This window comes from Pelodiscus sinensis, chromosome 4 (genome assembly GCF_052426305.1).
Source record: "Pelodiscus sinensis isolate ZL-2025 chromosome 4, ASM5242630v1, whole genome shotgun sequence".
NCBI classification, from domain to species: Eukaryota; Metazoa; Chordata; order Testudines; family Trionychidae; genus Pelodiscus; species Pelodiscus sinensis.
In genome coordinates, this window is record NC_143055.1 from 13778805 (window position 1) to 14065745 (window position 286941).

Here is a 286941-nt window from a genome sequence, read left to right on the forward strand (position 1 = left end):
ATATTTTAAGCTCCATGTGAAAAGTTATTTGTTTTATGTTGATGTCTACAAATCACTATACAGGCTTATAATATCATATACTTAATATCACATCATTCATAGTGATTGTGGAAAATGAAACTCCCACAATATATAGATGCACCCACCTCTTGAATGAGTGCTCTAGTTCTGGTTGCCCTGTTAGCCCAAGAGAGATTTAAGAAGCTTAACATATGAGGCCACTTAGAAGAAGAGCTCATTTGCATGCCTTTCCTCTGCCCAAATCTATCACTAGAGTGTTAAGACTAAAACTAACAGGATAGGGAGTAAATACAGCAAGATTTATTACACCAACATGGTCTTAAACAGAATTCTTGTAACAAAATTATCATGCACAAATACAAACAATAACAAAATGGCTTAGTGGTTAACAGTGAATGGGAAGGACTTGAGCTCCCAAGCCCACTAACCTGATACACTGGGATAACCAAAAGACAATACAAGGAGATTACAGTAGTGGCTCTATCTTGTCCTAGGCATGAGCCACAAATCTCCAAGGGATGGACCCTGACTGTTTCATGGAATGAATCTAACTGCACATGAGGATGATTCCAGAATCCTGGACAGAACCAATGAGACTGGAAATGCTGGACCACAGGAATGCTGGGAAACAGGATACAATGATCAGCCAGAGAATGGCTTATTTTCTTCTTTCTTCCATTCCCTGTGTATCCTCCTGAGTGGTAGTATGCAGACTTGAACCAGAAATGGAAATGGGTGTACAATGTAGGTAACCTTGTATCATATATTACAATCTAGGCCTAGCTTGAGCTCTTTCCATAGATTGGCAGTGTGGGAGTCTGGGAGACACTGGTTGTAGTTAAGATGGACACCCCCAGGTAACAGTGAGCAGAGACTAAAAAGATAAGTCCTGTTCTGTTTAGAAGAGAGAGAACTATGGGAAAGTATGAGAGAGATCTATAAAATCATGAAAAGTGTAGAAAAAGTTGGTGGAAAAGGTAATACAAACACCAGGACTCAACTGATTAAATTAATGGGAATCGGACTTAATACAAACAGGACTTTCACACAACATATAACCTGTGGAACTTATTCCCATGGGATATTGTAATGGCCAAAAAGTATAACTGGATTCAAAAAAGACCTAGATAAGTTCATGGAGGATAGGTCCATCAATGGCCATTAGCCAAAATAATCAGGGACGTACCTCTGGCTGGGGATGGCCTTGAACTTCTGACAGACGCTGGGAGGGGAAAGCAGGGACGATCATTCCATACTGCCTTGTTCTGTTCCTCCTGAAGCTTTTGCACTGGCCACTATTGGAGCTAGGATACTTGGCTAGATGGACCATTGGTCTGACCCAGTATGTTAGTTCTTAAGGTATGCTGAGAATTTCTTGCCAACATAAAAAAATGGCTACAGCTTTGCACCTCTTCAGATAGTACCATCCTACATATACTAATGAACCAGCCACAATATAGATTCCTGAGTTAAAGTGTGGGCTGCCTAGCACAATTGCTACTCTGAAATGAAAGAATTCATCCAGCAAGCAACCCTGTACCAAGCAACTGACCAATTTCTATATAAACCTCTGTACAGCTCTAAATCAGGTAACTCAATCTCCATGATCTTTGCTGTGATGCTGCACCCCTGTATTTTTATGGAAATGTAGTTTTGAATATTAATATTCATAATTCAAATATGCTTTATGCAAATTGGGGTATGTAACCTATCCTTAGAGATCTTGTAATCCCTTGAACGTGTATATTCTAGTTGCATGTATGTATCGTTCTTGTATGTGAAGTTAGAAATACAAAGTGTGGATCTGTTTATAATTCTAAATGTGCTGATGAAAGCCATTAGCAGTACTCAAGGAACATAAAGGCTCAGTGCTCAACTCAGTGATCTGTGAATAGTCTTGTTTTTTCTGAAACCCTGGATTATGGTTGGTCCTACAAAAACATGTGACCAGGCCACTTGGTGCTGAAATTCATACATTTTGTACTTTTCCACAGGAGTTGGTGGAATGGAACAAAGTCCTCCTGCCCTGGGGGAAAAGTACCTGGAAATAAAAGAACTCTAAGGACAGAGTTGGAGAGAAGCTACTAGACCTAAGCTCTGGCCTAAAAAGAATTTTGCCTGAAATAAGAACTAGGGTGAGAAATCATGATTTATAATAACTTCTCAGTGCATTAGGCTTAGTTAGCACATTCTGTTTTATTATGCTTAGTAACTTACTTTGATTTCTTTATTATCACTTGCAACCTCTTAAATCCTACTTTTTATACTTAATAAAATCACTTGTGTTTATTTTTAAACTCAGGGCGACAACAGCTGTGTGTCTTTTTCATTGATAAAGGGAGTGAATTTTATGAACTTGCACGGTGTAAAACTTTTATATAGAGTAAGACCAATTTATCTGGGGCTCTGGTCCTATTGGGTGTGTGCGCCAGGGTGCTGTGTCAAGTCCCTTCGTCTGAGCCTTCCTAGAGCTGAGCTGTTCTCAGTGTCTGTGTTACACTGATGGGGACTGTTATCCCAAGTCCGTGAACTGCTGGGAGAAATCAGGATTCCTGGTTTAACAGAACAGGGTGGTGGGGCGCCCCAGAGGGCAGGTAGGTGGGCTCAGTGATATGATCAGCCCATCAAGTGATAGTCTTAAGGGCATCTCTGTGACCCAACCCATCATGTCTGCCTGGTTTGTACTGTAAACTAATCTTCTCCTTGGGCAATAGCAATTCATAACATTGTACATCTATATAGCGAATATAGCTGGAATGCCCATTTTCAGCCCTGAGATGTTTATAGATTTCCCAATTTTATTTGGCCACAGAATCCCCAGGGTTGCCTTAATGCGATTCCTGCCATGGCTCTGTCTCTTTAAGTACCAGCTCTTCATGGAACCCTAGCTTTTGCACCAATTGGGAAACACTGTTATAGATCATTCCAGTTACAGACTTTGTCTGGGATCATAAACACAGTTCCCCCTAGTGGAAGAACAGACCTACTACAGGAGGTAGATCAATTCCAGACTTGGGCTATGTCTAGACTGCAGGCTTCTTTCGAAGGAAGCTTTTCCGGAGGAGATCTTCGGAAAAAACTTCTTCCGAAAGAGAGCATCTACACAGCAAAAGCTCATCAAAAAAGTGATCTGCTTTTTCAAAAGATAGCATCCACACTGAATGGACTCTCATTTAAGCTGTGATTACTATGGATGGAGTGGCCACCAGGGCACCTGTGCTTTTTCCTCTTTCCTCTTCTTTCGAAAGAACTCCCTCTTCCCCATCCACACTTGCCAAGCCTTCTTCATTTAGAAAGAGGTTTACCAATGTCAGAAAAAACCCTCTGTTCTTTCATTTTTTTTCGAAAGAAAGCGATTCTAGTGTGGAAGTGAAGTTTTTTTCAGAAAAAACAGCCGTTTTTCCAAAAAAACTGCAGTGTAGACATACCCTGAGTGCATGGCTCCACGAGGGATGTGAATGGATAACTGGTTACCTGTTTACCTTACCAGGTAATGCTTACTGGGTAACAGTTAACTATACCTGGGAACAGCTCCCCTGCCTGTGGCCTGCTCCAGCCCTGCTGGGCTCACTGTGTTGCAGACCAGAGCAGGTGCCAGCAGACCTGCACAGAGCATGGACACACAGAGGGACAATGTCATGACTTTACTATGCCATGTTATGATACATTGTATGATGCCACTGTGTTCTGCTAGACTAGCAAGGAAAAGTAGCAGCCCAGGCTAATCCACACTTGCCACTTTCCTTTCCTACTAGCTGCCCAGAGACAGAAAGGAGCTAGAATTTGGGGCAGAGACTGCCCTTTTGCTCTGGGTTTGTACAGTGCCTAGCACAATGGAGTCCTGATCCATGAGAGGGCTCCTGAGGGGGACTGTCACAAAACAGGTTGAATGTCTCTAGTCTGACACTCTATGGTCCAGCAACAGACTATCTTTTTAATAACGGAGATTGCCTATCTCCTAGAGGAGGAAGGGACCTTGAAAGGTCATCAAGTCCAGTCCCTTGCTTTCACAGCAGGACCAAGTACCATCCCTGACAAATTTTTGCCCCAAATGGCCTTTGCAAATATTGAACTCACAACCTTTGTTTTAGTAAGTCAATGCTCAAACCACTGAGCTATCCCTGGCCCCCAATCTATGGTCCATCATTATTTTAGTTATCCAGATGTCCACTTTTCATTCATGTGGCCAAGTTTCCCATGGTCCCATAAAGTTTGTTTACAAGCCACTGGTCCTGGCTCTTGGCATTGTGCTATTATTTAGGTCTAATTTACCCCTAAATGTCTTCTAAGAGGCCAATAAGCACTGCAAGTGATGGCAATGCTGATAGACAATATTGACCTTCTGTGGTTTGGCACATTCTCTGGTTCTGCATGGGCCAGGTCCTGAGGGTGTCAGACTAGGCAGGTTCAACCTCTCATATAAATTAATAATAACTTACCTTTCCTTTAGCTGGGAGCAGTATAGGGACTATGATACACAGCTGATCACCGCAGCTCCTTTTCAGGCTAACAGAGGGGGGCAAGGGAACCTAGCAGCCAGTTCCTCGATGGTTCAACTAACGCCGGTAGGAAGTTAAATTTGGAACTAATTCTAGAGAGCTCAGTTAAATGCCCCGCGTTCGCTCTCTAGGGAAACATGCGGGCCACAGGGCGCCGTCTCCAGAGAGCAGCGGGGCGTGCGTGCAGTCAGTGCGGAGAGACAGAAAGTGAAAACATAGCCGGGGTAGCCCTGCCCAATCCCCTCCCCAGCCGCTCGCTGGACCCCCCTTTGGCAGGAGCCGCGGCGCGGAGTGAGGCTGCGCTGAAATGCCGAATGGCTGAGCCGCTCGCCCTGCTCATTCCGGTGGGAGCCGCAGACAGACATATTCAGGGACGGAGACGCAGGGAGCCCCCTCCCTGGCGAGAGCGCGACACCCCGCACCCAGCGCCATGGTGTCATGGATCATCTCCAGACTAGTTGTGTGAGTAGATTTTTTTTTCTGTGTGTTTTTCACCGCAATCCAGTCCAGCCCTTGCATTGTGCGGTGTGTGTCTCAGGTTTGCGGACACACAGACCCACTGGGCAGGGCAGGTCTTGAATGCTGCTGCTATTAATACCAGATCATGACTAGTCAACTAAATTTAGCAGGTTGTTACCAATGACTCGCTTGGTTGGCCTGGGGAGGGGGAAAAGGAGGATTGTTGCACGGATCGAACCGTATTTTTCACCGTGGGAAAATTGCAATATGAAAAAAAAAAATTAGTGATCCTCGGTTGTACAGCGCAGGAGAAAAATCGTTGCCAGCTAGGCGTTCATGGTGCGTCCATCGCGAGATTGCTGAATAAACAGAACAAACAGTTTGCACTGCTCTGTGCTTTGCACATCAAACCAGCGGGGCTGGGAAGCGGAAAAAAACAAGCACCAAAAGAGGATAAAAAATTCAAGTTGATTTCAGCGGCATCGCTTTGTTTATTGGAAAATGGCTGAAAATCGCTAGGGGGCGCTGTCCAGAAGCATTGGTGGGGGGCGAGGAACGGGCACTGTCATTCTGAAATTACCTTTCATAAAAGGGAAATATTAAATATCCCTATCCTGCTGGCACCCCGACCCCCCCCCCCCAAAAAAAACATCCCAGGCCAAGCCCATGAATCTAAAGGGGGGATTTTGTGGCCTCCTTGCTCTAGTTCCAAGCCCATGCTTTTCAGTGTCCTGGTCATACTGTAGTTGAGGAATATTAAGAATTCACAGGGAATGCTTCCTAAGCCAAGGAAAACAAAAACCAGCAGCAAATTACATATGCACACAAATTTGCTGCATCTCTCTGGGAAGAGACTAAACAGCATTGGGTGACACTATGGGCAGGTTTATGATTAAGGTGAGAAAACAAGAGGTCAGGGCCGGTCAGTCATATTTTCCTTTCTGGAATTATCAAGGTTAGTACACTAATTGAATCAACTCCCCTGTTTGACATTTTCCTGTCTGGGCATTGTGGGATACAGGTAATGCTCCTAAGTCATGGTGCTTGATCAATTGAAGGCCTGTCGCTTTCTTTGTTTGGGAGGAGCGTGTCAGGGTGTTGCACAATCAGCACAATGTCTAAGTGATATTGTCAAGGTCTTCTTCTGCCCAGTGAAATTAAAGATAAGGGGATATTAGCGGTCTCTCAGTAATCCTTAGGAACCAATAGTAGCAGGTCACAGTCAGAGGTGGACTGTTTTCTACATTATAATTATGGTGTCTTTCCCTTTAAGCCCCCAAGTTATATGATCTGAATCTATCTGCAGCTGTCACTAACTGTTGTTGGGTTTGCACTTTGTGCTAGAGAAGCATGTTAAATATTTAAATGGTTTAAAATGAACAGCAGAACTGTGCAGATATAATTGACAATGCTACCAGACATCACTTTAAGGCTTCATTGCATGTCATACAAGGCTGCTCTCCCCCTCCCCCTCACCTGTGTATCACCACATTATCTCACAGAGTTCCCAAGAACAAAGAGAACCAGTAGGAAACTAAAGGAAAGATGGTGACTTGGCTTATTAGACTTCAATGATTTCACAGAAGACACCGAGTTTGATAAAAGTCATATTGTGGCAGGATATTGGCATTTGATACCTATAGTAATGCAATTATCTGAACACAGACTTTCATAGTCTTGTCTGTTTTCACTAAGTCACAGGTTGGGTGTCAAATCTGAATTTGGAGGGTTGAACTAATGATTTGTTCTGTTTGAATTCTGCTAATAAGTCATAGGATGGTGGGGAAATGTAGTGCAGTCCAAGCTCAGCTGCCTCTTTCTTTGTGCAACCCGTTAGCTTTAATATACAGCACATGTCATAAAATCTAATCTGATCTCACTAACTAGCCTGGAATTTCTAGTTCACCCTTAAGTGCAGTTATCAGTATCTCACATGCAGAAATAGCACTGTAGCCTAGTTAAGCCCATATTCTCTGCCCATCCCTTTGATTTTTTGGTTCTCTGATTCCTGTTGGGGAGAGAAGTACGTATCCTTTGGTATATATGGTTGTGACTATTTTCTTCCACTATTTGATCTGAGGAAGTGGGTCTGGCCCACGAATGCTCATCATCTAATAAACCATCTTGTTAGTCTTTAAAGTGCTACATTGTCCTGCATTTTGCTTCAGCTACCCCAGACTAACACGGCTACATTTCTATCACAGAGAGGGGGAGCGCTAAGAAGATAATACAAGATGCCTGACTGCTTCCTTTATGGGACTGTAGCTCAGCTGGTCTCTACCGATAAAGAGATTGACTGTAGGCAAAATAATATCCTACTCATTCTCCCGGGAGTTTGAACTCGGGTAGCATCAGCATCTCTATTGTCCATATCTATTTTTCTAAATCCCATCTTGTAGCAGTTTAGCTGACAGGGTGTGTCTCATCTAATATTACAAGAATGATCAAGACCTTATTGTTCTAAGTACTGTACAAACACAGAACAGACAGTCCTCTGCCCCATTCAGATAGGAAAGAATCTTCATGATTATTTAAGGGCCTGATCCTACTCCCACTGGAGTCAAGGAGAGCTTTGCCACTTATTGTAATGGCAGCAAGAAAGTGGAAAAAATGAACTCTTGAGGCCTATCAGTAGGCTGAAAATCCTTTCACTCCTTGAAAAGGACTGGGGTACATCTAACTTTTTTTGCATCCTGGAGATGCATTAGATGCTTTTCTCTTGACTGGGAGACATTCTAGAATTAGGATAAAAACTGTAATAGGTTAGTGACAGCAAATAGTGCATCAGCTTTCAGCAGAAAGAACATTTCACATACAGATGGGGAAACAGACCCAGATGTGGTAACATGTAGACCACTGCCCTCTACTGGATAGGATCAGAATTGATTAGATGTGTCCCACTCCCTACATAGGTAGGGATTTTAAAGGTAGTATTATGCTGTCTGGAGTAATTCATAACCATAAGTGCCAGTCTCAGGGCAGGTCACCCAAAGTAAGGGTATGTTTGATAGTTAGGTTCCCCCAAACCAGTAACAAATAACTTCTGGATCACTATCATAATCTTACTGTTGAGTCAGAGAATCCCTTTGGGTACTTCAGATATCTCTTGCCACTCACACAAGCAGAACTTACTGATAAATACACAATAAATAAAATATTCATGTTGCTCCCAGTCCCACAAGACCCTTCCCTCAGACCAATTTAGATCTCACACCAAACTCTGCTAACTAAGCATTTATTAACTAGGAAAAAGAAATGAGAGAGATATTTACAGGTTAAACAAAGCAACATATAAATGAATTACAGATCTGTAGTCATCTTTTCACTGAGTGTCTCAGATCTAACCCAAGCTGATCCTGGAAATCTCTGGTTTCATAAGTGCTGAAACTAGAGGTGCAGGTGGTGCTGCAGCATCCCTTGATTTGGAGTTTTTTCCATTATATGCATACAGGATTTACAGTTTGGTTCAATGGCTCACAGCATCCCCACTATAAAAATTATTCCAGCACCCCTGTGATTGCTTTTGTTTTTCAGTTGCAGCTCTTGTGAGAGTCCAAATAGCAAAGAGAACCATTTCTTTGTGTGAGCATCTTTGAGTCTCCCTCCCTCCCCTCGCATTCAAACTGACAAGATGAGGGCACCTGCACATAACTTAATGGGATAAGGGGGTAAATCAACAAGACTTGTGTCTATAGAGTGGCTAATTTATTCTTGACAGTCTTAGAAGGGTGGGTAAAAAGACTCTTTTGGTCTGTTTGCAAACTCAGAGAAGGCATTTTTACAGTTGCAAAGCAGGATTTTCATAATACCTTATAGCAGCAGTCCCCAAACTTTAAGGCTGTGTCTAGACTGCATCCCTTTTCCATAAGATTAGTGCATTCAGCAACTTACAAGTATTTTATAGAGTCTAGTCCCAGGATCCACTCACAGGTATACCACCTCCTGGCTGTTCTAGGGACTAGCTCTATGTAGATCCAACATCTCCTGTCAGTTCCCTTTCCTCTAGGTCTCAGGGTGCTCCTTCATGACTTAGCCCTCTACAAATCTAACCATAGTCCTCCCCTTCTGGGGTAGGAAAGTCCCTCTTTACAAAATGGCAATCTTCTCTTCACTGCCCTGACTGTGCTGCTCCTTTGTAGGCTGGTGGGAGTGGGGGAAAAGATCCCAGACTATGACCCTCTGTCTAAGGGGCAGTGGGTCTGCTCATTGCTAGACTAGGTTGTCCTTCCTCTGGACATCTTCCTACTTCTCAGCTCTACCTTCTGGCTATGTCTACACTTGCGGCTTCTTGTGCGAGAAATATGCAAATGAGGCTAAGCATGGAATATCACCAAGACTCATTTGCATACCTAATGAGCCACCATTTTTGCAGAAGAGGCTCTTGCGCCAGAAAGAGCTGTCTACACTGCCCCTTCTAGCACAAGAAAAACCCTCTTGCACAATGCCATTATTCCTGAAAATAATTGGCATAGCGGCATTGTGCAAGAGGGTTTTTCTTGCGCAAGAAGGGGCAGTGTAGACAGCTCCTTCTGGCACAAGAACCTCTTCTGCAAAAATGGCAGCTCATTAGGTATGCAAATGAGGCTCAGCAATATTCCATGCTTAGCCTCATTTGCATATTTCTCACACAAGAAGCCATGAGTCTAGACATAGCCTCTGGCTCCCCCAACCTTCTGGGTTTACCAGCTTAAACTCCCTCCTCCCAAGGAATAATTTCAAACGACCTGGCACTGTAGTCCCAAATACTTCTCCTAGGAATGACTGCAGACTACTACCTCTGAAGCCCTTTTCTAGGGCCAGATTCCTGACTTTATACCAGTCCCTCTTGCCTTTCCCCAGCTGGACTCCATCTTCAATCTGTCTTTCAAGCCCTGGTCCTTTCCCAGGTGCAGTTTATAGGTTAATTATTCCCATTTACTGCCTCTGCCTTGTGTGGGGGTAAATAACCCATCACAAGTCTAGAAACCAAACACATCCGTCCATGTTTAACACGTGTGTGGGACAATATTAACATTTAGGTGAGCTGATCTGATTTCTAGCAATAAGTTTGTTAGTATTTAGGTGACACTTATTGCTTTGGCAAGAGCTGGCATCTGATTTACCAGCATCACACTAGAAGCTCCGTTATTTCAAGTGACAGAGTTCAGTAAGTGTTAGAGTGGATAGACCAGGGTTCTGTCTTTGCTGCTGCTGCTGCTGCTGCTGCTGCAGAGTTCCCATTCGCCATGGTGTGCAACATGATGACAGCTGTGAAGCAGTGTTCCTTATAAGCTGTGCACTTGTGCAGCCACTCAGGAGAAATTCAGATGCTGCCCAGCCAGTTAGAAGAGCACCCACAACTGGGTTTTGTTTCTACTGGTGGTGCACATTCGCACATGCCTCGGCGCACATAAAAATATCCCACACATGGATGAAAAAGATTAGAGGGAACATTGCTGTGAAGTCCCAGATGCTTTTTGTTCCTCACAGGAGAGGAAATTAATTAGTTAATATTTGAATGGATTTTTGAAGATGGAAAGTAAAGTAGAAATTCTTAGTACAGTATTAGGATATAAATCCTGTTATATTCTAGAAGCATGGAAATAATCTATGTGCTACTTTTTGCATTGGGTATTCTGCCCATGTGTGGGATCACACAAATAATTCTGCTCCAGCTTTGGAAGTTTGTTCCATATGACACTTTCCCGTGCGGAAACCCTTTTCATTTCTAACATGTGGAAATTGGGATGGCCAGCCTAGATCAGACCCCTGATCTGATAAGGTTGTAGAGTTGTAAGCTTGGGTACTGGAATCCTTGCAGCAATGTATTGAAACGTAATTTGCAAATGATTTTAAATAAATTAGGTTTGTGTTCTCTTCTGTGATGTTATTATGTAGAGAGAGGGCATGGACAGGTGGGATTTTAGGTTTTGTATTTTTCCTTTTTTTAACTGTAGAAATATCAGAAATGTCATGTCTGATCTTTTATGATTTGGTAGAGAACTTGTTGGAGGTCTCGGAGACATTCAGAGTGTGTTCTCATCCATATTGAAGGGATGGGGGTATTGAAATACCCCCTTTTTGTGTGTAAAGCAAAAAGCAAAGAGTTTTTAAACAGAGTGACTAAAAGTTCCTGCTCTTGCTCAATTGCTTCATTTTCACTCTATTGTGATGTCATTTTCACAACTTTCCAATTGCCACAGTTGCCTATGGCAGGTGAGATCTGAGGGCCAGACCCTCTACAAGTGTTGTATCACTATTGATTTAAGTCAAATGATGTTAATTTATACCAAACAAGCCTTCAATTTTTAATATAAAAACAAGCAGAAAAACATCTAAAAATATTTTTCATTGACTAACTTTTTCAGACCTTCTATACACATGATAATGAAGGGGGGAAAGGCTCTAGCCCGGGGTGGCAAATAATATTTGATGGGGAGGGGCACTCCAAGATTTTGGTAAGTGGTCAAGGGCTGTACTTTTCTATGGAGGGGTTGTGGGGTCTGGGACAGAAGTTGGATACAGAAGGGAGCTTGGGGTAGGGGAATGGGGTGCACGATTTGGTAGGGATCTGAGAAGGAGTTTAGGTGAAGGAGGGTGTCCACAGCATGCATAGCTTCCCCCTCTCTCCTAGCACAGAGAGGCAGATGGAGCAAGTCAGCTGCTTTGAGCCCTAGGTCTGCTCCCTGCCTGTGGGTCCAGTGGGGTGGGTCGTGGGCCGGATTGAAAGGCTTGGTGGGCCGGATCCAGACCCCAGGCTAGATCTTGACCACCCCTCTAGCCCAATTTGTCTTTGTTTGCAGACCCTCTTTAATCAGGAACTGTCTGATTGTGAAAAGGAAAAGGTTTGCTCCACCCACCCTAAGAGACACATTAGGAGTGTGGGTGTATGTTTTGGTGCAGACCAATAAATTAAATCTAGGACTTGGACCAGCTCAGCAGAGTGTTTTCCACCGGTGAGTGTGTCACAGGTTCTCTTCTATGCCAACTTGCCGAGGATTGGAGTTACAGCCTCTTTATTACAGAGCCTTAGTTCAAAGTGCAGCAACTCCTGCTTCTAGCTTTGGAGGATTCCAGATCCGTCTCTGGTGTGTCAGCCAAGAGGGCACTCCTCACAGGAGCATTACCCTGCTCCTCAGCCAATGGGTTCCTGCTCTGTGAAGAGCCTTCTGTCCAATCTTTACACTGTTTTCCCTTTGTTTGCAGATGACTCAGAGGGATTATGGCATCAGTGAAGTGAAAGGCAGATCACACACCAGCTGCTTGGCTATGGCTGCCCCTTACACTGTGCCATGCCAAAAGAGCACTGGCCTAGCAGAGCATGAGTAGCCAACCAAGGCTGTGTGATGGCTTGATAGGAACCTAAACACAGATGGGGGAAAGGATGAAGTGAAGGGAACATGCAGGGTTTGCTGTGATAAGCGCTGCTAATAAATGCACCACATAAGGGAAAAAATTAATATGAAACAACTTTTTCGGAGGTTGCATTGCTCTTGTCACAACCCATCTCACTCCTGGGCAGGCAATATGCCTTTACATGCTGCAGTGTCGGCAACTTGCTCAGGGCAGGGGAATGTAGTCTACTGGTGACAGTGATTGACACAGGGAGGATTCAGCACAGGTGCAACATTTAGTTTGCCCTTCATGTGATATGTGGGCATTTGGTCTGGGATAATACTACTTTCTGGTTTGTCAAATGTGACCTAGATTTTTTTTTTTTTTTTTTTTTTGCACACACACTAATGTGCTGTAAATGTTGCTATGCCACCTCTGCACTACACTACAACCTTTGGTCAATACAAGTTAAGTCTGTATAAGGCTGCCACAGTTAGCATATAGCATATCATTTGCATGCTTGGCGCCTTGCCTCAGTACTGCACATACTCACCAGGAGTGTTTGCAGTGCACCATGGGTAGGTATCCCAGTGTGCAACCCACCACCAGACTGCACACCATCTTTTCGGAAGTTCAGGCAATGCATGATGAGGCAGGAATAAGTCACATAGGTGTGACTGAGAGCAAGGGATCAACTTCCCAGTGGGCAACAGTCTGTGTTCCATAATGTCATTCATATTTCATAATTTTTGTGCCTTTGTTTAAAAATCCCATAAATCCACATGACCCGCCTTCATATCAGCTGTCTCTGACAGAAACATGGAGGTCTGCATGGCTCTGCACTATTTCCGTGAGTGTTGCAAACACAAGAAGCATGATATTCCAATGCTTGCAGAACCATAAGAAGAATCAATGGGGAATATGATGATTTCTTGGAGAACAAATTTCTGTGAGATGTAGTGTTCAGGGATCAGCTGCAGGCAGTGGAGCGTTGCTTCTGATTTGGAGAAACACACACTGACCAGTGGGATCACATGATAATGCAGGCTTGGGATGTTTAGCAGTGGCTACAGAAATTTTGGCTGCACGAGGCCACATTCCTGGATCTGTGTGCTGAGTTCACCCTGACCATCCTGTGCAGAGACCCCAAAATGAAAGCAGCACCTAGGTCGAGAAATGTGCAGCAATCACACTGCAGAAACGTGCAATGCCACGTTGCTACCGGTCAGCGAGAAAACCTTTTGAAGTTAGAAAATCCACTGTGGAGGCCATTGTCATGCAAATGTGTAGGACGATTAATTGCCTACTGTGTACGACTGTAACTGTCAGCAACGTGCAGACCATAATGGTTTTTCAGCAATGGATTTCCTGAATTGCCATGGAGCAGTAGACAGCATGCCTCTCCCTGTTTTGGCATCAGGCCACCTTGCCACAGAATATGTTAATGGAAAGGGATCACTGCGGATGCTTCATCATCAGTGTTGGCTGGTCAGGGAAAGTGCATGATGTACACATCCCAAAGCACACAGTGTTGCTCAGAAAGCTACAAGCAGGGACTTTCTTTCTTGACCAGTAGATTACTATTGCAAATGTTGAAATGCCCATAGTGATCCTGGGAGTCTCTTGCTCTTGTGACTCATGAAGCCGTACATCAGCCACCTTGACAAGCACTAATGAAGGATTCAACGACTGGCTCAGCAGGTGCAGAATGACATTTGAAAGCACTTCTGGAAGATTGAAGGGACGTTGGTGTTGCTTCCTCACAAGACTGTGTATCAGTCAAAAAAAAAAAATCCCAGTGTTTATAGCTGCCTGCTGTGTCCTGTGTAGTATCTGTGAAGCGAAGGGGGGGAAAGCTGCTGTCAGGGTAGAGGTGGAGTAGCAGTCTGCTGAGTTTGAGCAGCCAGACACAAAGGCTATTATAAGACTTCAATGCAGAGCTCTATGGCTCAGGGATGCTTTGACAGAGCACTGTCACAGTGAGCCACAGTCATGTGTTGTGATGTATTGTGCTCTACCTGGACCTGCTATTCTGGGGACCTGTTAGGCATTGTATGGTGCTTGGTGCACACTGATTGATAAAACATTGTCATCGCACCTATTTTGTGAATGATTATTACGCTGTTTATCATCGAGCCTACGAGTTGTCACATTGTACACTGACAACTAAGTAGATGCTTTTACAACTACTAGGCAAGGGGTCGGCAGCCTATGGCTCGCGAGGCAAATATGGCTCACTAGGGAGCCAGATATGGTTCTTTTGAAGCATGAGTCCAGTCCCCTTTGCTCCACCCGCAGCAGGGAGCCTGTACTGGCTCTCCAGCAGGCCTGGGCAAAACAATCTGGCCTGCAGACACAGCAGGGAGCCCTCATGTAGAGTTACCAGATGGCTTCAAAAAAATACCGGAGACAACTGATCTCATGGAGAGGGTCCTGGCTGGGAGGGGAGCGGGGCTGGCCAGGAGGAGGTCAAGCGGAGCGGGGCTGGCCAGGGGAGGGGAGGAGAACCGGCTGGCAGGAAGCAGGGCTGGCCAGGAGGGGAGTGAGGGGGAGTGGGGCTGGCCGGAGGAGAACTGGCTGGCAGGGAGCGGGGCTGGCCCGGGCCCATGCAGATCCCGGGGTGCTGCCCATCCTGCTCACAGTCCCGATGAAGAATGAGCGAGTCCGGCCCTAAGGATTCCATCCCATCCTACCCCGGCCCCGCCCCCGCCCCTTCCCCCCTCCTCTCTACTGCGTAGTTGCGTACTGCCTGGCTGGTAGACTCACATACGCAGCATGAGCACGTCTACCAGCCAGGCAGTACACAGCTACATACTGATACTCATAATAATAAAACTTACTTAATTAGAAAATACTATTTTCTCAAGTATTTTCTCAATTTATTTCCGGGACAGAAACCTCAAATACCGGACTGTCCTGTTCAAAACCAGACACCTGGCAACCCTACCCCCAAGCAGACTGTTCTCCATGACCCACCCCTACACACCACTCAGAAATTCCAGACATGAGCCTGGAATTGTTGCGCCTGTGGTCCACAAGAGCCTGCATCATCTTTTTTGCCCATTATGTCCTGGTGCATCTCCCGCTCCTTTTCCTGCAGGGACTTTCTGTCCACTCTTTTCTTCTGTGGGCTGCCTCCAGGCCCTTTGCTCCAAAGAGGACTGGTTGGCTAATCTGCCATGAGCCAGCCAAATTTGACCCTGAGAAGTGTGGAAGGAGGGGCTGAGGTGGGTATGGGAGATGGGTATACGCGGGGAAAGGTAAATTGTCTGGCTGGAGACCTGAACTTGTGGTGCACATATGGTGGAAGGAGACAAGAAAAAGGAACAAAGGTAAATTGTGTAGGGCCTGGAAAGTGACGACAAGGATCTTAACTTTGAAACAGAAGAGGATGGGAAGACCGTGGAGGAATCTGAAGAGAGGTTGAATGGGATCAGAGTAGGTGAGGCAGATAAGTGACAGATTGAAGAAAGCCAAGGTGGGTATTAGAGAGGGGAGGAAACTGAGCGGAGTTAGGGTGCATCTACACTGCACCCTTATCTCAAAATAAGCTACGCAATTTGAACTACGCACATTGCGTGGCTTATTTCGAGTTAATTTTGAAATAGAGCACTATTCCGAAACGTCCCTTAATCCTTGTGGAATGAGATTTACAGAGACACTGGAATAGCGTGCCCAGTACTTCGAAAGCTATTTCAAAATAACGGGTGCGCTGTCAAGATGCGGAAAATGCTACTTCAGGATACCGGAAGTATCCTGAGATAGCGCCGCTGTCTAGATGCACCCCAGCTAGAGACACAGAATCTGGTTTCAGGAGGGACCCATGTTAACACGGGACTAGAGTTTTAAGAAGACTAAACGGAAGATTGGCTCCTGGGTTGGGAGTAACTGGAAAACAAAGAGCAGAGATTCAGTGGGTACTGTCCTCTCGTGTTTAAGGTTCTCTTTCTCAAAACACTGCCTCTCCTTGCCACATCCTTACTGCCAGTTGAAATAGTCAATAAATGAGGCTCTCCTATAGAAAACTACTATCACTTTTTCCACATAGCAGTACTAAATTCCATATATATGCAATGCTAAAGGCCCCAAAATCAATCAACTGTTACTTCGTGAGGCACTAGAAAGTCCAGGAGAGGCCAGAAGACAGAAACCAAGAATTCCCATTCCGTTTTAGCTTTATGAAGATTTATTGGAAAAATTCCAATCATCACAGGGACACTTGTGTACACCATCTTCAGAAACACTGAACAGAGTAGTTCAATAACATCAGCTTCAACAAATGTTTCAGAGCTTCTGCCTGAGGCGTGTTTGTATCCACTTGAGTTCATTGCTGCTGCTTCCTTTTATTCAACTCAGTTGAGCGGATTTCTTGTACTTCCTGAGTCTAGAAGTCTCTTTTACAGTAAACTAAAACTGGCAAGCACCTTGAGTTTTTCTGGTGTTCAGGAGCAGAGACCAACTTCACATTGAAGAGTAAGAATGGGCTTGTACTTACAGGGTAAATGATGTGGGTTCTAATCCTGGCACTCCTGCAGATGGGGTATGTGTTCTCAGTAGGTTTGCCTCTGTGTTTCAATATTGCATCTGTAAAATGGGATGATAATATCTCCTTTGTCTGTCTTCTCCATTTAGACCATATGCTTTTTGTGGAAGCTCCTAACATAGTGAGATCCTACACAATCTTAGGGGGTGGGACTTAAGTACTACTCTAATATAAATATTAATTACATGCAAAAATAATGAGAACAGTGGTTGTCAAACTTTTTAGGATATGTATCTCTTTCCAAATAATGTAACCTACCCCATATCTCCAACTGAGATAGGATAATAATACATCCTTGAAAACAGAAGAAGAAAGCCTCTGAGGGATAACACAATGCAACACAATGCACAAGCCTGGGGATGTGTTTTCCCAGATATAATTATTATTTGCATTAGTAGTGTAACAAAACTATTTATTATATATACTTCTGCCTTGGATAAAAATAGTCCTAAAAACAAGTTTCTAGGTGTTGTAAACATTAGATTAGAAATTTTCATCATCATTTTATTGTAATTATTTAAAACAAATGAATCTTCCATGGTCCCAATGACTCAGAACTGATATAAAACTCATGATAGCAGGTTTGTGAATAAGCATTTTAAAATGCCAGTCATGTATTTTTATTGATGATAGAAAAATGCAGAAAAGGAAGCAAAGAAAAGTTCACTATCCACACATTTCTACAGCTGAGCGGGGTAATGTGAAAATATATTACCAGCATTTTCAAATTCTTGGGGACTAACATATAGTACTTATTGATGTTAATTAAAAATAATAGTGATAAAATGCCTTCTGATTGTTTTGATGGATACCCTGCTTTTGACCACACAAATCACTGAAGGCAGAGAAAACTGTAGAGAGCTTCAGTCACAAGTCATTTTCGGGATTTACTCTCAGACACTATTTGGTCTTAATCACTGTGTGGGCAGAGAGTCCAGTCTTGCAAAGAAAGGTACATTGTGGAGAAGAGCATCTGAGACTTGACGGGTGCGAGTAATCTTCCATCTTTTTGCACCCATACATCTGCCAAAGGTTTGCTTGAAAGTTCTGATTTAAGATCACTACCAGAAGACAGGTCTAAAAATTTCTCCCGCTCATGTGGGATTGAATGAGATTCAAGCACTTCAGATCGACTGTATATCCAGGCATTTGCATTGTCCATTCTGGGGAGTTATTTTCCAAGTTGTAGGTTAAGTGTTTGCTAGTGCTCCACAATGTTATCTTTTACACTTCTCTTGTTATTGTTGCAAGAAATCCTTACAATGTTGGAAAGCAATAAACATGTTTCTCTTTAAGCAGCTATAATACAACAGTTTCTTAACCGTGGATTAGATTTTGTTTTGTGGTTTAAAAATAGTGGTGCTTAAGCCCCGAAGGCCTAAATAGAGATCGTTGAGGAAAGAAAAACTGTCTGCCAGTAATCGCTGACACCAGGCAGCATCTTCCAAGTATAGTGCGAAGGGGTGGTGCTTGGTGAAAGCCACTGGAAGTTCAATGTACAGCTCAAAGAATCACGTCAGCAGTGCTTTGCCTCAGTGAACCTCAGCATGCATTAGTAGAGTCAGATGGTTACTTCCCATTTCATCACACAGGCTAACAAAACTTCTTGAATTTAGAGGCCATGCCTTAATGAAATTGACCATTCTCACTGCATCAGACAACAATGACGTGAAATCTTCAGGCATTTTTTGGGAAGCAAGGGCTTCGCTGTGGACGCTGTGCTGTGACTTCTGTTGCTATGGCTTTGATGCAAACCATGACTCTACTGCTTTCCTTTCATTGATTTTGCCCCCCTCAGTGCAAATCCCTACACAGCGAGGCCAATCGATTCTATTCTCACTCATGAAGTTATCAAGTTTGTTGTTCAGGTAGGCAGAGGATGACAAAAGAGAAAACCCTTCATGAGTGGGACTTTCGTATATATAATGAACATAAGCCAAAAAATAAGCTGGACTAGTTAAAGCTATGGACTCGTCTAGTTGGAGAGAATAGCCACTGTTTCTAACATAATTAACAAGCTAAGAAAGAATATCTTTTGGCCATATAGTCAATGCAGCGCAACACATTATCAGAGAAGTATATGGTTATCAAGGGTTTTCTTTCCCCTCCTTTTTTATCGCACATGCACTTCTGCAAGTCTTTCACAGCAGATATAATTACATCTTTTTGCTGATTTAGTCACTCACAAGGTATGAAGCTTAACATGCATTTGCATTTTCCATGCAAGAATTTTCAGATTTTTTTACTGCTTTTTAGTTCATTCAGTTTTTAATAGAAAAGCTGAGATGGTTTGTTTTTACACTGATGTGGGTTAGCTGCTAGCCGCTGGCTAGGAACAGATGGTTTAAGACTGTTTGGCAAAACGTTGTGGCATAGGACATACTGTGGCAGAGGAGATCCATTATTTCAATCCATGTAAATCCAAGTTCAATGTAACTGTCATTGTACTAGCATTTGTTTAATGACCTTTCTTTGTTCTGCTTTCTTATCCACTTCCCAGGTTTAAGTTGTAAATCCTCCTACTGATGCTACAGCCAGCAGTACTGGTTGAATCAGCTGAAACTGGTTGCACTGGGCTCCTGCTGATCCCACTTTTCTACCCTTTGCTAATGTACCTGTCTTGAGTTCATGATCCATATTTTTTCATGCAATTGAAGACTTAAACTCTTATCTTTGACACTGGATGTCAATAATGACTTGAAAGAATGAGGCCAGTTAGATCTTATTAGCCTTAACCTCACTAATGAGGTCTAACTGGCCTCATTCTTACAGTGTACCTGTTTATAGTATTAACCTCACACAACAGAAAGAAAATATGCACCAATAAGATAGTTTTAAACTGAAAGGCCATTAAAGGTTGATTACATTACCAAGTTTTACTACATAAAATGCGTTGCCATTGCATGATTTTTCTCGTGCATCTGCTGATGAGAACTGGAGTATCCATATGTCGAACTACCTCCGTAAGCATCTGCAGCGAAATGTAACTCCCACTCATGTAATTTGCCTATTACACTGACTTAGGCCTTGTCTACAATGGGATGTTTTGTCACCAAAACCTGCCTTTTGGTAACAACAGTTAGGGTATGTCTACACTGCATTCCTCTTTCGAGAGAAGAATGTAAATGCAGCTGAGCGAAATTGCAAATGAAGGGGTGATTTGAATATCCCATGCTTCATTTGCATATTCGCATCTGGGCACTATTTTGAAATACCCTATTTCGAAAAAAGAAACGTTGTTTAGACACGGTTATTTTGAAAGAAAACCCTTCTTTCGAAATTACTCTTAAGCCTCATTTTATAAGGAGTAAGGGTCATTTTGAAAGAAGGGTTTTCTTTCGAAATAACCACATCTAGGCAGCGTTTCTTTTTTTGAAATAGGGTATTTAGAAATAGCGCCCGGACGCGATTATGCAAATGAAGCAAGGGAAATTCAAATCCGTACTTCATTTGCAATTTCGTTCCTCTGCATTTGCATTCTTCTCTCGAAAGAAGAATGCAGTGTAAACATACCCTTAGAGTGTTACGCTACAATGTGACTTTTTGGTTGGGAAATACACCCCGTTTTAGCGACAAAAAACTTCCACCCCCTGTGGAAGAGACCTTGTGAGAGACTTTTGTCTTTTCCCCTCCCTTAGTTGTTGACAAACAGCCATTGTGGACTCTGCTGTTTGTTTTGTTGAAAGAACTGACTTCCACCAGTATCCCACAATGCCTGCCCTGATGGCTCTGCTCAGTGTTTTGTGATCTCTGCTGCCCTGCAGATATGCACCCCCCTCCTACCCCCCACCTCTTTAAAAGCTCCAGGAAGTATCTGATGGCTGAGTGAGCAGCTCCATTTGGGGAACAAAAAAACCCAAATAATTGGAATGCTTCTGAGCTCATGGATCTATGAGAGAATCCCAAAAAGCGCAGGGATCAGCTCTGCCTTCCCACATCATTGCCCTGTGGGATGCTTACCTGCATGGCTTTGCTCTATCTGTCTACAGGGAAACTAGAAATGTGGCCATGAAATGTTGACAATGGAAGGCAGTAAAATTGGTATGACCGGTTTTCATTTTGGCAACTTTTGCATGTCGACTGCACTTTTGTCACCAAACCTGCCCAGTGTAGATATAGCCTTAATAACTCCACCTTTACAAGGAACGTAGGGCTCAGGATGCTGTAGTTAGGCCAACACAATGTCAGTGTAGACAATGCACTACTTACATTGATGTTGCTGCCTTTCAGAAACCATCCCACAATGCCCCACACTGACAGTTAAATCCCTGCAAAAATCCCTGATAAAGATGCACACAAGAAGCATAATGTAAACATGGAAAATGATTTTATTATTGCGTGGCTGTACATCAACATAACTTGGGGTATATCTACACTTGCCCCCTAGTTCGGATAAGGGAGGCAAATGAAGCATACCGAAGTTGCTAATGTAGCGTGGGATTTAAATATCCCACGCTTGATTAGCATATTTGCGGCCAGTCGCCATTTTAAAATGCCGGTTGCCCAATTTAACTTGCCACGTGTAGACGCGGTAGTCCGATCCAAAACCCTTCCTTCGAATTAACTGTTACTTCTCATTGCACGAGGAGTAACAGTTAATTCAAGGGAAGGGTTTTGGATCGGACTACCACATCTACATGCAGCAAGTTAAATCGGGCGACCAGCATTTTAAAATGGCTACCGGCCACGAATATGCTAATCAAGCGCAGGATATTTAAATCCCGCGCTTCATTAGCAACTTTGGTATGTTTCATTTGCCTCCCTAGTCCGAACTAGGAGGCAAGTGTAGACATACCCTTACAGACATATCTCCACTGGTATAATGATCAACTTATCCACACCCCCCACAACACACCATATGCCTATTACAACATGTAGTGTACCTCATCCAATATACTGTGTGCCCCAATAACAAGGATATGGGTGAAAACCTCTATATTCTTGAATCAGGAATAAGATTAGGAATAAGAGATCCTCCGGAATAGGGCTTTATTCCGGAGGATCGCGCCAGTCTGGACGCTTTTTTCCGGCTTTTCCCCAAGCCGGAAAAAAAGCGGCGGCCATGTTTATTTAAATCCCGCGGGGGATATTTAAATCCCCCGCGGATTTCCCTATTCCAAAGTTCTAAATTAGCATGGCTATTCCGAAGAAGGGGCCAGTGTAGACACAGCCTCTGTGTCTAACCTCTCAGTCCTCATCCTAAAAGGAAACCTCTACCACACTTGCAAAAGACAAGCCTGAGAGCTTAAATTCATGACTTTGGTAGACACTAAAAATCACGGACTGAATAGAAACAACTGGTTTTATGGCTTATGACAACAATCTATAATATAATAACCAGGCTGCCATCTTCTCCCTTTCCCTGCTGTGATTGGAAAGGCGTTAACAGGCCACCCCAGGGACCTTCAAATGCTTCCGAAAATACACAGACATGGAACTGTGGGTAGACACATCATATCTGGCTGCGGGGCTCATACTGAAGGGACACTGGGACGCACAGAAGAAATCCTCAAGTCATTCACCTCTCAAAGGACCAGCTTCCTCCAGAACACAACTGAAGTCTGCCCCAAACTCCACAATGTTAAAACCTCTGTCAGAGCAGCTATCTTTACCACTACGGATGCCACCTCCCTATACACCAACATCTCTCACACCGACAACATAGCTGCCTGCCTCAAGTATTTACAATGGACATCTCTCAGAATCACCCCAAACTGATCACATTCATCCATTTCATCCTAACCCATGCCACTTTAAATTCAACAGCACACAGTTTGTGTAAGCCATGAGTAGCACTAGGATGACACCCCAGTACGACTGTTTCTTCATGAATCACCTTCGAGAAGAATTTCTGGAGACATACACCATGAAATCAATTATATCCCTGAGATACAAGGATATTTTACTCCTGTGGACAGGTGACATAAACTCCCTCGTAGATTTTCACCACAACTTCAGCAACCACCATCCAACCAACTCTTCCTAGCACACTCCTACACCAGCATCAGCTTCCTGGACACCACAATCAGCTGAGAAAATGGAACCCTCCAGACAAACCCATGGATCACCACACCTACCTTGATAGTTACCACCTCAAATACATCTAGATAACTGTTATCTACAACCAAGTGCTCAGATACCACACAATATGATCTGAGGGGAAACTCTGGTATATATACCTTAACACACTCAAAACTGCCTTCATTACAAGAACACTCTACTAGAGAAGTAGATCGCGTCATGGGACAAGCCACCCAAATGCCCAAGACAATGTGCTGCAGTATAAAAATTCCTTCCCCTCCCCCCGATCACACACTCCTAGTTTACACCTGCCACCCACACTGAAAGCTATATGGGGTTATCATCAAACAATTACAACTCAAACTCAATGGGAATTCCATCCTGAAAGAAATCTTTCCTGAACTCCCTCTTCTAGTTTTCAGAACCGCCCATTAGATCTCCATGCTCCTTATTGGAAGCAAACTCTTCACAGACCTAGTCGCTGGTTGCTAGAAGCTGGGAATGGGTGATAGGGGAGGGATCACTGGATGATTCCCTGTTCTGTTCACTCCCTCTGAAGCACCTGGCATTGGCCACTGTCAGAAGACAGGATGCTGAGCTAGGTGAACTTTTGGTCTGGTACAGTCTGGCCGTTCTTATATTTTTATGACACGCCAACTCAAAACAGCACCAGACCCTGCAAGAACAACAAATGCAAAACCTGCAGACATATCTCCACAGCTGCAATGATCAACATCTCCCCCCTTCCACATCGCATCTTTTCAAATCTGTGGGTCCTGCGCAGTCTATCACAACATGTAGTGTACCTTGAACCGGGCACTAACTCCCCCCAAAGCAACTATGGGGGTGGAACCAAACACTTGAATGAATTCCCACAGAAAAATGTATGCCTTTGCTTAGAGTCCTCAATTCTGCCCCTCTTCAGCCAGCCTGAATTTGATTGGCACCTGAGTTCACATCTCCTTGTTAACCATTCTGACCACCTGGTGCTAACCATCTTCCCTCTCTTGTCTTCACACATTCCTCACTTGCACAAAGGACAGTTCATTTCTGAGAAAGCAATTTCTCTTGCAAAGGAACAGGCAGGATTTCTCAGGGTATGTCTACACTATAAAGTTAATTCGAACTAACAGATGTTAGTTCGAATTAACTTTGATAGGCGCTACACATACAAACCACTAGTTCAAACTTAATTCGAACTAGTGGAGCACTTAATTTGAACCAGGTAAACCTCATTCTACGAGGACTAACGCCTAGTTCGAATTAAGTAGTTCGAATTAAGGGCTGTGTAGCCACTTAATTCGAACTAGTGGGAAGCTAGCCCTCCCCAGCTTTCCCTGGTGGCCACTCTGGGCACCACCAGGGAAACTTGTCTGCCCCTCTCCCGGCCCCGGAGCCCTTAAAGGGGCACGGTCTGGCTACGGTGCCCGTGCCAGGTGCAAGCCTGCCAGCACCCAGCCAACAGACCCTGCACCTGGCACGGCATGAGCCAGCCACTCGCTGCCACCCAGCCCTCCGCCTCTTTCCAGGACCAGGCTGGCAGCTCCCAAGAGCCTGCCCGGAGCCGCAAGAGACGGGCGCCCACCTGGTCTAGTGCGGACATCATGGACCTCATCCATGACCTCCGCGCTAGGCACAGGAAAGTGGCCGTCTAGGGCAGGATAGCTACCAGCCTGGCCACCCAGGAGCAGGTTTGCATGAAAATCAAGGTGGTCCAGTGAGACCCCCGACTCTGAGCCCTGAGCTTAGAACATAAAAACATAAGAACAACCGTACTGGGTCAGACCAAAGGTCCATCTAGCCCAGTAGCCTGTCTGCCGACAGCGGCCAACACCAGCTACCCCGGAGGGGATGGACCAAAGACAATGACCAAGCCATTTGTCTCGTGCCATCCATCTCCAGCCTTCCACAAACAGAGGCCAGGGACACCATTTCTACCCCCTGGCTAATAGCACTCCATGGACCCAACCTCCATGACTTTATCTAACTTCTCTTTAAACTCTGTTATAGTTCTAGCCTTCACAGCCTCCTGCGGCAAGGAGTTCCACAGGTTGACTATTTGCTTTGTGAAGAAGAACTGTCTGTTATTAGTTTGAAGCCTGCTGCCCATTCATTTCATTTGGTGTCCTCTAGTCCTTCTATTATGGGAACTAATGAAGAACTTTTCTTTATGCACCCTCTCCACACCACTCATGATTTTATAGACCTCTATCCTATCCCCCCTCAGTCTCATCTTTTCTAAACTGAAAAGTCCCAGTCTCTTTAGCCTCTCTTCATATGGGACCTGTTCCAAACCCATGATCATTTTAGTTGCCCTTTTCTGAACCTTTTCCAAGGCCAAAACATCTTTTCTGGGGTAGGGAGACCACATCTGTACACAGTACTGAAGATATGGTGTACCATAGTTTGATACTTCCCCTCCTCCTTCTTCCCCTGGCTTCCCCCTTCCAGCTCCCTCCTCCCAGGTTTCCCCTTCCCCTCTCCCACCCTCTCTCTTCCCCTCTCCCACCTCCTTTTCCCAGTCTCCCCAGAGGTTAATCCCCCCCCCCCCAAGTTTTGTTAAATAAAGAGAGTTTCTATTTTTGAACACACGTGTCCTTTATTTTTTACATCAGGAAAGGGGGCTAGGGAGGGGTAAGTGGAAGGAGGTGAGGAAGGAATGGGGGAGGAATGTCCTGCAGCCCCCCGATTGACACCCCCCCCCCCCGGATGGCAGCCTGCGGCAAGTGCAGCCGGGCTGATGGCCAAGTGCTGTGATGTGCCGAGTGTGGGCATTCAGGGCACTCCAAGACAGGCCTGCTTTGCTGTCCCTCATTGAGTTAGACAAGCGAGCGGGGAACCCCTGAGAACTGTCTGTCCGGGGTGGGGGTCGGGTCCCTTTCAGCATAGCCCTTGGCTAGCCTGAGACAGCAACTCCACGCTCTAAGTCCTAACCTGATGCCCTGCCGGCACTGCTTCCAGCCATCCTTAACCTCGGTTCAGGGTCCACTCAATGTGGACATGCTAGTTCGAATTAGCAAAATGCTAATTTGAACTAGTTTTTAGGTCTAGATGCACTAGGTCATATTGGAGGTATACCGTCCATGCCAAATTGGGTAAAGAATGTGAATGAGGCTAAACAGCAAAAATTAAGATGTTTGTACACCAATGCGAGGAGCCTAGGTAACAAAAAGGAGGAACTAGAGCTATTGGTCCAGGAAGTGAAACCAGATATTATAGGAATAACAGAAACATGGTGGAATACTAGGCATGACTGGAGTACAGGTATTGAAGGGTATGTGCTGTTTAGGAAAGACAGAAACAAGGGTAAAGGTGGTGGAGTCGCACTGTATATTAAAGATGAGGTAGACTGTAAAGAAATAAAAAGTGATGGAATGGAGAAGACAGAGTCTGTTTGGGCAGAAATCACATTGGGGAAGAAAACTATCAGATCCTCCCCTGGGATAGTGCTTGGGGTGTGTTATAAACCACCAGGATCCAATTTGGATATGGATAGAGACCTCTTTAATGATTTTAATTAAGTAAATACTCATGGAAACTGCGTAATCATGGGAGATTTCAACTTTCCAGATATAGACTGGAGAACAAGTGCTAGTAATAATAATAGGGCTCAGATTTTCCTAGAAGTGTTAGCTGATGAATTCCTTCATCAAGTAGTTGCTGACCCAACAAGGAGGGATGCTATTTTAGATTTGGTTTTGGTGAGTAGCAAGGACCTCATAGATGAAATGGTTGTAGGAGACAACCTTGGCTTGAGTGATCATGAGCTAATTCAGTTCAAATTAAATGGAAGGATAAACAAAAATAAATCTGAGACTAGGGTTTTTGATTTCAAAAGGGCTAAATTTAATAAATTAAGGAAATTAGTTAGGGAAGTTGATTGGACTAAAGAAATTATGGAGCTTAAAGTGGAGGAGGCCTGGAATTATTTTAAGTTAAAGTTGCAGAAGCTGTCAGAAGCCTGTATCCCTAGAAAAGGGAAAAAATTTATAGGCAGGTGTGTTAGACCAAGTTGGATGAGCAAGCATCTCAGAGAGGTGATTAAGAAAAAGCAGAAAGCATATAAGGAGTGGAAAATGGGAGGAATCAGTAAAGAAAGCTACCTTACTGAGGTTAGAGCATGTAGGGACAAAGTGAGAAAGGCTAAAAGTCAGGTAGAGTTGGACCTTGCAAAAGGAATTAAAACCAGTAAAAGGTTTTATAGCCATATAAATAGGAAAAAACAAAAAAAGAAGAAGTAGGCCCGCTAATTACTAAGGATGGAGTGGAGGTTAAGGATAATCTAGGAATGGCCCAATATTTGAACAAATACTTTGCTTCAGTCTTTAATGAGGCTAATGAAGAGCTTAGGGATAATGATAACTTAACAAATGGGACTAAAGATATGGAGGTAGATATTACCATATCCGAGATAAAAGCCAAACTTGAACAGCTTAATGGGAGTAAATCAGGGGGCCCAGATAATCTTCATCCAAGAATATTGAAGGAACTGGCACATGAACTTGCAAGTCCATTAGCAAAATTTTTTAATAAATCTCTAAACTCAGGGGTTGTACCATTTGACTGGAGAATTGCTAATATAGTTCCGATTTTTAAGAAAGGGGGAAAAAACGACCCGGGTAACTATAGGCCTGTTAGTTTGACATCTGTAGTATGTAAAATCCTGGAAAAAATTTTGAAGGAGAAAGTAGTTAGAGACATTGAGGCTAATGGCAATTGGGACAAATTACAACATGGTTTTACAAAAGGCAGATCGTGCCAAACCAACCTGATCTCCTTTTTTGAGAAAGTAACAGATTTTTTAGATAAAGGAAATGTAGTGATTCTAATCTACCTCGACTTTAGTAAGGCATTTGATACAGTACCACATGGGGAATTATTGGTTAAATTGGAAAAGATAGGGATTAATATGAAAGTTGAGAGGTGGATAAGCAACTGGTTAAAGGGGAGACTACAGCGGGTCATATTGAAAGGTGAACTGTCGGGTTGGAGGAAGGTTACTAGCGGAGTTCCTCAGGGATCAGTTTTGGGGCCAATTTTATTTAATCTTTTTATTGCTGATCTTGGCACCAAAAGTGGAAGTGTCCTAATAAAATTTGCAGATGACACAAAGTTGGGAGCTATTGCCAATTCAGAAAAGGATCGGGATATCATACAGGAAGATCTGGATGATCTTGTAAATTGGAGTGATAGCAATAGGATGAAATTTAATAGTGATAAGTGTAAGGTTATGCATTTAGGGATTAATAACAAGAATTTTAGTTATAAGCTGGGGACACATCAGTTGGAAGTAACGGAGGAGGAGAAGGACCTCGGAGTCCTGGTTGATTATAAAATGACTATGAGCCGCCATTGTGACATGGCCGTGAAAAAGGCTAATACGATCTTGGGATGTATTAGGCGAGGTATTTCCAGTAGGGATAAGGAGGTGTTAGTGCCATTATACAAGGCATTGGTGAGACCCCATTTGGAATACTGTGTGCAGTTCTGGTCTCCCATGTTTAAGAAGGATGAATTCAAACTGGAACAGGTACAAAGAAGGGCCACTAGGATGATCTGAGGAATGGGAAACCTGTCTTATGAAAGGAGACTCAAGGAGCTTGGCTTGTTTACCTTAACCAAAAGAAGGCTGAGAGGGGACATGATTGCACTTTTTAAATATATTAGAGGGATAAATACCAAGGAGGGAGAGGAATTATTTAAGCTTAATACCAATGTGGACACAAGAACAAATGGATATAAGCTGGCTAGTAGGAAGTTTAGACTTGAGATTAGACGAAGGTTTCTAACCATTAGAGGAGTGAGGTTCTGGAACGGCCTTCCAAGGGAAGTAGTGGGGGCAAAAAATCTATCTGGTTTCAAGATTAAACTAGATGGGTTTATGAAGGGGATGGTTTGATGAGATAACATGATCTTGGTAACTAATTGTCCATTCATTATCAGTGGGAATAGGTCAATGGAGGGATGATAGGAGTTACTATAGAGAACTTTCTAGGTGTCTGGCTGATGAGTCTTGCCCACATGCTCAGGGTTTAGCTGATCGCCATATTTGGGGTCGGGAAGGAATTTTCCTCCAGGGTAGATTGGCAGAGGCCTGGAGGTTTTTCGCCTTCCTCTGTAGCATGGGGTACAGATCACAGCTAGAGGATTCTCTGCATCTTGGGGTCTTCAAAGTATTTGAAGGCTTCAATATCTGAGATATAAGTGAGAGGATTATTCTGGGAGGGGTGGGTGAGATTCTGTGGCCTGCACTGTGCAGGGGGTCAGACTAGATGATCATAATGGTCCCTTCTGACCTTAAAGTCTATGAGTCTATGAGTTCGAATTAGCTTAATTCTAATTAACTAATTCGAATTAAGTTAGTTCGAATTAGTGCTGTAGTGTAGACATACCCTCACAGATTTACAAAGTTAAAAAGCCAATCTATTCTATAAACAGTTTTTTATAATTATAATACCTAATACAAAATATACTTTAATACCTACCAGCTGCTATAAGACAAAGCCTTATATGAAACAATCTATATAACTACAGGCAGTCCCCGGGTTACGTACAAGATAGGGACTGTAGGTTTGTTCTTAAGTTGAATTTGTATGTAAGTCGGAACTGGTACATATTGTAGGGGAAACTCTAGCCAAACATTTCTCCAGAGCTCAGTTTTATTCTCCCACACCTCACTTCCCTCAGTCCTTTATTCTCAAGCTGAGGTGTCTGCTGAGAAAAGCCGCTCCGCGTCTCCCTGGTCTGCTGGGGGGGGCACTAGCTTCGCGTCTCCCTGGTCTGCTGGGGGGAAGCAGCTAGTGCGGGGTTGCCTCACCCCGTTTGTAAGCAGGGATCCGATGTAAGTCGGATCCATGTAACCCGGGGACTGCCTGTACATAAAACAACGTTATAAAATAAATCCTATATAACTGCTACTGTATGTCAGGCCTACACCCCCCAGCTCCTGCCCTGCTTCCTGCACTTTCAGCCCTCTGCCCTGACTCTTGCACCCACACCCCAACCCTCTGCCCTGAGCCCCCCCACTCCATCCCAATTTCTTACAGAAACTGTTGTATTGCAACCCCCACCCTGTTCCCCGAGCCCCCCACAAGGGATGGCAGGTTGTGATAGGTAGGGTTGCCAGATGGTTTCAACAAAAATACCAGACACACTTGACATTACATCACAATGTACATTACATCTTATTTAGAAAATAATATAGTCTCCTATAGACAACCAGCTAACCTCAAGATGATTCTTACCAACAGCCACAGGACATACCACACTAATACCAACCCTGGTACCTTCCCTTGCAACAAACCCCGCTGCCAGCTTTGTCCACATATTCACTCTGCTGATACCATTATTGGACCTAACCAAGTGAGTTATAAGATCAAGAACACATATTCCTGCGCATCCAGAAATATAATTTATGCTATCATGTGCCGAAAGTGTCCGTCTGCTATGTACATTGGACAAACGTCTCAGACACTTCGCCAAAGGATTAATGCCCACAAAACAGATATTAGATAGGATCACAAAGAAAAATCAGTTTCTTGCCATTTCAACTAGAAAGGACATTGTCTTAACGACTTAACCACCTGCATCCTGCTTCAGAGACCTTTTAAATCTGCACTTGAAAGGGAATCCTCTGAACTGTCATTCATGCTAAAATTCGACACTTTACAAGTAGGTCTCAACAAAGATTCTAGTTATCTTACCCATTACAAAGATAGCTTCCCCAATTATCACCTCTAATACCATTCGCTCACAGACATTCACCCGCCCCCCCCCCCCGCATTCCCCTTCGGTTCTGAAATTTGATTTGTCCTTTTCATATGTGTTCATTTTTTTTAAATTGTATCCTTTGGTATATATGGTTGTGACTATTTTCTTCCACTATTTGATCTGAGGAAGTGGGTCTGGCCCACGAAAGCTCATCGTCTAATAAACCATCTTGTTAGTCTTTAAAGTGCTACATAGTCCTGTATTTTGCTTCAGACATTTATATTTTCTCAATTTGTTTCCCGAACAGAAAGCTCAAATACTGGACTGTCCGGTTCAAAACTGGACACCTGGCAACCCTAGATGGGAGAGTACTGGTACAAAATTTAAGTTACTTTCACCCCTGCAACCATATGTAACCCTCTAACAACCTATTCCTGCCTCCAGGCAGTTCCTCCTACTTCCTTTCTCTCCTATGACTGAAGGGGTATTCACAGACAGGCCATTTCACATTGAATAGGCCCTTGAAATACGTGTTAACTACTTATGCTAACCAATCTGCTCAGCCTTGTATTTAGCAGTGACAGTGTGAACATATTTCCCAGAGCTGAAGAAGAGCTCCCTGTAAACAGAAAAACTTGTCTCTCTCACCCACAGAGGTTGGTCCAATAAAAGATATCACCTCACCCATCTTGTCTCTCTTTGTAACTAAACTAATTTGGATTTGAAGACTAGCATTTAGGTGTCCCCAAAACCCATCCAACACATTCCTGAAAGTCAGGATTGCAGAAGGTTGCAACAATCCAGTCCACAAGGCAGTCTAAGCTGTTGCGTCTGAACACATCCACTGCACAATAGCAGCACTATAAAGTGCCCTTTCCAGGAGCGTGAGGGCTACTGAAAACTGAAGCTTGGTTCTGCACGAACCTCATTACTTAGGGAGAATAATAAAGGCTCATTGAACTGTGACAGTTAGACAAGCAATGATGATCAACAACAAAATGTTAAGAAAAACTAGGTCTACAAAAGCAAGCACTCACCACTTTAAAAGCAAGCAGCCTTACACAGTTGCTGTTCTCTTTTGCCAGGGCTACTCAACTTTGGGCCACAGTGATAGTCACAGCACATGCCAAAGGCCGCAACTGAAGTGTGGTTGCATATACATGTGAATATATATGCAAATATATGCAAATAGCTTCTTTCACACTGCTGGGCATGAATACAAAGATTAAGGCAAGACAACACAACATGCAGGCCTCATTTAAGTCAGTTCTGCTGATTTTAAGAAAATGCAATATTCACCTGATTTCCACCCATATGTCAGCACTTTTAATGAGTAATGACAGTCCAGGAATTGAACTTCTAAAACACATATCAACTGAAGACCAGTATATTGACTCCTTTTTTGTTTTGGCTTCGCAAGAGTTCAGGAACCTCTCAGGCTCTGCCCACAAGGCAAATCAGCCAGCACTTCCCACAGTGCCTGAACTCTTGTAAAGCCAAAACAAAAAAGTAGTCAATATACCTGAATATACTGGTCTCCTACAGTGCTCCCAGCACCTCCTCCCTGGGGGCTAGAAACGCTGACACCCTGTTCCCATCTGTTTCAGCCAGCCCGTCCGCTTGCGTCTTCAATGCTCACTCGCCTGGGAGATACCTTGCCGTTGTGGAGCGTGTTCCCAGTGGATGCCGTGTTCAAAGGATCCCACCCACGGGCTGCGTGTTGAGTAGCCTTGTCTTAGGCCATGTCTACACTGAAAAATTAAGTCAACCTAATTTATATTGGCACATAGTTGTCACAGTAATTAATTCACTTGTGTGTGTCTACACTTTGCTCCTTGAGTCTATAGTGCATGGTCTTACCAGGCGTGCTTGTATCAATTGTACTGTTAGTGTGAGGCGTTGTGGGATGGCTCCCTAAAGCCTGTAACAGTCAACATAAGCAACGCAGTGTTTACACCAGGGGTGGACAATCATTTTTGGGGCTACTCCAAGAATTTGGTAAGTGCTCAAGAGTCGCATTCTTCTGTGATATTAATGGAGGAGATGCAGGGTCTGAAATGGAGATTGGGTGCAGAAGGGAGCTCGGTGTTGGGAATTGGGGTGCAGGAGGGTGTGTGAGGTCTGGGAGAGGGTTGTGATCAAGGATGGAGATGCAGAGGGTTTCGGTATGTTATGTTGGGCAGGAGGAGGTTGAGACCAGGGGCAAGGGATTGTGATTGTGATGCAGGAGGGGATGCAGAGTCCGGGAGGGGGTATGGGTGCAGGACAGGATTCTGACCTGGAGGAGCGGTGTAGGGGATGTGGGGTCCAGAGGGCGGTGGTGCAGAGGGTTTGTGCTGTGACCTGTGGCATGGAATTGGGGTATGGGGGGGATGGTTTGCCAGGTGCAGGCTTTGTCTGGGAGGCACTTACCTTAAGTGGCTCCAAAACAGCAGCCCAGTGGGCAGGCTTCCTGCCTGCTCCATTCCTGTATGGTGCTCAAAGCAGCTGGCTGCTGGGGCCATGTGCATATCTGTGCACCACATGCCCTTGGGGGAGGGAGGGGCTTCTCCGCACAGCCTGCACTGCAAGCACAATCCGGGCCGCTCCCATTGGCTGGCTGGATCTGAAGGCATGACGGGCCAGATTCGGCCCACAGGCTCTATTTTGCCCTCCCCTACTTTACACTGACATTACATTGGCCTGAAATCTTCACTGCTTATGGAGGTGGCATTAGTAAGTTGGCATAGCCAGGCAGTTATGTCAGTGGCAGTAGAATTTAAACAAAGACACGTCCATAGTTAGGCTGCCTTGTATCAACCTAACTGTGGAGTGTAGACCAGACCTTAAAAATGCTTTGCAGAGCAATCGGAGGCATCTGTTTTCCTTCCCTCCTTACTTTCATTTGGAATTGTCACTGTAAAATCTATTTCTATTCTCAACCCCTAGGCTATGTCTAGACTGCAAGCCTCTTTTGAAAGAGCCTCTTTTGAAAGATACTTTCGAAAGAGCCTCTTTCGAAAGAGAGCGTCTAGACTGCACGTTGAACTTTCGAAAAAGCGGCTTGCTTTTTCGAAAGAAAGCATCCAGTGAGTCTGGATGCTCTCTTTTGAAGAAGCCCTATTTACATTGAAGAATGCCTTCTTTCGAAAGAAGAACTTTCGAAAGAAGGCGTTCTTCCTCGTGAAATGAGGTTTACCGCCATCGAAAGAAAAGCCGCGTTCTTTCGATTTAATTTCGAAAGAACGCGGCTTGAGTCTGGACGCAGGGGAAGTTTTTTCGGAAAAAGGCTACTTTTCCCGAAAAAACCCCTGAGTCTGGACACAGCCCTAGCTAGTAACATCTACTGTATATTTGAAAGAGTTTGTCTGTCTGTGAGTGTGTCTGTTCAAAAACTCCTCCTAAATGCTAAAAGCTTCCTCTTATCATAACTTAAAACAAGGTAATGGTTTGGTTGTGCCAGAAAATTGGGTTGTGCCTGTGTTATAGCTCTTACGGGGTTCAAATCTCCTCACCCCCAAAGTCACAACTGATTCTTGACACTGCCAATGGCGGCTCGAATTTTACTGATTCCCTCTCCCTTTTGCGAGCTTGGCGTTCCCCTTTTTTATCTTCCAGTATGGCCAGACGACCACACTGCCTGAGGGGGCCATGCCCCTAGTGTCGGGGAAGGGGGCTCGGGCCCTCCCTCTCTCTGAGCCCCAGCTCAGGGCCTTAAGGTGGGGACCTCGGTCCCTGCTCAGAGGAGGGGGCTGTAGCCCCTAAACTCCTCCACTCACGGGGTTCACGGCTCTGCCCTGGGCCACTTCTTCCCCAGGTCCATAATTAATTCTGGCCCTCTGGGTCAGGGTTAGGACTCACCGCTGCCATCCCCCAGCCTGTGTCCTTTTGCGAAGTGCTCCGTGTGCTGGTCTCCACTCCGCCTTTGCTTTCGTTTCTCTAACCCTCTTCCCCTCTTCCTCTTCCTTCCTCCCCTCCCTGGCTTCCTCACACCCTTTTAAATCCCCCGCCGTGGCGTCCGGGGACGGCCTTCCCCTGACGTCCTTGCCCCGCCCCCCAGTGTCCGCCATGTGACGTCACGGGCAACATCATCCGCGGGCGCTGGCAGTGGTGGGCGGACCGCATTCCCCGCTTTGCCGCCCGCACTCCCCTCGGCCATTCCCTGGCAGGGGTTTTCCGGCAGGTCTCCGTCCCTGCCTGGCCCTCCTCCGGGCTCCCCAGCTCGGGGCGGCTCTCAGTGCGGGGCGGAGGTGCCCCGTCACAGCCTGGAATGGGATTTATTCTCAGAAAACCAGTCAGAAAAAAGGAGAGAATCACTAGGTAGGTGAAAGGGGCTGGCCCCTCCTTCCCTGTCCAGGATTGCCCCAAGCCTTCTGCTCCCAGGCGCTGTTTAGGGAGGATGGGACTGAAGCTGCTTTCCTACTCCCAGTTTCATACGGGAACTTTGCGGGCTGTTCACCTTCATTAGAGAGCAAGGGGAAAGTGCACAGTTTGCTGCATTCCTCACTCTGTCTGGGGAGCACGGGGGGCAGACAAACCTGAACCTGTGCACCCTACCCCCAGCTGTGCCCCCTGGAGCTGCAGCAACCACGGAGAGGTGCTTCTAACCTGGCCCCAAACTGCTGTGGTTGATAGGGTGGGGATAGGGTAGTTCTCTCTTCCTGCAGCAGCCTGCAAACTGAATCCCTTGTCCCCAGCCCTACCCCAGAGCAATGATTTAAATGAAGAAAAACAAAAATTACTTGAGTTAAGGACGGAAGCAATGCAGAGTACATTTTGTAATATAAAATAATAATAAACATCTCATGTTGTGTTTCAAGCACACTAACTCCTGGGCACACGATATATGTGTTCACTAGTAGAGAGGTCAAGTGAAGAACAGGAAAGAAGAGGTCACTAACCCAATGAAAGGGAGAAAAAAGAACCTTTTGCTATACACCAAGCTTTTACTCAAACCCATACCCATGACTGCTGGAGGAAGGATATCTCGAGGATCAGAGTAGATATGGACCCAAATCAAAGACCTGAATCTTAAACACACAAGTCCTCGACTGAAATCAAAATCCAGATTGGAAATGTGTAACTGACCCCATATCTCTGTAATGGTCTCTACCTAAATCTCTGATCGGAACACAGGAACTCTGGGAATATTCAGAATCAGATGTGATCTTTGCGGTATGGGCTTATGTCTAATCAATATACAAATGAGGAATGGGGTAGCAGTATTGCCAATCCAAAGCATTAAGAAGCATGAGTCAGTCAGCCTGCCTTTCCCTCCTTCCCAAAGATTGATTTAAAAAAGCATGAGATTTTGAAAGTGATGAATATGGAGTGTTCCCTTCTGGTTTTTTAACCTTTATATTCAATATCTCAAGCTTTTCTCTGCCGTTATGAAGACTGGGTACTTACTTTAATAAAAGGTGAAATTCTCACACAGTCATGACTTCGGGAACTGGGGCATTAAGAAAAACACCAAATGATAAAATGTGAGAGTTGGCAACACACACTGAGTTAGCCACTTGTTAGTGGGCTGGTGTGCCTGGTGCGTAATAAGTTCTCTAGGGTGTGATTTCTAAAAAACACTAAAGCATTGCCCATTAACTGGTCTGTGTAGCTGCTGCACTTTAAGGTAGTAGTGAAATCATACTATATTAAAGCACACTAGAGAACCTTTTGTGTGCACCAGCAGGGTCTATAGCCCACTTTAGAATTTGAGCCTCCATAGGGAGTTATCCTACTGTGTTGACAAATCCAGTGATATTATCCCCTGCCAGGGGCATCACAGCCACAGAACTGGGACAGGAGCCCAGAAATCCAGGTTTCTAATCCTTCTCTCGCATTCACTCTGTTTGTTGTGCAGGCCAAACCACTTACAGCATGATTTCCAGAGGTGATGAGCACCAGCGTTGCCATTCCAGCCCCACCCAGTGCACCTGCCTTGCAGGCAGGCATTTTTGTGGCAGACAAGCCCTTTCATAATCTTTCCCTTGCCCGGGATTTCAGCAAGTCCGAACAGCCAGTTATGTGTCAAGGAGCAGCTCTCTTTGGAGGTTCTCGTGGGTTAACAGAAAAGCCAATGCAGAACACAAACAAATCTTTCACCCCAGCATCCCAGCAGTGTGACTGGGTTGTGCTTAGTCCAAGTTCCCCACCTGAGTCTAGCATTCATCTCAACTCAAGTTCTTCCTCCCAGGTTCTTATTTCCGTTAGGCCCGTGGTCACCAACCAGTAGATCACGATCTACCGATAGATCTCGGAGGCTCTAAGAGTAGCTCTTGAGCCCTCTCTGAACTGCACGCCTGCGCAGTACATTTACATTAGATTACCTCATTTGAGGAGCAGCTACTCACCGAGCAACAGCACAGGTGAGTAGCTGCGAGGAATGGTGGGAATTTTTTTTTTAAGTAGCAGTATAAGGATTGGGGATAGCAAGTGATGGAGAGGAGGAAAATAGAAAGGGCGGGGCTTCAAGGAAGGTGCGGGGCGGTAGATCTTGGCTTGATCTGTCATTTAAAAAGTGATCTTGGGTGTAAAAATGTTGGAGACCACTGCATAGGCCTTTTGCCCCTACCAGCGTAATGTCTTTCTCTGGAGTCTGGGTAGCAGGTCTGTGCCCTGCTACTCTTCTCTTGGGACAGAGGATGATCCTGGCCAGGCTTTTGGGGACCCCTGGCTGAGACCAGGAACTGCTGAATGCCAGATGCCGGCCAGCAACCCTCTGTAGGAGCTCTTCTTGCAGGTTGTGCCAGAGAGCTCAGGTTCTAGGCCCTAAAAAGGGGAGGGGGACACAGGCTTCTGAACCACCTTGCTGCCCCCTCAGCCTGGTGCTGCCCCCCTAAGACCCTGCCCTCACCCCTTTTCTCCTGAGGACCCACCCTCACACTGCCCCTTCCCCACAAGTCTCCCTTACCACCTCTTCCCCCTAAGACTTTGTCCCGTCCCTCGCCCTTATGCCTGATAAAAAGTGGAAGGATCCATGCCCCCCATTCTGGTGCCCCTGGATCAGGCTTCTGCTAGAGACTCCCCTCCTCAGGCACCTCCTGTCTCCCTTTGGAGTGAGCTTGGGTAACCTTCACTAGGCCCAGGTTCTTGTTTACTAATCAGCCACCTGGACAGTCAGTGACCCTAAGTGGGGCTCCATCAGGCAGTCATGGGCACCTTGGGCCCTAGCTTCCCATAAAGAGCAGCTGCCCCAGCACAGAGCTTCAGATACCCAGCACCTCTGAAAATGAGACTCTAAACCCATCATGTCTACACTATAAAGTTACATCGGCCTAACGGCATTACCCAGGTATGCCAAAAATCCTCACCCCTGAGCAATGCAGCAAAACCGACCTATCTCATACCACTGCTATGTCCATGGGAGGGCTTCTCTCACCAACATCACTATCACCTTTTGTAGAGGGGGATTTACTATGCCAATGGTCCTGTCAGCATAGTAGCATTGTCAGTGATGTGCTTCAGCAGCACAGCTTTGTGAAAGAGGGTAAAAATACCTGCCTATTGGGCCTGGAGAAGATTAACAGAGCTTTGTAGTTGAAAAGTATTATGTGTTAATCAGCCATATTTCTGTAGAAGGGTCCTTTTGTGCTGTCAGTCATAGTCTTTAAAAGCTCTTTTGGGTTAGAGGTAACAGAAATTAATTCTCACTTAGCCCAGCTGAGTATGTTTGCTCTTAGTATTCCCTCTAATTTTTTCCATCCATTTGCAGAATAAATTTTGTTATGTGCACCGAGACATATGTGGATGTGCACTACCAGCAGAAACACATGCTACCTGCTCTGCAAATTATCAGAGTAGAATTTGAATCTCTCCTGGGTGGCCGCCCAAGCACTCAGCTTCCAGGGAACACCGTTGACTAAAACACTGGTGAGCCCTTTGAAGGCTGTGGCCCCATTAAGCATTCATTTGGGTGGCTGCCTGGAAAAAGGCAGGATTTTTCTAGTATTTAAGGGCTGATTTTAGGAATTGATGTTAGGGATCAGATGATCTTCTTTCCCCAAAGGGCCACGATAGCTACGTTTAGAGCAGGACAGCCATTTTTAGTTTCTTACCCTTTTAAAACGACTAAATCTTGTCTGTCAGCTTCGTATATGAATTATTCCATTTCTAGGCAAGCCTCTTGACTACAGCAAAACAAAAAAGCTGCATTGTTTGGTTAAAAGGTGCATGTCACAGAGTATTGCATTTGGCAGTGAAGTAAATAAGCTGCCATTGGCCTTATCCCCAGTTGTGGCTTTATGCAAGAGCAGACCTTGCTGAAGCTTTGTTGCAAAGCTGGTACATTTAACAGAAGAATGAGCAATAAAGCAACGTAGAAACTTGTGCTCCTAATACATGGCTGTAGACTCAGATAAGGGGAAAAACAGCTGTCCTTTTCCCAGCCCATAGGCAATATCTAGGCAGTACAGCAGAGAGGAAGATGAGTTTGCAAAGTCTCTTCAGATCCTTTTTTAGTCCTTTGCTAACTTAAATCCAGACCAAAAACGTGGTCTGACGAAGAAGACACTGGTGCTGTTTTCTTGCTGTGTTTTATAATAGGCTGAATCTTTCTCTTATGGACAGACAAGTCTGTTCCTGCTCTCATTGACGGGGCTTTAGCTGCTGATCGCAATTGAAGCAGATCATTTTCTGTTAGGCTACGTCTACACTGCGGGTTTTTTGTGGAAGAGGAAATGCAAAAGGAGCGCTAATTTGCATAGCTTGTGCTCTCATTTGCTTATCTTCTTCCAATCCTTTTTGCAGAAGAGGTTTTTTTTTATAAAAAGCTCTGTGTGGACAGGACCATTTGTCGGGAAAAACAACCTTTTGCGCAAGAGCCCTTATTCCTCAAAAAATGAGGTTTACAGGCACTTGTGCAAAAGGTGTTTTTTTTCCCGACAAATGGCCCTGTCTACCCAGGGCTTTTTATAGCAAAAACCTCTTCCGCAAAAAGGATTGAAAGAAGATATGCAAATGAGAGTGCAAGATATGCAAATTAGCACTCCATTTGCATTTCCTCTTCCACAAAAAACCTGCGGCATAGATGTAGTCTCAGTGAAATGATGGACTTTCTGTGAGTTTCTACTGTACGGAAGGAAAGAGCTGAACAGTACAAGACATGCATTCCTGGGGACAAGTCTGGTGACTGGGAATTTGCTGGTGTTGCTCTGTAATGTAATTCAGGGTTTTTCAAACTTTAGGTCGTGGTTCTTACGGGTTAGCCACTACCTAGCAGCAAAACACTTTGTTTACCTGAGCAGCCACAGGCATGACCACTCACAGCTCCTAGTGGCTGTGGTACACCGTTTCCAGCCAATGAGAGTGCGGGAAACGGTGTGGGCTGGGCCACCACTTCCTGCAGCTCTTATTCACCATGAATTGTGAACCACAGCCACTGGGAGCTACCAGTGGCTGCACCTGTGGACATTCAGGTAAACAAAGTGGCCAGCTAGTGGCTTACCCATACAAGCCATGACCCAAAGTCTGAAATCCCCTGGGCTACGTCTAGACTGGTATGATTTTCCGGAAATGCTTTTAACAGAAAACTTTTCTGTTAAAAGCATTTTGGGAAAAGAGCGTCTAGATTGGCACGGATGCTTTTCCGCAAAAGCACTTTTTGCGGAAAAGCGTCCGTGCCAATCTAGACGCGCTTTTCCGCAAAAAAGCCCCGATCGCCATTTTCGTGGTCGGGGCTTTTTTGCGGAAAACAAATCTGAGCTGTCTATACTGGCCCTTTTGCACAAAAGTTTTGCGCAAAAGGACTTTTGCCTGAACGGGAGCAGCATAGTATTTCCGCAAGAACACTGACAATCTTACATGAGATCATCAGTGCTTTTGTGGAAATTCAAGCGGTCAGTGTAGACAGCTGGCAAGTTTTTCCGGAAAAGCGGCTGAAACTGGCCAGTCTAGACACAGCGCTGATGTAATTCATCAGTGGTTACCTATAACTCTCCTGCAATTCAGTGATTTTGTATGCTAGCTATATGCTATGTGGGAGTAGGACTAGGAATCGATGCTCCCACACCAAGGCAGTGTAAAAGGCACCCATATTGGAGATTTGAAGGGATACAGATGTTCATCTGTCCAGATCTCACAAGGGGAAGCCTGGCTGCCATAAGAACACTTTGAAGTCACTTATGAGGAACACCGCTTAGAACAGCCTAAGGGCTTCTCCAGTTTATTCCAAAGGACTATCACACAGTATCCCAGGACTGGAGAGCATGAAGGTGGCTTAAAATCACTTTTGAGCACCCTCATTCTCCTGAGTTGCTCTGTACTTTTCACAGTCACAACTGAGAATCTGGGCCAATGTTTTAGTTTAATTATCTATGGTCAATTAGAGTCTTTCTTGCTTTGTACTTCATGGTTTCCAGTAATACCCTCCCCCTAGCAAGCCAAAGCAGCATTACTATAATGAGATCATAAACAATCCCTCTGGCTGAATCACTTTGATGTGAATTTCATCCTCTCTTTCCAAGCCCTTCACTGCAACACTAAAAGTCTGTGCAACAAGACTTTTCAAGCAAAGATAGGAAAATGATACAGGTTTTTGCATCTCCCCCGACTTCACCAGCCCATAGTAATGCTGGAAGGGCCTAATCCTGAAATTCATCCACACCTCAAAAAATAACTCAGTTTTTGGGTGCATGAATGTAAGATTCACCCCTAAATTAAGATTCACAAATACATATTTAATACTTTTAATGTATATAAATAGATTTTGCATAACTTACAACAGCACAGTTGTTGCAGCATGATCTTTGTATGTTGGTAGTTATGCAGCAGCTAATTACTGATGGAGGGCTCCCTAGAGTTTGTAGTCGGATTTCTATAGTGCAAGACGTGTGCATTGCAGGCAGGTGTGAAGCAGAACCATCCCTACCAATATACAAAATAAGCAGATGCTTAAGGTGCCATGAAATTTGGGCACCAAATTGCCCCGAATTTTGTGGTGCTCTAGGTAGCTGCATGCTACATGGCTCCAGCGGCCAGCCCCATCTCCCATCCGGCCCTCCCATTGGCTATGCCCAGTATGGCCATCCCAAGGTGCGGGGGTGTAGCCCAGGACAACCACCCTGTTTCACCCCTGCTCCAACCCCACTTTGTCCCCACTCCACCTCTGCCCCCCAAGTCCTCTCCCCTGAGCGATGCAGTCCAGGGGATTAGCAAGGAGCTTGGTGCCTACAACAAAGGTTAGGCCTGCTCCCAAAATCACTGGTGGTGATAGGAAACAGAGAAGTTCAGCCTCAGCCCACATCTCTCCACCGGCTTCCAGCCGCTGCCAGTGAATGTAGGAGGTTGTCCCACCTTTTCCGTGAATATCAGAACAGTAACTCTGATGATGATGGTTCCCCTTTTTACTTTAATATCACAGCATCATTCAGCGCATATATTATTTGTATTTGATTTAATGTTTTTCTCTGAATCATTCTTTTTTTAACTCATAAGAACATCCGTATTAGGTCAAACCAAAGGTCCGTCTAGCCCAGTATCCAGGCTTCTGACAGTAGCCAACGTCAGGTGCCTCAGAAGGGATGAACAGAATAGGCAATCATCGAGTGATCTGTCCACTCGCCCACTCCCAGTTTCTGACAAACAGAGGCAGACACCATTTCTACCCATCCTGGCTAAAAGCCATTGATGGATCTATCCTCCATTAACTTATCTAGTTCTTTTTGACCCTCTTATAGTCTTTGCCTTTACAACATCCTCTGGCAAGCAGTCCCACAGGTTGTATGAAGAAATGCTTCCTTTTATTTGTTTTTAACCTGCTACCTATTAATTTCATTTGATGACCCCTACTTCTTGTTTATGAAAAGGAGTAAATAACAATTCCCTATTTATTTTCTCAAAACCACTCATGATTTCATAAACATATATCCCATCCCCCCTCCCATAGTTGTCTCTTTTTCAAACTGAGAAGTCAAAGTCCTATTAATCTCTCCTCATCTAGAAGCTGTTCCATACCTTTAATAGTTGTTGTTGCCCTTTTCTGTATCTTTTCCAATTCTAGTATATCTTTTTTGAGATGAGGTGGCCAGATCTGCATTTGGTATTCAAGATGCAGCCATACTATGGATTTATACAGAGGCAATATGATATTATTTACCTACCCTTCCCTAAAGATTCCAACATTCTGTTTGCTTTTTTGACTGCTGCTGCACATTGAGTGGATGTTTCCAAAGAACTAGCCACGGTGACTGACTCCAAGATCTCTTTCTTGAATGGTAACAGCTATTATGGGATTATGTTTTCCAATGTGCAATACTTTGCATTTATCAATATTGGTTTTCATCTACCGTTTTGTTACCCAGTCACCCAGTTCTGTGAAATCCCTTTGTGACTTTTCACAGTTTGCTTTGGACTTAACTATCTTGAGGAGTTCTGTATCAGCCACAAATCTACCCCCTTTTCCTGATCATTTATGAATATGTTTACCTGAACAGGCCGCAGTTCACCCTCATATCACAAGGGGGCGCTACTATTTACCACGCTTCATCCTGAAAACTATTTATTCCTACTCTTCCTTTCCTATTCTTTAACCATTTACTTATTCAAGAGGGGACCTTCCTTCTTAGCAGGGGCGGCCCGTGAGCCTAGGTGAACTAGGCAGTTGCCTAGAGCGCTGCTGGCCTGTGTGCCCGATGATGACATCACGGCCATTGATGGCCATACAGGCGGGGGCGCCAATTGCGCCACCTGCCTGGGGCGCCAGCTGCCGCAGCTGGCCTCAGCCCGCTCCTGCCTCTTATCCAATGACAGCTTACTTTGCTTAGACGCCTTTGGTGAATTAATTTTGTCAAAGGCTTTCTGAAAATCTAAGAACACTGTATCCACTGGATGCCTCTAGTCCAGAGGCTTGCTGACTCCCTCAAAGAATTCTAGTATATTGGTGAAGCATGATTTCCCTTTACAGAATCCATGGTGACCCTTTCCCAACAAGTCATCTTCATCTATGTGTCTAACAATTCTGTTCCATACTGTCATTTTAACCAGTTTACTTGGCACTGAAGTTACACTCACATTCCTAGTAAGTCTATAACCCTGTGAATGGTTAAGTTAACCAGTAAGCCAGAGCTTATTGGTTAATGTTGACGGTTACATGCAGACTTCCGCCATGTTTCTGGGGAGCTGGCTGCCTCTGCGGATGTGTGCCACCATGTAACAGCTGAGTTTTTTACTGGTTACACAGTTACACACTTACCTGCTGTCAACATCCCTAAAGCTTATTGGCCTGTAAATGCTGGGATAGTCTCTGAAGCACTTTTAAAAAAAATTGGTACCATGTTAGCTATCCTCCTTCATCTGGCCCACGAAAGCTCATCATCTAATAAACCATCTTGTTAGTCTTTAAAGTGCTACATAGTCCTGTATTTTGTTTCAGCTACACCAGACTAACACGACTACATTTCTATCACTCATCTGGTATAGAAGCTGATTTAAATGATAGGGTACAAACCACAGTTAGTAACTCCATGTTCCACAGCTGATGGATTTATACTGTAAGCCCTTCGGGGAAGAGGCAATCTTTTTTTTTAAAACCTGTGCAAAGCCCTGTGCAAATTGATGGCACTCTGCAAATGTTGCTTCGTGCCACTACTAATAATGATTGCAAACCTATTGGCACCCTTGTTGGCAGCCTCAACAAGGAATCCTGGCACTGAAACAGTTCAGCTGCTACTCAGTACACTAAGAAGCATATGCTGCCCAACAAATATGTTGAGATGGCCAAAATATTTCAACAATTCAAAAATGTATCATTGCCCTTATTGAAGCAGAAGTTCTTAGTTTTGGCTGCTTTGCTCTAATGATATGGAAACATCAGCTAGTCATGAAAAAAGGCTTGCTGTGTTTGTCTTGTTTGTCCTACAGTGCTCTAAAGAATGTGTCCACCGCTCAAATATCTAGAGGCTCTGATCAGAGAGAATCCAAAAGAGCAAAGCTCAACTGGTTTGGGGTGTCAGCAGTACTGTGTTGTGTATTTATAACAGTAGGGCCAGATCCTGCAAATTCATGTGAGTAAAATTAGTCACACTAATAGATTAATTGATGTCACAGGGAGGGACTTATGAACCCAGTCCAACCCCACTGAAGTGTCTTTTCATTGACTTCAGCGGGTATTGGGTTGGGTTTGTGAGTAATTCTGTGCACGTGTGTTTTGTAGGACTGGGACCTTAATCAGGGAGCCAGCAGTGTAGTAGTAGTTTTAGAGCAGGATGGGTAATAATTTTCCCCCAGGGTGGAACTTAATGAATTTTGTTACAGGCTATGAGCCAGTTCCAAGCCTCCACACTGTTGCTTGGCAGCTGCCCACGATTGCTGCGGCTCTTTAAAGGGCTTGCAGCTCCGGCCCCTGCCAGGGTAATGCCACATCTAGGAGCTATTTAAATAGGATCCTGCTTCCTGAGCCACCACCTGGAAATTTGGTGGCATGGGCAGCAAGATATAAATAGAAAGGAGCCAGCAAGTCACCAGGTCCTGATGAAATGCATCCCAGGATACTCAAGGAGCTGATAGAGGAGGTATCTGAGCCTTTAGCTATGATCTTTGAAAAATCATGGAAGACAGGGGAGATTCCAGAAGACTGGAAAAGGGCAAATATTGTGCCCATCTATAAAAAGGGGAATAAGAACAACCCAGGAAACTACAGACCGGTCAGTTTAACGTCTGTCCCAGGGAAGATAATGGAACAGGTAATTAAGGAAATCATATGCAAACACTTGGAAGGTAATAAAGTGATAGGGAATAGCCAGCATGGGTTTGTGAAGAACAAGTCATGCCAAACTAATCTGATAGCTTTCTTTGATAAGATAACGAGCCTTGTGGATAAGGGAGAAGTGGTGGATGTCATATACCTAGACTTTAGTAAGGCATTTGATACGGTCTCGCATGATATTCTTATTGATAAACTAGGCAAATATAACTTAGATAGGGCCACGATAAGGTGGGTGCATAATTGGCTGGATAACCGTAGTCAGAGAGTTGTTGTTAACGGTGCTAAATCCTGCTGGAAAGGGATAACAAGTGGAGTTCCGCAAGGGTCTGTTTTGGGACCCGTACTGTTCAATATCTTCATCAATGATGTAGATATTGGGATAGAGAGTACGCTTATTAAGTTTGCAGATGATACCAAACTGGGTGGGGTTGCAACTTCTTTGGAGGATAGGGACATAATTCAAAATGACCTTAGCAAGTTAGAGAAATGGTCAGAGGTAAACAGGATGAGGTTTAATAAAGAGAAATGCAAAGTGCTCCACTTAGGAAGGAACAATCAGTTCCATACATACAAGATGGGAAGTGACTGTCTAGGAAGGAGCATGGCGGAAAGGGATCTAGGGGTCATAGTGGACCACAAGTTGAATATGAGTCAACAGTGTGATGCTGCTGCAAAAAAAGCAAATATGATTCTAGGTTGTATCAACAGGTGTGTTGTAAGCAAAACTTGTGAAGTCATTCTGCTGCTCTACTCTGCACTAGTTAGGCCTCAGCTGGAGTACTGTGTCCAGTTCTGGGCGCCACATTTCAAGAAAGATGTGGAGAAATTGGAAAGGGTACAGAGAAGAGCGACAAGAATGATTAAAGGTCTAGGGAACATGACCTATGAAGCCAGGCTTCATGAACTGGGCTTGTTTAGTTTGGAAAAAAGAAGATTAAGGGGGGACATGATAGCGGTTTTCAAATATCTAAAAGGGTGTCACAAGGAGGAAGGAGAAAATTTGTTCCTCTTGGTTTCTGAGGACAGGACAAGGAGTAATGGGCTTAAAGTGCAGCAAGGGAGGTTTAGATTGGACATTAGGAAAAAATTCCTAACTGTCAGGGTGGTCAAATATTGGAATAAATTGCCAAGGGAGGTGGTGGAATCTCCCTCTCTGGAGATATTTAAGAACAGGTTAGATAGACATCTGTCAGGGATGGTGTAGACAGAGCTTGGTCCTGCCTTGAGGGTGGGGGGCTGGACTCGATGACCTCTCGAGGTCCCTTCCAGTCCTATGATTCTATGATTTTATGATTCTATGAAAGTCAGAGGACCAGATCAGACCCCTAAACCGCATCTTGCCCAGCCCTGTTTTAGAGCATTGTATGTGGGATGAGGCATGCTTGGCTGGGGGAGATCGTGGTTGGGAGGGCGGTTGGCGGGAAGCAGGGATGGTCGGGGGGGGGGGAAAGTTGGGGGCAGCAGGGCTGGCCGGGGGAGATCTGGAGGGAGTCGGGGGGAGCAGGGTTGTCTGGGGGAGAACGGGGGGAGGAGAACCGGTCGGCAGGAAGCAGGGCTGCCCGGGAGGGGTTCAGGGAATGTGAGGGGGAGAGAATTGGCCAGCAGGGAGTGGGACTGACCCGGGCACATGCAGATCCCAGGGCACTGCCTGTCCCGTGCATGGTCCCGGCGAAGCACGAGCGAGCCTGGCCATTGCTCCACAATGCGCTTGCACAGCGCTCAGGAGCACGGACAGGGCTTCTCCTCCTCCTCCTCCCACTCCTATGTCAGACGCAACCAGAGGCTCCCATTGCACATGTCCGGTATTTTCTGAATTTTTTTACCAGACAGAGGGCCCAAAAACTGGACTGTCCAGTTGAACACTGGACACCTGGCAACCCTAAATGTGTTTGTTCTGTTTAATTGAACAGTCTCTGGAGCAGGTATTAGGAGAAGGGGGAGGATCTGACTGAACTTCTCTAGGCCTTCTGTTAGTGTTTACACTCCTGTCATGGCAACTCTGTTTGCCTCCTCCCTAAAGTAAAAAGTCCCAATCGCTTCACTCCATCTTGATGAGGAACTCTTTCCAGGGGCCTCTAAGCATTTTCAGTGGCCTTCTCCTGTCGTCCCCCCCAGTTTCCACTGTATCCTTTTTCAGAGAGAGAGAGCTCAGGTGGAAGCACGTGTCCCAGCTCAGGGAGTGCCACTGACTTGTATCATGGTGCTGTAATATTTTCAGGGTTATTTTCCATCCCATTCCTTAGGTCCCCCCGATGTAACACTGACATGTGGAACCAAACCTGGCGCCTCTGGAGCTTAGTGCATGAGCCTCTACAGCTTGAGCTAAAAGCCAGTTGGCGTCCCCTGGCAGAGGGGCAGCTCTCCTCTGAAGCAATGCTGCAATTTTGGGTTGTGCCTCCTTTACAACTAGCAGATGTACCCGGCGCTGCTCAGGTCCTGAACTGTAGCAATGTGTGGGGTTGTTGGGAGAGCACACGTGTTCTTTCTCTCCGTGAGTGGGCTAAGTGCCACTACATGGGCCAGTGTACTGCCCCCAGTAGGTGTACGGGTTACACTGACATTTGGCTTGTGGTTTTCCACACATCTGTGCGATACGCAGAGGTCTTCGTTGAGCTGGCTGCAGTGATTTCTAGGTCTTTTTGCCAACTGGTTCTAATGAATTTAGACTGCAGCGATATGGCTGAAGAATGTAGGAACTGCAACATGACTGTGTTCAGTGCTGAGAGTGAGCACATGCAACCTACTGGTGTGTCACAAGCCCCACTGCGGTATCTGCATTTGGGAAGAGACGAGACATTGTAAGACACCAGAATAGGAGTGCAGGAGGCAGGCGCTGTATTGTGAAGACGCATGAAGGTGTAACACCCAACGGGCACATTTGAATCCAGGTGACTCTGCTTCGGGGGTGGGTTGTCCCAGAGGGATAGGGTTGCACTCAGTCTGGTGGCTCCTCCAGAGGAGCTGGGGCTGCACTTTCCAGGTGGTGACTCCTCTACGGCAGCTGGGTCTTGGGCGCCAACCTGACTTCCAGCTTGCCTGGGACGGGCTCCATGGGCTAGCCCCAGCCACCAGCTGCCCCCACCTGCTCTGCAGCAGCTGGGGGTGGGTCACAGCTCCAGCTCCCCCTCCCTTTCCCACCACCCTGCAGCTGTCTAGAGGTGAGACAGGGCTCTGGGGGCCAGACCTGACATGCAGCTGCTCCCTCCCTCCCTGCAGCTCGTCTGGGGGTGGGTTGAGGCTCTGGAGGCCAGCTCTGGGCTGCAGTCTGCCTGTGGGTTGAGGGCAAAGGGGCATGCAGCAGCTCACCCCTGGCCTGTAGCTGATCCAGAGGGGAGAGGATGAGGCCTCTAGCTGCCCTTCCCAGCCCTGCAGCTGGTCCAGGGGGACAAGGCTTCCAGCTGCCCCCCAGCCCTGCAGCTGGTCTGCAGGTGGCAAGGTCTCCAGTGACCCCTTCCTCCCACCTTCATCTGGTCCAGGGGGATGAGGCTCTGGGGGAGGCCGGTGGGTGAGGGACTCTGCAGTATGACGTTTTCCATGCTCACTGCCCCAGTAGCCACTCACATCCCTCCTCTCTGCCCCCTCCCTTTCCATGTTTTGAAACCATTCCCATTCCAGGCACTTCTCATTTTCCTGGCACAACCAAACCTTGACCTTGCTTTAAGTTAGGGTAAGAGGAAGCTGCATCCCAAATTTGATGGAACAAATGGACACTCAGGCAGACAGATGCACGCACTCTCTAAAATATATGGATAACCACCACAGAAAGGCATATAAGCCCATTAATTATCATGTATACTTTGCATAAACAAAATAGTAAGGGCTTCTCCTCCCCCCGCAGGAAACTTTCCAAGTATTTGCCATATATAACTGTGTTCCAGAGTTCCTGTAAACTCATTTGCCTCTAAGACCAAGTTAGTTTTTATTATTGGCATAAACTGTGGAAGAAAATATAAATCATCAGATGTTGGAATTTCTGCAGGAAACGGGTGTGAGAGAGCAACCAGCCCAGGGAGGAAGGGAAATGGGTTGGGACAGAAATGAGGATCTCTTATAAATAAGGTGTGTGTGGAGAGGAGGAACTCATTTATGTGCATGGTTGTTTTTTCTGAGCTGTGCAGAGAAACTCTGCCTCTTTTAGCATTTTCTTCGTTGGACTGGGTCCCACTACCACTGATGTCAGTGGAAAGTTTGCTGTTTAGCTTCAATGAGAATAGGGGCAGGGCCATTGTCTGTGTATCTCCCTTGCCTTAACCAGTGTTGCTGTTTGCTAAAATATTTCCAGGGAGAACAATGAAAGTGTTTTCCCAGAATCTTCTCTCTGGGCATATTATCTAATCTCTCCATACAGCACATCTCTGATGAACAAAATAACTTCAGTGCTCCCAGTTTATAGCTGCTCTTTCTGAACCTCACTATGGGGCTGCTTTTCTGAAGTCTGCATCATGCTCTGGGTTTTGTTAAATTATGCTACAGTAGGCATGATGAATGCCCAGCAAATTGCGCTAGCTTTGCAAATCAAGAGAGTGTGCCGTCTCACTGTGTTCTTTGGCAAATGCTTTCCCGGGGACAGCTCTGGTGGGGACAATTGTGTGCTGCATAGAGGAAAGTAAATGTTCAATCTCTCCTCCATGAACTGGACATAAATGCATGTGAGTCAGTTGGCAGGGGAATCTAGTGGCAATATGGAAAGGCTAATATCAGGTGAGTATGGCTCTCTGTGTTTAGGTTTTGAAACAATGAACATGTGTAAACCCTAAGAAATGTTTACCTGAAATTAAGGAAAAGTCCAGTGGAAACATTATTTAAAAACTCAGTAAACATTCCCCTGCTCAGGATACTGCAGTGCTGGGATTGAAAACTGAAGTCGCAGAGGAAACTGGCTAAAATCTCTCTAGGGGCAAATGGAAATGAGTAGCCTATTTTTGGGGTTGACACTTAAAGAGATGATGATCAAAGGGAGCACGCAGCACAAATAGTGAAGAGAAAAGGAGTCCTTTCGTCTTCATTATTTGTGCTGAGTTTTGTAAACATTCCCTCGCTTTTTAAAATCTAAGATGCTTATTAGTAGCTTAAGGATTCTTTTTACAGCTCTATGATTTTGAACTGGGCAGTGTCTCTTTCAGAGGGGAAAAACTGTGAGGTTTTAGAGTTGAAGTCAAAGGGGCTATGGAGGATTCTTTCTGCCCTGATCTGAAAGCTGGATTGGGTTCTAATGTTGTCAAACCAAAAACAGGTGTCATTTGAACCCCTTTTTGTCCCTTTTCCTCTTTTAATTTTTGGGGCTGGAGATTTCAGATAAATGGTTCCCATTTTGTCTCATTTCTAAAAGCAACTAATAAGCCTTCTTTGCTGTGTCATTATAGACTACTTTAAGATTACATTTACCTTTGGGTATGTTTTTTGGACTTTGGGTATGTTTTGGACTGTTTTCATGCTGATGCGTGACTCTTTTTGATACTTTTCAGAGGGAGCTGCCTATTAAGGGTAATGAAGCCTCAAAGTGAGAGCCACAAAAAAGGGAAAATAATTTTGATTCTAATCCTGCTCCATGTAAAATCAATGGCAAAATTGTTAGTGAGGCAGGACCAGCCCTGTAATACAGACCACTGAGGAATGCAGTGCATGGTGTATTGTAGAACCTAGATCAGACAGTTGTTAAGAAATGCAGCTAACAGACGGAAAAAAGATTTCCCCATGTCAGAAAATCAAGCTTCTCCATTTCTTTTTTTCTTTCAGGATTATATTTGGCACTCTTTATCCTGCATATTATTCTTACAAAGCTGTAAAATCAAAGGATATTAAAGAATATGTAAGTAACGCTTTTATTTCCTGTGCTATATTTTATGGTCTCTGATCGTCGCATTTTAAAGTTGCTACCTGCATTCCAGGTGAGCCTGTAAATGAAGGTGTGTGGTGGGAATCTGACACGTAGGCTGATGAATAGGGGCCCTAAACTGAAAGTCAGGAGACTTGGGTTCTCTACCTAGTTCAAATTGCTTATGCCTCCATGCAGTGGCGTAGTTGTGCTCGTATGGCTGATTTTCAAAAGGTGCTCAATTCCCCTACCTAAGATGCAATCATGCTTTGCTTTTTACATTGTAGGAGAGCAAAACAAAATACTGTACAGCCTCTCTGTGGCTGTTCTCTCAAAGCAGGGTTTGCAGCGGAATAAGCAAACCAAAAGTACATATGATTGTGAATCTCTTTCACGAAGCAGAGACCCTTTCTCTCCAAAGCAACAGCCGCCCCCCCCCCCCCCCCGTAGTGGAATGGCCTCTTTATATAAACTTTTGGCAGGCAAATGGGTGGAGCTGTCCTAGGAGAATGCCTCTGGGTCCTAGCGTTTCCTGGTGCAGGGAGAGTGGAAGTGGGCGAAACAAGACATACAAGGGCCACTTCTGTTTCCCATAGGGTCTGTGGTGCTTGACACAGTCTTGTTTTCTATCTACACTGTACTGAACACTGCAGAGCCTTCAGGTATTTACTCTAAAAATATCTGAGCATTTCAACAATGATAAGCCCCTTTGCCATGTCTCAGGGACAGCTTTGCGGATCTTAGCATGTCCTTAGCGCGGTGTCGGGCTGCGACTTGGAGTGGCTATTGAGATTCTTCCAGTCGAGCGTTTCCATGGTGAGGTTAGGACTTTCTGTCTGAAAGCATTAACTTGTCTGGAGCATTGTAAGTCAACCAGACGAGGCCTGGCAGATGTGCCAGGTATGTGAGGCAGAAATGTACCTGCAGTGCTGACCCGGCTGCACCTCTCCGGCTGCATAAATCCCCTTTGACACGCTGGCAGTTCAAATAACATCACCAACCCATAGCTAGTAATAATAGTCTCCATTTCTAGATCACCTTCAGCTAGAGGCCTGGTCTGCGCTTGGAAGTTGCTTTGTTAGAGCTAGGTCAGTTAGCGGTGTGTTTTTTCTTTAACCAGTATAGTTCTATTCTTGGGATAGGGTTGCCAAATGTCTGGTTTTTGCCTAGAACACCTGATCTTTAAAGGGGTCCTAGCAGCTCTGGTCAGCACCACTGACTGAGCCATTAAAAGTCTGATTAGCAGCTTAGGCAGGGCTGACAGCTCCCTACCTAGCTCTGTGCAGGTCCTGGGAAGCATCTGACATGTCCCTCTGGCTCTTAGGCATAAGGGTGGCTATGGGGGCTCTGTGTGCTGCTCCACCCTGAGCACCAGTTCCGCAGCTCTCATTGGCTGGGAACCACGGCCAATGGGAACTGCAGGAGTGTGCTGGCGGGTGGGGACAGCATGTGGAACCACTGGCTGCTTCTCCATCTAGGAGCTGGAGAGACATGTTGCCACTTTTCAGGAGCTGCCTGGGGTCAGTGCTGCCCAGAGCCCACATCCTGAACCCCCATCCATGCTCCAACCCTCCGCCCCAGCTCGGAACACCCATTCATACCCAGACCCTCTCAGAGTCTGCACATCTGCCGACACCATAACCACCTGCTCCAGCCCAGACCCCCGTCCTGTACACCAAACCCTTCATCTCTGGCCCCACCTCAGAGCCCACATCCTCTGCTGGAGCTTCCTCCTGCACCCCAACCTCTGCCCCAGGCCTATGAAAATGAGCAAGTGAGCGATGGAAGGAGGGGGATGGAGTGAGCCTCTAGGCAATGCAAGGGTGTTTGGTTTTCTGCAGCTAGAAAGCTGGCAACCCTACCTTGGATGGATGATGTTACATCAATATAAAGGTACCTTTTACCAGTATAGCTTATTCCTTTCCTATATGGGAATAGTTATACCAGTAAAAAGCACCTTTACTCTGATATACTGCATCCACACTGGGGTTTGGTCTATATTTAAAAGTTTTGCCAACATTCCTATGGCAACATTACCTCTCCCCTTCCCAAACTGATATAGCTATGCCAGCAAAAGTCCTAGTGTAGATGCTATTACATGGACAAAACCCCCCAACTTTTGCCAGTATAGCTTATTCTGTTTGGGGAACTGGTGTATTATATTGGCGAAAGAACTCCTGGAAAAATAACTGCATCTCCACCAGGAGATTGTTTGGGGTTTGCCAGGGTAGCCCTCCTGACTAGCAAACCAAGTATGGACAAGGCCTGCTAGGAGTGGTACTGCATAATTATTCTGGTTGAGTTACCAGAGTACATCTTTTTGGTGTTGACAAGACCTCTGACTCTTAGGGTGTGTCTAAACTACATGGCTCCATTGATGGAGCCATGTAGATTAGGCTGATCGGCAAAAGGAAATGAAGCAGCGATTTAAATAATCGCGGCTTCATTTAAATTTAAATGGCTGCCGCGCTGAGCCGACAAGCAGCTGATCAGCTGTTTGTCGGCTCACCGCACTAGTCTGGACGCTCCCATGCCGACCTTAAAGCCCTTTATCGACCTCCCCGTTATGCCTCGTAGGATGAGGTTTACCGGGGAGGTCGATAAAGGGCTTTCATGTCGGCAGGGGAGCGTCCATACTAGTGCGCTGAGCCAACAAACAGCTGATCAGCTGTTTGTCGGCTCAGCGCAGCAGCCATTTAAATTTAAATTAAGCTGCGATTATTTAAATCGCAGCTTCTTTCCCTTTGCCGAACAAACAAATCTACATGGCTCCGTCAATGGAGCCATGTAGTTTAGACGTACCCTTGAAGTGCTTTACAAGTATTGCTTAATTAAGCTTAGTAGCACCTCTGTGAGGTTTCTAAGGTGTCCTGAGGGGAGCTGGTCACACGATTTTGTTCACAATATATTTTTCAATTAAACAATGGCTTTTTTGGCAAAATGGGACTATCTCTGGGAAATATCATATTCAACAATGTATTGAAAAAAAACATTTGACTTGTTTTTGTCAACTGAAAAAATTCAGCCAGTCAGGCAAAAATTTTCAGTGAAACAAAAAATATTCACCCAACTGGTTAAAGCATTTTGTGTTTTTGTTGCCAAAAATCAGAACAAACAAAAACCCAAGAAGTTTTCAGCCTTCCAGTTTTTCAGTGAAAACTTTAAAAACCCCTCCATCTTATTAACATCATCTCTGGAGATGGAAAATGTGTTTCCTGACCACAACCAAAAAGCAACCACCTCTGGGTGTGATGCAACAACACTGTGATATGGTTTAAGGTGGGAAATTAAGAAGAATGTTGTATCCGTTGAAGTGGCAGGGGCATGTTAGCTGGTGGGCTATCTCGTCAGCCAAGGAGAAAAATGAGTATTACCCCGAATCCATTTCATACCCCTGCCTCAAGACACAATTTTATGTTCAAACACCCTAACACATAAAGAACTCAAAATAAAGCAATTCCCTGACCAACAAGGTCTGAGGCTCTTGCCTCTCTCAGCCACCAGAAAGAAAAAGTGCTTTTCCCTGAAAACCTTGCAGAGTCATAGAACAGACAGGTAGCTGGTAACACCTTGCTGGCTTTTTTACCCTGTCATAGAGTATTTAGATAAGTTAAGCCTGTTTTGCCTAACTGCAAAGACACTACAGCTGACCTCCCTTCTCTTATGTCAAGTCCCAGGGGACCTCTGCCCACAAATGGTTAGGATCACAACTATGTATGAGTAACCCCCACCCATTCTGTATGGGACTCTGACTCCCTCTTGTCATAGCTGGTCCCTATATAGAGGTTGATGAGCCTGCAACAGCCTTGACCTCCAAAGCTAAAAGCCTCTACTTACTGCCTAAGCTAAAAGACCCACCTCTGTTAGCTAAGGCCGTAGCAGGCTCACCCACTTCTTTCTGCGGCCGTATGTTACACTGAGTAGGTGTGGATTACATATGTCATCTGAGAGAGCATCGATAGCAAACCTCTGCCTGCCAGCCAACTTGGGTAAGCTGATGCTTATTCAAGAGTGCGAGCTAGTGCATCATAAGCATCTTTTCCTGGCAATCTTTCATCCATGTATTGATCTAACCTAACCCTGATTTTAGGGCATGAGCTGATGGGATCACAGCACAAGGTAACATGATAGCAGGATTGTACTTGGATTTGCAGATGAAGCGGGACGTTATATGGCAGTGTTTCTCAACCATTGATACGAGTACTCTTAGGCTTAGGGGTACTTGAGAGAAGTCTGGGGGGCACGTCAACACAACTGAAATTTGGAGAACATTCTTGATCTAAGTTTTACAGCGCTTTATTATTTTTGTACTTTTTACACCCAAAAATGTCGTCGCCCGCCTGGCTATGATTAAGCTGTTTAAACAAATGTGTTGCAATAATAGGAAAAAAAATGTGTGTCTGAAAACTAGGAACTGGGGGTACTTATAATTTTTTAAAAGGGGTATTTTATAAAAAAAAAAGGTTGAGGAACACTGTTATATGGCATCAGCTGTATGTTCTAGTGTTATCAAACTATGTGTCTAAATCACCTTCTCAGCCAGGCAGCAATGCTGCAGCCGAAACTCCTGGCAGAATCTGAGCAGTGAATCGGGATGCTTTGTCTTTGGGTTAAAAGGATGCTAAGGAACACAGTTCTTCTTCACGTGGGCTTCTGCATGTCTCTGACTTGTGTAGTGGGAGGCACGTATGTGACAACTTGCTGGGGTCACCTGGCAAAGCCTGGTACCTGCACAGCAGATTTCGGAGGCTTTCTTGTCACACGGGAATATCCCCAGGCAAGTGCGGATGGGATGAACTTTGAGATCCCCAGGTAAAAGGTGCTGTACCGCAGATGAGTAAAACACCCTCACTGTACATTTGTGCCTTTCTAGAACCACATAGTTACACAACAACTGATTTCAATTTTCAGGTAAAATGGATGATGTACTGGATCATATTTGCACTCTTCACGACAGCTGAGACTTTCACAGATCTCTTCCTTTGCTGGTGAGCATCATCAGAGGGAGGTAGGGCATTTGTAATGAGACAGGGAGGGAAGCAGAAGTGTTTATAAGGGAACAGAGCTCCAGGGAGTGGACTGAAAGGCTGTGGCTCTTCCTGTGCAAAGGGTTAAATGTCAGGTGCACAGCATGTTTTGCTTGGACGACCAGCACTTCCTCTCTCATTGCTGCCGGATTTAGGGGTTGGAAAATACTGATGTCAGGGGAGCCGCGCAGATGCCAGTGAGAAAGGGGTTGGAACAGGGGAGAGTTTGATGAAGGTCTGTCCCTGACAACAGAGGATGGCTGAGTCAGCTGTCCTCTTTGCTGTGACCCTTTGGTGCAAAAGTTGGGACTATCCAGGGTTCTTACAGAAAGGGTGGAATGTGTCAGTCAAAGAGGGAAACGCCAGTGAGGGGAAAAGGGAAAGAGGCAGAGAAAGTGGGGGAAAGGGACGTGGAGAAGGAAGAGATGAAGGAGGAGAAGGATACAAACAATAAGACTGACTGCGTGTCGAGGAGCCCCCCCACCCTGCACCCCCATCTGCAGCCAGATGTGACTCTCCACCAGCCAGTAGAGTAAAAATGGGTTTATTGCTTCTCCAAGATACAGCTCAGCGTAGGTTTGATGTAGGCATAGGATAGGCCAACAGCCCTAGTTCCCTTGGGGGGAAGGGTTCACAGGCCCCTGAATCCCCTATACTGGTTTTTAGTCTCCTTCCTCTATGCTTCCCCATACTCTGATTGCCCATCTTCCAGGCCCTGCCCCCCAGCGAGGTGGCTGTCTCCGCCTCCGCCTCCCTTCCTTTATGTCTCCCTCTGGGAAGAGCCTTGTTAGCTGCTCAGGCTGGGACTAGGTGTCTGAACCAATACACATGTGGGTGAGTCAGTGGGAATCACACCTCACAGCACATCCAGGTGGGGACACCGAGTTACAGAGCAGACAGCCCCCCACTATGTCACAAAGACAAATTCCTTTTTTTCCCCTTCCTAAGGATTGTCTGATCCCTACTGTAACCCAGTGGTTATTGTGTGTTGCATGTGCCCCTCTGTGCCTGATCCACAGACAACAAGTCTGTTGCAGCCTCAGTTAAGAGAGCTGCTATTTTTGGCTACCATACGGGGACCAAACTGGGGATTGCCAGAGCTAGAAATATGAGCTACTAAAGCTGGAGCTAGAGATCCACCACTGTTTTTTAGCTGGGGCGGTAGCACGTTGTGTGTTACAGGCCTCTCTGTGCCTACACAGCAGTAGGTTCCAACAGAGGCTGTGTTGTTCGCTCCTGCTCTGTCCTTTTTCCTTTGGGATAGATACTCCGGGGTGTAGAGAGTAGACAGAGGAAAGTGACAATCTTGTTTGCAAAAGAGCCCAGCAGCTTCCTTCCAGGTTGTTCTCATGCTGGGATTAGAAGAGGAGGAACACAGGCCATTGTTAAACTGGGGTGCCGAGGTCAAGAGAAGCTTTGAGTACTCAGCATCTCTGCAAATGAGGCCACTTAGGAATGAACCCAGAGCCCGTTGACGTAAGGGGAAAAACTCCTGTGGGCTTTGGTTTAGGCCTTTCAGAGTACGTCTACACTGCATGCTTATTTCAAAATAAGCTATTCTGGAAGAAATACTCTGAAATAGCTTATTTTGAAATAGCATGTCTACAGTACAGGGAAGCCTCAAAATTAGTCCAAAGCAGGCTTCCCTAATGTGGACGTGCTGCCTCGATTTAGAGCCCCAGGAGACACTGGGGAGTAATTGCTTTGAATGGCCCTGGGGAGGAGCTGATTTGAAATAATGGAATTGCTGTGTAGACACTCGCATTATTATTGCGAAATAATGGCTGTTATACTGAAATAACACTGCTGTGTAGATGCACCCTTAGATAGGTAACCTAACTTCAGGCATGTGTTCACCACTCTTATACAGCTTGATCCAACGTCTATAGAATCAGAGATGTCAATGGGCTTTGCATCAAGTTCTTAATCCTTATGCACGTAGTTCCTAGAGTTCATCTACACTGCAACGCTATTTCGGGATACCAGAGTATCCCAAAATAGCTATCCCGTGTCTTATTTTGGGCTTGCTACTCCGATATCCCTGTAAACCAGGGGTCCCCAACACGATGCCCGTGGGTGCCATGATGCCCGCCGGAGTATTTATGTGTGCCCGCCTAGTGACCAGGGCCGGCCCGAGCCATTCTTGCACCCCGGGGCCCGGGTGCCCGGGTGCCTGGTGCAAGCGCCCAACAGCCCCAAAAGGTTGGGGACCACTGCTGTAAACCTCATTCTACGAGGAGTAAGGGACGTTTTGGAATAGCGCTTTATTTAAAAATTTGGTGCTGTGTAGGCAGTGCCAAATGACAAAATAAGCTATTTCGAAATAGCATTGCAATAAGATACGCAATGTGCATAGCTCAAATTATGTCTCTTATTTCGAGTAACAGTGCAGTGTAGACGCTCCGCAAGGACCCAGACCTATAAGTCCAATCACCTGAGGGGAGCACTCTTTTCAATGGGAGTTTCAGGGGGCTCGCCCTCACACAAAATCTGGAGGAATTATGTTGGTACGTCAGTGTGTCCCTTTTTAACTCATTTGGGCCTGATCCAGGACGTGTGACTGCAGACCTGAGCTAGCTTTCGTCGAGCTAGCTTGTTTACCAGAGCAGCAGTGAGGATGCACCAGCGCAGGCTGTGGCTCGTGCTACACACACAAGTAATCATGTCACGTTCCAACCCTGGGCTGCTGTGACTTCCCTGCTTCGTACCCGAACTCGCTAGCTTAAAACTAGCTTGGGTGGGCCTGGATAACATGCAATCACACACCCCCTAGTCACAGTGTAGACACATCCTTAGCTGAGGGAAATGAGACAAGAAAACGGGCAGACGATGTTAGATTTTTTGAAAATTCTCAGTGCTGCTCGCAAAACAAAGGCGAAGGACACGTGTGGTTAGAACTGGAACATCCGCGGTATTAGTGATTATTCTGTGAATATTACAGTAGTGCCAAAAGTCCCCAGGGAAGATTGGGCCCGATTATGCTGCACACTGTACAAACACAGATAGCAAGTCAGGGCCTGCCTAATATGAAAGGAATGAAGGTTCGATTGCCCAATGATAAGTGCTATTTAACTGCAGAAAGGTAGAGAGACAAAAGGTGTATAAATAAATCAGTAGAGGTCTATAAGGCCTGGGAACATTGTGAAAGCAGCTTCCCTGGCCCCTTTGTGCATACAGCACCTCCTGTCCCTTAATTGACTGTTTAGGTCCCTATTAAATAATGTTGCTGCTATTTGGCTGCCAAAAAATCTTTGCATAGAGCTCAGCCAGAGTCTGGGGGAGAGTGAAGTTGGAGCAAGTGGGTGGTAGGGCTCTCAGTTAGACAGAAACCACTCTAGGCTATGAATCTGCCAATTGCTAACTGCCTTGGGCTTCTATTATCATCAGAGAAGCAGTTAACAAGAGTCTGTGTCATCTTTGTTTTCCCATAGGTTTCCATTCTATTATGAACTGAAAATAGCTTTTGTAGCTTGGTTGCTATCTCCGTACACAAAAGGCTCCAGCCTCCTCTATAGGAAATTTGTACATCCAACACTGTCTTCAAAGGAAAAGGTAATTACAGGTGTTCATGCCCTAACTGAGTAGATGGCTCCCGGCAATGGAATTAGCATGTTTACCATACTGTCAGCTGTATCAATGCCTTTCATCTCAAGATGAGTCACTGCTTTTTCTTTTATTTATTTTGGTTCTTTGATCATCACCTCTTTTTTGTGTTTGTTTGTTTGTTTGTTGGGTGTGTGTGTGGGTGGGTGTGGTTTTTTGTTTTTTTGTATCAGCAGCTGGTGAACCCATTCAGAATACCTTAACTCTGTCTGGGCACTGGGGAAGCTAGGAAAGGGGGAGACATGTATATTGTTTTCCCTGAAAATATCACCCCAGAAACAGACCTTCCCAGCATGACAAACTTCACAGGTTTGGAAATGGTTAGTGTAGCTGGGATGACAAGGCCGGTGAGTTAATGTCGCTTATTGGACCAGCTTCTGTTGATGAGGGGGAAAGCTTTTGAGTCACACAGAACTCTTCCTTAGGTCTGGGAAAGGTACTCTGAGTGTCACAGCTATATGGAAGACAGAACAGATTGGTTAGCATAAGTATGGTAAGGGACTACTTAAGGTGGAGTGGCTCCTTAACACCTCTGCAGTCATAGGACAAAAAGGGCGGTTGGGTGAGTGGGTTAGATTGTTGTAATAAACCATAAATCCAATCTGTAACTCGGGCCTAGTCTACAAACTCTCTGAACACGTCATATCCACACTGAAATGTAGCTCCCACCGAGGTAACTTGCCAACTACACCGAATGAATAACTCCACCTCCACAACAGCTTAGCACTTAAGTCTATGTAGTTAGGTTGATTGCTTACGTTGTCTGCTGCTTTTCGGAAACTATCCCACAATGTCCCGTACTGGCAGTTAAATGGGGGCAAACATTCCCTAGTGAGGATGTGCACCATCGACACCAGGAATGGACGTGTAAAGACCATTCAATTGCTGTGGTGGCTGTACGTCCACGTAATTTAGGGCCACTTAATTTTGTGGTGTAGACGTCCTCCTTCCCCCGCTAACTCCTTAATAATTGCTTATGACTAAGGCTACGATCCAGTCACAGGTGTTTTTAGTAAAAGTCACGGTCAGGTCATGGGCAATAAATGAAAATTCATGGCTTGTGACCTGACCATGATTTGTACTATAAATAACCCTGACTAAATCTTGGGAGGCGGGTTATCACTGCTGGGAGGGGAATCCTGGGGAGCAACCTGGGGAGCGGGGGCTGCTGAAGGGGAGGCAAATCCAGCAGCATCAGCTGCCGACGGCTGCCAAACAGTGTCTACTCCAGCCATCCCTGAGACTGCTGCTTAGGCAGTCCTCGGGGCCAGTCGCACCTGCCATTGCTCAGGCATTCCTTGGGCCAGCTGCCCAAGCAGCAACAGGTGCGGCTGGCTGCGGAGCCACCTGAGCAGCTAGCCCTGGAGTCAACTGCTTGGGCAGCCCTAGGTTCAATTACACTGGTGGCTGCAGAAGTCATGGAGTTTGTGATTCCTCCGACACCTGTGACAAACACAGAGTCCTACTTAGGCTAAACAATCTGTTCCGCTTCGTATTTACCTGTGACACCTAGAGAACCTTTCGAAAGCTTCTCTCTCTCGCCATCAGCAGTTGCCCCAATAAAAGACGTGACCACCTGCCCTGTCTCTCCACTATCCTGAGACCAACACGGCCACAACTACACTGGTTTGTGGGGGGGGGGGGGGACTGGTTGGGAGTGAGGCTCCTTTGCTCTCTGTTCCAAGCTGTGCTAAAGAATTGCAGTAGGCTCTTGAGACACATCTCCTGTCTCCTGCCTGCGTTGCATATTACACTAATGTGTCTAATGTGCTTTGAGAGCTTTGGATGGAAGGTGGTGCGTTCACCAAGAATAGTACTTCTAGAAAGGACGTCACACCTCCCCAGCTCTGGTATTTTGGGCCATGTGTTGCTCTGCCTGGGGAGCATCTGCTGATGGGACCGGGATGTGGCTGAGCAGTTCCCGGCCATCAAGGGTCCTTTTGAATGTACTGTCTGACCATGGGAGTTGATCATGTGGCATGTCTGTGTCTGAGAGACAAGCAAGAGGATAGTTACTGGTGGGTGCCACGCTAGCAGCTGGAGAGATGGAAAAGCCTCTGCACAGCCATGGAACACGCAGTGCCCATAGGGTGGTAGTGCTCACTGTCCCCTAACTGCAACCCCAACAAGCCTCAGCTGTGTTCTAGGGGGGCCCTTTGTAACATGCAGTGAGGAGTTCAATCCCCAGGTTTGCTCCTTCTTGGGCTCCTCTGCTTAGATGGCCTACAAGTAGGGATGTTAAAGGGTAACCGGTTAACTGAGAAGCATATGCCTTACCAGCATGCTGAGTGGTTAACCGGAGCCTACTCCCCATGGTGGCCCAGCTGGCAGGGCCGCAGCAGTCCTGGAGCAGCCCCCGCTGGCTCTGGTTGTCGCGAGTGGGGGCTGGAGTAGCCCCCATCACTCTCTCAGCCAGCACTTAACCGGTTAAACAAATCATTTTACCAGTTAACTATTCGGGGCGTCTTTTAAATACTTACCTACAAATGGGCTAGGGAAAGGGCTGGAACCACCAAACAGGCCAGCAAATGGCCATCCAAGTGTAACAGCTTCTGGGCTAAATTCAAACCTGTGACCTCACTAGGGAAAGCTCGGTAGCCTGTGACAACCCTGAACGACTCAGGAGTCTGGATGGTTTCGGTAACCATGGTATTGAGTGTAGAAAAGCCCAGAATCCCAGATGCTCCCCTCCTCTGTTCCCCGTGACTGTACGTTTTCTGCCGCAAGCCCGCACTGTTCTCCAGTAACACTTCTCCACTCATAGGATAAAAGCAACTCCCAGAGCGTTTAGTGGAAGCAACTGCTCCCTTGCCATCCTCTTTTCCTTTTCAAGTCCTGGCTGTAAATCTCTCCCCTGCCTGCCTGTCTGAATGATGGCCTGACCCTTGAGGGAGGGGGCAGAAGGTCTGAACTCTTGTGGGATTTTTTTGTTTTGCCTGACAGGAAATTGATGACTGTCTCGTCCAAGCAAAGGATCGGAGCTATGACGCCCTCGTGCACTTTGGGAAGCGGGGACTGAATGTCGCAGCAACGGCAGCCGTGATGGCAGCTTCCAAGGTAACAGCCGGGAGAGCACAGGTCACAGGGCAGTGACATTAGCATCTCAATCCTGTCTGGGTCCATCACCAATGGTAACAACGTAATGGGGGCAGAGAGGAGGAAGTGGGGAAGAGAGTCCAAAATTCTTTCAGTGGTTAAGATCCTGCAGAGGGATTGAGGTTTAATAACTTAATTATGGTCTGGAGAGCACTTGAATGTGACAGACAGTGGATAAGACCAAAATAGCTGTTGCTAAGGGGAATTGTTTCTCCGCACCATGTTTAGAAAGAGCCTGACCCCTATTTCAGTCCTCAGCTCTGGGACTCTCTGGCCTTGTCTCTCCTAATCTCTGGAAAGTGCTAGCTAATACATGTTAGTATCCCCATGAAGACAAGGCAGTTAGCCTTTAACAGGTGTTAAACTGCTCCAGCTGAAGCTCAGGGCTGAGGTTGGGTCCCTAGATTCGTATTTTGAAACCAAAATAAAGGCCTGGTTTTCAGAAAGGCTAAGCCCCTGCAGCCCCTGTGGGAAATGTGGCCTTACCAAGTAGCGAAAGCAAAGGTCCATTCCATCTCCTACTTCAGCTGGAATAAATGGTAAGATATCAGGGGCACCATCCTTAGCTGGTAAAAATCAGTGCAGCATCTGTTGTTCTAAGCACATGGCTCTGGGCTCCAAGTTTATTGTGTGCAGGCCCAGTTAAAGAGAGAAATGGACCCAGATCTAAGTACTCTTGAACTTTGAGACATACCCCTTTTCTCTTCCTTTTCTCTGGTGGACTAACAGTGTCCTCTCACAGGCCATGATGCTACCATGCACCGGCTAGCGCATACCTGTCTCTTCCTTAGCTCCTCCACTCATCTGACTGATAAATGGCCTAGATGTTTGAGTAGCTGGACACCATTTAAAAAAAATGAACAATTGTGCTGCCAGGTAAAAATATAAGTCACTGCTAGACAGGTGAGGGGCTCTCAGTACCCCAAACCTCTTGTGCCAATCTCCCCTGCTTCCACCCACTCTCTCTCGCTCTTGTTCTCTCTCAAGATGAGTAGCATGTTTCTGAGGATCTCAGTAGAGACAGTCGGACATCTGATGCTGGGTATTAAGCACAGAGTCCCTGTCTTACCACTCTGCATCCCCCATTTGCGGCCCCACAGTCCCTCCCTCAGAACATGGTGATTTCAGGAGGGTAAGAACTAAATGGTAGAATTCGGTAACAAGGAGGCAAATCCTGATGGGTAGCCCCCTTAACTTCCGTTAGTTCAGCCCATTGTCCTTTAAGGGGCACTGTGCTCCGGGGCACTAAAAAGGCATGCGCCAATCACCAACTCAGACACTTGCTCATACGTTCTCTCTTTCTTGGCCCCCCCTCTGGTTTTTTTCCCTTTTAGTCTGAATGAGGGTGAGACTCCCTGGCAAATGTTTGCATGGCAACTGGCACAATAGGCTCTGTAGGTCTACTGCTATATTAATGATAATGAAGATGATAAAATAGGGAAAGAGAAGCTGAAACCTTCATGCAACAGCCACACTGTTTTGGATGTGGAAAGGATGAGGTGGAGCGAGAAGGCATGCGTGACTGGCGCCGATGAAAAGCCTGTTTGTGCCTAATAGGTCTGAGAGATTGTCCAAGAGTCTGTCATGCGTGTGAAAATATGACCTGAAACACTGCCAGAGTTCATGGTAATTCTGGCAGTTTGCTTGAAGTGCCAGTCACACAAATTAAGGAGTTAGAATTTCAGCACACCTCCGCCCCCTGGATCTAAGTAGACTTCAGGGCCTGATCCAAAGCAAATTAGTGTCGGTGGAATGACTCCTATTGACTCCACTGGGTCGTGGATCAGTCTCACATGAAAGATCCTTGCCTGGAATGCCTGTTTGGACCATTTCTTCCTCTCTGGGCAAACGCCGTCCCTCTCATCTCAGGTCCAAGCAGGCTTCCCAAGATGGATACCAGATGCCACAGGAGTGGATGCTGCATTGGCACAGTTTGCTAGTAGGGAGCAGCGGAGCTCTCTCCTTCAAACTGCATGAGAAGCTGAGTCATGCAGTGAGGGGGAATGGTGCATTGGGAGGTGTGCATTTCATAGAATCAGAGAGCTGGAAGAGACCTCAGGAGGTTGTTGAGTCCAGCCCCCTGCCCAAGGAAGTACCAATCCCAACTAAATCAACCCAGCCAGGGCTTTGTCAAGCCGAGACTTAAACACCTCTAGGGATGGAGATTCCACCCCCTCCCTAGGTAACCCATTCCAGTGCTTCACCACCCTCCTAGTGAAATAGTTTTTCCTAATATCCAACCTAGACCTCCCCCCCCCCTGTAACTTGAGACCATTTCATTCTGCCATCTGTCACTACTGAGAACGGCAGAACGAGGAGCAATGGTCTCAAGTTACAGTGAGGAAGGTCTAGGTTGGAGGGTCCTCAAAATGGCTTGGTGTCCAGGAGGTGCCGTTCACCTGTTTGGCCCCTTTAAGTGTCTCAAGTTGGGCCAAACTTGTCAAAATCAATGGTCACTTGAAAAACTGTAGCCTCATTGTAATGGGCCAATCAAGAGGAGAACACACGGGTTTCTGGAAGCATAGCCTCGTGGGCTGCGTATTACTGCATTCCTCGAATTGTCTCACCACCATGACAGTGGAGCACGGTATCTCTTAAACAGCAGCACTCAGCCCTGCTTTGGGTTTCCACAGGCCTTTTTCTGTTGGGTGTGTGTTTGATGTAAATCCAGCCCCAATCTAAGGTGAAGATGACTTATAGGGAATGCACCAGAGGGCAGAGCCAAACTGCAAATGTGGAGTGGTATGATTAGCAGGGACTGCAGGCATTGATGTCAAGCCCCCCGTTTTGCACAAAGAAAACGGCGGGTTGTAACGAACACTCACACTATCATACTACAGTGCGTAAACCCTCACTGAGGTGGCCCTGATTGAGAAGAATGACACTCCCCACTTTCCCCTCGCACACTAGAGCCTAGAGGGCTCAGGCTAATCGATTTTATGTGTTGCAGCCCCACAGGGGAACAGGAGGGAGGAGACTGGAGTGCCAGCATGGGCTCCCCAATGCTGGGAGGAGCCCTGAGCCTCAGGGGCCAGATCCAGGCAATTCAGGGGCTGCATCTGGCCCCAGGCTTTAGGTTCCCCATCCCAGACTTCAGTCTTATTAACATGAATAAGAATTCCTGATGTGGATTATAACCGTACGATGGGGTCTGCAGAGCAGTGCAAAGAGTGAAGTGCTGATACTTGGTGCTTTTAATGCAAGCACTTTAAAAGCAGTATGGCTGTTAGCCAAGATGGTCAGGGACATAGCACCATGATCTGGGTGTCCTTCAACCACCAGAACCTGGGACTGGAGATGGGGGATGGATTAGTCAAAAAAGGGCTGTTCTCATCATTCTCCCCAAAGCACCTGGCATTGGCCACTGTCAAAAGACAGGCGACGGGACTAGATGGACCATTGGTCTGACCCAGTGTGGCCATTCTTATGTTCTGATTCATACAACACCTGTGCGTTAGGTGTTATTTTCCCCGTTCTCAATTGGGGAAACGGAGGCAGGGAGAGGTTGAATAACTCATCTGAGCTTACAGATGGACTGCCCTGCCCATCCTCCCTGTTGGCATTCTGGGTAACTGCACCTGTATGTCACCTCTGTGGTCCCTCAATGGCACCTACTCTAAGCTTCTGGCTCCTCAGTCATCACCTTTCTTCAGCAGATCCATCTCCCCTCCTGTCCTTACCAGGATTTTTTCCAGGCTGCTTGGTTCCCTGCCTGCAGTGTGATATCTCAGACTGCCTAAACAGGCCAGCACTTGCCTTTGCTTTCTCTTCAGAAGTTATGAACAGCATGATTACTAGCAGCTGCAAGATACTCCACAGCTCTTTATAAGCAGCCATATTTATTCTTAAGGTGAAAGCATTACAGAGAAAAAATTTTAAAGCAATGAAAGTACCTATACATGTGCTAAAGCCACCCTTTTTACTCATGCTTTTATTAATGTTTGAGTCTATGGCTGTATCTACACTGGCATAAATTTCCGGAAATGCTTAAAACTGAATACTATTCCGTTTTCAGTTTTTCTGGAAAAGGAGCGTCTACATTGGCAGGCTGCTTTTCCGGAAAAGCCCTTTTTCCGGAAAAGCGTCTGTGGCCAATGTAGATGCGCTTTTCCGGAAAAGAGCCCCGATCGCCATTTTTGCGATCAGGGCTTTTTTCCGGAAAAGACTACTGGGCTGTCTACACTGGCCCTTTTCTGGAACAGTGTTCCAGAATAAGGACTTATGCCCGAGCGGGAGCAGAATAGTTTTTCTGGAATAGCGGCTGATTTTGTACAGTTCAACGTCATTGCTTTTCCGGAAATTCAAGGGCCAGTGTAGACAGCTCGCAGCTTATTCCGGAAAAGCGGCTGATTTTCCGGAATAAGTGGCCCAGTGTAGATACAGCCTATATGTGTATGTTCCTCTTCTCAATATGTTTTTAGCAATTGTTATGTCCCTCTGGGGTCTTGTATTTTAAATTTTTATATGTATTTGTATTGTGTTTAAAATTTTTGTAAACCACCTCAAATATTTTAAATAGAGAGGTGGGGTAAAATATTTCAATCAATCAATCAATCAATCAATCAATCAATAATGTCCAAGTGTAATTAAGCATTGGAATAAATTGCCAAGCAGGTTGTGAAATCTATCATTAGACATTTTAAAGAGCAGGTTAGACAAGCATCTATCAGAGATGGTCTAGTGGTCTAGATAATACTTAGTCCTGCGTTGAATGTAGGGGACTGGACTAGATGACCTCTTGAAGTTCCTTCCAGTCCTATGAGTTTATGATAATAAACTCACCAGACATCACCCCCCTGATGCCAACAAAGGCTCTGGTTAGTCCTTCAAAGTCCACAAAGAGGTTCTTCTGTGGTTACAAGTTGATAACAGCCTTGGCACAGAACCAGAACAACAATTAATAGTTCAGACATTTCATTTTTATACAGCTCAAGCCTTTGATCTCGGCCTAACGAACAGGTGATCCATAGACAATGGTCCCATCTTCAGGGCATGTTGAAAAAATGTGATAATCAAAACTCAAGCAGCCCACGTCAGGACTAGCAAACATTTTCCACTCAGATGAGATTGAGATTGTCATGTAAGGCTGTTTGGCTTACAGCATGTGGATTTAGAGTGCTCAGCTCTAAAATCCTCTCCAGTCTCCTTAGTAAAATATCTTGAGGGTATGTCTACCCAGCAAAGTTATTTCGGAATAATGGCTGTTATTCTGGAATAACTATGCAAACATCTACACAGCAATTCCGTTATTTTGAAATGTCAGAATAGCGGACGGCTTATTCCAGCTTCTTTAAACCTCATTCTATGAAGAATAATGCCTATTCCGAAATAGCTATTTTGAAATAAGGCGTGTGTAGACGTTCCACTACTGCTATTTTGAAATAGCCCCTCACCAGGGCCATTCTAAGTTATTCCTCCACAGTACCTCCTGGGGCTCTAAATCGAGATAGCATGTCTAGTCCAAGGCAGGCTTCCCTAATATAATTTTGAGGCTTCCCTGAAGTGTAGACGTAAATAAGCTATTTTGGAATAACTATTCTGGAATAGCTTATTCCGAAATAACTGTGCAGTGTAGATGTAGCCTAACTGCCTTATCATTTACTGTACTATAAATGCTCACAAAAATCTTGACAATGGTTAAGCTGCATGCGTGCTCAGATTGCAGCCTGTTGTGGTGACCGATATTGTTTCATGGTTTCCTTGAGACAATCCATCTGCTGTCTCTTGTCTTATATTGAGATTGAGAGCTCTTTGGGACAGGGTCTGTCTTTTTGTGCAGTATTTGTACAGCGCCTAGCACGCTAGGGTCCTGGCCCATGACTTGTGATTGTAGATGCTACTGATATATAAAGAACATTTAATAATAATAATAATAATTAATAATAATGAATAACAATAATGTGCTACTGGGCATAGTGGAACCACAATTCAGTAGCAAGCACAGCTCCTCATAGTAAATGTCTGTAGGCTTGAACCCATAGTGAACATGCGGATGGGTCTGGTACTCTACATGGGACTGCTGAACCAAACTTGTGGAGAAAGGAGCTTTAACTTTATTCAGCGTAATGCTGCACGTATGGTGGAATGGGTTGGTGTTCACTTGTCGGTCAAGAAACCACCGATGCTAAGGTACGGTAATTACCGATTGGCCACATGTGATCTTGTCTCCTTCGCTAATAGAAGTCGGTCCATAAAAGATATTACCTCACTCATGTGTGGTCTCTAACGCTCTGAGAACCACACAGCTACAGCAATGCAGCAAACAACTATATGTGCTTGACTTTCTTCTTGACAAAGTAAAGCGTGAGTGTTCCTTTATTTTCCTTCTCATTAGGGTGAGGAATAAAGAACAAGCCTTACTATTCATAAGCTCTCTAGCAAGGTTTATTGCCAAGTCATGTGGAAGGATGCTCGTCACAAAAACAATGGCAGAATATTATATGCCTGTTTTTTCTTGAAAAAGTTATCCCCAAAATTTTGGGGAAGATGCTATGAATTGTCATAGCTCCATTGGCTCCAATGGAGCTATTACAATTTACACAAATTGAGTATCTGCCGTGTTGATTTCCATTTCATTTCCCCTCATTTCACCTTCCCTCTTCAGTCTTCCCTTTTCAGTAGTCGATGAGTAAAATTTCACCATTTCGTTATCAATCTTTGTTGTTTGCTTGCCAGCATTTCTGTCTCAGCTCAATCAGCAAAACGTTGACTACAGCAGAATCAGGACAATTTCAGAATCAAAGAACATATTTTCTTCCACAAACTGAGAAATGTCATTATTGGTCAAATGTGTCAATTTTCATGAATATACATGAACATGTAGTTTCAATCCTTACTTTTGTAAGGCCAATATGCACTTTTGTGCGGCTGTTAAATTTGCTGTAACAATCTGTTTATGTAGAAATGAGGTTTTTTATCCAGCAATAAAACTCAACATCTAGTAGCAAAATATTTATTAAACAGGAAAAAATTGCTGCAGTAACTAGCTTTATTACACAACAAGACTTATTGTTACATACATTAGAAAAAAATATTTTGACTCATGTCTGGCTCAAAACAGTCCCATGATGAGTCAAGAAGGTTTTATTCTTTCCTCCCAAAGACCTTGATCCTAAAAATCATTATTCACGTACCTGTCTTTTTACAAGTGAGCAGTCCTAGGGACTTTACTGCATCATATGCTTATGTGATTGCACGATCCAGAATATAAATCCCCACACACAATACCTTTTCTTTACTTTTGAATACAAAAGAATAATACAAAAGACCACAAAGACATTTAGCTTTACAAGTTAGTGACTAAATAGGTAACATGCTAAGTTTCTCTAAATTTTGCAACTATTAACATTGGTAGAACTGAATATCAAAATTCACAACCCCAAGAGGCAAATAATGAACAAAATGAATTGATCTTGAAGGATAAGGAATCTTGATATTACCCCAAAACAAGAAGTCAGGATATGTATTGTTACATACATTATGGACATCTCCATCTGAAATATTTGGAAATGTATTATGACAATTCATTTTAAAATCTGTCACTTTTTAAAAAAATAAAGGAAGATGAATTGAGAAGCCCAAAGAAAAAATCCTGCATTTGAAGCCAATGAGACTCTCCATAAGAGAAACATTAATTCGTGTGTACAAGTACATTTAAAAAGGCTTCAAAATTTGAAACAAATTTTTGTTCAAAAAATAAAATCAGAAATAGGTGAATAACATGTATAGCCCAGTCCGATTCATTGCAATTTAATTACAAATAAATAGTATTTAGATTTTATCACTCCTTTGGTCTAAGCATCTCCAAAGCATTTTCTAAACATTTATCCCTCACAACATACCTATAAACCAGAAGGATATTAATGTCATTTTAGAGATGGGGAAACCAAGGCACAGAACAATCAAGTGATTCAGTCAAGATAAAACAAGGAATCTGTTGCACAATAAGACCATCCTTCCTCCTTCCCGGGGAGGTTTGAGATAGTTGCTGAAAATCAAGGTTTATAAGGAAAGTGCTTTGAGATTTCCAAATGACATCTTTGCATTGGATGAGGATTAAGATCATACAGCACAGGGTGTTGCTGAGACAGAGGTTAAGAAAGGAGCCGATCCTTGGAAGTCAGTGGCAGTTTGGCCTTCGACTTCACTGAGAGCAGGATTTTTGCACTAAGGCTCCACACAGAAACCACAGAGATGTTTACCTAATGAAAGAGAAATTTTTAAGCCATCTAATATGTCTTTCTGTTGAGCAAGATAAACAAGAAAGAACAAAAGTAAAGTCTCTTTGAAAATGTATGGGCTAGTCTATGCAAGGGGGAGGGATAGCTCAGTGGTTTGCATATTGGCCTGCTAAACCCAGGGTTGTGAGTTCAATCCTTGTGGAGGCCATTTGGGGCAAAAATCCATCAGGGATGGTACTTGGTCCTGCTGTAAAGGCAGGGGACTGTACACAGGTCCCTTCCAATTCCAGGAAATAGGCAATTTCCAATATTTTTTTTGTTTTTAATATGTTAGAAAAGCTTTGCTCATATAGCTATTTCAGTGTATATTGGTAAAAATTTTTTAGCCAATATAGTTAAACTACCTCCTTGAATGATTTAAGCTATATGGACAAAAAGACTATCTTGCTGGTATAGCTGTGTCTACATGGAGGGTTTTGTTATTCAATCTTTTAATTTTTGTACACCTCCTGTCAGCTTAATAACTCCTGCCTTTGTGAGAGGCGGCAACTGTGTTGGCTGGAGAAATTCTCCTGCCAGCATAGTACTTTCTACACTGGTGCTTAGGATGGTATAACTTATGTTGCTAAGGGGAGTGGATCAGTGTTCTCTATAAGCTGAGCTCTTGGGTGGCCACCCAGGAGAGATACATATGCTGCCTAGCTGATTAGCAGAGCGCCCACAGCCAGCAGTGGGTGTTTCTACTGGTGGTGCATATCCACAGATGCCTGAGTGCACATAACAAAATTTATTCCACATGGACGGAAAAAAATTAGAGGGAACATTGGTGTGGATTAGTCATGCCCCTGAGCAATGTAAGTATACCAAAGTAAGCTGTAGTTTAGGCAAGGTCTTAGAAGGAGGGGGGCTTAAGATGCTGTGTCATAGACTCTGACTTCTCTATGTATTGTATTGTTTGTGTAACCAGGGACAAGGGGCTCTGTCTGAGAGACTCAGGAGCTTTAGCATGCAAGATCTCTCAACCATTCGAGGAGACAGCAGCAGCTCTGTACCACCTCCTCCAGTCACTGTACGAACAAGCAGCAAACAGAGCAAGCCCAAAACATCCAGAAGTGTGTCAGAAAGTACTAGCAGCTCAGGTAAGTCTCAGTGTTTTCCTTGGTCTTGTGTTACCGGAAGTTTTTTTCCCTCCATCACTGAACCTCAGGAGGAAATCAGGAATCACTGGTAAAAAACATGGAGATACACAGATATTACAGTTGTTACATACACAGGGTAGTATCATGCCCTTGAAACATAGGGTGCATCTATACAACAGTGTTATTTCGGAATAACGGCAGTTATTCTGAAATAACAATGTGAGCATCTACACAGCAATTCCGTAATTTCTAAATAAATTCAAAATAATGGACAGCTTATTCCAACTTCTGTAAACCTCATTCCACGAGGAATAACACCTTTTCCGAAATAGCAGGAGTGTGGACGTTCCACTGCTGCTGTTTCGAAATAGCTCCTCCTCAGAGCCAATCAAAGTAATTATTCTCCAGTGCCTCCTGGAGGTAGTACATCCACACTAGGGAAGCCTGCCTCGGACTAATTTTGAGGCTTCCCTGTAGTGTAGATGTGCTATTTTGAAATAAGCTATTTTGGAGTATTTCTTCCTGAATAGCTTAGTTCGAAATAAGTGTTCAGTGTAGATGTACCCATAGTGCTGAGGCAATTAAAGGAGGGAGCCACATTGCAGCCATTTTGGCTGACATAGAGGGGAAAAGCTTGAGTTTTCTACAGCTTGAACTAATGCAGAGATTCTCCACCTTTCCAGACTACTGTACCCCTTTCAGGAGTCTGATTTGTGTTGCATACCTCAAGTTTCACCTCACTTAAAAACTGTTTGCTTACAAAATCAGACATGAAAATACAAAAGTGTCATAGCACACGAATTACTGAAAAATTGCGTGTTCTCTGATTTTTACCATATACATATAAAATAAATCAGTTGGAATATAAATATTGTACTTACATGTCATTACCCAGGGTGTGTATTTTAGAGTATAGTCTGTCAAGCAGTAATAGCAAGTCACTGTATGAAATTTGTTTGTGATAACTTTGCTAGTGCTTTTCATGTAGCCTGTTGACAAAAGTAGGCAAATATCAAATATCCAGGTGAGCTGATATACCCCCTAGAAGAGCTCTATGTACCCCCAGGGGTACATGCACCCTTGGTTGAGAGTGACTGTTCTAAGGCTCTGGGTCTGGTGGCTGCAGCGGATTCTCATCTTCTGCAGAGCAGAGCAGGATGCATGAGACACATTAACAACGGTTTACAACCAGACCTATCCTGTACATAGGACTGTTATTTGGATATTGGGAAAAACTATTTCACGAGGAGGGTGGGGAAGCACTGGAATGGGTTTCCTAGGGAGGGGGTGGAATCTCCATCCCTAGAGGTTTTAAGTCTCAGCTTGACAAAGCCCTGGCTGGGTTGATTTAGTTGAGATCAGTCCTGTTTTGGACAGGGAGCTGGACTCAGTGACCTTCTGAGGTCTCCTCCAGCCCTATGATTCTGTGATTCTGTGGTTGCCCTGGGGGATTGTCAGAGGGGTCTGAGGCTGGCAACGGAGATTGGACCTGCCTCTGAACTCACCAGCAGCGGTGAGAGCCGTGGAAAGTGAAGTGACCCAGCAGCCTGCTTCTCTCTGCCACCTCCCAGCCAGGTCGCTCTGCTTCACTGCGGCTTCTGGAAGCACAGGGCCCCAGCCTGCTCCACTCCCCATAAGTGACAGGGGAGCAGAGCGGGCGTGGGCTGGGTAGGTCACTGCTTCCTGCCACCGTGATAAATAGGCAGGTGCTGGACCCCTGCTGGTGGCATCAGGCCTCACTGGTAGTTCCCCAGGTCGCCTTGCTCAGGGGAGGGGGCTTCAGGAAAGGAGGGCAGTGGGGTTGGGAGAGGGTGAGAAGAGGTTGGGCAGAGCAGGGACAGGACTTGAAGAAAGGGGTGGAGTGGGGGGCAGGAAGAAGCAGGGCCGGGTGGGGCTTGAGGCAGAGTGGGGCGAGTTTGTCCTAGGCCCTACATGTTCCTAGACATGGCCCTGTTTACAATAGGACATTGGCACAATCTTGCTGCAGGATTATTTTGTCTGTCAGGACAGATGTGCCCATCTGACAGCTCTAATATATCAGTAGAGTCCAGCGATCACTGGATGTGGGTGGGTGAAATTGACACTCAGAGCTCATTTATTGTAAAGAGTGTAGGATAAAATCTCCAAAAGTATTGAAGTGACACCAGTACCTATCTGTCCTGCCTATCCTCTTGGATCACCACTGAAATGTACAGTCGATATGACTTGCAACGGTCATATTTTAAGACACTGCACCACAGACAAGGATTATTTATAAATAAAACCCATATCAGTATCCGTGTAGAGTTAGACGCCAAGATTTGAAAGCTATTTACAATGGATGTTCTGTAAGTGTGGGAGAAAGGAGAGAAGCAATTGCCTCTGAAATGTATTTGATTAAATTTAGCTTCCAGGAGGGCTAAGCAGCTGTCGTTCCTACCCTAGTGCAAACAGAGTTTATGCCCACTAAATACAGTCCAAACTGTCCGTGTTCCTGGAGTTTGCCTTCCAAATTAACAGCAAAACAAACATCCATGTCAGTGGTGCCCTCTACCTGACAGAAACATTCACATCTTTTTATATTGGTGGATTAAAGCTAACAGGATGTAGCTGTTCTGACATCAGAGGGAATCAGGGAATGTATTGTTGCATCTATGCACAGTACTTGACAGGGCGACTCAGCTGAAAACCTTTGCATTCCTGTAAAGGGAGTGAATGTTCTAGACATTGACAGTAACAGTTAGATGACAGGGGACAGCCACAAATCTCCAGCACCAAAAGGATGTACAGAAATCCCAGACCATGCTAACATATTGTAACAATGAGGACTTAGTATCTGTAAGTGGGCCTCCTAGTTATTCCAGCCTGGTGTGCAGTACTGGGCCCTGTGTTTGCAAGAGAGGAAATCTAGTTGCTCTGGTAGTAGCCTGGGATTTGAGATACCTGGAGTCAAGTTGCGGCCCTACCATATACTTCCTGCGTGACCTTGGGTAAAACACGTAGGCCCAGAGCCTCAAAGGGATGTAGGTGCCTTGCTCCTAATGGGATATATACCTTTGAGGATAAGGGCCATAGTGTCAGTATGTGTGTCAGAGGGGGAGAAAAGCACTTCCCAGAGGTGCTGTGAAGACATTGTTAGATTGCAAGGTGAGCAGACGCTATGTCAAGTATCTCAGCTAAGTTCTTCTAGGCATTTAACTTTGGTTACTGAAATTAATAATATATGCAATTAACTCCCCCCCCCCCCCCGCAAAAAAACAAAACTTCCCTTTGGGATCAGTTTCTGGTGTTGGAAAGGGTTTCTGGAGGTGTGTTTGTGTTGTTCCTGAACTGCTATTTCTGGTGCTAGTGTAAGCGGGGGAATGGTCCCGCTATTGTGGGGAACTTTCCTGGCTTCTATACACCCCGGTGAAATGGACCAGCGAGAGGATCTGAGTCCCCGCTCCCACTTCTTTTACCCCACGGCCTCCCTGATCCTGAGGGCTCCCCCTCCACTCTCCTGAGTAGCAGAGCCCTCGAAACCCCAACAAGGCTGGGCCCAGGCTTCCTGGGGCTTAATCCCTGACCTTGTAGTCACTAGGGGCAGGAGTTAGGGTGTCCCCACTCCGAGGTGCTCTCTTTACACTGCAGGCCTTCTTGGCTCAGTGATCACTTCATAAGGTTCAAAGCAAATACAATTTATTAAACATCAACTGATTAAAGAGAAAAGAATAAGAAAAAATGAGAATGGTTAAATGAGAACACACAGCCCTGCTCTGTAGCACAGGGACATCAAAACAGCAGCCTGCAGAGTGTAAGGACAGTCCACAGTCTCTTCCTTAGAGGCCCCTTAGAGGCCTTGGATGTGCTGCAGGGGGGGCTGCAGGCTGGACACGCTTGCTCTGGCAGTGACCACACAGCCTCAAGCTCTAAGTGGCCAGACCCCTCTCCCAGTCCAGAGCCTCTCCCCACACTTTGCAGTTCCCAGCTGCTCACCACATCCAGCTGCAGGCTGTGCTGCTTGGCCAGTCTCTAGCTTCTTGCGTTGCTTCTCTGTTCCTTTTGGCTCTCTGAGCACTGCCAGTCTGCTGCTCAACACAGGGTCTGCGCTCCTTGAGCTGTGTGTGTCTGGCTCAGCTCTGCAAAAACTGCCCCTCAGCACACAGCTTGCTTTGCTTGGGCTGTCTCTCAGCTCCCTGTTTTTGCAGGACTTCTTCTGCACACTGCTCGCCCCCCTTGGGCAGTGTCTCAGCTCTCTGTTTGCTCAGAGAGAGCCAGAACAATCCCAGCTCACAGGGAGGACGGGTCCTGGCCTCTTGCTTTTCTCACTGGCCTGTCCAACTTGTCAATCAGGCTAAGCTGGAGTGTTGGCTGCTTTCCATTGTCTCTGGGGTCTGTCAGTCTCACGGACCCTTCCCCTGTTGACACTGGGAGCTGGCAAGCCAAAAAACTCCCACAGAGTTTAAGTAAGGGGCTAACAGTCCCCTTACACTAGCAAAAACATTCCGTCTTGTCACAAGCCGGAGAGTCGATGGCCCATCCAAATTCCTGTTTTACACACAGGAGGAAAATTCTCTCTTGAGAAAGCCAGGGGTCAGTGACATGGGATGATCTGCTCACTGCTGTAGCGCCTCCTACACCCTTGCTGTAGCTGCACTGCAGTTTGGAGTTTTCTTGCAACTTCTCAAAAGAAGGATTTGTAGAGCGGACCAGAAGTGCATGACAAATTTGCTCACTCGAGTGTTCCTAAATTTCTGCACATCTACTAACCAGAATGACTTTGGAGTGACTATATGGTGAGTGGCCAAAATATGTCTATTACATGAACTGAGAAAATAGCCCCCCTTGAAAAGATTACCTGTGAGATCAGAATCTGAACCACTGTCCTTTACTCTTCCTGCTGTTTCTTTTTTGGACGGCAGCACGACGAGTTAAGCAGAGCCATAGGAATTGAAAGAGGATCTGATCAAATCTTTCTATCCCATAACGTTTCATCATGCCCCCCTTCACCATAGTAACCTGGCTGCCGTCTGCACAAAATCCCTAGCAGACTTCATGGAGTTTCTGGCTCCTCTCTTTAATACCAATTTGATACTGACATTAACTTGAATAGGCTGACTCCTGATTTGTGCTGGTCTGAAACAAGCATCTGGCCCTCGGTGATTAGATGGCTCGGTAGATCAAACTTTGTTTTTGAAAGGCTATGTTCTTTTAGTGCCAATCTGTCTTTTCTCTATGTATAGGGATCAGTGGGGAGCGTTCATTGTAAGGACTATATGGAAACAATTTCTGAGATGTTTTAAAAGACACATGCACTTGCCTGTAGGTGAAGGTCACAGCTTGTTAGTTCCCAGTGTTGGGACTGAAAGGTTCAATAGAATTTCTTAAACCAATTTCATCCCCAGCATCACAGCACTGAAAGAGGGCCAGTCGTGTCCTTGCGAGTTGGTGATGTGACACACTGTCCATGTCTGATTTGCAGTGATAGCAATAACGGTTCTGCTGTAGTGCTCAGAAGCTGGGTGAATGACTAAATCAATGCTTCCCTCGTAATTCCTCTGTAAATCTGTTGAATTGACGAGATCTGTATGGATGAAATTCTACTTTATGGAACTGTGAGATTATTCTCATATAACCTCCATATTCTGTGAGGAGTGTGGCTTCTTCTGTCTCATAGGCTTATTCAGTCTTATAGAGGCAGTTAAAGAGGCTGGTCAGAAGGCAGGGCTGTCTAGTGGTCAGAGCACAGTTCTGGGAGCCCAGAACTTCTGTAGATAACCCTCTGTCTACCACTCCTAGCCGTGTGGCCTTCGGTAAAGCATTGAACAACCTGTTGTTAAATGGAGATGGTAACACTTATCCACCTCACAAGACTGATGGGTGATTGTACAGAGCTTGAGAAGAAATGTCAAGTGCTTTCTAAGTGTTATTGTTGGTTCCTAATGTCCAGCTCCTCTTTCAGTGTGCTCCTGTTGTTCCGTGTGCCGAATCCTCAGAGGTGAGTGCTGGATTCCACGCATCCCTTGTAAGCACGGCTGTGTTTTCCTGCCATGTCTTGCTGTTTTTAGTTTTGCTCACTGGGTTTCCTAACAAAGAGGACAAAGGAATTAAGGCTGAGGCAATGAGAATAAGTTTGTAACTGTGAATAATGAGACTCGGGGCTGTGCGATGTGCGTGTCATTGCTAACCGTGCATTGCCATGGGCTGTTCCTTTCCCCTTACTGAACGGCGTCACAGAGGGCATGGAGTGCTCTGACTTCAGCCCTGAGGATATTGGGGGAGGGGGAGTGGGTTCTGCCGCTGTTGCCACCCCAGCAAAGATGCATTCTGTCAACGCAAGACAGGGCTAGCTCTGCTGTGACTAAAGGTGGGTCTACGCCATGGGGGGAGGGAGGGGATTGATCTAAGCTGCGTAACTTTAGCTATGTGACTAGCGTAGCTGAAGTGGACATACTTAGGGGTACTTATTGCAGTGACTTCACTGCGGTGCATTGACGGGAGATGCTCTCCCATCTCCTCCCCTTGCACGTCTGCTTGAGGAGGAGTACTGAGTGAACGAGAGAGCGAAAAGCAGACGGGGCTGATAGACTTGCTGGGCCCATGGGCGAGGTGGGGGAGCCAGATCCACACTCCTGGAAGGGACAAGGCCTCAGGTGGGAAGGAAGGGCTGGGGAAGGCATCCCCCAGTGCCACCTGAAGCGAACTGCACCTTCTCAGGCCCCAGTGCCACCTGGAGCACACTGCACCTTCCCACCCCTCCCCAGCCAGCTCTGAGAGCCGTGTGGAGCGCTGGCGGTGATGTAAAAGGCCTTGGCCCAGGCCATGGTTGTTGCAGGAGTGGTGGTGGTAGCTGGGAGCCTGAGCCCTTTTGAATCGCCTAGCTCCAGGGCAACTGCCCCCATTACCGCCCTGCTGGCGGGCATGGCGATCTGCAGCTGCTTTTTTGCATTGATGTTAGATGCAATAAATCAACTCCCACTGGATCGATTGCTGCCCTGTCAATCCATCCTGTAGTAATGACCTGTCCTAAGCAAGAGTAAATTACTAATGTGGTCCCTCCCAGCCTTGTGTTGCACTGGTGCAATGTATGTGCACTAGGAGTTTGCACAGATGCCACCATGTAGATGTGTAACCCACACACCTCGGCTATGTCTGCACTGGCGCAATCTTGAGCCAGAAGTATGCAAATGAGGCTAAGCGTGGAATATTGCCGAGCCTCATTTGCATATCTAATGAGCCGCCATTTTGCGGAAGAGGCTCTTGCACCAAAAGGAGCGTCTACACTGCCCCTTCTTGTGCAAGAAAAACCCTCTTGCACAATGCTGTTATTCCTGAAAATAATCAGCGTAACGGCATTGTGCAAGAGGGTTTTTCTTCCACAAGAAGGGGCAGCGTAGACAGCTCCTTCTGGCGCAAGAGCCTCTTCTGCAAAAATGGCGGCTTATTAGATATGCAAATGAGGTTTGGCAATAGTCCACGCTTAGCCTCATTTGCATACTTCTGGCGCAAGATCGCACCAGTGTAGACGTAGCCCTAATGTGGTTCCCTGTCCCATATAATGGCATTTAGACCACTTACAGCAGAAAGATAAGAATGAGTGAGCTCTACAGTCTAAGGTGAGAGCCAGCTGGCTTTGTAACTCAAGCCATAATGGCTCCTACACTAAGCTCCCAAGGACCCAGGTTTGAATCTGCCTGGTGGCAGTTACAGATGGATTTACACCAGTACAAATTTCTGTAACATAGGTCTGGTTTACACCTAAAATTTAGGTTGATGTCACTTAGGCCTGTGAAAAATTTCACACCTGTGTTACTTTAAGCTGACCTAAGTTCTGGTTTAGACACTGATAGGTTGATGGAAGAATTCTTCTTTTAACCTAGCTACCACCTCTGAGGGCATGTCTGCACTACAAATTTTTGCCAGCACCACAGTTGCTGTATTCCTTGTGCACATGCAAACTTTTCTTCTTACATTGGTCGCTGTGTGTACTCACCAGGGCTATGTCTACATTGGTGGCTCCTTGCGCAAGAACTTCTTGCACAACGGTTCTTGTGGAAGGAGTTCAGTGCAAGAACACGTCCACACTGCCATGTGTGAGATGTGCTTTTGCGCAAGAGCGCCCATGGCAGTGTGGATGTGCGGCAGGGGTTCTTGCACAATAAAATTCTATAGCTAAAATAGCTTTCTTGCGTAAGAGAGCATCCACACTTGTGCTTCTTGCTCAAGAGCTACGCTCTTTTCTTACAAGTGGAGGTTGTCTTGACAAGAGCTCTTGCGCAAGAGAGCTTACACGTGTAAGAAAAGAGCATAGCTCTTGCGCAAGAAGCCTTCTCTTACCACGCCATACTATAAATTTCCTTGTGCAAGAGCAGGCAGACAGTGTGGATGCTCTGTGGATTCTTGCGCAAGAATGGCCGTATTTGCACAAGAAGCCGCGTGTGTAGACATAGGAGTGTTTGTGTCCAAGCACAATGTGGTGCACTGTGGGTAGGTATCCCAGAGTGCATCTTGCCACCGTCTAGCTTGCTGACTTTTGGGAAGTCTTGGCAAAGCATCGCAGGGCAGAAACAAGTTGAACTGGGGTAGCTGGGACTGCAGGTCAAGTTCCCATCGTGCAACTTTCTCCACCCTCTGGTGCTATCTTTATCCCATAATTTTTGCCTCTGTTTTGAAAATACCATGAACCCACATGGGACTTGTGGCTGTCTGCCATCTCTAACAGAAGCATGGCGCCTGCATAGCTTTGCCGTTATGAACGATACAAGTACAGAATGCGCCGTCTTCCAGTATTTGCTGAGGCTGAAGAAGTGCAACACAGAATGTAATGATTTCCTAGAGATCAGACTGCTGTGGGATGTGAGGACGAGAACCAATTCAAGGCTGGCAGTCATGGGGCAGCTGGAAAGGGCAGCATGACACTTCTGGGCCTGAGAAAGTGTGGGGGTCGCATTTGAATGCAGGCTTGGGGTGACTGCAGAACTTAGGGATGTGCAAGGCCTGGATATGAGTGCCAAGCTCTCCCACCAGCAGAGGGACACCAGAAAGAGAGCTACACCGACAGTGGAATAGCGGGTAGAGATCGTCCTGTGGAAACTTGCAACACTGGATTGCTGCCAGTGGGAAATCAGTTTGGAGTTGGCAAGTGCACTCTGGGGGCTGTTGTCATGCAAATATGCAGGGGCATTAATGGTCTCTTGCGAGGCAGGACTGTGGCTGTAGGCAATGTGCGGGGTACGATGAACGAATTTGAGGCTGTGGGGTTCCTGAGCTGCCGTGCAGTGACAGAGCATGCATAGTCTTGCTTTGGCACCACACCACCTTGCCACAGAGTAAGTCAGCAGAAAGGGAAACTTTTATGTGGTTTGTGGTTATGGTGGCTCACCAGAGAGGTTTCCCCAAGATCAGTGTCGGCTGGTCAGGAAGGGTACATAATGCTCAGTAGGGATGTGAGATATCGTTTCATTTCATAATCATGTAACCCCACCAAATGTTAGCGGTTACACGACTATTCAATAGTCCCCAGAAGCGGGGCCGGCAGCCAGTGTGCTTCCAGCCCCACTCCTGGAGAGCTTCCTGCAACTGCACAGCAGACCCAAACTCCCCGCGGACGGAGGCTGCTTCATGGCAGCAGCCCCTGTCCACTGGGGGCCCACACTCCTCACAGACAGGGGCTTCTCCAGCATCCCATCTGCCCTCCCATGCTGTTGCAGCAGCTTGGGGGGGCGGGAAGGAGAGGGCGGCTCCACAGAGCAGGTGCTCATGGAGAGCTGGTTTTTAAAGCCGGCCCCCCCAAGCACCGGCTCCCTCCTGCCCTCCCCTCTGGCCTCTGTGGGAGGCAGCAAGGGCTGGGGCAGGCGGCTGCATGGGAGCTGATACGTGTAGGGACCCAGCTTGAAAGCCGGCTTCCTGTGTGCACTGGCTCCCGCCTGCTGCCCTCACCCTCCATGGTTCTGCCTCTCTCAGAGGCAGCAGCGCAGGGATAGGGAGGGGCAGGCAGTTCCATGGGATCTGGTTGCTCATGGGGAGCTGGCTTAAAAGCCGGCTCCCCCTGGGCACCGGCTCCCTCTCCCTCCAACTTGCTGCCTAGATACAGAGGCATCAAGGCGAGGGGGAGTGCATGTAGTCGTTTGGATTAATCGATACACCCAGGCTTATTGGTTAATCATTTAAACGACTGCATGCTAACGTCCCTAACGCTCACATCTCAACCAACACAGGACTGTTCCGATGCCACAAGCAGCGATAGTCTTTCCCAACAGGCAGAATCTCATTGGTGATGTTGAAATGCCAACAGTGACCCTAAGGGACTCAACCTAGCTCTTACTCCCACACACAGGCCACCTTGAGAGCGCCAAGGAAAGATTCCAATATTGGCCCAGCAAAGTAGGAATAAGACCCTCCGGAAAAGGGCACTTTTTCCGGAGGATCGGGGCCAGTGTAGATGCTCTTTTCCGGCTTTTTTAAAAGCCGGAAAAAAGCGGCGGACATTTTTATTTAAATGCCGCGGGGGATATTTAAATCCCCCGCGGATTTCCCTACGACGACTGGTGAAATTTACATGCCCCTTCCGGAAAAGGGGCCAGTGTAGACGTAGCCCTGTTGTCTGGAATGATTTTAGTTATCCGGATGTCCATTTTTCATGGGTGTGACCAAGTTTCCTGTGGTTCCATAAAGTTTGTTTACAGCTACCAGTCCCGTCTCTCAGTGTTCTGTGCTGTTATTTAGCTCTAATTTACCCCTAAATGTCCTCTAACTGCTCAGGAAGCAGTGGAAGTGTTGGTAATGCTGCTGGACAATATTGACCTCCTATGGTCCAGAAAATTCTCTGGTTCAGCTCCGATTAGGTCCCGAAGGTACCAGAGGTTCAACCTGTGTAACCAGCAGTAGTAGGGTTGTCAGGATATAGCTGATCATGATCTTAAAGGCATATTCCCCAAATTGTGCATTTTTAACGAGCCATGTACTAATATGTTACAAATATGTCAGAATCCTTATTTTTAGAATATTGCACATTTCACCTAAGATTACTGAAATGGAAAGAATTTTTAAAAAATTTAATTGACTTCTTCACATGTATGCTGTTTGCATTTCTGAGTAAGCACAATTAAATAACTTAGTCTGTTTAAACCTTTCTTCCTAGTCAGTTTCACTTATAGGTTCTCTTGGCATAACAGAATGCATGGCAATATTGCTTTGTTTTCAGAAAACTATTTCCAGTAGAACATAAAAACATGAAAAATGTCTACTGATTGCAGGGTTATTTGGTTTTTTTTTTTTTTCTTTTTTTTCATTCGATTGTTTTAAAGTCTCCTGTCAGAACCCCCATTTTCTGGGCCAAATTTAACAGGGATGCTATACTGGAACGCAAATGTGAGTACAATACCTTGGAATTATGACTTGTGAGTTTCTCTAGGCTTTTAAAATATATTTTTATACTTACCCTGCTTAATTCAGAGAACAGAGCATTATTATGTACACAGAAAGTCAATATGTCTGCTGCCCAAGCATTTTAGCAATAGAATGTTAAATCATGCATTTCAAATTAATAAACTACAGTTTAACCTTTGGTATTATGAACAGTGACGAAACTCTGCAGAAGATTCTGAGCTCTGAAACAATTTCCCTTTTTTCACAAATGTTTTCTCTAAAAATGTATTCTTTTCTTTCCTCTATGTGGCTATTGTGGGACTCTGATGTAAGTGTTACAGATTTGCATGACTTTTCATCCGAGCTATTTAGAATAGACTAGTTTCCTCCTTGCACTTAACACCTTAATCATTTGTGGGATGTGTTTTAACTGATGATGCTGGTGATAATGTGACTAGACTTGTTTGCCTGATTAATATTGAACTTGACTTACATTTTGAAAAGATTACTCTCCTGACTCTTGTTGGTTTTATGATGCTTTAGGCTGAGTGTGTGGTGGTGGCTGTTCTTAGCTTCTTCATTTGGCAATGAAACAGTTGCTCTAAGGCATGTGGTTTGTCTAGTTACTTTGTGGAAATGAAGACCATTTGTATTTAATGCAGGTTAAGAGACTGAGCTCCATAGTGTATGTCGTGTTGCTTTCACTGGCTCATTAACCAGTGTGGACAAATGAGGATGTGTGACCCACAGCAAAGAAGATGAGATTCTGGTTTTATGTGACCTTGTCTTGCATTATAATAATATGATCTCTAACAGGTGCCTGATACAATATATGACTCTGCTCCATCCAAGTCTCCTATGGGAATTTAATCACTAAAGGGCTTGTGTCATTGGGCAGCGTGATTCCTTGGCTCATCCATGGATCACCTACAGCACCACGTTCTGATTTTTGCGATACAGGTGTAAATCCATTGAGATTACTCTGGATTTTCACAAGTGTAGAGGAGAAAAGAGCCCTGTCTGTAACGAAGCAATTGCTGAGCAAGTGCTGCTCTGCTATGAAAAGTGCCTTTGCTGCTGCATTATCAGTATAGTTCTTTCTTAAGGAGGATCTTACCAGCCAACATTGAGTCATCGAAATCAGAGATGACCATGACTTATTAGGTCATGTTCTCCATCTCCTTATCAGTAAGTACACAGTTGTTCTTTTCTAGACTGAAGAAAATACTCTCACACATACAAAAATGCTTTTTGAAATAGGGGATTTAAGCTTAAATCCTCAGAGATATTTAGACGCCTGATTTCAGTAGGCGTTAGGTGCCTTAATACCTTTCAGGAACTGGGTCTACTCTGAGTGCTTTGCCTGGTCTATATTTAAATGTTTGAAGTATCAAGCCTCAGTATGCAGCATTATTTCCCTCTAAGAGAATTAAAGCAGCCAGATAATCTTGCCTTGGTGATCGTTGCATCCCAAGAAGAAAGACCCCCTGTGTATACTTAGGTTTATGATTATGATAATGGCAGTAGGCTTGGCTCTGGGCGCTGAGCCATAGAATTCATCTCCATGCAGATGGAATGCTCCTATCTCTCTTGAGTGCCGTGAGCTGCCGCGGCTGAGAGCAGCGCATGCATGTCTGCTTGGAGATGTGCAGGAGTAAGAGTGACGGGGTCGTCCACTCACTTCCATGTAGTTCAGGTTGACGTGACCCTAAGGATGGAGCAAATGTGCTGGAATCTGTAGGGAGGAGAGGGATTTGGCTGGCCATTGTTAATCAGAGACAGCCACCTGCTGACCGTTCAGTGAAACACCTACAGCAGCCAGATATATACAGAGACTATAGGCCAGTGAGGGGCAACCTAAGCTAGGCCAGGTCCACACTATGGAGGAAGGTCATAAGAACATGAGAACGGACATACAGAGTCAGACCAATGGTCCATCTAGCCCAGTATCCTGTCTGTTGACATCTGCCAATATCAGATACCCCAGAGGGAGGAAACACAACAGGTAAACCTCACGTGATCCCTCCCCTGTCATCCACCTCCAGAGAAACAGAGGTTCGGGACACCATTCCTACCCATCCTGGCTAATAGCCATCGATGGACCTAACCTCCATGAATCTATCTAGCACTTTTCTGAACTCTGTTAAAGTCCTGGCCTTCACAACATCCTCTGGCAAGGTAAAAAACATAGCTGGCATTGACATAGCTTAAGCCGAGCTTCAGTGCTGTGTGGATGGGAGAAACGCTCCTGTTGACTTCCCTTACTTCTCTTGAGGAGCAGGAGTACTGGCACTGTACACTACTTATGAGCCAGGATGGGTAGCAAAGGTGTCCCTAGCCTCTGTCAGGGGCTGGAAATGGATGACAGGAGAGGGATCACGTGAGGATTACCTCTTCTGTTCACTCCCTCTGGGGTTTCTGGCATTGGCCACTGTCGGAAGACAGGACACAGGGCTAGATGGACCTTTAGTCTGACCCAGTCTGGCCATATTTATGTTCTTACGTTCACTGATGGGGACACCTTCAACATTCAGTTTAGTGGGTCTTTACTAGACCTGCTAAATCTACACTGGAAGATTGACCACCACAGCACCAATCTTCCTGCAAGGGGAGACGTGGCCCTAGTGAGTGGGTCGCATGAGTGGCACTCCTTCATCTCAGTGGGCTGTAAGATTGCCATAACCAAGATGGTCTCCCGGATAGGTAGTTTTGCCATATGCGCTTGCGTACCTAGAATTTGCGGGGTTTGTTGATTAAACGGTAGCAGCACTTTGATTGGAAGCAGAGGGTGTGCACGGCTTTCATAAGCTGGTGTGCAGTCAGTACACACCTCACTTCGTGTGCCCTTGCTTTACGTGTGGCTCAGTTTTGTAATACTAGGAGGAGAAAATGATGCAAGCAAAAACCAGCAGAATCTGGCAATCCTGTGTGTGAGCAACGGTAAACAAAATGTCTCACGGGCCACACAGAGAACCCCAGTGGTCCGCAGGCTGCCCACCACTGCTATAGGCTATTGCTCTCTCTAGCAGTGTAGGCCGTCATTATTTCCCCAAAGAGTCCAGGTTGCTAGCAGAACCGAAGAGGCTCCTGTCTGGCAGGTTTTTGGAGGCTTCTGTGAAGTAAGTTGGAGGGTCTCAGCCCACTTCCTGGGGGACAAATGTTCATGCAACAAAATCACCAAGTCACCAGACCTACCTGGCAGTGGGCAAAGAGAGGTAAAGGCCTAAAGCAGCTGGAGGCTGAACCCTCACACTTCTAGAGAGGGGAGACTGCAGGGCAGGCTAAAGGCATGCACACTGCAGCTGCTACTCATGTAGTACCTGTTCTATGGATAGGCTCTCCAGCTGGCATTTGTGTACCAGCACCAAAGTCAAGAGAGAGAGAAATAGCAAGAAAGTGAACCTAAGAAATATGATTCGCTCACAGATTGTCATGGCTGCTGGTCCCTGCCCTGTTTCTCCTGAGATCTGGAACATGCTGGTTTTAGGGATAAGGGGCTGAGCACATCTGATGGTGTCAAGCTTGCGTGTTTCCATCGCGGTCGGTGGGTAAAGCGTTGCCTTGGGGAGGGGAGCCTCCTGCTCCACCTTTTCTGGCCAAGGTCCCACTTCTTCTGGCTGAGGCCACACACACGTTTGCTGCTCTCAACCCCTCTGTGGCCCTAGTTAGCGTGGAGGATGGGGGGTGTGGCTAAGACCTTGGAGGTCATAAGGGGGTGAGGATGGGGGCTGAGAGATTGGCTTGGCTGGGCTCGAGCTCTCAGGCTCAGCTGGAACCACAGCAGAGCTCTCAGCCCGAACAGGAGCTCTGAGCCTGGAGCCCCTCACCCTGTCAACCCCTTCTGCCCACAGCCTCGCCCATGACTCTACCCCAGTCCATCCCATCCCTGATACCTCTCTCTCCGTTCTGCCACCACTTCACCTCTTTCCTCCCAACAGCCCACTTCCCGCTTGCTTCTCCTCCCTTGCCCCACTGCGGTCCAAAGTCTGGGAAAGCTCTACATCCCCACTGCAGCCCTAGGGCCATGGTGAGGGGAGATTTTTCTGGTGACCTCAAATCTACCATGGCCCACTCCCAGGAGCATGAGATTTGGGGAGACTCAACCTTCCCTGCCTCCATCACGAGATGCCCAAGCATGTTTCTGTGCATTGTTGGTTTTAGCTGCATGTGGCTCTGTAGCCTGTTTGCTGATTCTGCTGGATAGTGTATCTAATTCCTCAGCAACACATGACCTCCTGTAAAATGCACTCCTTAGACCAGGGAATGTCCTTGTCCATGTTTGGCAGCATGCAGCTTGAGTTGCACTATTTTACTTGTTTCACCGTTGTTGCATTTTTCTAAAAATAATGCAGCTGTGCTACAAAACAAAAGATTACAATTTCTTGGGCTTGCTCACAGTGGGGAAATATTTTAGCCAGTTCTAAAACTAGTTCTGTTAAATTTATAGGTGATTTGAGGAAGCCTGGCCCACTTTCTTTTAACAGGAAACAATCAGACTGTTTCAAATTGCCTCACAGTAGCTGTACACTGTGGCTATGTCTACAATGGCAGCTTCTTGTGCAAGAATAGCTTGCGTAAGGGTTCTTGTGCAAGAAGTCTTGTGCAAGAGCACGTCCACACTGCCATGTGCGAGATGTGCTTTTGCGCAAGAGTGGACATTCTCTTGCACAAGAAACTTCTGATGGCCATTTTAGCCATAGGGCTTTCTTGTGCAAGAAACCCGTGCCACACGTCCACACTGCCCTCTTGTGCAAGAGCTGTTGCGCCAGAGAGTTTACACCTGTTTGAAAAGAGCATAGCTCTTGCGCAAGAAGACCTCTCTTACCATGTGTTACTGTAACTCTTTTTGCACAAGAGCGGGTGGGCAGTGTGGACGCTCTGTGGAAGAACAGACGTTCTTGCGCAATAACCGGCCAGTGTAGACATAGCCTATGGGTGTGTCTACACCGCATCTGTAGCTTGAAATAAGCTATGCAACTTGAGCTACACGAATTGTGTAGATTATTTTGAGTTAATTTTGAAATAGAGGGCTATTCTAAAACGTCCCTTACTTCTCGTGGAACAAAGTTTACAGGGACGTCGGAATAGTGAGCCCGTTATATTTTGAAATAACAGGCTTGCTCAAATGACTTGGAATAGCTATTTTGGGATACCAGAAATACCCTGCAATAGTGCCGCAGTATAGATGTACCCTATGGGTCGCAGACCAGCCTTAAACTCACTTATGTTTCCCCAGTGTAGACACAACTGAGAAGGCAAATCTTGTCATTCCTTTGCAGTGAATGGGAATGTTGTCAAGTAAGGGCCTGCAGAAAATTGTCCTTATGTATTAGGATATTATATCATAAAAATTAGTTTCCCACAGCATAGCCAACCTTCTGTGATGGCCCCGCAGCTACAGGAGCTGTCTTTTTCAGAGGCTTGCCTATGGCAAGGCTACAAACAAGTTTGGTAAAATTTGGGTTCCTCCTATCGCAAGGTTTGTTTAAGGCCCAAGCAGTGGAGGTGGAAGGATGGTCTTGTGGCTAAAACAGACAGTGGGTGACTGGAGAGCTGCATTCTATCCCTGGTTCTACCATCGACTCACTGGGGCACGTCCCTCCCCTGCCCTAAACTTCAGTTTCCCCAGCTATCCCCAGATATTCCCCCTCTGAGAGGAGTTGTGAGGCTTTATTATTGTTTTCATAGAGCATTCAGATGGGAGATGCTATGTAAGGGGGAGGAATGACCACTTCCATCTATTTTGTGGAAGTACCTCTGCTCCTTACCAGAGGAGCCAACAGCCATGCTGGGGTGGGGCTCAGCTTTGCACGCCCAGAAGGAGCAGGGCCAGGGCAAGGAGCATGCCATGCCAGCTCTCCCTCTCCCCCAGGGCCCTCAGCACCGCTTGGAGCACAGCACACTCCTCCAGCCCTGAAAGCCCGGAGCTCTGGGTTGCCCATCATTGGGCCTACTGCTTACATTTCTTTTAAAGGAAGGCAGTCCTTTAGCGAGAGGTCAGCCATTATTCTACTGAACCAGTCTCCACCCAGAAAACTGAGTGATTCTGAGACTGATGTCACCATATAGGAAATAGCTATTGGCTGGCGCTGTGGAATCGTAGCTATTTAATATTACTGCAGGTTTCCATATTGCTGCTGGAGTGACTTAGATTGTTTGAACCATTACTGTACAGCAGGGTTGGGGAACCTCAGGCCTGGAGGCTGGATGCGGCCCTTGACTTGCCTGGACCAAGCCCCCGAGGCTCATGACCCCCCCTCCCAGCTCTGGAGATCCTGCGCTGGTGCTCCAGCCCTCCTGGAACCCACTGGAGTACACTCCAGAATCCATCCCACCTCCCTACCTTTGGAGGGTCCCTTTGCTGCCTTCCTACTATGGAAGCCGGCTCCATCCCTGGGGGAACCTGTGTTGGCTGTCTGGTCACTCCTGGGGTGGGTGCCGCAGGGGCTGGATTTACACAAAATCTGGTCTACACAAAATCTAGTAGGCTGGGCCCCTCTATGCTCAGGTGTGCGAGGGCTATGTGGGGAGTGTCTTTCTCCTTCTCAGTTGGGGGCCTCAGTGAGTGTTTTTTTCCACTTCTCACTTGTGTGTGGCCTTGGACTGATTTTTCTGTGGGTCAGTGGCCCCTGACCTAAAAAGGTTCCCTATTCCATGCTGTATAGAAATGTAGTTCATAGAATCATAGAACCATAGAGCTGGAAGAGACCTCAGAAGGTCATCAAGTCCAGCCCTCTGCTCTAGGCAGGACCAATCCCAACTAAATCAACCCGGCCAGGGCTTTGTCAAGCCGAGACTTAAACACCTCTAGGGATGAAGACTCCACTACTTACCTAGGTAACCCATTCCAGTGCTTCACTACCCTCCTAGGCTGTGTCCAGACTCAGGGGTTTTTTCGGGAAAAGTAGCCTTTTTCCGAAAAAACTTCACCTGCGTCTAGACTGCAGCCGCGTTCTTTCGAAATTAAATCGAAAGAACGCGGCTTTTCTTTCGACGGCGGTAAACCTCATTTCACGAGGAAGAATGCCTTCTTTCGAAAGTGCTTCTTTCGAAAGAAGGCGTTCTTGAATGTAAATAGGGCTTCTTCGAAAGAGAGCATCCAGACTCACTGGGTGCTTTCTTTCGAAAAAGCGGCTTGCTCTTTCGAAAGTTCCGCATGCAGTCTAGACGCGCTCTTTCGAAAGAGGCTCTTTCGAAAGTATCTTTCGAAAGAGGCTTGCAGTCTAGACATAGCCCTAGTGAAATAGTTTTTCCTAATATCCAACCTGGACCTCTCCCACCACAACTTGAGACCATTGCTCCTTGTTCTGCCATCCGTCATTACTGAGAACAGCCTTTCTCCATCCTCTTTGGAACCTCCCTTCAGGAAGTTGAAGGCTGCTATCAAATCCCCCCTCACTCTTTGCTTCTGCAGACAAAACAGACCCAACTCCCTCAGCCTCTCCTCATAAGTCATATGCCCCAGTCCTCTAATCATTTTGGTTGCCCTCCGCTGGACCCTCTCCAATGCGTCCACATCTTTTTTGTAGTGGGGGGCCCAGAACTGGACACAATACTCCAGATGTGGCTTCACCAGAGCTGAATAAAGGGGCTTATTCTAATAAGGCTCCCACTTGAAGTGCTTCTCTTCAGAGATTCTGCTTCTGGCAGTGAGCTTAAAACACAGCTGTAAACAGAGCCTGCATATAAATTGTGTTTTTGAGCAGTGATGGTAGCTAAGTGCATCAGATGATTAATGCCAGTGTGGCATCTTGCATGCTCTCTTAACAAAACAAATTAAAATTGAACTCTTCCTGCAACTTTCATTTTCCAGGTGTCAGAAAAAACATGCTGTGGCGTGAAATGAAATTTACCCAGATTATTTACAGAGTGATCTAGAGAATACTGAAGATTTTCTCCACACTTTTTTTTAGAACTGCATTTATTGTAAAACCTGAAATCAGCCTTGTCCCTGGCCTCTTTATTTTAACATTTTTTGACACTACTTGACATTGCTGGGAAAATAAACATTTACTGCACTTACTAAAAAAATACTAGTGCCATATTCAGATTGAGATACTGATAAAACAGATTTGGGTTGGACCTCATCTAATTTTCTTGTCTGGATACACCATAGCAAGCTTGGACACAATCTGCCAGCAGTGCTAATGACTCATAGTGCCTCCATATAATAGCACTTATAAAGCACTTTACAAGTTAAAAATGCTACGTAGACATTAACTATTAAACAAGCATTTGCAGTCTGCACACAGTTGCCTAAACGCAAATATGTCAGTGAAGTCTGATTGTAGTTAGAGCAGCTTTGCAAATCTCCCAGGATTCACTCCTTCTGCAAGCCATCTCAGGAACTGTGGAATAAATGTCCTGAAGGCAATGCAGTTGAATAGAGGAGTTACAAGAGCACTGAACACGGGGCAACACTGCAGTAGTTCAGAATACAAGGCAGCATGGCTAGTATGGGCATATTGAACCATTCCTGCCTATTATTAGTGAAGCCATACCAGTTCATCCAGGGATGGCTCGGTTCTGTATTGTGAACACAACCAAAGTGCACAATGCAGGAGGAGATCTAAGTAACTCCTTAAGTTCATGGTTTTTTGATGAGATTCTCTTGGTGTGTTTGTTCCGATCAATAATCTGTCAGCATGACTTTTCTAGTGTCATTAGCTGTATCATTGATCTGTGATCCAAATATGATTAAAACCTGTTAAATTAGTCTACATTCCATTTAAAAAGTCCTACACAACTAACAAACACACCATAAGCTGGAGCCACTTTGGTTTCTGACACTACAACCTCTGTTACTAGAGTGTGATGTATGAACCCCATTTTTATTAATCTCTGGAAGATGCAGGGCTTTTTGGTGGGATTAGTGACTTGAACAGAAGAAGTCAAATCACCACTGACCATCCGTATCCTTTGTTTTCACCATGTAGATTTTAAAATGCGGTTGTAAGTGGTTGAGGTAGACCCTGATGATGAGTTTGAAAAACCTTGTGAGGCAAACTGTGAAACAAAAGACTTAGTGTTCTCAGATGATGAAGAGCATGATTTATTGGATCACATGTTCAAGAACAGAAGGCTCAAAAAGAAGGAACAAGGTCTTGAGGTACTTCCATATTGGGAAAGGTGCTGCGACCTGTAAGATTGCCTGGATTTCCAGAAGGGCATTTTTCTTTGGAATGGAAATGCTGTTTGAGGCCAACATTCCGTTTTGCAGGGTGGACTGGGAGATTCTGCTCTTCCCACAGGAGTGGAATCTCTCCGGGGATTTTAAGTTCCACACATGTAAACACTAATCAGAGATGGGGCTGCACTGCAAAATTTAAATCGAGTTTTGAATTATTATGCAGTTTTGAGGTGTTTGAATGTGGGGCTTGGGAGCTACACAAAATGCTTCATTTAACTTTGCTTTTCTTCAAGGGAATTTTTTATTGTCATACCTGAGGGGAAGACAGCTGCGGAGATGAGCAGGATCAGAACTCTAGATCCAAACACTTCGAAAGTTTGGGAGAATTCAGCGCCAGATGCATATATATTCAATATCAAAGCCCAAAGTCTTTCCACTGATTTCATTAGTTCAATGGGCTTTGAATCAGGTCCTGTTTTAGCAAGTATGCCTTCATTAGTAACAAACAAAAACAGACATATAAAGCATACAAGAGCATGCATTGTTTGGTGCCAGGGAATCATATTTAAAAGAAATCAGAGATGGCAGACATGAGCTTCTGGATCTTTGGGTAAATGAAGGCAGTTGCTGTCTGCTTAGATATAGGTCCTAAGAAATCAAAGTGGGAAATCTTTGCCAATGGGTGAGTCAGAACAGTTACATTCTTAACTTGGCTTAAAGAGAGAGTATGAAAGAGAATATTGTTTGTTTAAAAATTATACTGGTTGCTCTAAGTGTCTTTATGGCTCTAATAATACCTGAGATTGTCAACAGGAGAGGACCTCTGAAAATCTCAAATTACTTCTCACTAGATATGCCACATGTTAACCCCCTGAGTTGCTGTTAACTGGTCCCAGACCTGACCCTGATGTGGGTGGTGAGAGAGAAAGAGAAGAGACCTGGCCTTAAGAAGTCTCTTTGCCTCTGGCTGGTAGCTCCTGAAGCTAGGGTGTATCCCCCTCTTGGATGCTACTATTAATAGGGAGAGAGTGCGTGTGGTTGTTCAGAAAGCTATGAAGTGGGCCCCCAGCACAAAGCCATACCCTTTACTTCCTATCAGGAGCATCCCAGAACCTTCTCTGTTGGCAGAATGGCTTTGCCTCCCGAAGGGCACCCCTCTCCAAAGCTACTGTGGGATCTCCTTTAACGTGCTCCCAATCCCCAGGGTGGCTCCTATTCCAGACATGGTGTCTATGTTCCCAGCAGCTCCACACATAGCACAGGATCCTTGAAGACCAGATTTATACCCAGGATTGCCTTCTGCAGCTGTTCCAAGTGGGAGCCTCTCCCAGTTCTGCCCTTCTTTCTGGAAGCTTCAGTTCTGATATTTCTGTTTTGTGTTTATTTTTCATTAAGTCCATAGTGCTGTGTGGGAATTCTGAGACGAAGAGGTCATTGAGCATGGGCTTGGTGACTTGGAGCCTAGTGCCAGTTCTGCCACAGATGTCCTCTGACGTCAGGCAAATCCTCTGTCTAATCTAATGAACTCATCCTTGTAGTGTCTAAACAAAACCGCTTTGTACGCGTTTCCTCATCAATACAAATGGGATAATACGCGTGCCCTACCTTACAGGAGGGCTGTCAGGCTAAATTAAACAACGTTACAAAGTGTGGTATGATCTTTGGTTGGAAAGTGCAGTGGAAGTATAAACAATAATACAAATATAATGTAATAGTCCCACTGGATATTAGGTTTGTGCCATAGGGGCCACATATATTGGTCACTGCTGGAGGCAGTGTGATGGAGAGGATAAAGGAATGGTCTGATCTACTATAGGGCATATTATGGTCAGTTCACATCACTAGCTGGACCCTCAGGGCTATCTCAGGTTGGATTGAAGTGGACTGGCAGAGTGCTTCTCCTGACAGTGCCGGGTCTAAGCTTCTAACCTTACAGAGCATGGATGTCTGGGCCCTCTTAGAAACCATCTGATTCTTTTCCCATGGGACCCAAAGCTCAGTTAAAGTCTGGGTTGTTTAAGAAGGAGGATAACAGCTAGTGCCAGAACCAGTTGTAGTTTGTTCATGTATTAAAGGAATAAGAAGCCAAATACTCAAATACACACACCCTTTGGAAAGTTACAACTTTTCTGCCAGGAGCAACTCTGCATTTGTTAAAGGGGAGCATATATTTAAAGGTTTCTTCCCCCTCCTCTTCTCCGGGTATCTGATATCTTTAAAACACAAGAGAATTAGAACAGAGAAGCAGTTGGCATTGGCATTACATGAGAAGATGTGAGGAAGCAGATCTCTCAAAATACTCTCTTTAGGAAGGAACAATTGAACAACCATTGGCACACATACAAAATAGGAAATGAATACTTAGGAAGAAAAACCGCAGAAAGGAATCTGAGGGTTTTAGTGTATCACAAGATAAATGTGAATCAACACTATTGGAGAAAAAGCAAACCTCATTCTAGGATGTAGTAGCGGGAGTATTTTTAAGACAGGAGAACTCCTTCTGATCTACTCCATGCTTGGGCCTCAAATGGAGTGTCCAGTTCTGGGTGCCACATTTCAGGAAAGATGAGGACAAATTGGAAACGGTCCAGAGAAGAGGAACAAAAATGAGGAAAGGTCTAGAAAACATGACTCATAAGGGAAGATTGAAAAAAAATTGTTTTAGTCTGGAAGAGAGAAGACAAGAAGGGACAGGATAACAGCTTTCAAGTACATAAAGGATGTTACAAGGAGAAGGGAGACAAATTATTTTCCTTATCCTCTGAGGATAGGACAAGAAGCAATGGGCTAAATTGTGGCAATTGCGATTGCAGTTGGACATTAGAAAAAACTTCTTGTCAGGCAGTTAAACATAGAAATAAATTATGTAAGGAGGTTGTGGAATCTCTGTCTTTGAGGATTATTAACAGCAGGTTAGACAAACAGCTGTCAGGGACAGTCTAGATAATACATAGTCCTGCCTTGAGTGCAGTGTCCTGGACGAGAAGCCCTCTCGAGATCCCTTTCGGTCCTGTATCAATTATTCTGTACAGACCTTTAAATGCCAGCCATGAGTTAACTCGTGAGTATCTAGTTGTAAAGACTAAAACAGGTAAAATAGCAGAAATGGAAAGGGAAAGTGATCTGGAAGTACATGTTTGCACTAGATCACTTGTACTGATTGAAAACTAATGGAAAGACAAGAGGGTTTGTGAAGTATTTAGACATTATTTCTTGATTGTTCCCAAGGTAAAAAGGAGGTATGAGCCCCAGTGGTTGGAGATTTACCAGAGACCTGGGTTCAATTCAAATAAGCTCTTGACAATTACTTTTAGGCAACTCATAAAGACCCAGATCCCTAAAGATTTCAGATGGAAATAAGTGGTAGGTAGCTACCTAAATACCTTTAGGGATCTGAGCCTTAGTCTTTCTGTGCCTCTGTTCCCCAGCTGTAAAATGGGGACAGTAGTACTGCCCTAATTGTTGGGTGTTGTGAGGAGAAATGCTTTAAATTGTGAGGTATGACATACTCAGACAGTATGCTAATGGGGGCCATGTTAGTACCACAGATAGCTAAATCTTCCAGGGGCTCAAGCCTGCAGACCATAATCAGGCCGAATTTCTGTTCTTTTTATTGAGAGTTTTTCTGGTGTAAGGATTTCAGGATTGGGGCCCAGGCAGATTTCGGGTACTATCTGGTAGAGAATGGGAGTGGGTGACAGATGCCAGGTTAAGCAGTGTAACAGTGGCCCACACTACTCAGGTGTATGTGGGCACAATAACAGTGGAGCAATGATTTATTTCTCCTTAAACCAGGGCAGATTTTGGCCCTACTCATTGAGCAACACTACTCAAAGGGACACAGAAATGTGATGTATATATTGTGTCGCTTTATAGTCATTCGGCTACTATACACTCATAAGGTGCATCTGCACAGCAGGGTTTAATTCGAAAGAAGCTATGCAAATTGAGCTACGTCAGTTGCGTAGCTTATTTTGAAATTGGGAGCGTCTACACAGCATTTATTTTGAAATAGAGCACTCTTCCTGTGACTTCCCTTACTCCTCGTACAATGAGGTTTACAGGAGTCGGAGTAAGAAGTTCTCCAGCTTGACAGAATTTTGACATTATTTTGAAATAACCGCTGGCTATGTAAATGTGGACTAAGTTATTTCGAAATAATGTTACTGGGTAGATGTACCTTCATAGTGAATACTACTAGGTTTTGGAGAATCAGAATATGTTGTGTTACTGGAAAGGCAGTTTGTTACCCAATGTAAGTAAATATATGTTTAAACTGAATGACACTTTCTGCTGAGCTTTAAGCTTCATTTAATTTGTTTCATGTTGATTCTCACAAGCCATATCTGTGCCATACACTCGTGGGTGACCTATACATTAGTGGGTGACAGCATACATGGTTGTCTGTTTGCTGTTCTATGTGCATTCGCTGTCTTAGGTGTTTACCCACTCAGGGAGCGAGGCTGCCCAGGATTTGAAAATAAAGCAGAGTTAATCTGGCAGCTGCCACTTAGGTGGCTCCTGTAAACTTCCTAGGAGATCTGCCTGTGAGTCATCTAGTGAACTGTTTGCTTCTAGCTCACTTATTATGTTTGAAGGGTTCTATTTTTAATAACACCACATAAGTAAAGTAATTGTAAGGCAGAATTTCAGTGAGTCTGTTTTGAAATAGTTTCAAACTATGTCTAGGCTTTGTGTGGACAAGGAATCTGGATTGGCAGCTTGGCAGGAGTTCAGGCTTCATCCAGTTGGCATGAAACACAGCATGCTTTGTTCCCTTTTGAGTGAGCCTTAGGTTTTGTTGGGGTCAAACAACTGATTCTTCAGGTGACCTGGAGCAGTGTTTGGGGTGAACTAGCCAAAATTTGGTTCTCTTGATACCTTTCTGCTTTCCTGGTCTTTGGGGCATCACTTACTGCAATCTCAAGGCTTCTGTAAATTACACTAACAGCTTCCTAGGGTCATTACATCTGTAGGGTTCATTGATGCACAGTGCACTCTGGCCATTCTCCTTCCTAGCCATGTCTTCTAAGGCTATGTTTACACAGTAGCATTATTTTGGAATAACTGATGTTATTCCGAAATAACAGTCCGTTTCTACACAGCAAGCAGTTATTTTGACATAACGTCAAGCTAGAGAACTTCTTACTCTGACTACTGTAACCCTCATTTTACAAAGAGTAAGGGAAGTCGGAGGATGAGTGCTCTAACTCAGACTTCCTGCTGTGTAGACAGTACCAAAAGCCAAAATAAGCTATTTCGACTTAAGCTACGCAATTGACATAGCTGAAGTTATGTAACTTATTTCGGCTTTAGCCCTGCGGTGTAGATGTGCCCTATGTCAGGAGCCCAGAAAGGCAATGTTGTTGAGCTGGCAACAGAGCTTTAAGCCCCTCAAGGATTCTCTCATATTGGGTAAATTCCCAGCTGCCTATTTAGTGAAGTTTTAAGTGGGGATTTATTAGGGATTTGGTCCTCTTTTTTCATCCCTAAATGTGAATACCCACTGATCCTACAGCAGTAAATTAATATTTGTATAGTACTTTGAAGATGTAAAACACAATATGTCACTCTGTTTCAACAAAATTTTCTCTCGATTCCCCACAGGCACCGCCTAGGACCTTTAGACTTCGCTTCAGGAAGAAAAGTACCTCGACCTCTACCACTGAAACCATGTGAGTGCGACGAGCCAATAGCACCAAGATCCACAGAATGTCTCTCTTCTGCCTTAAAGAGCTACTTGCTATTGATATAGAAAAACAGCAGAGATGGATGTGATTTGATGTGCAGCACTGCAGACATGGCCTTTTTCTCTTCCGATTTTTTCCCTTAAGTTACGTTACTTGCATTTTCCCATAACATGGTGCGAACACTCTCACAGGTGGTAAATGTCTTAGTCCCCGTTTCATTTGCAGGATAGTCAAGCTAATCCTGTCATACTGTACATTTGCAATTATTAGTTGTGTCTGCATAGTTTTAGCTTGTGAATGCAAACAAATAAACACAAAATACTCAATAGCTGTCAGTGATACTTTGACTAATGTATCTCTGGCTTTATCCTTAATGAAGTGGACTTGCAGGAGCCATAGATTTTTTTCCCTACTCCTCCTCCATCTTGTAACAAGACTGTGACTGATGTGAGATATTTTGAATTCTTTTGACTGCACAGAATGTCTGAGACTTATTAGCAAAGGTTGAACTGCATTTCCATTTCTTTTTCTGCAAGTAAATTATGTGAACTCTAGTCGTGCTGAAAATGTAGACAACTTAGAGAAAGAGAGATGTACAAGAGACTGAACTGATTTCACAAATTAAAGCAGGGGAGTCTTAATTTTGAAACTCCTGAGCCAGAAGAAGAGCAAGTGATATATTTTGTAGAAAATAAAAGATGCCAGAAGAATAATTAATCTTGTAATTCTTGACCAACATTTTACTGGCAGTTCTACAATACGTGCAAGCCATGTTTGTAATAACTGCTGCAATATAAACCATTAGCCATTGATTTAATAAGGCAAAATTCACTCCTCACTTGCATATGGGAGCTGAGTTTGGGTGTTCTGCTTTCCTGGAATGGATGTGGGAATTGCACACCTGCAGCCAGAGAAGTGCATTGGAATAGAGCTCCCTCATGTGGCTTGGAGAGAATTTTGCCAGTACTTGGACTCTGGTTAAAACCACGAGACTCTAGTTTGACTGGTGCATTGGCATCCTTATATAAGTGCTAAATACAAAAGAAGAGGAAGAAGTTGTAGGATATGTGTATTTGTGCTTAGTGTCTCCTATAAATGTAAAAGCATGTGAAATTCATAAATTAGTTTATTATGTGGCCCTTTGTGTTTGCTCTTGCATCTATCCCATAGATTAGAAAAACTTTTAGAATAACATGACATATGATTGCCATTGATAACTGAACAGTAAACAGACTTGATGATGAATAGTATTGTTAACCTAGTTTGGGTACAGTAGTGGCCCAGCATGCCAATAACTGTTTAGAGTGCACCAGGCTCAGACATAAGCACATCTGAAGTGACCTTTGTTAAATATTTATCTGCTGGATAGGCTTCTCCATCTCAGCCTTCTCTCTAACTCATCTTGAGATTATTCTGAAGCTTCCTTAAATAGTTTGGGAAGAAAAAAAACCCACAGCCCCCTACCCATAAACATTAGTACCAGTTTGGTTAGTAAGAAGAAAGGGCAAAGGACATTTCTTGTGATTGCCATACCATTTGGAGCCATTACTGGAAAATCCAATTTCCCTTATAAGCACTGAATAGATTGTATTTTATGAAGATTATATGCTAAAACAGTGTGTTCAAGATGGCAGTTGGAAAATTCTCAGTCATTAGCTCACACTCAGCAAAAACTTTGAATAACTACGCTTATGTATTTAAGTAGCTTTAGAGTCAATTTGATTTTTCAGCATTTTTTTAAATAGGAACTTTGCCTGAAGTGTTAGTAGAAATTAAGAACCCGTTGCAAGCTTCATTTCAGTGCTTTGCAATAGGGTGCCATAAGACAAAACAAAAGCTGACAAGTTTGCACTCAAATTATGCCAAAAATAAAAATATATAGCTACATCATGTTTGATAAATTCTACTCTCACACACACACACTGTATTAATATTCATCCTCACTAAAGTTATTAAATGTCTGATCTGCTGTCTTACTGTAAACTTGACTGTTTCGATTTTCTTAAATGCCGAGGTGAAATTGTTGACAAGGGAGTTGCCTTATCTCTTGAAGACATTTGCTGTACAACTGAAAAAAAACCCTTTTCATATCGCTGGCAAAAATGTGTTAATTTATCAACTGAGCTATGTATTTGTGAATAGACTGACAAGAAATGTGAATGCCTAAACATGTACACTTAGTGGTATAGTGTTCTGTACACAGGATAGAACAATCACTTGCTTTAAATTCAGTATATTACAGACACAGGTTGTTTACAAATGCTTTCTCTCAAGGTTTGTCATTTTAACATTCAGATACATGTGTCTATTTGGGATCAACATCAGCTGAATGAACTTTAGTCACAACTCTTCTTTCAGGCACTTGTCTCCCCTTGGAAATAACCTCAGTTCAACAATTGTTATAGCTACACAAGGGCTGAACCCTAGCAGTAAACAGAGGCAAACAGAGTTTGAATCAATTGAGCTAATCAGAATCACATGCTAGCTGGCCCTTTAACAGGAAGGGATCCCCAGTCCTGCCTCTGCCTAATCAGTTGCTACTTAGCTAAAGCAATGAGATCAAGGAGCAGATAACTTGATATAACCTGGTCCTCATCAACATCAACAAGAGCTCAGGTTGGGAAGCAAGACCTCCTTCACCATCAGTCCTCAGCTCTAGGGAAAGAGCCCACTGTAAGGGACTCTCAGGTGGCTGGAGTAGGTTAAGCCTCTGCAAAAGACCCCAGCTCAGGGAAGATGTTGAATGTGTTATTTTGGAGAAATAAACTACAGACTTGAATAGAAAGGCACTGAAGTCCTGTAGCTGGAGAATGTTCTTTAGTGCCTGGATCAGTAAATTAGCCTGCTGGGATTTACCTTGATTATAAATGGGGTAAATTTTGAGCAACTCACTGCAAACCCTTATCCACCCTGGTCTAAATATAACTGTCAACACTAGCACAGCTACAGTGATCACTGAAGCAGGGCTATTTCGAACTACAACCAAGGCTCTATTTACTCCAGAGTAAACTGGGAGTAACTGCCCAGAAGCAAAGGGAGTTACACAAGTGTAATCCTGGTAGAAGGAAGAGGAAAAGGTCTTCTGTTTCAAACAAAAGGGGAGAAATTACCTCATGGAAAAGTTAACTAGAGGGATGCGATGCTCCCTGGCATCATGTAAACAGCCTGCTGCCTTTGACTGTGCTCTGTGAAATAACTGTTCTCATGTAGTAATGATAGCTATATTTGTGACAAAATGCTTGTTAATCATTCTTCTTTTGCTGTTTGTTTTGGGTACTTGTTTTGCACCTGGCACAGTATTTCAAATTGTAAAGAACACTATGCATACTCTTGAGATTCACACTTATATAAACATATTTAAGAATTGTAACTGTGCACTTAAAAAAGGTTTCTTTCCCCTGATCAATAGAAAAGATCTGTGATAGGACAGTATACTTAATGCCTCAAAGTGTGGACAGTATAACAGTATTCCAAAGGTTGGAGTTTTGCTGGTTTTGTTATGTTGCTTGATATACATCTTGAATAAAGTCTTAATCTTTTATTTAAAAAAAACCCCACATCTTCAGTCCGTTCAATGTATCTGGCAGACTAGAATTCCTGTTGTTACTTTTGCTACTGCATGTCTTAATTTTTGCTAACTGTATATAGATCTAGCCACTAAATGCTGCATGTCCTTTACAAATCCTGTGTGTATATAAATACAATATGATGGAGACTAATTTAGCTACAACTACACAAGAGAAAGATCTTGGAGTCATTGTGGATAGTTCTCTGAAAACATCCACTCAGTGTGCAGTGGTAGTCAAAAAAGCAAAGAGAACGTGAGGAATCATTTAAAAAAAGGGGGATGGAGACTTATTATCTTATTGCCTCTATATAAAACCATAGTACACTCACATCTTGAATACTGCCTTATCTTTAAAAAAAATAAAAAAAGATATATTGGCATTGGAAAAGGTTCAAAAAAGGTGACAAAAATTATTAGGGTTTTGAAACGGGTCCCATATGAAGAGAGATTAAAAAGACTTGGACTTTTCATTTTAAAAAAGATGAGACTAAGGGGTTATAAGCTAGAGGTCTATAAAATCATGACTAGTGTGGAAAAAGTGAATAAGGAAAAGTTATTTACTAATTCCCACAATGGAAGAACCTAGGGGTCACCAAATGAAATTAATAGGCAGCATGTTTAAAACAAACAAAAGGAAGTTTTTCTTCACTCAGCGCACAACCTGTGGAACTCCTTGCCAGAAGATGTTGTGAAGACCAGGACTTTAACAGGGCTCAAAAAAGAGCTAGCTAGATTCATGGAGGTTAGGTCCATCAATAGCCATTAGCTAGGATGGGTAGGAATAGTGTCCCTAGCCTCTGTTTTTCTGGAAATGGATAACAGGAAAGGGATCACATGATGATTACCTATTGTTTTCCCTCCCTCTGGGGCATCTGATATTGGCCACTGTCAGCAGACAGGATACTGGGCTAGATGGACCTTTGGTCTGACCCAGTATGGCCATTCTTATGTACTACCAACTGGTAAAAATACAGCTATTAACCTTGATACCAATGAATTCACTGGACTACCACAACTTTATTATACAGTAAGTTGTGTCTTGTCCAACAAGTAATAATGGAACTGATTGACAGAGGCTACAGTAAAGAGATTGGAACAGTTTGAAGCTACTGTTGAACACCTTGTCTACAGGCTGCCAAGTTTTAAAGAATGCAAGGAAAGGGGCCTTAATAAAAGCACAAACAAAAATGACATTCTAGACTATAAAACTAAAATCACATGGTTTCATATAAAAGGCTATGTGTGTACCACAACTTTAAGAAAATTAACAAGCAGGCACTTATTCACAATTAACATAAGAAAGCAATGAAAATTACAAGCTTTCGGAATGATTGTAATGGAAGTTCTATAAATAATTTTGGCTAACTTAACATTTGTTTTAATCACTTACATTATCCATTGACCAACATTTGGAAGGCTCCAATTTTTAGTGTTTTCTAGTAGAGAAGCTGCTTCAGTCACACTCAATATCAAAGTAGGCAGTTTTTTAAAAGTGTTAGCCCCGTTCAGTTAATGCAGACACTGAGGCTACGTCTACACTACACATTTTTGTGGTAGAATATATGCTAGAGAGACTCATTAGCATAAGTCGTGATCTCATTAGTATATTTTCTGCCGTTTCTTTTTGCGCAAGGGGTTTTTGTGCAAAAGGAAAAGGCAGAAAATAAATTAATGAGATTGTGACTTATGCTAGAGTCCTTCATTAGCATATTTTCTGCTTCAAAAACGTGTAGTGTAGACGTAGCCTGACACAGCAATGGTCTTTGTGTTCTGTGTTTATATAACACCTCACACAATGGAATCCTGGTCTATGACTGGGGCTCCTAGGTGCTTTGATAATACTCGTTCTATATTATTTGTATTAATATTAATTATTAAAATTTAGCTCAGATGTTCTCCTACATACACAAAGAGATTCTTACAAAATAATGAATTGAGAATATTTAGCTGAAACAAAATTCTCACCTTTTCCCCTTACCCTTCCTTCACTTCCTATGAAATACAATAGCCAACTATGACTCCATATTTCAGTTACAGTCAGGAATTAGTTTATTTTGAGTGTTTGTACCAATAATTCAAATCAGACTGTATATGCGCATGTTACATGTATATATGGAGGAGTGATAAACTGTATATATTTGTCTTTGGAAATGCATAAAAAGATCCCAGCCCATATAGAATTACATATATTTGGAAGGAAAAACAAAAAAGTGTGAATTCAGACACAGAAGAGAGGATTTCTACAGTCGAAGGTTTGTGCGATCGTGATACTTCTGGAAGGGATCATCAACATACCAATTTCTTCTCTTCCAGAAAGAAGTGGTCATTTTATCAAGGAGTTTACTTTGTGTTTTATTGCAAAACACTTGTTCCCTCAAGCGCCTTTTCTGGGCAACAGACTTTTTCCATAATTTTTTCTTGTAACCAGCCTGTCAGAGGGCAGAGAATTCCACATCATTTTACCATAGACAGATATATAACAACAAAACCAACCCATACCTCAACAATCCCCCAGGCCTGAGTAAGTCAGCTTTCAACTCCCCTATAAGAAGGAAGGCAGCGGGTTCGCTGTCTCTAAAATGAGGGCAGATCCCATACTTACTTTCCTCCTTAACCAAAGGCCACAGTGCAGTCGGAGAAATCTCTTGACCACAGATCTTACAGATTTCCTCTTTCCTTTTCGAAGGCTATAATATGTGAGAGTCCTCACAGGCTGCAGGAGGATATGTGGCAGTAAGGGTGTTACTCTGAAATAAACACAAAAGATGAAGTATATAATTTAAAAAAAATGAAGTGCCCTTTCCCCAAACTCAGCACCTGACTTACTCCATCTACAAAACCTAGAGAGGCTTTACACCAATTTGCTTGACAAAATTTAATAAAAACAAATTGATCTAATATTTCAATATGTCTTTTGGAGGAGTATCAACATATACAAACATGTCTATTAAATAGCATTGCACGTCTGGCTCAATGAATCTCAAATATTATTATTTGTATTATTGTAGCACCTTGGAACATTAGTTATGGACCAGAACCCCACCATGCTAGGCACTGTACAGTTTTATTCAGTTCATAATTTTTAAAAATAGAGCTCAGAAAATAGGCTAATGTAACAAGTTCTATTATAGGTGAAAAGTTAAATTTAATTTTTTTTTAAATTAGCAATTTGGAGTTAGTTATTTTAATTGGAAGAAAGAATTTTGTTTGTAAGAGCGATAAGGAATAATACCCATGCCAAACTGGAGAAAGTTGCTGCTTTTCAAGTGCTGATGAGGATATGGAATTTGGATAGAAAAATCAGGTTTAACCCCAACAATAGCATTTTGAACACTAGCATTTTAATTTGTTTCCTGGCACTGAGAGGAGAGAAAGGTGACAAAAATGCTGGCAGTAGTCTACACTGCACTCCTTCCATTGCTACCACTGGTTGGGCTGCACTGTGCACTTGGCTAGTGCAATGGGGAGAAATATGGAAGACTAATGCTGATTCTAGTGTGTATTACATTTTGCAAATTTTATTATAGCAATCTCTTTGTTTCCCAGTAGGTTTTATATATAACATTCACCATTTAAGAACATACTGTACCTGTTAAAGATTGAAAGCGGACACCTACATGGCAGGTCAGGAACAGATAGCAGAGGCTTTGTAACAGAAGAAGCTAATGTTGCCTGCACCCGATGGAAATGCTGTATGGAGAGTCCAGAAATATAACGGATGTTGCAGGAGCTGTTGTAGGTGAAAGGGACCAGAAAATTCAGAGGTCTTAAAATCTCTATAGGGAGAATAGATAACACCAGGAAAAGTTAATGAAAAGCGAACAGAGGATTGAAACTGCCTGCTACCTGAATTTATGTTTTATTGTGATGTAGTAAACATTAATACCACTTAATTACAAATCTGCTAGATCCCCGCGTTTCCCCTTTAATGTTTTAGGAATTGTTTAGGTAGGCATCTGGGAAAACAAACCAGCAATTCAGAGCACTGCACGCCATCTATGGTTACAGGGAGTCACAACACCAAGAAACTGCAGTTTGTCTAAACCAGGAATCTCCAAAGTGCAGCTCAAAGGGAAAACATGTGGCTGTAGCTACAGTCACCTTTAGTATAGAGAAGTAGTAGAGATGAGATTCCAACATGCCGTTCTCTATCTTAATACAAGAACTATTGGGATGGAGAACTGTTTGCTGGCCCTCTCTTCCAATTTGAAGAAGAGGGCAGATACATCACAATCCATCAGCTGCCAGTGGATGAGTGACTTTAAAAAAAGCTATTTGTGAAGCTCACTAGACAGGGTGAGGGCAATCGAAAAGACTGAGTTTGTCATGTACATGAGCATGGAGTCCAGTGTATGGAGAGATGTCCCAACATGCAATGCTTCATTTTGCTCAAAAGTACAGCAATAACAAATCCTAGCGTGTGCTGCTTCATCTACCACAGGAAGATGCACATATACCCGTTTGATTGACAGCTGTACTGCATATTGGGATTTGTCATCTCTGCAAAGCACACAGGCTCACCACATGAACAAGTTTCAGAGGGATAGCAGTGTTAGTCTGTAATTGAAAAATCTTTAAAAAGCAACTAATTGCTCTGCAGCACCTTAGAGACTGACTAAAAAAATGTAGATGGTATCATGAATGTTTGTGGGCACAACCCAAGGACTGCCACAATCTGCTTCCACTTTACACAAAGGATGTTAAGGATTAGTCGACTATCTGATAAGAAAATGCTTATTAGTCGAGTCAACTAGTCGCTCCCCGCACCTTGTCGCCTCTATCAGATAGAGGCAGCAAAGGGTGGGTGTGGGTGTGTGTGTGTGTGTGTGTGTGTGGAAGGAGGTGGTATTACAGAGCAGACTTCGTGTGGCGCTGCTGCTTTGAAATGTTGTGCAGCATTTCAAAGCAACAGCGCCACGTGGAGCCCTGGGTCAGCGGGACTCTTGTGTATTCCGAAGCAGAAGCCCCTGCTGAGGCTCTTGTACATGTCAAAGGAGAAACGCAGAACGCCCATCGACTACTAGACTAATACATGAGTCGATATTTAACATCCTTACTTCACACTTCCCCCTCTCCCACACATGCTCAGTGCCCTCCCCCTTCTCCCAGCTGCGTGCAGTTGGGGCGGAGCCTCCCTGTGAGCTTCCCAAATCCCACAGCAGAGAACTGGAGTCGCTGATCAACCAAGGCCAGGCGGGTGCCTGGTTTGTGCTGCCCCAGACAGAACCACCCTCCCCACGTCGGCAGGGAGAGGCTGTTGAAACGAGGCAAAGAAACACAAGGGGCTTGGGGCCACGATGATCTAGGAGCACCCCCTCCCCCACCAGCAGCTTCCCTCCCGAGCGCCCCCCCTTTGCATCCTTCCCACGGGCAAGAAGCCTCCCCCAGCAGCTGCTCTCCCTCGCCTACATCCTCCCCCCGGACCAGGAGGCCCCTTTGAGACGGCGCCCGCCGCCAGTGTCTCTCTCTCACTGACCCGACAACCTGCGTACCACACCAGCTGCCGCCATCTTGCCAGCCGTTTGCGGCCCTCCTACGGCAGGCAGCGAGGGACACACTGCGCGCGGGGGGCGGGATTAGAACGGGGAGGCCGCGCGACGAGCGGTTACAGAAGCCGGAAAGCCGCTTTTCCTCGCCCGCACGCACTGGCTGCCCTACGCCCGAGTGTCTGCTCATGCGCCAGAGTGGGCGGCTGGGAGCTGGGCGTTCCATCCGCCGGCTGCTCTGCGCGCGCCTGGTGCAGCAGCTGTGCTGCAGGGTCTCTGTGGGTTAGGGGAGCTCCGCTCTCCTGCTGGCCAGGGCAGCAATCCTTCCACCACCTGCTTCTGGGCGGGTGTTCGAGGGCGGGGTTCCTTAGTGCCTCTTTAGCTGCTTTGAATGCCCCTCCGCACCCGCCTGGGCTAGCTCAATTCAGTAGTGTTCGGAAGTAAAAGCGGAATAAATTGTTCCTTCCTGGAGCCGTTGCAGCATGGGGTCAGTCGCCCTGCCTGGCCACTGGTAATAGCACAGCAGTTCTTGTATTAGAAACGCAGCAGCAGGACCGCGGGGAATCGTCTGTAATGAGAAGGACAGGTATATCCCACCCATACTTACTTGTATCTTCTCTTCCTGATCATTTACTGTTGCCTTTCATTGTTTTCCTAAAACTGCTCTGTTGCTTCAGGGCGCAACGCGTCCCTGGGAGAAAACAAGGCTAAGGCCCATTCTCGCAATAAAAGCCACATGAGCTGACATTTATACCATGCAGTGTCTATTGCCCTACCATTCTTATCGCAGGATCAGGCCCTTCCTGTGCAGATAGCCGCAGTCTGGGCTCATGACAATTTTAGAGTTGAGAGGTGTACACAGAGGGTATTGCTAATCTAATCTTCAAGCGGCAAAGGAAAGGATACAGCCTTCTCACCAAGTGCAGATGGTATGAAGCACATCTGATAACTACTGATAGCTCATCTGAGGAAGTGGCTTTTGCCCATTCAAGTGCATGATACTATCTATATTTTTGTTAGTTTCTCAGGTGCTACAGGATGGCTCATTTTTTTTACTCTGATAGCTGGACTATTGGGAGCATTTTTTTCCCAGTCTGTTACCTCAGGGACAGCTTAGTTATTTCACTCCAGGTAGTGTAAGGAATAAATCAAGATGAATTCAGCAATTGTGATTAAATTGCCAGGAAACATGCTCTTATCTAACACTGCAGTTTATTAGATTTAAGCAAACACGGACATCATGAACAATAAATAGGTTTAGAATAATGATGTAAGCGAATAGTCGAGTAATTGACTACCAGATAAGCCTAGCCAGGCCCACTGCATTATCTGTGGGGAGATGCTTCAGCCCGGTTGGGCCGGAGTACCCCCAGCCCATGGTGCAGTAGACCCAGCCAGAGTGGAGTAGCCCCCCACTGCACCAGGTCATCGGTTAACTGGTAACGTGGCAAAGGTGGTGGTCACCAGGTAACCGGTAACAGATAAGCATCATGCTGCAAAGGCGGTGCTTACTGGGTAACCGAGAAGAATCACACGGTAAAGACGATGCTTACTTGTTAACCAGTGATATCCCTACTTCAGATCTTTTCATAAGATCCCTACATTGCAAGTTCCCTCCACCAGCACTCCACATGTGTAACTGAGCCTTCTGTGTGCTGTGCTCCATACATTTCATTTCTTCCTCATGTCCTAGTGTGAGGGACTTTGTGACTTTCTACCAGCCTTGGAGGACTAGGAACCTCAGCGGATCAGTCTGTATTCCACCTTGGTCCCACAGCCCACCAAGAATATCAGCTGGTGTCTGTGAGCATGGGCATTTACCTGGCATTGTTCACCCATGACCCTGACTCCTGTCCTTTCTGCAGCATGAGGAAGACCTTAGTGCATACTTACCTGCAGTGTGCCTGGCTGCAGCCCCTTTTCTGGATCCTCCTGAACATTTTTCCAAGGTTCTGGCTGCATTTTCCCCATACCTCCTGATTATTGCACATCTTGTCCATGGCCTCACAAAGTCACGAGACCTCATTAATCTCCTACTTGCATTAACCAAAGTAGCATGTATAAAACTAGGAAGATCTTGGAGGGAGAGGTGCTCTGTGACTGTGGGGCCTACTTCTGTTCCTCCCACATATCCTGGCAAAGTTCCTCTGACCAGCATTCTTAGACATTTTTGAGGAACAGTGAATGCTGTCTGGGGCTCTCTGCTTGGTATTCTCCAGTTCCTTGCTCATGGCCATATGACCTCACTCCTGTTCCTGGTTTTTCATTAGCTGTCTTCACAGGCAGTGGATATCGTATGCAGAGGGAGGCATGCCTTCCAAAACAGCCTAGTGTGGCCCCACTCATGCTCTTTCCCCAGTCCAGGCCAGCAAGCCCCCTCCTGCTTGTTATTCCCAGTACTCTGCCCTGGCTGGCTGGGGTTGGCCAGCCTGCTCTGGCAAGAATTGGTGGCTGGACTAGAGCCACCCTGCCCTCCTGGCACTTGGAGTATGCTGGCCGCCGGGCGCTTGGAGCACGTTGCTTGGTGATCTGGGGCTGGCCACCTGGATCATCAGGGTTGGAGACGATGTTCTGTTTTTTTTTCTGTAGACAAATGTAATAAATTTTATGTGCATCAAGGCATGTGTGGATGTGCACTACCAGAAACACATTGCAGGCTGTGAGCATTCTGTAATCAGCAGGGCAGCATTTGAATCTCTCCTGGTTGGCTGCCCAAATACCCAGCTTTGCTTCTCTGGCCTCAACCTGTGTCTCTTGCCTCTTGCCCTCATGCTGCAGGTAAGCCTCCCTCCTTGCTCCGCTTCAAGGTTGTCAACTTTCTCAGTTGACAGTGTGTCCAGCCTGGGAGAGTTGGCAAACCCCTACTCCCCACAGCTTCTACCTCCCTACATTACTCCACGTTGCTGCTGCTCCCACCCCACAGCGTGTGTGTGTGTACATTCTGGTGTTGGGCTGGATAAGGGACCAGCACTAGTAAGGACAGCTCTGGCCCCAGGGTTGAGGGCACTGCAGCAGTGCTGTCCAGAGCTCCAGGGCTGAGGTCTTATCACCCAGCCACTGGCGCCAAGGGAAGCAATGGGAGTAGTCTGGGCAGGCTCTTGAGAGAAGAGGAGAGGCGCTGTCTCCGGCAGAAGAGAAGGGAGTGGGGACAGTTATGGGCCGCTCATGGTTGTCGCCCCCCCACCCTAAAACTTTTTGAGCACAATAGGTTCAGTTGCATCTCCCCTTAGACTGGGAGAAAGGGACCTTCTGCTGTGGGTGGGCTTGGCCCGCCCCCCCCGGAACTGAAACAGGCGGGCTACATCTAGACTGGCATGATTTTCCGGAAATGCTTTTAACGGAAAAGTTTTCCGTTAAAAGCAGTTTCGGAACAGAGCGTCTAGATTGGCACGGATACTTTTCCGCAAAAGCACTTTTTGTGGAAAAGCGTCCGTGCCAATCTAGACGCGCTTTTCCGCAAAAAGGCCCCAATCGCCATTTTCGCGATGGGGGCTTTTTTGCGCAAAACAAATCTGAGCTGTCTACACTGGCCCTTTTGCGCAAAAGTTTTGCGCAAAAGATCATCAGTGCTTTTGCAGAAATTCAAGCGGCCAGTGTAGACAGCTGGCACAATGTAGACAGCTGGCAAGTTTTTCCGGAAAAGTGGCTGATTTTCCGGAAAAACTGGCCAGTCTAGACACAGCCTCAGGGCTCAGCGGATGCTGGCACTGGGGGCGGTGGGGTGCTACTGCCATACCGCTGCCTTGGAGGGCTTCACTGCTTGCCAGCGCCCCCTGGTCCCGCGCCCCTGCTGCAGCTGACAGGCTCCAACCCAGCTCAAGGCGCGGGCCGAGGGCTAGCCCCGCCCCCTTCGCTTTGGTTACTTTCCCGTCAGCTCCGCCCCGCTCTTTACTCCGCCGCTGCACTTCCCTCACTGCGCCTGCGCGCTGCTTGTATCATCAGGCGTTGCGATTGGCTACCCCCTCTGACACTCCCTTCTCTGAGCGCGCCATACCGCCGGCGTGGCTCCTGTCTGCGGAGGGACCGTATTTGCATATTCTGATTGAGGGCCCCGCCAGTCACCATCTCTTTCCTCAGCGGCGCGGCAGTTGCTGCGCCTGCGCAGTGGGTTGGACTGCTGCTGAGGGGGGCGGAGGCAGCGGGCCCTGCGGGGAGTTGCCGCACACAGCAGCTTCACGTGAACTCCCGCGGCTAACCACGCACAGTGCCCGGCGCTTCGGGACGATGCTGCGAGTGTGTCAGCGAGCGGGGGCCGCGGCCGCCGCCCAGGTGAGCGGGGAAGGGGGCCGCCCACAGCTGGCGAGGGAGGCAGGAGCTGCGCCTGGGCCGGTCGCGCCCGGGGGCCTCCTTGCGATATGAGGGGAGCCGTATCGATAAGTCGCGAGAGGCCACTTTCAGGCGAGGAGACGGAATCGGGTCGCACGAGAGGAGACCAGGGGAAAGAGTGATTAGAAGTCGCGTCCTTTAATCGCGGCTCCGCTTGACCCGAATGACGGGGCGCACGTAGATTCTGATTGGACGGCCGCCTTTTGAGTGACGGGTGAAATGGCCCAATAGACTGTGCGAGGCGGAGCTAGCTGAGTCACATGATGTGGTTAAGTAGACTACGAGCCCCAGAATGCAACGCGCAAATCTGTCTTGGGCATGGGGGCTTCGCGCTGCATGCCGGTCCTTGTCGTCTTGCGTTCGGTCCTCGCGCTGTGCGGGTGGAGGGTTTGTAGGCTGCTGACGTCTGTTCTTTAGGAGAGGTCTGCGGTCTTAAGGTGAGCAGTGCATTGTGGGATTAAACTTCGTCACGGGCCGGGAGCCTCGTTTCACCCCGTATGCTGGGAGTTGTAGTTGCAGCTCTTCTACAGGGCTCAGGCGGTGGCTTAGCACGCTGGGCGTTGAAGTCTCCTTGGCATCCCCTCTACGGTAGAGGCGGGCCTGTGCCAGCTGCGCGCCTTGTAGAGCTACGTGAGCCTGACTTTTGTGGGGGGTGTCCCTGGTTGCTCTTTCCTTGTCGGGGAGCAGCAGGTGCAATGAACACTACCAGGTGTTGGAAATAGTCTTACAGCTGTCTCTTGCTACAGGAACAAAATGGACACTCGTGTTTTTAAAGTGCCCAGATGCCTGCTTTTAGTGGAGAAGGACATGACCTTGTTTCCCTCTGATTTCTCCTGATTACATGACTCTCCCTCTCTCTTGTTTTGTTTTAAGCCTTCTATAAGATTTAGAAGGAAACAAACGACCATTATGATAAAACTGCCCTAGGATAATCTCTTGTTTTGGTTTCCCTATACACGCCAACCTTTCTTCTTCTAAATTAACCTGTGCTGGTGTGGGTCTTTTTCATACTTTTTCCTTTACTATCCTAGAGCATGTTGCTGTTTCATAAATAACAGGGAACATCATTGTGGACAGGAGTTGCTTTGGGTTAGGTTAAAGGGATACTTCAAACTTTGAATAAATGTTAAATGTTGCTGAAATCCACAGAGCTACCTTTATCATCTTTGCTTTTAAAAGCAGTTTTAAAATTGATCCCCAAAGGAGGGAATCTGCAATCCTTCAATGAATGGGACTTGTTAGTGTTGGCAGTGTAAGAGAAAAATGGTGTATATATGAGAAGTATATATTGTCATTCCAAGAAGCAGCCAGTTGCAGAAAATAAAAGCAGAAGTCCAAACTTTCTCATGTTTGGAGAGCATGAGCTTGAAGTCTTCGTTAAAGCAATTTTTCAAACTTTCTTCTGCAGACTGTATTTATAGAAGGGACTGATTTTTTTTCCAAGTACCTTATTGGAATATTGTGTCTTTCTTTACAGAAGCACGTAAAGCTAATTACTAAACATACACTTTTAGGATTTTATTCTATCCTTTGGTATATGTTTTCCATCCACAGAGAACAACAAGGAGCCAATATATAAAAGGCCTCATAGCTTTGTACTTAGAATGCAATCTCTTCAAAGCTAGCCAGCTCACCCCACAACAGTAGCTGGCATTCTTCTTGTTGCACTGAACTCAGCATGGCAAATCATCTGACATCCTTTAAATCAAGGTTTGTGGAAAGTGAGAGTAGTGGGTGGTACACTTCCAAAAACTGCCAGCTGTCTCTTGAGAGTTGAACACACTTACCCTTTGGCTGTGTCTACACTGGCGTGCTCTCACGCAAAAGCGGCTGCTCTTGTGCAAAAACTTGACCACGAGTTCTTGCTCAAGTAAACTGACGTTCTACTGTATGAAATCAGGGCTTCTTGCACCAGAACTCTGACGCTCCTGCTCAGGAATAAGCCCTTTTGCACAACTGTTGTTGTGCAAGAGGCCAGTGTAGACAGGCAACATGAATTTCTTGCGCAAGAAAGCCCTATGGTTAAAATGGCCATCAGAGCTTTCTTGCGCAAGAGAGCATCTACACTGGCATGGATGCTCTTGCGCAAAAGCACATGCCAGTGTAGACGCTCTCTTCTGGAAGAGTTTTTGCACAAGATCATGCCAGTGTAGACGTAGCCTTCGTGTTTTAAATATTTTTGGTGAATTTACAAATTTTGGCTAATCAGGATTATTGTATAGTTTAAGTAAATGTGTAACTGCTGAAAATTTCAGCCGGTACATGTTTGCATGCAAAGTGGCAGGCAGTTCACCAGGAGCTGGTACTGAGCTGTAAAATCTTTTACTGAGTCACATATTTTAATGTCCTATTCATGTTTCTTGAAGACTTGGGGCCCCACAGGAATTAGAAGCTGAAAATTAGAAATACATGGCTTTAATTCTAAGGGCTGTTTTGATAGAGTGGTTGGGACACCTATCTGGAAGGTGGAAGTTGAAGGATCCAGTCTTCCTGCTTCAATCACACTTATTTATGCCCAATGAAACAGCTTCTATAAGGGAGAGGAGTGGAGCCTTGCATCAACATAGGCCATTGATTAGTGGCTAGAGCACTCTTGTGAGACATGGGAGACCCCTGTTCAAATCTTTTCTCTCCCTCTGGCAAAGGAGGGAATTAAATATAAGTGTCCCAGGTGTCACTCTAAACACTGGGCCAACAGTTATAAGGTGGACTTTTTCTGTTGCGTTGTTTTGAATAGGACCTAGATCAGTAGGCAGCCTGTGAGCACACCTGCCGATTGAGGCAGCTCATGCTATAAAGTGCTACCAGACTATTTGCTGTTTTTTAAGTTTAGTCTGTACAGGATAACTTGGCTACCCCCTGAAACTACTTCAGCTGTTTGTCTGCCTGTCTTTTCCCAGTATGCAAATTGTTCTGGGGCTTAGGTGGGAGATTGTTGCCTCAGGTGTGTCCTGACACCTATGTGCATGCCCAGATGTAGAAACTTACGTTCAGTCAGAATTTTTGGATTGCAGTGAGGACAAGTGTAGTGGTTAGTACCATCCCCATCAGAGGATAGGGAAATTTTTGTTCAGTTTGTCATTATGTTCTTTTTAAAGATTTTAAAAACAAGAATTGTTTATGCAATGTATTGTCTTAATGGTGTAAAATGATACACCTGTTTCCATTAATAATGGGAGGATTTCATACTTGAGGGCTAGGTGTCCTTCATGTATGCAAACTCTACGATCTGGAGGATAAGTTCTTCCTTGTATGATTTTGTTCATTTCTGTTTACTAAATGCATCTATTTTACACTTTAGAAGCATGTTTATTTAATGGATACACATGCAAAATAAATTAAAATGGAATACTATCTTTATGCAGTTACTTCCTTATTGTTTGCAGTCTAGAGAGACCGGAGGACTGTTGTCTATAAAGCTGATTTTATGGCACTTTTTTCAAGTTCAAAATTCACTCAGCTTCTCTTTATGAAACACATGGTAAAGAGTATTTCTTCTGAAAAAATGGCTCTTTTAGAGGTTAGAATGCCAAAATTAATAATCAAAGAAAGGGATAGTTTTCATCTATCTACAATGTCAGATGGAATGGAATAAGTAGCACACGGATGGCTCTCCAGTAGTAGTAGGAAATAGAATGCTCTAAAAGTGCTCTTCCACTAGGGATATGTACTGTCAGCTTGACTCCTCATCAAAAGGCATTTCTGCTATCTTGGCTTGTAAACTCAGAAATAATTGCATGTTGTTCTTTACACAGGAAATAGCAACAAGAAAGAAGTAATAGAATCCTTGAATACACTTTCCACTATCAATAGTTAGATCCACGTTCCTTATAAGTAGTTATATTTCCAATAATTACACACAAAAGAAATATGGGGATAATGCCTTAGCTAGTGTGAATTGCTTATGAATTGCTAAACTAGGCTTGTAATAGAGCTATTTAAAATTAAAATGGACAAGAGTATTAGTACTAATGTTCCCTCTAATCTTTTCCATCTATGTGCAGATTTTTTTTCCCATTCATGTGCGGAGGTATGTGTAAATATGCACCTCCAGTAAAACAAAAATCTGACTATGGACACTGATAATCTCTCCTGAGTGGCCACACAAGTGCACATCTTACAGGGAACACTGATTAGCACCTCTTGTTAATTCCTCCCATCTTTATGGCTGTGTTTACACTGGCACGTTCTTGCGCAAAAACTTGCCGCCTGTCTACACTGGCCGCTCGTTGTTGCGCAAGTAAACTGACATTGTACTGTAGAAAATCAGGGCTTCTTGCGTGAGAACTCTGATGCTCCCTCTCAGGAATAAACCCTCTTGCGCAAGAGCTGTTCCAGAAGTGGCCAGTGTAGACAGGCAACATGAATTTCTTGCGCAAGAAGCCCCTACAGTTAAAATGGCCATCAGAGCTTTCTTGCACAAGAGAGCGTCTACACTGGCAAGGATGCTCTTGCGCAAAAGCACATGCCAGTGTAGATGCTCTCTTCTGGAAGAGTTTTTGCACAAGAACTCTTCTGGAAGAGTTTTTGCACAAGAACTCTTCTGCAAAAGAGTTTTTGCACAAGATCATTCCAGTGTAGATGTAGCCTATCTGAAGAAGAAAAAGCGTATAGCAGATGGAAACTCACACACAAGCCAACCTCTGCTTACAAAACTCCTTAAGGTCCAAAAATGTGTGAAACTGCTAGTAAGCCTCTATATATTGCTTCATTTTTAAAGGATGATTACTAAGGCCTTGGCTTCATAGAGACTGTGAAATAACTTTTGCTTCTGCTGGTGGAAGTGGTACCCTACAGTGGCTGCCAGCATTTTTACTGTCCTTCATCTAGAACTGCCGCTAGTGCTTCCATAGCTGTACAGCAAGAGAAACAAGTCCTTTCCTCTTAAAAAATTCCTAAAAAGCTATTTCCTATGTAAATATAGGAACTGCGTATATATGCATTAACATGTCTTGTGACTGGTGTCTGGCCTTTCTAGAGGACAGGGTATTTGATCCATATTGAAAGGGTGAAGTGAGAACACTGATGTTTGCAATCATATCAGATGATCACATTGTGAAAGCTGGAATCTTTGGCTACACTGTACTGTACCAGCTGTTCAGACTTAACTGCTCCATTTATTCCTCCTTCCACTGTTTCCTTTGTCTTTTTTTTTCCACTGTGTGCCACCTACACCTAGCAAAAGCTTCCTTTCAATCAGTCTCCCCCTTCAAATCTGATGTCATCCCATTTCTGTAGCCTGACTGCCCACTGATGACCTCCATTGGGGTAAAAATGCAAAAATAACTTAGCAGCTTCATTTGCAATGTCATATAAAACAGTTCATGTTATTTTAATGTTTGTCCCTCCCTTTCTTTATCGTGCATCTTAATTTTGGGTGTTTTTTATTTAAATTGTGAGCTCTTGAGGCCTGCACTGAATTTTTATTTCTATAAAGTGCCACACAAATTTCTAGCATTACAGCTATACAAAAAATCAAGCTACTGGTATTGGATAGGTGGATTGGAACAGTGTCATATCTGTGGCCTGTGGTTGGGGAAGTTGCACTCACTTCAGAAAAAGAAAGTTACAGAAAGTGATGAGATCTGTGGCTTATAAATCAGGTGGGTGGGAGGTGGGGACAAGACTAAACTTGACTTGGGAAATTGATTGTAAATGTCCTACAGACATCTGCCTTTATTGTGCAATCCTATTTATGTTATAGGTAGTTTATTCTTGCTTTTTTTAAAAAAGCATTGCCTGCCTTTATTTCAGTTTTTTAAATAGCAGGGTTAAGAATTCATTTCAGTGCTTGTACACCACAAACATCTGCTTGTTTGTCTTGTGTGACTTGTATTAAATCAGTAGTGTTAGACAGGGGAGCAGAAGTTAAGATTCATAGACCACTGAGCCCATTTTTCTATGCAATAGGGTTTAAGGCTCTCCCAGCATAGTCAGTGACATTCACAACAGTTAAATTCTGTCAGCATGGTATTTAGAAGGGTTATAATTCTTGATAGACAGCTGAAAGACTTTATAATCTCTATTGGGTTATCTGAGAGAGTTTTCAATATTAAAGAACTTGATTTTTATATATATATTAGGTTTACTGCATAACGCTAGTATTAAATTCCTGCACTTGCCCGTAAGTTATGAATGGACAAAAGAATTTGGAACTCTAGAAAGTTACTAATTTTCAAAAGACTACTCATTTAAAAATAGTATATCTAATTAACAGCTATTTTGTTCTCAGCAAGTTCTGCTGTGGTTTGAAATTTAGCATGAGAAGCTTCAGCCAGGAAAAACTTATTTTGGGAAACCTACAAGATCGGAAATGGGGTTTGAATGGAAACTGAATGATAGTCATAATAGTGACTCATAATAAAAACATTTTTTTCCCAATGGAATGAAAAGCAATCCAAATTAATTCTCTGTAATAGTAGTTCTATGACAGGAACCATGTTTCTAGGATTAAGGAATGCAAATAGAGTACACATTTTATGTGAATAAACACATTCATACTGAGGTCTGGTCTACACTAGCAGTCTGTCAGATTTAGCTGCATAAGGTTGACTTTTTTTTTTAACAATGAGTCCATGTTACCACGCCCATTCCCCTTCAACTTTAAGGGCTACTGAAGTTGATTTTGGTACTCTTGCAAAAGTTGACATTGTTGGCTTCCGGGTGGCATCCCACAGTGCCCTGCTGTGACTGCTCTGTCCAGAACTTGCAACTCTACCGCTCTCCACTTCAACAAGAAAACCCCTGTAAAGTTTGAATTTCTTTCCTGTGTAGACAGTGTTGTGAATACACCTCAGAGCAGGCAGCACACCTGAGCAGCACAGGTGGCCTTGAGTTCCATGAGCCCCATAAGCTCCAGTTTCCAGGCGCAAAAGAGTACCAGCATGGAGTGTGAAGGAGATCTTGGACCTCATAGAGGCATTGGGAGAGGAATCCTTTCTCACAGAGCTCCAAAACAGCAAATGAAACACTGATATCTATGTGAAGATCTCAAAAGACCATGGTGGAGAAACGGATACACCAGGGAGGTCCAGTAGTGCCGTGTTGAAAATAAAGGAGATGGGGTAGTCCTACCACAAGACAAAGGAAGCAAACAGATGGTCTGGTATATCACCACAAACATGCTGGTTCTATGACCAGCAGCATGTGATCTTAAGGGCGTGGGACCTGGCCAGCTTCCCAAGACAGACTGTGAAATCCTCCCAAGACACTCAGGGCAACTGTGTGGTGGTTGGGGGGGGGCGGGAGGGGAAAGATGAGGAGTAGAGAGGCTAGCCCGGGAGTGGAAAGAGCCAAGAACTTTTTATAGCCATGGCAACAATCCCCTTCTCCCAGGACATGTCACAGTTAAGCACTGATCCCAGGGAGGGCACTTCTGGTGAGTTTACATTTTTGTTCTTACTATAAGTGGGTTAAGGCAATTGGGTGTGATGTATAGGCACAAAATACACCATACAGCATGGGGGCCCCAGAACAGCTTGTTCTGGAGATAGTGAGACTCCTCCCTGCATGTCACCATGAAGCTCTTAGAGGAACTCTTTGATCCTTCTCACAAGTTTTCTGGGGAGATCTGCCTTATTCAGTCCTCCATGGTAGGACACCTTCCCATGCCAAGCCAGCAGTAAGTGGCCTGGTATCATTGCAGCTCAAAGCATTGTAGCATTAAGGCCCAGGTTTTTGGCCACATTGAGTCAGCATAAGCTCCCTATCACTCTGTGTGATTCAGAAAAGATTGATACCTCACATGGCAACCTAGATGAAGGAGGAGGGTGAGCTATTAGCTGCTACCTCTGCTGCTAACACGGCCTCACCCTTGGGCACCCCCTTCTTCCCTCCCACCCATGGCACTTTCCCAGGAAGCAGAGTGTAGTGGACTCACAGGAGAGAAGACTGACCAGACCCCATACCCTCTCCTGCCTGCAATCTCCTGTGGGATGAGAAAGTAGCACTTTCCCGGAAAGCAGAGTATGCCAGACATATAGGGACACTGCGTGAGCTGCCACCCTGCCCTGTCGGCATGACGGGACCTTGTCCCCCCTCCTGCCCTCAGGATCATGTTCTGGCAGGTAAGGACCTGCCTGCCTCCAAACCATGTGAGTCCAGATGTTCTCTTGAGAACTCTGTGAACCTGGTGTATTGTAGCCACTTTAAAGCATAGCTTTGGCCTTGCACAGAACACATCTCCATTGTCTTCAGAAAGACCTATCTCCTGTAATGTGTGCTCACTGTAACAAATTAAAGGTCTAGAGAACATGACCTATGAAGGAAGGCTGAAAGAATTGGGTTTGTTTAGTTTAGAAAAGAGAAGAGTGTGTGTGTGGGGGGGGGGGGGACGGACGGACATGATAGCCGTTTTCAGGTATCTAAAAGGGTGTCATAAGGAGGAGGGAGAAAACTTGTTCATCTTGGCCTCTGAGGATAGAACAAGAAGCAATGGGCTTAAACTGCAGCAAGGGAGGTTTAGGTTGGACATTAGGAAAAAGTTCTGAACTGTCAGGGTAGTCAAACACTGGAATAAATTGCCTAGGGAGGTTGTGGAATCCTCATCTCTGGAGATATTTAAGAATAGGTTAGATACATGTCTATCAGGGATGGTCTAGACAGTACTGGATCCTGCCATGGGGGCAGGGGACTGGACTTGATGACCTCTCGAGGTCCCTTCCAGTCCTAGTATTCTATGATTCTATGACTCTCAAAGCTGGCATTCATAAAAATTTCTTTCAAAGCATCTCTGATTTTCACTGCCCCATACTGTCTGGTGTTTGGCTGCTCAAAATCTCTGGCTAGGAACTGTCTCAGCCCCCACTCTGCCAGATAACTTCCGCCTTGCTCTTTCAAATTTTATGGAGCACACAGCAGGCTGCCACCACAAAGGGAATGTTGCATTTGCTGCGGCCCAGCTGAATCAGGAGACTCCTAAACCTTCCCTTTAAACACCCAAAAGCACATTTAGCCACCATTTTGCACTTGTTTGGCCTATAGTTGAACTGCTCCTTACTGGGGTCCAGGCTGCCTGTGTATGGCTTCATGAGATGTGGGAATTATGGGATAGGCTAATTCTAATTTTCTGATCTGGGAAAAATGTTTTGGCATGCATCTTTCTGGGGAGGCAGGAGTTCCTAAAGAGAACACAGGTCATGCACCTTTTCAGCCATACCACGTTGATGTCAGTGAAGTGGCCCTTGTGATCTACTGATCCCACACCATCAGGAAGTGCCCCTTGTGGTTTATGTACCGTTGGCAAGATGGTTGTGGGCCAAGATGGGGATGTGCATTCCATCTATCGTCCCACCACAGTTAGGGAACTCCGTTGCGGCAAAGCCCTCCACTATGGTATCCATATTTCCCATAGTCACTCCCCTTGGTAGCAAAGTGGTATTGATTGCTTTGTTATTTGTATAACAGCCCCTGCTGTAGAGTTCCCCACTCCAAATTGATTCCCATCTGACTGGTAGCTGTCTAGTGTTGCAAGCTTGCACAGAGCAATTGCCATGCACTTCTCCACTGTCATAGCAGACCTCATTTGGGTGTGGGAAAGCCATTTGCAAAGTTTCAAGAAAGCGGCCTTGCTGACTGTGTTTCCGATTCGCTCAACACAAGGGATTGTTTGTACAACATGCCTGTGGGATCCTGAGAGAGAATTGATTCCTCCTTGCCCTCTTGGCATGCTATGCTTATGCTCTCAAAACAATGCACCATTAGGCACACCAAGGTAGACATCAACATCACAATGGTTTAATGCACTACGGAATCGACAAGAGGGACCATGTTCATACTGCTGTGGTGTCTGTGCAGGTAACCAGGCCAAAAAGAGCATGAAAAGACTGTTTCCCATTGATCTCAAGCAAGAGGAGAGGCATTATGAGCACATTATGGGATGCTGACAACATGAACCCAGAACCACCTACAGCCCTTTTTTGGTTCCAACATACACTGGGAGCATAACTCAGAATGCAAAGCGTAGCAAGCACTGTGGGATAGCAACCCACAGTGCATTGCTCTCAAAGTCGATAGCAATCTCCCTACTGAAGATGTGCTACTTTGAACTTCTTTGAATTCTTGTGCCCAATGGGGACACGGGCCTTGGATTTAACAAAATCAGGTGGTAACAAATTGACCTGAATACATTTGACCTTCTTGTAGTGTAGATGTGGCCTTAGTAAAGGATGTGGTAAAGAGCCACTAACTGTGTGTCAAATGCACATGTAACATTTTTGTATAAAACAAAAATTTTAAGTTTTTGTTTAAAAGAAATAATGAAAATTATTTTGTTTGCATTTGCAGGGATTGACTCTTAATTGGTTTTATCTGATTTCTGTATTCATAAATTTTGCTTCCTCATTGCCCCATTAGGAACTGAAAAAACTTTACTGCTGCCCACAACTGGATGTTTTTGTAAACCAGCTTTGCAAGAAACACGCATTTCCTGTCATTGAACAGTCCTGTTTCTGTTGCCAGTTAAAAGCCTTTGGCTACAGTTTTGGAAAGAATAAGAATTCAGTATATTATGTTACTGCTTTAACTTTGTATGCTATTTGAATAAATATTGAAACACGGCTATAGGATCTCGTATACTTTATTTATTTAAAAGCATAATGTCCAAAATAGCAATTTATTCTTCTTTGTATTTTTCAACAAGCTCCTTTTAATTTTAAAGCTTATCTACTGCTTAAAATGCTTAACTGTGAGAAAAGTTCTTTGTGGTTTTTTTGGGGGGGAGGGGGTTCTATGAGTTCCCTCAGAAATTCATGTTTGTCATTTCGGCCTAATTAATTTGTAATGTTCACAATGATCTTTTTGGAATGTGAGCCAAATTTTTGTTACAGGAAAAAAGAGAACAGTTAAATATTCCTTCTCAGTAGTTGCATTTTTGTCATTGCTGAATTATAGTGCATGAGCACCCAGAAGTGCAGTCAATTTGTACAGTCTAAGCTGAATCAAATGCATAATGTAAACAGGCAGCATAAATGGGAAACTAAACTTAGATGTTTTTAGTTCAAAGTGGTTTTATTGATCTAAAATGATGTTAGTAGTGTAGGGAAGATGCTTTGGAATTATTTCTTTTACCTAAAAATGACTAACTTGCTAACTACATTTCTTAGATTTCAGTTAGTCTGTAACTGGATAAACTTAAAAAACGACAAATAGTCTTGCAGCACCTTGGAGACTAACAAAAAAAGTAGATGGAATCATGAGCTTTCGTGGGCACAACCCACTAAAGAAGTTTTTACATTTCTGAGAGAAACAGAATCTAATATCGTTGTTTTGGTATTTGCTGTTCCTCTTTAACCTTTTATGAGAAGATTTACCCAGCGTTGTTTAGGTCTTTAACTTAATTTTGTTTTTCTTCATTTATTTTTTATCATTGGTCTGGGGTGGGGTTTAGTCTGTAGGCTTCCCTGTGGGGAAAGGACTATCCAGCCACAGCCCAGTCTCACTGTTGCAGCTTGGGGCCAGGAAAGAAGCACCTGTCCATGTCTGCTGCAGGTCTAGTGGACATAGCCAGGGGAGGACTGCATGTCCCCTGGCTGGTGCATGTCTGGGTTCCCAGCCAGACTGAGGAATGGAGCAATCTGTGCACTTTCCCCTTGCTCCCTCCTGAAGAGTAATGTTCACATATGAATTGGGGGGGAGCTGCAGCCTCGCCCCCTCACCTGCTCTCTTTAAAGGGTGGGAAGCTTGGGGGGGGGGTGGGAAACTCAGGGCTAGGACAGTTGCAAATCAGAGTGTGACACCCCAGCCAGTCCCTTTCACCTGCTCAGTGATTCTGTCTCTTCTGTATGGTTTTGTGTGTCCTTGCAGAACCAAATCTTTACCTTGTTTTATGTTATCATAAGAGAAAGCTGCATACCAAATTTGCAGATCCTAGTTCTTACTTCTTTAGGAGGAGACTCACTCAGACAAATGAACTATCTTAAATATAAAGTAGATATGTAAGAGATTGTGATTAAATATTTTGTATGTAGATGGAATTACTTGAAATGCAGCAAACTTAAAAAATATTCTAAATTATACGCATCACTTTATTTTTGTGTTTTCTTAGAACTGTTTATGTGGCAAATATTCACTCCGTCCATTACGACTATGCCGTGGATATGCTACATCAGGAGGATCGGCGGGGTATGTATTACTTTTCAGAGCTGGTATTTGTACTTTAACCTGTGAGATTCATCAAGTGTGAGTTTGGGTCATTTTCACTTGAAGTGGGATTTGCAGTTACATATTTGGTGCAAGTATATATTTATGGTTTGAAGCAACAGTTTCTTGCTTGATTGCATGAGTTTTTAAGCTGGATGGGAAACCACTATAGAGAAGGTGGGTTAGTTGGTAAAAACTTAAAAAAATAGTTAGTTGTGCAGCACCTTAGAGACTAACAAAAATGTAGATGGTATCATGAGCTTTCGTGGGCACATCCCATGTCTTCAGATGAATGGAGTTAAGGGGTCTAGTTTCCAAATAAATAGCATGAAAGACAGAGGGGGAGGGGGAGGAAGAGAAGGAAAAAAGGGTGGGAAATATTGTCAATTAGTGTCCATTTTAAATGAAGCTGATGGAGTGAGTACTGAGTTTTCTTGAGTACCCAATGTGGTGGGTTTTTTTTTAAAAAAATTGTCATTAGGAACTGGAATGTAGCAGGTAATCTAGTTAAGGTCTTTGTTTAAATCTCTATTGTAGGTGAATCAAATTAGGTAGGTTAGTTGGTGGCATTCTTGTCTCTGTGTTAGGCTGGAACAAATACCCCATTACGATATTGAGGGACAAGATGGTGCCAAAGAAGAAGTAATGTAGAGGAGATTTAAAACAGACTGAACTTTTGAGAAAATGTAGTCCCACTTGCAAATACCGAGCTTTCTTGAAAAGCTGGCCCTTAAGGGATGTTGGCACTGGATATCAGTGGAGTTAGACTCAGTGGAAAAATGCTGGTGCTAAAGCTTGCTTGTAACTCTTTTCTATCCCTTGTGCTCAATGTAAAGATGTGGCAGGCTTTGTGTGGCACAGAAAGCTGCAGAAATTAGAAAAGTTAAGTTGAAGTAATTCAACTAGTTGATATGTATTTTTAGTAGGGCTGTCAATTGACCTGCGTTAATGCCTGCGATTAACGCAAGACAGGATTAATGTGTTAATTTTTTGAATGTGTTAATAGCAGGTGTTAATGCTTCACTGCCCCTTTGAAGGCTGCTGCTCCAGCGCTTCAAAAGGGCAGCGCAAGCAGAGCCGGGGATCAGCTGGAGTCCCCAGCTCCTAATGCACTTCCCCTTGGAAACACCGCTGCGGCGCTTCCAAGGGGCAGCACTGCATGGAGCCCGGAGTCTGCTGGGGACTCCAGCTGGTCCCAGGCTCCATGCAGTGCTGCCCTATCGAAATGCTACCACGGCATTTCAAAGGGGAGGTGCGCACAATTAATCACAATTAAATTTTGTAATTGCTTGACAGCCCTAATTTTTAGGTTTGCCTAGATATGTTGGAATGGTGGTGATAAATACTGAATAATTCCTGATTTTTCTTTTTAAAAAGGATGGATTTCAGATCTATAAACAACAATTTGGTGTTCGTCTTCAAGATTTCTAGTTTGTTATCCTTGTGATTTAATGTACTTTCTCAGCCTTAATTCTTTTCTATAGTGTTTCTGCAGGCAAAATTGTTGGAGCAAGTGTCTTATTTGTTGGTGGAGGTGTTGGTGGAACTGTTCTGTATGCTAATTATGATCCAAGTTTCCGAGAGAATGTAGAGAAGACCATCCCATACTCTGATAAACTCTTTGAAATGGCACTTGGTCCTGCCCCTTATAATGTGTCCATGCTGCCAAAGAAACCGGTAAGTTTTCACTTAATTTTTTTTAAAATGGAAAATGTTGGTCTGCTTTTCAGAATCAAAATACTTCTGATTCAGTTTTGATTTCAGTATGCCAAAGAGGCCAAAACTCTAAATTCAGCATAACTATAATTAAGAAAAAAAAATCCTTTCATATTTGACACATTCTGTGTGCTCACTTACCAATTACTTTTTGACTTACTTCACCTGCTGTGTTCCTTGTCCTGCAGCTTTTTTTTTAATTTATGCAGTGCTTCCTTTTGGTTTTAATGTGGTTTCACAGCCTCAAATAGTTTGATTCATGAATTGTAAAATCTTGTGATTTGTACTTGAGTGGAGAGTCTCATATGAATAGGTATTATATCTGGTCATTAATGACTTGGAAGAGGGAGAAAACAGCATTATAGGCCTGCATGGCCACCCCTCACTATCAGTCAAGGATGGCCATGCCTCTTTGCTGTCACACTCTGGAACTATCAGGCAAGTTAGAGCAGTGACCAGTTCAGGCACCCAGGCTTTTAGACAGGGTGTGGCACTAAGCAGTTTAGAACTCTGGCCCTTACCTGCTCTACCCTGCTTAAGGGTTTAGAAGCTAGTCCTTCAGGCAGCGGTGAGTACCGCTGAACAGCCCAGGAGGCTTCGACAAAAGGGTGAGCACCCACGCATAACGTAGGGGGCTCCTAACCCAAGGAGAGGTGGTGGGAGTGCTGCCACAACAGGAAAGAGGTGGCAGCTGCCTAGCCTAGGGCCTGAACAGTGGCAGAGTGATTTGCTACTGGGTCATGAGGGAATCCAGACTTAACACGCTGACCATGTGTTGGTAGCAAGTTCCCCTAGACTGCTTCCTAGACTCCTCTTTCTCCTTCCCCCTCTCCCCTTGCTCCTCGGCCTCTTGTACCTTCCAAGGGTCATCCTCCATCTCCGCAGGGTACTCTGCAAGTGTCAGTCCTGGCAACTTGTCAGCATCCAGTAGGTCTGGCCATATGAGTAGCTCCTTGCCCTCCTCGGGACTTAAGTCTTCTGCAGGCTCCAGCATCTGTAGCAGGGAGAATGCATCTCTGTCCCTGTGGAGCTGATTCCCAACTGAGCTATCAGGCCCATCTTTCGTACTTCCTGTTCCTGTTCTGCCCCTCTGGCTTCTGTGGTGAGTGTGGCCTTCCAGGTTCTGCCCACCAGAGGGTTTCTGGCTGCCCATACATCTGCTACAGGCACACTAATGAAATTTTCAGCTCCTATTATGCTAGGGAAGGAATAGTACTGTATAGGGGTGTAATAAGGTTAGGAATTATGTGCAGGAAATATTTGTCTAAGATAAACTCTTTAGGGTAATGCATTTTGGGGAACAGATAAGCTTTGAAATATTTAAAAGGAAGAGTGATAGAAACCTCCATGCTGTCTTGCATTAAAGGTCATATTGAAAAAGCTCATTGACAACACATTACAGGAGGCAGGAGAGTTCCTTTCTCCAATCCTGAATTGTGAAGGTGCTGAGTGTCCTTTAGTTCCTATTGACTTCAAAGAAATTTACTTTTGAAATTTCACATTTACTTCATCAGAAAGAAAAGTGTTCCACTCCCATCACCATTACTTTTGTAATCTACCCAGAAAAGGGAGATGCTGATAATTAGTGAGAACTGAATGTCAAATGATGGTTTCGTGAGCAAGAGCTTCATGTTCAATTTGTTGATGCCCTGCCCTTACTAAGAGAGAATAACAGTTTCTGCCAGCAAAGACCCAGTGTCTCTTTTCTAGATTCTATTGTGCAGCAAAGACAGTAATCAAGTTTGTCAGTAGTAACCAAAAGTTTCCTAAATACATCCAGAACATCAGTGAATGATGCTGACCAAAGATCAGAGAGTGCGTCCTGCCTGTCACCCCCGCTTCTGTCAGAGACATATTCCGTTGGAGATCGTTTGCTCTGAATTAGTGTTATAAAAGTAAATTGAAAATTCTTCCCAGAAAGGACCCTTGACTCTTTCAAAGGGAATGTAGTTTGGATTAAAAAAATTAAAATATTTGTCTTGGTAAAGTGACAGCTAGGGGGAGGACAGTCTACAAAATATACATCCTCATCCACATTGGCAGATGCAGATAATCACGGATATCTGCGGATTTGCAGGGATTTCTATAAAGACTTTTAGTGCCACTAGTGGGGAAATAACTTGTTTAATTTGGTATGAGGATGTATTGGTAGGAGGTAATTAAAGCAACCTTGTCAGTGAAGTCTTATATAGTTGTCTCCATTTGGAAGAAGTGGAAACTCAATCTCCAAAGCTGCATGTGAGCCGTTTGGGGGGTGTGTGTGTGTGTGTGTGTGTGTGTGTGTGTGTGTGAATAGTGTATCTAAAGTCTGTAAACAATCTATATTAATACAGTTGTTTTGTACAGCTCTGTCTGTGGGGTACTTTGAGTGTTCTGGAGTGGTATTTGATAAAGACAGTCCGTTCAAATTCTTACATAGATAAAACATTATTTATATTGAAATTACACAAAATAATGAATTCATTTTGAGAGACCGAAAATGGTGAAAGTTGTTTTTTCAAATTAAAAATTGGGTGTGAAATTCTAAATTCACCGTGAAAACAAAAAGTGTTGTATAGTCAAATCTGTGATCTTAAAAATTGCCAATGCAAATGCCATTTTACGTTCTGATGTCATTTTAGGGGTTATTTAGATAATCTGATCAGCTATTGCCTGGTGAGTGGAATTATTTTGTTTGTTGTCCTAGCAATGTGCATGGTGCTGTACAGTATATACAAATAAAGAGGTCCTACTCTGAAGTCTTTATAATCTAATAGAAATTAGTGCCTTTGAATATTCATTGCATGACTGAAGGTGTGTGGTCATTTAAAAATATATATGTATATTTGCTTTTCAAGATACAACCCGGTCCACTAAAAATCTCCTCCGGAGAAGAGGTAATGAAAGAATCTAAACAGCCCGGTACCAAATTCCAGAAGAGTAAGAAAGAAGCTCCTTCAACTTTAGTGGAAGAAAAAGAAGGTAACTTTCCAGAATGGTGTAAAAATGATGGCCGGGGGGGGAGAACAAAGCTGGTGTTATGTAATCATTGGTAATGTAATCATTGGTAGTTCATTTACTCTAGGAGATAAGAATGCTCTTTTCTGTTCCAGTGGTGGGTAAGGATGTTACAAATTGGTTAATTGAATAGTCGAGTAACCTCATGAATTCTTAGTTGACTATTCTGTAGTCCCTGGGGGTGGGACCAGCAGCAGCGCAGGGTGCCAGGCAGGAGCTAGTCCATGAGGGGAGCCAGTTTAAAAACCAGCTCCCCTTGTGGACCGGCTGCTTGTCGCCCTGTGCTGCTGCCTCTGATAAGAGGCAGCAGCATGGGGTGGCAACAACCCCTGTGTGGCGTGGGATGGCGGTGGGGTCTGAGCTCCCAGACCCAGCGCGAACCAGAACTGAGCCGGGCTGCCTCCCCACCCAGCTCCTAATACACTATAAATGCAGAGCCACAGCAGGGGGTAGGTTCCAGAACCAGCGTGACCAGAACCAAGCTGGGCTGCTGTCCAGCCTGCTAAAAGATTTGCTGGTTGGAGGGGAGGAGAGAAATGCATGTAGTCTTTAGCATTAACCTATAAGCTTTTTCTTATTGGTTAATCGGTTAATTGACTACACTATTACATCCCTAGTGGTGGGTGCTCTGTCCTTGCATTCTGGTTACTTTTCAGCAGACTAATGTAAGCTTCAGTGAATAGATCTTTTTATGCAGCTGAAGACCCATTGACTTGACTGTGACACTTATACACAGGATTAAATAAGAATGTCATGGATGCTTGTTTTCTAGGTCTTCTCAGTTTCTGGAACTGTAAGAGGCTTAATGTGGGCAAACTGCCAAGTCACAGACATCTCCAACTTCTATAAACTGTGACTTGGCAGTTTGCCCACATTAAGCCTCTTACAGTTCCAGAAACTGAGAAGACCTAGAAAACAAGCATCCATGACATTCTTATTTAACTGAAGGGGGCAATGGACATCTGTGCCCCCTTCAGTTAAAATCAGAAGTGGGAAGCTGGCTGGTTGTCAGCCACTTATGATCTTCCTTTGTGGGAGAAGGTGGCTTATTCACTTGTCACATGTGGAATGTCCATTCTTGCCAACATAAACAGCATAGATACCTGATGTTCTATTTTATATATAGCAATTATACAAATCATACTGGATATGTTATTTTTGTTTGTTGTTTACAGCAGGCTCAGCAGTAGCTCAGATCATTTCTGCAACAGGTGAAGCATTGTCAGTTCCAGCTCCAGGCATGCAGGATAATAAGGGTGAAAAAGATCACAGACCAGGACACCAGGATGGGGAACATAAACCTTCTGCATTAGGTACTTAAATGACTCAGTCCTACATGCCTGCTTCATGCAGACCTCTCAGCAACTTGAATGAATGTTTTGCATGCTAAAGGTTTTCAGGGTTGGGCTTTGAGTCCTTAGATACTGTAAAAAGATCATGTGAAAAGATTTCTGCTTGATTAATATTGTGGAAATTGAGAATTCAGCCTCTGATCTGATGATTACTTGGCCAGAGTTCAGGAAAGCTATGCATCCAGGGCCTTAGTGCATAAGCATCAATCACTAAACTTTAAGACACACAGTAGCAAATCAATTAGAAGAATTACAGCTTCTTTGGAGTAATAACATTTCTTTTTTTCAAAGTAAAATTTTAATTGGTAATGTATTTAATAGGTCTCGGAGTGAATATGCCAATGGTAAACACTTCAGAGTTAGTGTGAACATTAAGAGGCAACTTGGTCTTGTGGTTACAGCATAGGGTGAGGAGTCAGGAGATCTGAATTCTCATCTCTTCTCCTCTACCTAAGCTATGTCTATACTGCACTCTAAATGTGAAAGAAGATGCACAATTTGCGCTATGCAAATTGTGCACTTATTTCGAGTTTATTTCAAAATAGGCTATTTCGAAATTTGGTGCTGTCTACACAGCACCAGTTTTTAAATAGTGCTATTTCGAGACATCCCTTAACCCTCATGAAATGAGGGTTACCGGGATGCCGAAATAGTGCGCCCCTTATTTCGAAATAACGGGTGGCTTTTGAAGACGCAGGGTAGCTTTGATGTGTAGACATACTTCAACAGTCCATGTTTCCCAAGTATACCTTAGCATTGCTTTTACTCTGTTTTTTGTTCAGTAAAAATGTAGGGATAATCTGATTGTGTCCGAGTTATCTTTGATTGCAAGGAGAGCTCAGGCTAACCTTTGCAACTTTGGATGATGGTAGTGATGCTACCACTACAAATTAGACTGAAAAGGATGTGGTCCCTTCATGGTGAGTCACCTTGGTACTAATTTTGGTTTTTCACTAAGCCTTGTTTTACCCTCCGCATCTCTGTGCTTAGGTGAGGATGCTGCTGTCATAAAAGAACGGCCACCAGAGGAGGTTGCAGCACGTCTTGCACAGCAAGACAAAGAGGAACAAGAGAAGATTTCATGTATGTAAATCAAAATATAATTTGGTTGTATCTTAGCAGTGTGAATTTCTGTAAATATACAGTATAGCCATACATATATATGGTAGTGTATATACAGGCTCTGTTCTCCCAGATCTATCCTTTGCCTAGTGGGGAACATTGATACAAGACTTAAGTTGTGTCAGTCTCTTCTCTTGTTTGTAGGCATGTTATACGTGTCTTTTGATAGTTGGGTGAGATTTGAAGTTGCTGTGCATTAGAAAGTGTTTAAGAATTCCTTGTTCTGTCTAATAACTAGGAGTTGCTTGCAAAGCTGCTTAATAACACTATCTTCAGCTGCCTGTGTCTTCAGGGCTGTAGCTACTTCTAGCTGGCCTTGATCGTCAGGTCTGGCTCTGCCGCTAAGGCCCGGAAAGCAGGAATAAGATCATTGTAATGGATTTGCAGACTTTCCTGCTTATAAGAATCCTGTCATGCACTCTCCCCTCCCACTTGCTGCCTCTGGGGAGAGGAGAGCGGGAGCCAGTGCCCATGAGGCTGTATCAGAGGCAGCAAAGGGAGAGAGGGAGCCGGTGCCCATGAGGAGCTGGCTTTAAGCAGGATCCCTATGAGCACTGGATCTGCCTCCCCACCACGCTGTTGCCTCTGAAAGAGAGAGAGGCAGCAGCGTGGAGGGTGAGGAGGGCAGGCTGGAGTTGATATGTGTAGGGAGCCAGCTTTCAAGCCAACTCCCCACGTGTATCCTGCAGACCTGACTACTCCCCCCTTGTTGCCTCCAGCAGAGGCAGTGAGAGGGGAATGTGGGATCTGGCTTAGAAGTCGGTTCCCCACAGCACCAGCTCCGAAGTGCCACTTGCTTCTCCCCCCATACTCTCAAAGAGGCAGTAGTGCAGTGGTCGGGACGAAGTGGAGGCTGTTGCGAAGCAGCCTTTGTCTATGGGAAGTCTGAACTCCCTGTGGAGAGAGGCTGCTTAGCGTCCCATGGAGCAGCCTTAGTCCACAGCAAGCCTGGGCCTGCCGCAGACAGAGGCTGCTTTGCGGCGGCAGCCCCTGTCCATGAGGGGAAGGGGATTTAGCTTCCCCTGGACAGAGACTGTTCTTCATCCCACAGAGCAGCCTCTGTCCATGGGGAGCTCAGATTCCCCACCAGACGGGCTGCTGCCACCCTGCAATGCTGCCTCTGTATCGGAGACAGCAGGCAGCTGGTCCGTGAGAGGAGCTGGTTTTTAAACTGGCTCTCCTTGTGGACCAGCTCCCACCTGCCACCCTGCGCTACTGTCTCTGATAGAGAGGTAGCAGCACGAGGTGGCAGGGGGCTCCCCAGGAGTGGAACCAGAATGTACTGGCTGCCAGCCCCATCCTCCGGGACTATCGAATACTTGTAACTGCTAAAATTTAATTTGGTTATACAATTACTCAGTTACGCGATAACTAACATCCCTATCTCACAATGCAGTGTGGTGGGAAGGCAGAGCTGTGCTTTTTGGGATTCCCTCCGAGTTCTCCCACAGCATTCTCAGCTGTTAGGAGCAGTATCATGAGTAGCTCTGTGAGCTCTCCATGCTGAGGAATGTCAAAGCATCACAGCAGTCTCTCCAGTTCTCCCTCTACAGCAGCCGTCTGCCTGCCACTGTGTTCCTTGTGCAGGTCAGAACAGGAGCCATTCCAATGATTTATTCTTTCTTTGTTTCCCAGTCTGAGAGCACTCTCAGTTGTCAGATACTTTCTGGAGCTTTGAAAAGGGAGGAGTGCATGCCTGTAGTGCAGCAGAGATCACAAAACACTGAGTACAGCCATCAGGGCAGGCATCCTGGGATACTGGCGGTAGCCAGTTCTGTTGACAAAACCAACTACAGAGTCTACAGTGGGTGTTTGAGAACAATACAGGGAGGGGAAAATACAAAAGTCTCTTGTAGCGGAAGTGTTTTGTTGCCAAAATTGGGTGTGTTTCCCAACAAAAGTTGAATTGCAGTGTGAATACTTTCACTGTTTTGTCGACAAAAGGTAGTTTTTGGTGACAAAACTTGGTAGTGTAGCCACAGCCTTACAAAGAGTCTTTATGGAGAGAAGGGAACAGTGAGAACCTCTGTACTTGCCCTTGATGCAGCACAGTCCACAAACTGATAATTCTATAAAATTCTCACTAATCCTTTTGAGTGCTGGAAAGTGATGTCATGGGGCCCATTGAGAAACTGCAGTGGGGAACATAGAATGGTTTTTATTGTGATATGGGTGAAAGGGGAGACTATCTGTGTTTTCTTTCTCCAGCTCTTGCAGCTACTTTGGAAGGAGCCCTGAGCAGTACTGCTCGAGTAACCCTTCACGCAATTACTGCTCAGGAAGCTGCAGTGCAAGCGGTTAATGCACATGCTCAGATACTGAAGGAGGCTATGGATAATTCGGAGGTAAATGCTGATGCTGCTTGTACTTTGTCTATTGAAGTATCTAGAAGTGTTTACCATACAACTGAAGATAAGATCAGATCATTCATTTTTCTCCTGGGCTAGTCTCTAGCTTCTCCCGCGCTAGTCTCTAGCTTCTCCCAGCTGATTTTTACTCTCCCAGTTCATTGTAGTCTGTCTGAAATTATTAAAGATTTTTACATGCAACATTTATTTTGCTAATCTTTTTTGTTTTTTGGGGGTGTTTGAACATGTAATGGCACTTTTGTTCCTCAGTTTCCCTGTCTGTGAAATAGGGATAGTGTTCAACAAAGTGTTACTATTGCTAAAATTAGTTGCAGTGGATTTCTTTCTTGGTACAGAAGTTAATTTGTTAGTGTCTAGTTAGGAATGATAGATATTGATTAATAACAGTGTAACTAATCAAATCTTAGCAGTTCCATGATTATTTGATAGCCCTCCAGGGCTATCACTCCCGGGGAGCCCCCTGCGCTGCTGCCTCTGTATCAGAGGCAGCAGCACATGGAGGCAGCAGCCCCGTCTGGGGGGGGCCTGAGCTCCCTGCAGACAGGCTGCACTGGCATCGCTTGGAGCAGTCTCCGTCTGTCGTGACCAGGGCCCGCTGCAGACAGAGGCTGCTCTGTGGTAGTCTCTCTGGCTCTGCCCCGCCCCCCTACGCTGTTGCCTTGGATAGAAGTAGCAGTGTGGAGGGGGGCAGGCAGCTCTCCCCAAGCACCAGCTCTTGCCTTCCCCCTCTTCCTCACTGCATCTGTGGGAGATGGCAAGGGGCCACAGGTGGCTCTGTGGAGCCAGCATGTGCAGAGAGCTGACTTTCAAGCTGGTTCCCCATGCATGTCAGCTCCTACCTGCCTCCCCCTCGTGCTTATGCCCCAGATAGGAAAGCAGCAACAGGAGGGGGCAAGCGGCGCTGCAGGAGCTGATGTGTGGGCAGCTGGCTTGAAAGCTGGCTTCCTGTGTGTACCATCTCCCGTCTGACCCCCTCAACCTCCGTGCTGCTTCATGGGATCCAGAATCTTGAAAGACATCTTGCAATATGGTAGGCCCCTTATTTGTAGATCTGTGCTGGAATGGCACTTGGTCTGGCTGTTTTCCCGTGTGACACCTACTTGACTGTTGTTATGCTCTCATATCATGTTGGGGCTGGTACAAAGTCTCCTTTTAAAGGGTGTTGTCTCATTGCGGTGTTGCTTTCTCAGAGATGTTGGAAGGGCAGTTAAGCACCTAAGTGAAATGTTTGTTCGTTGAGCAAGTGTTTCTTTTTTATCAGTTGAAGGGATTGCTGTCCAGCGTGTATTCAGGGATTCTCATGTTGCATCTGAGGCCATGCCCAACACAAAGGCCAACAAAACAGCTCTGGGGCATCTTTGTGGTTTGTCGTCCGTGGCAACTCCAAGCCTTTATTTTTCCAACCACTATTTTTTTTTATTTGCCAGTCTGGTATTAGGGATGTGAAAGATTAACTGGTAAGCATCAGCCTTAGCAGATGATGCTTACTGGTTCTGGTTAATCAGTGAGGGCTAGAGCAGCTCGGGAAGAGGGCTGCATTAGCGCCGTGCGTGGCCTGCTGTGGACAGGGGCTGCTCCAGTCCTCTAGAGCAGCCCCTGTCCACAGTGGGCCTGGGTGCATTGCAGGCAAGGGATAGCTCCTGTCATCGGGGTGGGTGGGAGGTGGTGCTCCAGCCCGCCTGCCCCATCTTTAATTGGTAAACCAGCTAAACATGATGTTTAACTGGTGAAACAATTAAATGGGATTTTCCATCCCTGTCTGGTATGAGCCATCTTTCTAGCTGTTGAATCCTTATCCTTAATGTAGATTTGCTAGGTAGTGTTCAATGAGTTGAAATGCTGATGTGTTTTGGGGTCATTCTCATCAAACCAGTCCTGGTTCCTCTTAAAGCCAATAACTTCAGCAGTCATATACTGTATCTCAAAAATGTTTCCAGGCTGTGTGTATGTCCATTGAGATGGTCTGAGGCTAAGAAACTTATATTAGTTATGCCAACATACAGTCCCATTGTGTTTTAATTTAACATTTGTAGAATTTATCTGTGGCAAGATGCTGTTGCTTTCAACAGTGTTGTAGGCCAGATGGTGTTCAAGTAGTTAATTATGCAGGGGCATATCCATAGCTAATAAGGACTAGGGATGAAAGCGACTATGTGATAAGCAAAAGCTTATTGGATAGTCGACACACTTGTTGCTTTCCTCCCTTGCTGCCTCTATCAGAAGAGGCAGCAAGGTGGGGGAAGAGACGAGGATGCTGGAGGGAGCCAACTTAAAAGCCAGTTCCATGGGAGGGAGCAGGGGCGCTGTTCCACCTTTGAAATGTACAAGAGTCCCCCCAGGAGCTCTTGTGCATTTCAAAGATTGAAATGGCAAGTGGCACTTCCGCCTTTGAAATATAGCAACAGCCGGGTGGGCTCTTGCTACATTTCAAAGCGGAAGCACCCTTATTGACTAATCAAATAGTCAATGGAAATTACATCGACTGTTGATTAATCTAATTTTAACATCCCTAATAAGTACTGGGCTTGAGAGGTCTCCCATGTGGAAAATCTGAAATGGTGATATCACTTTTCACATCGTGGAATTTGGCACTCAGTGCTATTGGATTGATAGGAACCGTGTGAAAAATACATTAATGTTTAATCTCTTAAAATGCAAGGAGCATGATTAAGTAGGTTAAATTGGATGTAGATTAAAACACAAGAACTAATATTTCTGTTTACTTATATCACGCTTTTAACAATCAGCAAACATTTATCTGTTCTGTTGTACAAGGCTCAATGTGAAATTGACTACTTTGAATTCATTGTTTAGTCAGAACAAAGTGCATAAAGTAAATGGCGCAAATGCTGATAAAAATCAGATTTTAAAAACTTTTACTTTTTGGTATTTAGTAAAAAAGGTAATTATTTTTAAATGACTGTCTTTGCCTTTTAAAAAAAAATGCAAATTAGTTAGGATCCTTTAAGTTTTTGCAGCTATTTTGAATTTCCATTCTTGTTAATAATTTTGTTAGTGGTTAGAACTTGCCTAATTAGAAAACTTGTGCTTCCTAGACTTCAGTAGAGAGAAAATCTGCTCAGTGGCGGACCTTGGAGGAAGCACTGAAAGATCGAAGGAAGGCTGTGGATGAAGCTGCTGATGCCCTTTTGAAAGCCAAGTAAGTTTTTCTTAGCATTACATAGGGTTAATTTAATATCTCCAATGTCCAATTTGGCAGAAATTCATAATAGGTTTCTAGAAACAACAAACAGTATTAGTGTAAATTAGATCAATTTGTTCATAACATGTTCATAGCTATATTACATCTATACCTATGCAAACACCAAAACAGTTTAACCCAAGCATACTCTTGATGTAAGAATGTATAGTATGTGCTTCTCAGGTGTCTCTGGTTTTAGTGTTTTGTAGAACATAGATATAATAGAAAATCTGAAATAATAAAATTTTAGATATTTTCTATTTTTTCTTTTCCCTTTTTTTTTTTAATATAAAACAATGAATTAATCAGATCACTCTTGGAGCTTAGATACCATGCAAGTGAGACCAAACACCTCAAGTCTCATTTAAGCTATGAATTAGAAGAAACAGTGGATATAATGTAAAATGTTCTGTTTTCTGTAATATCTTTTGCAGATAAAAATCTTGGACAAATTTAAATAGTATTAGCAAACCTATTGCAGGTATTCCACAGCTATCTTCTGTATATACAGGGATCAGTATTACCATTAGGTATCTTAAGTTGTAATGGCCAAAATTTTAAAACTTGATTCTATAAAGTTAGGCTCCTTAGGGTTGTACACTAATAACGTTAGAAATGTCAAACTTAAAAATAAGCCAAATATCCTTACTTTTTGGATTCTTTCACACACAATCCTAAAGTAGTGTGGTATTCAACCTTTCTATGCCAAGATCACTTTTTGAATTTAAGGGCAATCCAGTAGGACAGACATTTAAAATTTAAATAACCTGAAAATACTGGTTTGGGGAAGATGCAAAAAATAAAACTTGGGAAGAACTCTGGAAAGCCTAACAACAAAACCCCAAAACACCCCCCCCCCCCCCGCTGCCCCTCCCCGAAAGATGGTAAGTGATAAAAATGCCACTCAGTGTGTATGAACATTTCAACTAAAAATCCTTTTAAATTAAAAAATAATTGGAGGGTTGAATGCTGCCCTTACAGTTAGTCAAACTGGTTTCACTAGAGCCAATATTTTTGAAGGATATTTAAGATCATTTATCTGTAAAAATTTGGCTACTGTTAGGTTACTTTTTACTCTGTTGCAAGGGCAGGGAACCTTTTTTGGGTTGGGAGCTGCTAACCTGAGGAAAATCAGTCAGGGGCCGCACGCAAGTGAGAAGCTCCTGACTTAGAAGGAGAAAGACACTCCCCACATTCTCCTTGCACAACAGAGCCTAAGAGGGCCCCAGCTAGTAGATTTTGGGTGCTCTAGCCCGGTGGGTGGGTGGCAGTGGGACTGGAGTGCCAGTGTGGGTTCCCCAATGCTGAGCTTCTGGGGCAAGATGCATGTGGCCCCCGGGCCTGAAGCTTCCCACCCCTGCTCTGTTGTATTCATTTCAGTGGGCTTTGAATCAGGAACATTGTGCTGTTGCCTTGAATTTCCAATTATGCAAGGGGAGAACTTAATTTTTTTTTAAAAGTCATTTCTATTAATGTGTTACTTTGTAAATATCTCTCCATTTCCTTTTAGTCATGCCTTCCAAAAAATGTGGGCCAAAGCTACTTTTTCAATACAGCCAATTAATTTCTACACATGTAAACATTTCTTTAGTATTAAGCTTTGCATTGGCTGGAAGTGGCTCAATTTTCAAATATCAGGTGAATTTGGTTTGGCAGAGTACATCCAACCCAGTTCACTGCATGTAACAATGTATAGCTGCATATGCAATTTAAGAATATGAAACTGAGCTTACAAAACAAATGTGTGTCTTTACAACTCACCCTCTCAGGCAAAATCTTTGAGGGAAAAATTCACACTAAATATAATCATAATTTCAATGATTAAGAACATTGAACCCTCTAGCAGCTCTATTTACAGTTTAAAGCTCTTCTTTAATTAAAAGCGGCAAGGAGTCCTGTGGCACTTTATAGACTAACCGAAGTGTTGGAGCATAAGCTTTCGTGGGCAAAGACCCACTTCGTCAGATGCATGCATCTGACAAAGTGGGTCTCTGCCCACAAAAGCTTATGCTCCAACACTTCGGTTAGTCTATAAAGTGCCACAGGACTCCTTGCCGCTTTTGCAGATTCAGACTAACACGGCTACCCCTCTGATACTACTTTAATTAGTTTGTTAGGTCATCTGATCAGTCTCCTTGCCAGTGCAGATAGTAAGTAAAGTTCTGTATATGCTAATTGGTAGTTTCTGTCATTTTTTTTCCAGAGAAAAATTAGAGAAAACAAAGGGTGTGATTGATGATGCCAGGAAGTCTCAGCTCACTGGAGCCAAATCTCACATACTTGCTGCAGAAGAGAATCTGCATCATATGATAGTTGACCTAGATAATGAAGTAAAAAAGGTAACATTGTCTAAGGCTGTTCTAATAAATTATCATTTGCATAGTGGGTAATTGCCAGCATGTACAGAAACTCCTTAAAAATAGCGAGTAGAAATTCAGAACCATTCAGGTGTAACTTGAGTTTTTCAGCTGACATGTCTTAAGGATCATCTTTCACAAGATCCTGATGAGGGAAAAGGTGGCTCTGTTATTTGATCTGTTTTAGTGAGTGCATGCTTTCTTTAGTTTGGTGGCAGTTGGATAAGGTGACTTGGGATCATGATTAACTTTTTTAGTTAATAGCGTGAATTAACTGCGATTGATAGCTCCAATGTATATGAGTTCTTGCTTACCTTGAAAGATAAATCTAACCTAACTTTTATTCCTATCATATAGGTTCAGGCAGCACAATCTGAGGCTAAGATAGTAGCTCAGTACCATGAACTTGTGGCTAAAGCTAGGGATGAATTTCAACGGGAACTGGACAGTATCACTCCAGAAATACAAACTGGTTGGAAGGGGCTCAGTAAGTTTTTAACTGTTATATTACCCTTAATGTTTAATGATGCACAAAGCACTTTGTTTTCCAAGAGCACTTTAGCTGTGTCCACTGACGCACAATTGTTTCTATTTTCTGTTCCTATGCACAGTTAAAACTAGCTACAATGTACTTGAAATAACTTTACAATTCCAAGTAATCTTAACCAGCTGGTACAGAATACCCTCATTTTGGTTTAAGTGTTGCTTGATGAAATCACATGCACTGAAACTTGACATTGGGAAGATACTTGTTCTGTCCCTTGTGTTGAAGTATTTTCCTGGTGTTCCAAGAGTAGTGATGTAGAGCAGTATTTCTTAAACTTTTTGAGACCACAGAACACCAAACAATAGTATTTTTTTCATGCGGAACACCTATGAAAATTTTCTCCCCCAAAAAATTGTCAGACAAAAACAAAGAAGAGATTGTGGCACACCTGCGAGTTGTTCATAGAATCATAGAGCTGGAAGAGACCTCAGAAGGTCAAGTCCAACCCCTTGCCCAAGGCAGGTCTAGTGTTCCACAGAACGTAGTTTAAGAAACACTGATGTAGAGTAAACCCATATGATGGAAAGAGAAGACCAGGTGCAACTGAAAGAGGTCCTTTCAATAAAGCACAAACAACTGTTATTTCTGGAACAATTAGAGTCATCTTAGTTTAGCTTTTCTATTTGTTTCCATTAAAAAATCAAGTCTGTAATATTTCTGTTTTGATATCCTTAATGGAATATAAACTGTATAAAGCAGTAAATTGTTTAAACAGGTCTGTATCTTTGTATCTGCCTGTATCTTTGAGTTTTTATAGCATATGGGTGAAGTAACCAGGGTATAGTTAGCTAGATTAAATTAACTTGAACTGAAATTGAGCAAATCCATTTAATGTCACAGGGAAGCTCTCTTGAGCAGTCATATTTCTACTTTGTTGATTAATATAGTTGTAATGTTGTCTAATGCTCACTAATAGAGATAAAGCGTAAGGATAAATACCATGGTATCTGCCTTGTTGGACATTTTGAGCAAAGCACTTTTCAAAACTTAGAACTTAAGCATGTGCTTAACTGCTTTGTGAAATCCGGGCTTTCCTTCTGGCATCTACCTGGCACTGAGTCAATAACTTTCTGACGCTGCTTAGCTCCTTTTGACATAGTTGGGACTATCACTTAATGGCTTTCAGGGATATTTTAATTATTATTCTTATGAATATGCAAAGGCATTTTTATAATTTAAGAAGATGTTTAAAAAGTCTGCTTGTGTTGTAGTAGCAGATACTGATATGATTCTGAGAGAATTCTGCTGGTTTTGTGTGTGCTCATCCCTCCATTAGTGAGAGAATGTCCATCTCACTGTAGAGGTCCATGGCTTTTTGTGGATTCAGTGGAAAACAAGAACATATAGATGGTAGCTTTCGTGGGCAAAACCCACTTCAGATGACTGGAGTATTAAAAGTCCAGATCCAAGAAACTTTTAATACTCCAGTCATCAGAAGAGGTGGGTTTTGGCCACGAAAGCTCATGATACCATCTACGTGTTTTGTTAGTCTTTAAGGTGCTACTAGACTATTTTGTTGTTTTAAGTTTTTCCAGTTACAGGCTAACTCAGCTACCCCTCTGAAGCTGACTGAATTTGGTTCTACGGATAGTGGAGTATTGTGCTAGAGCAACAAATAAGCCTGGGCTGATAATATCTCAGCTCTTCTTAGTCTGTCAGTGAAATTGGAGTTTTTTTATTTTTGGGGGAATTACTCTGCTAGGTGATTTTTAGGGGTTTTTTTCTCCTGGTTTAAAAATATGCTAGCCCATATAAGGAAGGAACCATTTGAAACACATTAAAATAGCTAGTGACAAATTGTTTAAATTGTCATTTTAAATTTCATGTACCTACTTAAAGGACTTCTGTAGATTGAGCTATAGGGAATGTTTTTCATACTACATTTTATGTACCCCAGAAACCAAGTCCTGTGCAATTAATGCAGTCAGGATTTGTATCCTAGCACTAAATGTAAGGGGTGAGGGACAACCAAGCAGCAAGCATTGTTCAGGAAACGTCAGTGGCACTATTCTGATGATGATTACCAAGCAGTCTGATTTTGATTTATACCCTCTATACAAAAAAGTCATAGCTTTTAATAAGTTAGCATCTGGATTACAGCCAGTGTATTTATAGACACATTTGTGTATATTACAGGCTACATATTGATGTTAATTGTGTATAATATAATTGTGCTGAATCATGCTGCAGTAGCTCACCTCATATTTTCTGTTACTGCTGCTTTTATTTTTAAGGCACTTGTAACACAACCATTTAAAAAAAACCACCCCACTTTACTTCAGGCCCCAAAATAGAATTCTAAGTCTTTGCAAGTATCAGAGGGGTAGCCGTGTTAGTCTGAATCTGCAAAAGTGGCGAGGAGTCCTGTGGCACCTTATAGACTAACTGACATGTAGGAGCATAAGCTTTTGTGGGTAAAGACCTACTTCGTCAGATGCAAGTCTTTGCAGATGATAAACTGCTTTTGCCAGATTCTCTTCAAACAAGAAAAGCTGTTTTGCAAATAAATTTAATGAAATTTGCCTTCTTTATTAAAGACAACAATAAAAATAAATGTCAAATGCGAGCAGCCTTTTTAGATGTAAAAGGCTATGAACTGTAGTAGGTTCATTTTTCAAGTGCTTAGTTCTACACTCTGTGTTAATTTTTGACATTATTTCCTAGCATCCGTGCTTAAGTGACAGTGCACTTAAGTTGGGCTCTCTGCAAGTGTACATGTCCCACCTGCAAGCTGGTAATTGCAGGGCAAGGACAGAAAGAGGCCACATACATATTGTGCTTTCTGGGGAAAATCTTCTCTGCTGGTCTACCTTAAATTTCAGCCTTGAGAGAGCTTCATTTGAGCAAATAAACTTGACAAGTTTAATGAACCACATTGCTGCTCATGATTAAATGCTTCAGAGTGGTATTCTGAAGTCTTTGAGTCTAACAATGTGTATGTTGTGGATACTTTTGCTTTGGAATAACTAAAACTCAAAGACTAACTTCAAACTGATGCTATGCTTCCCAATTAAAATTTGTAGTTCTTATTCTTAAACATTTAAGCTCCATCTGCACTGCTGCTTTCTACTAAAGCTCAAAAATCTGCATTTGTGAATTTCAGAATGTGATTTTAGAGGCATCGCTACTGTGTGTTTTCTGTTAGTATTTCTATAAAGGGACTTTTAAGAGCTTTAACAAAAAGCTAACAGTCTAACTAAAAGACTCCTTATAATAGGCTAAGGCACTCTAAATACAGAACTATGAGTGGTATGTTTTCCTGTATATTACTGCATGCTTTTACTAATAGATTTGCTGTGTTGACTGTTAATTAATATTTCCAAACCTTCCTCTTTCTGTTGCAGAGATAACTGAATTGGGTGAGTTAATGCAACTTTTTCTGCTCTTATGAATGTTACTTCTCTATTCTTTCTGTATGTGTTGTGTGTTACTTTACAATTAGGCAGTATCAACTGAGTGCTGAGTTGCTGCATTTATAAAATATATTCAAATATATTAGTGTTTAGGTTTGCTTTGAGATTTCCCATTTAGTTTCTGTGTGCAGTCTGGTTCTTGTCTCTGCTTGTAGTTCATATATTTAAAATAGTTTTGCTGCTCAGGTAATAGTTACTGTAAAAATTAACTACAGAGGTTAAATTCCTTTCATGAATATTAGCATGCCACTAGGATACTTCTGTGCTGGTCACAGATGATTAGGAACACAGAACTGTGAACCAAAAACTTGTGTCCTGCCATTGACTTGCTGGGTAATGTTGGGTAAACCATTTGGATCGAAATTTTCCAGTGCTCACTAATTGTAGGTTCCTCAATTTTCCTATGCCCATGTTGAACCTTACTTTGTAGAGCTGCTGAGGGCCACTGGTACCCTTTGCAATTTGTAGATACGCAGACCCTCTGAAAATCAAGCCCTTGAGGTCAATTTCCCCTCCAGTGCCCACTGGAATGGATGGGCTTAGCAGTGCATGCCTGGCAGGTCAACAAACTTGGCTATTTTGGACCAGTATTGGGGGAGAACCTTCCAGAAGAGAAAGGATAGTCACAGGAAATGCTCTGCTGGCTATTACTACATTTAAAATGCCGAGCCACAGCAGTCCCCACTCACGCTGGTCTGGGACCTCCCCTTGCTTCGGCTCTATAGCTTAAATGTAGGAGCCAGGCTGCCTGTGTACTTAGCTCATACTACATTTAAACTGCAGAGCCGAAGTGGGGGTAGCTCCCGGACCGGTGTGAGCCAGGACAGAGCACTTTCCATTATCAACTGATCGTGTAGTTGAAACAAATTGTATCAACTACACAATTAGCAAATAACCTGCCTCTTAATATCCTTAAACCCCATATCTCCCCTGCAGACTGCAAGGTGCTGAAGTTCAAGCATGCCTGCTGATCTTGGTTGGGGCAACCTGTGTCCAGGGGATGTGGTGATGACTTTGTGTGGTATAGCCTGAGTATAGTGTTTCAGCCTTTCCCATGGTGAAGGATCCTCTGGCCACACACATACATTCTTTTCCCCCATGTAGCAGGTTGAGGGAATGGGTTTGAGAGAGAGCTCTGTGTAGCACACCTTGTACAAACCTGGTCGTGAGTGCCAAAGGTGACACGGTCTGCATCCCAAACCAAAGGCTGCAGCCTTCTGACCAGATGCAGATGTAGTTTTGATGTTTTCCACTATTTGATCAACCAGACTCCTAGCTTATGGACTCTGGTAACGGATGCTGGATATAAACCCTCAGAGGAACTTGTATAACTTGTTCTGCTTTCACTTGCTGTCACTACCTCTCTCTTCTCAGGACTAAGCTTCAGCAAACCCAATTTCACCCAGACTTTGAATCTGCTTTCTCTCCTGGGGTGCTGTATGGCTTTATTAGCACAGTCATCGCTGCATTGAGCTTTAAAAACCAGTAAAAAGGCAGTTCTTGAGCTGTGAGAAACTTAGTTCTAAATCAACCTACTAATGGGAGTGAAGTTGGAGGGGAAGACAGAGAAAAATCAACAGGCTGGCATGGTGGCGATTGAGGGGGAAATATTGTGACAGGAGCATTTTGGTAGCTCCTTGTATTTAGGAAAATATAGTGTACCTTGTTAGTTTGTAGATATTGTCCAGAAAGGCTTGGATGGGTGTCAAGGCAGGGAGAGAGTTATTAAGGTGCCAAGATCCGTGGCTAAAAGGTACTAGTTGAGTATTAAATATTTCCAGCTTGTGACGTGAGGATGATCAAATTTTGTGTGTGCTTGTGCTGGGTAGGGCAGGAGCTGTTGTGTGTCTGTGCAACTGTTTCTACAGTGATTTATTTCTAATAAAGCTCATTCTCTCTAGCTGGACAGCTGTCTACAGATGACTTAAATTCTCTCATTGCTCATGCTCATCGTCGTATTGACCAGCTAAACAGGGAACTGGCAGATCAGAGAGTGAGAGAACAGCAGCACATTGAGGCAGCCCTGGAAAAGCAAAAACTGGAAGATAAGAAAGCACTTGAGACAGCAGTGGCCAAAGCACTTGAGCACCGCAAAAGCGAGATCCAGGTTGAACAGGACAAAAAGGTACAGTAAGTCTAGGGTAATTGGTCCTCCCTTGTTGCTCTTTTCCAGCATGTTCTCTGCCTCCAGTGGAATTCACCAGTGAAGCATGACATCTTCCAGACTGCAAACGTATAGTGTGGCAGCTGATTAGAAAACAATATAGCTTTGGACATTGAGTCTTGATTCAAATGTGTGTGCAGATTAGACTGTCAGGTAAAACTTTCAAAAGCCCCTGAGTCATTTAAGTAATTTTGAAAATGTTCCATGTTGATGCATACTCAACCACAGCTTTTACATACATGTATCGAGTATTTGTATGCATATGTGGCCAACCATGAAACCTTGCATGTGGGCACTTCTGAAAAGTAGCTGTACTGGAGTCAACTGCAAAACTTCTATTAAATTCAGTAGGACCAAGATTTCACCCCAAGTTCTGGTTGTCCAAAGCTTCATTTGAACTAAGATCTTCCTAGTTAAGAACTCCCCCTCCCCCATTTGTTGTTTGAAGAAAACAGTGGAAAGCCTATTTATTCAATTAACTAAAAGTAACTAGTGGCCAGGGCTAGCTTGAATGAACAGTTCATTAACAGAAAGCTCAGTACCAGAAAGAAGCTTGTTGACTTCTCATATGACTCGTTATTGCAAAAAACATTCAGGGATCATTTGGGAAATGTATAGCCCAACTCCTGAAATATGTTTACTGTGTCAAGTTAATAAGCAGATAATGTGACATAGTGTGTATAGCTTGAAAGAAAATTCTGGAGTTAGCAGAGGAAAAAAAGTAGAAGTGTTTTAATTTGAGATCCCATTGGGTAAATTTTAGAATTTATGTATGTTTTTATTTCAGCAATTTCTTTTTCATGCATGTTAATAATGTAAAGCATGCATTGTTAACTAGCTAGGAAGTGTAATCACTGGTTACTAGCACATCATGCTTGCTATCAGGTGATAGCACACTTGGAAGGTAAAGGCTTATATATCTAATGCCTATTTATGTACAGATGGAAGAAGTCCGAGAAGTAATGGAGACTGAAATGAGGACCCAGCTCCGCAGGCAAGCAGCTGCTCACACTGATCACTTAAGAGATGTTCTGAAGATCCAAGAACAGGAGCTCAAGCTGGAGTTTCAGCAGGTGAGGGAGGGGAGATCTGCAATGAACTACACAGGGACTGCATGGCATGCTATCTGGTTTACTGTGGTAACCTTGTGGGATACACATCATGTAAAGGTCCCACTGGACAGAAGTTTTACAAATGCATTCTTCATACTTTTAATGCAGGCTATAGAAGGAAGCCAATTATACTGAAAGGGAATGGAATATACAAAATACTTGGTCAGATTCTATTCCTTTTCATTTTTTAGTGGAGGAGAGGATTTGCTGATACTAAACAGCAAGGCTGTGTCTACATTGGCATCCCTTTCCGGAAAAGGGATGCTAATGAGACACTTCGGAATTGCAAATCCGCGGGGGATTTAAATATCCCCCACGGCATTTGCATTTACATGGCTGCCGCTTTTTTCCGGCTCGGGGATTTTGCCGGAGAAAAGCACCAGTGTAGACGCGATTCTCTGGAAAATAAGCCCTTTTCCGGAAGATCCCTTATTCCTACTATTCCTTTATTCAAAAGGGCTTATTTTCCGGAGAATCGCGTCTACACTGGCGCTTTTCTCCGGCAAAAACCCTGAGCTGGAAAAAAGTGGCAGCCATGTAAATGCAAATGCCGCGGGGGATATTTAAATCTCCCGCGGATTTGCAATTCCGAAGTGTCTCATTAGCATCCCTTTTCCGGAAAGGGATGTCAATGTAAACACAGCCCAAGTGCAATAGAGTGTCTGATTACCAGGGCCATGTTGCATTTACTAAAACGTACATTGTCTTTGGAACGCATACAGTAAATTGATCTGTGGTATTGCGTTATCAAGGGTATCATTTTGATTTCTACATGAAGTATTTGTTTTCTTGTTTACACTGGTAATAGAGCTTGTCTGAGAAACTCAGTGATCAGGAAATGCAATTCAAACGTCTTACTCAGGAACAACTTGACAACTTTACTTTGGATATCAACACAGCTTATGCCCGGCTGAAAGGAATTGAGCAGGCAATGGAGAGTAAGTACTGGAAAGGGGGCAGAAACATTTTGTAATGACTGATGTACCAGAGCACAATCCAGAGTAGTGGGGGACTGCATCACTATTATCGTGCTAATTTAGGTGCCTTTCAGTACCTTGCTATCACCTGGGCTTCTCACAGCCTTTCTAGCATGCTGACCACATTCCCTCTGTGAGTGTAACTTCAGCCTGCCAGCTTCACCCTGGTTTCACCAGTTTGACTGGGTAACTCCCACACACCCTCACTCTTGGATCAGATCTTCCTTCAGAAATGTTTGTCTTTTTACTGTCCTGCCCTTTCCTGGACAGTGCAGTTATAGTAAGTCTCTTATTCTTTTAATGCAGTAATGTGCCATCTTCTCTTAAACGAGTTACCTGGGCACTCCCACTTCCACACTGGATTGGCTAAACCAGTAAAAGAAATGTAAGTGACACACAACCCAGAAACGTTTACCAGGAAAAAAAGTTAACACTTACTAGTATGTACTTAATCTGGATCACAGAGCAAACTTTCTCACCACACTCTCCAGCTTACTGACCAGACTTTCAGATCCCTTCTTCAGTCTCCAACTGCTGTTTCCTTTTCTCAAATGCAGAGTAGGAGGATTCTCTTCTGGTGTTTGTCTCTCCTCTTGAAAAACCTTTTCAGCTGATATCCAGGAATCAGTCTATGTGGAAGGCTATTCCCTGCTGGAGTTTTATTTTTCACCTGTTTTTAATTTAATTTAATTCAAACAGAATATAACCCTCTGCTAAAGCATACTTATGGAGCAGTAGCTCTCCTGTTTTTGAAGTGGCTTGCTTTATCAAGACATCTCAAAAATGGTGTTAGGTTTTGTACACCTCACTTCAGCACTTAGACTCAGTATTATCCTGAACTGCTGTCCCACATCGCTGAAGACAGATTGTGCTATCTTAACTGATTCATGTTGCTTGTTAACTTACTCATGAGGGTGCTGATCTTTACCTCAATGTGACAATTACACTGTGTGTGTCAGTCTAAAGTCGTCTTTCTGCATTTATTCTGCAGGTCACGCAGTTGCTGAAGAAGAAGCTAGAAAGGCACATCAGCTGTGGCTTTCAGTTGAGGCTTTAAAATATAGCATGAAGACTGCATCTGGAGACAGTCCCACTGAACCACTGGAATGCGCAGTTGAAACCATCAAAGCCAGCTGTTCTAACAATGCATTTACTGAAGCTTTAGTAGCAGCTCTCCCCCAAGAATCTCTGACCCGGGGAGTCTATAGTGAAGAGGCACTCAGGGCACGTTTCTATGGAGTCCAAAAACTCGCAAAAAGAGTGGCCATGATCGATGAGACCAGGAACAGCTTGTATCAATACTTGCTCTCTTACCTCCAGTCGCTTCTCCTCTTTTCTCCTCAGCAACTGAAACCACCCACTGAGTTCAGCCCTGATGATCTGGACACATTTAAATTACTGTCCTATGCTTCATACTGCATTGAACATGGAGATCTGGAGCTAGCAGCTAAGTTTGTCAACCAGCTGAAAGGGGAGTCTAGAAGAGTGGCACAGGACTGGCTGACTGAAGCGCGAATGACCCTAGAAACAAAACAAATAGTGGATATCCTGACTGCATATGCCAGTGCAGTGGGATTAGGAACAACTCAAGTGGATTGATCTAGGCTAGGGCTTACACTTTTGGAAGCAGTCTAATGCAGAATTGTTCAAGTGCTGGGAAGAAATCAAATGATTGTAAAGGGTTTGGAAATAAGGACTTTGGAAGGGGTAGAAATGTTATGTCACAAACCACAGGTACCCGTCCTGTTTCCTTGCACTGAGCTGAATCTCACCACCTGTTGTATTTATATTGTTTTCAGTCATCATGACAGCAAACTTCAGCTGCTTTCTCTGCAACTTGTATAACAATTTTGTTTCCAAGTTGTACTGATTGGGCTTGTGACCCAGCCACAATAATGTTTGTAACCAACCCTTACTGATTTGCCACTTGGTGCCGTTGAATAAAACAAGGTATAAAACCCATGTGTCGTCTTCTATTCAATTCTCTTGCTTAAATACCAAATAGAAAGCTTTCTATTTGTTATCTCATATATACATGGATACCAGAGCAATCACTGATTCTCTGGTATTAGTAGCCTGAAGCTGATCATGGCAAATGGCTGTTAGTATATATTATTTTCAGCATGTAGTAATGACAATTTATATCACCACTAGCTGTCTCCTTTTAACCTATTTAGTATCCCTGCCCATGCTGTTCCTTGCAGTTATATTTTAAATACCTGAGTAGCACCAAGAGATCTACATAATCTAGAATGTCTTTGTGCTTGTGCAATTCAAAACCATTGCATTCTCACCTCCAAGGAAATACTTTCATTTAGTATTCAAATACTACATTTGTAGTTTGGACAAAGTTTCCAGACATGTGCACAACACGCTGAGTGACAAATGGCTTAATCAGAAAATGTCTTAAACTATTTTGGTTAGAACTCATGCTTCTATATAATGATACAAAATTCAGATCAAACTTAGACATGCAGACTTCCAAGAAAATTCTGCTAGGTCTTTTGAAAGCCCTGAACATGCAGAACAACAGGGAGTATCACAGAATACCAGAACTAGAAGGGACCTCGAGATGGCAGAAACAAGCACTGTCTAGATCATCCCTGATAGATGTCTGACCAACCTGTTCTTAAATATCTCCAGTGATGGAGATTCCACAACCTCCCTAGGCAATTTTATTCCAGTGTTTAACAACCCTGAACCTTGGGAAGTTTTTCCTGATGTTCAATCTAAACCTCTATTGCTGCAATTTAAGCCCATTGCTTCTTGTCTGATCATCAGAGGCCAAAGAACAATTTTTCCCCCTCCTCCTTGTAACACCCTTTTAGATATTTGAACTATCCTGTCTCCTCTGTCTTCTAAACTAAACAAGACCAATTCTTCCCTCATGGGTTATGTTTTCTAGACCTTTAATCATTTTTGTTGCTCTCCTCTGGACCATCTCCACTTTCTCCATCTTTTTTGAAATGTAGTGCCCAGAATTGGACACAGTACTCCAACTGAGGCTTAATCAGCACAGAGTAGAGCAGAAGAATGGCTTCTTGTGTCTAGCTCATACCACTCCTGTTTAATGCATCACAATCATGTTTGCTTTTTTTTTTTGCTAGTGTCTCACTGACTGTCAGCTTGTGGTTCACTACGACCCTAAATCCCTTTCTGCAGTACTTCCCATTCTGTATGTATGAAATGGATTGTTCCTTTCTAAGTGGGGTACTTTGCATTTGTCCTTATTAAACTTCATCCTATTTACCTCAGACCATTTCTCCAGTTTGTCCAGATCATTTTGAATTATGACTATCCTCCAAAGCACTTGCAACCCCTCCCAGCTTCCTATCATCTGCAGATTTAGTAAGTGCACTCTCTGCCATCTAAATAATTGAAGATATTGAACAGAACTGGTCCCAAAGCAGACCTGTGGAATCCCCACTTGTTATGCCCTTGTAGCATTACTCTAAACTGTTAACAGTTCAGAGAGTTATCCAACCAGTTATGCACTCACCTTATGGTAGCCCCATCTAGGTTGCATTTCCCTAGTTTATTGATAAAGTCATGTGAGACCATGACAAATGCCTTTAAAGCCTTAGGTATAGCAAGTCCACGGTTTCTCCCTTATCCACAAGGCGCTTGATAGCCTATCAAAGCTATCAGATTGGCTTGACAGGATTTCTTCTTTACAAATCTATGCTGGCTGCTCCCTATCACCTTAACTTCCAGATGTTTGCAGATGGATTCCTCAATTACTTGCGCCATTATCTTCCCTGGCACAGAAGTTAAACATGTTCTGTATGTTCAGGGCTCTTTTCATAGAACTGGAAGAGACCACAGAAGGTCATCAAGTCCAGCCCCCTGCTCTAGGCAGGACCAATTCCAACTAAACCTTTTGTGGTAAAGGAACTTTGCATTTTCACTTTTGAAGCCCAGGCTAGAATATCAGCTCACTTCAATTGCCTAGAACCAATTACATACAATCAGTATTTCAAAGTGTCCAGTCAAACTACATACATTTATTTACAAAACATACAGGTGCACACAGCTTACTACAATTCAGTTCCAACATCGAAGACAGTGAAGGAGACCTGTTCAAGCCTTCATTTACCCGTATTCAGTAGGAACTTGTTTCAATCAGTTTTCCTTTATACCTGTTTACTATGATGATCTTTGTCTCGTGATTTAAAGTCAGAGCCAAGCAGTGGGATATTACTTAGAACAGGTAGCTACAGCCCTATTACATTTTTTACCCCACCATAAAACTTCACCAACAAAACTTCCTATTCACTGTCATTTTCAAAAGTTGTGGCTTTAGTAGGACTCCCATATAGGAAAATGTTCCACTGCCTGCTCTAGTTCAGCTTCATATAAACCTAGTTAGCAGTACCTAAACAAAACAGCTGCAATCCAAGATAGCACTGCAAGCACACATGGATGAAAGATGTAGCAGCCAGTTATTCTCTCTATTGGCTGATTAGGTTTCTCCCTTGCACCAATTTTTGCTTATGTTAGCTGTACAGATGGCACTGGGGATAAGGGAAGAGAGAACAGAGTTGCCCTCACTTTGCTTAGTCTAAGGTTGTGAGACACATGGCAGGAGCCTGTTCCTGTAGCTGTCAGCCATTTTTCCTCTTATATCCATTACTTGTAATTTATATTGTTGAGGCTATTCAAACGGTCATGTAGGTGCATTCTTCCTTATTTCCTCTAAGCAGTCACAGCTTGCTGCCCTCAAACCCCTTTCTCATTGCTGCTAAGAATTAAGTGTGTGCTCCTGAGCATATAGTCATACTAGAGTGGTAGATGGGGAAATGAGGATTAATGAGACCTTAAGGCTCTTCAAACTACCCAAGTGAATCATCTTTCTCACCTCTAAGAAGCCAAATTAAAAGACCAAGAAAAGCTGCTGCTTCCCTCAGCAGAACCTGGAAGGTTAAACTGCCCTTTGGGGTATGGTGTGGTAGGGAAAACAATCCTAGAAATAGTTAGAAGGAACCAATCCAGTCTCACAGACAGCACTGCCCATGCACGCTGGAGTGAAGTAGCATTTTTATAATTGACATCCCTGTACATTTTAAGGTAGGAAGCACAGCCTCAGCCTGCAGAGGAGAGGGAATCTCAAGCTCACAGTTCAGCAGCTGTTGCAACTCTGACCCCCAAAGCCCATTCCTGAATCCAAGAGAGGAGAGGATCCATAATCAAGCCTCCAGGGGAGTCTCCACAGATCAGCTCCGCTCCTTTATGCTGTGGAGTATCTCAGCACTGAGTAATACAGTGAGGTGGAGGGAATGTTTCATGTAAAAGTGAAACACCGTAGTTAAGGCTATGTTACACACAAACAAAATCAACAGAAAACAGGTAATTGTCTCAGTAAGGCTTTTAGAGATGTGATCTGGTCCAGAACAGCAGGTCTCCTTTCAACTCTCCGGACATGAGTAGGAGGGGAGCAATTAGAGATGGTGAAAGCTCTTTCCTGCTAACCGGTTTGAGGATGGTGGTAGGAACAAGGTATCACCACAAGCAGAACACTTTAAGCCTCATATGTCTAGTGTCGTTTAGTCTAATGTGTCCACGGGTTGGAGAGATGTGACATCACTAGTGCAGTTTTCTAAAGCAGCCCAAACAGGCAGTACTAGTGAGAAACTGCTCCCGTTCTTTGTTTTGGAGAGAAACGGGTCTTCTAGTCACTGTCGCTGTCACTGCTGTCACTGCACTGGGGCTCAGCAGCTTCCAGAGCCTTCCTGGGGAGAAACAGTGCAATTAACAGTCAGATTGTTGAACACCAGTTATGACAGTCACAGAGAAGACAGTTCAATGCACAGAATACTAGTTCCACATTAAGCTTCTATCTATCTGTACTCCTCCCTGCAAGATCACTTCCTTCCAGAGGGAAACCAAGGAGATCACCCATTCTAAAGACTCATTTGTAGTGGAACCAAGCTGGAATAGGAGCCAGGCTAGATTGGGCCTCAAGGAATAATCTCAGTGCTACAATGCACCTTTTAGAGTAAGCTTTACTTTTCTTTAGGGTCTTAAGGGTTTAGCTGATCTCTAGGTGTTCCAATTGTTAGGGTTGTTTTTTTTTAAATACAAGTCTCAGGTCTACACTATAGGGAAAAGTCACTCTTAAGCTATGCAATGTGAATCATGGCAGTAGCGCAACAAGTCAACATAGCTTAGGTGTACTTATCCCAGTGTCCAGAGTATGCTGGGTTGACTCCCCTTACTCATTCTTGTTCAGGTAGAGTACTAGTTGATGTCCGAGCGATAAGCAGTGGATTTAGCAGGTCTTCACTAGAGCTGCTAAATCAACCCCTGTGGATCAGTCTCTGCAGCACAGATCTTGGCTATAGTGGAGACAAGCCCTTACTCTCTTAGAAGTGAGACATCTGAAAACAACCACTGTCAATGCAGACACTAGAAAGTCCACTGAGAGCATGATCTACTTGGTAACAGCTATGGTTCACTCAGCTGAGAGGAGAAAGCATGTATTCTTAGAAGTGGCTTAGATGCCCAAACTTGACATCATCTGGGGGTTTGATTTTTAGAGAGTGGATGCTTAGCATTACTTTATACATTAGTTCCTTTTAAAGAGGGGCATATGGACACTCAAAAATCAGTAGTCACTTGAAAACTAATCCCACTTTTTTGGTTTATTCTGACTAGATAAGAACAGCCAGAGTTTCAGAGAGTTATTTTATGCAAGATGCAAACTAAAAATCCCTCAAGGCACATATTTGAAGCCATCAGGGCCCAAAGTGCCAGCAAATGCAGCTTCAGTCCAGTTCTCTGTCCAGTTTCCTAAGATTTTGAGGATCCATCTTTCAGTGACAGGGAAAAGGAGTGGTTTTGCTGTTTTTAAATGAATTTTTGCTACAAGTACACACTATAGCACGTTAGTAACTGAGCACCTTTTTTCACAAGTGGTAGGAGGAGAGCCTGGGATTAATATTGAGTTATTCTGCAAGCGAGGAGGAGTGGAGAGATGGCAACAGCAAAGCTCTGTGTGGTGTTCTGAAAGCCTATTCTCTCTTCAGCCCTTCACAGAGAGAGACAGAGACTTTCCTAGTCACTGCTGATAGTGGGTATGGAACAACAAATACATAAAACAATCCATCTTACTTCTGCTCTTCGGACAGTTCAAACTCCTCTCTGACCCTTCTTGCCAGCTTTGCAGTTGTTGGTAGACTGTAGGCAGCAGCCAACTTCACTAGCTCAACTGCCTGATCTGGACTGTTGCTTTGTTTAGTGCAGGTCAAGAACTCGTTCACCACCTTGTCACTGCAAGCGAGAAGCGAAGAGTGAATGGTCTGCAGAGCTATGCCGCGGCTGGGAAGGAACTGCAGTTCAACCCAACACTTGTAAAAATGCCCATTAACTGAGGAAAAGACGACAATGTGGGGAGCCCCTCCTCTCCCACCCCATGCCAGGCAGCACCTCTCTGTGGTTGCAAGGCATTATTTTGAGCCCAGTTTAGAGATTGTTCTTGCAGCCAGCCCCTCTCTCATTTATTGGCTGACAAAGGGTTGAAGTTTCCCACCTGAACAATAAGTTTAACCCTCTAAACTGACAGGCAGAGCTGCAGCCTCTTGTACGGAGCTGATTGAAAGAGGAAAGGGGTCAGAGAAATATGTGTGTGTGTCTGCCTTCCCCAACAGGCTCTGCATGTGAAGGAAGAAGGAGGGGACCCCTGGACAAGCTGTCTCCAGCTCTGCTACTTCTGTGAAGCTGCCAGCGCGGCACAGCCTCACATTTTAGGTGACTAGCCAGGCTCCCTCCCCTACGGCTACAGGTTCCACATGGTGCGGAGGGAGAAGAGGAGCTGGGCAGAAGCATCTGCTAGAGATGAGTAGGAAAGGAGGGGAGTTTGGGAGGGTGGGGGGGCGATGGAGCTGGACCACTTAAACCAAAAGAGCCTTTTTTGGTTCTGCTGGATGCTCCCTTCACCCACATTCACAGCTCATGGCCTCTGAGGACTAGTAGCCATCGTGAAAACTTTCCCCTCCCACCTCTCAGCAGAGATTCCTGCTGGGACCTGGACTTAGCACATCAGCTTAGAGGATTCCACTAGTGCAAGTGCTTTGGGATATGCCTATTCAGGTGTGTGGGGGAAGTTAGCATGCAACAGCTCCTCCCAATGCAAACCCAATTCCCACTCCAAAGGCCTCTAGGCAGGCTGGCTGTAGCTGCCAGAAGTGCTGGTTGGCTAGGACACCAGAGCCAGCATGGACACTCCCTGCGGTAAGTGCTAGCGCACACAGTTTTTTGATACACAAATCAGTTTTAAACCCATTATTTCTCTTAGGAGTTAACATTTCTACTGTAAAACGAAGCTTCTTTGTAGAATGTCTCAAAAGATACCTATAAACCCCTCCCCCAACCACAGGTCAATTTGTCTTCTACTGAACATTTACCAACTGTCAAGTGATCAGTTCAGCAGCTAGTGTGATTTGGTGGGTGGGATCTGAAGAACTCCAGAAGCCAAAAGACAGACCTACAACATTCTACCCTCCAGCTGAATGCAAAGTATGCTAAAAGTTTAAGACCATCAATCTGACCTAAGAATGGCCATATTGGATCAGACCGAAGGTCCATCTCGCCCAGTATCCTGCCTTCTAACAGTGTCAAATGCTAAGTGCTTCAGAGGCAATGAACAGACAATCAAGTGATCCATGCCATCAGCCATTCCCAGCTTCTGGCAGACAAAGGCTAGGGACACTTTGGAGCACACAGGGTGACGTTGGTTGGAAGAATCTTAGAAGAGCTGGTCTCGGTTTCTAGTGGAGGAGTTAACCTAGCACCACATTGAGCTGCTGGGCCTGTTTGGCAACACACTCTGAGCTACTGGGCCCATTCAATTATTTTATTACCCCATATTTCAGGAGTCTGATGCAAGAGGGGAAAAAAGCCGAAACATCCCACAGCTCTAAAACCCACCTCTGCCCCACTGATCATGTTCTGGGTTAGAAAGAGCTCTCAGCATAGGTGCTATAGAGTGAATGAAAACTCCCATGCTCATCCGGGAGGCCAACACCCAAATCAAAACTACTGAGCTGTTCACACTCTTAGGAGGTGAAGGTGTGAAAATCAGACTCTAGACGGGTACTGTCACCTGCAAACACAATGCAAGACCTTACCCAAAGTATTGTATAAGATTTGCCACCTGAAATTGGACACTAAATTAACTCACCTGGGGATTCTATTGCTTTTTTTGAAAAGCTCCAGCATGTTCCTGTGTGAAGGAGAAAAAACCCTGAGGTTATAATATCCAAATCATTCTAAGATAAATATCTGCTTGGAACACCAGCAAAATGTCCTTAATCAGACCCACCTTCACTGTACTTTGGAACAGACACTTCCCTATGTTCCTCTCCCCCACCAATATATGGAAAATACTCATTAAGTAGTGTCTTTGGTATACACATTTCAAATATTCAATGATGTTATCTGTAAACTAAAATGTGTGACTAATTTAAGGCTGCCTTAGTCTTCAAATTTTAAGAAATTATCACATCATGCATATGTGCTGAATGTAGACCTTAACAAAAAACACACCCTTTAAAAATCCAAACAGATGTAAACATGCAACTTTCCAGAAAGTCACCCATCTGTTGGTCCGTTCCCAAACATATTGATCCAAGTGAATCAATGGAAGATTTTACTTTAGTGGGAGTTGGATCAGACCCCAAAATTGGGGACTAGACTTTTGAAGCAATAATATTATTTTGAATTAAAGCCCATATTATGGTAAAGTGTTACCTTCGTTGTAGTCTCAAAACAAGTTTTATAAATAAAATGCTCAGACTCTAGTTCTTTTGGTGCATTTACAAGACATCTAGTAGCAGAAAGCCATCTGCCTGCAAGGGAGTATTATATTTCCTATGATGGCTACCGTATTTACTGCTCATCTTGTCCAGAGCTAGACTGTAACCATGAATCAGACAACACCAAAGAAAAGACTAACTTCAAGTAAAAAAATAAAAATTTAGCAGCTTTTTCATTTACAATAGAGTCTAAAAGCACCTGCACATTGCAGTTTCCCAGTCCATGATTAAAATGGGAACTGGAGACATCAAAAGAATGTGAGCAGGACAAGAATTCACAGCAGTCACACACTTACCAGGCTTCCTGGGTTCTTCCTACCCTTGAGAACAGTATGGCCACATTACCAAGAGTACTCGCTGTCCACCCTAATGGGACCTGGTTCCTTTCTCGAGTTTCAAAAACAGATTTGACATCTGCAGCACAGTCGGCAAATGACATCTGAGTCTGTGAAGAGATCACTCGATTAGCACCGAATGAACTGAAACTTGTGGGGCATCTTGTACACGAGTTATTTGTCTACCATGCGTTCAGCATCAGGTAAGGCATCTCTTTTGTAGAAAGACAGTTCCACCAGAATGTTCTCCACTGGACAATTTTTAAGCACTGCTGCAGCTGTAATTCATTGTACACCAAGGCAAGAAAGGGGGATAGTACCAGGTGATGTTCAGAAAGCTGCAGGAAGCTGCTTAACATTAAACACTGGGCCTAGACAAGTCATGAGAATCTACATTTGCAATTTTTTAATGGAGATTTTCAGATAGCACAAATGGCAATTATGTATCTCATTCTTTTTGAATGCCAGTCAGAGTGATGGAGCTAAATGTCATCTGTTCTCCCCCCCCCCTCCAGTGAAAACAGTTTCTTTCAGTAAGTCATCTGTATTCCTTGATCATACCATTTTTGAGACATCTTGGGTCAAGTTTATTCCTGGTTTAACTGCACTGAAGTCAATGGAGTTACACCAACAGGGTGGAATTTAGCTCCTCATCTCTACCAATTCAAAGGTGACAAACCCAACACAGCCCAAATTGAGGCCAATTTAATTCTAGAAGAGAGAGATCTATTCTTTGCACACGGTCAGATTTTGAGCCTGACTCCCTCCCGATTTAGAAGAGAATGCCCTGCCACTAACTCATTTTTGTAAAGGGCTCACTCGATATTGGAAATTACTCCCCATTCCCACCCTGGTTCACAACAAGCATTTTGTGGTGAATCTATACAGTGAATGGAAATCTAGGATTACCGTCTACAGGCACGTTTTAGATTGCGCTTAGTGTTAACTCCCCCATCCCCAACACACACACATGCCTTCTGATGGACTGTAAAGTCAGGGTGACACTTTCACTTCACTGATTACTTCACGAGCCTCACCTCCTGAGGGTGCATTTCCCTGGCCATCAGAGCCAACACCTCCTCCAACAGTTCAAGTCTGTTGCTAAGCCCAAGCTGTTTGATATCTGATTGAAGCAAGAGAGTTGTTAGCAATGAGGCCATCTCTGGAGCCTTCCTACATGTTAAAGCCCACATTCCCTCCCCAGGAGCAAGCAGGAGAATTCATATAGTACACCTAACGACCAGCTCAGATATAGGCACCATTCTCATGTAAATGTTCTCACTTCTCCTACCACATGCAGGACAAAAACATTTACATTCAGCTCCCATAATGCAGCTGAGGTCCGTACCCCTGCGCCAATCATCATTGCTGATTTGAAGGGAGAGCTATGTATTTTCCCTTTCAATGAACAATTCCACTAACTGTGCAACCTCTGCTATCTACGATCCCCTTACCCACCATACGAAGATGTCCTGCTCTTGACATGTGAGGACTACCATGGCTGTGAGCTTGTATTTGAACAAAACATCACAGCATCATCATATTGTCCTGCCACAGTTTGTGGCTCTCACCATGGAGGCGTTTACATGGCTCTCCAAATACTAGTATGCTGCCTTACAACTCACCTGAATGAAGGGGTATGGGGCAAGCCTTAGGTTACCACAGGCAACCAAGAAACCACACTACCACTAACCTTTCCAAATCTGAGGGACCATTTCCAAATGGTTGGCCGTGTCCAATGCTTGAAGGAAAGCCCACATTGCTCGAGCATCTGGGTAGAAGTGCTGATGAACAGAGACTACAATTTAGTCTGATAGGGTTGCCTTGCTTTTCCAGATTTACATCTTAAGTACAAATGCTGCCCAGATACATGGAAAGACCATCTTACCGAAGGGACTAGTTCTTTATACCACTTCAATATGACATCCAGTTGTTCCATCATACACAACAGAGTAAAGAACTTTGCACTGCAGAAAAGGGGAAAATGCAGGCTATCAGACCTCAGTAGTAATTATACTGGCTGAAGCAGACAGACACAGGAGCTGTACATAGCAATGCTCAGATTTGAGCGAAGTAACATTTCCATAACTAGCATGAAATTGGCCATTAACACAATTAGCTTTGAAAGAAGAATGTTTTTGGCAGGTCTGACTCTAAGAACCCCCAATGTCATGTAGCCAAGGGTTCACTGTTCTGTAACAGCAACTCCTATCGAGCATGACATATTCACTCCATCCAAGACACTGCTTCCATAGTATTTACCCAGAAAGGATCAGGAGGTGTGTAACAGAAGCTTATGTTGTACTGAACCTCCTAATCATTGTGAGACTACAAGTGTCCTTGACTGAAATTAAGCTAATACAAAGCAAGACCCATTTACATGAAAAGTCAACAGGACAACAGGATGACTGATTGTACAGGAGAGAGAAGAGGAGGTGAACTCAACAGAATCTGAACCTCAGAGAGGCACCTGGCTCTGTGGACAAAGACAGTGGACTTGGGGGGTTTAAGAAGGTGGCACTGGAACTCCTCTTTATCCTGCCCTTAAAGGCATAAATCAGGCAGTATGGTTACATTCATAAAAACAGGATCTCAACCAACTTCGGTTGAAATGCTTCACAAAAGACTTAAATGAGATGAGACCCCTCTAAACCAAAGATTGTTTGCAGTGTTTTTGTAGCTGTGCTGGTCCCAGGATCAAAGAGACCAGGTGGGTGAGGTAATATCTTTTATTGCACCAACTTCTGTTGGTGAAAGGGACAAGCATTCAAGATCCATAATGCTCTTCTTCAGGTCTTTACACAAGAATTGTTGCCTGTCAAGTGTCAGTCTCTAGAAAGCATGTTACAGTTTTGCTTTCTTTGTAACATGTTGTTTTAAGTACCTACCCCCTGTCACTGTCTTAGCTTTTCTAATCTATTTATATTTGATTTCACTATGACCAGATTACAAGTGCAGTGTTGTTATACTGGAGCTGATACTCAGCTGAATCAAACAAGCTGAACTATTTATACCATTCCTTTGGATGTAGCAAACCTGAAAATTTCTGTGACTTGTCTGGTGATACAAGCTGGACACTAGAGAGGAATATGTGGAACTCCTTGCCAGAGGATGCAGTGAAGGCTAGAACTTTAACAGGGTTAAAAAAAAAGCTAGATAGATTCATGGAGGTTAGGTCCATCAATGGCTATTAGCTGGGATGGGTAGGAATGGTAGGCCTAGCCTCTGTTTCTCTGGAGGTGGGTGACCAGGGAGGGATCACATGAGTACTACCTGTTGTATTCCGTTCTTCTGGGGTATCTGGTATTGGCCACTGTCGGCAGACATGATACTGGACTAGATGGACCTTTGGTCTGACCCAGTATGACCGTTCTTATGTTCTTAATGCTCTGCTACAGGGCTCGGGCACTGGGAAAAGTTAGAACTGACAGAGTTCTGAAGAAAGTGCCTGAGTTGCTGAAAAGCTGGTGATGTATTTTAAGGAAAGCCTTAACTTTCATTTAGGCTGTGAGGACTGTGGGGGAGCAGAGCAGAAACACTCTCCAGAGTCCAATGCCTGGCCAGGAGTCCTGCAGGGAGCAGCAGCCTCAGCGGAGACGGCTGCAAGAGATGGAACCAAGCCCCAGTGATGGACTGGGAAGCCTTCTGAGCCTAAAGGGAGGAGTATATGGATGCTGAATCCTGTTATAAATTGAAAGAGCTAATGGATCCCAGGGAACACAGTGATGCTAGAAGGTCTGATGACTGTTATTTTATGGTAACAAACTACATACAGAAGGGGAATGGTACAGTGACGATCACCACGTGGGCTGGGTTGATCACAGACCAAAAGTAAATAGAGTGGCCAGGTCAGACATAAGACTGAGCTGAACCCCTGCAACACCAAGGGTATGTCTACACTGCCACCCTAGTTCGAACTACGGTTGCTAATGTAGGCATTCAAACTTGCAAATGAAGCCTGGGATTTAAATATCCCGGGCTTCATTCGCATGTTCCCAGGCGGGCGCCATTTTTAAATGCCCTCCTTGCAGGAGGAATAACAGTACAGGCAGTCCCCGGGTTACGTACAAGATAGGGACTATAGGTTTGTTCTTAAGTTGAATTTGTATGTGTAAGTCGGAACTGGCTCCAGATTCAGCTGCTGCCACTGAAACTGACCAGGGACTGACTACAGGAAGCCGGAGGCAGAGTTGCTCTGCCCCCAGCTTCCTGGAATCACCCTGATCAGTTTCAACAGCTGCTGAATCTGGAGCCTGGGACAGAACAGCTGGGGCACTGCCTGGTAGGTTCCCACAGGACCAACCCAGCAGCACCCCAGCTGCTCTACCCGAGGCGTCCCGCAACAACAGCCTGGTCTGCTGGGGGGGGTGGCGCACTAGCTGCATACAGAAGGGGAATGGTACAGTGACCATCACCACGTGGGCTGGGTTGATCACAGACCAAAAGTAAACAGAGTGGCCAGGTCAGACATAAGACTGAGCTGAACCCCTGCAACACCAAGGGTATGCAACACTAGCTGCGCCCCCTCCCCCCCAGCAGACCAGGGAGACCCAAGCAAAGCCGCACAGGCGGAGGGACCCCGCTGCCCGTGTGGCTTTGCTCCTTTGCCCCAGAGCAAAGCCACACAGGTGGCAGGATACCGCCTGTGCGGCTTTGCTCCTGTCTCCCTGGTCTGCTGGGGGGGTCCAGCAAAGCCGCTGGACCCCCCCCCCAGCAGACCAGGGGGACAGGAGCAAAGCCGCCCAGGCGGCGGGGGTCCCGCCGCCCGGGCGGCTTTGCTCCCAGGCAAACGACATAAGTCGGATCTGCGTAAGTCGGGGACTGCCTGTAGTTCGAATTAGGAGCTTTAATTCGAACTACCTAGTCCGTGCCACGTGTAGCTGCGGGCAGGTAGCTCGAACTACGGGCATTTAAAAATGGCGCCCACCCGGGAACATGCAAATGAAGCCTGGGATATTTAAATCCCAGGCTTCATTTGCAAGTTCGAATACCTACATTAGCCATCTTAGTTTGAACTCGGGTGGCAGTATAGACATACCCCAAGAGACTTTAAGCTTCTTCTATTCTGGCCAAGAAAATGTGCTGTGTAAAAAACAGAACTAAGTGTCCTATAATGCAAGTGGGGCCATCAACACACTGAATCGGATGGCCTTTCAAAATTATGTATTCTACACATTTAGTCTGCCTGCAGTTATGAATCTTAAACAGCTTCTTGTATAAAGAGCTTTTATTTTACTGTTAGGAGAGCCACAAGTGAGTTATCCCTACTCCTCCGAAGGACAGACTTAAAGTTGTCCATATGGTGGCAAGTGTTCAACAAAGTCTCCTTCTGCATAAAGAATAGTTCAGTTTTCAACTGCAGGTGTATTGCAAATTGTTTTATGTCTAATAAAACAAGGACAGAACTGCACCAAACTTACCAATAGAGAGATAGATGCTGTGCATCTCCTATCAGTTTCCAATTGTCGCCTGTCTCCATTACTTTATGCAATCTGTACGCAAGCTCAACATCTTTAAGATTGAGGCACTGCAATAAACAAATGCACATTTAAATTGCTCAGACATAACACTTCTATTATGTCCTTCTATGCATGGCAGCAGAGCTATTTACAGAATCAATCATCTGACAGTGAAAGGAAAGTTGAAAGACAAGATGTGAAGAAGCAATTCGGTGGAGTTGATGGGTTAACAGTTTCCTTGGGCTAAGACAAAGAATCACTCTGGCTGGCTTCACTTAAGGGCAAGTTAGAGCAGGGGTTTTCAAACTCTGGGTTGTGGCTTTTAAGGGCAAGAGACACTTTGCTTACCTGCATCTCTGCAGATATGGATGATGGCAGTTCCCATCAGCCATGGATCTCTCCCAGCCAATGGGAGCTGCGGGAAGAGGTGTGGACTGGGACACAACTTCTTGCAGTTCCTATTGGCTGGGAACAGGGATCAGTGGCTAACAGGAGCTATGATCATCAGTACCTGGGGAGGCACACGTAAGCAAAGCATATCGCAGCCCTCAATTGGCTTTCCCTTAAGCTGCAACCGAGTTTGAAAACCTTGAGTTAAGACTAGAGGATGTTTTGAACAGCATTGAAGTTATCAGAAAACATACGGTGGGGCAGAGAAACACCATCCCCACTCCCTCCAAAAATGTATCCCTTTATCTATGCTGCATGGTGAAAGCTGCTTGGATTGTGGCCCAGAGGCAGATGGGTTACTGATTCAGTGGCTGACAAGAGAAGAGGAGCATTTCGGAATGGGAGGTACAAATGAAGCAGTGAAAGATTACTCGGGGGAGCCAAGGTTGGTAGAACTGAATGAGCAAGGAAGGCAAATAGTTAGAACTAGTCTGTGCAGTAGATTTGGAATACCCAGAGGCAACTCTACAGGAAGGCAGTGAAACTAAGGAACTAGTCTGAAGTGTTAAATACAAGCAATGGATACTTACCATTCGCATTGCACTGACGAAGAAATTGGCTGAAAGGGGAAAAAGAGTCCATTAATGTCTAGGAGCTTCAGGGGGTAGCCGAGTTAGTCTGTTACAGAAAAACACAGCAAGCGAATGGTCTGGTAGCACTTTATAGTCTAACAAAACATGTAGATGGTATCATGAGCTTTTGTGGGCACAGCTCACTTCAGATGTGGGCTGTGCCCACGAAAGCTCATACCACCACCTACATGTTTTGTTAGACTATAAAGTGTTACCAGACCATTAATGTCTCGTTATGAGAAATACTAACCAACTCTGTAACATGGCCTCACATGAGACAGAAGAGATTTTTCCAGTTATACAGAGACTTCATAGGTAAGTTTGAGGAAATAGCTTGTACTCCCTCGGTATTACACTTTTAGACTCAGACTAGAGATCTGTTCAGAGGAAATTTGCGAGAAAGGTCTCTGCAGAAGGCCCCATTTTCAGGAGTAGGGCCACTTTGTGAAATCTACATTCATGTTTGCTTCAGGACAGTTTTCAGAGACAGGCCTGTAAGAGTCATCTGTTTCCCATTTCCAGATCTCTAGCAGAGGCTGTAAGAACACATATAGGCTGCCTTTCTTCCCTTTCCCTGCGGTGCACGAGAACACGTACAACAGCTGCCTCGGCCCCCTTTGCCTACATCCTTATCCACGTTTCACCACTACTTTACTCCTAAAGTAGCAAGGAAACACTTCCCTTCCACCTTTTGATAAATAGGGAAGCCCCCAGAGAGGAGAAAACCATTCCATCCGGGAATATGGAGAAGAGCAACAGCAGTGCAGTCCATCTGTGCATGGGCTGAAGAAGTCTTCCTGGCAATTTTTAAAAACAAGTTTAATGTAAGAGCGTGTGCAGCTTGTTCCCTAAATTCAGGTAGTGACTGAATGTGGACAGAAATATGGATGAAAAAATCTAAGAAGCAACTTTGGGAGTTGTATTGGGCTCATTGTGGCAAGGCAATAAAGAGCAAAGATCCTTTTTTTGAATAGAGAAGTACCACCCTGCTATTAAAATATTTAGAACATCCACCAAATCTCTGCCTTATAAACTAAAAATCCTTTGGGATACAAAGTCAAGATCTTGTAGAGACCATTTTAATGTGGTGCGTGGTTTACAAGTAACACACACTGCGACAAACTCAAAAGGGGCAAGAAAGTGAAAGTGTGAAGTTCAGAGGAATGGTCACAAATCTCCAAAAGTAAGCTGAGAAATAGTATGCACTGAAGATGTGTCGTGTTTTAATTTAAGCGGCTCAGACTAGGCACAAATTTCATGCAAATATTCTCAGCTGCCTGACAACATGCAGGGCAGAGAAACATTTACATTCAGCTCCCATGATTCAGCTGAGGTCCGTACCCCTGCGCCAATCATCATCGCCTTATTCAAAAGTGACATTTCTTTTGTGACTCCAAAGGAACTTTAAGAGCAGTGTGGAAGAACCAGCAAAGTGCTAGCTGTGTTCAGCTAAATGGGTTTTTCTTTCAGTAATCACTACTAGCATTTCATTCAGCCTCCATACCATGTCTCACATGAATAAGTTCCCAAGGTACAGAGCTGCTGTGAAACAGCAGTGCAGGAAGCGGGAAGGGGTGAGTAACCAGTAGAAAGGCCAAAATTATAATGTAGAACAGTAAGGGCTTGTCTACACTTAATACACTGCAGCTGCATTGTTGTGGTACTTCAGTGTAGACTCTACCTGTGCTGATGGGAGATGTTCTCCCATTGGTGCAAGTAATCCACCTGCCTGACAGGTGGTAGCTAGATTGCTGAAAGAATTTTTCCATCAACCTAGCACAGTCTACATGGTCAGTTTAGCTATGCTGCTCAAGGATGTGGGTTTTTCACACCCCAAGTGATGTAGCTGGGCCGATCCAAATTTCTAGGGAAGATCAGCTCTAAGACTAAGAAGAAAATGGGAGATCATCTGCAGGTTCTTCACTCTGGAAAGCTAAAGTTTCTAGCACAGTAGCCCTGTGGATCATCAACCATCTAACAATCTGTATGTCAGAAACAGACTTGTTGAAACAAATATATTAAAATACTATCTTATTTTCTACAGTCATACTTCAAAATCTAATTTTAGAATTAGTCTGTTCAACCCATCTACGTACATGCCACACTGACATTTCCATTCACTGATCAAATTTTCCGAGCAGAGCAATAGCAACAAGACATGTGGGACATTCTGAATCTTTGCCCTTCCACCCCTACCACAGAATAGAGTTGTTTGAAGTATTGTTTTCCATTAAGTTTTATTTCATACAATTTTTAGACCAGAACAAGGAGTCTAGAACGAGTCACAAAGTTCTATAATCAGAACGCAACAGATATCAAGAAATACACTGACTTTCTGGACATGCTAGGAGACGTTCTCCTGCAGAAGTGCATGGTACTGTTCCACCACTTGCTCCTCTCGATACGATACTCCAAGAAAGGAAATGCTGTGTCATTACTCGGGAGCACCTTCAAGTCAGCTGGTGTTTTGAGCTCTACTCCAACAACAAATCCTGTTCTATATTTAGTCAGAGGTGGACAAATTATTAAGCTTAAAGCTCAGGATACACTTGATTTATCTATGCCTGCTGGACTTATTTGCAATTCCCTGGACAGCTCACCCATGATTATTCTATCAGATATGACATCATATTAAGAGAGAGCAACTTGTTAAATCTACCAAACAACTTACCATCTTCTGGATCCTGAGCAACGAAAGTCTTTCCTTCAATTTCATCTATCACCTCATAGAGGATTTCCATTGAACCTGGGGTAGATATGGCCACATGAGAATCATAATGCAACTAATATATCTCCATTATGTTATACAGTTGACTGACAAAGTATGTCTAGCAAGAGCACCATGGAAATGGAACCAGGTATTCATGGGATATTGAACGCAGCGCAAACAACAGTTCTTCTTTCTCCCACTCACCATTAAAAGTTCCCCAATTGATAATGAATTTACAGAGCACAACAGGACAGCTTCAGAAATGTAGACACTTCCTAAAAGACTGAATCAAGAGACTTACCCAAAGACCAAGCAAAGAGGCCTCAAGGACAAGGGATTTGCCTATGGGTGATGGGATGAACACCCAAAATCTAGCGCACTCAACCACAGACAAGTTTGCCAGAGAGAAGAAATCTCCCTTCTCACAGGACAAAAGCCCCCTTCAGTGGCAACATGCATTATCCTCGCAAAATAGTTGCATGGGGTGAAAGGACTTTCAAACCACCAAATTGCTGCTTTCATTCAAGCTGCTTCTAGGCACTTGAAACAGTTCATTTGCCTCGAACGCCAGTTCTGCACTACAGCTAAATCAGCACTGCTGCCACGAAGGCAGCGGTGTACATTTTGCAGGTTTGGTGAAGACACACTGTCGAAGGGAGAGCGCTCTCCCACTGGCTTTCCATCTTTCCGAGAGGCAGAAGCTATGTTGACAGAAGTATTTCTAGTTGACACAGCACAGAGTAGATACCACTGTAAGTCAACCTTAATTATGTCGACTTCCTTCACGCAACTTGCTAGACTGACTCACAGCTCTAGTGCAGACCAGCCCTAAGAGACAGAGCATGTTTATATTGTTACATACCGGATTTATGAAATATAGCAAGGAGGTGTTCAAATGTTGCAAGGCTGGGTTCTGAAACGTATAAAGATACTGATGTCAGCTTGATAGATGGAGCTAGGCAAAGCTTTACAATTGAATTTTAAAGTAATAGCAAAAAAAACACTGTACAAAGGAGTTTCATATTTTGTCTATTAATACCTGTACATCTTCTAAAAATGTATTAATAGCAAAGGTTTCTCAAAGACTAAAAATAAATAAAATTAACAGGACACCAAAGATGCTATTAGCCATATTATTTTCTCTTACATCAGTGGAGTAAAAAAAGCCATATTTAGAAATTGTGCAGTTAACAGTCCATTTGGCGCTTCCTGCCACACATGGAACTCTGTTACACATTACAGATGTACAAATCTTCATAGATTAAAATCCACAAGGACCACTGTTCATCTAATCTGATGCCTTACAAAACAACATAAGATTTTCATTCAGTAATTACTGCATATAAACCCATAATTTCTGATTAATCTAGAGTGTCTTCTTCAGAAAGACATCCAGTCTTGACTTAAAGACTTTATTGCACCTCGCCGGAAAAACTGTTAATGTGTAATACCCGCAATGTTGAGCATACATTTAAGCTAGAAATAAAATGCATCTAGCTTCAGCTTTGAGCAGGTCTCTCTCATTGTGCCTTTTTCTTACTACCATAATACCAGTAAACAAGAACTAATGCTGCTTCTGCTTCTGCCTTTTTTTTTTTTTAAATTAGATTCACTTAGCTGTTATCTATTTATAGTTTAAGAAAAGGTTCAGAGGTCACACATTCTACTCTAAGTACTTATGTGGGAAGGCAGCTGAGGCCAGATTCCCTCCTGCCCACCCAGGCTGAGTTGGAAAGGCTGGGGTCCCATAGTCCCAAGCAGAGTTGGAGAAACTGGGGCAGTGGTTCTGCCAACCTGGGCCACTCCAGTGCAGCCAGGGCCCCAACTGCCCTGCTCTGGCACAGCCACGGCTGCGTTAGTGTAGCCGGGGTCCTGCCTACTGGCCCAGCATGGCTGGGGGTCTTGCCTGCACACCCAGGCTGCTCTGGTGTGGTCAAGGACCTGACGCAGGCACAGCCCTGCCTGCTACTCCCAAATAGCTGGCCAGACTCAGCCAGGCTGCTCCAGCCTAGCGCAGTTGGCTGTCCAACCTATTACCCAGTAAGCATTCCAGTAAGTCTTTCACATCCTTGACACTCACCTCCTTTGTAAAACACTGAGATCAATGGAGGAAAAGCTTCATGTAAGAGACAGGTATTAGTAAATTATGCCCTCTCTCAAAACTCCTCTAGCCATCACCCTCAGGTTTGCTATTTGGAAGTACCATATTAGGAATATCTGAGTGAATCTAGGGCTCTCTCTTACCTATGTCAAGTGCTTTCATTTCCCTCAGTACTCTAAGGGAGAGACCCTTGGCCATATTTCCACATTTCCTCAGGGTCTTCAAAACAGCATTAAAAGTTAATAGATTTGGCTGCACTTTCTGTTCAACCATGTGATTCAGCAACTCCTATACACAAAAAAAAAAAAAAAAAAAAAAAAAAAAAGGGACAGATTAAATCACACTGCTTTGCGTTTTACTCACTACAATTCAGCACTTCTATAGAATTGCTGGTGATTCTTCTGTCTTTTATATTTCTGTTCCTCTACCAGTGGATGACTGCTCCCCAAACTACACTTGTTAGCCCATTATCCAGTCTTAGTTTGCATTTCCTAAATTATGGGGCTGCAACAAATGTTCTTGGGTGACTATTCTAATGTAAGAGATCTCAGCTAAGAAGATTTTCTGATACTCATCTTAATTTTTCTTTTGGATGTCATCCCCTTAACTTACAGTCAGACCCTCTTACATTATCCCAAATAATTTAATCTCACTCCATGGCTTTTAAAACTTTCCTACATTTGTAGACAAAATTCAGTGCAGAACTCGATTAGAAGGCTTGCTCACATTCTATCTTAATTTCATACCCATTCTGATTGGCTATCTCAAAGCAATATAAGGATTTCTGAGCCATTGTTGTCCAAATTTTAGTATTAAACTGCAGTGCTTTCTTTGAAGTTACTGATTAATTAGCAAAAAAGGTTTTTTTTCCTTTAATTATTTAAAACACACTTTCATTTACTCCAAACAAAACCAGCCTCTTCCTTCCCTCATCCCTTTCTCCTTACTTTAACAAGTTCCCATCTTTCAGTGTAATTTTCCTTCACTTGTGGAACTGCTGAAATTAGTGCATTGAAGGTGTACACATCAGCTGGAAGAAATAAGAAAATCCATTTTAATTAACAGTTGTATTTTACTAACATGTGCATCTTTATATAGGCGTTTATTGCTTATTGCAAATATGGCTCAGCGCTAGGCAAAGTTTTCATGTGAACTTGTTTCTAGGCAACTGACCACATGTCTGTCACACTGGAAAAAAAGCAGAGTTCACATTCAGCTCCCATGGTTTAGCTGAGGTCTGTACCCCTGCGCCAATCATCATTGCCAAGGAAGAACAAATAGCTAAACAAAATTAGAATATTTTGCAAAACTTTCCAGAAGACTGGATTTTAAGTAACAAAAGATGGTATTTTACATCTGTCAACTATTACTGAAAAATAAGAGAAAGACACTCACCGGTGTGCCTGTCATTCAGCAAATCTACATACATATCATGAGCCCTCACGCAAGCCCCATGCTGAGAAGACAAAAATATGTTACAGACAGTGACACAGTAAACTGGGGGAAAAAGCCAAAAAAAACCCCGATATCCTCTGAAAATAATTGTACCTTCACCATTCCTCTGATCATTGTGCAATAGGAGTGTGCATTTTTCTCTGGCATTAGATTAAATATCCTTTCGGCATTGTTGTTCTCCCTAAACTCAATAAAGAGTAGAACATTAGACAGGAAATCTAGAAGGAAGACTAAGTAATTTATGAACTGTTTTCAGTTGGAAAGTTCTATGAAAAAATATCCTCAGAAAATTCTAACATACTCCATCTATAGTTGGTTGTATTCTACAGAAGTGATAGGGTGTACTGCTTTTGATGTACTTTTTTGCTGCTAGTTTCCGTGGCCTTATCTAATTCTTCTTCAAGTTCTTTTTTAGCCTGCCTTATTCTACTTTTACACATGACTTGACAGAGTTTATACTCCTTTCTACTTTTCTCACTAGGATCTGTTTTCTAAGTTTTCAAGGATGCCTTTCTTCTAACCACTTTTTACCTAGGCTACTTTGCCATGATGGCATTTTTCTTGACCTCTTACTGTTTTTTGTTGTTTTTTAAATTTTCTCTTAGTGTTTCAGAAGTCTTCTGGATAAGAGATTAACATAATAGCACTTTGTTACTTACTGAATTATTTACTAGTCACATGAGACTTTCCACCCTCTTGCAAATGTTGTGGAAAATAGATTATATATAAGATTTACAAATTATTTCAACCACGCTGGAGTAAAAGATCAAGCCACTCTTAAATCTTACAGGATCATGTATACCACTCTAGAAAAAGGTACAAGACAACCTCAGGGTATGTCTAGACTACATGCCTCTGGCGACAGAGGCATGTAGATTAGTTTACTAGACATACCCAAATGAAGCGTCGATTTAAATAATTGCCGCTTCATCTAAATTTAAATGGCTGCTGCACTGAGCCGATCAGCTGTGGTAGTCTGGATGCACCACAGTCGACATCAAAGGCATCTGTTGACCTCCTCCGTAAACCTCATCCCACGAGGCATATTGTGGAGGTCGACAAATGCCTTTGATGTCGACCACGGAGCGTCCAGACTACCGCGCTAAGATGACAAAAGAGCTGATCGGCTCAGTGCGGCAGCCATTTAAATTTAAATGAAGCAGCAATTATTTAAATCGCCGCTTCGTTTGGGTATGTCTAGTAAACTAATCTACATGGCTCTGTTGCCAGAACCATGTAGTCTAGACATACCCTCAGAGATGCAAACACCTCACAAAGGAGGATGTTTGAAATTCTGAAATGTTCATAATTCTGAACAAAACACTGAGATTTTCAAAAGTTTACAACTACACACTGATTTAATACGTTTTGAAACTTTACTATGCTAAAAAAAATAATGCTTTCCCTTTAATTTTTAGTAGTTTAACAGTACTTATTTGCTTTTTTGGAGGGGAAGGAGAAGGAGTCTGCTGCTGCCGTCTTAAGGATGTTACATTTAGATTAATCAACTAATGGAATAGTTGATGTAATTTGCATCGACTATTGATTAGTTGATGACACCTTTGCCTCTGAAATGTAGCAAGAGCCCTGCCTGTTTTGAGTCCCTCGCTGGCCACGCATTCCATGCAGTGCTTTGCTTTTGAAATGTAGCAAGAGCCCAGCTCTTGCTACATTTCAAAGGCAGAAGTGCCACCAGTTCCCCATTGTGCCCTGACCCTTCTCCCCATGGAGATGGTGCTGGGGGGAACTGGCTTTTAAGACAGCTCTCCTCTCCCCTCCCCACGATAACTGGATCCTGCTCCCTCCCTTGCTGCCCCTATCAGAGACCAGCAGCAAGGAGAGGTGGGGGGAAGGGAGTGACTAGTGGAGTCACTATTCGACTAGTCGCTTACATCCCTATGTTACCTAATGACAACCTTCAGGTACTGAAAGAGATGTGTGGTTGACTGGTCAGTTCATAACTGTGGTGTTCATAACTCTGAGGTTCTACTGTACATCTTAAATACATCAACATACTGTATAAAGAGTTGTCCACTGCAACCATGTTAATATGTCTTTACAAACACAAGGAAAAAAAACCTGCCATCTTAGAGCAAGAGTCATGTTCACATCACATTTAATAAAACCCTAGAGACTGATGGAACACCTTCTATAGATACCTCCACTTAGGGCCTATGAAGCCTGAGGCCTTCCATGAGCGTCCCCTCTGTTTCCTCTGATCTGGAGTTTCTTCCTAAAAAGATTTTTGCCATAAACAACATTTGCGATGAGTAAACTATTAACTTTTAAAAAAATTATTACAATTCTAACAAATGATAGGTGGGATAAAATAGGAGACCACTCTAATTAAAGATTCATACACTGCAAAAGAACTCGAGTGATTCCCAGTCTTCCCCACAATCACCAGTGGGACCTCTGACAGTCTAGACACTGCATGCTGGTGAAACTGTATTTCTTCACCCTGCTTCCCAATCTACAACACACAAGTGAATATGCACTGCATGTGAACCCACACGACACACAAAAAGAAGAGGAACATTAGACTCCTTTCACCACATATAAATCACAATTGGTTTGTCTGTCTTGAGATAAGGGAGACAGTTTGCATCACCCTGACTGGTTACCTCAGAGTACAGGCAGTCCCCGGGTTACGTACAAGATAGGGACTGTAGGTTTGTTCTTAAGTTGAATCTGTATGTAAGTTGGAACTGGCGTCCAGATTGCCGCTGCTGAAACTGACCGCCAGTTCTGACTTACATACAGAATCAACTTAAGAACCCCAGGCGTCCCAAAGTCAGCTGCTGCTGAAACTGATCAGCAGCTGATTCCAGGAAGCCGGGGCAAAGCAACTCTGCTTCGGGCTTCCTGTAGTCAGCGCTGGTCAGTTTCAGCAGAAGCTGACTTGGGGACACCTGGGGCAGAGCAGCTGGGGTGCTGCCGGGTTGGTCCAGTAGCGCCCAGAGCGGCGCTGCGGGACCAACCGGCAGCGCCCAGCTGCTCTGCCACAGGCGTCTGGAGAAAAGCCTAGTCTGCTGGTGGGGGGGAGGGGAGAGGCGTACTAGCTGCGCCCCCCCCCCAGCAGACCAGGAAGATGCGGGCGGCGGACCGAGACGCACCGCGGTCCCGCCACCTGGGTCCTCCGCGGCTTTGCTCCCAGTCTCCCTGGTCTGCCAGGGAGACGGGGAGCAAAGCCTCTGAGGACGCCAGCAGCGGGGAGTCTGGGCTGTCCCGCTGCCGGCTTCCCCGAGGCTTTGCAGCCCGAATCCCTCCCCCCCCCCCCCGCGGCTTTGCTCCGCGTCTTCCTGATCTGCAGACCAGGGAGACGCGGAGAAAGCCCCGGAGTACACGGGTGGCAGGACCACGAGGTCCCGCAGTCCGTGTCCTCCGGGGGAGCCCCGTTCGTAACTGCGGATCCGACATAAGTCGGATCCGCGTAAGTCGGGGACTGCCTGTACTAAAAATAATATTAAACAAGCGCGTATTTAGTTTACTTGCTTATTCCTATTCACCTTGCAGTCTCAGATTGACCCTGCTGCCCACCCTGGGCATAGACAAGAAATGCTGTCCCCAATGCCCTCTTCACCAAAAAGTAAGAGAGACCTGCCTCCATGCTCTGTCTTAACTAGGATACAGGAGAAGAATTCAGCCAGTCAAAACTCTTTATGTATGCAGGGAGAGTGAAATGAGAAGTGAACTGGAATCAGAGTGGTGGAATTAAGACAGTAGGGAAGGAGGAAGAAGGGTAGCGAGAGGGAACAGTATCAAGACATGCTCTCATGTCCTTACTACAGGGTCAAAGAGAGAGCAGCAGCACTCAAGTGAAATAGACAACTGCTTGTTCCTGGTCAGTAGGCCATGGCATCAGCTTCATCAATATGCTGGCTGAACACTAGGACCTTTGGTGCCAACCATGGCTGAAGTCTTGCCAGCAGTGTCAGTACTTTACTAACGAGGTTCTTGATATGAGATACTCTGACTTGTGAAGGGCAATAAGTTGCTGCAGGCTAGTTCCTCTTGGTAGGATGTAACTTTTTTTTTTTTTTTAATTATAAAAACATGGCTGTCAGAAATAAAAACGGCGAGGAGTCCTGTGGCACCTTATTGACTAACTGAAGAGTTGGAACATAAGTTTTCGTGGGCAAAGACCCACGGCTACCCCTCTGATACTTGACACCATGCAAGGAATAAAAACATTATCCACCTTCAGCACCACACTGATCAACAACTGGTGTTGATTCTTGACAGCAAAATTGTAGCTAAGTCTGGACAGGGACCTTCCAGGTCTAGTACAGCTTTTAAGATAGGCCACTTTGGTCAGCTCAAAAGATTTATAACTGTAATAAGATATTCCACGTGGATGCAGACATCAGCACACTCATGCCCCTCCAAGCATCCCAGGTGTGAGGAGCCTCACATGTGCTCTCTACTACTTTAGGAGAGTTAATTAAAACTGACTTGCTAAAACTTTTTGTACCTCTGGTTCTTCCAGCTCCTTCTTTTGATCAGGCTGGTCTTCTCTAGCAGGTTCTCTATCTCCATAGAAACATAAGAGATCCAGAAGACTGTTCGATGTCTCCAGAGATAAGGTGGTACCTTCAAGCAGTGAGGAGGCAGAATTATGCTATATTGTTTATTCAACAGACTCGTGAAATGGGCTTCTCTATTGATACAGTATAAGCTTTTGGTAATGGCTCCTGTGTTCTGCTCCATCAAAAAAAGCTAATGAGGGCAAAGGACAACAGCAAACAACCTCGGCTTCATTCCAACAGGCTTTTAGTTAATGTAACGGAATCTTCTCCTCTCCAATTGTTAGGACAAGGCCATCTCAGCTCCCATCACCTCCTATTTTTTCTTTTAGCTTAGTGGGAAACCTGTGGCCCATTGGGATTCTACCTGTAGCCTGCGCACCCCTGTCTGCTCCCTCCTTCGCATGCCTCTCATGCACTGGGTAGAGATGTTAAATATTGGTTAACTGAATAGTCAATTAGCCTCATGAATTCTAATCAGTTAGTTGATTATTCTATAGTCCCTGGGGGTGGGGCTGGCAGCATGTGCACTCTAGCCCCACTCCCAGGGAACCTCCTGCCACTCTGCGCTGCTGCCTCTGTATGAGTGCCAGGTGGGAGCTGGTCTGTGAGAGTAGCCAATTTAAAAAGCAGCTCCCCTCACAGACTGACTGCCTGTTGCTCTGCACTGCAGCCTCTGATAAAGAGGCAGCAGTGCAGAGTGGCAGCAGCACCTGTCCGGGGCATGGTCTGAGCTCTTGGACCCAGCACGAGCTGGAACTGAGCCAGGCTGCCTGCCTGCCCAGCTCATAATACACTTTAAATGCAGAGCTGCAGCAGGGTATGTTCTGGACCTGGCACAAGCCAGGACTGAGTCAGGCTGTTGGCCAGCCTGCTAAAAAATTTACTAGGGGTGGGGGGCGAGAGGAAGAGAGAATGCATGTAGTCTACAGCATGAACCTATAAGCTTTTGCTTACTGGTTAATTGACTACACTAATACATCGCTAGCACTGGGGCCTGCACCTCCTACTTCTCCGCCTCCCTCCCAGCACTTTCAAAGCACCATGAATCTGCTGATTCCATTCTGTCCCTGCTCCTCTGCCTCCCTCCCAGAGCTTGAACACCGTGAACATCTGATTTGTGGTGTTCAAGCTCTGGCAGGAAAAGGAAGTAGCATGGACAGAGTGCAAATCAGCAGATTCATGGCACCCCGAAAGTGCTGGGAAGGAGATAGAAGAGTAGGAAGCACAGGGCTCCAGTGTCCCAGTGCACGAGAGATTTGGGGGAAGAGAGCAGAGAGGGAATGCACAGAACGCAGGTTGCCCACCCCTGGTTTCAATAATGCAGCCAACTGAGACTAGAGGGCCACTCATGTGATTCACTCACTAGTCTTGGTTGACCATTGCTGTTTTACTTCTTCACTCAAAAGGCCTGGAATTACAGGGCCTTTCCTGCTTCTTGACAGACATATGGCCCAGATTAACTAGAGTCGTACTGAAAGAATGACCCATTGATTAAGGCCATTCTTGATGCATGTAGCGTGTAGCTCTCATGGGTAATGGTAGAAACTACTTCAATTATATTTTGAAAAACTCTCTGATTTAGTTACTACTATAATAGAGACCAAGAAATACTCTTGAAGATGGATAATACACAGACATTTTTGGCTGCAGTCAATGCAAAATACTTCATCACTCAGGGTCAGATAGTGGTCTAAACTACACAACAGACCCTACAGCGGTGAGAATTCCAACTTCTTGAATTCTGTGGTCCTGTTTGTAAAAGAAAGCCTACAATCTTGGAATTTCCTCCCTCTTGACACACTTATCTCCCACTGCTGAGCTAGCTAAGTGTCTTACTCTCAATACTAAGAATGACTTGGTGAACAAGTGATGGCCCAATAAGATTTTAAGAATCAGTCCCCAAGAATTCAAGAATGTTCTGCAATTCTGTATTTTAACATTAAGCCAGCTTCACTCTATTTTTTGATCTCCGTACACATAAGCTGGCTGTCCAAATCCAGTACTGTAACTCAAGGTGGTACCTGCTTGCAGGAGCTGATCAAACATGTCCACAGAAGCTTTCACTTTTCTGAGCTGGATACGTTCTTTAAGGGCTGCCTCGCTCACTTCTTCAATCTGAGGTGCAAGATTCTCTGGCATCAAGCACTAAAATTAAAAAGCACATCAGCTGAATGGAGTTCTACTCCTGGGGGAATTCTGTGCCACTCTGCACATTCAGAATTCATGTCCCCCACAGAATTTTTTCTTCTCTGCAGAAAATACATTCTGCCAGAGAGGCACTGCAGTTATGCATTTTGTCCAGGGGCTGTTAGGGCACCAAAAGAGGGCTGCTGCTCTCAAGGACTTAGGGAGTCAGCTGTGAACAGGGAGGAAAAGAGGCTGAGTTCCTTACAGTGTCCTGCCCGTGGGGCTAAATGAGGAGGCATGAACTATGGAGGAGGGTGGATTGAAAAGGGCACATGGGACTGCTGGCACAGGAACTGAATGGAAGTGGGGGCGGGGGAGGGAGGGGTTCAGGGATATATGAGGAAGGGGGAGAGAGATGCAGGGCTACATGGAAACAAAGGGCAGATATACCTGACTGAATGGAAGAGGCTAGTGGTAAGTGAGGGTGTAGAAGGGAGATGCTCCCCAACAATCTCTGCCCCCCAAAAAACCTACTCAACACCCAACAACTCTCCAGGTTCCCTCCTAGGTTCCTTCCCTGAAATTACTTCCTTTTCCCTCAGTTCTTGTGTAACCCGACTCTCCCAAGCCTTTGCACTGCTTCCAAGGGGTACAGGAAATATATTTCTATATTTTGTAGCTTAAATGAATATTACTCAAAATTCTGTATTAATATGGCTAATATGGAATCTATTTGTCAAAAAGTATTTCCGGAATCTTTTTTGGTGCCTGTATTGTTACCAAGATACTTGCTCACAGCTATTTAGAAATACATTATGAAAATAATTGAAACCGGTGGGATTATGTTATTTTGACATATGCAGAATTTTTAAATACTGTGAACAGAATTGAATTTCTTGGTTCAGAATTCTTCCAAGAATATTGCTCAAATCATCTAATAGCCAGGACCCCAACTGAAATGTATTACCCATCCTAAAAGTCGTTATGGCTCCTCCAACATCCCTGCTCCCTCATAGGTAATAACAGCAGTAAATTTAGCTGGAATTACTTTCTGGGGATTAGGGACTACATTTCCTAAGATGCCAGTCATTTACAAGATGGGCCTTCAACACTAAAATCATTAAAATTAAAAACAAACTAGTGCTATAAAAATCCTAACTAAATCTATTCACTCCTTATTTCTGCCTGAAAAAACCATGACTAACTTTAACCACAAATGTTAACTGAGGTCTTAAGAGATGCTTCCCTTGGTAAACCCAAATTGAAATGTAGTTTATGTAAACAAGAGAACATTCAGTTATTGAGTGGTAAATCATAAGATCTTGCCATTTTTGGACTAATTTGGGGCCCAGTTCTGTAACCCTTATGCATACAATCCTACTGCTCATATTGCTACACAGCAAAACATAGCATGACTACAAGAGCAGAGAGTTTACCGGTATATGAGGCTCCGCAAAGTCCTTCTCAAAGAATTGAGGGAATTCATTAACCATGTATTTTGCAACATTTTTCCCAGACTCCTTGGATAACGAAAATAAACGCTGTATGGAAAGGAAAGAAGATACATTTGTTTGTTTCTTTACAATACCTAAAAGGTTGAGTGACAGATAGGGTGACCTTTTAGAACAATGACTTCGCTGAGGGATCAAGTCTCCCAGCATGAGACAAGAAAACACTCCCTTTGCTATTTCAGCTGCTAAACCCTTCCTCACACTCATATCTCACATTGATTACAGCAGCCTTCTACTCTCTGGCTTCACCTCCACAATCTTCACTCTCAAATCACATCACCCTTTGCCCTAATGTTTATATGGAATTCCAGGCAGATCAAATTCAAGCTCCTGGGATTCACTTTAAAGGACTCATTTAATTTTGCTTCCACCTATGTTCCTTCTACTTGCCTTCCCTTTTATGGCATTTCTTCCAATTCTGTCCCCAGTTCCTAGATTTTAGGTCTTATCGCTTGTTCTCCATTCTTTAGAAAAACCAGATGTTACTCTGGAAGAACTCTCTTTCAAAGATTCCTTCCTCTCAACACTGCTCTTTCCACACACTCTATTATACCGAGGCTATTCTGTGTAAGACAGTAAACTCCTAAAAGTTGGGACAATTAGTGGTTTATGTTCTATAGAGCAACACATAAAATAGATGTTTTAGCTCACATTTTCATCTCAAATTTTACTAAATTGCAAGTGGTACACAGTACTGTGTTGCAGGCTTCAGCTCTAAAGACTCAGTAACCAGTTCACATAAACATCATCTGTGCAAAGGCTTGTATTCCTCAAGGAAAGTCATGCATCAGCAAATAACCTGGTAGTGCAGGCCAATGGATAAGGCATTTGATTGAACAAACAGTAGAAGTTCTGAAAGCAGAAAGGGTGCAGGCAGCCAAGTGCTCAGAAGGGATGGCAGAAAGGAGTGGGTCTGAGCCTGAGACTGTCCAGAAAACCATTATAACAGGAAGCCAGAAGTAAATAAAGATTAATATTCTGAAGTGTTTAAAGAGTGATCAGAAGTTTTCTTTTCTTTTCATTTAAAAACATTTTGCCAATTGTCCCCCTAATGCCTGATGGCAGAGGTCCTCAAAGTTTCAAAATAGAATACTTACAAACTCAGAATAACTTCTTGGGAGAAGGTAGGGGTCATCTTGAAACATATAATGTGCAGCTGTAGGATCCTGCAGAAAGGAAAAGGCAGCATTTAAACTGTTATGCATTATGCAGACAGCTGTAGATATTTCTTATTTCATCTCTGAAATTAAAGGACTGTTGGCAGGACTAGTGCAACCATCTCTCTATACCGTTTTAATAAGGAATTTATTTGTGCAGCAAAAAACTTCACTCATTTGAAGTATAGCAATGTATTGGTTTGTGAATAAATGATCAAACAGTTCTTCAGAGGTACGTAATAGGCACACACACATTAATAATATAATGATTCCATTAGGATGGGGACCTAAATAATTAAGGTACTAAGGACATCCTGCAAAGTAGCAAGTGTCTCAGCTGCCACAGAAATGAATTGCACCTCTCAACATCTTGCGGGATTGGGGGATTAGTTTCCAGGAACCATCAAACACACTAATTTTTTTTGCACTTTGTGTTCCTGTGACACATGGACTCTTGCTTTAGAGGATTTCTGTCCTTTACTCTATGATGCTTTTTAACAGACTCATTTGGCACTGTTGTTAGAATAAAAATCAAAGGCCTGATCTTCTGCTACCAAGCACCTTGCATAATGAATGTAAAAATCTACCAAATCAAACATCAGCATTTTAAATATGCTTTGGACTCATGCTGCACTGACGAGAATGGCTGCACAATGTGCATGGCAACTGAGAATTAGACTCTTATGGTCCAGAGTATATGCACATCTTCCCACTCTAACAGTTCAATGTTGGTCTGATACATTATCTTAACATAGTACTACACAGAGTAACAGCTATCGGACAGGTTATTCAAGACTCAAGGTGCTGAATGATGTGGCAATTGTGCTCACATGGCAACTAGGATCCTATTTCTCACTTATGATCCTGGCAGGTGTACAAAAGATCTCCACAATGCAAGTCTAGTATATTTTTAAAAAGCAGCACTACATAGTTCCATAAGATTAATTATAATCTAAGAAGGTACTTACCCGGTTCACTGTAGCTGCTAGTGTTTGAAGAACTGCTAGTTTATCCCTAAATTTAAAGAAACTTACATGAATCGTGTGTAACAGGCTTTCAACATCAATTCTTAATATATTAGCAATCTCAGAGGATCAGGATTTTAAGAAAAATCTCAGTGTCAAACATTGGTCCTTCTAATTTTTTCCATCCATGGGCAGAATAAATTTTGGATGTGTACCAGGGCATATGCAGCTAGTTGTGGACAGCTCTGGGCACTCTGCTAATCAGCTGGGTGGTACCTCAATCTTTCCTGGGCATCCTCCCGAGCGCTCAGCGTACGTTGAACACTGCTGTCAAATATACTGATGCTTTGAATATTATAATCCTATTTAAAATATATCATTTCTTCTTGGGACATGGAGAGAGGGAGGGGAATGAAAGACTGATGAAGTGTAACTGAACCACTTAATTTAACACACACACATATGTATTTATTTAACAAGTAGGAAACCATTGCTGCCAACACACTTAAAACTTTATAAAAATGGAGTCTGCATATGCATTTCATCCCCTATGCCATACTCACTATTTGGGAGAGTACTGAGGGGGAGAAAGGCAAGGGAGAGAATGTTATCAGTGAAACCCTCAAATCACAAAAAACAATTGTGCAGACTGAGGAATGGATGTAGTATCCTATGCTGTAACTCTTGGGCAAATTGAAAAAAATGTAGTTGACAGTGATGAGAACTACCCCTTTCCATTAAGCTCCCAGACTTCGCAAATTCAAAGATCCAAATTCAAATCCTTCATGGGTAGCAAGCTGTACAGCCATTCATTGGCAAGCAAACCCTCACTTCTAGATCTATAACTATTAAGATTCACTCTGCACTTGAGTCAGCTCCCCTCTATGGATCAACAAACAAAGGTGAAAATGGAGTGGGATACATCCAATATCACATCTTCAGCACATACTCCCCATAATAATCCATTAGCCAAGATTTCAGAAATACAAGCTTCCTCCTGGTTTTATTTTATCTACTCCAGTTATAACATTTTATCCATTTTATTTTATCCCCTCACAAGATCAGTAAGATGTGGTTGGCAAATAAATGTGATCTTTAAGTAACAAAAAAAAATGTACTGAAACAGAGGTTCTTTAAAGTGGCCTCTCAAAGAAAGGCTAAGGGTGGCTTACTGGAGACAGAGCCTTACATGCAGTTTTCCCACTGACTTTCTCCCTCACACCACAATACACAAAACTCAAATGTATTTACTGTTAGCATATACACAAAAGTGTAGAGGGCAGATGTCAGGAAAACTCCAAGGGCCCCAACAGGGAGGGAGAGACCTAGAGATGAGATTTTAACACTCACCAAGTTTTCTTTCTCGGAATAACAATTTCTTCGGTAACTTTAAGAAGAAATATTGATCATAATATTGTTAGAACAGATACATGAGACTGGCATTTCTGCAACTATAAACAAACTATTGACTAGTCTAAGCTACTAAATATAAAATATATAGCAGTTAAGATGGGAAATTCTGAACACGTAATTTTTAAGTTCCTCTTTCAGGTGCCTTGTTTAATTATGTAAGAGCACACATTTTGCAGAGCTGTAAAAATGAACTATATAATTAAGATACTGTACCTCCTGGGTCAGCGTCAGTCTTCTGAAGTGGTGCACTTCCTGAACAATACCTACAGAAACCAAATATGGAAGCATGCACTTTAATATGTATGCAGCCCCAGGAGTGATTAACCCTGTAACCAACAGAATTTTTATCGATTACAGAGTTTTGTTTTTTTCATTTTTTGCATCCCTAATTTGAAGAATTCTGTACTGCAAGCAACTAGACCATTAATGCAAGTCTCTGGCAATCCCACACAGCATTCCCAAACCCTGGAATTTTATCACAACCCAAGGGATACATAATTGTTTTTCTTAAAGCTCCAGCCCCTGAAATTAGTTGATCACAAGAGAACCTCTAGCTAAATTTCTTGACAAAAGGCTTGAAAACACAGACACTAACCATTCAAAAAAAGGACAATAAATTCCTCCCACTCCACATTTTTCAATACTTGCACTGCCTGCACAAACACAAAGCTTTGCATTGGAAGCTGGAACTAGGCTGAATGCTTATACAGATCTCATCTGTTTCAAAGAGCTCTGAGGATGTAGACTGATTTCGAAGTGAGTGTACAGAACTGCTATGTACTATGCCAATGGCTCCCACCTGCTGGGTCACAGACTGGTGCCGGACTGTGAACTGTTGGCTATTAGGCCGCAGAACATTGCCAGGCCATGGCCCCATGGCTTGATGATAAGCTCAGTGGGGTTCCCTGTAAGCAGAGGCAGTATAAATGCTAATTGAGCTCAGGCTGCAGAGAGCTTCCTGGTTGGGGAGGGGCACTCCAGGAGTAGAAGTTCCTTGCTCAGGTCCAGATAAGAGTGTGCTAGTAAAGAATAAGGATGTTAAAATTAGATTAATCAACTAATCAAACAGTGGATGGAATTTTCATCGACTATTTGATTAATCAATAAGGGCAGTTCCACTTTGAAATGTAGCAAGAGCCTGCCAGTTGCTACATTTCAAAGCAGAAGTGCCTTGGGAAATTCTGCCTTTGAAATGTACATGAGCCCCAGCAGGGTCTCTTGCGCATTTCAAAGATGAGAATGTCATAGAGCATGGAGCCAGGGGGACTCTTGAGTCCCGCACAGGCCCCAGGCAGCAAGAGCCCCAGACAGGATTCTTGTACATTTCAGAGGTTCCTCAGCCAGGGCAGAGCCTTCCCCAGGCAGCTGAAGCCCAAGGAAAGGGAGGCAGACCCCCCGCAGCATAGGTGGGGAACGGGGAGAGAATCGCCTGCGCTCACAACCTGGACCCCAACGGGCAATTTAACTTCAACGGGGCCAGCGCCAAGAACCCCGGCCACTGAAGGGCACGCACATGGGAAAACCCGACAATGCGCACGCGCAATTCTCCTGGCGGATTGCGGAGAGCGCGCGCGTGAACGCCACAGGGCTAGAACGCACCGCGAACGGCAACTCTATTGCGCAGGCGCAGAGCTCTCTCTCGTGGCGCTGGCCTCATCTCAGTGACTGGCCCACTCCCGTTACCGGCTCTTTCAGGCCTGTACAAGCGGAGCTGCTCCTCAAGCCGCCCCCTGCTCCCACCTGCCGCTCGCCCCGCTGCGCAGCCGTAAGCCGTATCGGCCGCTCAACAGCACCGCTCGCTGCCAGGCGACCTGCCACCACCACCGTCCCGCCATCTTGGCGGCCCGCCCGGGGCATGCCGGGAAAGGGAGGACGGTACCATTTGCCTGCGTGAGGCGGAAGGAAGCGGAGAGGGGGAGTGGTACCGGCCAGTGACGGTCCCTCCCCCTGAGCGCGCGTCGGACACGCTACTGGGGGCCGCGTGGCGCCCGTTGAGGGAGTCACCGGAGCGGGAAGAAGGAGGGAGCGGCTGGAGCGCTCGCCATGGGGCCGCCTAGAGAGATGCCGTGGCGGCGGCTGGCCGGTATCTCCTTCGGCATGTACACTGCTGAAGAAATCAGGTGAGGACCCGAGCCTGGAGAACTCCTCGGGAACTACTATTCCCAGCACGCCTTGCGCCGCCGAGCGGCCGGGGTCTCATGGACTCTTGGCGCATGGCATGCTGGGGCGTGTAGTCCTGTTGTGCTAGGCTCTCAGCAGAGTAGCGGGGGGGGGGGACACCCCTCACCCCTCACCCTAGCCCCTGGCCTGCAGGGGCCAGGCCGGCGCCCCTCTGCCTGCACCGCTCCTGGGCCTGGCCTGTCGGGGGTGGAAGGAGGCTGTGGTGAAACGCAGCCCATGAGCCAGACGAGACTGGTTGGCCAGGGAGGTGCCATCCTGGGAAGGGAGGGGGAGAGGTGTCCTGTGCCGCGGAGCGGGGCGCATGCGGAGAGGAGAGCCCCAGTCTGTGGGGCGGGGGGAGGAGCTGGTCCTGCTTTCTTGAGGGATGGAGAAGAGGGCCTGGTGTGTGCCCCTAGGGGCAAGAGTACTTGAGTGGGAGGGAGCGCTGCTGACGTGCTACAGGGGAGCAGACCAGTGCTCCTTCTATTTTGTTCCATCAATGTGTGGAATACATTTTGTTACATGCACTGACAAATGGTGTGGATGTGCGCCACCAGTCGAAACACATGTTTAGGGCTGTGGGTGCTGTGCCAATCAGCTGGGTGGAATCTCCCCTGGGAGGCCACCCAAACGCTTAAGTTACAGGGAACTCTGCTCTGCCAACCCTGTGGTTGTTAAAGATGCTACTTTCAGTAGGTACAGGAGTATTTCCTTGTGTGCATTGTGATGAGCTTTTTTGGCATCCCTGCCATTGTTGGTGGTGCATTGTTTGCAGCATTTAAGGAAAAGCTAATGTCCTATCACTGGGTATACAGAGGAAATAAGTGAAACTGACTGTACACAAAGTGCTGGCAAATGCACAAAATAACCTGGCAGAAAGGGGCAAAGACTACTTTTTCCAGTTATAGTAATATTTGCTCTTACTTGTAACATCAAAGTATATATATATACAGTGTCAACAGTATCTGCCTTCATAAATGTAATTTCTGTGTTTTTCTTTGATCTTTAGGAAACTAAGTGTAAAAGCCATAACCAACCCTAATTACCTAGATAATGTGGGTAATCCAGCAGTAAATGGACTCTATGACTTATCTTTGGGACCTGCTGATGCCAAAGAAGTGTGTACTACTTGTATGCAGAACTTCAATAACTGCCCAGGACACCTAGGCCACATAGATCTGCCACTGACTGTCTATAATCCTCTATTTTTTGATGTATGTATATGCTGTTGAGAATTTGCTTATGATGTGGACTATTGTGTATCAGGACTAGTCTTCATTGGCTAGTAGTGTCTGCTGTCTTCAAGAGCTAGTGATCTTTGAAGAATATTAAACTAAGTGCAGTAAATAGTGATATGGGGAAATCCTCCTCTGGTGAAATGTCTTCCATCAAATGAACTTAACTTTAAACATATATTTACCATAATAGTCAAATGATTTTTCTCTCCCTTTCCCACTTGCTATTACCATGCCTTCATTTACAGTGAGGAAACACCTGTAATAAGACTGGCCAAACACTTTTTCTTCTTATAGAAGAAACTATAGTGAAATGAGGAGCCAAAGGCTATACCCTACTTTGTAGTAGCAATGTCTGCACCCATCCTTCTTGCTTAGTTGGAGGACAAGTAGACAAGATTAGTTTAGAACTAATGTATGGTGGAATGCAAAAGTGACAAGGAATCCTGTGGCACCTTATAGACTAACAGATGTATTGGAGAATAAGCTTTTGTGGGCAAAGACCCACTTAGTCAGATGCAACAGTGGGTCTTTGCCCATGAAAGCTTATGCTCTAATACATGTTAGTCTATAAAGTGCCACAGGACTCCTTGTCGCTTTTCTAGATCCAGGCTACCCCTCTGATATTATGGTGGAATGTTATTTCAGCATAAGCAGGACAAAGTTTCACTATAAGAGGAGTGAAAGTCCATTGAACTGTACTTCTACCAGTCAGACTTTTGCTCCGTTGCGCTGTAACAAATTCACTGCAAGCAGTGTGTTATGAATACATAATAGTTAAATAGTACTAGTTAGTGTAAGATCATTGTGTCTCAGTTAAACACAAATTGATGATAAAATAATATGAATGTAACAAATTAGTAATAACACTTCAGTTTAGCATATCATTTATACTGCTTATTATCCAAAGATCTCAAAGGGTTTTACAGACACTAAAGGCTTCTCTACATATGGAAATTTATTTAAATACTTATTGCAGAGTAAGAGCAACCACAGTAGAGCTGATACTAAATAAATTGTTCAGAATTCTAGAATAGCTGTTTAGCTAAATGCCCAAGCGAAGGAAAGTCCTAAGAGCTACAACTGGCAGTATGCGGAGCGCCTGAGGAGAAATGCTGAATACTTGCTACTCTTGTTGATTTCAATAGAGCTTGAGGACACTGTGCATGCCTGATCGTGGGAGGTGCTGTCTATGTCCAAAGTCTCACCTCTCTGTAACATGCTGCAGGTATTTCAGAATTAATGGGTGGCTGTTTCCCCCAAAATAACTTTGTAAATATAAAAGGTCTTCACTTGGAGCCTCGCTAGCTGTTCTGAAGCGGGATGCCACCTCTGGATGTCTCTTTTTCCTTGATCATGGTATAGAGTCTCAGAAACCATGGTGAGGGTTATGGAATATGAATGTGAATAGAAATAAAATGAAACAGTTCTGCTCCCCAAAATGTGGCGGGAGAAGCAGGCTTTTATGTGGAGACTTGGGGTGTCAAGGAAACACTTCACTGTTTGAAAACATTGGAAGCTAGAGACTTTTTCTGTTGTGGGCAGGTAGCTTCTGTCTTCCAAATAACACTGGCATTTTCCTTAAAAAGAGTCAACTTGCCTTCAGGTCTTCTGTTTTCCACATCATTAAATCTACCAAACTAATTTTTGTTTCCTTTTCAGAAACTATACCTTCTGATCCGAGGTTCTTGTTTAAACTGTCGCTTGCTGACATGCAGTCGAGCAGTGGTTCATTTATTACTTAGCCAACTGAAAGTCTTAGAGAAGGGGTTACTTCATGCAGTCTGTGATCTTGAGGCAATCCTGAATAGGGTAGGTATCCCCCATCTTTGAGCTGGCAGCAATGTAATGGCATGATGATGCTAATTTCATCTCTTTATTTCAGTTTGTGGATGCAAATACAGATGCCTCTGGTTTAGACATTGAAGAAGAATTAAATCATCATGTGAATGAAATGCTACAAAATAATGAATTTGGAGATCAGTGTTCACACGTGAGTAGAATAAGTGTTATTGCTTGGAATCTCAATCTTGCCATGCATGTACCTTTTTAAATGAGTGGGCTGGTATGGTATCTTCCAGATTTAACACCATCCCAAAAGAGTTTTGGTGTATGTTGTTTTGGGATTTGTTTGTGTGTGGAAGGAAATGATTTGATAGTTTTTTAGAGAATAATTATGTAAATGAAGCAGGTCCTTTTTAGGAAGCCACAGGAAAAGTTACCTAGTACAGTAATTTACCAACAATGTTTATCTTTTTTGAGTTTACTTGTTCCGTACGACAGGAATGTTGTTATCATGAAGCTCTTAGGCATTCTTAGGACAACAGAAATCCTCAACATGAAAAATCTGAAGATTCTGAGGATTTACTGCTGCACTGCATATTTTTGTTTTCTATACCAATTTAAGCTTTAACTCAAAATTTGTAGCCTTGGGGATTGCAAGACCCACTAGTGTAGTCTTGGATTTAGAATCAGAGTGGAACTGAAGTCTCAGATTTAATTTCTTGTCCTGTTCACTAAACCAGCAGGTATCAGGAGCACTGTGAAGACAATACAAAGTCAGATGTTAGGCATTGTCTTCCATCAATCAGTGATCCCTCTGGCCAAAATATATCTTATCCAGTTATTCTTATCTAAAAGATTGCTAGCCACGTACAGAGGGGATTATAAAAATTGGGACTCTTTGGATCTTTGGAAAACTTCATTCAATCATAGCACATTAGGATAGGAAGAGACCTCAGGAGGCCGTCTAGTCCAGCCTCCCAGTCAAAGCAGAACCAAACCTAGTCATTCCACACAGGGCTTTGTCTAGCCTGGCCTTAAACCTCGAAGGATGAAGATTCCACCATTTTCCCAGGTAAAACATTCACCACCCTTCTAGTGAAATAGTTTTTCCTAATATCCAACCTAGACCTCCCCCCACTGATTCCTTCTGTCATCTGCCACCACTGAGAATAGCCTGACTACATCCTCGGCATTTCAAAGGGGCAGTGCCGCACAGCTAAGCTGGGAATCAGCTGTGCAGCACTGTGCGTGGAGCCCTGGATCAGCTGGGGAGTCCCCAACTGACCCTGGCTTTGCCTGGCATTTCAAAGCAGCAGTGCAGCATGAAGCTCGGGGTCAGCGGAGAACTCTGAGTCTCCCGCTGACTACGGGCTCCATGTTGCGTTGCAGCGTTGAAATGCACAAGAGCTCCTGCTGGGGACTCATGCATTTCAAAGCTGGCACCCGCGTGCAGTCCGGAGTCAGTGGGACTTCCCACTGGCCTTGGGCTGCATGCAGAGTTCTGTATTCCTCCTTTGAAATGTTCAGGGGCTCTTGTGCATTTCAAAGTGGCAGTGCGGCATGGAGGCCAGCAGGGGCTCTTGTACATTTCAAAGGAGGAATGCGGAAGTGCCTATCGAGTAGTCAATGGAAATTCCATCGACTGCTCAATTACTTAATTAACCGCTGGTTAACATCCTTAATTTGCACACTGTATGAGTCCTAAACACTCATTTAAAATACACATAACCAACCACTTTGTTTTACTTCCCCTTGTATTTTCAGTGGTGTCATTTGCAGTTTTGTTTGCTCTCTGTAACTTTACTCATTTTTATTGTGTTCTGTGTGTGAAGTATTAATTGAGTTGATGTCCTTCAGAAATTCTACAAGCCTGAGTAATTGCCTATTATACTCCTTCCGGTATCAGAAAATATTGTAGTAATATTTGCAATGAAGGCATGACTATTTCTAGTTGACTTATAGATTTATTTATTTTATTTTTTTAGCATCTTAAAGCTGAGGTATGTGTGCAGATAAACCTGCAATAGGGATGGCTTTGAACTGCAAAAGTCCATAGCATTGTAGTGTTTTGGCAGATGCTTCATTTTTTGAGAGAAACTTCCCCTGAAGATTTAGTGGTCTGTGTATGATACGAGAAGTAGGTTATTAAATTGTGCCTCTGGTGAATATTTTTATGCTTTCACTTAATGGCCCTGTCTGTCTTAATATTGCTGTTTGAGTATATCACATTTTGGTGTGTTCACTAGTTGAAGTTAGGATGATAAAATACATGTACTCCAAGGGCAATTTAAAATATTTAATATGAAATCAAATTTAAAAGAATTAAATCAGTGACCTTGTTAATTATGCCTCTTTTAATATTATTCCATATCTATGAACAATTAAAATATATATATTGGTGTGTTTGTGTACTGGTGGTGTGTATCTGCTAGGAATGTGAAAGTGTAACTGTACACAGTGAACTGATGAGCCTTTAACATGCATGTTAAAGTGTGCAGCGGCGGTCAAAAAGGCAAAGAGGATGTTAGGAATTATTAAGAAAGGGATAGAAAATAAGACCCAGAATATCTTACTGCCCCTGTATAAAACTATGGTACGCCCACATCTTGAATACTGTGGACAGATGTGGTCTCCTCACCTCAAAAAAGATATTTTGGCCTTGGAAAGGGTTCAGAAAAGGGCAACTAAAATGATTAGGGGTTTGGGACGGGTCCCATATGAGGAGAGGTTAAAGCGACTGGGACTTTTCAGTTTAGAAAAGAGGAGACTGAGGGGGGATATGATAGAGGTCTGTAAAATCATGAATGGTGTGGAGAGGGCCGATTAAAGAAAAGTTATTTATTAGTTCCCTAAATAGAAGAACTAGAAGACACCAAATGAAATTAATGGGTAGCAGGTTTAAAACTAATAAAAGAAAGTTCTTCACACAGCATTTAGTCAACCTGCGGAACTCCTTGCCAGAGGAGGCTGTGAAGGCTTGGACTATAAGAGAGTTTAAAGAGAAGCTAGATAATTTCATGGAGGTTAGGTCCATAAAAGGCTATTAGCCAGGGGATAAAATGGTGTCCTTGGCCTCTGTTTGTCAGAGGCTGGAGAGGGATGGCAGGAGACAAATTGCTTGAGCATTGTCTTCGGTCCACTCTCTCTGGGGCACCTGGTGCTGGCCACTGTTGGCAGACAGACTACTGGGCTAGATGGACCTCTGGTCTGACCCAGTATGGCCGTTCTTATGTTCATGGTCACACGTAAGGCCCTCTCTCCCCACACTGCTACCTTTGAATCAAGGGTTACACTTTTACTTGAATAAACACATTTTGGTATCTGTTATCCACATAGTATCTCAATATTGGTGCATATACCAAAATTCAATCTGCCCATGGAAAGAAATAATATTAGAGAGAGCACTGCTTGGAGCACTCTGCTTGATGCCAGCTAGACATGAATTTGTTGATTGCTACTTGTTGAGCCTGACGATTTAGCCAGCTTTCTATCCATCTTACAGTCCATTCATCAAAGCCATATCTCTTTAACTTGGCAGCAAGAATACTGTGGGAGATTGTATCAAAAGCTTTGTCAAAATCACGGTATATCAGGTTCATTGTTTTCTCCATATCACTGAGCAAGTTATGTCCTCATAAAAGGCAATCAGATTTGTCAGGCATGACTTGCGCTTGGTGATTCCATGTTGACTGTTCCTTACCACCTTCCTCTCCAAGTGTTTCAAAATGGATTCCTATAGGACTTGCTCCCAGGATTTTTCCAGGGAGTGAGATGAGGCTGACCAATCTGTGGTTCCCTGGATTCTCAGGTATCCCTTTTTTAAAGATGGGCACGGCACTACATTTGCCTCTTTCCAATTGTCTGGGTCCTCTCCGAATCACCACAATTTTTCAAAGACAGTGGCCAATGTCTTCGCAATCCCAGCAGCCAACTTTTTTAGCACCCTCGGATGCATTAGGTACAGCCCTATGGACTTGTGTACATCCAGCTTTTCTAATTGATCCTTAACCTAGTCTTTCTCTGTTGAAGCTACTCACTTCCTCCTCATACTGTCCTTCCCAGTGCAGCCGTCTGGGAGCTGACCTTATCTGTGAAGACTGAGACAAAAAAACCATTTGAGTACTTGAGCTTTTTCCACATCATCTGTTACTAAGTAGGGATGTGAAAGGTTAATCCGTAAACCCTTCATGGGTTGCTCTGGGTATCTGGGGTGCCCCCCCTTAATTAAACATAAACTTCAGATTTAACTGGTTAACTAGTTGCTTAGGATTTTACATCCCTATTACTGGGTTGCCTGCCCTGTTTAGTACAGGTCCCACACCTTCCTTGATCACCACCTTGTTGTTAAAATAACTAGAAACCTTTCTCATTATGCTGCACATCCCTTCCTATCTGCAACTCCAATTATGCTTTGTTCCTCCTGCTTCCACCCCTGCATACTCGAACAATACTTCTGTCTAGACATCTGTCCAAATTTCCACTTCTTGTAAACTTCCTTTTTGTGTTTAAGCTCACCAAAGACTTCTCTGATAAGTCAACGTATTTGCCTGCCATATTTGCTGTTCTTTCTTCACCATCAATAAGTCTTCTTTAAAATTCAGGCAGCTCTCTTGGACTCCTTTCCCCCTCATATTAGTCTCCCCGCGGATGCTGCGCATCAGTTCACTGAGGGAATCAGTCTGCTTTTCTGAAGTCCAAGGTCCACATTCTGCTTCTCTCCTTTCTTCCTTTTGTCAGGATCCTGAATTAGACCATCTCATGGTCACTGCTGCCCAGGTTGCCACCTACTTTTACTTTCTCTACCATAGTGGTCTCCAAACTTTTTAAGCATGAGATCACTTTTTGAATTTAAGTGCAATCCAAGATGTGCTTCAAACCCAAATATCCTTGCCCCACCTCCTTTGTGTTCCTTGCCCCGCCTCTCTCTGAGGCCCCACCCCTGCTTACTCCATTCTGTCGTCCCCCTTCTCCCCCCTTGGATAGTAGGGATGTCATTGTGTAGATGATTACACCATAAGCATGGGCTTATCAGTTAATCTTGTCAAGTACACACATTCTCTCCCTTCCCCCCTCCCTTGCTGCCTCTGTATCAAGTGTCCAGGAAGTAACTTGAAAGCCAGCTCCCCATGCATATTGGCTCCAGCCTAACCCTCCCACCCCTGCACCTCTGGGCTGCTTTTCTGATCAAGAGACAGCAGCACGGAGGGTGGGGGTGATAAGCCAGCTCCACTCCCTTGCTGCTTCCAAGCTTTCCACGGACAGAGGTTGTTCTGCAGCAGCAGTGTTTTTCCAAGGGGGGGAGGGGTCGAGCTCTCCATGGACAGAGACTGCTCTGTAGCAGGGGCTGCTGCTGCAGAGCAGCCCCTGTCCATAGGGAGCTCAAAACCCCCTGCAAACAGGAGCTGCCACCCTGTGTTGCTGCCTCTGATACACAGGCAGCAGTGCAGAGTAGCAGGGGGCTCCCTGAGAGTGGGGCTGTGAGTACTGGTTGTTGGCCCCACCCCGGGGGCCTATCAAATAGTTGGTTCATCACTAAGATTTCATGTGGTTACATGATTATTCAATTACATGCTATTTAACATCCCTACTGGATAGGGATGATGTCAAGGTGATTGAAGTCCTCTACGAAAACCAGGGTCTGTGATCTGAAAACTTCTGTTAATTGTCTCTATTAAGCCTGGTCTGCCTCATCCTCCTGGTCTGGTGTCTATAGCAGATGCCCACTACTACATCACTCTTGTTGCTTTTTGCCTCTAATCTTTACCCAAAGATTCCCAACCACAATTTCTCCAGTTTCATACTGGCAAAATCTCAGTTTAAGGGGGAATTAAGGTGATTAAGGCATGAATTTCATCAATAGAGACAATTTTAAATTAGTAACTGCTGTTATTCAGCATTAGAAATAAAATCTTTTTGTGTGTTTACTGTTTAAATTGTAACTTGTATTGTCACTTTATCATTTTTAAGGCTTTGGGTTTTGCATTTTCTCCCTTCTAGGTAAAAAATGTGTGTGAGTGTAGGAGTAAATTGATTGCACAGTTTTGGAGAACGCATATGACTTCAAAGAGATGCCCAAATTGCAAGTAAGTTTGACTGTTTGCAGAGAAAGCAAGTAACATGTGGATTTAGTTCTTGTAATGTAATAGCCATTAGATCATTGGAGACTATTACACTCACTTGTTTTTCCTATTTGTCTTCAAGATCTAGAAGATCACTAGTACGGAAAGAGCACAATAGCAAGTTGACAGTAACCTATCCCACTGTGGTACAGCAGAAGTCTGGCAAAGAGGCAGTCATGGAGGAGCCTGCAAGTAAAATATGTTTTTATTCTCTGCAAATAATAGTATGATACTTGTGTTTTCTTCTTTCTTAAGGTCCACAGATCCCCTACAAAGGGCAATTCATCATGCTTGTAACACAAGGGCACAGCCAGACCTAAAATTTCCTTCAGTTTTCTGTGCTTAACCTGACTTCCTTGCTGCAGAGAAATTTCTTTTTAGAGGAAAATTGCAGCTTGTTATTTCAAATCTGTGACTTAAGACCGAATAATTTGGTTCACTGTTGGAGTTGCTGTAGCAGCTGGCGCTCCTGCAAGATTTCAAGGAGAGAGCTAGGCTGAGCATGCAAAAACATCAAGCATTTGCAACTCAGTGGTTCATCAATGTCTTGGAGCTCTTTTCCTTCCATAAGCAATAGTCTTCTCTGGTCATAACAGACAACGTGTTCCTTGTATTTCCCTAAATGAACTAGGAACAAAATGATATCTCCACAGAGAAAATAAACTTCTATCATGGGAAGAGCACTTTCCTAACTCTGTATGCACTGTATATCAGCAGAAATGACCATCCATGCAGAATGGTGTACAGGAGAGAAGCTGGATGAAGCAGAATGGAATCTGCATCTGGATGAGTCTTCATTCATTGTTCATGAATCTAGTGGGCTGCTGTCTGACCTTTTGCATCTGCAAACCATAAAAAAGCACATGTCAGGACCAGGGGTGTGACCTGATAAAGTATTTTAGAGTTGACAATGGCCTGTGCTGTATGTCTTTCCTCTGTCCCTTAGGACCAAAGAAATGGGTAAAAGAATAGTAGTGAAACAGTTTTTATGTTGGTTTGGCTGAAGAAACTATCGTTCTCAGCCCTGTTTAGCTTAGAATTGGAGCTCCAGCTATTTCTGGCTCACAGAGGAGGTCTGCTATTGCAAGACTGATCACGTGTCCAGGACCTCACAGATTTCAAATGGCAATAGTGATTAACTCTTTCTAGACACTAGAAGGAAATCAACAAAGAGTGTATTCTAATAACTGGTACAAAGTCCCTAGTCTAACTACCATGTTAAAATAAGTGAAACTATCTTGAGTTCCTTCCAAAGGGCTATCATGTAGGTGGATGAATATCAATGCTCTGCACTGTTGTTCTCTGCATGTTCGAGAACGTTACCATAATTTGGTTTTTGCAATTCCCAACATTAAACATTTCCTTTGCATGACTGCTCAGATTTCCTTACCACAAGGTCATAGAGCACAATTTCGAGACCGCATTCTTGCTCTAACACTAGTTAAAACCCCAGATGATATTGTACTTTCTAACCATTGAGAGAGCTGCTATCTTGAATCAGGAGAGTTTTCTCCAATGGGATGCCATATTGTACTTCAAGGTCAGACATGTAGTCCTCACATTTTTCATAACATTCATTCTCAGTGCAAAATCAAAAAATATGCTTCCTACAGTTGGCCATCAAAAGGTGGTCTTTAAGAGCCCAGACAATCCCATCACAGAGAAATCCGATATCTCCTTTAATGAGGTGGGCTAGATGGCCTTATAAATTCTACCTATCAGTCTCCTAGTCATTAGCCAATGATATTTTAACAGAAGTTCACTTCACCACCTTAGTAGAGGGACGATAGAAGGCATCTACCTTTCTTAGTGCTGGGTATCTGTGTTTTAAAGGATGATCTTCCCTTCCTTTCAAGGATGCACACTGCTGTGAAGATCTCATTGTAACGGATCTGTGGGCCTCAGTATGAACAAGATTATATGAGCTCTTTTTCTCTTTTTGAGTAATCAGACCCATACCTATGGCTCACCCTAACAGACCCTGGTGCTGCCCCCAACCAGCAAGCATTCTGTAGCTTTATTGTATCCGATCTGGGGGCTTACTACTTGGAAAAAGGAAATCTTTCATGTGAACTCAGATACGTTTTCCCTATAGTTCACAGGAACAATTTTTTCCTCTTGAATTAACCCAGACCTGTACACACCTCCTAATCTGTATATGTCAAACTTAGCTTTTAAGAGAATTGAAACAATTAACTGTGAGTAGGAATGTAACTCATATTTTGCACATTTAATCTTACTTACTGGAGAAGCAGTTGGTTTACTTGACTTAATTTCTCAAGAACATAGGATGCATTAATAAAGCACTCTTGTTGATAACAGCAAATGGTTCTCAGTTAATTGTTTTCTTTAGCTGGAAACAGATTTTTACTTTTTCATAATTACTATGTGCAAAGGGAATATTTTTATATATATATGGTTTTTTTTAACTTGTCAGTTGTAGATGAGACTCAGTTGGGGAAAAGAGGGTACTTGACACCCATCACTGCCAAAGATCACATTGTGGCTCTGTGGAAGAATGAAGGTAACTCTTCTCAGTGCTTCTATGTTGTGTCCGTATCCCTATCCTACATCTTTATTCCTTTAGCTTATCAGGGCAGATATTGTCTCTACAGTGTACAGTTCCCAGCGTAATAATCCAAATTTGAAGGTTAAATTAAAGTCTGTATCACAATGCATATGCAGAAATAAGATTATACAGATGGAGATATATACCTTTCTCATAGAAGGGACCTTGAAAGGTCATTGGGTCCAGTCCCCTATGCCCCCTCAAGGATTGAACCCAGGGTTTAGCTCAAACCCTTCCGCCCCACCCCCCGCCCCATGCTGGTATTTCTTCACAACCAAATGTTTTCTTAATATAGAGTTGGAGGGGTGTGTTTGTTTGGTGTAGGTGATGTGAAAGGTTAACTGGTAGGCATTGCCCTTACCAGGCGATGCTTACACGTTAAGGTTAACCAGTTGGAGGTTAGAGCAGCCTCCAGCCCAGCACATACCCCTTTTCACCACCCACATAATATTTAATTGGTTAACTAATTAAATTGGATTTTACATTTCTATTTTGCTATCTAATACGGCTCTGGTATGTGTAGTACAGGCAGTCCCCGGGTTACATGGATCCGACTTACATCAGATCCCTACTTACAAACGGGGTGAGGCAACCCCGCAGTAGCTGCTTCCCCCCAGCAGACCAGGGAGACGTGAAGCTAGCACCCCCCCAGCAGACCAGGGAGACGCGGAGCGGCTTTTCTCAGCAGACACCTCAGCTTGAGAATAAAGGACTGAGGGAAGTGAGGTGTGGGAGAATAAAACTGAGCTCTGGAGAAATGTTTGGCTAGAGTTTCCCCTACAATATGTACCAGTTTTGACTTACATACAAATTCAACTTAAGAACAAACCTACAGTCCCTATCTTGTACGTAACCCGGGGACTGCCTGTATATACAATGAAACTGAGTGATGTTGGGGAGGGGAACATAATATACTGTGAAATAACAGACATTTGCTCATATGACTCTTGGGAGAGATGTAGAAAGTCAGCTATCACTTAGCAATATTGCTAACACTTCTAATTCATAAGTAGCCTTTCAGTGGCTTTTTGGTAATACAGAGACTTCTAAGTAATAGGAGCCCATGGATATGTGTAAATAAAACCCTGAGGTTATAATAGCAAAAGTAAAAGAAATAACACCTGACTGATAGATAAATCAGAAAGGAAATAGTTTTATCATCCATATGGTGGGTACCATTGGTATTTAGCATTTGGTCTCAATGTTTACTTCAATAAAATACCATGGCTACGTCTACACTGGCCCCTTTTCCGGAAGGGGCATGTAAATTTCATGAGTCGTAGTAGGGAAATGCGCGGGGGATTTAAATATCCCCCGCGGCATTTAAATAAAAATGTCCGCCGCTTTTTTCCGGCTTTTAAAAAAGCCGGAAAAGAGCGTCTACACTGGCCCCGATCCTCCGGAAAAAGTGCCCAGAATAAGATCCTCCGGAAAAGGGCACATTTTCCGGAGGATCGGGGCCAGTGTAGACGCTCTTTTCCGGCTTTTTTAAAAGCCGGAAAAAAGCGGCGGACATTTTTATTTAAATGCCGCGGGGGATATTTAAATCCCCCGCGCATTTCCCTACTAAGACTCATGAAATTTACATGCCCCTTCCGGAAAAGGGGCCAGTGTAGACGAGCCCCATTAGTTTATCATCAAAGGTGGTTGTATATTTGGATGCCTAGATTACAGCAGTCCCATTATGAGTTTTATCTCTTCTCTATTTGTACTATTTAGGTTTCTTTCTAAATCATCTCTTCTCTGGTCTGGAGGTTGATGAGAAGTCAGGATTCAGTCCCGATATGTTCTTTCTAGATCTCCTTGTAGTTCCACCTTCAAGGTAACAAAACCTCTTGTAAACCTTTGTAGAATTTGGTTATTAGTCAGATGTGCAAACTCTTAAAGTACAGTAAACTTCCAATAATCCGGCACCTTTAGGACCCAGGGAGTGCCGGATTATCAGATTTGCCGGGGATGCCACCCCAGACCCCTCATAGCCCCCCCTTCCAATAGTCCAGCTCTACCCCAGGCGTCCCTGATTCAGCCGCTGCTGTCAGTTTCAGCAGCGGCTGAATCGGGGACACCTGCAGCACAGCAGCTAGAGTGCTGCGGGGTTGGTCTGGTAGAGCCAACCCTTGGCGTGGCGAGACCAACCCGGCATGGCAGCATCGCGGCTGCTCTTGGGGATGCCTGGGGCAGAGCAGCTGGGCTGCTGCCGGGTTGGTCCCGCAGCACCGCTCCTCGGCGCTACTGGACCAACCCGACAGCACCCAGCTTCTCTACCCCAGGTGTCCCCAGGTCAGCTGCCGCTGATACTGATCAGCGGCTGACTCCAGGAAGCCCGAGGCAGAGCTGCTCTGCCCCGGGCTTCCTGGAGTCAGCCACTGGTCAGTTTCAGCAGCGGCTGAATCAGGACGCCTGGGACAGAGCAGCTGGGGGGCTGCCTGGTTGGTCCCACAGCGCCGAGGAGCGGCGCTACTGGACCAACCTGGCAACACCCCAGCTGCTCTGTCCGAGGTGTCCCCAAGTCAGCTGCTGCTGAAACTGATCAGGGGCTGATTCCAGGAAGCCCGGGGCAGAGCAGCTCTGCCTCAGGCTTCCTGGAGTCAGCCGCTGATCAGTATCAGCGGCAGCTGAATTGGGGAAGCTGGGGCCAGTGCAGCTCCAATGGTCCGGCTGCCCGGAGCACTTCCGGGTTCCTGATGGTGCCGGGCCATCAGGAGTGCCAGACCATCAGATGCCGGACCATCGGAGTTTTACTGTACTACTCTGTTAATTCAGAAGAGAAATTCATTTCAAGAAAAATCACAATAATTAATAATCAAAGGTGTCTTTCAGCAAGCTATTGAAAGACTAACATGCTATTTACAAGTAATATTCCAAATTACTATAGTAACTGTGTGATCATATGTACTTGTTTGTACCAGTGAAATTTCTTGTAAGAGGGAGTTATTGTTTCTGTTGGCTTTATCTCCATGTAATGAGTATGACTTATCATAGGTATCGTCCTGTGAACCGTCTTGGAGACCAAATGTTTACAAACGGTCAGACTGTGAACTTGCAGGCTGTTATGAAAGATGTCCAATTGATAAGGAAGCTTCTGGCTTTCATGGCTCAAGAACAAAGTCAGCCAGTAAAGCTTATAGAGAATGAAATCCAGAAGGTAAGAGCTGCTTCATATCCAAGTATGCAAAGTGGAAAAAATTATGTACAATTCAAGAAGACTCTCATTAAAACTATTCTCATAAAGATCATAGCATGGGTCAGTAGGCCATCATTGACTGGAAGGGGTTTCTCCCTGGACAGGCTTGTGCACCATTACCCTAGGAAGGAGATGTGCTGCAAGGGTGAGCAGTTTAGCCATAGATGTCTATTGCTGATTTCTCTGCTTTTATTAATGAACTAAATGATAGTGTGTAAGAGAGAATGAGGGTGACTAGCACTGGAGAGTGAAGTCATCTGTTTGCTGGGTTGGTACAGTGCAGATGGTCACAGTAGAAGTTTCTGCTATGCTGCTGTGAACCTACATTATTACTGAATTGCAAGAAGTGGAACTACCACTGTGGGTAAAATGGGCAGTTCAGCTTCTGAGGTTAAGCACAGGCCACCAAAAGCAGTTAGTTGATGATAATGTTCAGTCACTGCTGACCTAAGCTGTTTTCACATGGATGAACTAGGGATGTTAACCAGTCAACTATCCGATAAGAAAATGCTTATCAGATAGTTAGTTAGTCCGCTAGTTGATTTTCCCCTCACCCCCCCTTTTCTCCCTCTATCGGAGGCAGCAAAATGCGGGGGGAAGAGAGGGTACGTCAGAGGGGCAGCACTGCACAGATGAGTCCCCCATTGACCCTGGGCTCCATGTTGCGCTTCCACTTTGAAATGCACAAGAGCCCCTGCTGGGGACTCTTGTACATTTCAAAGCTGGCATGCCGCGTGCAGCCCAGAGTCAGTGGGACTTCCTGCTGGTCCCAGGCTGCATGCAGAGTTCCACATTACTCCTTTGAAATGTACAAGGGCCCCAGCGGGGGCTTTTGTACATTTCAAAGGAGGAATACGGAAGTGCCTATCGACTAGTCAACTAGTAAAATAACTGATAGTTAACATCCCTAGGGTGAACTAGAAATGGAAGGCTCCATATCTATTCACCAATCCTCCTGTAACATATAGTTTCATATCTTTTTCCCAGTTGAAGCATATTGACAGCTGCAAGGGGAATGTTAGAGAACCCTTCTACTAATTACTTCAAAATTTAATTTGTGAGCCACTTTAGCAGCAACCAGAATATGCCCAACACTTGCTCTGCAGACCTTTCTTCCCCAGATTTCAGTACTCTCCTTTGTAGTTGCACTCCTGACTGTGGAAAGTTATTAGAATTTTACTTTCATTATTTACTTTTTTAACACTTAAATTGAGGTGGCAGTTACAGGTCTTAACTAGTTTCAGTCCCTGAAATGCTAGGGGCTATACAATCATAGAATCATAGAATAATAGGACTGGAAGGGACCTCGAGAGGTCATCGAGTCCAGCCCCCCGCCCTCAAGGCAGGATCAAGCTCCGTCTACACCATCCCTGACAGATGTCTATCTAACCTGTTCTTAAATATCTCCAGAGAGGGAGATTCCACCACCTCCCTTGGCAATTTATTCCAATATTTGACCACCCTGACAGTTAGGAATTTTTTCCTAATGTCCAATCTAAACCTCCCCTGCTGCACTTTAAGCCCATTACTCCTTGTCCTGTCCTCAGAAACCAAGAGGAACAAATTTTCTCCTTCCTCCTTGTGACACCCTTTTAGATATTTGAAAACCGCTATCATGTCCCCCCTTAATCTTCTTTTTTCCAAACTAAACAAGCCCAGTTCATGAAGCCTGGCTTCATAGGTCATGTTCTCTAAACCTTTAATCATTCTTGTCGCTCTTCTCTGTACCCTTTCCAATTTCTCCACATCTTTCTTGAAATGTGGCGCCCAGAACTGGACACAGTACTCCAGCTGAGGCCTAACTAGTGCAGAGTAGAGCGGCAGAATGACTTCACGAGTTTTGCTTACAACACACCTGTTGATACAACCTAGAATCATATTTGCTTTTTTTGCAACAGCATCACACTGTTGGCTCATATTCAACTTGTGGTCCACTATGACCCCTAGATCCCTTTCCGCCATGCTCCTTCCTAGACAGTCGCTTCCCATCTTGTATGTATGGAACTGATTGTTCCTTCCTAAGTGGAGCACTTTGCATTTCTCCTTATTAAACCTCATCCTGTTTACCTCTGACCATTTCTCTAACTTGCTAAGGTCATTTTGAATTATGTCCCTATCCTCCAAAGAAGTTGCAACCCCACCCAGTTTGGTATCATCTGCAAACTTAATAAGCGTACTCTCTATCCCAATATCTACATCATTGATGAAGATATTGAACAGTACGGGTCCCAAAACAGACCCTTGAGGAACTCCACTTGTTATCCCTTTCCAGCAGGATTTAGAACCGTTAACAACAACTCTCTGACTACGGTTATCCAGCCAATTATGCACCCACTTACAATCATGTGGTAAGTTACAGTCTGTGTCTTTCTCAGAACATGTTCTATGTTTCTTATGCTCAGGTTAGTAAGAAACCCGTCCACCTTTCAGCTGGGAGAGGAACTCCCCAATTCTAGTTTGAAATGTGTTGAATCTTAAAAATATGTTCTATATATCGCCCCAGTGTATATCCATTCTGCACTAAAGTCACTGACACTTGTAGGAAGTGATGTGTTATAAGTACTCCCATTCCCTGCTGTTAAGTCATGCACAAAAAAACCCCCAACAATTTTCACAAATGGAAATCAGCTGCAGGAAAAAAATTCTCTGCTTTAAGTTGTTTTGCTATAAGTCCCAAGTTTTTTGGAATGTATTTTGGGGCTTATTGTGAAGATGGCCTGTAGAAATAAACCATAATCAGGTTGAGTGCCTCTCTTCAGGTACATAGTCCAGGTTTGCTATATGTCATGAGGTCTCCTTAACATAGATGCATCAGCTAAATGAAATTTTACTTTTGATTTGCATTCTTTACAATAACATCACTGATGGCAGTTTCACCACTAGATGGAGCTTCATCTTGAGCTATTTGAAACTGCTTGAGATAAGCAGAATATAATTTGCTGTGTCTGGAAATTGGCCATGTCCCAGACTATCATACTGCTTATGAAAAAAATGGCTTAAGTTTTTTAATGATTGTGAGAAATTAGGATCTTAGATGATTTTTATAAAAAAAGGTGCCTCCCAGCAGACAGGTGGCTTGTATCATCTTGTTGTGTTGTTCACTCAATGCTGACTCAGCTGGGAGACTGCCACTTGTTTAGTTACTGACTACTGAGTCCCTATCGCTGAGTGTTACATATTGTTTTCCTTGGATGTCTCTTGTCCAGTTGCTAATAAGACTTGACCATTTAATTTTTGATCTTTGAAAACAGAACAGCCAGTACAGTATGTTGAGCTGATCTAATAGTAACATTTATCTTGTTAGTGATTTTTCTGGGGGTTTTAGCTTTAGTCAGATGGACAATAGTGAGCAACATTTCAGCTGTGATTTCTTTGAGTGTTTAATGTGTTAAACATAATGCTGCTAAGACAGGAATTGAGTTTTTTAAATCCAGGTTTCCATTGTATGTTTCCACAGGAAACCGATGAGCCATTGGAACAACTGGATCGTTCCGTCCTGGCTACTATCTCAGGACAGAGCACTGCAGATAAACTGTATAACATTTGGATTCGTCTTCAGAGTCGTGTCAATATTGTATTTGACAGTGACATGGACAAACTAATGACAGAAAAATACCCTGGTATCCGTCAGGTGAGTATCAGGGAAGGTGTTAAATGGACTTCATGAGACTAGCTGTGGTAAAGACAGCAATAGAGGTAATCATGAAGGGAATAGGTAGGAAAAATGATGTAGCTATGTTTAATTTGTAGGCATTTTTGTGGCACTCGTGAGATACAAATACACTGTATGAAAGTAACATCTGCATTTTATGTTTTATCATTCTCTTAATTTCTACTTTCAAAGATACTGGAGAAGAAGGAAGGACTGTTCCGCAAGCATATGATGGGAAAACGAGTGGATTATGCTGCTCGGTCAGTCATTTGCCCCGACATGTACATTGCTACCAATGAGATTGGTATTCCTATGGTAAGGGAAGATTAAGTATTGTGTGTGTTTGGATAGGCCTGTAGGTGGGATTGCAGTGTAGCTTATTGTATAATATAATTTCCAATTTGAAATGTGTATATTCACGGAGTGATTTTTGTCTCCTACCCCACATCCCCAATATCTCCATAGTCTTGCAATGCATACTCCCATTGCTTATCATCCGATTGTTACAGCTATGTTAATAAACGATAATTGAAGAACAAAAAATTTGCCAGTTTCCATACTAAATATTGCTTCTCAGAAAGAGACTGAAAGGAAAAGGGTCTGAATTTGGATCATGGGAGCTTGACAACCAGTAAACATTTTTAAGTATCCATTTTCCTATCTTTTGTCTTAGCACATTGCATTTTGTAACATCACAGCAGCCTGTGCAAGACTTTAGATTAGGGGTCAGCAACCTATGGCTCAGTACAGAGCTAAATATGGCTCTTTTGTCATTCCCAAAATACATGCAACTTTTGAAATTAAAATGAAAAATTAATTCAAAATTTAAAAAATGCATAATTACTCATGTCAAGATGGCTTCTTTTTGTCTATTTCACCTTAAACCAGAGGTGAAAGTAAGGCAGCGAGCCCTGGTAAGTACTAGTAGCACTCTGGCTAGAGCTGGCTGGGGCACTCTTCTGATTTAAAAGGCCAACTGAGGGTGTGCTGTAGGGGATGCCTGCACACATCCAGCCAGGATAATGAGCGGGGCTGGTGGTGGCAGTGCCTCCGTCTGACTGCAAAAGTCTGGCTCCAGCACCCATCTGACTGCCGTGGTCGGTACCCAGCTGCTGTGCTTCTAGGACAGACCTGTTAGCCCCATGACTGCAGCAACAGCTCGGCTGTGGAAGCCCGGCTTGGGCTCTGGCCCTGGCAGCATGTCCCAGCAACCCCAGCCCCCATCTGGCCACAGTGTCCTGTCCTCAGCCCCAATCTTGGGGCAGGCCCTGTGGTCTGGCCACAGGAAGGGCTGGTGGCGGCCCCCTTCCTGCTGCAGCACAGGAGGCCACGATTAGGGTTTGGCTGTCCTGGCCCCTTGTCCAGGCCCTGCTGCCTGGGTGCAGCAGCCGAGCCCCAGCCAGCTAAGGTAATCTGGCCCCAGGGCCTCCATACTCCACTTCCCACCCCCAGTGCCCTGTCCTGCCCTCTGCCCTGAGCCTATCATTAACCCCTGGCCTGACTCTTGCACCTTCGCATCCACAAACTGCACCCCTAGCAGCAGCAGCAGAAGTCCCATTAAATAGTCTGTGTTCAGTGTTTCATTGATGCCGCTATTAATCATTGTGTCAGTTGTCAATAATACATAGTTCTGTATTTTCAGTCATTCAGATGGGCATTCTTATACGGCTCTTTGACCCTTTCTGAATTTTAATGTACAGGCAGTCCCCGAGTTACGCAGATCTGACTTATGTCGGATCCACAGTTACGAACGGGGCTTTTCTCGCCCTGGAGGACAGGAGCGGCGGGACGCCCAGATGCGCCGCCCCCGTCCTCGGGGCGAGAAACTGCTCCCCGTCTCCCTGGTCTGCAGGGAGATGGGGAGCAAAGCCTTTGGAGCACGCCTGCAGTGGGACAGCCTGGGCGCGCTTGAGCTGTCCCCCTGTGGGCGTGCTCCGCGGCTTTGCTCCCCGTCTCCCTGGTCTGACCAGCAGACCAGGGAGATGGGGAGCAAAGCCTCGGAGCACGCCCGCAGGGGGACAGCCGCGGCGCGCCTGGGCTGTCCCGCTGTGGGCGTGCTCCAAGGCTTTGCTCCCCGTCTCTCTGCAGACCAGGGAGATGGGGAGCAAAGCCTCGGAGCATGCCAGCAGTGGGACAGCCACGGCACGCCTGGACTATCCCGCTGCCCGTGTGCTCTGCGGCTTTGCTCCGCGTCTCCCAGGTCAGCAGACCAGGGAGACGGAGCAAAGCCGTGGAGGACTTGGGCGGTCCCGCCATCCCCATCTCCCTGGTCTGCTGGGGGGGGGGGGGGGTGCAGCTAGCGTTTCCCCCCCCCCCCCCCCCCCCAGCAGACCAGGCTTTTCTTGCCTACCCCTGGGGTAGAGCAGCTGGGGCGCTGCCGGGTTGGTCCCGCAGCGCCGCTCCGGACCAACCCGGCAGTACCCCAGCTGCTCTGCCCCAGGCGTCCTGATTCAGCCACTGCTGGTCAGTTTCAGCAGTGGCTGAATCAGGACGCCTGGGGCAGAGCAGCTGGGGTGCTGCTGGGTTGCTCCAGTAGCACCGAGGAGCCGCGCTACTGGAGCAACCCAGCAGCACCCCAGCTGCTCTGCCCCAGGCGTCCCCAAGTCAGCCGCTGTTGAAACTGACCAGCGGCTGACTACAGGAAGCCCGAGGCAGAGTTGCTCTGCCCCAGGCTTCCTGGAATCAGCCACTGATCAGTTTCAGCAGCAGCTGACTTGGGGACGCCTGGGTTTCTTAAGTTGAATCTGTATGTAAGTCAGAACTGGCGTCCAGATTCAGCTGCTGTTGAAACTGATCAGTTTCAGCAGCAGCTGACGCCAGTTCCGACTTAGGTTTGTTCTTAAGTTGAATCTGTATGTAAGTCGGAACTGGCTTCAGCCGCTGCAGAAACTGATCAGTTTCAACAGCAGCTGAATCTGGACGCCAGTTCTGACTTACATACAGATTCAACTTAAGAACAAACCTACAGTCCCTATCTTGTACGTAACCCGGGGACTGCCTGTAATTTGGCTCTTTGGTTTGAACAGGTTGCTGATCCCTGCTTCAGGACCTAGGGTAGTGTGCTGGGTAGTGTGCTGAGTTATTGGTGCAGGCTGCTTAATTCCTTCCCTACTGACTTGAAATTTCCTCCCAAAGAGTGAGCTGCACCCCAAGGGAAGCTCTTGCTGACAATTCTGAAGACCTGAAAGTTCTGTTAATTATTGTGGCTCTGTGACTGAGCCTGTACAGCAAGGCCCACAGGGAAGGGCGTTACTGTGATTTGTTAATTTTTTTTTCCGGCAATTACATCGCCCTTGTTTTTAATTTTGGAGTTTAACTCTTGGGCTGTTCTCATAACGTCATCTTTTCCGCTTCACTGCCTGCTAAAACCAGCAGATCTGTGACTGATGCGTTTTTTTGCTTTTATCATCAGCTGTTTGCTTTTGGGAAATAAAATCATGATTTCTGTTCTTTATACAATCCAGTTAATGGATTTTTCTACTTGTCCTTGCAGGAGGAAAACAACAGAGAAGGAACAATCTAGTTTATCATAGTGAGATCACAAAAATAGGAACAGAAATATGTTTGTTATAAGTAAATTGTTTAGTGTGGCAGTTATCTCAGTTTCAGGGGTAATTGCACCTGCATGCCATCTTAGGGAACCCCACGTTGAGCACCTAGTCAAGACCAGATTTTCAGCTGTCTTCTGATTCTGGGCAGGGACCTGTGTGTCCAACTCCCTTCTGAGCAGTGTTTTTAAGGCTGCACATTTCCCTGCTGTACACGGATATCCCCAGCAAGCCAATCTGCCTAAAGGCCTGTGGGTTGCTTTTTCTCTCTGGGCTATGAACAGTGTATTGCCAGGACGTACAAATTACCACCCAACCATGACTCAGCAGGGTACGTTTATTCTTAGCAGAGGAAAGCACATAGATGCATAACAATAAATGTGTATTTAAAAGCCGATAATAATGTTTCACGGTTACTTAAACCGGAAATTGCCCATACTCCATGTGGGGAGTGTGGTAGGTTCATGCCCCTCCAGTTCTGGAAAAAGAGACAGAGCCTTTCCTTGGACAGAAGGTTCTATCCATTTGCTGAATTGAAAGGAAGACCAATTCTACATAAGCCGTTCATAAATTAAATGCAGTGGTCCCCAAAGATATTGCTTTGGGTTGCAGCTTCTGGATTTCAGTTTTCTTTTTAGTTTACATTCATATGTGGTTCTAGAGTTGTCCTTTTGAGTTGCTAGTTCTGTACCATTTTTAAGACTAAATTCAACAATCACTTACTTTGTTGTGCAGTGATTGATATGTGGTGAGGAAGAAATCACTTAATTTGATTTACTAGAGCAGAAAAATGGTTGTAAATAAATGGCTTATTTAGAAGGCTACTGATATTTTTAAAAAATCCTGACATCAGGAGATTTAAACAACCTACATAAAAGGTCACGTGTTAGATCTGTCCTTGTGTCTTTGGTAAATCAGAGGTTGTACGTCCTAGATTGTGTGGAGATAGTAATGGTATTGTGGGGCTTAAAGGGTGGGTGGAAATTATGTGGGTTAAGATGCAGATAGGAGAAATGGCTGGAGCATGCCTCATCTTTCAAGTTCCCAGAACCTTTTGCAAATAACAACTTATCTGTATGTCAAATGGCTACTGTTCCTTGAGCATTGTGCCTGTTTTTTCTTCCTGGTTAGGTATTTGCTACCAAATTGACCTACCCTCAGCCAGTTACTCCATGGAATGTCAAAGAACTGAGGCAGGCTGTCATAAACGGTCCAAATGTCCACCCTGGTGCCTCCATGGTTGTTAATGAAGATGGATCACGTACAGTGTTGAGTGCAGCCAGTCAGACCCAGAGGGAAGCCATAGCGAAGCAGCTCCTTACTCCTTCCACTGGTGCCCCAAAACCAGGAATGAAAATTGTGAGTACTGCACAAACCCAGCCAGTTAAAGATGTTTTTGGGGGCAGGAGCTATTGAAGCTGGTTACAAAGTAAAGCTGAGCGGATGTTCCACTTAACTCACCTTTTTATCTGGTAACTAGAGAAGCTCATGGAGATGTCTGAGGAGAAATAATCAACTTCTAGGCTGAGAGAATTTTTCCTTCCTGTGTTTTGCTTAAATTCTTGATGTTCGCATGACTTCCCAATCCTGTAAAATGCTGCGTCTCTTGGAGATCTGGGTGGATTTAACTAGCAAGATAAGTTTTCTTCTAGTCACACAACTTATTTTGTCAGATTTTTTTTTTCCATCCTAAATGTACATGTACTGTTTCTAGCTTTCTGTGGGTGAGGTTGTGCACCTCTTTATGCTCAGCTGAGTATAGTGGGAAGGAAGGGGGGAAAAAGAGGACCTCTTGTTTTGTCAGGAAAAGGAGTTGATTTTATGGCTGGGTCTCCATTCGAACTGAAACATGTGATTCTTAGCTCCTGTAGACACACTGGGTATGCATTCTGGTAGCTAGTTCAATCTACTACCCTTGCTGGCTAGCTAGCTCTGCTAAAAATAGCACAGGCTAAGCAGTGGTAGTATGGTACAGACAGTGTTGTCTAGTTAGAGTCCTTAGCTGGGTCTCTAGTATTCTGATCTTTGCTTTGCCGCTCACTGCCTGATCTTGTCTAAATCACTTATCTTCACTATACCACAGTTCAACCCACATGTAAAACTTATATAATATTTTCCCTACCTCACATGATTTGAGGCCTACATGGTTGGTAAGTGACATAGAGTCTCTGTATTTAAGCGTCCCCTCTGTAAAAGGGGGAGTAGAGCTTTGTCCTCCTACCTTAGGAGTATTGAGGGGAAAAATGTGTTCAAGAATGTGATGTGCTCACATATGATAATAATGAGGGCCATATAAATACCATAGATCAGACGTGGCCAACCCATGGCTCGTGAGCCACATGTGGCTCTTGCCCCCCAAAGTATGGCTTGTAAAGTGTGGCTCTCGCCCCCCAAACATCTCCCACGCCCCGCTGGTTTTAAAAATGGTGCCCAAGATGGCGGCCATCTTAACGGGGCAGCCTCCTTTAAAAATATTAAAAAAAAAAAAAATTGGAAATTTTTTTTGGCAATTCTGTTCTGAGGAGCTTGTTTTTTTTTCTTCCTTTTGACAATTCGGGTGCAGCTCTTCACATTTTTTTTCCACCACTGTCTTGGTTCTCTTTGTTAAATGGTTTTGCCACTCCTGCCATAGATAATATATAATACAGCCAATTTTGACTGAACAAAAATCCCTCTAGAAATTTCTTCACACAACGCACAGTCAACCTGTGGAACTCCTTTCCTAAGATTTTGTGAAGACCAGGGTTCAGAAAAGATCTAGATAAATTCATGGAGGACAGGCTCGACAAACTATAGAATCTACTTGCCCATGGCAAGTAGATTTCAGCTGCGTGCCCTGTTTACTGGCGGCGTGTGCATGCACAATGCGGCTCTTGTGCAGTGCGGGGCTGGCGAGTGGCTTTCGCCGCCGTTTGTCAAGCCCTGGCTATTAACCAGACACCTGGTAAACATTGCCTTACCAGCATGCTTTCCAACGTAATGGGTTATTCGATGCTACAGCTCAGCTGGGATCACCACGCTGCAGGCAGGGGGTGCTCTAGCCCAGTTGAGCTATAGCAGCCCCGTGGTGCGATACCACAGGCCAGTTACCTGGTTAAATATGTAGTTTAACTGATTACCATTTTAAACAGGATTTTACATCCCTAGTTCCTAGCCTCTTTTTGTCAGAATCTGGGAATCAGTGACAAGGGGTGAATGGCTTAGAATCATAGGACCAGAAGAGAGCTCAGGAGGTCATCGAAGCGTCTGCTAAAAGCAGGACCAATACCAACTAAATCATTACTTAATGATTACCAGGGCTCGACGAACCGCAGCGAGCCCTGCTCGCCAGCTGCGTTGTCTGGCGATCTGCACACGCGCAGATCGCTCGAACCCGGCTCTTCCGGGTTACAATCTACTCGCCCGTGGCAAGTAGATTGTATTATTTGTCGAGCCCTGATGGTTACTTGTTCTGTTGATTCCTTCTAGGGCACCTGGCATTGGCCTCTGTCAGAAGACAGGATACTGGGCTAGATGGCCCTTTAGTCTGACCTAGTATGGCCATTCTTATGTTCTTTAAATAGTGAACCACTAGGAAGCTTGGCAGACAATTCCACCACGCCTGCCTCTGCCACCCCTTCCCCTCCACCCCCAAAAAATATCTGTACATAAACTTTCTCTGTTGTTGCTTATATTTTTGCAGTAGATGAGAACTAATTTTGAGGGAACGTCTTCTCTCATCCAAAACAAGTCCTACAGAAGCCTTAATAAAAGGCTTATCACTGTAGTATTTATTCAATGAACAGAAGCAAGAGAGCTGTTTGTTTTGGACTAGAAAGGGCAGTGTTCAAACATTTGCGGTTTGGCAACAGTTGTGGCCGTTTAAGGCATTTCCAAGATATGCTCAGGGGTGGACAATAATGCACTCGCTTTACATTACAGCAGTATCTGCGCTTTTATAAACCTGAAATAGTAGAACATCATTAACTGTCGGCCTATCCATCTAAAATTCACAGAGAAAGGTAAAAGGGAAAACACACAGCCTGCTTAAAAGACCTCTGACATAAGGTTGTAGTTGGAACACTTGCCAGATGCTCACAGATCTACCGAGTCAGAGTTGGAGTATCTTCTTGGGAAAATTTTGATTATCCTGGTCATTGAATCCTCTCTAAGGGCTGGGGAATTCCAGTGATTATAGGTTCCCTCCCTTTTGGGCTGGTTGGACTGGCTATCCTATTACTTAAAGGGAGCTATACATTTTCCTATTGGTTTAAACATTAAAATTAAGTTAATCACTAACGTATGTGCTGAATGCACCCACTAACCAGTCTGTGGAGAGCACTCAGCACAGAAATATGCAAGCATAGCCTCTTAAGGGCACTGCAGTGCTTGGAAAGCTTGCTGCAACTGCTCAGGCTATGGATGCCTTAGAATAAAATACCAAACAAATGATAGTGTTTTGTGTGTGTAAAGCACTTGTACAAAAATTTAAATAATCACCAGAGTGCTGCCAAGTAGTTAAGTATTCTAGCATCTGTTTAGTGACAGAGAAACTGAGTAAGTGTGATCAAGATCATGTGCCCATCTGGTGTCCAAAATGAAATTAGAAGAATGAAATTCAGGAGTCCATGTGATCTGGTTCCGTGCATCATCCCCTAAACCAGGGGTCTCCAAACTTTTCTGCCCGAGGGCCGCATTAACTATCAAACAGCAGTTAGGGGGCTGACTACACACTTGAGGTCCAAATAAAAAACAATCAAAACATGGATGTTGTTTTTAATTATTTATTTAATATTATTTTATTCAGTTATTATTTAATAACACATTGATACACTACACATGAACACCTGTATTAGTGTGAATGGTGAAATTGTTTCCTGGATGCCAAAATAGAGCCCAGCCCACTAGTGACCTCATGAGAGAGCTAGCCAATAGGATAAGAACGCACTGGCCAATAGGGAGCAATTGTCCATGCCAAGTCCCAACCCCTCTTGCTGTGAGGGACGCGCAGAGCCCGGGCTCGGCCGTCGGTCCGCAGGGTGTGTGGCCGTCCGTTGGCGGCTCCGATCCCCCGCACCCCCGGCCGGGGAGTCTCGCTGCCCAGGGCAAGGGCTGCGCGGGTCCAGAGTCCCTCCTCCGTCCCGCTGGCTCCTCCGGCTTCCCTCTCCTGGCTGCCTGCCCAAAAGAAAGTGAGTGCCGGCCGCCCCTGTCCTTCCGGCCCCTCCCCCTTTTGAGCCGGCACGCACGGGGCGTGCCGCTCACCCTGGCGTCCCTGCCCCTTCTCCTCCTGGGTCCTGCCGCCTTCCTCGCCTGCCGCGCCTGCGGCTGTGCGCCCTCGCTCCCCTCCCCGTGGGCTTTCCCCTGGGCTCCGCTGCGCTGCGCCGCTCGGCGCTTCTCCCGGGGAGGGGCTGTCAGTGTGGGGAGTTTCTTCCCCGCCCCAGCTCCGCGGCGCTGCGCCGCTCGGCGCTTCTCCAGGGGAGGGGCTGTTAGTGCGGGGAGTTTCTTCCCCGTCACAGTCTCCACGGGCCGGATGAGAGGGCCTCGCGGGCCGCATCCGGCCCGCGGGCCGTAGTTTGGAGACCCCTGCCCTAAACCATGCTGTCTCATTCTAGGATGCCTGATATTGGAATTATTCCCTCTTATTACCAATCTAGTTTAGAGAGAACTAGGTAAATGATAGGGATGTGAAAGGTTAACCAATTACCCTGTTAGCTGCTAAGCATCACCCTAAGTGGGTAATGCCAACTGGTTCCAGTTAACTAGTGGGGGCTGGAGTAGTTCTCTGCCTGCCACTGGCTGGGTCTGCTGTGCATAAGGGCTGCTCTCTTCTGGAGCATCCCCTGTCTGCGGGGAACCTGGGTGCCCCCGCAGGCAGAGGTTGCTCCAACAGGAGCTGGCTGGCAGCCCCAGCCCAAGGCTGAGAACTGGCAGCCTCTGCCCAGCACAGGGCTGGGAACTACTCCAGCTAGCCTGCAGCAGTCCCCAGCCTGGATCCTGCTTAGTTGGTTAACTGGGATTTTACATGCCTAGCAAATTACTTTTCTCCCATTACATGGCAAAGTTCTAAAAAATTTTTTTTTTAGTGTAATGCTGAGGTCTTTTGATAAACCATACTGTGAAAGGAGGAAGGGATTGCATCTTACTGGGAATGCGGAATTAGCTAGATAACATAAGGAACTAATTTTGATTTCTGTAGAATCTTGGAATGTGGTCTAGTGAGGAACAGAGTGATGGAGATAAGTGGACTAGATCTGATACTCTTACAAATGGGTCCATAGACCAAAAATGGTAGAGGAAAAACTGCTTTAGACTGTGCACAGCAGTTAAACATGGTCTCATTTTCTGATGAAGCAGGAATGCTTTATGAAAAGGTGAACTGTATTCAATCTCATAGGTATGTCGCCATGTAAAAAATGGGGATGTCCTCTTACTGAACCGTCAGCCCACCCTTCACAGACCTTCCATCCAAGCCCATCGAGCAAGAATCCTGCCAGGAGAAAAGGTGCTGAGGCTTCACTATGCCAACTGCAAAGCCTACAATGCTGATTTTGATGGTGACGAAATGAACGCTCACTTTCCTCAGAGTGAGCTGGGTCGGGCAGAAGCCTACGTGTTAGCCTGCACTGATGAACAGTATCTTGTTCCAAAGGTAAATATAATCACCCTGGTGTAAAGAACAGTGATTAGGAGATATCTAGTGGAGGGGGATGAGCTGTCACCATAAAGAACTCCTCCCACAAGGACTGTTGTGCCTTTATATTCCCGTGATGGGGCTAATTTTGGAAGATACTAATATGTGATTCCCACTTCACTAACTCTGTGAATATCTCTTAGGATGGCAAGCCACTGGCAGGTTTGATCCAGGATCATATGATCTCTGGCACCAGCATGACAATCCGAGGCTGCTTTTTCACAAGAGAACAGTACATGGAGCTGATATATCGAGGACTGACGGACAAAAAGGGAAGGGTGAAAATCCTTCCCCCTGCCATTATGAAACCACAACGGTTATGGACAGGAAAGCAGGTAGCTGAAAAGTGAAAACTGTGAAGAAAACACACTGTTGAGAACTAAGCCAAGTTCTGTAATTTAAAACTAGCACTATCTATAGTGACTGAAAGGCATAGCCCCAGTAGATAGGTAACACTGCCTGTCTAAACAGTCTATATGGGTACGTCTACACTACATGCCTCTGTCGGCAGAGGCATGTAGATTTGTTTGTTCAGCAAAGGTAAATGAAGCCGCGATTTAAATGGAATGAGGTTTACCGGGGCTGCCGACAAAGGGCTTTGATGTCGACAGGGGGAACGTCCAGACTAGCGGCGAGCCGACAAACAGCTGATCAGCTGTTTGTCGGCTCAGCGCGGCAGCCATGTAAATGTAAATGAAGCCGCGATCATTTAAATTGCGGCTTCATTTGCCTTTGCTGATCTGCCTAACCTACATGCCTCTGCCGACAGAGGCATGTAGTCTAGACACAGCCTACGTGTATTCTTCCTGGAGTTGCACAGTGTTATGTGCTTTAAAATAATATAGGAATTGTACTTCATCACTTTACTTTTAGCAGTGTTTCAGCTAGAACTGTTGCACGATTTATAGTGTCAGCTGAAGGAGGAGATGCACATGCGGGACAGAAGCAGAGAAATGATGTGACTGCTGCATAGTGGTTTCCTTTTTGGGATGGGATCTAGATAACGTCTTTTTATCCTTTTTTTTTTTTTTTTTAGGTATTCTTTTTTCCAGTCCCTCAGATTTTGTATTTATGCATCTCTGATATCAAAACAATTCTATCATTGTCCATAGAAAATAGAATTTTTCACTGGGAGAGGGAGAAGGAGACTTAAAGTTGGATCAGCTTGAATCTCTAAATTTAATTTTGATGTGCAAAGTCTTATCTGTTTTTTTTTTAAATGTTTACTACAGTATTGATTTTAGTCATGTAATATCTGATAATTCCTACTAGAGGGTTTTGTGCTTTTTTTTTTCAGGGTGAAGTACTCTATATCCAGGTATTATGATCATTGGCACAAAAAGGGAATCTTCTAGTGTTATTTTATGCTGTATCATCCTGACCTTTGATAGATACGCTACCAAATGTGTCTCAGTAGTCTTACTGCCCATATGTGTAATGAGCCTGAATCATAATGTATGGTGGAAGGAGTGTAGAAACCAGTTTTAAAAACTGTCTATTAAAAAAATACAAAATTTTGAAAAATACTGCTGCCACTCTATAGTAAATGCCTGAGAGCTCATAACAGTATTACTGCACTACAGCATCTGAAACTCATTACTGTAGACTAATGCCTTATATCATTTGACTATGGGAAATTTTAAACAAAAAAGATCTGCTGGCTCTTGGTAATATAGGGGAATACCTTAAGGCAGTGTTTCTTAAACATTTTGAGACCACGGAACACCAAACAATGTTTTTTTTTAATGCAGAACACACATGAATATTTTCTTTAAAAAAAAAAATTGTCAGACAAAAACAAAGAGGTCGCAGCACACCTGTGAGTTGTTCATGGAACACCAATATTCCGCGGAACACAGTTTAAGAAACACTGCCTTAGGGGACTTTCAGCATCTGTGGATAAAGATAGTCTTTCCCTGAATGCTGATTTTCAACACTCCTGGAAGCTTTCTGCTGTTGGAAAGGCAAGCAGCAAGAACAAGGCTGAGCAACAGCGCTTTTTATAGATGTGTGTGGCTGTTTATCCTCACTCCCAGTGTGCCACAGTGGGTGGAGATGCGAAAAACTGATGGCGTCTGATAGTTGGTTAATCCTGCCCTATGTCTTTCATTACAGGTTGTTTCTACGTTGCTATTAAACGTAATTCCCGAAAATCAAATCCCACTGAATTTGTCCGGGAAAGCTAAGATTGGCGGAAGAGCTTGGGTAAAAGGCCTCCAAAACAGAATTCCTGGCTCTAATCTTGATTCCATGTGTGAATCCAAGGTATGTTTGTAGAAATAAGTGGCCACAGAGGCAAGGACTCATTTATTTAAAAAAAAAATCCTGTAGCAGAAAAAATGTCTTGTCAAGTTTTTATACTTGCTAGAATGGGGTGGTGTGAGGTTGGGACTGGGAGCCAGGAACACTGAATTATCTTCTCAGAATATCTTTTCCCATTTTGCATGTGGGGCAACTCATATGCACCTGCTTACTTTGTTTTGTAAAGTACTTTCAGGATGGAATGTATTACATAAGTGCAAAATCTATTTGTAACTCTATTTCAATTTACTTACTTATGGTTTCCCCAGAAGATTTTCATCCATAAGCATTTTGTATGTTATACGTTCTTATTCCTCGTGATAGTTTATTCTTAGTGGAATAATCTGTGTAAGGATCAAAATGGCAACTTTCCTCACTGTTTAAATCTGTTATCTCATCCTATCCACTAGGTTATCATTAGAGATGGGGAGTTACTTTGCGGAGTCTTGGACAAAGCTCACTATGGCAGCTCGGCCTATGGCCTAGTCCACTGCTGCCATGAAGTCTATGGTGGTGAAACCAGCGGAAAGGTGCTCACGTGTCTGGCTCGCCTCTTTACTGCCTATTTGCAGCTGTACAGGGGGTTTACAATGGGTGAGTATGGAAAATGCGCATGAGCTCTTCGACTGCTGCTGCTGCTGCAGCTCCTGAGGTTCAAAACTGCAGTTGTGTATAAGAAATTAAAACCACTCCATGCATGACATTTCACAGCATTTTGCAGTATTCCTGGATCTGACCCTGCATTCTGCTGTGTTCCTGGACCTAGCATGGCTTTCTTTCTATTCAGTATGCAGTTCAGTTCCTTCCAAACACTATGGAGAAATGATCCACTCCCAAGTAAATCCATCACTGAAATTATCTCATGTCCTCTGTTTTTGATGTGTACCTGGTAATAATGTCTTGTAATTTTGTCCTGAATGAAGGTTCGTTAAATTATAAAGTCTGAAGGTGAGTTTGTTTGTTTGTTTTTCCCCACTCTTCTTTAAAACCAACTTCCAAGCAGCATAATAACCAAATCTTACCCACGTTTTCAGATTAAAGGATTAAATTTCCCATAGTCAAATGCTATTGTATTTGGAGGTGTTATCAGTTGTCTTGCTTTTGGCTGTTAATCTTCCTTGGATTCTTATTTTACATGGGGGGCTCTGGCCTTCTGTTTCATGGGACTCAAGGCTCCAAGCAGCCCTGCTTAATGGATCCCTGAAACAGCTTGTGGTACCCATTAAGTAATGGAGCCCTGGTCGAGAACTGCTGCTGTGCCTTTCAGAGCTGTAATGGAAACCATAATTCCCGAATCTTTGCTGCTGTCGGTGCATATCTGTAAAATCCATTGGCAGAGTGTCTCGTTCCCTCAATAGCTGACCCATGTTGGGGATAAACTTACTGTTGCATTCACTTACTCTGCTAGATCAAGTGGCAGAGATCTCTCTGCTGGATCTTAAGTTTTCAAACCTGCTGATGGCTGATGTTGGTATCAATCAATCCACGTGATGGAATTCATTTTTTTTTTCACATTCCTCATCAATCCTAGGAAATTACACTAGGTTCCCTGTGCAACCTTAATTTGGCCTTCTTGTGCATGTGTATTATGAAATCAGCTTTCTTTCTCTCCTCCCAAAAAAATCTCTGTCTCATTCAGAGCACAGGCTGGACTTGCCCTGAGCTTGAATCAAGGTTGGATAGTAAAGAGAATGTTGTCTCTAGAGTTCTTGCTGCAGAAGTTAAAAGGTGCATAGGGAGACTTCAGGAAGGGGAAAACAGTAGTCTCATGGCCGAGGCAATTGGATGCTTTCCGTGAGAACTGAACCCTACCTCCACCACAGAGATCCTGGTTGATGCTGGGGAAGTCACTTGTATCAGACGTCAGAGATTTCTGGGTTCTTAACAGGAGACCCTTGGTCTGATTTGCAGAAATGCTGATCACAACTGCAACATGAAGTGAGTGGGAGCTGAGGTTTGCACATAATTGAAGTGCTATATAATGCTAAGTAACCTAAAAAACCAGGTCCTCTGTCTCAAACTGGGCACTGAAAACATACAGGTACTTCTGACCTTTAACTTCTCTGTGCTTTTGTACTTGTAAAATGGAGATGCTAATACCCACTCATCTCTGAGTATTGTGTAAGTAAATTCACTTTTATTGTCAAAGTGTTCAGATATTCTGGTGTTGAGTGACCTAGAAAATCCCAGGAGGAAATGAATAATTCTCTTGTCAGAGCAGGGTTTTAATAGTGTGCAGTATGTAGGGTATACATTGAGAAATTAGAAGAAAATATTGACTAGCTCCTCATTATGAGTAAGCATCCTCCATTTTGCTCTCGCTGTTCTTTACACAGGACCCTTCTCTCACAGAATGTGATCATGTTTTTTAAAATCAATGATACTGCACACGCACAAGGGGACTGAATTAAGGTTGCATAGGCAGCCATTTTTAATGCTTGATTTTGCAGTCTTACTTTTTTTTTAATAGACCTTTTGTATGTGTGGTTTTGTTTAAGATTTTATATATAGCATATATAACTTGCCCACCCAAAAAAGGTCCCCAGTATTTTTTCTTCGTGTAGCAATTAAAATGCAGTAAGTCTGATTCAAGTTATGTTGCTTTATGTTTGTGATAAATCCCTCTTTATCGCTACCTTGACCCTCAAATATGCCAGTAGCAGTCAAGCACATAAATCCAAGCTGTCAGAGTTTACATTCAGACCATTACATTCTTCCATTGTTGCAGGAGTTGAAGATATTTTGGTCAAACCCCAAGCAGACCGGAGAAGACACCAAATAATCAAAGAGTCCACCCGTTGTGGAACCAAGGTAAGCACATCTTGGAGCAGGGTTTTAGTCCTGGCTTTCTGCAGTTACATCTGCTTTGGCACCTAAGAGACTTTTTTACTTTCAGGCTGTGAGAGCTGCATTTAACATGCCAGAAACGGCATCATGTGAAGAGGTCCAAGGGAAATGGCAGGATGCCCATCTCCACAAAGACCAGAGGGATTTTAATATGGTTGATATGAAATTCAAGGAGGAAGTAAACAATTACAGCAATGAGATTAACAAGGTTGGCATTCAGAAGCATCCATATGCACTAAGTTATTTGGAGATTTTTTTCTTCTGATGTTGATTTAATGCTGAGGAAAGGTGCCTAATTATCCTTTGTCCACAGAATGGGCCTTTCCACACTGCCCTGCTAGTGTTGTTGTTATTAATATTATTATTATTTTTTTTTTTAAAGGAAGATGACCTCTGAGAATAAGAAGCTAGTTTAACCTTTAAGACCCTTTTAATGTTTACTTGATGTCAGATCCTAGCATCAAGGCTGCCAGCTGCAGTGGTACTTCTGGCAAGAGTAAAATTTTTATGGAAAACAAGAATGTTTCCTGTAACTACAGACGTCCGTTTGATTACCCAGATTTCACATTTTTTTCTTACTGCCAACAGAAATTCCTGTGATTTAATTAGAAATGTGAACTTGACTCTTTTTGGTATCTTTCTTTCAAAAATTGTTTTTAGGCATGCATGCCCCTTGGTCTCCACAGGAGCTTCCCTGAGAACAACTTGCAGTTAATGGTGCAGTCAGGAGCCAAAGGATCGACTGTAAATACTATGCAGGTATTCAAGTAATTATTTTTATAATACTCACTGTTTTGTGTACATGGTTTGTTCTACAAATATAGTTTATCAAGAGGCTATTTTAGAATGGCTTATGTATTCTGTAGCAAAATAAGGGATTTATTCTTAACTTTGAGCTGGGAGGGCACAATTTTGGCATGAGTAATTTTTAGGGGAAATATCATGAATCAAAGATCTCAACGATGCAAAGGACAGGGAGGGACGAGTCTTTTCAATTTGACCACATTTCACCTTTGCATCAGTTCTTAAAATAGCAAGATTTGCAACAAAAAACATAACTCCTTAGTAGATGATGAAATAATGAAGAATATCAAAACAAACCTCAGTTCTAGCTGGGAATTGTTTTGTATTTCACAATGGAACTTTGTACTTCAGGGTAAAGCTTGTCTATGTAGGAGATGGAGCTTTCTCAGGGAAATGAACTTCCACAGGAACTAAGGGTCATCACAGCTTTCCACTTCTCCCTTTGGAGGATAATGGCCAAGAAAATGAACCACCATGACAGCCATGTTGCTTAATCGAGTCAACAACAGGATGCAGTTATGAAAAAAGCTAATATTCGGGGGTGTATAGGCAGGAGTGACATGTAGGAGATTTTTGTCTTTCTGTGTTTCGCACTGGTGAGGTTTTAGCTGATATACCTGGGCAGTGCATGTTAGGAAAAATATGGACAAATTGGAGCATGTACAGAAAAGAGCAATAAAAATTGATAGGAGGTTTAGAAACCCTGACCTATGCATAAAGGTTAGGAAAAAAAGTCTTGGTGGAAAAAAGAGTGGGGATGGATTTGATAGGCTTTCACATACATGAAGCATTGTTATAAAAAAGACCGATTACTTGATCTGTGTCTACTGACACTGACAAGAAGTGTTTAATGTAGGAGATTTAGGTTAGTTGGTAAGATAAATTGAGAGTATTGATAATTGACACTCTGAAATCAGTTTCCATGGGAGGTTGTGGAATCCCAGTCACTAGAAGTTTTAAAGAACTATTTGGACAAACACCTGTCAGGGATGGTCTAGGTTTATTTGGGCCTGCCTCAGCACAGGGGGTTTGGACTTAATGACTTCTCAAGATCCTTTCTAGCCTCCCATCTAAGTGATTCTATGAATTGTTCAGGATAATCTTAGGGGTCGTAAATAGTAATGTGACGAAATTGAGCAAAGGAAAGCCTTACAAGGAAAGGGCTGGACAGAGAGAACTGGGCTTCACTTTATCTTAACAGTGCTTATTTCCTATGATGTATAACTTTTTTCCCAGGAGGGAAAAGGTGTTGCACTTATGTGAACCAAGAGTGTAAGACAGAAAAATTAGCTTTTTACCATTAACAGTTTTGCATGTCATTCTTTTTCTTTTCTGCTTGTATCTTTCCAATGTAGATTTCGTGCTTGCTGGGCCAGATTGAGTTGGAAGGTCGAAGGCCACCTCTGATGGCATCTGGCAAATCATTGCCTTGTTTCCAGCCTTATGATTTTTCCCCTAAATCAGGGGGATTTGTGACAGGCAGATTTCTCACAGGCATCAGACCATCTGTAAGTATTCTGCTTAGACACCTGTTTCTCTTTTCCTCTTTCATGCCTTACTTGTAAGGTGACTGACTTAACTCCAGACACTAAAGTGCAGAGTGTACTTCTAAAAATCCAGATAAAAATAGGCCTTCTCCAACACTGTTGAAATACTGCTCTTGAGGACTAGATCATGCTCTACCTTAACACTTTTCTCTGGCAGCATGAAGCTGTTTGGTGGTTTTTTTTTTTTTTTTTTTTTTTTTTTCCCTCATGAAAATTGTGCTTGTATCTTAGGATTTCTTCTTTCACTGCATGGCTGGCAGGGAAGGTCTGGTGGATACAGCTGTCAAAACCAGCCGATCTGGATACCTTCAAAGGTAAGAGATGTTCCTTGGAAACTTTTTGACATTTTAAATATTTCAGAAAAGAAACTTTTAAACTTAGGCAATAGATGTGGATCATCGAGTCCAATTGTACAGCATCTGGTGGGTTCGTAAAGCATAGTTTCACCATGTAGGCTTTTGAGCTAAGAAAAATAAATGTTCTCTTTCTGAGGGCTGAGGTCTGTCATGAAGCACGCCCTCTATCAGTGGGTCCGTTAACCCCACAAACCCAATCCCATGGTTCAGTACCCCTTATTCAGGGGAATTATGGCCCATAGGTCTAGTCCAAAAGTTCAGTTTCCCTTTTCTAGGGGAAATATGGTCCCCAACCCTAGTCCAAAAGTTCAGTGCCCCTTTTCCAGAGGTAATATGGCCCACAGGCCTAGTCCAAAAGTTCAGTGGCCTAGAGGTCTGAGTAGCAGGTTTGCTCTCCCCGGCTGTTGGAGAGCCTACCACCAGTTGGGGTGAGTGTAGGTGGATTGGGGCCCTCCCACTCCGCTGCGTCCTGATCCAGGGTAGTTTGCCCGCAACACGCTGAGCTCCCGGGAAGGTATTCCTCCACTCTGGGCCACTTCCTACTGTCTCTGGTGGGGTTCAGTCCCTGGATTGCGGCACGGTGTACCTGGACCTTGCGGCTGTCTCCTGGTCATGGGGTAGTCTGTTGGGTCGCGGCGGTGGCAGCAGCTGTGATGGGGTCTGCAGCTCCAGAGAGGGCTGTGGCTGGGACGGCTGCTCAGTTTGTTCCTCTGGTGGCAGCTGTGGCTGGGTCTGCTGCAGGGTTGCTGCTTGGAGAATGGCTGCGCCACCAGGCTGGCTCAGGAGTTCCAGCCTGAACTCCCTCCCTGCTTGCCGTTTCCCCTGAATGAGGTGTACCTGGGCCTTTTATTCAGTCCCCACACCGGGAGCATGCCCAGTTGGCTGAAAGGGGCAGGGCTTCCTCCACCCTTAGGCCTTTTACCCCACTCTCTCTAGTGTGGGGTATAGCCACCCCATTACAAGGTCCAATGGGTCTTTTTCATGTCTAACCTCTCTGATTTGTATTGATACTGGCTTCTTATCTGTACTAGGAAAAGCAAGTTCTTGGAAAGAAAATAAGGAGATCAGAGTTCAGTGTCAGTGTTCTTGGCCAAACAGCTTTAGTCTATACTCAGGCAAAACTCATAAGGACTTCAGAATAGGTTCTATTTCCAGTATCGTGAATTTTTGGCAAAAGTGACATAATGCAAAATACCCCTTTATATATTCAGTGGCCCATCTGGAATGTTTTGGTCTCAATCCTACTCCTATTGAATGTGTGTCCATAGCGCTTAAAGTAGCTGTTAAGCAGAGGGGTTAAGGATCAAAATGGGCATAAAGTAAACTACACTTTTGCTCATTGAGGGGGTTCTTCCCATTCATGGCCAAAGTAAATAGGAGGGGATGTCACAACTGTGCAGTGGCTGCATGAGATTTCAGCCTCCTGATCGCCCCTAAAACTTACTTGAAACATCCTGACTAGAGTAATAATCCAGGTTAAAAATTTCTCACAACCTACTTGTTCCTTTGCTTTTAACAACACTTGTTTTCTTGCAGGTGTATCATAAAGCACTTGGAAGGGCTGGTAGTTCAGTATGACCTGAGTGTGAGGGACAGCGATGGCAGCGTGGTGCAGTTTCTTTATGGTGAAGATGGGCTAGATGTTCCCAGGACCCAGTTCCTGCAACCCAAGCAGTTTCCCTTCATTGCAGAGAACTATGAGGTAGAACACTCTGATCTTCAACTCACATTGGGGAGGAGAAAGACATATGCACACAGCGAGCATCTGGTAGATCTGTGAGCTTTACAGTGGCAGAATGGCTTTTATGGCATTGTCTGAAAGTGCATCTCTTACACAGTATTTTATGTCCCCGATTCCTTTAGATTGTAAAAGTGTCTCATTAGAATAAGGAACAACAGAGCTGAGCTTGGTTCTCAGTGGTGCCTCAGGGTCACTCATACCTGTACTCTCTCCTCTACTCCAACCTCTACGAATCCAACCAAGGTTGTGCAGCATTACCATGGCCAAATATCTTCCTTGATATTGTCATGGCAACCTTAATTATTATGGAGTGATAATGGTCATATGAAACAAGATTAGTTTTACAAGTCAGCTTTGTTGGAAAATAATAGACAGCATTACAAGAACTGAAGATTGAGGGCCATTGTCTGTTTCAGTTGTAATGAATGTAGGATAAGAAACTGTCATACAGAAAACTAGAAGACTCTGTGCTTTGGATCTCTCTTTCTAGGTGATACAGAAGTCTAAACACATAGATGAAGTTTTATCCAAGATAGATTCTCAGCAAGCAAATCAGCACTTCAGCGCTATCAAAAAGTGGCAAGCTAAGCACCAAGTTTCTTTGCCAAGAGAAGGAGCTTTTCTGCTTTATTCTCAGAAAAAAATGGCTAGAGTGAGGGAACAGACCTTAGGAGGGGAAATCACAAATGGCAGAGACCCTGCAACTCTACAGGTAATTCAAAGAGCAAATGAACTGATTATGATTAAACACTTTAGTACAGGATTTGGGACGAAAAGGGCAAGGAGAAACTGCTCCCATGTTACTTCTATATCATATCTTGTATCCCAAAGTGCTGTCTGAGCTATGAGATGGAGCCAGCTTTGAGGTGGAATGTGCCATCCTGGTAAATGTATACTGCTTGATGGTGGGCCGAGGGCTAAAACATGAGGTAGGCCCTGGGATCTTGAACATCCCCACAGAGTAGTCTTCTTTGACAGACTGATGCATAGCAAATTAGGTGAAAGCCTAATTTAATTGGGGAGGGTAAAAGGCTGAATCAGCCGTGCCTACTATTTCAAATAGTATAACTATTCAAAATCTTATACTTCAGAGTGCTTACCTGTACCATGTAGCTTCTTATTAATAAAGCAAACATGCAGATAAATGGTGTAAACAGGTGCAAGTCCAATGATTTCAGTGTGGTTGTGTTTACCTATAACAAGTCTGAATTTCCAATATGTGTAGGTTCATTTTGCACAGGAGCTTAATTTTACTTTGTGCTCCTAAAGCTTCATTTTTTTTAAAGCCAGAAGGAACCACTATGATCATGTGGTCTGACTTTCTGTACAACAAAGGCCGGAGAACTTCACCAAAATAATTCCTGTTTGAACTAGAATAGATATCTTAGAAAAGTATCAAATCTTGATTTAAAAATTGCCAGTGATGGAGAAATCACCACAATTTTTGGTAAATTGTTTCTATGGTTAATTCTTCACTGTAAAATGTGAAGCTTCTAATTCTGGTAACTCAGCTGAAATTTTTATAAATAGTGTCACTGATCTGATTTACACATTTGTGATGTGATTACAGGTCCACTAACTTTCAGTGCAAAGCAGATACATGGAATATGAAACTGAATTTTTTTACCATGGACCCTATTCATCTCTGAGCTAAGCCCTGGAAGACAAGGGAGTTACATGAGAAATTAATTTGACCCCATTGTGTATATCAAATGCTCTTGTTTGGTGTTAGCTTGTGTTTTGTTTTAATTTTTAAAAAGTTGATTTTTTTCCCCCCCCCTTTAAATAAAAAAGAAAAAAGAAATATAGGCCGAGACGGTACAATCATCTTGTTTTGCCCTGTCAGTGTTGATAAGGTTCAAGTTAAATGGAAAATGTCCATTTAGTACCTGTTGGGTAGAGCCTTGGCTGGTGTAAACAGTATAGCTCCACTGATTTGCCACATTTACTTTAGGTGAGGAGCTGAGGAAAGTGGCGGTTGTATTTCAAAAGGTGTCACCTTTTTGTCTGAGGAAATATTGCACCAGCTCCCCATATAATAGGAGTCCTTATTCTGCTACAAGTGCAATTTTTCAGATGAGACTTACAACAGAGATATTCAAGATTGTATATCACTGCTGATAAAAGTAGGTGTGTTAACTCCAGTGTCTTGCACAATTCATTCCATCCTGTCTGCAGAACATCTTCCCACCCACTTTCAGTTGTAATTGGAAAAGGTATTTTTCACTTTATACTAAACAGGTGCATAGTGTTACTGTATACTGTTGAACTACCTGACTGTCAGACATGGCAGCATTTCAGTAGTGAGTGAAATTACCATTGCACACTGCTGGTATAGCCACTTTAAATTGGCTAAGTGTTTTGGATCTGATAATAGGAACATAAACGTGTCTCATGAGACCCCTGATATTCTCTTACTGGCACACTGGTCATTTTTTTTTCCTTTCTCTGTTGCTCGCTGTAATGCTGCATGGGTAAACTGTGGCTCATTTTGCAATTGTCTCTTTTCAGTTACAGAAGATGTGGTGTGAATTGGATGAGAAGAGCCAGAGAAAATATCTGAAGAGGACATCTAAGTGTCCTGACCCCAGCCTGGCCGTCTGGCGTCCAGATGTTTATTTTGCATCTGTTTCGGAAACATTTGAAAGTGAAGTAGAGAATTACATCAGTGAATGGAATGCTCAGAACAGCAGCAACTATATAAGATCAGAGCTTTCTTGTGATAGGTAATAACTGTTAGATATTTACATAGTGCATCTTTCCTCTTCCTCCTCCCCTTTTCCTCTCCAGGATCCAGGACAGCAGTGATAGTCTTGACCATCTGGTGGCTCTGTCTTGACCTTTGTGAAATGAGTTAGTGAGTCTGTCTAGTTTCTAGGAGACCAGTGTGCCCATGGCCATAGCTGGTACCTTTATGTTCAAAAGCTTCAGAGGGGTAGCCGAGTTCATCTCTTCCAGGAAAAACTTAAAAAACAACAAATAGTCTTAGTAGCACCCTAAAGACTAACAAAATATGTAGATGGTATCATGAGCTTTCATGGACACAACCCACTTTTTCAGATGACAGGAGTGTTGGAAGTCCAGATCCAAGAATAAATAAGTGAAGTGAAGGGGAGGAAGGAAAAAAGAGACAGTGAGTAGATAAGCTTCCGTGGGATAGCTGAGTTAGTCTGTAACAGGAAAAACTTAAACAACAAATAGTCTATGACAGCGTTTCTCAACTAGTGGTCTGAGTACCCTTAGGGGTACTTGAGAAAAATGGGGGGTACGTCAACACAACTGAAATTTGGAGAAAACTGAATTTTTGTTTTAAGTTTTACCGTGCTTTATTATTTTTGTACTTTTTATACTTAAAATTTCATCGCCTGCCGGCTACGATTAAGTTGTTTAAACCATGGTAGAAAATGTTGTGTGTCTGAAAACTGTAGGTACTGGGGGTACTTTAACTTTTTCAAAAAAAAAGGGGGGGGGGAGGAGTACTTTACAAAAAAAAAAGTTGAGCAACACTTGTCTAGTAGCACCTTAAAGACTAAATAGTTACATGGGGCTGATAAGAACCATTAGCACCAAATCAGAAGCTCATTTTAACTGCATATCCACTAATGTGATTTATGCCAGCAATGTATATTGGCCAAACTGGACAGTCTCTACAGGAAAGAATTAATGGTCACAAATCAGATATCCGAAAAGGCAATATACAAAAACCTGTTGGAGAATAATTTAGTCTTCCTGGACACTCATTAATGGATCTCCAAATTGCTGTTTTGTTTCAGACCAATTCCACAAGTCAAATACACAGAGAAGGGTTGGAACTTAACTTCATTCACAAGTTTAATTCTTATGCAAATGGTATCAACGGGCTCGCACATTATCTTCTACATCTTAATGACTTAACCAACCAATGAAGGTGCAAATGGTTCTTGATGTCTGTGTAGAGACCTTTCAAAGTTTTGGCCCAAGGGATGGGGCATAGGGGCGGGGCGTCATTTGAGCTCCCCGCCTCAGGTGCCAAAATGTTGTGAGCCGGCCCTGGATCCAAGCTCTTAATTCTGTGTTTAGATCAGTAGACTGTGCCTCTCAAGCTTAGATTATGCCTACACTGCCTAGGGGAGGTGTGATGAAGGCTGGGCAGACTCCTGCTAGCTTTAGCATGCTAAAAACAGCAGCAGGGACATTGTGGCAGTGGCTCAGATTGGCTGTCAGGGTTCAAGCCTGCCCAACGCTGGGTCTGAGCTCTACCAGTGCCACAACATCCATGCTGCTCTTTTTAGCGAGCTACAGTGAGCTGAGCTAACGTGAGTCTGGGAATTGCATTTCCCTGCTGCATGTAGATCTCCCCTTCGAGTTAGATGAACTGGCTTACTGTATGTGGAGTTTAAGTGTTTGCAGACACATGGATATCTGACTCTTCCAAAAGAAACTAGCTGTAAAACAGAAAACAGTTCTCGTAAACAGAGTAGTGCTTCAGTCTCTATCTGGTTGCCACTCTGCACAGTTGTGAGTTAAACCTCAGCGTGCAATCATCTCTTGTTGTCTTCAGATTAAAGAGCTTGCTGCATTTTAAGTGGCAGAGGTCCCTCTGTGATCCAGGAGAGGCTGTGGGTCTCCTTGCTGCTCAGAGCATTGGGGAACCTTCCACACAGATGACTCTGAACACCTTTCACTTTGCCGGCAGAGGTGAAATGAATGTCACATTGGGTATTCCAAGGTAAGAAACTTTTATTCCCTTTGGGCCTGTTGTCCCTCTTGAAGCGTGTAGAGAGTACCCATTAATACTTATTGGAAACAGCATGTATAAACAAAGCATAATAATCTCTCAAGGTAACTGATCACTGGTGTCTGTATGGAAAACATAAGTGTTTAAACATTTTATAGATTGAAAGAAAAACAAATTGGAGATGGAATAGCTATTAATATAATTTTCTATCTAATTTAATGCGATTGAATATCCTTTTTGTTTTATATTTTTAGTCAGTACTGTTTTATTTCACGTCATTTCAGATCTCATCTGGGTGATATTACAGTTGAGAGCTATATTCTGTTTATTCAGTATATATCTGATAATGGGGAACTGAATATCTAATTGAAAAGCAACAAGTGTTACACTAGCCTTAGCTTTTAGATGCACACTGGGTGGTTCCAGAGAGTATTGCATGCTTCCTCATTAAATGAACTATAATTGTATACAATTGTATGGTGCCTTTGTAGCTTAGTTTGAGAGAGAGTATTTTCTCTTAAAGGTTGCGGGAGATCCTGATGATCGCTAGTGATAACATTAAAACTCCAATGATGACTGTTCCTGTGTTTAATACCAAAAAAGCTCACAAGAAGGTGAAAAGGCTTAAGAAACAGTTTACACAAGTGTACTTAGCTGAGGTGAGCCTCTACTTTTTCTTTGCGCATGTTTTGCAGATCCTTGCAGCTTCCCCTTGCCTCAAAAAATAGCTCAACAAAGTAGGTACACTATCAGTCTGCTGTTTAGTAAACCATTGCTTGCTCTAGATTTGCCCTGAAGATGCAAGTTGCAATAGAGTTGGAGGGAGAAAGGCCTAGAATTTGATCTACAGATTTAGAGGTCCTTTTATGACTATTCTTGCCAGCTGAGTTCATTGAATAAATCAGATAATTGGAAAAGAGCTTTGCTAAGTATGTAACTATAGAAATTGAAATGTACTTGAATTTTTAATGAGAGCACCGTCACAGGCTAGAAACTGGCCAAAGAGCCATAAAGAAAGGGTAAGAGTGCATAATGGTATGTTGAGGGGAAGGTTCAGGAATTATCTCCTGAAGTAGCTTGTCTTGGTCTTGCCACCCGCTCATTTTGTTAAACTCTCGAATTGGAGATTTTCATTATCTTTAGCCTTTAGGAAATGAGTTAATCTTAGAGGGTTGCATTGGAGGGACTAGCTAGCTATTCCTCTAGGTTTTTCCCTAAGCTGCTGTGTTAGGAAGGAGGCAAGCAATTGGACGAATGGAGAGATTAGAGTATGGTCTAGCCTGTATTTCCCCCTCTTGACTATTTCCCATGCTCCCCTAACCTCTGCTTCTTCCTCCTCCTGCTTTGGCATCTTTTCCTAAAACTGAAAAAGAGCAGTTGCAAACACAAGCTGCTGCTGTGTGCTGAGAATCTGACACCATCAATGAACAAATGGATGTGAGTCACTAGCTAGAGTCTGTTGGCAAGGTGAGGTGTATATGTGAGAAGCTTTCCTGGCTTCTTAGAGGGTAAGGCAGTTTGGTCAGTGAAGAGGGAAAGGTATATCCAGATGTGCAGTGTTAAGTTTGAGCTGAAAGTGTCAAATCACATCCCCAAAGTTTTTGACAGCTTGCTTACATGCACCTTCTCTCCCATTTAATCAGTGAACTGCTTAAACTTAATGGTTAACCGATTAACTAAACGGGAGACAAGGGATGAAGTTCTGGGAAGTGTATGAAAAGGCCTTGCTTGGAGTTGGCAGAATCTTACTTACTGCTGTTCTAGGTCTTGCAAAAAGTTGAAGTTGAGGAATCTCTATGCATAGAAGGGAAGCTAAGCAAACACCGTCTCTACCAAATCAAATTTTATTTCCTGCCCTATGAATACTATCGGGCGGAGAAATGCCTGAAGCCCAGGGACATCTTACACTTCATGGAAACACGGTGAGTTCACTTCCAAATACCTCCACTGTTCAATGGTCACTCATCCCATCTGTCTAGTCCTGTGGTTCATTCTAGGCTGCGAGATCTCACCAGTGCAGTTTGAGGCTTCAGTTTTGGACACTCATGAAGGTATTTGTGCAATAAATGTCCACACAGCTGTTCACTGGGCCAGTAAATGGATTTAAATGGAGAATGGCAGAAGGTTTCAAAATAATAAACTGTCTAGATCTGCACATGCATCATATGATTAGTTCGGGCCAAATCTTCTTCTACTGTTCTCTACTCACACTACAGATTGTCTTTTGTCATCAGCCACCTCATCTGCATGTGTTCACCTGTACTACAGGCAGGATTGTTGAACAAGGGATTCCATGACTCTTTCTGACCAAATATGAACTTTCCCATGTTGATGACATTTCAAGAGAGGCTGCTTTTCAGTGTTTATTGCCAAATGTGATGTGGCTGAAAGCAGATTGTTTCATTGAGGAGTCTGATCCTTCCCATCAGATCACTGAATTCAAACTTCACATATGCATTAAAAGAAAATTCAAGTTGAACAGTTATTTTGAAAGCTGTTTGGGTTTTGCCTAACAAGGGAGACTTCATCACCAATCCAGCCTTCTTTGTTCTTCCCACTGGCAGTGTTAGTTCAGACTGAGATGATTTTAAAAAAATGCTTGACTACTTTTATTGCTAAAAAAATGTGACTCGGGTAATTAGGGCCCTACCAAATTCATGGTCCATTTGGGTCAATTTCAATGTCATGGGATTTTAAAAATCACAGATTTAATTATTTCAGCTATTGAAATCTGAAATTTCACAGTGTGGTCATTGTAAGGGTCCTGATGCAAAAATGAGTTGTGGGGGCAGGGATTGCAAGATTACAGTGGAGAGGCTTGCCATACTGTGACCCTTACTTCCGTGCTGCTGCTTGCAGCGGCACTGCCTTCAGAGGTGTGCAACTGGACAGTAGGGATGTAAAATCTCGTTGAGTAAATCGGTTAACCGTTAAGTTTAACCAGTTAACTGACAAAATGGGCAGGCGGGGAAATCCCTCTGCCCGCTGTGGCCAGGCTGGAGCAGCCCCTGTGCTGCAGGCAGGGTCTGCTCTAGCCCAGCTGCTTCTGGCCCTGCGCACGGCTGCTGACTCCCAGCTTATGCAGTCTAGGAACCAGCTTGCTCCCATCCCCTAGCTGTCCACCCACTTGGCTGCCGACTCCCAGCCCACATGGACTGGGAGATAGCAGAACAGCCCTCTACCTGGGGGCAGGCCCTGGGTAAGGGGGCTGCTTCTGGGTAATAGGTGTTACTTACAAGGTATCTGGTTACCTGTTCGCATTCCTACTGAAGAGTGGTGACTGCTGGCCAGGACCCCAGCTCTGAAGGCAGAGCTGCCACCAGCAATAGTGCAGAAGTGAAGGTGGCATTTTATTTCATTGCCACCCTTCTTTCTGTGCTGCTGTTGGGGTTCCACCGTCAGAGCTGGGTGCCTGGCCACCAGCCACTGCTGTCCAGATGCCCAGTTCTGAAAGAAGAGCAGAAATCAGGATGGAAATACTGCAACCCCTTTAAATAGCTTTGCATCCCCTCTGCAGCTCTCTTTTGGGTCAGGACCCCCAGTCTGAGCAATGCTGGTCTCCCGTTTGAAATGCACACAGTACAAGGGAAAAGTGCACAATAAACCAGAGGATCCCACTGTCTGTGATGCATTTTTCGTGGCTGAAAATTTGGTAGGGCCTTAGAGACAATAAACCAGCACCACTGAAAACGTGTCTCCTACCTCTTTCGGTTTGATCTTGATGGGTGAACTAATTGTTTATGCTTTGGACATGTGGTTTCATATCAGGACAGGTCAAAGAGACACTACATCATTCTTCAGAAAAAAAAAATGGGAGAGAGGAAAAGCAAAGTAATTTGCCCCACCTTTAAAAGTCTCTTTAAATGGATCAATGAGTGTGTCCTCTGCTTCTGAATTGGCTGGCTTCTTAGCACCTTGCAATGCTTGGAAGGTGATTATGGTACTTCTGAGCTTGGACGTTTTTGCACTGCATTTTCTTTTAGATTCTTTAAAATCTTGCTGGAAATTATTAAAAGGAAGAGCGCAAAGCTGGAATCTTTCAACATGGTCAATACTCGTAAAGCAACTCGAAAGGATCTAGATGGCAGTAGTGGAGAATCCCAAGAAAACCAGGTGTGGGGGGGAGGGGGAAATGTGTTTTGTTTTTTGTTTGGTTTTTTTTAATCCCTTTTATTTTTTTATTTGTTGCATTATCCTTTTAAGGTCAGATTTTTCTAAAGAGATCTAATAGCATCATTAAAATGCTGCTATATATAGAATACTAATGCTTGCCCCATATAGTGCTTATATCATTTAAAGATTATATCTTTGTTTTTGAAGCTCTGTGTATGTAATAATGATTTTCTAAAGATGCCCTTTATGTATATACAAAAAAGTCTTTGTAGACAAAAGTCTGAAAAGCAACTTGGTGACACACACTCCACTCAGAACGACATTCCCAGAGGAGGGCATGGGAATGAATAGCTTAGAATAGTTTAGTACATCTTAATTTGCCAAACTTGCAGTCCCTTAGGATTTACTGAATGAAAATGCCTGGCTGGCTTTAGCTCCAGTGATTGCTTTGTTCTCAGTTCAAGAACTTAAGGGAGCAGCATTTTTCAAAGTATTCTGGGCAGTTCCCGGTTTCATCTGAAGGCTTTGGGTATTGGCTAACCAGGGTGATAGTGGATGTATCATCTACGGAATTTTCTCTTTTGTAGAGCCTGAAAGTATCACCCACTGGGCGTTGCTGCTCCTGTGAAATAGGGTTCAAAGTGTGACTTGATGTACTGAATATTCATCTTCATAAATTGATAAGTCTCAGGTAGAAGGATATGGGGATGTTCAGTTCCAAAGTTTTAGCAGGGTGCTTCTAGTGCAGGGGAATCTTTCAAATGGTTGAACTTTTTCTTGTTTAACCTTGGGCATATCAAATGTAGAACCAGTTTGTGCTTCACAGGCACCGGATGATCATAATGCTGAGGAAGAAGAGGCAGGAAGATTCGTTGACGGTGAAGCAGATGAAGGGGATGCAGATGCTACAGATGCAAAACGGCGAGAGAATCAGGAAGAAGAGGTAATGACATTGGGACCAATTAGAGAGAGGTGCTAAGCACCTGCAGCTGCCGTTGACTTAGCTTGTTCAGATAATTTTGTTAAAGCAAAATGATAGAGAAAAATGGGAAAGAAACTGAAAACTCTCCCTATTTTCTGATCAGCTATATGCTTTGGTAGAAGCAGTGTTTGGTCCGGAACCTCAAAAAATTAAGTATAAACCACTTTATCGATCTGGACACTATCTATCTAGTATTCGTTAGTCTAATTGACTAAAAAATATAGAAATTAGAGATGATAAAGACCAGGTGGATTTTCTAGTCAATCTCCTGCTGATGGAAGATTGATGCTTCTGGGAGTCAAGTTGTGTCTGTTGTATTTCAATCTAAATTTTCTTAATTTCATCCCATTATTTCAATTCATGGCCCTGTTGTAGAATTAAACACATCCTCTTCTTGTGTGTTTATATTATTAACATGTCCCTACTGTATTCTATTATTTAATAAAGGATAGCTATAATTTCATCAGGAAGATGAACTAGTGGAAATTTGTGGCATTCCTTTACAGTCCCTTATAGAAGCATTGCTCTCTCCCTAGGATCCTTGAGGAAACCTCCATGCTTTGCATTATGGTAGTATACATTCTGTGTGTATGTGTGATATGCAGCCTAAAGTTAACAATGCACAGTAAAACTTATGCTGAGAAATCTTGTTATGATTGCAAAGGAGTTGAGACTAAAATGAATAAGCGCCTCTGTCTCTATATGTCAATTTGCCTGTCAGGAAGATCACTTCCACAGTGAGGGGTTTGTGGTTCCTGCAGTGCTCTCCACGTGCATGGGGTCTTGACTGAATTTTAATCATATAATCTCTCTCAGGTGGATTATGAGAGTGAAGAGGAGAACGGTGAAGAAAATGGTGAGGAAAATCCAGAAGAGGAAGAAGGCATGCTGCATGACGATAAACAGACTGAGGATGTTGAAGAAGCGGATCAGCATGAAGATAATTCTCAGACAAACAAAGGAAAAAGACCAAAACTAGAGTATTCAACACAGCTAAGAGTTAGTGCTGTGATGAGCAGTCATCCATCCATAGTCAACTACACATATGACACAGAAAATGAGCTCTGGTGTGAGGTAAGATGGTGATGACTGGAAAACAGCTGCTGCTTTTATGCATGCAGGCACTTGTGTATCTTCAGGCTACAATGCACAGCTACCACAATGCAAAGAATAAATAAATTTCTCTACTAGAGTGCTGCAGCTCTGTCTCACCACTACTATTATTAACATGCAAATATGGTGTCTCTCCAGCTAATGCATGTAAGCCAACACTTCCTGGGTGTTGATTTTTAGCTGCTGGGAGCTGAAAGTATTTTTTCTATTGGCAAGTAACAGGTTTTCATTCTGCCTCGAGGCTTTTATTAACACACACCTGTGTGTGTGTGTGTGTGTGTGTGTGTGTGTGTGTGTGTGTGTGTGTGTGTGTGTGTGTGTGTGCGCGCGCGTGCGCGCACATGTTGGCACGCGTTCATGTTCGTGTTCAGAGTGGAAAAACCTGCATAATCCTCCAAAGCGCATATCCAGCAAAGGGAGGCCCATGTTCGTTGAGGTGTGTAAAATGAGCATGCAGCTTTAAGAAGGTTTAGCTTTACTTGAACTAAGTGGCAGGTAATGGCAGGTAAAGGGATTCTCTAGGTGAGCTGAAATAAAAGTGAAATTGTTCAGAGCTCGTATCAGTAAGGCCTTAGCTGCAGTTTGTCATTGAATAGTCCTGGTGTGGATAGTTTCCTGTTAATACCCATCTGTTGGGAGCTATATCAGGATCTGTCTATTTCTAAATAATTGAGTACTAGGATTAATGTGTGTGTTGTGAATCTCATTCCCCTGAAAAGAAATAACCCAGTGGTTGAGCCTCTACCTTCCCTGCCCTCTCGCTCAGTACAATACTGCTTGTCTTTCTCTTCTAGGTTTCACTGAAGCTTCCTCTGATGAAGGCATACTTTGACCTCTCCTCTATCCTAAAGTCGCTCATGCAGAACACAGTTATCCATGAGACGAAGGGAGTCACGCGGTGCTTTTTAAATGAAAATACCAATAAGAAAGGGGAGAGAGAATTTGTTTTAAACACAGAGGGAATAAACCTCCCGGAGCTATTCAGATATGCTGATGTATGTAACATGTTTATAATCCCTTAGAATTATGTAATTGCTGTATAAGGTTTGAGGGGACTTGCACCTATCTGCCCCACTGATTTTCAGTGAGAACTGGGTACCTTCTGACTCTCTGAAAATCTCCCCCGGCATATTTTAATGCTTGTGCTACTTCTCCCTCAGATGAACCTAGATGTCACTCTTTGATAATTTCAGTTGGACTTTTGTGCAGAGACACAGAGTGTCTTATTAACAGAATAATGACCAAAGAGGCTACACTGTCCTTGCAGCTGTTTCTGAAAGTATTGCTTGAGGGAGAGCTCTCCCATCTTAAATGAATCACAGCAGTTAGAGATGAATAGATCTATTCTGTCACATGGCCCATCTCCTTACAAATGCAGGATTACTGAATGCAGTGTATTCTCCAGTGCTTTGTCTAAGAGTTTCAGATGTCCCAAACATTGTATTTTCCACTGTGTAAAAGACTTTTCCTTAATAGATCTCATTGGGAATTTCATCTGAAAGTGTTATATTTTACTTAATATCCATCCCTTACTCTTCTTGATGTAAATGATAATGAAGTTGTTGACCAGGTGTAAAATGATATGTACATTTTTTTTCTTTAGCTAATGCTGTGTCTTCATCTGACCAATTTGTAATTGATTGTATTGGTGGCCCTCCTTTAGCTGATTTGAGCAAGTGGAGATTTGGAGAAAAATTATCCCAGCTTATCTTGGGGGAGGTGGGAGAGGAACAGTAAATGCAGTAATAACTTGCACCTATCTTTTTTGCCTTCAGCTCTTGGACCTAAACCGACTTTATTCCAATGACATTCATGCAATGGCTAAGACCTATGGAATCGAGGCTGCCCTGAGGGTGATTGAAAAGGAAATTAAAGATGTGTTTGCTGTGTATGGTAAGATACTGTTGTTTGATCAACTGAGTTAGTATTGTGGTTCTTCTGATTTTCATTAAGATGGGAAATTTCACCACTAGAAATAGGTTTGGAAAGTGACCTCTTTGCATTAACTACACCTTCATTAGAGGGAAGACTTTTGGACTGCTAGTCCACAAATACTGCTGCAGTAACTGCTCACTAATCCCCATTTACATTAATGCATGACTTTCTTTATGCTATTTTAGAGCTCTGGGATATTTGTTGGTAGAGGCTGTTAACAGACTTCACCATCATGTTGCACAAATGTCCAAAGCTCCATTGCTGTTATGCGGTTATACATCTGCTGGGATAAAGCCTACATGTGTATGACAATGTGGAACCGTTCCTCAATAAGTGTTTGTTTCACTGCATGGGATTTAGGGGTATCTGCACATGGAGGGAGTGAGCAGAGCTCTGTGCTGTAGTGGCTGGACCAGAAATTATTTAGCCAGCTTTGGGTGAACAGAGATGATGCATATTTATTGCCGTCTTTTAAAAAATAGGTACTGCCCCAAAAGTTTTAGCATACTGTTACAGTATATGGTAAAATTTTGGGTAGCTAAGGCACAATTCTCATTATATACCACCACCACCACCCCCGCATTTCCATTATTTCTTGCAACAAAGGGGAGGTCTGATAGTGTTGCAGAGGACAGTTGATGCCAGTTACTGAAAGGAGAAGTACTACTGCAGCATTAATGACTTCACTGTGTGGTGGTGTGTCCTAGTAATGGAAGTAAAGAGCTTACCCCCCACTGATTAGACTTTAGGGATTTAACCTAATGCTGCTTAGTTTTGTAATGGTCTCGTGTTCCCTTTCTGTGCATTGTCAGGTATTGAGGTAGATCCTCGGCACCTTTCTCTTGTGGCAGATTACATGTGTTTTGAGGGTGTTTACAAACCACTGAATCGGTTTGGAATGCAGTCTAACTCCTCCCCTCTGCAACAGATGACATTTGAAACCAGCTACAAATTTTTGAAGGATGCGACAATGATGGGTAAATAGTTTTTAGTTGATTTATAAGTCTGTGCATTACTGTAGCTACATTTCACATCTGCTTGGTTTCTCTTTATAATTCTTCTCTCTGTTGAGAGCTATTCAACATTTTAAAACTTTTTACAGGCTAAAACATTTGAGTTCCTTGCATGCCAAAAAGTTTGAGGAAAAACTGGGATGCTCTCTTTAATATGGTGCTGTGATAGCTGAAATAAAGAAGACTCCCTCATGGAGGTACTTGTGGAGTCTAACCTTTTTTCAAGTATCAGATAGGGCTAGTCTATAATAACTTGAAGATCTTGTCTTTTTTTTCCCACTGTCTACAGCATTCAAACGCTTCCAGGTCCTTCTCATGTTTGCATTGTAACCTCTGGCGGGGCTGGTCTAACTTTTCTATTCAAATCGATTAAAAATTCCGCCAAAATAATTTTCTGTGTATAGGCACAAGCTAAGGGCGGAGGATCACACCTTAACCCTGAATACACTCGCAAGAGACAGAAGCTCTGGAAAGGTAGCTGAGTTAGTCTGTAACAGGAAAACCTTGAAAAGCATCTTGAAGTGCTGTTAGACTATTGGTTGTTTAAGGTTTTTTTTTTTTTTCAAGAGACAGAAGATAATTTTTAAACTTGAAAGAATGGTGATAATATTTAAAAACTGCACAGTGCTCATGACCATCTGCAAAGGGATAAGTGTAAATACAGGCTTAAATTTAAAAAAGGAGGGGTATGGCACATTGCTTCTTCCCATATTTACATATTTAGTATCCTAGGTAGATTTCGAAATACTAAATGATCTTTGCCAAGTGAATGTTAATCTTAGTTATACAGATAACATCACAAATAAACAAAATATGGAAGCAACAACAAGGCATAAAGGATCAGCAGAAAGTTCTCTAATGTGGTTAAGGGTGAAGAGGTCAAGCTGGAAGTTGTTGGCAGCAGTCAGATGGAAATTGAAATCATAGATGGGATTATGGTGGTATAAATTGAACATTACAACAAATTAGATTTAGTCAGCTGGGTGGTCATCTGTCATTTCTATTGGGCAAAATACATGTAACCTTTTGTCTTTGGGGTGAGGAGTATTGAAAGTGAAAAGTGTAGTAGGTGGTGCTTGGTGTTTCTGATCTCAGCCACAGCTGTGCCAGCAAATAATTTGCTTCTGTTTTTCAGTCAAAAATAAAGCCTCTTTGTTAGCTCATTGCATAAGACAGTCAACTGTTCTAGTTCCTTATGTGATGTTAACAAAGCATATAGTTGTTCTTTGAACAATTGTCTGCATGGATTCCACTTCTGCTGTGCATGTGCCCCAAGCATGCAAATTCAGAATCTTTTGTCCTATCATGCCTAAGTCTCCTTGAGGGCTCCCATCCAAGGGGCTCTCCTGCCACTTACTTAGGTAGCAAGAAGAGTGCTTATCACATCTCTGTACTCTGTGAACTTCTGTGACCTTTCTTGGGCCAATAAGTAGTAGTTTCTCTTGTTATACTTCTGGGGGTTTTTTTTTTTACCCCTTTTTCTAATATGGGACAATCCTCCGTAACAGGATCTAGTGGCTACATCTGCGACAACGTCCCAGGGATTTAAAGCCGCCCCTCCTGTGATGCAGCTTTTCTGCTCAGTGATGGGTGCTTTTGTGCCATTTTTGCCTCAGAAAGGAGCATGTTGATGTTGGATGCTCAGTCTGTTACTCTTTCTCCACTCAATGGGAGCCTCTTCAGAACTTGAGACATAAGGACCTACGAATCCTGAACCGGGCTCTTCAGCTAGTGCTTCTCTGCACTGTGGCTGTACTCCCGTCTTCTGGGCTTTCTCACTCTTTGAAGAGATCAAAGACCAGTAGGCCCAGCAAAAAGCTAAAACCTCTTCCACTCAGCCTTCAGAAAGTGGTAGGAAAGAAGAATGAGCGCAGGTATAGGTCACCCTCTCAGGTACTACTGAAGCAAAAACTACACTAGGTCATTGTCGCTTCATGCAACTCTACCAAAAGCCAGTCACAGCCCACATCAGGTGCTCTGATGCCAAACCCACTGTTCTGCCTGAATCTATAGCACACACTTCTCCCAAGACCAGTCTTTCAGTCCTGATATTGACATACTTGGTGTTGAGTAGGTGGGTGCCCATACTCCAGTGCCTAGCTCTACGGACGGATGCTTTTCAAGTGATCTTGCCAGGACTGTGCAACCAGTCTCATCCTTGCCCTCCTCTTCTGCTTCCATGCTGATTAGTAACACTACAAAGATATAGATGAGCGCTCTGGCTCAGGTTGTGGGGTCAGGGGTTCAAGTTCACCATAGGCCAAGATTGGGTAGTTTCTCCTTCAGAGGAAGACTTCATCCTATCCTTTGAATATAATTGAGAGATGTCCCCATTCACCTCCATTCTCGCTTTTATGAGCCTTCTTGGCCTGCTGGAGAATCCAGGAATCACCCTGACAAATACCGACTCTAGGGATTGCGTGGAGGACAGTGAACCACACACCACTTCACATGACCCACAACTGCTTAATCCTACAGTATATAGTCTTGATATGGGAAAATCCTCCTCTACATCCCAACACTGCATAACCTTGTAGGCTCACTCAGTGAGTTGGTGGTACGACCCCCACCAGCTACTGTAAGAAACATGACTGGAGAAACACCTGCAGAAAATGGTAGGGAAGCTGAGTCTAGCAGCAATATCCTTTTTCTCACCAGATGAGATTAATAGTCCCTTCTGCTCCTACCCAGCTGGATGATGTAAATTCTTACAGTACATTTTACATCTGTGGTCACCAACAGGTCGATGGTCGATCGCGAGGCGTCCTGTCCGCCCCACCTCCATTTCCCTCCCACGCCCAAGAAGCCCCACTACCTACCTCAAGTGAAAATGGAGGTAGTGTCAGCTTCCCGGGGATGGACAGAAGTCCTGCAGCTTAGCGCCACTTCCAGCGATTCCGGAAGTGCAGTGGCTGCTCTGCCGGGTGTACTGCAGGAGGGAGCATTGGCTCCCTGCACCGCACAGGAGGAGTGAGTCAGCCCTGGGCGGGGTTTCCCTGCATGTGCGGGGGGGGGGGGCAGCCCCAGTGCAGACGTGTGCAGGGTTTTCCTGCACCGGGAGAGTGAGTTGGGCCCCGAGGAGGCATGCGCTGGCTTCCCGTGAGGGCAGCGGGGAGAATCCTGGGAGGAGGCAGATGCAGAGGACTCTCTGCCTCCACTCCTCCTCCTCCCCCCCCCCACTCGCCCTGTCCCCATTCCCCTGTCCCAAGCCACAGAACTTTGTCCCCACTGGCACCCTGTCCCCTGCCAAAGCACCCACTAGCACCCATCCCCAGTTCTATGTCCCATGTTCCCACCAACACAGTTGGGGCCACATTAATGAAGCTTGATGGAGGCGGGTTTTTTTGCATCTCACTTGTGTGGCCCCAACTGACTTTTCTTGGGTCAGTGACCCCTGACTCAAGACAGGTTCCCTGCCCTTCTCAGAAATAAAGACAATGCAGAAACTTTTTGTTTGACACAGTATTTTATTTTAAAATGAAGCCTTGCCAACAAACCCCAAATTGGTGCTAAGAACCTATCTGGCCACAGCATCATCATACTCCTGCGCTCCCCTTTTCCCCAGACCCTACATGGGAGCCTAACATACACTGGAACCCCCTGCCCTGAGCCCCTCACATACCCCAACCCAAATTCCTGAACCATCACATCCAGAAGTCTGTGGCTTGCTTAATACCCTAACGCTACATCTGACCCCAATACTGCTCGGCCTGGCACCCTTTCCCCGAGCCAGTGTCCCCTTATCCACCTTCTCCTGCATCCAGATTTCCTCCCAGAGCTTGCACCTCTTACCACCTCCAAATCCCTCATTCCCATCCCAGAGCCTACACATCTTGTCTCAACCCAGCAAGGTAATGGCTAGACTGCAGGAGTTTTTCAGGATTCCGGAGATATCCCAGAAAAACTCTTCTGCATCCACGGATACATTTGTTCTTCCACTTCTTTTAGTGGAAGAGCAAACATGATCCTTCAGTCACCTCTATATTCCATTTTCCACAATGAATAAGGGGCCACATTTTAAGCATTTCCGAAAAAGGGCGCCAGTGTAGACGTAGCCCAGGTGTATAGCTAGTCCACCTTACTCCATGTACCTTGGGGTGACTCACCCTAGGTTTCCAATTATCATTTAAATCAGGACTATGTAGCACTTTAAAGACTAACAAGACTATCAGTTGATTCAAACCCTAGCTTTCTTCCTCAAGCTTTCAGGGAAATGGAAACTGCATAGCCTTGATGTCACCAGGGCTCTTTTATACTTCCTGGGCAGGATGCGACCCTGGAGGTGCTCCCGTAGGCTGTAGCATTTGCAGAAAAGATTACAGGTCAGGTTGTATCCATCCAGTGGACTTCTAACTGCACTAAATCCTGTTATGAAGTATAGATCCATCTGTGCTGATTAGCAGCTCATTCTCCCAGGGCTCAAGCAGTCTCTGAGCCTTCTCTAAGAAACGTGACTATTCCAGAAATTTTGCAGAGCCGCTGCAGGGAGATCCATCCACACTTTGGCACAGCACTGTTCCCTAGTTCAGGCTCCAAGCTCTGATGCCTGCTTTGGAAAAGCAGCACTGTAATCCTTGTTTAAATAGGCCTCCTAGCACCCGCCTCCTGACTATGAGGTCCCTTCTTTGTAGTCACCCAAAGTGGAATCCATTGTGGACAGTCACTCAGGAAAAAATTGTTACTTGCTATTCAGTAACTGTGGTTCTCCAAGAAGTGTGGCCCACCTGGCTTCCAGGATCACCCACTTTTCCTTCAAGTCCATGGAGTCCTGTTCCACCTGGACTCTTTGGAGAAGGAAATGAGGGAGTGTTGGGCCCACTTTGCTGTATATGGCTGATGGTCTGGGTGTGCATTTGTGGGGAGAGCATCCACAGTGTAGGTGTGCCATTAAGGATGTTGCTGGCCAAAAAAAATTAATCTTGTGCACATGAGAAGTGGAATCTGTATAGACAACGTACCTCGAAGAACCAGAATTACCGTATGCTAAATAACTGTGCATCTTTGTGAATGGCAGTGAATGTTGACATGGTAACATTTTAGCTAAACATTTAGTATGAATGAAGAACAGCATAGTTGCTCATAACACCAGAAAATTCAATACGAAACACACATCATAGCCAGGAGAATTTTGCAGTGTGTGTAACACTATTAATTACTTCTGTAAATAGCACAGAATTACAAGAATTCATGGAATGCGTCTACAGTGAAAATAATTTTAGTTCCCTTCAAATCTAGCCAAAAAGCACCAAAACTAGCCTTTATAGGCAAAAGCTAGTAATAAAAATGATGATTATTTTTGTCTGGGTATATACTTCTTTAAACACAGACACCACCCCCATCCCTGAAGTGTTTTACCCTGAAGTACTGTGTTTTCCTTTAGAACTCTGCATGCATTGCCTTTTCATGTCACTTAATAAAAGGAGCTATCTTAAATTGGTTCAGAAAGCAGGACCTGATTCTTTTCTCTTTTTACCAATATAGAATAACCCTATTGAAGTCAGAAGAGGTACGCTAGGCCAGGTTTACACTAGGGGTAGCTGGAGTCAACATACTTAGTTTGAGTTACCACAGAGTTTTCGCTGGGGGAGGGGAGTGGTTGTTCGTGTCATTCTGGTGGAGTGCCAGCATTGATGGGATCACAATCAGTGGTTGATTTAGGTGTCTTTTACTAGCAGCACTGATCTCCTGGTAAGTGTAGACAAGGCCTAGTATAAAACTACTGTGAGAAAAGAATCAGGTCCACATTTTCCACAGAGATTACTTGAATCCAAACAGCAGGTGGCAGCATGTATCAGAGACAGCAGATCTAACTGTGTAAACAAAATAAATAAGTGGATCACTTTTATTTTTGTAACCTGTGAAAGACCTTTGGAAATGGCTTTAATCTGATTTTTGTTGACCTCTTTGACTTAGGTGCCCACGATGAGCTGAGATCTCCTTCTGCATGCCTGGTGGTAGGAAAAGTTGTCAGAGGAGGGACTGGTTTGTTTGACCTCAAGCAACCCCTTACGTAACATTTTGCCTGTATTTAAAAAGTGGCGTGGCTATCACGAGAGCTGTACATGCACTGCAGTTGTCTGTAGGCCTTTTCTGAATGCCAAAACCAATGAATGTTTGTGCAAGTCCGTTAATGATATCTTCAAGTTGTTGAGGGATTCAGTAGATCTCCAGTTTTTCCTCTTCATTGCCAATGGACTAAGTGGTGTACCTCAACTTAAGCATTTTTTGGGAATGTTCATGCATAAAATCTCTCCTCTGGCCCAGTACTTCTTTCTCTCCCTTCACCCACATTCAATAGTCATCAAAATGAAACTATGGGTTTACACTAGAGCGAGATGAACAAAGCTGTGTGCGTACAATTCAAAGAGGAAAGTCTGCTCACATATCTGAGGGGTTTGGTAATCCCAGCCTATCTGGATAGGCCTCAGGCGTCACTTGGCTCTGTCACATAATATCTCTACCTAATCTTATTTTAAATAGCTCTAGGATAAGCTCACAAGGCCTGAGGAACAGGGTGTTGACAGGAATGAAACTTGTGAGCTGGAGGCAAGTCTTGTTCTTTTATTGTATTTATTTGAGCTATACTGGTAAGGATTTTTAAAGAATGATCGTGCACCGAATGTCTCTGCTCCAGTCATTCAGAAGAGTGAGTCTGGACAATTAACGGGCCCTCTGGCCAGGACTGTGATTTGAATGCTGTGTTTTCACGAGTTCTTTTAGACGGTTCTAAGATCTGTGCTTGCCCTAAATAGAGCGGCCCTCAGTGCAATGCTGTTTCTTCTCTTTCGTTGAGATTTCTTTCTAGAGCAGCTGGAGCAAAATGAACTGCTGTGAATTTGGCTGCACAAAGCAAGCATGTAACCATATTGTAAAGCAGAGTTTAAACTTCTATTTTTGGTGAACATTATCCTGTGTAAAGGGAGGTTCTGCAATAAAGAACATCTGATGTTGGAAAAACACCTTTGTGTAGTTTCTCTGTGCTGTGGAAGCTCTCACATCAGTATGCAGGATCTTTTACTTCCTAACAAGTGCACAGACTATGTGGTGCTGAGACCCATGTTAGCCACTTACCAGGAATCAAATGAGGCTCGGACTATGCTACAGAGTTAGGCTGATGTAAACTGCTGTCTGTCAATCTAATTATGCCAGTGTATGAGCTACAGCCTAGCTCCTGCCAATGTAAGTGCCCTACTACACCGACACGTTCAAGAGGCATAGGGCTTGTGTCGGTGCAGCTAGGGTGATGCTGTGTCCATATAGATGCTGCATTGCTTATATCAGCTGTTGGCTGTCATTCTTATCATGGCATGGAGGCATGAAGTTGACAGAAAAGCCAGGACCCAGTGGGGGGTCCAGCTGTTCCTTGGGTCCTGGTTTCCCCAGCCTGGCTGCTGTCTAGGCTTCCAGCTCTGAGTGGGGCTGCATAGGTCGGGTTCCCATTTCCAGTGGGCTGCCGTCACCCAGATCTCTAGTGGAATCCCTATGACAGGCAGTGGGGAGCTGAGAGCCTGTAGGGGAACAGTGAGGCTGGTGGTGGGAACTCTTGAGGCAACAGGGGCGAAGCAGCTGCGTTCTTGGTGGCAGGGATCCAGGATCAAAGAACTTAGGACCTCTCAGCGCTTCCCTCCTCCCTTCTTTCCCCCCCACACACTCACTTTCCCCTTAACAATGCTAAAGTGGCAGCTCCTGAGCTCCCCGTTTTCAATGGGCTGCACCACAATGGGTCAATCAGAGGAAGGGCTGGCCCGGGATTAGTTACAATTCTTAGACCTCCTTCCCTTTCCTAACCCTTTTAAAACTCAAAAGTCAGATACACTGTGAACCCCTCAGAAATGTGATAAATCCACTAGGCCAGGAGTCTTCCACACCTTTCATCACTTAGTAAGAGAGATGCATCCCCTTGTGGATAGGGTTAGGTCCATTGCTAACAAATCTCGGATGGCTACACATAATCCTTGTTTCCACAACACAAAAAAGGTTATAAGTAATTGTACAGATTGAACCTCCCTAATCTGGACCAGAGTGGTCCCAAACAAGGGAATTTTCTGGGTCAGGGGAAATCAGGCATCTGGGCTCACTGCCTACCGTATATTCCGGCGTACAAGACGACCTCTGATGTTAAAAAACATCCCCCCAAAATCGGGGGTCGTCTTGTACGCCGGATGCACCGCCGCCGGAGCCCCTCCGCGGCTTTGAAAGCCTCGGGGGAAGCCGGCGGGGGGGCATCCCAGGCGCGCATGGGCTGCCCCCCCGCCGGAGCCCCTCCGCGGCTTTGAAAGCCTCGGGGGAAGCCGGCGGCGGGGCATCCCAGGCGCGCATGGGCTGCCCCCCCGCCGGAGCCCCTCCGCGGCTTTGAAAGCCTCGGGGGAAGCCGGCGGCGGGGCATCCCAGGCGCGCATGGGCTGCCCCCCCGCCGGAGCCCCTCCGCGGCTTTGAAAGCCTCGGGGGAAGCCGGCGGCGGGGCATCCCAGGCGCGCATGGGCTGCCCCCCCGCCGGAGCCCCTCCGCGGCTTTGAAAGCCTCGGGGGAAGCCGGCGGCGGGGCATCCCAGGCGCGCATGGGATGCCCCGCCGCCGGCTTCCCCCGAGGCTTTCAAAGCCGCGGAGGGGCTCCGGCGGGGGGGCAGCCCATGCGCGCAAGGGATGCCCCGCCGCCGGCTTCCCCCGAGGCTTTCAAAGCCGCGGAGGGGCTCCGGCGGGGGCGCAGCCCATGCGCGCCTGGGATGCCCCGCCGCCGGCTTCCCCCGAGGCTTTCAAAGCCGCGGAGGGGCTCCGGCGGGGGCGCAGCCCATGCGCGCCTGGGATGCCCCGCCGCCGGCTTCCCCCGAGGCTTTCAAAGCCTCGGAGGGGCTCCGGCGGGGGGGGGGGGGGGGCAGCCCAGGCGCTCCTGGCGGCTTTGCTCCCGGTGCCTCTGGTCTGCTGGGGACCATCTCCAGCAGACCAGGGACACCGGGAGCAAAGGAGGCGGAGGGGCGCTGGGGTATAAGATGAAACCCTATCTTTTAATTAAAAAGATAGGGGGTCGTCTTATACACCCAGTCGCCCTATACGCCGGAAAATACGGTAGGTCTGCTGACCCCAGCCTGCTCCCGGGGCATTGCTTCTTGCCCATGGCATTGCAGGGTGGCAGCGGCTGCTCCCGGGGTTCCCCAGCCCTGCATATGCAGCAGTGGCAGCAACAGCAGCTGCTCCCAGGGTTCCCCAGCTCTGTGTGTGCAGTGATGGCTCCTCCCTGAGTTTCCTGACCCTGCATGCAGGGTGATAGTAGCTGCTCCGAGGTTTCCCTCGCCTCCTATGCGCAGCAGCGGTAGCTGATCCCAGGATTCTCTGTAAGGGACAGGGAGCCCTGGAAGCAGCTGCTGCCACATGGGGACGTGGAACACCAGAGAGAGCTGGCAACTGCTTCTAGGGCTCTCTACCCCCAGGTCACTGCCCCTGTAGACTGCCACAGACCAGACCAGATCCGTTCCCAGCCCCTCTCAACCTCTGCAGCCGGAGCTCTGTGGTCTAGCAACTCTGCGGTCCTGCCAGACCATGGATGTTGCCGGACCAGGGAGTGGTTCAACCTGTATTAAGTTTAAAAACAAATACAAAAGCAGCAGAAACTGCCTGTCAGGAAAAAAAATTATAGTACATTTATGGTTACAGTCTCAGATATCTGGAAAAACAGAAATAAAATCAGGGTGTTAACCTGGTAGTAAAACTAAACATTGCTAGAATGCAGCCATTATTAGAGCCCAGGTGGGAAACGTTATCTTGCATGTTGAAAAACGTAACTTCAGCTTAAATATAAAAATTACAGTTTAAAATATAAGCAATATGTAAATATCATCTGCTCTTAACTTCAAATTGACAAAAAAAAAAAAAGCACAGCTCTAGGACTGTAAAACCATTTTAAAAAAGGAGAAAGTTCGAGGCTCAGCTGGTAACACTAAGCCGAGAAAGTATAAAATATTTATTTGGTCTCATAACAAACTGCTTACAACACAGGAAGAGATCACAGAATTTAAGAAAACACCTCTTAAAAAAGTAAACTTGTGTAAAATGAATTGGCTTTTAAAAGAATCCCCTAAAAATCCATCCAAATATTTCATTGATGGTTGCAAAACTGACCCAGTTAATTTGTGTACGCAACCAGCGATTCCTGGCAGTCTTAACTGTTAGTTATCCCTTCATGTGTCTCCGTACTTTTCCAAAGTATAATTTAAAAAACATTATAAATGTTAAAAATAAATTCATAAATAGTGAATGCCAAAACAATGCCAAAAGTGGTAAAAAATGAAATAGAAAAATATACTTCTGTATCCTTTTTCAGTAATATAAAAATTGAAAAGCTACAAAATATTGTATACAGCACAATTAATATTGCTAATATAATGCAACAAATACAAATGTTAATTTATAAAAATGCATTCTTATTAAACATGCAGAAATGCAATAAAATTAAATATACTAATTGATTAACATCCTGAAAAGATTCATAGAAGCATAGAGTCCTAGGGCTGGAAGAGATCTCGGGAGGTGATCGAGTCCAAACCCCTGCCAGAGCAGGACCAACCCTAATTAAATCCTCCCAGCCAGAGCTTTGTCAATGGCTCCCTGCATTTTGAATTTGCCCACCAACAAGCTGAGGAGGAGAAGAGGCTCAGGAAGGAGAGGAGACTGGCTTCTAGTCGTAGTCATCAGCCTCCTGGTCTATCTGGAAACATCTGTCCTCACTGTAATAGAACTTGTGGTTCAAGGACCGGCCTTATCAGCCACCTGAGGGTCCATAACTCCCATAGAAGATGATTATACTCGGCAATGAGTAATCGCCCATCATCATCATAGATGGGGCTACTTCCACTTCTTAAAGGACCATCCCACTCTTAGATACAGTGGAGTCTAATACCAATTAATTACATTAGAGCCATTCAGTTGAACAGGGCTCCCGCTCCCCATATTCAACAAGTCAGCATCCCTATAGTTCAAGGGTTCTCAAACATCATTGCATACACACACCCCTTCTGACACACACATACAAATTACTACACCTAGGTGCTGGGATCAAAGCCTGAGCCCACCCTTGCCTCATCTTTGGGGCTGAGGCGATTCAAAGCCCAAGCCTCACTACGCTGGGAGGGGCTTAAACTGAAGCTCAAGGGTTTCCATGCCCAGCAGGGGCCTGTAACCTGAGTCCTGTCACCCAGGGCTGAGCCCTCAGGCTTCAGTTTCGGCCTTGGGCCCCAGGACTTGGGCATCCGTCCTGGGCCCTAGCAAATCTAAGACAGCCCGGGCTGCTCTACTTGACCATGTGGAACGGTTTGGGATGAGCAACATCCAATTGATCCCTGGCCTCAGTCTGTTTAGTAAAGTAACTGCGAGTTGAGGGCAGGCAGCCCCAGTGCCTTGAGTGTTTCAGTGTGGCCTTGTCTATATCCACAAGCAGAGCTATCCCATCCATAGGATGGTTCGGTGCAACCACCTCTACCGGCCTATGGACTGTTTTAGCCATGGCGACGGGGGTCAGGGTGGCCCATTGGATTATAAGGGGCCTGGCAGCAGCAGGGTTTGAACCCCCCCGCACTCACTGTGGCAGGCAGCAGAGCGATCCGGGTATCTAGGTTCTGGCATTGTTCCCAGAGTTCGTATTTCTCTCTCTGCAACCTTATCAGCTCTGTTTCTAAGTTCCAGTAGCTAGTACAGGCTGCTTGCCACACACCCTTTAACAGCTAGATGCAAGCATCTTTCCCTAACATCTCTTTATCCCATTTAGGGTTGCCCCATCCCTCTTGGGCAAACTCTTTCTCTATACAGCTAAAATCCATGTCCAGCGTGACAGGCTTCATGCTGCTGTATTTGAACCAATAACACAATCCTGCCGACTATGCCAATTCTGTCAGCCGACAGTTAGGGCAGTGTGTGTGTGTGCTGAGAAAAGGTTTAACGTTCGTGACTTTACTGCTAGGACCGGGGTCCCGTTGCAGAGGGCAGCCAACAGGCTGACAGATGCCCCTGTTTATAGGAAGAGCTTATTACACCTTAGATTTCAGCTGCTAGGATACAAGATTCCTCCGCAGCGGGCAGTCTAGGGAAGACTGAGAGATGCCCCAATGGATCTGTCACCTGGGAGTGACACGATCCAAAACGCCCAAGCTCTTCCTATGCCTGTTCCTTATGACCGGCTGAAGTTTTTTAAAATTGTGTTTGGTTCTGTTACAGCAACTGAAGGAGTTAGGTTAAAAACTTAAACAGTTACAGGTTTATTAAAAAGCATATGGTTACAATGGCTATTGCTCTTTTTCTTAACTATTAGCAAATACAGATTTTAAAAATGGTTACAAAGAAAATAAAGATAGAAAATAGAAATAATGGTCCCAAGTGACAGCTTAATCTTTAAAGAGCTTTAAGTTTATGAGTACACTTAAGACAAAGGACCACATCCAGGTACAATTTTTACCCCCTTCTGTGCCTCTCGACTCTAGCGGGTTAAGCCAGGGCTGGTCCCTCAATTCCTAGGAAAGACTAATACGAGGTGGGCGTCCCCTTGGAACCTCAGGAGGTCAAACACCTAACCCAACCAGCAGATAAATGGTAGATTAATGCTTAGAGTAAATGTGCTGCTGAACCCATCTTTATACCGCTGGGGGCCCGTATCCTCTTTTTTATTTAAGATGCCAGATTGTACTGGTCTGTCTTTGTGACGCCAGTTCTTACAAGCAAGTTTCAACTTAATTTACACTTGCAAGAAAAATAACTAAATTGTAAGTACTAAACATGTTTTACTGGGCAAAAAATTCCTCCCCCCGCGGACAGCTGTGTGTTCGTATCAATATGGGTTAAGTCAAGGGCACTCCTTGGCAGCCTCTTGGTCAGCAATTGGCATATCTCTGTTTACAGCCATTCACGGTCACAGCAGCCTGGGCCTTCTGCTCTGTGTGCCCTCTATGCTCCAGGCAAGCAAAAATGGATGTTACAGGGGGGTTCCTGTCTGGCTACAAGCAGCCTGCACCGCTCTGGTGCCATCTCCCAGTTGGGTTACTCTGCTTTACCATAATGGTGAGAAGCAGAGTGCCTTAGTCTTCTGCCTGTAGCAATGGAGGGCTGGGGAAAGTGGGCTGTGGCCAGAGAGCTCCACTTCCTGCTGCCAGTGAAGCGAAGCAACCCTGCGGGGGGATGGGCAGTGGGGCAGAGCAGGCTGCCAGGTTTCTCCAGTTTCCACCGCCACAGTGAGTGCAAAGGAAGGGGGGGCAACTCTTGCTGCCACCACATGCCGGTGCCCCTCCTTGGTAATCTCCTGGCTCATGTCACTTGAGAGTAGGGATGCAATAGGGACGAGAGGGGGAGCAGGGGTGGAGTTTGGGGTGAGAGGTGCCCTGTTGTCCTCTTCCCCCCTCCCCCTCCGGACAGCCCTGTCCACAAGCCAAGCTGGTTTAACTGAAGGTGGTATTTTCACTTTACATGTGGGTGCTCTGCTCCATTTAAACCTGTCTTAAGTGGCTGATAATCTGATTCGTTCAATCAGGATAGCTTAATTTTCCAGTGCGGGATAACCCAACATAACTCATCTTGCACTGCTTCATCAAAACCCATTTAAACATCTCCCTGCTCTGGTGTAATTAAACACTAATTACACCAGAGCATCTTTTGCATATAGACAGTGTTAGGAGCCTTATTCTCGGTTTGTCGTCTTTTCTCTGTTACCTATGCATAGGGAGGCCCTTATTATGAATAAGCTGTAAAGCATTGGCAAAGCAATCCTATAAATTAGCATTAAATAGAAATTATATGTTTGCAGTGGCTCATGCCCAATTATGGAAAATGTATTATTAATAGAGCATTAACACTAAAAGGCCCGACACTAGGAAATTAGGTCGGTAAAAGCATTGGTGGGAGATTACTGAGGAGCCCAGGAAGCTGAATAGCACATGCTGCCTAGTAACCAGCATGGCATATAATGAAGTAAAAGCTTCCTTGCTAAACCTGGCAATAGCGAGTTCCATAGCAGAATCAAGAGAATCCGAGCCTCCCCTAGCCTATTATACTCACTGTCCATGGCGCAGAGGTATGAAAAATCCACAGTGCTGTGCAGCACAGTTAAACCAACCTAATTTCTACAAGGGTAGGTCAAGAGGAGAATTCAGGGAGGTGGATTGCCACCTATGTCAGGAGACTATGTAGTGTCTTCTCTGAAGTGCTTTAGTGGTTGCAGCATTTTAAGTGTCGACAAGCCCATAGCATTCAGTGGCCGTGTAAGGATCAATTAGCGTATGTTTGCACAGCACTTTCAAAGTGATGAGAGCGATAATTGCTTAGTTAATTGTAATTAAGTGATGAATCATGTCAATGAACTTTCAAAACTGTAAAGCAGATCGGGCAAATGGGTACACATCAAAATGAATGTCTTCACGATTAGTGGAGCACAATAAACATTATGATACGGGAAGCAAGAGGAGCTTTTGTTCTGGCAGACCTGTTAGACAAATGTAGCCAGTGTGTGGAATTAATCATACAACAAGCTCCAGGACCCTTAATGTTTCTTGCCCCACATCATGTAAACATCTGGACAAGCAACCAGCAAATAATGAATTCTGGAAGCTACTATGGCTGGCAAAGAACTTGGCTTGAATGAGACACTGTAACTATCAAGGGGCTTTCTATATTAATCCATGAGAAGGCTCCCAGGTCTGGCTGGCTGCAGGTGGACCAAGCCCAGGGAAATCCTTTCTGTTTAATAGACGGGGTCAAGTAGGAGAAATATTGAAAATCAGTTATGAAGCCCATTTTAGCTCTCACCTGGAAACAAGTTCAGGGTGAGAATGTACCAGTAAGGAACCAACATGACCTGGGGCCACATTCATTTCCCAAGTCAGAATTAGTTAGGCTGCCCAGTGGATCATTGGTCAGTTAAACATACTGCCTGTGAGTAAAAATCACCATCCTTAATTAATTCATCTTTACTAGCCCACGAGCCCAGAAACTAAATGGAGTATATATGTCCTATGTGGACACATAGTGCATATTGCACAATTTCCTATCAGAGTCCTGGCGAAGGAGCTTAGCGCAGTAAAGAAGAGACTGCTTCATTGAATCCGCTGCAGGTTTTATACTGTGCCCTCTGCTTGCCAGAGCAGTTCCACCAATACTTTGTAAACACTGGTGTAGTATAGACGTGACTGAGGAAAAGTTATGTCTACTTCACTATCAAGTCTTGGTGCCTTGGTTGGGAAGAGATCCTGCTAACTTGGTGGAACATCAAACCCCTGTGTTCCCGTATGTGGTAGAACTGCAGATATCCCTTAATTTTGAAAATGAGTAGTACTGTGGCACCGTAGAGACTAATAAAATATATATAGAATGGTGAGCTTCTGCAGGCAAAACCCACTTCATCAGGTGAATTGGAGTGGAAATACCAAAAACCAAGATACATATAAAACAGCAGAAGAAGTACCTGTCAAATTTAGTACCTCTGTTATGTGGCTAACTAAGTGGGCTGCATGGGTCCCATTCATCGCTTTTGATGTGAAAATGCGGATGTTAAAAGCAGGAGAAATTGGCTTTGTAATACACCATCCAACTCACTTAGCCTGCAATTCGCAGGTACTTCTGCTGCTCTTATATATCTATCTTGATTTTTATTATTTCCACTCCAGTTCATCTGATGAGGTGAGGTTTGCACACACAAGCACCCAATTCTCTATTTATTTATTTATTTATTTATTTATGGTAGTGTCTAGGGGTATGTTCACACTACCCCCCTAGTTCGAACTAGGGGGGTAATGTAGTCATTCGGAGTTGCAAATGAAGCCCGGGATTTGAATTTCCCGGGCTTCATTTGCATGATGCCGGCCGGCGCCATTTTTAAATGCCGGCTAGTTTGGACTGCGTGCCGCGCGGCTATACTAATGGTATAGACTAGACTAATGGTAGTTCGGAATAGGAAGCCTAATCCGAACTACCTAGTCCGTGCCGCGTGTAGCCGCGGGGCACGGAGTCCGCACTAGCAGACATTTAAAAATGGCGGCGCCCAGCAATATGCAAATGAAGCCCGGGAAATTCGAATCCCGGGCTTCATTTGCAACTCCGGTTGCCTACATTACCACCCTAGTTTGAACTAGGGTGGTAGTGTAGACATACCCTAAGGTATCCCAGGAATATTTATTTTTAAAGTTACAGATTAATACAGCTACCCCTCAGAGATTCCTTGTCTTTGAGTTTAACTCAAAGAACCTGTGGTCAGGAAATTCTCTTCCCCTCTGCTCAGTGAGTTAAGTAGTTTTCAGGTGAGCAGTAGGGCAGCATGTGGTTGTCTGGGTCGACAGCTTTGAAGAATTTTGCAAGGAGAAAGGTCCATGTGCAGTTGGATTTAATCCAGTTCGTGTTTGGGATTTCCAAGTTCCACTGATTTTCTCATATGGAGTTAGGTTCAGCCTGAACATGTGTGCAGCACCAGGAGATAGAGGATTTCAGTTGGAAGATGCCCTGTGCGGCACATCTGCACTAGGGCTCCTAACATTGCAAACATCAAGTGAGTTGTACAGATTGGTCCGTTCTGAGGGCTCTTCCTGCTCCCCTTATAGGGACTTTCAAAATTCTTGGGTGTATGATTGAGTCCTTAGCAAGCTTTTAGTCACTGTGACTCCAGTACATGGCTTAGATCCAGCAAAGGATTGAACTTCAAATGTCCGGGCGATGAAGAGTCTTGCATCTTTGGCTCAGCCAGCATGTACAGCTTTGCCAATCTCTCAGAGTGAATGAGATTCTCCCTCCCTACATGTGCAGGGCTATGCCAACTCTGGTGAAGCTCCAACCTGTTCTCAAACTGCCGCAGCTGTTTGCTTTTGGATCCTCGCCCGGCAATGCAGAGTGAACAAGTGAGTAATCAAGAAATAACAGTGAAACGTTAATGCAATCCACAATAATACACAGATGCATTATTAATGGAGCATTAACATTGAAAGGGCAAGTAGCACAAATTACACATACCCCGTACAACAACTCTTCATAACCACTGCCCCCTCCCAGTACAACACCTTGGAAAATCAATGCTATGTAAAAACATGCTCTTTCCATTAGGCTATGTTCCCACTGAGAATGGCCTCAATATTGCTGCTAGGTTGAGTTTTACAGAAAGGCTGATCTTATCAAAGCGTTAGTGTGCTGATCAAGTTACTTACGTGGCCAAGTCTATAAACAGTGCAGGGCCTTGGCTTTTCGTGGAAATCAGTTACTGGTTAATGGCATCATCTCCGTTTGAGCAAAACCTCTGGAACCAGATCATTGGTATTTAAAGCAGAAATGGGATTGAAGCAGAATTCTGGATCCAAGCCTCCCAGATTTCACACTCCCCTTTATCTTTGTAATTTGTCAAACCAATATCTTGGGTCTGAATAAATGGGAATATCTAGATGTGTGCTTTGTGGTTCAGAGCCAGGTGCCCTACCAAACTAGGGGCCACCAAATGAAATTAATGGTCAGCAGGTTTAAAACAAATAAAAGGAATTACTTTTTCACACAGTGCATAGTCAACCTGTGGAACTCTTTGCCTGAGGAGGTTGTGAAGGCTAGCACTATAACAGGGTTTAAACAAGAACTAGATAAATTCATGGAGGTTAGGTCCATTAATGGCTATTAGCCAGGATGGGTAAGGAATGGTGTCCCCAGCCTCTGTTTGTCAGAGGGTGGAGATGGATGGCAGGAGAAAGATCGCTTGATCATTACCTGTTCAGTTCACTCCCTCTGAGGCACTTGGCATTGGCCACTGTTGGCAGACAGGGTACTGGGCTGGATGGACCTTTCGTCTGACCCACTATGGCCATTCTTATGTTCAGTTAACTCTGATGGTTGCCATAGGTAGTCCCTGTCCCACAGGGCCAGCCTTAGGCTGATTTGCCCGATTCCCCTGAATGGGGCCCCGCACCTAAAGAGGCCCCACACCCTGAACCTGGAAGTGTGCCGGGCACCATGGGCGGCGAGTTAATATTCAGAGCCGAGGGCGCTGCTCCAGCAATATTTGGAGCTGGGTCTCTCCCCTGGCACTGCCTGGAGCAGTCCCCGGCCCCCACCTGCCAGTCCTCCCTTCCCCCATGTGTTCGCCCCCCCCGGCCCCAGAGCATCCCCCTCGGCCCCGTCCTGTCCCGTCCCTGCTGTGTACAGCTCTCAGTGCGGCTCCCCCTTGCCGACACGCACTGCTGCTGCTGCTGCCATGTGCGGCGTTTGCAGGTGAGCGTGGAGGATGCCTGGGAGTGACGTGATGTCACGGCCCGGGACTTTAAAACTGCGTGGCGCTGCGTGGCCTAGCTCCAGGTTCGGAGTCCGGTGCTTGAGCACAGGCTCTGGCCCCGCAAAGTGGAAGGCAGAAGGTAAGGGAGGGGGAAAACTACGGGGAGGGTGTGGGAGAAGAAGGGGCTTGTGCGGAGGGGGAGGGCGGAAAGGGTGGGAGAGAAAGGGGCTTGTGCGTAGGGAGAGGGGGAAAATAGGGGAAGGCACCAAGGGACAGCGTGGAGGAGAGACAAATGCCAGGGGACCAAGTTCAGACACTGAAGAAAAAGGGCAAGAGCGGAGGTGTCAGTGGGGCTATGTCTAGACTGCAAGCCTCTTTCGAAAGAGAGCGTCTAGACTGCACGTTGAACTTTCGAAAAAGCGGCTTGCTTTTTCGAAAGAAAGCATCCAGTGAGTCTGGATGCTCTCTTTCGAAGAAGCCCTATTTACATTGAAGAACACCTTCTTTCGAAAGAGGAACTTTCGAAAGAAGGCGTTCTTCCTCGTGAAATGAGGTTTACCGCCATCGAAAGAAAAGCCGCGTTCTTTCGATTTAATTTCGAAAGAACGCGGCTTGAGTCTGGACGCAGGTGAGGTTTTTTTGAAAAAAGGCTACTTTTTTCGAAAAAACCCCTGAGTCTGGACACAGCCTGGGAGGGGGGGACAGGGTTATTATGCTGGTAAAGGAGAGGAGGGGGAAAGGGGAGGTGCTGGGAGAAGGCTTGAAAGAAGGGGTGGACATGAGAAAGGTAGAGATGGAGCAAGTCATGTGTGAGGGCAAAGGGGGGCAGGAGGGGAACGGTGGCAGACGGTGAGGGGGTGGGTATTATGGAAAAAGGGCAAAGGGGGCGGGGGCAGTAAGGGAAGGGGGAGGCACCAGGAGGGTGCAGGGTTAAGGGAAGGTGCAGGTGCCATGGGATTCTGGGGTGAAGCAGAAGGGCAGACACCTGCAGGGGAGGACCAGCACCACAGGAAAGAGGCAGGGTAGGTGTGTAGAGGGAGGTGTTAGAAGAGGGGATGATGAGGGGTAGCTCACCTGATCAGAGTGGGGCTACTGGAGGAGTGGGCACAGGGGGGAGAGAAGGGCTGGTGGAGGGGGGCAGGTCGCAGGAGGGCTGAGGGCAGTGAGAAGGGCAGGAGTCAGGACAGCAGTGGAGGGTGAGTAGTTGGGGGGCAGCAGGCACCAGGGGAGCCGATGGAGCAAGGGTAGGAGACATGGCAGCAGAGAGAAAACTGAAAAGGTAAAGGTTTATAAAATATTTATTAATAACTGGGTGCCACAGAGGCACATCCAAACAAGCCACATGAACTCAGTACAGGTGAACAACACAAAATCCATTCTGCTCATGGGAGGAAACTCTTAGGCTATGTCTACACTGGTAACTTCTTGCGCAAGAAGGCTCACGCAGGAACACATCCACACTGCCATGTGTGAGCTGTGCTTTTGCGCAAGAGAATCCATGGCAGTGTGGACGCTGTCTTGCGCAAGTAAGCTCCAATGGCCATTTTAGTCATAGGGGTTTCTTGCGCAAGAAATCCCTGCTGAGCATCCACACTGCCCTCTTGCGCAAGAGAGCTTACACCTGTTAGGAAAGAGAGTAGCTCTCGTGCAAGACGCCCTCTCTTACCACGCCATACTGTAAATTTCCTTGTGCAAGAGCAGGCGGGCAGTGTGGCTGCTCTGTGGGTTCTTGCGCAAGAACGGCTGTACTTGCACAAGAAGCCGCGAATGTAGACATAGCCTTAGAGGGAACACTTCCCCCAGCCTCTCTGTCCCCGAGTTAATGTCACACACGTTGGGTTAATGCAATTGCAGGATAGTTGCATGAGGGGGGGGTTGGTGGGGGCCAAACTTATCCCTATTGGTAGGAGGATGGCAGGAAAAGTCCTTTGAGAGGGGTGACATGACACCTTTTACTTATGGTCATGTGTCCATCTTGTCCCGAGCGTGTTACCTCCAGAGGCCTGGGGTGTGGGGGTGTGGTTAACGGGGGTTAGGGCGTGGTTAACGGGGGTCAGGGCGTGGTTAACGGGCCAGGGGGTGTGGCTAATGGGGCACCACGCAGGAGGTGTGAGTTTAGCGCAGGGTTTTCCTGCGCCGTGGGAGGGTGTGTGTGTGTGTGTGTGTGTGTGTGTGTGTGTGTGTGTGTGTGTGTGTGTGTTGGCGGGGGATTTTTTGTGCTGTGGTGTGTGTGTGGTTTTGGTTTTTTTACTCAACCAAAATTTCTGCGGGGCCCTGTTGAAATTGTTTGAATTGGGCCCCGCACTTCCTAAAGCCGGCCCTGCTGTCCCAGGAGGCTATCCTTGTCCCACCCTTTCCACCTGAGGTCTTACTGCCCTCTCCCACCACCTGCCAGAGCCCGAGGGGCCTGTAGCCCCTGTAGCCAGAGGAATCCAGACTAAGCCTGACCTTCCTGACCCGTTCGTCCCAGGGCTCCAGCCAGCCTGAGCCCTTTGCCTCTAGTGACCTGAGCCCTGGCCTTTCTGCCTGGATGCCTGGCCCAACCCCTGCCGGCCTTAGGGGACAGGCGGAGCATGGGCAGGGCCAAGGGGAGAGCAGAACATGGGGACGAAGCACAGGCCAGGCCATAGTCTGTTAGTTTGGAGAGGGTTACCCTCCCCTGTCCTATTGTACCCACCACCCAGGATTACTGGATAACCCAGTCACTGGCTGACACTATGTTGCCTTTCTGTTGACGAGTCAAACATTTTGGATGAAAATAAAACTGTCCCAGGATGGTTCCTGAGACAGCACAAGATAACGGCTATTAAAAGTCATCGATTGTTTCTCACAGAGGGTGTAATCCAGCCCTAACTGAAATTAATGGAAAGACTCCTGGGACAGGGTGTGTGACCTGCACTGGCCCTCCAACGGTAAAAAACAGTCTAGGGGGGCTGAGTGGTCGGCAGCCCCAGGTGAGGCTGCAGATCGTCAAGGCCCAGCTGAGGCTGTATAAATAAGGGCTCCTGGAGGGCAGGAGAGGACATTCTTGCTCCAGCTGTGCAGCATGAGGGACCTGGCTGCCAGGGAAGCGGGAGGCTTCCTGAGTCAGCGGTGCTGGGGAAAGGCCGGTAGCGCTGGGGCACTCTGGATTGACTCCACTCCCAGACTTCGGGGCCTGAGACAAGGCTTATGGCGTACTAGAGAGGCAGCCAGTGCAGGCAGAGGCAGCAGGTCCACACACCCTTGTCAATGATGAGTGGCCATGTCAGACTGCAGTTTGCCCCTGAAGTAAGGGGCTAGATGATGATTGGCAGTAGGGTCACTGAGGTATGGTCAGCATAGGGACTTGGGGGTTCCCTGAGTGGGAGGACCCCAGAGTGTGGGGCACTGTGGCAGGGTAGTGCCCAGAGGGGAGGATGCCATGGTCTAGTATGGATGGGGTCCTCATGGAAGATGGCAGAACCATTAACACATAAACAGGTAACAGCAGGCGAGTCACTGGCTGGAAGGGGGTGTTCCAGGACTCAGTGGAGCTAATTCCCGCATGACCAGCAGGAGGCGCTACTGTGGTGAATCGCATCTGTGACAAAATATTTCCAGTGATGACAACTGGTATTTATAGAGAGGCAAGGTAAGAAAAATGCTGCTTCAAAACTCGAGTTTAAGGCTATTTACTTTGTGTTGTGATGCTGACAATTTGTGTTTGAACAGTGATCAAGCCTTAACTTTCTGAATGTGTGTCTACTGTCACTAAATAATTCTCATCTGCCATAATTTCCCATTCCTGTGAAAATTTAAAATGATAGATTTAAAAAAAATAGAAACACATAACTGTCAAAATTACTGAATTCTATCAACCCTAAGCACACACCATGCAAGCTGAAATAGGCATAAGAAGACCAGCTGCATATTTCATTTAAAATAATATCTAGCACTGGTATGGCACTTCTCAGCTTCTGATTTCAAAACAGGCCAAAGGGGAGTATATAATGTTCTGACTCTATACCTAGAAGATTTGGAGGCACAGAGCAATAATTTGTTGGAGCCCTTTCAGCTAATTTTTGGGAGAGCTGGGGATAGACACCATCTATCCAGACTTCCGGAGCCTTGTTCTCCACCGCCTTGTACCCTGTCTAGTGAGGAGAATGCAAAGTGCAAGTAAATGCAACCCACCAGCGAGGTGATGTTTTATCCCCACTTTGTGCTCACTCTCCCCAAGCATAAACGATTTTGCAAGGATCGAGGCTGATGTCCAACCTACTGGATTGTGCTTGGTTGAAATATGAGGAAGATGCTGTCTTTCTGGCCTGTGCTGGTAGGAGAACGTGGGGAACCTTTTTTGGGATGGGGGCTGCTGACACACAGAAAAATCAGTGGGCGGCTGCATACAAGTGAGAAACAATCCCTCCCCCAAAGCCTTCACTGATGTGACCCCCAACTAAGAAGGAGAAAGACATTCCCCACATTTCCCTCACACACCAGAGCCTAGGGGGTCCTTGGCTAGTAGATTTCGCGTGCTCCAGCCCCACAGGAGGTCGGGGGCAAGAGAGGGGGATGTGGAGTGCCAGTGTGGGCTTCACAATGCTTGGAGGGGAACCCAGGCAAGCCAGGAGCTGCATCTGGCCCTCAGGCCTTAGGTTCCCTACACGTAGTTTATAGCCTCTGTCCCAGGGGTGGGGAACTTTTTTGGTTCAGGGCCTCTCACACTCAACTCAGGACACCCGAGTTTCGCTTGTGCGGCAGCTTGGGACCAGCTTGGCCCACTGAAGGGTAAGCCTTAGCACAGGCTGGATCAAAGTAAACTGGGGGCCAGATCTAGCCCGTGGGCCATAGAAGGTTCCCCACCTCTGGTCTACCCTATCCAAGTGAAAGCATCTACCATTAGTAAGGATAAAATTTGGTCACAAAGATCACAGATTCTGTGACTTTGCCCCGTCACTTCCGGGCAGCGGCGTTCAGGTAGTGGGGCTTTGGCTTCAGCCCCATAGTCAGCAGACTCTGATTTTGTCCTTTTTTCGTATGACAGTTCTATGAATTTTGCTTAGTTTTACCCTGACCAAATCGTAGCCATCTCTGTTACAAACCAAGAGCACAAAATTGAGTCTTGTAAAGCACATTTGGTTTCTGTAAAAATAGTGGCCGACCACGTGCCCTTGGGGGTGTATATCATCTCAATAAGTGTGATCACGTAATGGTTACAGCAGAGCCCGAGAGATGGTAACAAGGGTTTTCTCATTTAAACGGAGCAGCTGTGTGGTGGTTAGTGAGTCATATGACGTACCTGGAAATCAGATAAAAGCAAGGTTGGCCTCACTGAAAAAAATGCTACAATAACGTAATGTTCTTTTAATACTGTCACAAAACATCTCCATAGACCAGTGTTTCTTAAACTTTTTAAGACCGAGGAACGCGAAACAATAATTTTTTTATGAGGAACACCAATGATTTTTTCTCAAGCAAAAAGGTTGGGGGGAAAGTTATTGGGGGGGGGAAGGGTCGGGAGAAAGTTATTGAGCAAAAAAATAAAAAAAGTCGCCTGCCCCTTTAAGGGTGGCTATTTTGAATTCTGTTCTCTGTGGCACACCTCCGACTGCCTCGCAGCACAGTTTACACGGTTTAAGAAACACTGGTCTATGGAAATGTTTATCTGCCCCCTGTCAGCATAGTATACAAGGGCCAATAGAGCCTTAGTCATAATGGATTTCTAATATTTATTTAATGAACAAAAACAGAATATGTGGCCTCTATCAAATCAAGGCCCTCAGGTAAAATTCTGTTGCTTATATGTGTAGTAGTCAGGATTCACTGTTGTAGTGTCCTGACGGGACTCCTGCTCCCTCAGTGATGATGATAATTCGGCTGTGTGCATGTGGTCTTCTGAGCGTCATGTTGGCTTCTGCAAATAGCCATCACAGCAGACTCCTAGAGAGCCCCAAAGACCACAAAAATCAGATAAGGATCAAAGCCACCTAGCCAAGTTTATTGTCAAACGAAGTACAATAAATGAAGTACAATAGTTGTCAGTAGACTCTACTGAACTGTTACATATCTGTACCCCCTGACAATGGACCAACTCACTGAATGGCAGGTCCCACTGCCCCCTAGGAGTGCTTTAAACTCATAACCAATACCAATTACTGTTTTACAGCTGGTAGCTAGAGCTAGTACCAATTACTGCTCTACACCTGGGCCTATTACCAATTTGTGTTTTACACTCTCAGCTCTGTTTATACCAAGTTCTGGGAGTAGGGGCCTGTCTCTTGCTCACAGCTTAGCTTTGCTTTATATTAGCAAAGTTTTGGCCATTGTTAGATAGGCCTGTGCTACATGGACTTTTGTTTCAGGCCCTCATCTTACTACGCTATCGACTCCCCAGAATGCATTGCTTTGGGACAGATAGTAGAGGTTGAGCTGCTTAACACAAGACCTAGGGGTAGCAGGTTCAAATCAAAGTATTTCTTCACACAACACACAATCAACCTGTGGAACTCCTTGCTAGAGGATGTTGTGAAGGCCAGGACTTTAAAAGGGTTTTAAAAAAAGAGCTAAATAAATTAATGGAAGATAGGTCCATCAATGACTATTAGCCAGAATGGGTAGGAATGGTGTCCCTAGCTTCTGTTTATCAGAAGGTGAGAATGGTTGGCGGGGGATGGCTCACTTGATGATTACCTGTTCTGCTCATTCTCTTTGGGGTGCCTGGTATTGGCCACTGTTGGAAGATTGGACTCTTCTGTGATGCCCTCAAAATGATGCATTTGTATGCATGGAAAGTGACATTTTCAAAAATGACTAGGGAATTTAGGTAACAGTTTCTCTGGCACAGCAGGGACAGTCCAGGGCCAGGGGCGGAGGGGGAAGCGGCCATAGAACTTGCTGCCCATGCCAGCATTCAATCAGCTCCCCTTGCCTGCGCACGCTGCACAGCGTTTTCAGGTGACCGGGGAGACGCCCAGGCATGATGTGACATCATGGCCCGGGATTTTAAAATTGGTCGGTGCCGCGTGGTGCCGGCCTAGCTTCCGGTTCGGAGTCCGGGGACTTTTGGGGCCCGAGCGCAGACTCCAGCCCCGCAAGTGGAAGGCAGAAGGGAAGGGAAGGGGAAAACTAGGGGGAAGTGGTGGGAGAGGAAACAGCTTGTGTGGAGGGAGGAGGAGAGGGGAGGGGAGGGGCTTGTGCGGAGGTGGAAGGGAGAGGGAAGATACAAATGGCAGGGGGCCAAGGGCAGGAGGGGAGGTGTCAGTGGGAGGGGGGACAGAGTGATGCTGGGAAAGGAGAGGGGAAGGGCATTGGGAGCTAGAGGGAAGCGGAGGTGCTGGGAGAAGGCTTGAAAGAAGGGGTGGGCATGAGAAAGGTAGAGATGGAGCAAGTCGTGTAAGGGCAAAGGGGGCAGGAGGAGAACGGGGGCAGACAGTGGTGAGGGGTGGGCATCATGGGAAAAGAGGGCAAAGGGGGCAGGGGCAGTGAGGGAAGGGGGAGGCACCAGAAGGGTGCAAGGCTACGGGAAGGTGCAGGTGCCACGAGATTCTGAGGGTGAAGCAGAAGGGCAGACACCTGCAGGGGAGGACCAGCACCACAGGAGAGAGGCAGGGCAGGTGTGTAGAGGGAGGTTTTAGAAGAGGGGATGAGGAGGGGTAGCTCACATGATCACAGGAGTCAGGATAGCAGAGGAGGGTGAGTAGTTGGGGGGCAGCAGGCACCAGGGGAGATGATGGAGCAAGGAGAGGAGACATGGCAGCAGAGAGAAAAGGTAAAGGTTTAAAAATATTTATTAATAGCTTGTTATGCTGCCCACGGCCAGTTTGTTTGCACCCTGCGGTGCAGTTTGGGCTTATGTGGAGATCAACACGTTGCCAGCGAGTGGGAGCCAAAACAAAAAAGTAGTCAGTGTAATGATCTTCTGTTGATATGCGTTTTAGTAGTTAAATTCTTGGACGGTCATTGCTCATGAAAAGTGCTGTCACGTGGATAGAAATCGGGTAAATGTTGCATTTTATTAATATCAGCAGAGCTGACTTAAATGGGGTCTGTGTGTTGTGTAGTCTTGCCTTAATCTTTGTATTCATAGCTGTCAGTGTGAGAGAAGCTATTTGTATATATTTCCTTGCATATGCAACCATACTTAAGTTGAGGCCCTCAGCATGTTCTGTAAGTATCAGTGTGGCCCCTGGGGCTTCCAAAGTTGAGTTGCCCTAGCTCATCCCTGACAGGTGTCTGTCTCACCTGGTCTTAAATATCTCTAGTGATGGAGATTCTGCAATCTTCCTAGGCAATTTATTCCAGTGTTTAACTACCCTGACAAGCAGGAAGTTTTTCCTAATGTCCAACCTAAACCTCTCTTGCTGCAATTTAAGCCCATTGCTTCTCATCCTAACCTCAGAGGTCAAGGAGAATAATTTTTCTTCCTCCTCCTTATGATACTCTTTTAGGGTATGTCTACACTACCCTGCTAGTTCTATTCCACGAGGAGTAACGGTAGTTCGAACTAGGAAGCCTAGTTCGAACTACCTAGTTCATGCCCCGTGTAGCTGCGCTGCACGGGGTTTGAACCAGTGGGGTTTTAAAAATGGCGGCGCCCCGCTTATGCAAATGAAGCCCGGGAAATTCAAATCCCGGGCTTCATTTGCAAGTGCGGTATGCCTACATTACCCTCCTAGTTCGAACTAGGAGGGTAGTGTAGACATACCCTTAGATACTTGAAAGCTGCTCTCATGTCCCTTTTGGGTCTTCTCTTTTCCAAGGTTAACAAGGCCAATTCCTTCAGCCTTGCCTCATCTCATGTTCTCTAGAACGTTCATCATTTGTGTTGATCTTCTCTGGACTTTCTCCAGTTTTTCCATGTTTCCTGGAATGTGGCGCCCAGAACTGAACATGATACTCCAGCTGGGGCCTGATGTAGATGGCTCAGTCCCTGCCTAGGTGACGTGAGACTGGGCAGGTTAATTTCCAATCCTCCTGTTTATTCTTTTTCTAAGCCAGGAGGACATAATAGTTCTGATGGGGGCTCTGCAGGAAGGCAGGCTGCACTGCTCCCTGCCTGAAACCTTGTGCAGGTGTTAAACAGCTGTCCAGCCCACCCTAGAGGTGACTGCATTTCAGCGTGCCTGAAGAAACACAGCACCAGCAACGGACAGAGGAATGGCTCCCGGGCATGGTATGCTCATGACTACTTCAGTCTCATTGGGTGGGCCTCAGCCTCTTTTCTTCCTCTCCCCCGCTTTGCAATGGGGCTGTAGACTCTACGGGGAGAGGAGTGGAGGCAGGCAGAGGTGTCTCCCTGCAGCCGATGTAGACACATCTCTGTATTAATCATTCTCTCATTGAAGTTTTTAGCTTTGTATTGAGTCCTTTTACATGGAAACTTTGTATTAAGTCCTGGTAGAATAGTCTGTAGGACAAGTGAGGCAGAGACTGTCCCTGTAGGGTGAATAAGGTGGGAATGGATAAGGCGGAATGTGAGCACCTCTGGGCAGTTGCAAAGATTGGAGAGGGGAAGGATGCCAGACCAAAGATCAATGAGCCCTGGGAAATGGGCCCATTGAAAGGAGACTGGACCTATGGATGCTTTGGGGGTCAGCAGCAAGGGCCTGCTTTGGGAAGCCCCCTCTTTGGAGGTGAATGTGGCAGCATTGAGACACCACCCAGAAGCTGGCACCGCAAACACTAACTGCAGATTCATGGGATGGCTCTCTCAGACCTTGCACATGCATAAGATGATAGATCTGCAGGAGGGGGAGCAGTGGTGTAGCGAGGGGGCCAGAGGGGTCAGTTGCCTGGGCACCATGCTAGGGAGGCTCCAATTTAATCCCATTCTGCTCCCCCCATTATCCCTTTAGCTCACATGCTTCTACTTCACCTGCCACCAGCAGCTGGAGTCTCCTCCCTGCTTCTCTGCTCCGAGCCTGACCCTGCTCCAAACCCAACCCTCCTCCATCTCCACTGGAGGGTTAGTGCATGCGGGAGCCCGGCCCAAAACTTGTAGGGTGGGGGAAGATGCAGTACAAGTTCCCCTCAGCACCAGGTTTGGGGCCATGCCACGTGGTGGCGGGGTGTGTGTGCAAATTTTTCCTTTGCCCCTGGGCACATAGCACCTTCGCTACACCTCTGAATTGAAAGGCCTAGGATGAGAAGTATGATTTGTAACAATTTCTCTTAGCGCATGTCTAGACTTGCTTTCACTTTCAAAAATTTGGCACCAATTTGCATATCTTCTTCCAATCGCTTTTTCGGAGAAAGCAGTCTAGATGCAGTTCTTTCAAGAAAAAAACCCTTTTTCGAAAGAACAGTTCTTCCTAAAAAAAGAGGCTTACACGGTTCTTTTGAAAAAGTGTTTCTTTTCTCGAAAGAGCTGTGTCTAGACTACTTTCTTTTTTGAAAGAACCTCTTTTGAAAAAGTGATCAGAAGAAGATATGCAAATTTGCACTGAATTGACATATCTTTCAAAAATTACAGCGAGTCTAGATGTGCCTTTAGTGTATTAGGCTTTGTTGACATGTTTTATTCCTTTTTAGCTTAGTAACTTGCTTTTTATCTGTCTGTCATGACTTGCAGTCACTTAAATCCTACTTTTTATACTTAATAAAAAGATTCTCTTATCTCAGCCAATGGGAGCTGAGAGATTGTGCTGGGGGTGGGGGTGGCATGCGAAGCAACCTTCAGGAGTGCATGGTACGCAGAGATCCCAGCACCTATCTGTGTTGAGCGGGGGCATGGCAAGCAGAGAGTCTGCCCAAGGCTGTTGTTGGGCTGGTGACTGGCTGGATATGGTGGTTTGGTGGTCCAAATCCAATCCATGGCCCATATTTTGCCTGCCCCGGTTTACAGATTCAGGAACCACCAGTGGAATAGAAAAGGTAGCTCTGTCTGCAAAGCCCTTCAGTGTGTTCTCATTTCCTACCCCCAGGCAGAACTCCTATCTGCAACACAGAGAGTAGAATGTGAGTTGTATAGACAAGAGGGGCTGCTCCTAGCTTGTGCCTCTGGGGCAGGGACTCATTATTGTGTTGATAAACAGAGGCAGGGTGATTAAGATAGGAAAAGGCTGATAATTATATTATGGATCTGGAAATGGTTAGAGGAATCTGTAAAACAGGAATCCTGCTGAAGGTGTTGAAGAGCGGAAGGCAGGGGACTTGACTTAACCAAGGTTACAGTCAGAAGAGAAGGAGACTTGAGGGGTGTAGGTGAAAAAAGGGGGCCAGACTCCATAGATGGGATAGGGCTGACTGACAGAGAAGTTCTGACTCTACCTGTGGTATGTATATGCAGTGCTTAATATGCAATGAAAGAGGTGCCGGGGCTCATGCAATTTTTATTTGCATAACTGACATGACAAGAACAGAGGTTTTGGGGCAGAGAAATGCCAAACCTAGAGGTGCTGGGGCCCCGTTACCATAATATCTGAGCACCTCACAGTGTCTAACCTATGTCTCCTTGCAGCCCCTCGCTGAGGTAGAGGAGTGCTATGGCAAACAAAGACAAAAGGCCTGATTTCAAAGGTTCTTTTTGGTGCCTAGTGAGATTTTCAAAAGTGCCTAGAAGGTTAGGTGCTTTGTAAACCCCATTAGATGCCTAGCTGCATCCTTGGGTGCTTAAATTCCTTTGAAAGCGTGTCCCAAAGGCACTGGCCTGAGGACAGACAGGAAGTCCATGAGGGGAGTAGAAACCATATCTCTGAGGCTAGCTCCCCATGCATTGGACCAGCTTCTTTCTCATACAGCTCCTGTGTCCATTTATTTTCCTTTCCTGGCTGCAGTAGCCCTGATATACCCCCAAAAATCATTTTTTCTGTCAGCTTTAAACTGAGGTTTTTTTGGTGCTTGGTTTTAAATATTCTCCTGTAAGAACTGCAATTCAATCACTGTGGTGGTGTGTTTAAGAGCCTTCTGGACTGTAACTAGCCTTTAAACACTTAGGACTTGTCTCACTATGCAGTGGATTGACGCTGCAGCGATCAATCCACTGGCTGTCTATTTATCGTGTCTACTTAGATGCAATAATCAATTTCTACCTGCTCTCCTGTCGTCTCTGGTACTCCACCAGGATGAGAAGAGTAGCCGGAAGTCAACAGGAGAGCTGCCCCCGCCCACCTTACCACACAGAAGATGCCACAGTAAGTACATCAACATCATGTAGATTAGATAGATGGTGGGGGTTAGTGTAGACAAGGCCTAAGCTGTGAAACAGGAGATATCTTGATGGCAGGAAATTCTGGCCATTGTAGTTCAGTATATGACATCATTCGCTGTGGGGTATGAAATCAAAGACTGATGAAAGTCCAGAGGAAGGGAGGTCATTCAAAAGGGCATATGAACCAATAGAATGAACTGCAGTAGGGACTTGATACAGAAATTACTGGTGAGATTCTCTGGTTGTGTTATGATTGAGTCAGATTAGATGATCATAATGGTCTCTTTTGACCTTAAGACTCTAAGTCTATACCCATTTGTTCTTGCACAAAAGATCTGTGTGAAAAACTCAAGTGGCTATGGCTTAAAAAGTCCATGTAAATTGTTTTTAGGGGATGTGTTTCTTGCAGATTGAAACTTTGGCCAAAAAGAAAAAAAATGGTGAATTTCCATCTGGAAACTCTGAATTGTATCCCAAGGATAGAATTTTACTCTTTTACTCATTAGAAAATGTTTTCACCAGCAAAAATTGAAATCTTTCTCCTGAAAGCCAAGACCCACAGAGGTGAAGGGTGGACATTTCAAAACTGTCTATAGGGTATGTCAACACCAACCAGCTTTTAGCCACATGGCAGTGTAAACACTGTTGGCAGTTTTACCAACAAACAAGTCCATTCGCTAGGGCTTTATCTACATTGTGAGTTTTTTGCGGCAGAAAATATGCTAATGAAGGACTCATTAGCATAAGTCACGGTATCATTAGCATATTTTCTGCCCTTCCTTTTTGAGCAGGGGTTTTTGCGCAAAAAGAAATAGCAGAAAATATACTAATGACATGGCAACTTATGCTAATGAGTCCCTCATTAGCATATTTTCTCCTGCAAAAACTCAGCACTGTAAGCAAAGCCTAGGAGTGGTTGTTCCTACAAAGCACTGTTTATGCTAGCACTTGCCAGGGCAAAGCTTTGTCATTCAGGAGGGTGATTTTTAGCACCTGTGAATGACAAAAGCTTTGTTGCTCAATTGCCAGTGTAGGCAAAGCCCTAGGAGACTAAATCCAGTTGGCTTTCAGTGACACGCAGGAGCCTCTGTCACTTTTGTAACTAGGTGGTGGGGTAGAAATTTCAGGAGTGACTTAAGGCTTTGTTTACACTGGCAATTGAGTGACAAAGGTTTTATCTTTTCAATTGCTTAACCCCTCCCCACTTCCCCCAAGCACAATGGGAACAGTGGTTTGAATGCTGCTCCCAGAGAAGTTTTGTGCTGGTAAAAGAGCAGAAAGTGTTTATGCGGGGGGAGGGGATGGGGGGGGGAAGAGTTTTGCAGAGCTCAGGGCAGCACAATTTCACGGGGCCCCCCTTCAAGAAAAAATAGAAAAAAGGCGTCAAATGTGCACATTGAAGGCTATTTTCATATTAAATGTGAATTTGGTAAATTTGATAGAAACTTCATTTAGTTGGATAATTTTTATTTAAATTATATTGTAAGTCATTCTTAAACAAAATTCTGCATTAATAATTTAAAATTTTCATTTGTATTTAAGTCTCCTCCTGCCTCACTCTCTCTTTCTCTTCTCTTCCCTCTCCTGCCTTTCACTCTCTCTTTCTCTTCTCCTTAGTCCTTCCCCTCCTGCCTCTCACTCGTGGAGCCCAAACGGCTGTTTCTGCGCTTGCTTCCATGCAGCGGCCCGGCTGAGCGGCACAGAACTTGGTGTTTGAACAGTGCTAGCTCCGGCGGCTGCCCAGGAGCTCCCGGTGATGGAGGGATCCCGGTGGACAACCCTGAGTTTTGGGGAGAAGGCATCTCCTGCGGCTGGGGAGGTTCCCCAGCAGCGAACCGGCCGGGTGAGGCAGCTGCAGCCGCAGTGGTTTCGGGACAGGCCAAGGCTCACCCAACGATGGGTCAGCCAGGGAGGGCCCAACCCTCCCACCCCGAAGCTGGGCAGAACAGGGTTGGAGCTGGTGTTAGTGCTTCGCCCCTTCTAGCAGCTTCCCCTCGCTGTGCTGGCTCGGGGCTTATTATAGCCCCGACCCGCTGGGAACATGAGCGTCAGGGCCGCAGCGGCGGAGCCCACTCGCCCCACAGCACTGGGCTTCCCCCCGTCACACCACTCCATTATGGACTCTCTGCCTATGTGTAAGGGGACTGTTAGCCCCTTACTAAAACTCAGTGGGAGTTTTTGGTTGGCCAGCTCCCAGTACCAAAAGGGCCCTGAGACTGACAGACCCCAGGGACAATGGGAAGAGGCCAATGCTCCGGGTCAGCCTGATTGACAAGTTGGACAGATCAATGAGAGAATTAGGAGGCCAGCTCTCGTCCTCCCTGTGAGCTGGGATTTTCTGGGTGTGTCTGAAAAAAGGAGAGAGATCTCAGGAGAGCAGCAAGACGAGCAAGCTGTGTTGAGAGACAGACCTGCAGTGTCAGCCGGACACACACAGCCCAAGGAGCGCAGACCCTGTGCTGAGCAGCAGACCTGCAGTGACCAGAGAGCCAAAGGGGTCAGAGAAGCAACACAAGGAGTTGGAGGTTGGCAAAGCAGCACAGTCTGCAGCTGGGTGTGGTAAGCAGCTGGGACCAGCAAAGTGGGGGGAGAGGCTCTGGGCAGGGACATGCCACCAGCCAAGAGGCCCTGCAGGCCAGACTTGGAGAGGGATTGTAACTCCAACGGGGAGAGGGGTCCTGCCACCTAGAGCCTGATGCCGTGTGTTCACTGCCAGAGCAAGCGTGTCCAACCTGGAGCCCCCCTGCAGTGCAGCCACGTCCTGAAAGAGTGCCCGGTGACCTATAAGGAACAGACTGTGAACTGTCCTTGCACTCTGCAAACTGCTGTTTGTGATGTCCCCGTGCTACAGAGCAGGGCTGTGTGTTCTCATTTAACCTTTCTTGTTTTTTCCTTATTCTTTTCTTTTTAATCAGTTGCTGTTTAATAAATTGTATTTGCTTTAAATTGTATACCATGATCAGTGGGTCAAGAAAGCATGCAGTGTGCAGAGAGCACCCCGAGTGGGGACACCCTAGCCGCTGCCCCAAGTAACTACAAGGTCTGGGATTGAGCCCCAGGCAACCTGGGCCCAGACTTGTTGGGGTTTTGAGGACTCTGCTTCTCAGGAAAGTGGAAGGGGAGCCCTCAGGATCAGGGAGGCCGTGGGGTAAAGGAAGTGGGAGCGGGGACTCAAATCCTTTCATTGGTCCATTTCACCGGGGTAGTCTAGAAGCCAGGAAAGTTCCCCACAATAGAGGGACCATTCCCCTGCTTACATAATGTCGTATGGGAAGTCTACAGTTGAGCTGGGAACAGAATCCACATCTCATGACTCAGTAATTTGTGCTTAACCACATGACCATCCTTCCTCTCCTAATGGATGCTAATAACTCTGGTGTGTCCTTTGGCTAGTTATGTTCCATCTTCACAGCCGATTACCAACCTAGTGCAACCCGAATGCAGATCCTTGGTGCTGATTTGCCAGATTTGAAGAGCTGATTCCAGATCTTCAGACAACCAGGAGCTCCCATGAAACACTGTGGCAAAGCTCCCGTTGCTTACAGGATTGCGGACAATGGGATGTAGCTTAGGACAGGCAATGGTAATTTAGCGCAAGTATGATAGAGATGCTTAAAAGCAGGGTCCTTTATTCTGAGATGAGCTGGTAAAGTCAAGATTTTCCATGGCACTGTGATTTCAGAGAGTGTTTTATTGTTCATCCAACGCAGCTCACCCATAGACTGCACATTTGTTTGTTTATAGTTATTTACAAGGCCAGCGTTCACCAGGCATGTGTCTAGAGAGCTGGCTGGCAAATTGATAGTGCTGCAAGAGGAATATTTAATGTGTTATTTTCATTACTGACCCCTTTGACTATGAAGCACAAATGCTGCTGTAGTTCTCCAACCGAACTGAAAACTTAAGGCTGACATCATCACCTTCACCTAAATTTTAATATGTCAACAAAACAACACAATCTGTGAAAACTGGTTTCTTCTAGTAGTGACATCTGACAATACATAGGAAATACCCGAATTCTTAGGTGGGCTCGTGTTGCAGGGAGCTCATTGTCCTTGGTTGTTCTTGAGGCAGCCTTAAGAGGCTGGTTCTGCCATCTTGTTTCTGTCTCCGACAGGTACTCACATTCTTCCTTCCTGGGATTGTGTCTGGATCCCCAGAGTCCAGGTTGGGTGCTGGGGGTTGGATAAAGAAGACCCCTTTGCTAGAGGAACACTTCTCCTGAGCATTGCAGTGTCACCCTAGGAGAGAAGTTCACGTCTTGGTGTGAGACTTTGAACGAACCCACATTCTCAAGAGTGGAAAAAAATGCTACCACCTGAGCCAGCCACTGCATGCCACTTGTTAGGGTCAGCACTCAGAACTGCTGATCACCGTCAGAAAGCCAGAATAAGGTGAGTCCCATCCAGCTATTGCCAACCTAAATACCTTTCTCACTGAAACAGGTTTGTATTTGTTAAGATGGGTGTGAGCTATTGGCATTGAGAACAGAAAGGTTTCCACTGTTCAAGCATTATTGGTTCAATAGTTCACTCATTCTTTAGTGAAGGGTTCAGTGATACTTGGAACAGAGAGAGGGCCCTTCTGTTTTTTAACTGCAGGAAAAGCCTAGCTACTTCTGTGTGGGTGACAAGACAGGCAACCTGCCAACTGCTGCACAAAATCCCGGGCTGCATGGCTATTTACAAATTCTTAATGCCTAATATAATTAGGTCATATGCCCAACAACCGAACACAATTATCTTCTTAGGGTCAGCAGGGACCTGTCAGAAGCTTCCAGCTGTTAACTCAGCTAGCTAATATTTTCTAGGGATGTTAGATAATGTGTAACTGAATAACTGTGCAACCGTATGAAATTGTAGCAGTTACACAACTGTTCAGTAGTTCAGCCAGTGTGCTCTTGGCACCACTTCCAGGGAACCCCTTGCCACCCTGGCATGGACCTCTGTTTAAAAATTGGGTTCCCATGCAGACCGGTCCTGCCTGCTGCCCTACGCAGCTGCTTCTGATACAGAGGCAGCAGTATGGGGTGGCAGCAGCCCCAGTCCATAAGCTAACACTTATCACACCTCTGCCCACCTTGATCTGAATGAAGCTCCTGATCTGACAGCTCAGTCATTGCCAGTTTCATCCAGAACAATTTACAAATTTATAACGTAATCCTCTAAATCAGGGTTACTCAACTTTGGAAGCCTGGTGGGCCACAATGATACTCACAGCACATGTTGAGGGCCACATCTTAAGTGTGGTTGCATATACATGCAAATATATATGCAAAGAGCTTCTTTCACACTGACCGGCATGAATACAAAGATTAAGACAACACTACACAACATGCAGGCCCCATTTAAGTCAGTTCTGCTGATATTAATAAAATGCAATATTTACCCGATTACCACCCATATGACAGCACTTTTAATGAGCAATCATGGTCCAGGAATTTAACTACTAAAACGCATATCAATGGAAGACTATTATATTGCTCTAAATCCTTTATCATTTGATCAGTCCCATGGAAGAAAATGGGACTATTCGCATGACTATAGACCACCGTTCTGGTAAGAGTTTCAGGAGTCTCTTTTGTTTCTATAAAAGAAGTTGAAATTCAATGTTAGGGCACAATGTCATAGATGCCATTTAGGATTCAGTTATGCTTAAAATTGGTCTTTAATTAATTATGCATGTGCTGAAATGGCTTCTTAGCCAACTTGCATATTCCATATAAACTGAATACTACATACATGGGGCGAAAGGGAGTTATTAAGCATGTTGATGTTTGTATGTACAAATATCCGTTCCATAACTGTACTGGAAAACAAAGTTGAACTTAATTTTCTATGAAATTTGAAGAAAGCTTAGCTGCCCCAATTCTATGTGTACCTGAAAAAAAATACATGCATTCTAATAGAAAAGAATCAGTAGAGCCCCACAAATCCATGGATATCTGCTTTATACCTCTGGGCATCCACATCTGCGTATATGGATGCAGGTATCCATGGCTCATTTTTGTGGTTATACAGCTGCCATTACAAATTTTTTATCCATGCAGGGCTCTAAGAATTAGTGCATGCTCACTGAAAATAAAAATCCTCCCAACTGTTGTTCAGAAGAAACACATATATAACCTCATGAGTGAGCAGGTTATGACCAGCAAAATAATCAAAATTAATAATAACATAATAATTAATAAAAAATTCAAAGAGGCAGAGGTTCACAGATTTGCAAACCAAAAAGCCTGTGTTATGTGTTAAACCCATCATATATCAAGTTTATAAACATTAAAAAGTTAACTGCAAAAGAACACTGAAGCCTCAGGGCTCAAAGATGCAGTCACACCTGAATGGCTAAAAATTATCTTGCCCCTTTTAGGCGAAACAGAGTCATGTCACTGTGACTGGCTCCATCTCTGTTGTTAAATAAATTCTAGTGGGGCATGTTGCTGGCATAGTATGGTGTGATTTTTCAGATTGTCTTTTGGGAATAGCCCTGTATATGAAATAGCCGGTAGTTCTGATTACTCTATTTCTATGCATGTGTCGTCAGTCAGGCATTCCCCATGAGTTCCTGACAGGTCCTCTGCTCCATCAATGATGATAAACTATTGGCTCTCTCTCTCTCTCTCTGTGTCTGTGTGTGTGTGTGTGTGTGCGTGTGCGCGCGCGCACGCACACGTGCTCCTCTGTCTACTGTGTTAACCATGTTCAATTAGCCAACATGACAGACTCCAAATGAGACCACAATATCAGATAAAGATTGAAAGCACCAGGCCAGATTTATTGCCAGGCGAAGTACAATAATAGTTGTCAGCTTTGAGCCAACACACAGACATACCCGTGACAATGATATAGCATGGTCAATGGATCTAGTATTACCCCCTTGGATAGACAAGGACAATTATTTTGGGTGCACTTTTATACACAGGTACAAACAAGTTTCACATCACTCCTGACGTATCAGGTTGCCACCCTCTGTTATCTAGTTATCACCCCTTACCTCATACAACCGGGGTTCAATTACTATCCATCATGCTGTCAGTCTAGACCCTGTCCTGAACTTGGGTCTGTATGCTTGTGTTATCAGTGGGGTGTGTGCTGGTACCAAGGTGTTTCTTCACGAGGTGTTCTGTTACCGCCCCTTTGGAATGTGCTCATGGCCTGTGCCTAGTACCTCTTAGGTCTGAGTGTTTCTGTAATATCAGCCCTGTTCTTGCCAAAAAGCAGGGCCCTCCTCTTGCTCACAGCTTAACTCTGCTTTATGTTAGCAAAGTCTTGGCCGTTGCTGTGTAAGCCTCAGGCTTCACCCCCAGCCTGTGATACCTGGGCTTATGTTTCAGATCCTCATCTTATGACAGCATGTGTATTCCTCTTGGTATCTGAAGTCATGAATATTAGTGACGTTTAGTGTTTGCTCCTGTGATAATGCCCACAAGGTATTTAGCCAGCACAGGAGGGACAAGTCAAATTGAATGGCCCATTAAGGAACACTCAACTCACAATGGACCCTGAAAAAAGCCTGTCTACACTTACTGGATTTTTTCTTTTTAACAGATGCAGTTGAAAAATTTTAGACAGTGAAGGGGGATGTTGGAGGGGATGGCAAGAGCATGGGGGCCTTATGTTGTGGGCAGGGTGGGGAGCAGCCATATGGAAGATTGCATGGGGAGATCACAAATCCCCCTCCTGTGTCTCATGAGTGTATCACTGGCAAGAAATGAGTTCTCTTTGCACTACCCTACCCTAAGGGCAGGTGCTATTATCTGACAGTGCATGCAAACAGGCAGTGGAGAATTTTGCCATGTAAGTCTCATGGTTCCACAAAATTACATCATTTATGGGTACTTTTCCAGACTGTCCCTCTTTGGCTATAAGTGTTTCAGTAGCAGGCACTTTAACCAAGTACAGTAAACTTCCGATAATCCGGCACCTTTAGGACTCAGGGGGTGCTGGATTATCAGATATGCCGGACTGTCGGAAGGGGGGGCTATGAGGAGTCTGGGGTGGGGTGGGGGAGGATGCCACCCCAGACCCCTCATAGCCCCCCCTTCTGATAGTCCGGCTCTGCCCCAAGCGTCCCTGATTCAGCCGCTGCTGGTCAGTTTCAGCTGGAGACGCCTAGGGCAGAGCAGCTGGGGTGCTGCTGGGTTGGCCCCGCAGTGCTGAGGAGCGGCGCTGCGGGACCAACCCGGCAGCATCCCAGCTGCTCTGCTCCCGGCTTCACCGATTCAGCTGCTGGTCACTTTCAGCAGCGGCTGAATCGGGGAAGCCGGGAGCAGAGCAGCTCCAATTGTCCGGCAGCCAGAGCACTTCCGGGTTCCTGATGGTGCCAGACCATCAGGAGTGCCGGAGCATTGGATGCCGAACCAATGGAGTTTTACTGTATTGAGATGCACGTTAGAGAGAGCCTGATTTGGAGAATTGTCTACTGCCTGCAGCTTTCATTGACTTGCATGGCTGATGCAAGCGGCTGCCAGCTGGGACAGGAATTTGTATCCCATCTGCTTTAAAATTTGGGCCCCAGTGATGTTCATGCAAAGATTTCCATAGTTCAGTGGGAACTGGATTGGCCGGTGAAGGGTACGGTATAAGAACCTTAGCACAGCATAAGTGTGACTCTAGTTAGAATTTCCATGTATCATATGCTATGCATATTAAACAATCTGTCTGTCAGTCAGAGGTGCCAGTTCTAGGTGCTTCAAGGGTGGAGCATCCACCAAAGAAAATTAATGTGTGCTTGTCACCCACCGACATCCAGCTCCTCCCTTTCCTCCCAGTACCTTCCTCCTGCCACAATCAGCTGTTCTGCAGTGTGCAGGAGATGTTGGGGTGGGGGGACACGGGTAGAGTGTGCTCAGAAAGGGAAGAGATGGGGTAGGGGAGAGGGCTTGGGGCAGATCAGAGCTGGGAAGAGGTGGGGCGCTGGGGATATGAGGGAGCTGGGGCATAGTGCGTGTGTGTGTGGGGGGGAGGTTGAGCACTCCCAAGACCCAGAGGAACCTGGTGTTTGTGGTGTTGGTGTCTGTGTAATAGTGTTGGCACAATCATTTAGTAGCGAGTGGCTGTTTGGAAGCAATAGCAGGAGAGAGCCTCTTACTGAACGCAGTTCTGAACAAACATGTACATATTGCCTCCCTTTTTGGTATCAGTTTGGGTCCCAGCTTCATGGGTTAGGTGTCAGGCCCACCTCTTAGCCTAAAATAAACAGTACTGTTTGTCCAAGGAATCTTGCAAAATCACAAATTCTGACCATAGATGTTTTTTAATCTGCTATTCATGCTGCTTCTCTTTGGGTCAGTTTCAATGCGAACACAATGAAATACACATGCAAATTCATATATGGCTCAAGGTATTGGATGAGGTGGGGTCAGAAGCTGGGTTACTAATGGTTTTAAAAGAACAGCACCTGGTAGATTCTAATCTACCCTACAGGGCTGAGTCAATGTAAGCTGCCTTGCATTGACCTAGCTGGGGAAGTGTCTTCCTTTACATTTGTTTCCCACTGAGATAAGTGCCTCTCTATGCCAATTTAGTAACACCTCTTCCCCTAGAGGCATGGAGTCACAGTTGAGGTAATGAGGTAAGGCAGCATCCGTGACACATAAATCAGGTCAACATAATAGTGTAGTCATGGCCTAAATTCCCAACTGTAAACTTGTTTTCACAGAGCTGGGCTATTTTGGCACACTGTTTAAGATGATAAATTAGTGGTTTTGTTTTCTCATGGTAGGTGAAAGAATATCAACAGGAGGAAGGATATAGCATCAGTCAACAGTCTGCAGTAACTCTCAGTTGGATTTCCTGTGGGAAATCTGTAGGATCTGCATACTTCTCTCCTCCTCCCACTATCTGGTTCCTCCAGCAAAGCCACACAGATGACCTGATCCTACAAGCTTCAGGGGGTAGCCAAGTAAGTCTGTACAGGATAAACTTAAAAAACAACAAGTGATCTGGTAGCACTTTATAGACTAACAAAACATGTAAATGGTATTATGAGGCACAAAAGCTCATGATACCATCTACATGTTTTGTTAGTCCTTCCATGAAGGACTTTTTAGGATCTGGATAAACTTAAAAAACAACAAATGGTCTGGTAGCACTTTATAGATTATTGCAGGATTAGGTGGAAAGGGTGACATGCTACTGGGCTGGTAGTCCCCCATTCTGCACCTCTCCTGGAAAGTTCTGCCTGCTTTGGTTTTGCTCAGGTCACAGAAATTGAAAGGAGAACACAGCTCCAGTGTGGAATGGAACAGTTAATAATTAATATCCAGGAGGAGGTTTTGACATGTGCAGGGAATCAATAGCTGGCAGCTCCTTCAGAAGGAATGCCAGAGAAGAATGCTGCTGGTTAACAGAACTCTGTCCTGGGCACAGATTCATATTCATTTACAACATTTAGGATTTGGCAGAAAGCAGTGGATTGCTCAGGTAGAAGGCTAAGGGATGGGATCCTGGCAAGAGGAAGGCACTGGGAGGGAGGAAGAGTTAAGCACTCACTCAGCTCAATGTCATTTAGGAAGTGGAAGCTGATTAAAGCAAAGAAAATCCCTCCGGAAAATTGGAGAATGCATGAATGTGAATGAAGGGTTGTTAGGACCATGTGACTAAACTGCCATGAAAAATAGCTTTTCTAAAACAAGAGAACTCTATATTGCAAATCTGTATTGCCTTGCAACTTGATTAATATTCCTGCAACTTGTCTCAGGTCACATAGTGAATCTTTGGCAGGACTGGAATTAGAACTAGGTCGACTCTAAATCACTATGGCAATTTCCCTGCTTTTGATATTCTCATTTCCACATCAAATGCTGTGAATGAGACACATCCACCCTGACTTAATTAGCTTCAAAAGCTTCAGAGGGGTAGGCAAGTTAGTCTGTAACAGGAAAAAACTTAAAAACAATGGATAGTCTAGTAGCACTTTGAAGACTAACGAAACATATAGATGGTGGTATGAGCTTTCGTTGGTTTTGCCCACGAAAGCTCATGATACCATCTACGTGTTTTGTTAGTCTTTAAGGTGCCACTAGACTATTCATTGTTTTAAATTAGCTTCATTAACACTAATCCTAAAATTGATAGGTAACTTCTTTTGCTGTTATATATACCACAAATTCTGTAATTTTCAGTCCAATGTATCTGATAAAGTAGGTTTTACCCATGAAAGCTCATGATCTAATAAATTTGTTAGTCTTTAAGATGCCACAGGACTGCTCAATATTTCTAAATCATGGAGCTCATCCTTCTGCTGTAAAGAACCACCCTCACTTTTTAATCAGAATGCTACAGGATTTCAAGGTATCTTGGCTACTGGGATGGTGGTATGCAACTGGATTAGCTTCGAGAGTGTGCTAATTGATTCATTCATCGCTAACCTATCACAATCCCATCACTAAACAATGAGCTGTTCTGTAACTGCCTAGACATGGGCGGGGGAGGGGGAGGAAAGCCATAAGTCCCCAGTCCTGGGATTGGTTGAGGTGTGATTTGATGCAAGGTTTGTAAGAGTTCCGTAGTAAAACGTGGCTTTGGGCCGCTATTAATTTAGCCCCTGCCGTGAGTGAGAGAAGCCCTAGAGCTGCTCTTAAGTAACATAAAGTACCGTGCTGGCACCTGGGACTGGTAGAATTGTAGAGATATCCAGTCATAGCCCCTTTCTCCTGCCTATGCCCACTACAGCAGCACTGTGCATGGAGGCTGGGAAAGAGAAGTGAGTTACTGACTCTGGAACAGCCACTTTGGAGCGACTCACAGCTCTGCTTTCCAGCAGGCAGAAAGGAGCTGCCTTACATTTAAAGATGCAGAACACAGAAAACAGTCATAAATTCTCCCCTTATAAAGAGACCTACAAATTACTGTACGGCTACGTCTACACTGGCATGATTTTGCGCAAATACTTTTAACGCAAGAGTTTTTGCGTTCAAGTATTTGCGCAAGAGAGCGTCTACACTGGCATGTGCCTTTGCGCAAGAGATGTGCTTTTGCACAAAAGCATCTGTGCCAGTGTAGATGCTCTCTTGTGCAAGAAAGCTCCGATGGCCATTTTAGGCATTGGGCTTTCTTGCGCAAGAAATTAACGTTAACTGTCTACACTGGCCTTTTGCGCAAGAACAGTTGTGCAAGAGGGCTTATCCCTGAGCGGGAGCGTCAGAGTATTTGCGCAAGAAGCAATGATTTTATACAATGGAACGTCAGTGTTCTTGCGCAAGTACTCATGGCCAGTGTAGACAGGTGGCAAGATTTTGCGCAAAAGCAGTTGCTTTTGCACAAAATCTTGCGGTTAGAGAAAAGAAACTGCCCCCCAGTAAAAAAGTTTGGCCAGGCTGCTCTTGACTCCTTGAGAGAAACCGGCCGCACCCTTCCTGCATACCATTGCCTTTAGAAAAGGGGAAGGTGTGAAAAGGGGAAAATAGCCTGACTCTTCCACCAGTCACCTTGGCGTGAGAACTGCGGGGCTTACCTGGTCGCATAAAACCTGCACAGTTTCGGCCCAACTCCTGGGACACAGACCTCCCCACTTGGTGACCATTGGGCCATATATGGTAATATGCAAGCACAGGAAAGCGATGTGCAGATTTGGGGATAAATACCCATGGCACAGTTCGCTCTAGGAGGTCTTCGCAACACACGTACCACCATGCGTGTGCCTTCTCGTATAATTCCAAGCGCTGCCGGCCTGATCAACCGACCAGCCACCTCCCCCGACTCTCGGGCGTAACCAAGGCCTTCGCAACCGAACCGATATCTGTGAAATGTTCTATTTGCTGTGTAAGTTGGTATGTATGATTTGATTTTTTCCTGTTGTATAAGCTTAGTGTTGTAGTTGTTTTTGGGTAGTACATAAGAGTTTGTAGTTATCACTGTTATTTACTGTAGCTGGATGTTTTAAGATTAGAGACTATTCCCCTCGCCATTCCCATCCTTATATCTCTGACACGTTTTACTAGAAGCCATAGAATAAATATAATAAATACTGTAAATTCATTATTAACACGGTCTATTAAAAATCTTGGAATAAATACTATAAATTCACCACTGTCATAAATAAATAATTTTTATTTGATAAAACTGTCCACCTGGTTCTGTCCTTCCCCCCTTGGGTATTCATCATCGGACCTGTGATTCTCGCAACACTTGCCAATGTAGACACAGCCTACACATTTACAGGACAGTTTTGCCCTCAAATAGGTATTAATACAATGAAGACTCTGCTACCAAAATCATATCTTTACTATGCTCTTTTGATGGTTAACCTTCAGATATTTAGATTCCAAGGCCAGAGGGGGCCATTGTAATCATTTAGTCTGACCTTGTGTGTGGCATGTTCTGACCACATTCCAGTTCATTAAAACCCACTCCTTCCAGTGAAGTTGGCTAGGGACCAAATTGAGGCAGAATTTTGACCCAATTCAAGGGGAGAGAAACTTTGAGATTTCAGAGGGTGTGTGTACATGACAGCCCACGTGTTCCTGCAGTTGTGCACTCAGTACAATGACTATAAATGCGTGCACTGCAGCTGTAATTTGGACTCCCCTTTGTGTAGCCTTTGCCTAACTCAAATTGTGCAGTTGCTTTGAAGTAATAGCTATTATAAATAAAACCATACCTCATCCGTGTGAGCCAGGTATAGAACACTTAACCTTATACTCTGTGGCCAGAATGAATAGAGATGCTTGGAGAAAGCCCAAAGAAATAATTAAAAAAAAAATAGCAGCCATCATGTGGCAGGACTAATCGATAGTACGTGACCTTGCAGTGAAATGCCCTACCAATTGCATGTCAGCAGAAGTTACATTTTGTTCCTTCCTTCCTATACCTTGGGGTTTTTTCACTTCCAGACTGTGACCACAGCCTGCCAATAGCAGATGTATAGTAAAAACTATAATGATGATAATAGCTTATGACCCTGCCCGGGGAGAGGAAAGGGGACGTGGTTGCTGAATACCTTTATCTGACATTGATGCCATCCCTGAGCAAGTACACATCCACCCGTGGCTTAGGGTTTTGTGACTGAGGACTGTAGTGCATTATGCATTTGTTTTATTTGCACTGCACCTTTGAATCCCTAGGAACTCTGCAGAGATGGGAGCCATTTTGTGCTCAGAGCTGCTAGAGAAAAGGGACGCACACTGTACTTTGGAAGACCGTTTGTTCCTGTTGTGATGTTGTTTTCCATAATTTAAATTCATTTTAGAAACAGCATGTCTGGTTTTTTGTAACTGGAAATACAACAAGGCTCATCTTTCAGGTAAGTTTGGGAGTTTCACTAGAAAGTTTTCTTTTTCTTCCAGCAGTTTAATAACTATTATGTAAGGAAGGCAAAAAGGGGGTGATGTGTCATTCCAGCATTTTATGGAGGACTCAAACCCAAAATTGTCATTGCTGACTGGCAAATTAAAAAACAGGCTTTCGACAACAAGGCCTAGAATTTCATTAACTTTGATAGGGAGAGAGAGAGAGCACAATGGCATATACAACTGCATGCCTAATTTAGCGAAGTAATTATTGCAAATAACCCACTACAAGTTTACCTGATCATTTGCATGTATGGTTGCTACTATTGTGTATGTAAATATACATGAACTTTGTCTGAACAAATGTATATGCACCATTCTGAAAAGTCTGGAAATTGAAGTATATACACGCACATGTGCTTCATTTATTATTTACATCCAACCTTATAAACACCTATTTAAACAAGTCCCTGTTCTAAAGAGCTTATACCCTAATATGACGGGAGCCTGGATCTAATACAGACAATGAAGAAATGAGTCATAGAGCTGAGGGCCAGAAGGGATCACCAGATCATCCAGTCACTAATGAGACCTGAGCTGGAGCAGAGAGAAGGAGGTGAGTTTAAAGGAGGAAAGCCAGGATGTTTGGCACATGGGCAGGGGAAAGCTGAACCAAGGCTAATGGGAAGAGAAACAAAAGGGCATTTTCTCCTAACTGTTCCTTTTGACTGACAAACACAGAGTGAGTCAAGCTGGTCTGCCAGCAAAGCCAAAAAACCCTGTACTTTGAGATAACATTGTGAGTATGGACATAGCTGTATAATTAGTCAGGCAGAATATTTTGGAGTATGGAAACTCCTGCAATTGTGCTGTGGTTATCCCCCACAGGTCTGACTAACGGCCAGCCCTTATGCTTAGATTTCTCTCCAAAGGCTATGACTAGTGCATTCCAAAGCTTACCAGTAACCAAGCAGCTCTTTTAAAGCAGGGTGTATTTATTGGAAGACAAAAGGATACAGAGAAAATATGAAACAAGAGAAGACCTAAATGGACTCTAAAACATACCAGGTGTTGCCCATCTTCCCCATGGGGAAGTCTGACAAGTCAAAGGTCTTCAAAGACTTCAACAGACTTTGATCTCCCCTCTTCGACAAAAGGATTGTGTCTGTTTGTTGAATCAGATGGGCCTTTATTTTGTCAGGCTTAATTCAGGCCATGTCTGCACTACTCAAGTTATGTCCATGTGCAGCCAGTGACTTTTGGATATTGCTTTGGGCACATGTAGCCAATTGCTTGTATGGGTGCTGCACATGCTCACCTCAAATGTCAATGAAAAATTTGTAAGCAGCTGGAGGATAATAGGGTTATAGGAATAAACAGTGTGGATTTGTTAAGAAGAACTCATGTAAATCCACCTAATTTCCATCTTTAACCAGGTCACTAGCCTAATGGATGTGGAAGGAGGCAGTAAATGTGACATATCTTGATTCTAGTCAGGGTTTTTGACATATTCCCACATGAAATTCTTATACGCCAACTAGGGAACCACAGACTAGATGAAATTGCTATTAGGAGTATGCCAAACCATTTGAAAGACCATAAACAAAGAGTAGTTATCTATGGCTCACTGTCAGACTGGAAGGGCATATTTAGAAGGGTCCCAGAGTGGCCAGTCCTCAGTCCAATACTAGCCAGTATTTTCATCAAATGACTTGGATAATGGAGTGGAGAGCATGTTTATAAAATCTGCAGATTACCAAGATGGGAGGGGTTGCAATCACTTTGCAGGACAAGATTAGAATTCAAAATGATCTTTTACCAAGCAGCTCTTTTAAACTCTTTTTCATTGGAGAATTGGTCTGAAATCATGATGAAATTCAATAAAGGTAAGTGCAAAGTACTTTCCTTAGGAAGGAAAACACAAATGCATAACTACAGATCGGGGGATAAGGCAGTACTAGGCACTACTGCTGCTGAAAAGGAGCTAGGAGTTATAGTGGATCACAAATTGAACATGAATCAATGACATGATGCAGCTGTGAAAAAGGCTAATCGCGTTCTGAGGTTTATTAACAGGAGTGCCCTATGTGATGCTCCAGGTAGAGTACTGTGCCCAATTCTGAGCACCACATTTTAAAAAGATATGGACAAACTGGAGAGTCCAGAGGAGAGCAACGTGATAAAAGTCATTGTAACAGTCTGTGCTTAGAAAGAGGGCGATTGATCAATTATTCTTCATGTCCACAGAAGGAAGGTATTGAGGCCTACCCAGAATATGTCAAATGAGCACCAGTTTAATTGTAAGTGTAAAGGAAAGGCAGCATTGTGAGATACAGGAGATAAAAATAAAAACATAATTTGATTGGATGACCAACAATAACCCCGCTTTTAGGGAAGTAAGTAACTCAGACAGCAGTATGCAACAAAGTGCTGATTACCCCAAATGGAGCAAACGAAAGTTTTTATAAGGGCAGAATGAGACAACAAAAATCTAACGTCAGCAATTGTCAGGCAAATGGAGGAGTACCAAAATACCGAAACAGGTTATATAAGGTTGGCTGAAACAGACCAAGAGCGGATGGGTTGAGAATCCAAAAAGCCAGGTCTGATCCACCAGAGCTCCCTCCCTGGCGCTGAATCTCGCTGCCGCACATAAGCTCCAAAAGGGGAACAAATAAGCTCCGAAAGGGGAACAACACCGGTCGTAAGTTGCAACGAAAAATCCCCCAAAAAGGAAAAACATAAAGAAAAGAGTATCTCCTGAATCTAAGCTCACTGGCATTCACCTTCCTTCCCCTCCCCCCCCATCCCCCTTCTGTTCTGTAATGTGATTTGTCCTTTTCATGTGTGTTCCTTTTTTTTAAATTGTATCCTTTGGTATATATGGTTGTGACTGTTTTCTTCCATTATTTGATTTGAGGAAGTGGGTCTGGCCCACGAAAGCTCATCATCTAATAAACCATCTTGTTAGTCTTTAAAGTGCTACATTGTCCTGCATTTTGCTTCAGCTACCCCAGACTAACACGGCTACATCTCTACCACTATTCTATCTTTCTTAGTGTGAGTATTATATATTTGTTAACTCCATAAATTGTTTAAAGGTAAATCAGGAGGGTATATCTGTAGGAGAAGTTATTATTTCTTGTTTTTTTAACTGTACTGTTTTTCTACTTTTTCTTTGTATATTCTATTGTCTTAAAAGAATCAAAAATAGTGAATTGATTTAAATGAAAAATTAATTATAAAGTAAATAGAAAAAATAAAAAATCTTTATTTGACCCTAAAAAGAGGTATTCCTCTCTCTGTGGTTTCAAATCCTTTAAAGAACCAAACCCGGTCCTGCCACAGTGCAGGGGGCTGGAGTTGATGGTGTCTGAGGTCCTTTCCAGTAGTACACTTCCATGATTCTATGAAAATAGGGTGCACCATGGGTAGGCATTCCACTGTGCCCTATGACACTGTCCAGCACAAAGCTCTATCTGTTTCCCGGCTAAGGAGAAAGGCTGTCAAAAGGGGGAACAAAATCAGGCTTGAATTCAGTCTGAGACATAGCCAAGGGAAAAAAACTAACAAACCCCATAACAGTGCTTTGGAACTGAGAACACTCTGGTCTGAACATCTGCCTTGTCCCTGTGGCCCTCACTACAGCATTTGAACGTCTTAAAATTATTGGTGGTCCCTTCTTCTGCCTTTGAGGAGGAACAAGTGGTTTCTCTTGGAACATATTTCTTTTTTATACGTCTGGAATGCCAAGAGAAAGAAACACATCTTGCAGTTAGCTCTGTAAAATGCGGTGCGCCCTGCTCAGAGTTGTCTGAGCAGCTACTGAATTGTCCTGCTATTAAGAAAGTTCAGCCTCTTTTCTGCTGTCGCATGTGACCCTCTTGAGGGCAACAGCTTCATGTTTCCAGTGGAATGTTGCTGTCATGGTGATGGAGGGGTGTATGATCTCTTTAGTAGCCAGGCAACATCCCTCTGAGTATTTGGATATGATGACGAAGACTTCGAAAACGACTCTGCAGTCAAGGTGCGTGGGAGGAGGGGTGGCTCATGTGGAGAGTGACGTGCTGGAGTGGAGACCCGCTGCAGCGTAAGCTGGAGCCTGCCAAAGTAAGTGCTTTTATTCCAAAGTGTAACGAGTTGCAGTAATCAAAATCCAGAGGTCACGTATGTGTGAGCCGCCCTAGGTAGGTCTGTGCCCAGTAGAATGGAGGCGTTTTTCACAGCTGTAGCTCTCTGCGTAGGGAGGAGCCCAGAAGGATCCCAAAGCTGAGGACTCATTTAACAGTCTGAGGGGATGCCCAGAGGAGGTAACTTCCTCTAGGTGCTTCCCTTTGCCCATAAGCATCCCCTTCATCGTGCCTGGGTTCAGCTGTAAGCGAATGGCTTTTCGTCCAGGTGCTGATTTCAGCAAGGCCATGGGAAAGCTGGGAGACAGTGTTGCCTAGCATTGGTGTCTACATTTTGGTGTGTTATGGGAACTGGAGACCCTAGGACAGGGGTGGGGAGCATACAGCTCAGGGGCCGGATTTGGCCTGCAGCTACCTGGGATTTGTCCCCTGAGGCTCCTGCACCTTCCCTCTTCCCTAGACCCCACACCGCAAATCAATTTCCTGGTAGCTCCCTCCCACACACTGACCCCCTCATTTTTGACCCCACCCCAGAGCCTGGGGGGGGGGGGGGGGGGACACAAAATTAATAGCCCAGGGCCCCATGGGTCTGGTGTGTGTGAGGAACGTGGGGAGAATCTTTCTGCTTCTCAGTCGGGGGCTATGTCAGTGAGTTTTGGAGGGTTTTTTTCTTCTCACTTTTGTGTGGCTCCTGACTGGTTTTTCTGAGCCCGACCTCAAAATTTCCCCCCAACACTGCCCTAGGGCCATGTTTTCAGGATGCACGATCTCATAGCTCTCATTTCCCCCTCCCATGGCTCTAGGTAGTTCCGATCATGTAGGGGAGAGGTACCGCAGGTGAGGAAGGATCTGGAGGTGACACAGGCCATCAGAACTCTCTGGAGTTAGATATGGAGGCACTGTGACCGCTCCTAGGAAAATGGGCCAAGGGTTTGCCAACCCTGCTGTACGCTTGCAGCAATAAATCAGAGTAAAACGTGGAGCTGTTCTTGCTCCCAGAACAGCCAGAACAAGCCACGCACAGTGTTGGAGGGAGGCAGTGGATTTTCAAAGCACAATGAAGACTTTATCCTTTCATCAAGTGTTTTGCTGTCTAAGAGGCCACAGGAAGCAAACATTTCTGATTAAATGTCCCATGACTGCAGAATGTGGTTAAACACAAAAGAAGCACTGTACACTTGGGGCATGATATTGCAACCATGTGGCTGTCTCACCTCAAGATTGCTCTGCCTAAATCTTGTTTTAACCAGCAACACTCCAAGTACAGAGGCATGTGTGACTGAGTTGTAATTGCACACAAGGGGTGGATGCCAGAAACACCTTAATTCTAATTCCATGTCTACTATTGGTTCTCTAGGCCTCATTCAGCACTAGTGAAAGTGAATTCAATGTCAAAGACTCCAGTGGAGCTGCTCCCGCTTTCCACACCTATGAATTTAGTCCTGGGAGTTTACATGGCTTAGGTCAGACAATGGTGCATATTAGAAAACGTGCACTGGTTTAATTAGATAGATCTAAGTTCTGGAGTGAAAATGCAACCCCCACACCTAGTAGGTGGTTCACTGTCCCATGTAGTGGCACTTAGACTATTTACTGCCAGAGATAAGAACAAGCAAGCTCTACAGCCTAAGCCAAGAGACACCTGGCTTTATAGTTCAAGCTCTAGAGGTTCCTAAGCTAAGCTCCTGAAGTCCTAGGTTCAAATCTGCCCAGTGCTGGTTACACAACCCCCTTATATAGATGTACTTATTGGGTTATAACCCTTGTTTAAATCAGTTAATTTTTATCAGCATAATCAAAGCCAATTTAGCGAAGGGTGAAGTTAGGGGTTTGCCCCAGTATAATTCTCAAGCTGCCTAGAGTAGTGCATGAGGACCAAGCTGCAGCAGAAGGGCACAAACCCCAAACTGGTTACGAGTTTCTACATTTACATTTAGCCAGCCCAACAGCTAGTAAGAATTCCTCAAGTGCTATTGTTACCCAGGGTGCTTTCAACCCAAATCTCTCGGTAACTTTACTTCTGCGAGGTGGTGTCAGGAAGTATCTCAAGAGAGACATGGCCGTCTGATTGATAGATGGATGGCACATACAGGACACCACAAGAGTGCTTTCACATAAAGCTAAACTTTACTTAGTCTCAAGCATGTACACACGTCCTCATCCAGTTAGTAAAACACCCCCACCCT

At 44.6% G+C, this 286941-nt stretch overlaps 5 protein-coding genes, 2 long non-coding RNA genes and 3 other non-coding genes across 22 annotated transcripts in view; 5 read left to right on the forward strand and 5 right to left on the reverse strand.

Annotated features, from left to right (window-relative positions):
- The window catches only part of LOC142829699 (uncharacterized), a 5717-nt gene extending 3403 nt beyond the window's left edge, over nt 1-2314 (forward strand). The window contains exon 3 of the long non-coding RNA XR_016349373.1: nt 516-2314. This is a non-coding gene — a long non-coding RNA (uncharacterized LOC142829699). The remainder of the gene's footprint in view (nt 1-515) is intronic.
- A 2408-nt stretch (nt 2315-4722) lies between these two features.
- REEP1 (receptor accessory protein 1) lies at nt 4723-100988 on the forward strand. Of its 7 annotated transcripts, none has more exons than XM_025185693.3 (9): nt 4723-4982; nt 50981-51053; nt 55971-56047; nt 59518-59638; nt 62633-62746; nt 71933-72104; nt 78025-78087; nt 92387-92538; nt 98167-100988. In XM_025185693.3, exons 1-9 carry the CDS (start codon nt 4951-4953, stop codon nt 98236-98238), a joined length of 876 nt encoding a protein of 291 aa, XP_025041478.3. In that variant the 5' UTR covers nt 4723-4950; the 3' UTR covers nt 98239-100988. The 7 variants fall into 7 exon arrangements, with proteins under 7 accessions (XP_025041478.3, XP_075787063.1, XP_075787065.1 ...); XM_025185692.3 differs by lacking the exon at nt 4723-4982 and adding an exon at nt 34751-34866; XM_014574608.4 differs by lacking the exon at nt 4723-4982 and adding an exon at nt 34757-34866 and having other exon boundaries at nt 78025-78060.
- A 2854-nt stretch (nt 100989-103842) lies between these two features.
- On the reverse strand, nt 103843-107508 carry MRPL35 (mitochondrial ribosomal protein L35). 2 transcript variants are annotated; one of them, XM_006111625.5, is made up of 4 exons: nt 107294-107508; nt 105407-105547; nt 104420-104564; nt 103843-104246 (listed from the first exon to the last, which is right to left on the reverse strand). In XM_006111625.5, the coding sequence occupies exons 1-4, from the start codon at nt 107491-107493 to the stop codon at nt 104058-104060; spliced, it is 675 nt and encodes a 224-aa protein (XP_006111687.4). In that variant the 5' UTR covers nt 107494-107508; the 3' UTR covers nt 103843-104057. The 2 variants fall into 2 exon arrangements, with proteins under 2 accessions (XP_006111687.4, XP_006111688.1); XM_006111626.5 differs by having other exon boundaries at nt 105407-105593; nt 107294-107480.
- A 3784-nt stretch (nt 107509-111292) lies between these two features.
- Nucleotides 111293-149057, forward strand: IMMT (inner membrane mitochondrial protein). 3 transcript variants are annotated; one of them, XM_089777759.1, is made up of 15 exons: nt 111293-111572; nt 123673-123745; nt 125251-125444; nt 128321-128444; nt 129659-129793; nt 130823-130915; nt 133163-133299; nt 136380-136483; nt 138729-138864; nt 139240-139369; nt 142774-142788; nt 144744-144967; nt 145948-146079; nt 146927-147056; nt 148087-149057. In XM_089777759.1, exons 1-15 carry the CDS (start codon nt 111528-111530, stop codon nt 148692-148694), a joined length of 2280 nt encoding a protein of 759 aa, XP_089633885.1. In that variant the 5' UTR covers nt 111293-111527; the 3' UTR covers nt 148695-149057. The 3 variants fall into 3 exon arrangements, with proteins under 3 accessions (XP_089633885.1, XP_089633884.1, XP_089633886.1); XM_089777758.1 differs by having other exon boundaries at nt 111296-111572; nt 129656-129793; XM_089777760.1 differs by lacking the exon at nt 142774-142788 and having other exon boundaries at nt 111296-111572; nt 129656-129793.
- Nucleotides 149058-151079: 2022 nt separating this feature from the next.
- Nucleotides 151080-183576, reverse strand: PTCD3 (pentatricopeptide repeat domain 3). 3 transcript variants are annotated; one of them, XM_089777761.1, is made up of 24 exons: nt 183432-183576; nt 181905-181954; nt 181629-181665; nt 180282-180327; nt 179254-179322; nt 178082-178186; nt 176533-176663; nt 174464-174575; nt 172149-172222; nt 170083-170170; nt 169930-169990; nt 169482-169564; nt 168678-168822; nt 167296-167346; nt 166395-166469; nt 163682-163710; nt 162663-162769; nt 159131-159209; nt 158936-159026; nt 158280-158365; nt 157204-157352; nt 156274-156315; nt 154206-154364; nt 151080-152824 (listed from the first exon to the last, which is right to left on the reverse strand). In XM_089777761.1, the coding sequence occupies exons 1-24, from the start codon at nt 183524-183526 to the stop codon at nt 152764-152766; spliced, it is 2025 nt and encodes a 674-aa protein (XP_089633887.1). In that variant the 5' UTR covers nt 183527-183576; the 3' UTR covers nt 151080-152763. The 3 variants fall into 3 exon arrangements, with proteins under 3 accessions (XP_089633887.1, XP_089633888.1, XP_089633889.1); XM_089777762.1 differs by lacking the exon at nt 183432-183576 and adding an exon at nt 183291-183353; XM_089777763.1 differs by lacking the exon at nt 181629-181665 and having other exon boundaries at nt 183432-183498.
- LOC112546204 (small nucleolar RNA SNORD94) lies at nt 158483-158614 on the reverse strand. The gene has a single exon (XR_003089845.1). It is a non-coding gene; the product is annotated as a small nucleolar RNA SNORD94 (small nucleolar RNA).
- On the reverse strand, nt 164956-165088 carry LOC112546205 (small nucleolar RNA SNORD94). The gene has a single exon (XR_003089847.1). It is a non-coding gene; the product is annotated as a small nucleolar RNA SNORD94 (small nucleolar RNA).
- LOC112546209 (small nucleolar RNA SNORD94) lies at nt 169655-169801 on the reverse strand. Its single transcript, XR_003089849.2, has one exon. It is a non-coding gene; the product is annotated as a small nucleolar RNA SNORD94 (small nucleolar RNA).
- Nucleotides 183554-243041, forward strand: POLR1A (RNA polymerase I subunit A). The gene is made up of 34 exons (XM_006111628.5): nt 183554-183811; nt 184861-185065; nt 186749-186898; nt 186972-187079; nt 192869-192954; nt 193073-193182; nt 195428-195514; nt 197279-197381; nt 198542-198704; nt 202201-202374; nt 202588-202710; nt 207075-207302; nt 212317-212571; nt 212757-212948; nt 214729-214878; nt 215325-215508; nt 217643-217725; nt 217811-217969; nt 218422-218520; nt 219921-220073; nt 220344-220426; nt 222005-222170; nt 222700-222921; nt 224721-224935; nt 226750-226917; nt 227450-227585; nt 228691-228848; nt 230910-231039; nt 231866-231982; nt 232838-233095; nt 233929-234129; nt 234910-235027; nt 235882-236046; nt 241996-243041. The coding sequence occupies exons 1-34, from the start codon at nt 183735-183737 to the stop codon at nt 242094-242096; spliced, it is 5127 nt and encodes a 1708-aa protein (XP_006111690.3). The 5' UTR covers nt 183554-183734; the 3' UTR covers nt 242097-243041.
- Nucleotides 243042-284014: 40973 nt separating this feature from the next.
- LOC106732188 (uncharacterized) overlaps nt 284015-286941 on the forward strand; it is a 21135-nt gene continuing 18208 nt past the window's right edge. The window contains exon 1 of one of the 2 annotated variants that reach the window (XR_003089784.3): nt 284015-284735. This is a non-coding gene — a long non-coding RNA (uncharacterized LOC106732188). The remainder of the gene's footprint in view (nt 284736-286941) is intronic. The other variant, XR_001368454.4, reaches the window with a different exon arrangement.

What these genes read in the sequence shown, in the direction of transcription:
- REEP1 (XM_025185692.3), top strand. Translation starts at nt 34,817, where the DNA reads ATGGGATTTATTCTCAGAAAACCAGTCAGAAAAAAGGAGAGAATCACT. An exon ending in CAAAGGATATTAAAGAATAT is followed by an intron (nt 51,054 to 55,970) that starts GTAAGTAACGCT and finishes TTCAATTTTCAG; the next exon opens with GTAAAATGGATGATGTACTG. An exon ending in AGAAGGAACAAGGTCTTGAG is followed by an intron (nt 92,539 to 98,166) that starts GTACTTCCATAT and finishes GATTCCCCACAG; the next exon opens with GCACCGCCTAGGACCTTTAG.
- MRPL35 (XM_006111625.5), bottom strand. Translation starts at nt 107,493, where the DNA reads ATGAGCAGACACTCGGGCGTAGGGCAGCCAGTGCGTGCGGGCGAGGAA. An exon ending in TGTGGTACGCAGGTTGTCGG is followed by an intron (nt 105,548 to 107,293) that starts GTCAGTGAGAGA and finishes CACCTACAACAG; the next exon opens with CTCCTGCAACATCCGTTATA. An exon ending in GCCTTTGGTTAAGGAGGAAA is followed by an intron (nt 104,247 to 104,419) that starts GTAAGTATGGGA and finishes GCCCTCTGACAG; the next exon opens with GCTGGTTACAAGAAAAAATT.
- IMMT (XM_089777758.1), top strand. Translation starts at nt 111,528, where the DNA reads ATGCTGCGAGTGTGTCAGCGAGCGGGGGCCGCGGCCGCCGCCCAG. An exon ending in AGGCTATGGATAATTCGGAG is followed by an intron (nt 133,300 to 136,379) that starts GTAAATGCTGAT and finishes TGTGCTTCCTAG; the next exon opens with ACTTCAGTAGAGAGAAAATC. An exon ending in AATTGAGCAGGCAATGGAGA is followed by an intron (nt 147,057 to 148,086) that starts GTAAGTACTGGA and finishes TTTATTCTGCAG; the next exon opens with GTCACGCAGTTGCTGAAGAA.
- PTCD3 (XM_089777761.1), bottom strand. Translation starts at nt 183,526, where the DNA reads ATGGCGGGACGGTGGTGGTGGCAGGTCGCCTGGCAGCGAGCGGTGCTG. An exon ending in TTGCGGAGCCTCATATACCG is followed by an intron (nt 176,664 to 178,081) that starts GTAAACTCTCTG and finishes TTTTAATTTTAG; the next exon opens with TGCTTGATGCCAGAGAATCT. An exon ending in TTCATAGGCCCTAAGTGGAG is followed by an intron (nt 170,171 to 172,148) that starts GTATCTATAGAA and finishes TATTGAGTTTAG; the next exon opens with GGAGAACAACAATGCCGAAA.
- POLR1A (XM_006111628.5), top strand. Translation starts at nt 183,735, where the DNA reads ATGGGGCCGCCTAGAGAGATGCCGTGGCGGCGGCTGGCCGGTATCTCC. An exon ending in TTGAGGCAATCCTGAATAGG is followed by an intron (nt 186,899 to 186,971) that starts GTAGGTATCCCC and finishes TCTTTATTTCAG; the next exon opens with TTTGTGGATGCAAATACAGA. An exon ending in GGTTATGGACAGGAAAGCAG is followed by an intron (nt 212,949 to 214,728) that starts GTAGCTGAAAAG and finishes CTTTCATTACAG; the next exon opens with GTTGTTTCTACGTTGCTATT.